The sequence below is a fragment of the Malania oleifera genome, chromosome 7, assembly GCF_029873635.1.
Source record: "Malania oleifera isolate guangnan ecotype guangnan chromosome 7, ASM2987363v1, whole genome shotgun sequence".
NCBI classification, from domain to species: domain Eukaryota; kingdom Viridiplantae; phylum Streptophyta; class Magnoliopsida; order Santalales; family Ximeniaceae; genus Malania; species Malania oleifera.
Genome location: NC_080423.1, coordinates 103,357,212 through 103,644,172, shown reverse-complemented (window position 1 = coordinate 103,644,172; position 286,961 = coordinate 103,357,212). Strand labels below are relative to the sequence as shown.

Below are 286,961 nucleotides of genomic sequence, written 5' to 3'. Positions count from 1 at the left end.
TGGGGGGCACTGGCCCTCGGTTGTCTGCGGGGTCTTCGGGCGGCTGGCTCTCTTGGTGGTGTTGGTACGGGGGGGGGGGGCCCTAATTAAGGGAAGTGGAGTGTGGCCTCTACCCATCTACCTTCGTGGACTGGCAGGGTGGGGCGCGTCCTCCGGTGGCCTCGGTCGCTGCAGGTGGATCTCTGAGTATTCGATGTGTCCTCGGGGGGGGGGGGGGGGGGGGGGGGTAGGGGGGGGGGGGGAGGGGGCTACCTGTCCATGGTGGCTTTGGGGGTGGGCCACTGAACGGAGCGGAAACAGACTTAATATATGCAATGTCCGGGACAGAAGGGGGTGTGTTGTTTGAACGTTCAGAAAGATTGTCGAACTTCCTCCGTTGGTCTGTAACTATTAGCCACATGTGATAGGACCGGGGTACGCAAACCAATGATGTCCGGACACGGTAAGCTGCGTAATGTTCCGATCGTTGTTATGGTTGGCTAGAGTTTCAGTCTCTACCCACGTTAGTGAAGATATCTATTGACTGGTACCGGGGGGGGGGGGGGATCAAAAATTTTTCTGGTTACCAGTCGGGCTTGCGGTAGAGGTCTGGAGGATTTCTATTCCCGGCAACTGTGCGAAGGGCAGGGGGGGTGGGGGGGGGACTGGTTAGCGGGGTGGGAGGGGTGTAGATTAGAGGGTACATTTGTACAGCCGCACCATCGTGGTGACAATCTATCGGGCAGTCTCCGGTTTGGAATAGAGCTCAAGGCCCGGCTTCTGTTCTGGTTCTTCTTCATTGTAGCCAGGGTAAGAAACGCCCATGCCCGGGGGCGCATGGGCTTTGTGTGGGCTAGGGGGGCCCTACGTGGCCCGTTGGGGTGTTTCCACATCGTGCCTGTGCGTGGGTGGATGGTTTCCCTTGAGTACAAGGTGGAGCGGTCCGCTTCTTCAGCGTTTATACAACGACGGGGTAGGGCCAGACGTTAGAGGGAAATCGTCTGTGAGGGGGCATCTTCCCGGGCTTATCCGGGGGGGGGCGTGGATACATTGGCTGCTGGTTGGCCTTCTCAGCTCCGCGCGAGCTTTCCTTGTTGTCTTCTGGGTAAGGAGTCTGTCCTGAGAAATAGGAACAAGTGGGGCCCTCGGGGGCCATCATTTTTGTTGATGGGGGGGTTGCGGGACTCTACTGAGTACTGGTTGCTTCCTGCGGGGGGTATATAGGTGTTTTGGGGGGGGAGGGGGGGTCCTATCACTCTAGATAAATAGCATAGTTGCGGGGCATTCGGGCGCACACCGGTCGCTGGGGGGACCGCGGTTGGGGGGTCCAATTTTCGCTGGTGGTGTGCGTCGACCTTTTTGGGGGGTGGGTTTCTGCCCTTGGTACGTGTTCTACATCGAATCGAACAAATGCTTTCTCGTATTCTTGGGCCTTAAGAAGATATTTCTTCATTCTTGGTTCCTTAGCTTCAAATTCTCCTTTCAGCTGCTCTACCACCAGTTGAAAATCACTCAATACCTTGATTTGTGCCACCCCTAATGCTTCTGCCAAGCGTAGGCCTGCTAACAGAGCTTCATACTTTGCATCATTGTTGGTTTCTGTGAACTCCAACTTCAGTGCGAAAAGAGTTTCACTGCCGTTTGGGGCCGAAAGGATGAATCCAGCTCCCCCTGCAGTAGTGTTAGATGACCCATCAACATGTAGTGTCCATACGTCTGGCTTAGTGGATGGGTCGGAGAACCTTTCTGCTGTAAAATCAGCGAGCACCTGGGCCTTGACAGTGGCCCTTGGTTGATATTGTATGTCGAACTCACTTAACTCGATTGACCATTTCTTCATCCTTCCCGAACTCTCCAGCCGTTGTAGAATTTGTCTCATCGGTAGGTTTGTTAACACAATTACCTTGTGGGCCTGAAAGTAGGGCCTCAATTTTCGCGTTGCACAGACGATGGAGAAAGCAGCTTTTTTCGCCTTACAGTAGTTCTTTTTGGCTCCACTAAGCACCTTGCTAGTGTAATAAATGGGTTGATGCTTCCTGCCTTCTTCCCGAACTAGGACAGAGCTGACGACATTTTCCATGGATGCTATATACAGGTAGAGGTATTCCCCATTCTTTTCCTTCATTAAAAGAGGAGGGGATCTGAGGTATTGCTTGAGCAGTTCAAAGGCTTTAGCCTGCTCCTCGCCCCATTCGAATCCTCCCTTCTTCCATAGTGCTTTGAAGAAAGGTAAGCCTTTGTCACCTGAGCAGGAGACAAACCTGCTGAGGGAGGCTATCCTCCCTGTCAAAACTTGGATCTCCTTTTTTGTCCGTGGGGCCTCCATCTCCAGCAGCGGTCTTATTTTATCTGGGTTTGCTTCTATACCTCTATGAGTCACCATAAAGCCCAGGAACTTTCCTGCAGAAACTCCGAACACACACTTCGATGGGTTCAGTTTCATGTGGTACCGTCGAAGGAGTTCGAATGTTTCTCTCAAGTCTTTGCAATGTTGCCCTGCTACCAAGCTTTTCACCAGCATGTCGTCCACGTACGCCTCCATTGTCTTTCCGAGCTGATCTTTGAAAATCCTGTTCACCAATCTCTGATATGTGGCTCCTGTATTTTTTAGCCCGAAGGGCATCACCCGGTAACAATACAAACCCCTTTCGGTGATGAAAGACGTTTTTTCTTCGTTTGCTCGACTCATGGGGATTTGGTTGTACCCTGAGTAGGCATCCATGAAGCTGAGGAGCTCGTGCCCTGAGGTTGAATCCACTAGCTGGTCGATTCGGGGAAGAGGGAAGCTGTCTTTTGGGCATGCATTATTCAAGTCAGTGAAGTTTATACAAGTGCGCCATTTTCCTTTCGGCTTTCTTACTAGAACCATGTTGCTCAACCACTCCGGGTAGTCTACCTAACTGACGAAGTTGGCTTGTACCAGCTTCGTCACTTCTTCATCGATTATTCTGATCCGCTCCATTGCGAAGCTCCTTTTTTTCTGCTTCACAGGTCGATGGTTGGGGTCGACGTGCAGCCTGTGCTCTATGACCGCAGGGTCGATGCCAGGCATGTTTGCAGCCGACCATGCGAACAAATCAGTGAATTCGTTCAATAGTTCGCTCAGCTCCTCTTTCAAAGTGTCGGGCAAGTGATTCCCGATCTGTATACTTCTCTCCTGGTGGCCCTTCAGTGGTATATGCTTGATATCTTCATCTACTGTACTGATTTGGGGATACTCTCCCCTTACTTTTAGATCTTCCACCGTTAAAGCTTCTTTAGCCTCCATCTTCCCTTTCAAGGCCATTACATAGCAACTCCGAGCAACGGCCTGATCTCCCTTAGCAAATCCTATCCCTTGTGGTGTGGGGAATTTGATTTTGAGGTGGTACGTTGACATTACAGCCCGAGTTGTGTTAAGGAAAGGGCGATCCAAGATGACATTGTATACCGAAGGTCGATCGACCAGCGGGAATTCTGTCAGCGTCGTTACCTACTGCGAGGTCATCCCTATTGTTGCTGGTAACATGATTGTACACAAGGGGTGAACAGTGTCTCCCCCAAATCCTACCAAGGGGGTCGAGACCGGCTTGAGTCGTTCCTTGCCGATCTTCATTCCAACCAGGACCGACCAGAACATGATGTTGGCCGAGCTCCCATTGTCTATCAGTATGCGTCTGACCATGTAATTGGTCACGAGTAGGGAGAGTACTAGTGCGTCATCATGTGGTTGTTGCACCCCTTCTTCGTCTCCGCTATCAAAGGTTATGATGTCATCTCTTTTGTTTTTTTTGCTACTGGTTTCTCCCTTCTCCATCGTCAGCACCTATTTAGCATATCTTTTGTGTGCACTCCCGCTATCTCCTCCACTAGCGGATCCTCCGAAGATCACCGCAATTTCCCCTATAACCTGCTCTTCCTTTTCTTTTGCGCCATGCCTCCTCTGCCCGAGTGGTTCCCTTTGTGGATTTTATTTCTTTATAAACTTTGACAGATGTCCCCTTCTTATTAGGATTTCGATTTCTTTCTTCAACTGAATGCATTCTTCTGTGTCGTGGCCGTGATCCCTATGGAATGCGCAGAACTTGGACATGTTCCGCTTATGTAGAGGCGTTCGCATAGGTTCAGGCCACGAGATGTAGTCCTTCTTTTTTATCTGCATCAGTAACTCTGAGCGCGGTACATTTAGGGGTGTATAGGAGGAGAATTTGTTGTGCTATCCTCTCATCTTTGGGCCCGTTTGCAGCGCACTAGTCTCATGCCTTTTATGGGTCTATAGGAGTCTCCAGATTCTCTGCTATTGTTTCTCCTTTTTCTCTCTATGCGACTTCCTCTCGTATCCATCATTTTCTCCAAGTTTATGTATTTCTCTACTCTGATCATTAACTCCCCCATATCCACCGGTGGTTTTTTCCCTAGGGAGTATAAGAAGCTTCTAGGTTGGAGAGCCGTTGTCAAGGCGGCCAAAGCTACCCCCATGTCTAAGTTGCGGATTTCTAGGGTTGCTGTGTTGAATCGATGCATGAAGTTCTTTAGAGCCTCCCGATTCCCTTCCACCATACTCATGAGATGGCCTGTTGTTTTGGTAACTCTCTAGCAACTAAGGAAGTGGCCGATGAACATTTGCTCCATCTCTTGGAAGGAACCAATGGATCCTGGTCGAAGAGTTCGATACCAGTCTCTAGCCGTACCCTTAAGGGTGGTTGCAAAAGCTCGACACATGATGGCGTCTGGAGCCCCTTGCAACTGCATTAACATTTTAAAATTATCCAAGTGATCAATTGGGTCAGACAAACCTTCATATCTTTCAAAGGTGGGCATCTTGAATCTACTGGGCAATGGCGCTTCCATGATTCCTTTGTTGAATGGCGGCTCTGAGGACCTTAGGGATGCTTCCCCATAGTAGGGTTTGCTTCTGCCCTCTTTCATCATCTTCTCTATATGATCTATCTTCTTGATTCTTTCTTCAAGCTCCGTGGATCTTTGTTGGTTGACGTCCACGCTATTTGCATCTTCCACCTTCTTATTAGGGTGAGTTTTCTCCTCTTTCTCCACTGGTTTGTTAACTTGCTTATCTGCGCTGGGATTTTCTTGCGGTTGGGGGAGGACATGCCCTCTTTGACTCTTTTGTTGTAAGAGTTGGTTGAGCATGTCCTTCATTTCTTTCTGGAAAGCAAGGAACTCCTCCCTACTAACACCGGATGACTCTACGGGCATGGACTGGATGGATTGGGATGGTTCTTTTGTAACAAGGAAGGAGGTAGAATTGCGTGAGGTCGGCATTGCTGGAATGTCGAAAGTCAAGAGCAAGATAATATCGCCTCCTAAAAGTCGGTTCCCACAGACGGCGCCAACTGTTGCGGGGTAAAAATAGCAGGGATGCTCCTTCAACTCTTGTTGACCTGAAAGAGGAAGAAAAGAAAGGCTTGGAGGACCCGAGGTGTACTCCGGGGGATCTCTCCGATGCCTAAGTAAGAGGGATACTTTTAGAGAGGCTGAATGCAACAGTAGAATAGTGTTTTTTTGACTTACCTTGGCCTTCTCTCCAGATCCTTTCTTATAGAGGCTCAAGTTGACCGTAGGTTGGCTCGAATTTATTGCGCGGGGGCGTGAATCGCTCCCCAGCCATAAGTGTGTGCACCTATTACTCGGCTATTAAAGCCATTGGCGTGGATCTATCCTCCTCTTTATTGGGTTGGAGCTAATCAGTCGTTAGAATGTCAGATCCGGAGAAAGTGCGAGATATGTGTTAACCTGCCCTCATTAGCTAGATTATTATGGGCATATCAAAAATAGTAGAATACTAAAGCATAGCTTGGGTGCAAACCATATATATATATCATCTATGCTATGCACCACATAAGAAATATCCTTGTTACAATTTGAACCCCCTTCTATTTGATTCAAGCCTCCTAAAGTTGAATGTATATATCACACACACATACACACATAACAACAACAACTACTACTACTATTTTGAATTTCATAGAGTTTTTATATATAGTCAATTTCACATAATCCAACTTAAGTCTTGGTAGTTGTTCTTGTTCTTGTTCTTCTTGCAATATTAGTTAGTGTTGCATGGTTGTGACAATGGTTTCTCATCTACAAAGTAAGAAAACTCATCCAATGTTTTATACGGGAAAATCATAATATATATAGTCACACCATCATCATCACCAGTTATTCCCCACGCCTACGCATAGCCACCCTCTCCACCACAAAATTGGTAGTATTTGCCATCCGCTGAGCAACTCATAGTAGCTTCTTTGCCTTCATCACCATTATCTTGTTCAGGTCACTCTATACTAGTTGGATATAGTAACCCGATCAATATTTTGGAGGAGATAATTTGGAAGCAGATATTTTGAGATATTTATATAAATATCTTGGAGGAGATATTTATTTTGATTACTTAAAGGTTAAGTTAGGTTTTTCTTTATAAACTCTCTCTCTCTCTCTCTCTCTCTCTCTCTCTCTCTCTCTAAAATTTTCGGGTCGTGTGTTACCGGAATCGAAGATCCGACGTCGCTACATGGATCAGGGAAGGAATCTTTATAGGTTCTACGAATTAGAATTTCATTTCAAAGATTTCTGAGTTTTTCCTAAAAATCGAGGAAAGGGTCAATTTTTGCTTTTGGTCCAGTAGACCTATAGTATACAAGATTATACTGAAGGGTTGCGGGATTTTCATGTCGTTGTTTTGAACCGTTTAGGTTCGGGGTTCGGAAAGCTAGGGCTTGAGTTCTGGGTTGTTTCGGACTCCGATTCACACGCAAGTAAGGGGTTATGTTAATACAGTGATGTATACAATATGAATCGATTGAAATGTTGAAATAACTTTTAGACATCGAATTATAGTGATTTTAGGGTTTCCAAGCCTCGGTTCGGTAAACCGGTTTTATTTTCAAAACCAATCGGACAAATTCAAATGTTTTATTTTTAGAATATTGTACTTGTCATTCCAGATCTTTTCACCAGTTGGAAATGTTATTTTCGTTGTTTAAAACTCATGCTGTGATATTAACTGTTTATATTTACTTTCAGATTGTTTTCGAATGTGGAAAACTGTGTGGCAGGTGTTGATGTTGTGAAATACTGGAACTTTTGTGAAAATGCAGGAAGTTTATTTGACAGCTACAGGTCGGATTTCACGTAATGATGTGTTTTTTGGAATGATTTCAAAAGAGTGTTTAAATTGCTTAAATTTCACGATATGCTTTAGGAACCCTAGGGACTGATAGTGTAGGCACGGATCCGTTGCCAATGAGGGCACCATACTTTTGATTTATATAAACTCAGGCTATATTGAGACAGTAGGGGCGGTCTTAGTGTGAGTTTGCCTCTTGATCGTGTACCCAGGCTATATTAAGACAGTAAGGGTGGTTAGCCCTGATTGTGGGGATTTATACATGGTAAAGAGTTTGAGGGCGTGTCTTATCTTGCATATCTGTACATTTATGTAATTGTTATACTATGGGGTTATTCATATGATGAAAATGGGCTACGTATTTTACAATTATGGAAACAATGATTATATATGTTTATGTTTTTGTTAGACACTTAAAGCATGCTGGCCACACACTATTATTAGCTTAATCGTCCCTTACTAAGAGGTGTCTCACCCTATTATACAAACTGTCTTTTGAGGTCCTTATCGAGGTTGAGATTAGCAAGGACTGGGGCAGGGTAGCGATCTGTTTTTGAGTGAGTGTCTCCATAAGCTCGATTTTGTAAGTTATGTTATAGGTTTTCAGAACTTGTAAAATGTTGTAAGACTTGAGGATGCGTCGAGTATCATACAATATTGTATACGGATGTTGGAATAGTTGTATGTATCTATTAGGCTGTTAGAACTCTGGTAATAGTTTGATGGATGTTTATGTTTTCCACTACGTATATATCTATTGAATAGTATATCAAGTACACAGGCATCACTACAGTAACACCCATGCCGTAAGTTGGGACTGGGGTGTTACAGGTGGTATCAGAGCTTAGGTTTGCTAGGTTTTGTAGACTTTGACGGTTAATGAGTAAATTACCAGAGTATTGGCTGTAATGAGATAGAGTTTGAGACTTAGTCAGGTTTTAGTTTGGAAGCTCGGAGGTGGGAATTCCTTCGACAGTCTTCTGTGCTTTTTCCAGGAATGACGATTTCATGAAAATCATGGTAAATCCATCAATGGTTTTGTTTCTAGGTTGAGAGACTTGACTTGGATGACGAGATGAGAGGTTAGATGGTCTAGTGTGTATGACTTTTCAATGCCTCAAATACGTGTTGTTTAATCTTTTTGTTCCATATTTGCATTTATTGTGTTAAATTTGGAATGATTAAGTCAACTTTTACCTGTGTGCAAGATGGAACCTAGAGGGAAGGGGATTATGGCATGAGGCGATAATCACTTGGATGCCTCCAATGAGGATGAGACTGAGGCTCCTATGTTCCTTTGTGATATAGCGAGGCAAGCCATGAAGGAACCTAGGAGGGGTTCCAAGGAGTAGGATCAGATGGTTGTAGATAAAGGCTGCACATACCAGAAGTTCTCCAGAACGAATTCGCCGGCATTTTCGAGAGGGCTGAACCCGATTGCGGTGGAGGACTGGTTACAAGAGATGGAGGATCTACTGAAGGTGTGTGAGTGCACAGAGGAACAGAAGGTTAAATACGCCACCCTCAAGATGGTGGGGGAGGCTAAGAGATGGTGGCGATCAGTTAGGCTGATCGAGGAGCGGCGCCCAGGGTACATGTCGACTACCTGGAGTCGCTTCAGGGAGGTGTTCTTTGCACAATACTTCCCTATCGCCACTTATAAGGCGAAGTTTGAGGAGTTCCTCCACTTGACTCAGGTATCGATGTCGGCGCAGCAATATGCGGTTAGGTTCGTGGAGTTATCTCAGTTTGCGCCTCACATGGTTTCAGATGAGCCGAAGAAGGCTTATATGTTTGAGGGGAGCCTGAAGTAGGCTATACGCGTGCAGGTGGTAGTGTTGATGGTCCAAGGCTTTTACAACCTTGTGGATAAAGCTGTGGCGGCTGAAGCCAGCATCTAGGAGGGGCAGAGAGAGGTGAACCAGAAGAAGAGGCCTTTTCCCCAAAATTCGCATTCAAGCTCCGAAAAGAGTTATTAGAAGAAGTCTGGTGGTCCTTCAGGCCAACAGCAGTAGCAGTCGGGATCTCAAGCGTCCCAGGGGAGTTCGGAGAAGCCAATGTGTCCCAAGTGCCAAAAGCAGCATTGGGGTAGGTGCAAGCCTTGATTCACGAGCTGCTATGGGTGTGGGGAGTTAGGGCATCTAATATAAGACTAGCGGGGTGATAGTGACTCTCCCTTCAGCACTGGCTAAGAACCAAGGTACTAACCAGGCATCTTGAGGTGGTCACCAGGGAGGCACCGCTCAGGCTAGGGTGTACTCAATGACACCGAGCAATGCAGAGAAAGCCGATAATGTGGTGATAGGTACCATTTACAACTTATCATATAATGCTATAGTTTTTTTTATTCAAGTGCAACCCACTCCTTTATATCTCGAGAATTTGTTAAACGGTGTGGAGTGGAGGCTCAACCGTTAGAGGTCGAGTTAGGTGCGGATACACCATCAGGGTTAGTGGTGGTATGCAATAAAGTGGTTAGGGATTACCTGATAGAGATTTAAGGGAGGAGGTTGTCTGCTAGTCTAATCATGTTTGATATGTATGGGTTTGATGTAATCCTAGGGATGGATTGGCTGGCATCCAGTTTTGCAAGCATTGACTGTCGTAGGAAGGAAGTAGTGTTCAGGCCTCCCAGAGAGCAGGAATTTCTATTTGTTGGGTTGTGTGTGCGTTCTGCACCACGGATCCTCTTGGTGATGCAGGCGATACAGCTGCTTCTGGAGGGTTGTCAGGGATACCTAGCGAGTGTGAAAGAGTCACCTAAGGAGGGATTGAAGTTGGAGGATATCCCAGTGATAAAAGAGTTCTCTGATGTCTTTCCTGAAGACTTGCCAGGGTTACATCTAGATAGGGAGGTGGATTTTGCTATTGAGTTAGCACTGAGGACGACACCAATCTCCAAGGCGCCTTACAGGATGACTTTAGCTGAGTTGAAAGAGTCAAAGGAGCTGTTGCAGGAACTTTTGGACAAGGGGTTCATTAGGCCAAGCGTGTCACCTTGGGGTGCGCCTATGTTGTTTTTGAAAAAGAAGGACGGGTCGAAGAGGATGTGCATTGATTACGTGGAGATCAATAAGGTGATTGTGAAGAACAGATATCCGTTGCCTCATATTGACGACTTGTTTGACCAGTTGCAGGGCACTCAGATTTTTTTGTAGATCGTTCTACGGTCCGGGTATCACCAGCTAAAGGTGAAAGTAGAGGATGTATCGAAGACTGCTTTTCAAACCCGATATGACCATTACAAGTTTTTGGTTATGTCATTTGGTCTGACGAATGTACTTGTAGCATTCATGGACTTGATGAACAGGGTGTTCCACGAGTACCTGGATAAATTCGTGGTGGTGTTCATCAACGACATCTTGGTGTATTCGAAGAGTCCAGCAGAGCATGATGCTCATCTTAGAGTAGTCCTTCAGGTACTTAGAGAGAAGGAACTATTTGCTAAATTTAAGAAATGCCAATTTTGTCTTGAGCAGGCTGCATTTCTAGGGCACGTGGTATCCAAGGAGGGCATTTTAGTTGACCTAGGTAAAGTTGAGGCAGTAGTTGACTAGGCAAGACCAAGTAACGTGCATGAGGTTTGAAGTTTCTTGGGTCTGGCTAGGTAGTATCACCGATTCATCGAGTGCTTTTCTAAGCTGTCGAGCCCTTTGACGCAGCTTAACAAGAAGGGTAGCAGGTTTGCATGGAATGGAGACTACGAGCAGAGTTTCCAAAAGTTAAAGTGGCGCTTGGTCACGGCTCCAGTGTTGACCATTCCATCAGGGGATGGTGGCTTCGTGATTTACAGTGACGCGTCGCTGAAGGGACTAGGTTGTGTTTTGATGCAACAGGGTAAAGTAGTTGCCTATGCTTCTAGCCAGCTTAAGGAGTAAGAGAATAATTACCCTATGCATGATTTGGAGTTGGAAGAACTTGTGTTTGCTCTAAAGATTTGGAGGTACTATCTCTATGGTGAGAAGTGCGAGATCTTTACTGATTATAAGAGTCTCAAATACTTCTTCACCCAGGAGGAGTTGAATATGAGGCAGCGTGGGTGGCTCAAATTGATCAAATACTACGACTATACCATTAGCTATCACCCTAGAAAAGCTAATGTGGTAGTAGATGTGCTGATTCGGAAGTCAGTGGAGGCATCGATTTTAGCAGTTGTGGGGCAGCATCAGATCAGGATGGATCTAGAGAGATTAAGGGTAGAGGTAGTAGACAAGGATCCCTAAACCTTCGTTACCGAGTTGGTGGTTCGGCCGACCTTACAAGAATGAATCAAAGATGCTCAGTTAAATGATGCGGAGTTGGTAAAGATTGTGGAGAAATTGCAGAGCGAACCACATTCAGAATTTAATGTCTTTAACGATGGATTTCTTAGATTCCACACTAGGCTGTGCGTATCAGATGACGCAGAGATAAAAAGGATGATTCTGGAGAAGGCTCGTCGCTCTCTCTATACTGTTCATCCAAGGAGCACGAAAATGTATAGAGATCTACGAGAACCGTTCTGGTGGAGTAATAAGAAGAGGGAAGTGGTCGGGGTTTGTTGGGCAATGCCTGACATGTCAAAAGGTGAAGGCTAAGCATCAGAGACCAGTAGGACCACTACAGCTGCTTGACATTCCCAAGTGGAAGTGGGAACACATCTCGATGGATTTTTTTTCAGGGTTGCCTTTAGCGGTGCATGGATAGAATGCTATATGGGTGGTGGTGGATTGGCTGACAAAGATGACACACTTCATTCTAGTCAGAGTCAACTATTCTATGAATAGGCTGGCAGAGTTGTACGTACAGGAGGTAGTACGGCTCCATGGAGTCCTGGTGTCTATTGTTTCATATCGAGACCCACATTTCACTTCTTGATTTTTGAAGGGGTTACAGGATGCCTTGGGGTCACAACTCACGTTCAGCACAGGGTTTCACCCACAGATGGATGGGCATTCTGAAAGGACGATTCAGATTTTGGAGGATGTGCTGCGGGCATGCATGTTTAATTTCGGTAATAGTTGGATCCAGTGTCTACCGCTCGTAGAATTTTCTTATAACAATAGCTACCGTATTGAAATGGAACCATATGAGGCCTTGTATAGTCGTCGGTGCCGAACTCTGTTGTACTGGGATGAGGTAGGTGAGCGATAGATTTTGGGATTGGAGTTGGTTCAGCAGACCTCTGCGAAGGTCGAGCTTATTAGAGAAAGGATTAGATCAGTTCAGAGTTAGCAAAAGAGTTATGCCGATACTCGCCGATGGGAACTGAAATTTGATATCGGAGATATGGTATTTCTGAGGGTTGCTCCTATGAAAGGAATGATGAGGTTCGGGAGGAAGGGCAAGTTGAGTCCTCGGTACATTGGGTCATTCAAGATCCTGGAGAGGATAGGTCCAATTGCTTATCGGGTAACCTTACCCTCGACCTTATCTAGGGTGCATGATGTGTTTCAAGTGTCGGTGCTAAGGAAGTACGTGCCAGATCCATTGCACGTGATCAATTATGAGTCCTTAGAGATCAGTGAAGCGCTAGCTTATGGTGAGGTATCGGTTTAGATTTTGGATCAGAAGGTGCATAAGTTGCGTACCAAGGATATACCATTGGTAAATGTGCTATGACATAACTACACAGTTGAGGAGGCTTCTTGGGAATTAGAGGCCGAGATACGTCAAAAGTATCCTCAACTATTCAAAGATGTTCAGAGTTAGACAGGTAATGTAGATATGTGAGTGTATCCCTTTTTTCTTATGGTAAGTGTATGTGAATTGTCTCTGGGAGAGTTTGTATATGTAATGTGAGCTTCTGAGACTATTGTATGTAACGACGGTATTCCTCTACCATAAGTGAGGGTAGGTAATAAATTTGGGACAAGGCTGCTATGTGGATGGCCGCCGGCTCTTCTTAGAGACAAAGTAGTTAGAGTTCAGACAATGTGATAGCAACAGTTCGCAAATTTCGAGGACGAAATTTTATAAGGAGGGGAGATTGTAGTAACCCGATTTTATATATATATATATATATATATAAATAAATAAAGAGATATTTTGGAGGAGATATTTTGAGATACTTATATAAATATCTTGGAGGAGATATTTATTTTGATTACTTAGAGGCTAAGTTAGGTTTTTCTTTATAAACTCTCATTCTCTCTCTCTCTCTCACTCTCTCTCTCTCTCTCTCTAGACATGAACTCCACACACACACTTTCTCTATAGACATGAACTCCACACACTCTCTCTCTAAGATTTTCAGGCCATGTGTTGCCGGAATCAACGATCCGACGTCGCTACGTGGATCAGGGAAGGAATCTCTACAAGTTCTATGAATTAGAATTTCATTTCAAAGATTTCCGAGTTTTTCTCAAAAATCGAGGTAAGGGTTGGCTTTGGCTTTTGGTCTGGTAGATCTATAGTATACAAGATTATACTAAAGTTTTGTTCTTTAAGTATTAGGTTTCGAGATTTTTGTGCTATTGTTTTGAACTGTTTAGGTTCGAGGTTCGAAAAGTTAGGGCTTGAGTTCCGGGTCATTTCGGACTCCGATTCACATGCAAGTAAGGGGGTTAAGTTAATACAGTGATTTATACAATATGAATTTTTTGAAATGTTGAAACAACTTTAGATATCGAGTTACGGAGATTTTAGGGTTTTCAGGTTTCGGTTCGATAAACCGGCTTTATTTTCAAAACCAACCGGTCAAATTAAAATGTTATATTTTTAGAATATTGTACTTGTCATTCTGAACCTTTTCATCAATTGGAAATGTTGTTTTCGTTGTTTAAAACTCGTGTTGTGATATTAACTGTTTATATTTACTTTCAAGTTGTTTTCAAATGTGGAAAATTGTGTGGCAGGTGTTGATGTTGTGAAATACTCAAACTGTTGTGAAAATGCAGGAAGTTTATTTGATGGCTATGGTCCGGATTTCACATAATGATGTGTTCTGTGAAATTATTTCAAAAGAGTGTTTAAATTGCTGAAATTGCACGATATGCTTTAGGAACCCGGGGACTGATAGTGTAGGCATGGATCCGTTGCCGGTGAGGGCACCATACTTTTGATCTATATGAACCCAAGTTGTATTGAGGCAGTAAGGGTGATCAATCTCGATTGTCGAGATTTATACATGGTATAGAGTTTGAGGGCGTGTCCTATCCTGCATATTTGTATTTTGATGTAATTGTTGTTATATACTATGGGGTTGTTCATATGATGAAAATGGGCTACGCATTTTACAATTACGGAAACGATGATTATATATGTTTATGTTTTTGTTAAACACTTAAAGCATATTTTTCACACACTGTGATTAGCTTAATCGTCCCTTATCGAGAGGTGTCTCACCCTATCATACAAACTGTCTTTTGAGGTCCTTATTGAGGTTGAGATTAGCAAGGACTGAGGCAGGGTAGCGATCTATTTTTGAGTGAGCATCTCCATAAGCTTGATTTTGTAGGTTATGTTATGGGTTTTCAGAACTTGTAAAATGTTGTAAGACTCGAGGATGCGTTGACTATCATACAGTATTGTATATGGATGTTGGAATAGTTGTATGTATCTATCAGGCAATTAGAACCTAGGTAATAGTTTGAAGGATGTTTATCTTTTCCACTGTGTATATATCGGTTGAATATTAGGTACATGGACATCACTACAGTAACACCCGAGCCTTAAGTTGAGACCGGGGTATTACATTGGATGATTAAGTCACCACAAAAAATAAGGTTATTAGTGACGGTTTAAAACCATCACTAATAATTAAAAAATTGTCACCAATAGTATTAGTCACGGTTCGATCAATATTAGTGACAGTTTTAAATTAGTCACCATATTTGCGGCGACTAATACTTATTAATGATGAATTATACAAACCGTCACTAATAGTAGAACATTAGCGACAGAAAAAAAAAAACCGTCACTAATAGCCTACGATCGTCACTATAAATTATACATATGCTCGGCTCAAATTTGTCACTAAAGCCCAACTATTAGTGACAATTTTAATAGTCATCTCTAATATGACTCTATTAGTGACAGTCAAAAAATCGTCACTAATGTTACGCTTTTAGTGACGGTTATTAAAACTGTTACTAATATTTGGCTTTTAGTGACGAATTTGAGCCCAGAAAATGTTGATTCTATAGTGACAATTTTAGTCTTTTAGTGACGGTTTAGAAACTCTCACTAATACTTCATCTTGCCATTATTAGTAAAGGTTTTGCAAACTGTCACTAATACTTTGAAATAATTTTTTTTTTTTTTGAAAATTCCTGTAAAAACATGTAATTACATTTTAGGATACATAAAATTAAACCAAAATTACTAAAACATTCATAAATTATTAAAATTTAAAATACAAATTGTTCAAAATTAAAATACATACAAATACAAATCCAAATTAAAATATATAAATTAATTATGTTCAGTTAACAAAAAATATAGGAAAAGTCAAAAGGTGCGCGCATCCGACCCGACTATAGTGCCTTGTATCGTCGTAGTGTTCTTATTGCTGCAAACTTTGCAAAATAATGATTACAAAAGAAATTACCTAGTATACAATATTTGAACATATATGTATATATTATAATTAAAAATGAATTAATAGTAAAATGATCGGACATTAAGACATAGTGTAAAAAAATAATACAATTGTAACTAACTAACTTTGATCAGTTGGAATTCACCCCACTCGGTGCGAACCTCGAATGCCCAAATTGTAAGCAAAGTACTTAAAAATAACTAAGTTTATTAAGTTTGTTTGTATCCTAACTTTACTTTTAAGTGGGGAAAAAGCTCCTAGGTATGAGTTTTTAGGCATCATCAACTTTGGCACGTCCAGGTCAATGTGAAGGACGTGTTGGAATTGACCCCACTCAATTTGGACCTCGTATGCTCAAATTGGACACTTGGGTACTTAAAATGAACTAAGTTTACTAAGTTTGTATTCTAACTTTGCTTCTAAATGGGGAAAAAGCTCCTATGGAGGATTTTTTGAGCACCGTCAACTTCGGCACATCCAAGTCAATGTGATGGATGTGTCAAGACTGACCCCACTTAGTTTGGGCCTCGTATGCCCAAATTGGACACTTGGGTGCTTAAAATAAACTAAGTTTACTAAGTTTGCCTCTAAGCTTATAATTTTCAATCGAGGAGGAGTTTTTAGGCACAATTAACTTTGACACATCCAACTCAATGTGACGGACATGTCAGGATTGACCCCACTCAATTGGGACCATGTATTCCTGAATTGGGCACCCAAGTGATGAACTAAATTTACTAAGTTTGTTTGTATTCTAACTTTACTTTTAAGTGGCGAAAAAGCTGTTAGGAAAGAGTTTTTGGGCACCATCAGCTCCGACATGTCCATCTCAATGTGACGGATGTTTCGAGACTGGCCCCATTCAATTTGGACCTCGTATGCCCAAATTGGAAACTAGGGTGCTTAAAATGAACTAAGTTTACTATGTTTGTATTCTAACTTTACTTCTAAGTGGGGAAAAAGCCCGCGATGAGGAGTTTTTGGACATCGTCAACTCTGTCATGTCAAGATCAATGTGACGGACGTATCGGGACTGACCCTACTCAGTTTGGATCTCGTATGCCCGAATTGGACACTTGAATGCTTAAAATGAACTAAGTTTACTAAGTTTGTATTCTAACTTTTCTTCTAAGTGGAGAAAAAGTTCCCGGGGAGGAGTTTTTGGGTACCATTAGCTCCGACACGTCCAGGTCAATATGACAGACGTGTCAAGACTGACCCCGCTCAGTTTGGGCCTCATATACCCGAATTGGACACTTGGGTGCTTAAAATGAACTAAGTTTACCTCTAAGCGTATAATTTTCAATCAGGGAGGAATTTTTAGGCACCATTAGCTTTGACACATCCAACACAATGTGACGGATGTGTCAGGATTGACTCCACTTGATTTTGGCCCTTATATGCCTGAATTGGACACCTACGTACTTAAAATGAATTAAGTTTACTAAATTTGTTTGTATTCTAATTTTACTTCTAAGTGGGAAAAAAGCTCCCAGGGAGGAGTTTTTTTGGCACCGTCAGCATCGGCACATCCATCTCAATGTGATAGACATGTTGAGAGTGATCTCACTCATTTTGGACCTAATATGCCCGAATTAGACACTTGAGTGCTTAAAATGAACTAAGGTTACTATGTTTTCATTCTAACTTTACTTCTAAGTGGGAAAAAAAAAAAAAACTCCCGGGGAGGAGTTTTTGGGCACCATCATATCCGGCACACCCAGGTCAATGTGACAGACGAGTCGGGACTGACCACACTCGGTTTGCAAAAATGAGACACAAAACTTGATAACATGTATAGGAATATTCAACTTCTTGAATATATAGATAATTATATAACATCTAGTTACATAGACCCAACTTTGGAGAATCAACTAGTCGAGAAGGCGTTCAAGCTTCGACTATATTTCATAGCAAGATTTGTTAGGAAGATCATTGTGTGGGTTATGAACCAAAAATTCATGTACAACAAGTACAAAAGTATAGACAAAAAATGGGACATTGATCATTACCATAATATAGGTATATATAACACATCCACAAGAACTTCGGACAGTTAATCACATGAAACTAGGTGAGACGGGTGCAAGATTGTTCTCTCTTGCAATGTAAGCTTCATGTGCAGACACTTCTGATGATTTTCAAACTCCACGAATAAATCCCTTAACCGCTTAACTGTTCAGTCTTCTTTAGTTCCTAACAGACAAAGCTTTAATTTTTTGCCAATTCTAGCATTTGTGCTTAGTAATTCCTACTGCAATATGAGAATCATAAAATCAATTATGCAATTCTACAACAGAGCTCCAAAAGTAAGCAGTGTCATGGCACACCAAAACATATAACCTTTTTAATATTACAATTAGATACAAACCCTTTTATCTCTTTTGCCCTTAAATATGCATAATATAGTAAGCTAAGAACTTGGCATTGGATTGGGGAAGTTATAGGACCATTAAAGAATTCACTTACTCAATGAATCCCAAGTCATGAACATATCTAGAGTTTTCAAACAAAAGTGTAATATTCAGTCAAAAGGTTAATTTACATTTGGTTCAATATGACAAGGGAAATATAAGTTATAATGAAAGCAATTACTCCAAATCCAATATAATCCGATATAAAAATAGAGGAAAATGGAGGACACTGTACAATCAACAATGAATCAAGTATATTGTAGAATAGATCATCTTATGCAAGGAAATGGCAACACTAATCTTTTCGTGTGTTTTAGTGGGGTAGCAGTGATGCTGAGAGCAAGTGTGTGCGGCTTGCCCACTCATATGCTTGTATGTTTACTACATGGAAGAAACTGTTCAAGAATATATATATATATATATATATATATATATATATATATATATATATAATAATAAAGAAATGGATGTAACGACCTAAAAATTTATATCATTTTTTTTCATATATATATAATCATACCTATGCAGCGGATAAATAAGTCATACAATCATATTTTTTGTACAATACCAAAATTCAATTCATACAGACTATAGCCATAAAACATTTCCTTTCAGAATTATCTACTCCAAAAATACAAAACTATGTCACAAACTCACCCTACAACCAGGGTAATCAAGAAATCCCTATCCGCGAGCCTGATCTGCTTGCCTAAGTGGCTCGCCTGAAAAATGTTAGAATAATAGGGTGAGCTGGCGCTCAGTAAGTGAAAATATGTTATTACTAGTGTGTGGCGACTAAGTTATATATATAAACTTTAAATAACATCTGAACTATAATAAAATGATAAATCTATAAAGTATATCTTACATTTTTTGTAGTTTAAAACATAATTGTATCATCTGAGTTTTCTACTTTTCATACTACTAATATCATACTACATTTATCAAATACTGTAAAACTGTAAACATATACATAACTGTGCTTTATCCCTGGAACTCTGTATGTCATGATTTGACCTCTCATGACAGGGTTGTGCGGCCCGTAGGTGGGACTTAATCTGGTCAGCCCTCCAAATAATTTTACTATACTCTACTCTACCTTAACCCGACCAAACTGCATACTCTCCGAGGCGTGGGACTGGCTGCTACCTTGTCAAACTGGCCCTCTCAACCCAACGAACTAGGGAGCTGCATCCTCTCCGGGTACAGTTGACGGTACCCACACACTATTTGAGATATGTGGTTGCACTCTATCTATATTAGCAACGGTACTGTGCTCTGTATTCTGTATTTGTATCTATCTGTAATCTTTTCGCAGTGATCTAATATCATATATATACTCTTTTTACTATTTTCATCATATTTCCAAAATAACCATAACACTATAACTCTGTACTGTAAATACTGTATATCTAAATATCTGTAGCATCTTGATGCTATACTGTATAATCTATCTATATACTCTGTCTATATAATCTATCTGTATAATCTGAGTGTTATGACATTTAGGAAAACATGGCATTCTGTAAATACTATATGTACTGATCTGAGTAAACATTTGTATACATATATATCTATATCTGTCTACAAAACTATCTGAATAAAAGTTGTATATATACATATATCTGTCTGTATAATATTTGTAAATATCTAACTATATCCTTACAACTTGATATACTAAAAAACTGTATAAAACTTCATAACAAATAATATCTACTCAGGCCACACATACTTTAAAAATTCATATTTTGTATAATAACTGGTATACATGCATATATATATATATATATATATATATATATATTTAAAATTTCTGATAACGTAAATAAATCTCCTAGCATAGCATATTTCCTTTACTTTGAATATGAAAAACCCCTACTAAATTCTGACCCTATACCCATAGGGTTCCTAACTCAATATCCTGAAAACAGTATCCCCTATAACAAAATATTAGTATTTTTCTACATACAACATTTCTTATAACTATGAGGAAAGCAAATACTAAATAAATTGTCTTACCCTGAAATTTGGATGAATTCCAAATCAACTTTCCCTATGATCAGCTCTGGCAGACTTGCAGAGAATTTCTCCAGGAGCATTGTGGTGACCTCAGATCTTCAATCCGGCGAGAAATGGAGCCAGGATCGAAGAGGGAAGGGGAGGGAAACTTATAGAGAGAGAGAAGAGGTTTCTGAGCTGAGATTTCTATCAAAATTCCGAGTTTCATCTATTTATAGATCCGGATTAGTCAACGAGACACGTCACCTCATCGACGAGTCTTATAGAAAGTTCGTCAACGAACCTACACCATCGTCGACGAGTTTCAGTCTTCCTTAAACCCTTTCTCGGTATCTTCTCGTCAACGAGGTCCTCATGTATCCTCGTCAATGAATCCCTTGTGTTCTTCAACGAGACCCTAATTAATTCCTCGGGTTATTACATTCTCCCCTCCTTATAAAATTTCGTTCTTGAAATTTACTATCTAAATCATACATCATTCTCTGAGGAAAATGGTCTACTTATTTTATTACTTACCCTCACTTATGGCGAAGGAATATCGTGGTTACATTCTAAACTCTGGGAGATTACATATATAAAACTAAAAACTATCTACTAATTAAAATCAATACATATACCTGCAAAAGAAACATTATCTAACTATTATACTTTACCTGTTTACTACTAACCTTCTTGGAACAATTGTGGGTATCTCTGTCTGATCTGTTCCTCAAGCTCCCAAGAAGCTTCCTCTATAGCATGATTTTTCCACAAAACTTTTACTAACTGAATTTCTTTGGTGCGCAATTCTTGAGTCTTTCTATCTAGGATTTGTATTTGTACTTCTTGATAAGCTAATGAATCTTTAAGCTCTATTTTTGCATAGCTAATGATGTGGGACGGGTCTGGGATGTATTTCCTCAACATAACAACATGGAAAAAGCCATGTATTCTAGATAACACTGGCGGCAAAGCTAACTTATAGGCAACTGAACCTATTCTCTCTAGTATCTCAAAATGGCCAATAAACCTAGGGCTCAACTTGCTCTTCTTCCCAAATCTCATAATCCCTCTCATAGGAGCTACTTTCAAGAATATCCGATCTCCCACTTCAAACTCTAACTCCCGGCGGCGAGTGTCTACATAACTTTTCTGCCGACTCTGAGCAGTACTGATTCTTTCTTTAATTAGTCGGACCTTATCATACGACTGCTATACAATCTCTGGACCCAAAACTCACATCTCGCCTACCTTATCCTAGAAAAGAGGAGAACGACATCTCCTTCCATACAGTGCCTCGTATGGAGTCATGTCGATACTAGCCTGGTAGCTATTATTATAGAAAAATTCAACTAGTGGTAGAAACTGAGTCCAATTACCCCCAAAATCCAGCACGCATGCACGAAGCATATCTTCTAATGTCTGGATCATCCTCTCAACCTGACCATCTGTCTGGGAATGGAAAGCAGTGCTAAATGCTAACTATGTACCCATAGCCTCCTAAAAACTTTTCCAAAATCGTGAAGTAAACCAAGGATCTCGGTCGGAGACTATGGATATTGGTACTCCATGAACACAAACTATCTCCTGAACATATATCTCTGCTAGTTTGTCCACGGAATAGCTAATTTTAATAGGGATAAAATGGGCGATCTTTGTCAGACGATCTACAACCACCCAAATTGCATTCAATCCCTGTCGCATTGGTGGTAATCCCATAAAAAATCCATGGAAACATGATCCCACTTCCATTCTAGAATGAACAGCAACTGCAACTGTCCTGCTAGTCTCTGGTGCTCAACCTTAACCTGGTGGCACGTCAAGCACTGCTGTACAAACTCGGCTATCTCCCTCTTCATTCCATTCCACTAGAAGTACTCCCACAGATCGCGATACATTTTAGTGCTACCTGGATGCACGGTGTATAGGGATCTGTGAGCCTCTTCCAATATAGTTCTCCTGATCTTGGTGTCTGCAGGAACACATAGCCTAGTACGGAAACGCTGGACTCTGTCATCTGATATGCTGAACTCCTATCCCTAATCATCCCGCACTCTAGCCATAACCTCTACTAAGCATCATCACCCCGAGCTGCTTTAATCTTCTCATATAATGTGGGTTGTACGACCAGGCTGGAAACAAATGCTTGAGGACTATTCTCTACCAACTTTATGCCAAGTCTCTCCAAATCCATCAGGATCGAATGCTAAATCTCTATGGCTTCCAGTGCTAATCCCACTGATTTCCTGCTTAGAGCATCTGCTACCACATTCGCTTTCCCTGTATGGTAACTGATAGTACAATCATAATCTTTAATAAGTTCTAGCCACCTTCTTTGCCTCATATTTAATTCTTTATTGGTGAAGAAGTATTTCAAACTCTTATGATCTGTGAAGATCTCGCATTTTCCACCATACAGATAATGTCTCCAAATCTTAAGAGCATATACCACTGTAGTTAACTCCAAATCATGCACAGGATAATTCTTCTCATATTCTTTAAGCTGTCTAGAAGCATATGCAATGACCCTGCCGTGCTGCATCAATACGCACCCAAGACCCTTTAGGGATGCATCATTGTATATCACAAACCTATCCTTCCCCAAGGGGATAGCCAACACTACGGCAGTAACCAACCTCTATTTCAACTCCTGAAAGCGCTGCTCACAGTCATCAGTCCATTCAAACCTCACATTTTTCCTCGCCTATCGCATCAACGGACCTGACAAACTGGAGAAACCATCCACAAAACATCGATAATAACCTGCTAAACCCAAAAAACTCCTAACCTCTTAAACATTTCCTGGCCTTACCCAATTTACCACTGCTTCTATCTTACTCGGCAACAGATACACCTGTCTCAGAAATTACATGGCCAAGAAAAGAAACCTGCCTCAGCCAGAATTCACATTTCTTAAATTTCGCATACATCTTCCTCTCTCTCAATGTCTACAATACCAGCCTCAAATGATGCTCATGCTCCTCAAAACTTCTTGAGTAGATCAGTATATCATCAATGAATACAACCACAAATTGGTCCAGGTACTGATGGAACACTTGATTCATTAAATCCATGAATACCGCCGGTGTGTTAGTCAACCCAAATGGCATCACCAAGAACTCGTAATGCCCATATCTCATCTGAAACGCTATCTTCGAGCATCCTCTGCCCTCAGTCTCACCTGATGATAACCTGACCGCAGGTCAATTTTAGAATAAACCTGGGTCCCCTGGAGCTGATCAAACAAGTCATCGATCCTAGGAAGAGGATATTTCTTCTTAACTGTCAATTTATTTATCTCCCTGTAGTCTATACACATCCTCATAAACCCATTTTCTTCTTCACAAATAGAACTGGCGCTCCCCAAGGCGACATGCTAAGCCTGATGAATCCTTTATCCAACAATTCTTGCAATTGATCCTTCTGTTCTTTTAACTCAGCTGGGGTCATCCGATAAGGAGCTTTAGATACTGGTGCTGACCCCGGTAGAAGATCCACTTTAAAATCTACTTCACAGTCTAAGGGTAAACCAGGTAATTCTTTTGGAAATTCGTCTGAAAATTCTTTGACTACAAGAATGTCAGCTTGTTTCAATTATTCTTTTGACAATTCCTTTATATAAGTTACAAATCCCTAGCAGCCTTCTTAAATCAGTTTCCTCACCTGAATAGCTAACGCAAGCTGAGGTGAAGAACGAACACGTGACCCAAGAAATTTGAATTCTTGCTTACCTGAGGGTCTGAAAATTACTTCTTTCAAATGGCAGTCAATACTAGCATGGTTAACTGCCAACCAATCCATGCCCAGAATGATGTCAAACCCCTGCATATCTAATATCACCAAATTAGCTGGCAATATCTTTCCCTTAATAGTTACTGGAAATCTCCTAAGTACCCTTCTACATCTCATCACTAACCTAGTCGGTGTAGCTACAACTAACCCAATATCTAACAACCGTGCCTCATACCCCGTTAATTTTGTATAAACCGACGAAATGAAAGAGTGGGTGACACCTGTATCAAAAAAAACAATAGCTATAAATGAGAAAGTAGTAAGGGTACTTGTAACTACATCTCCAACTGCATCGGCGTCAACACGTACACTGTCCTCCATGGGGCGTCTAATAACCACCCCGATATGGTCTGGGAGCTGGTGTCTGAGCTGGCAATCCATGACATGACCAAGATCTATTCCTGGATCTCCCACTACGGTAGCAGGCATCCTCTCCCATCCTGCATTCACCTGGATGTCTACGGTCACATCTAGGATAGGTAGGAATAGCCCGTCCATCCTGAAAACCACCAAGGCCCGACATCCGTCTCTGACCACCTCCATAGCGATCTACTCTCCATGGCTCTCGATTAGAGCTCGCCTGTAAATCCTGAGGCGCAGACCTCTTCCTCTGACCCTGAGCTACAGCATTCCTTTACATACCACTCTCAATAATAGCAGCTTTATCCACCACCTCTGCAAATGTCTAAGCTCAAAAGGCGATAACTTGCTCAAATAAACTCTACTTCAATCCCTCTTCAAACTTCCTAACCTTTTTCTCTTCATCTGGTGCTAAATGTGGAGCGAAACAGTATAACTCAAGAAATCGTGTAGCATACTGTGTCATCGTCATCAGCCCCTAAGTCAAATGTAAGAATTCTACTGCCTTTACGCTTCGAATGATAGCAAGGAAATATCACTCGAAGAATAGTTCCTTGAACCGACTCCATGATACTGGCACTAGATTTAGCCTCTGCTCCTTAATCAAACGGGCTGATCTCCACCAGATCTTTGCCTCTCCTGTTAATTTAAATGACGCAAATGCCACTTTCTGCTCATCTGTACAGGCCAGCACTGCTAAAATCTCCTCCACGTCCTGAACCCAGCTCTCAGCTATGATTGGGTCAGGTCCTCCAGCAAAAGAAGGAGGCTTCACCCTCATAAACTGCTCGATCTTGCAGCCACGCTCTCCTGCGCCCCTGGCCATCTCAGGCATCACCTCCCGAGTGACGCTGCGCAAAACGGCCTATGTATCTCCACCTCCCATACTGGAGGGTCTTGGTCTATCACCTCCAGCATCTATACCACTGCTACCCGGATCCATCCTGAAAATACACAAAACGCTATTTTAAAATCCTATACAGATCTACTTTACTCCATCTAACAAAAACCTCAAATTCACTGTCAACTATTTCCCTTGTTCCTGCCTCAAAATCCAATCCTGCGACCCAAACACACGACTCGTCGATAGTTTACTATGGTTTTCCTAAAATCGTCATCCCAGGAAAAACACAGAAACCACCACAAAAATCTTGTATCTACACCACAGAACAAACCTCAAATTCTTTTCCTATTTTCTGGTATTGTTCCCGCTACATCCTAAAGTCTACAGAACCTAGGAACCTAGGCTCTGATATCAAGTTGTAATGACCTCAAAATTTATATCATTTTTTTTCATATATATATAATCATACCTATGCAGTGAAAACATAAGTCATACAATCATATTTACTGTATAATACCATAATTTAGTTCATACAGACTATAGCCATAAAACATTTCCTTCCAGTATTATCTACCCCAAAAATATAAAACTTTATCACAAACACACCCTACAACCAAGGTAATCAAGAAATCCCTATCTGCGAGCCTGATTTACTCGCCTGAAAAATGTTAGAATAATAGGGTGAGTCGACGCTCAGTAAGTGGAAATATGCTATTACTAGTGTGTGGCGACTAAGTTATATATATAAACTTTAAATAACATCTGAGCTATAATAAAATGATAAATCTATAAAGTATATCTTACATTTTTTGTAGTTTAAAACATAATTGTATCATCTGAGTTATCTACTTTTCATACTGCTAATACCATGTTATATTTATCATATACTATAAAACTATATACATATACACTACTGTGCTTTATCCCTGAAACTCTGTATGTTATGATTTGACCCCTCATAATAGGGTTATGCGGCCCGTAGGCAGGACTTAATCTGGTCGGCCCTCTAGATAAGTCACTATACTCTACTCTACCTCAGCCCGGCCAAACTGCATACTCTCCTAGGCGTGAGACTAGCTGCTACCTCGTCAAACTAGCCCCCTCAACCCAGCAAACGGCCAAACTGCATCCTCTCCGGGCATAGTTGACGGTACCCACACACTATCTAAGATATGTGGTTGCACTCTATCTGTATTACCAACGGTACCATGCTTTATATCCTGTATCTGTATCTATCTGTAATCCTTTCACAGGGATCTGATATCATATATATATATATATATATATATATATATATATATACTTTTTTTACTATTTTCATTCCAAAATAACCATAACACTATAACTCTGTACTGTAAATACTATATATCTGAATATCTGTAGCATCTTGATGCTATACTGTATAACTTGTCTGTATACTTTGTCTATATAATCTATCTGTATACTTTGAGTGTTATGACATTTAGGAAAACATGGCATTCTGTAAATACTATACGTACTGATCTGAGTAAACATTTGTATAATACATACATATATATATATATATATATTTGCAAAACTATCTGAATAAAAGTTGTATATGTACATATATCTGTCTGTATAATATCTGTAAATATCTAACTATATCTGTACAACTTGATATACTGAAAAACTGTATAAAGCTCCATAACAGATAATATCTACTCATGCCACACATACTTTACAAATTCATATTCTGTATAATAACTGGTATACATGCATATATATATATATATATATATATATAATTTCTGATAACGTAAATAAATCTCCTAACATATCATATTTCCCTTACTTTAAATTTGAAAAGCCCCTACTAAATTCTCGCCCTATACCCACAGGGTTCCTAACTCAATAACCTGAAAGCAGTATCCCCCAGAACAAAATATCAGTATTTTTTAGCATACAACATTTCTTATAACTGTGGGGAAAGCAAATACTGAATAAATTGTCTTACCCTGAAATTGGGATGAATTCCAAACCAACTTTCCCCATAATCAGCTCCAGCAGACTTGCAGAGAATTTCGCCAAGAGTGTCATGGTGACCTTAGATCTTCAATCCGACGAGAAATGGAGCTAGGATCGAAGAGGGAAAGGGAGGGAAACGTAGAAAAAGAGAGAGAGAGAGAGGAGAGAGAGAGAGAGAGAGAGAGAGAGAGAGAGAGAGAGAGAAAGAGAGAGAGAGAGAAGAGGTTTCTACGCTGAGATTTCTATCAAAATTTCGAGTTTCATCTATTTATAAAGTCGGATTCATCGACGGGACACGTCACCTCGTTGACGAGTCCTGTAGAAAGTTCGTCAACGAACCTGCACCCTCGTCGATGAGATTCAGTCTACCTTAAACCCTCTCTCGGTATCTTCTCATCGATGAGACGTGTATTTGTCAACGAGATCCTCATGTATCCTTGTCGATGAATCTGGTGTGTTTGTCGATGAGGCCCTGATTAATTCCTCAGGTTATTACAAATTAACTCCAAAGAAAAATATGCAAGTAACAACATTGAAAAGGTTCAACCCTAGAAATTAGATACTTGCATTACCTTGCATTTGGGAAGTAGGAAAATGTAGCAAAAATGTGCTCGAAAACACACACACACACACACTCTCTCTCCCTCTCTCTCTGAAATGCATTCCATATGCAATAATGATGCTTGGTAAACTAATTCCACCAAAGAATCAATGATGCTAAATTATGAACAATGAACTCATATCGCACTAATGACATAACATATTAAAATTAACAAAATAGGTCATTAACGGAATACGAGGTAATGCAAAATAGCAATTAAAAAAATATCCAAGTTATGGTCATGTAACGCCCCGAACCCTTAAACCCGGGTTCGGTGCGTTATACCTGATCATTTCCTTATAAATCATATTCCATAACATATGTAGCGGAAAACATGATCATAATCTCCATATAACATAATACCAGAATTTACTAATTCTAACTATAATCTATATTAAATCATCCAACACCTGCATTTCCATAAATCTACATAACTCCCAAAATAATTCAGTATTTTCACAATTATTCCTTACTCAATAGCCTTAAAACATAAAGACATAAAACTTAAATATTTACTTTCTACAAAAACATCATTAAAATGTTTATACCCTTTTTCTTATATCTCCCAATAATGCTATAAAAAACCTTTAGCTCTCTAAGCTCGATCTCGAAGAAATTCTGAAAAAAAAGATAAATTCATATTCGGGTGAAACACATCTCAGTAAGGGAAGAAACCATATATTAAAGCAGTGTGTGGCCAACATGAGTTTATATATAACATAATATTTAACATTTGAAAATCTTTAACATAATTTTCGAAATCATTCCCTGATCCTAATCAAACATATGCAAATGTTTAACCCACGAGATTTCCCAAGGATAGGGGTGATTACCCGCCCATACAAGTAGCACCCCTCTACTCTGATACTTAGGCAACCCAAAGGTTGCGGCTAAAGCATACCAGGCCACTCATCTTACTCAGTAAGCCCTCAAGTGATAAATTGATCTCGTACTCACACCGTTCAACAATAGCTTACCGGCAAAGGCCCTAAGGATAGGAAAATCTACCCGCCCATACAAATAGGTTCCCTCTGCCCTAGTATGTTATGCGGCTACTGCCACATCTGTAGCTACTAGTGCACTCGCCTTATTCAGCAAGCCCTCAGGAGAAAGGTACGCCTTGCCCAATCGTAACATGTTCTATGTACATACATACTTCTAATATCATAATACATCATTCTTTCTATTATTATTTAATTATACACATCCGTTCATATTCATGACTTAACATTGCATTGTATTTCACTTTAAGTGACTCTTTCCAATTTTACATTGTTCACATTTCACATTTCATTTTCATTTCATTCATTTCCCTTTTCATTTCATACCCAGCATCTTTCAGTTGTTTTACCCAGCATCTTTCAGCTGTTATACATTTACCCAGCTACTTTCAGCTGTTTCACATTTACCCAGCCACTTTCAGTTGTGACACATTTACCTAGCCACTTTCAACTGCGACACATTTACCTAACCACTTTCAGCTGCGACATATTTACCTAGTCACTTTCAGCTGCGACACATTTACCCAGCCACTTTTAGCTGCAACACATTTACCCAACCACTTTCAACTGTGACACATTTACCCAGCCACTTTTAGCTATTTTACCCAACATATTTCAGCTGTTTACCCAGCATTTTTCAGCTGTTTACATGATTGCATTAACACACACAGGCAACATTGTCCATATCATATTTTATTTTCATGGTTTTACTTACTTAGCCTTCATCTCATACATTTAACATATATTTGCACAGATTCTCATGCTACACAATTTAACAGTAAAATTCATACACTGCCTATAAAATAAGTCAACCAATATTTAATGTTTATACATTAAAAATACCTTTCATGTCTTACATAAATATTCTGAAAATATTTTTCCATTTTCATCAGTTCATTTTCATACATACATATCTAATAAACAGCCCTAAACTCGAAAAAAATATAATTTAAACAGTTGGCATTTTACTCATACTGAAACATATACACGTACATATAACACAGTTTATTTTTTCATTAAATTCATAAAAATTTTGATTTAATATATATTTTCCCCCTTACCTGGTTTCTTGAACTACGCCAACAGGGACTTCGAAAAATACCTGCGGCGCTCACCTAGATCCTGAAATTAAATTCCTAGTTTCAATAAATTATTCCTAAATAAAATATTAATGTAATACTTCCTAAGCCTTTAAATACCCAATAAATAATTATCTCCTTAAATTTAGCCAAATTCTCAAATCCCACTCTCGCTTTGGAGTAGGACCTAGAAAATCCCAATTGGAAAATTACCTACGCCAAAATGACGATGACGACGACTAGGAGCTCATTGTGGTGTCCGTTCGTCGATTTAACTACACATTAACGGCGAAATTGAGAAAATAGGGAAAAATTACCTTTCCCCAAGAGCAGTACCTAAGCCGTTCCCATGAAAAATATGCTCCAGTAGAAATGTCGGCAGCGGAACCAGGAATCCAATGGCACATTCCGTTTCCCGATCCGTCGCAAACTCGCCAAATAATTGAGAGAAGGAGAGAGACGAAGACGGAGTGGCTGGCACGCAGGAAAAATATTCAAGGGGGGGGTGTCTGCTTCTTCTCCAGCTTCTTCTTTCTTCTTTCTTCTTCTCTTCTTATCTCATTCTTTTACTTTACTTTACTTTATATATATATATATATTATAATAACTTACTTATATATATCATTTTAATTAATTTTAATAATTTTTTTTAAATCTAATGTAAAAATATTTAATTTAATAACTAATTATTTAATTTATCTTAATTTTATTTAATTTCTTTATTTTAAATTTTTTTTCTTTTCCCACGTCATTCCTTTTATTTATTTATCTATTATTTTTTTATTTATTATTATTATTTTTTTCAAATTATTTTAATCTTTTTTAAATTTTTGGGTCTTTACAGGTCATATCACATATGGATACAAGGAAGCTATGGATATAAGGAAGCTATTGTATACTCCACTTCAATTCACCAAATATATACAAAAATATTGATAATCATCAAATTTGTAAAAAATCCATCTAATAGAAAACAAGATACTGTAAAACCAGGCAAAAAATTTTAATTTCTTGAATCTAACATTTCAAAGCTACACTTCATTCACATTATGCTGATGAAACAAGGAAACCATAAAAATAAAAAATTAGAAAGCAAGCAACACTAACTGGGATCAAGTTACCAAACCATCAAGGCGCAACAAGAATAGATACCTTCCTATTGCAAATGTTGTAATGTGATTTGGATTCTCCAAAAATTTTCATAATCTCTTCAGATTCTCTTTACAATCCAACATAATGATTCCCCTCATGTATGTCTCTGAAGACAAGCTTGGGAAAATACACACTTGTGTTGATATGGTAGTCTGCTTATGTATGAATTCCACAACTATTCTTGGGGACAAGTCTTTCTCCAAATTGTCAATTAACACAAAATGGTGATAGCAAGTGATTCTATTCATAAGTGAAGTTTCCCCTCCTATATCTACATCTTGCTCTATAGACTGAGACAAGTTTGACTTATTCTTGACATTTGAACTATAAATATCCTCATGACAGGCAGCACTTCCAACACTAGAATCATCACCTTCTTCCATTGTTAATTTGTGTCTAAGCAAAATATGTCTAGTTGTGAACAAAGTAAAGTACATTAGTTCATAAACCAAAAAAAAGAAGCTGTAATACCATGCACAACAATAAGGAGTTAATTTGTAGTTTCATTTTGACCACTAAATCCACTTTAACGTCATAATATATAATCATAAAATTCATCATTAGATAAATAATGTACTAACAACTTGAACAAGGTAAAAAATAGGAAAGAAAGAAGGTTGAAGTGGAACCCCTTTTTGGACTTGTTTTCTAGGTCATACTGTTTATACGTGGGAACCGTCAGCTCATTTGACGTTGGTTTAATTCCCGCATGTAATTTTACTTCAAACTATGGTGGCAGTAGTTGGTTTGTGACAAAAACAAGTGTATTTTATGTTTTGAGCACCTTGAACCCCATTTTTGACTTGTTTTGTACTTCATCTGGTTCAAATTTGGGAATCGTTACATCGTTTGATGCAGGTTTAGTTTCCATGGGTCTTTATTCTTATGAGTATGGTGGCAGCCATCATTTTGTGTTAAAAATATGCATGTTTCATGTATTGGGTACCTCGAACCCCATTTTTGACTTGTTTTTAGGTCCTGCAATTTAAGCTTGGGAACCGATGACTTATTTGATGCAGGACTAGTTCCCACAAGTCATTTTACTTACGATCACGGTGAGACTGCACAGAGACAAGTCCTATGTACTTGGTAACGTATTGAACTTTTTTTCATGTCAACAAATGCATTATTAGTGACGGTTGTAAAAATCGTCACTAATATAAGAATACTAGTGACAGTCTTTCTCTTCAAGCATTCTACTTAAAAGGATACGGGTTGCTCGTTGTATTTTATCTTCAACTCATCTAGATTCTCATTTGTGGTATCAAGCACACTGGCCAAGTTAGCCACCACATCATCTGATATATATCTAGTTTTGCTTCCTAGATAATATCAACAATTATTTTTATCTGTCCACTACTACGAAGATAGTCTCAGATTGACCCTTTTGAAATGTAATCATCTTCACGAGTAACCCACCCATGTGCATAGGCAAAGAAAGGAAGAAGGAAGACAGGAGGGAGGAGGGAAAGGAGGAGGAGTCCAAACTGAGTGGGGTTACTCCCAACACGTCCATCACATTGACCTGGACGTGCCGGAGCTGACAGTGGCCCAAAACTCCTCCTCGGGGAGCTTTTCCCCCATGGACAATTCAAGATTGGTTGAATTATCACTCATTTAAGTTCAAAATGAAGCTTTAAACAAGGTGAGATGAAAAAGTATCCATAAACCATTAGGATTACCTAGCTAGTTTTACATTAGATCTGTTAAGATATTTGGGATCCAAAATAAGGATTATGTATTAGTGAGTTTTAGTATGTGTGCATGGTTTTAGTTTATATAAGGGATGAGTTCCATTTTTGTATTCAATGTTCTGAATTCAACATAACAATGCTTAATCATCATGCAATAACCTAATGTCAACTAATTAACATGCAGTTCTCAATTTGTTCAATTAACTGGCATGCAACATCCTAGTCAACTATGTAGCATGCATTTCACAATTTCTACATCAAGCATGCATATGCTTTCAACTCGACCAACAAGCAATATCCTAGTCATCTATCCAGCATACAATTCTCAATTTCATGTTTTGTAACTACCTTTATATTATCCATTTCAACTAAATTATTCAACAATAAAAAGGAAATTTTATCAATTGTTTTGTATATTCAATAATTTCAAGATAACTTTTTTAATAAAGAATTTGTTTTTATGAATTGATTGCAAATTAGCAAAAGAAGTTTTGCAAAAGGATGTTCAAATTTTGGTTTCAAAACAAATTTTCGCCACATGGCAATTAATTCTTTCTATTTTCGATTTTCAAATTGAATTTATCAAGGGAGAATCCAATTATGTTCTAGATTTCCTTACAAAAGAATTTTTGCAAGAGAAAAATGATTGCTTTCAACAAAGGAAATGAAAAAAATATCAAAGTTTCAGAATAAAGAGTCATATGCAATGACCATTAAAACTCTATATTTCATGCAATCTATTCTGCAATTCTAAATCCCATAGATCATGTGTTGGGATTACATATATGTTCAAGCCTTTACAAAAAATTATTAAAAAAAAAAAAAGGATTTCCTAAAGTTGGGAGACTTGCCTAACAATTCAGAATAAAATGGTGAGACAATCTTCAAAACTTCAATTTTCACTGGTCCTTCATTTTCAAAACATACATGAACTCATCAAATTCAATCACAAAAATTCATGCAGACACAAAAATACAATGAGTTCATATAATATTCAAACTCAAAATCAATAACTTTCAAAATTGATCCCAAAACAAATCCAAATTCCCCAATTAAGGATTAATTGAGCTCTAATTGTCAAATTAAAACCCAACTGAACCTTCAAAATTGAATCACAATTGACCTCTTATTTTTAAACTAAGGTCAAATTGAATTTCAATTTCACAAATTGAACCTCAAGTACTTAGATTGAACTTAATTGAATCTTAAACCCATCAAATCAAATATTAATTAGATCCATAATCTACATTTTGAAGTCAGTTCAACCTCGAACCTCTAATTGAGCACAAGTCCCTGATGTATTCAATACACACACACACACACACACACATACAGGCACGCACACACACGCTCACACACACACACACACACACTCACACCCACACACACTCACACACACAAGCACACATACAGGCGCACGCACGTGCACACACACACACACACACTCACACCTACACACACTCACACACCCACACAAACACACACACACACACACACACACACACACTCACACATGGAGCTTCGGCAACGGCAGTGGGAGGAGAAGTTCAGGCGAGTGGCGGTGGCAACAGTCGTGGAACGACCTTAGACGAGCAACGGCAGCAACGACGGCGGGAGGAGCTCATGCGAGCAATGACGGCGGCGAGGATGGCCAGATAAGATGCGCGCGGGGAAAGAATGTCGAGGGAGGGGGAAAGGAGGGACATCGAAAAGGAGGGAGGAGGGAAATAACGGAGGGAGATTAGGGAAATTTGGGAAATCCGCACAGGTTTTAGGGTTTTACCGAGTTAGAGTATTAGTGACGATTTTAAAACCGTCACTAATACATCAAAATTGTCACTAATAGGTAAATAATTGCTTTTATATTTTGTAATTAAAAATACTATTAGTGACGGTTTAGAAAAATTGTCACTAAAAACAAACTATTAGTGGCAGTTTTTCTAAACCGTCACTAATGATAGACTATTAATATATATGTATTTTATGGTTTTGGCTTTTGTTAATCATTGAATATAAAGAAAAAAAAAGATAATTTTATTTTTATAATCTTTATTATATTGATCAAGTTCGAATACATAAAGATTGTGAATTGTAATATTAAAAGATAATGAGAAAATTTTGAAATCTAAATTTTTATATCGATCATTATTAATATCGGATAACTCATAAATAATGTGGTGTAAAATATTAAATTTTCTTTTGATCTTTCCTCAGTTCACCAAAAAAAAAAGGGGGAAATTGTTCTCATTGTATTGTTCTAAAGGCTACTCAAGTTAAAGAAATTAAGTAAAATGGTGTAAAATGAGACACTTAAAGGGAAAATATAAGAAATTAATGTCAGGTACGTGTATAGGTGCCAGCACAGCAGACTTCTACATATGGATAAATGTTACGTACTTTCTTTTGTATTTTGTAAGCAAGAGCTACGATTAATTTGTTGTTCCAATTTGCAGTGTCCCCATGTGCAACTTAATTGCTCTTATCCCCCTCGATCCTCCTCGGCCCCATTATATATATATATATATATATATATATATATTATAATATTATATATTCATAATATAATATATACATGTACAATATATAGACCACACCTTCTGTGGTTTGTACATGGTCATTCAAAAAGGTATGAACTTGAAAAGGTTTAAATTTAGAGAATATTTTCAACAAATATTCACTATCAATGACAACTCTTCCATTTTTTTCGTCCACTATGTTAAGAACAATCCTAGTCCCTAGTTAGACATATAAATCTTTCCTTTAGATTTGAAAGAGTATGCTTCTACTAGGAAAAGTGAGAAAATATCTTCAAGACCTGATTCATTGAAGAAGCTAAAAATGAGTAATGCTCCCATGAAGACTTTGCATAGTACTACATAATCTATCTCAAAAAAATTGAAAAAAAATCATCTGCAGATGATGAAAGTGAGGCTTCCTTAGGGAAAAAGCTATATAATATGATGTGTAAGGACTCTAGTCCCATTAAACCTAGGAGATGCTCTTCTCGTTGTATTTTATATTCAACTCATCCAGATTCTTATTTGTGGTATCAAGTTGCTTACTAGACAATATGAGCGACCATTTTTATCTGTTCACCTCTCCCATAAAGTAAAAGTGGAATCCATTGATAAGAATGGTGAATACACCATCCTTCCTAGGTATTTAAGGGGAAGTTTGGGCATTATACAAGCACTAGAAGGCTGAAATGACACATTTTGACTTGAAAAAATACGAATATGACATAGTGGAAGTCATCGAAGAAAAAGATCTTTGGAGGAAAGTTTTTGTACTAAAGCATGTCTCTAGTTTTAACTCGGTTTTCAAGTCTCAAGTAAGAGATATATGAATCACTAGTGGTAATGGAGATCCTCGGGGCTGAGCTACATGCTTAGATTTTCACATCAAATTCTTGCATTTTCAGATGACCAAAGGGAAAGGTGGCAGCTTGAGAGTATTCTGAGAGCTTCATCCAGCATCATTGCCAGCTGTTTTCTTTGGTTTAAATTGAAAATGGTAGAATGTCAGAGTTTTACTTCCCCTGGTACTGACCAAGTGTGTATTTGCTTGCCTCGCTAGCCAGCAGCTTTGGTCTCAAGGCGCTGCTTTTGAAAGTAGAATGATTTTAAGGGACAACCCAGAATTTGGAATCTATTTGGATACCTGACCAAATACTGGTTTGAATCATGTATCGTCTGTCTCTTAAATTGCTCATTCAAAATGTACATGATTTTGGGTAGCATTGCTCTTGTTGTGCATCTTAGCCAGCCACTTAGGTGATGACTTGGAAAACTAATGGGTCTGGCATGTTTGTCTTGCATGGCGGGGTGATTCTTTGGCCATCTCTGTCTCTGTGGGAAGGTCTAACCTTTAGTTTTGGATTATCTATAAGTTAATATACTTGTTTATCTATAAGCTAATATACTTGTTTTAATTATTAGTGACGGTTCCATAAACCGTTACTAATAATAGACTATTAGTGACAATTTTCATAAATTGTCACTAATAATAAACTATTAGTAACGGTTTTCTAAACCATCACTAATATAGTTAAATAAATTATTTTTATATTATTTTTTAAATCCACAAGAATATTAGCAACTGTTTACCAAATTCGTCGCTAATAATAGACTATTAGTAATGGTTCTGATCAACCGTTACTAAAATAGTTGACTTTTCCCGATCAAAGAGTGTATTATTAGTGCTAGTTGCATAAATTGTTACTAATACGCGACTATTAGTGACAAAAAACCGTCACTAATTACAGACTATTAGTGACGATTTTTTTAAATCATCACTAATATAGTTAAATAAATTATTTTTATATTTCTTAAATTAAAAAAACTATTAGTGACGGTTAAGCAAATTCGTCGCTAATAATAGGCTATTAGTAACGGTTTTCATAAACCTTCAATAGTATTGTTGACTTTTTCCTAGTCAACAAAGGTATCATTAGTGATGGTTCTATAAATCGTTACGAATAGAAGACTATTAGTGACATTTGAGAAGAATTATTACTAATAATGTATTATTAGTGACGATTTTTAGGAACTTTCACTAATATTGTTGACTTTTTAGTAACACCTGATGGAATTGTAACTAATGTAGAAACCCGAACCCAAAAAATAAAGAAATAAATAAGAAAATGAGAAAAGAAAATTTAAAAATGGAATTTCAGTAGGCTTCGTCGACGAAAATAGGAGATTCGTCGACGAAGGCCCTTTTGTGGTTCGTCAACGAATTTCAGGGCATCGTCGATGAAGAAATCCAAAATGACTGAAGTTTAAGGTTTAGAGTTCGTCAACGAAGGACTTCTTTCATCGACGAACGTTATTCTGCAGTTCGTCGATGAAGGCGCCATTTCATTGACGATGGTGACCGGGTCAACATCATATAAATAGGATTTTTAATTACTTAGTGATTACTAATATTAAATTCTCTCTCTCTCTCTCTCTCTCTCTCTCTCTCTCTCTCTCTCTCTCTCTCTCTCTCTCTCTCTCTCTTTCTATAACCCGCGCCCTCACCCTCTCTTTCTCTCTCTCTCTCTCTATACTATTTCTCACTGTTTGTTGCCAGATTCGACGATTGGAAGTTACCACGAGGATCTAGGGGAGATTCTCTACAAGTTTAGCGGAGCGGATTGTTGATCTGAGTTTTTCAGGCATTACTTCAAAATCAGGGTAAGTAGGATATTTTAAGACTTTATAGTTGTTTTGGAGTATAGGGGGCCTTAGAAATGCTAAATGAGGAATCTTCTGGGGTTTGTGTTGATTTATTTGGGAGAAATGTGATTTTAGGATTTTGAACTGCAAATGCTGTAGGGTGTGGATTTTGGGATTTATAGCGGGCTTTCTTGTAAGTCAGGTAAGGGGATTATATTATGTCAGCTAACCTTATGAGTTCTACCGATTGAAAATATAGGATATGTTTATATGTATATAGTTACGGCTTTTCTAGAGTTTCTGAGCCTAGGGTTTGGTTTGTTGATGTTATTTTTCAAAACCAATTGATTAAATTTGAATATGATATTTTTATATTAAAGTATTGGGCTTTCTAAATTTCATCAGTTGGAATTTGTGATTTCAAACTTTAGGTATGTTTTAATACGAACCAAAGGCAATAGGGTTGATTATCTCCATTTTTCTTGTACTTACCTACGTATCTATATTTTTAGTAAAATAACAACTTGGAGATACTCATACTCCTATTTTAAGCACAGTGTCTATTTTCTTAAACAGTTATTTTATTTATAATTTACCAGGTGAAAATTGTATGGCATGAGTACAGTTTTATTTGGCATGAATGAACAGGTTTTGTGTAATACTGAATTATAACGGCTAGATATTGATATGTGATATGATGGCTAAATGTCAAGTTTGATATGTCGGTTTTATACTGAGACAGTATATGACAAATATTCCATAGAATTACGAACAGTTTATGTTTTATACAATTTTATGAAAATGAATTATGATTTCAATTTTATGATGTAAATTGCCATATATGACTATAGAGCCCTGTAGATAGATGTTTTGTTATAAGTACGACACCGTAGCTATATGTTGGGAGATAGTGCAACCACACGTCTTAGAGAGAGTGTTGGTATTGGATAGTCAATTGGAGACCTGGGTAGTACTCCCCGATGCAGAATTCAGGGGCCCCATCCAATGCAGAATTCCGGGTGACCCTCCCGATGCGGAATTATGGGTAGAGGGTAGGCACAATTGTACTTACTACTTAGTTTGACTTAGCTATAGTCGTCCGACTATATGTTAGGTCCAGCCTATGGACTGCATAACTTGTCATGGGGAGGAGTATGTCGTAGTAGTATGTGAACACATGACGACGTTAATTCAGCAGTCCAAGTTGTATCTTCTAAGCATATATGGGCATATTTACTATAGAATGGGCTATATTGAGCCAACCGTATTTTATTATGAAATTATGGGTTTACCGACATATATATTGCAGTACTGTTTTTAGAATTCTAGTTAAATGTCTTTAAATGTTCACATTAATATGTGTATATGACAACTCATGCTAGCCACACACTGATAATAATATAATTCATCGTACTGAGAGGTGTCTCACCCTATCATACAAATCATGTTTCAGGTCCTTCGAGGGATCGAGTCTAACATACCGTCAGGCTAGTGATAGACAGTTATTAGATATTGTCAGAGCTTGTGAGACATACATAACAATTTTTATCTTTTTGGGGTTTGTAATATTATGATATGGATTTGGTATGTAGTTGGGAACAATTAGAAACCCTGGTAAGTGTTTGATGTATTAGAAATTTTTTCACTGTGTATGTATATGATGATCAAGATGGAACACCCGTTTTCCCTTGTTAGGGCGGGTTGTTTTTATTTATGGTATCAGAGAAATGTGTATGTTATGTTTTAGTAGCACTCCTAACCCACGTAGAGGGTCAGGGCGTTACAACTAATATAATATTATTAATGACGACTAATTAACCATCACTAATAAGTGCCTTTTAGTGACGCCATGAAATCATCACTAATACCCCAAGAAACGTAGCTAATATTTTTTAGAAATAGTTTCTCTGCGAAAAGTGGTTTCCCGCAGTGGTTTGTGCGGGAAAACTAGGTTTTAGTGACGAAAGTATTAGTGGTGGTTTCAATTTTGCACTAAAAGTGTCGTATTAGTGACGGTTGTCAGAACCGTCACTAATACTCAGTCTTTCTATAGTGAGTTTTGCTTGTAAATGACAAGAAAGGAGTAGGATTTTCATCCCCCACTTCATTTTTGGCAATTGATTTCTATTGATATCACAATAAGACTCACTTCCATGCTCATCTCTAATTGTGGTAAGGGTTTCTTCTTTTCCTCTTCATTGATGTGTAATGGGTTGAAAAGTTTAAGATGAAATGATTTGTAACTGTTCTTAACAAGATAATGGGGTGCAATGGCTCTTCTTGCTATTAGCAAGAAGAACTTTTTTGCTTAGATTTCTCAAAAATTATGTTAGAATTTTTGGGGTTGGAATATGTTTTTTTTAATATTCTAAGAATGGTTGAGGCTCTAAAATTGTTGCATGCCTATTTCCCTTCCTATTGTAAACTCAATGATGTACTTTTAGAGAGGACTAGCGATCAATCCTCAAGTAGATAGTTGAGAACTCCTCACTAAAAAATTTGTTTCTAGTGACAAATATATTTGTGACAGATGCAAAAACGTGACTAGTAACACATTATTAATGATCCTTTCTGAAAGCATCACTAATAACATTTTAATTTTGTGTGGAAATTTGTCGCTTAATATTGTAAATTTACATAATTGAACTTGAGTGAACAATAAAGTGATTGTTTACTTATTTTATGCATGTATGTATGTGTTTATGTAGTTAGGGAACATTCTTAAAGCTAGAAAGAACCTCTATTAAGAACAAAGAATAAGAAAGAGAATCTCCACCAAAAAAAAAAAAAAATTTGTTAGAACGAGGTCAAAGATGGGAGATGATAGAACATGTGTAGTTCAATGAGAGGGAGTAAACTACATAGATAAAGCATAACTCTACAAAAGATGAAATACTAACAATAAAACTAGTCCCACAACAAGAATGTTTGAAGAATGATGGTTAAGACACTTAATTTTTGGGTTTCACTAAAACACCTATTTCAAAATTTTAAGATGTGATCTTGTCCTGAACATTCTTCCAAATGACATTTGATTTTTCTTCTCCCCCATATTTTTTCTCTGCTGATCTCTTGTTGAACCAAACATAGTGGAGAGAAACTAGTGTCTTCTCTTCTCTTCACTCCTCTCATATACGTTTTTTTTTCCTGTTGTTCTTTGCATCCACCCCCAAACAACTCACTTAGGTTTTCCTACTATCAATCATAATCGTTATGCATGCTTGCAAGTGGAGGGGATGTTCCACCACCACATGAAGGGAACTCCTTCACACAAATGGATTTTTGACCATCTCATAAGCTTCACCTGGTCACTTATTTTTAACTTGTGTCTAGTTTTATTCACAGTAAATATGAAATCTCTCACAATACTACTAAGATTGTGCCTATTAAATATTGGCTCTCTTCTAACTCATGATTCCACCTATCTTTTTGTACACTAGTCAACAATTTATCTTTTTCAATGCAGTCCCAACTTGATTCCCACATGATGTCATGCTTATAATTTCAAAAAATTGTTGACAACTCACAAAGCCACTAAGAGATCACGCAATTCAACTCATGAATTTAAATTTGTATAAACTTGAACAAAATATATTATAAACGCATATTTCTGCATACTACCTAAGTTTAACTTTATCAACCCCTAAAACATAACACATGAATTTTACATTCGTCAAAATCATCACTAAAGCCAACAAGTACGAATCTCATAATGGTCATTCCATTTGTAAGAACCTGAACCGTGATATAGGGAACTAATTAATTAAGAGAAGGGTTATAAATAGATATTTTCATTACTTCTCAATTAAGAAAGCTAAAATTCTCTCTCTATCTCTCTAAATTTCTTCGTTGTATGTAGCGGGAATCGTAGATCTGACGTTACCACGAGGATCAAGGAAGGATTCTCTACAAGTTCTACGGATTGGATTTTCGTTTCGAGCATTCTTGGGTTTTGGCCCAAAATAGAGGTAAGACTCAGTTTTCAGTTCTGATTTGGTAGTCTTGTAGGTAACAGAGTTGTGAGCGAGTTTTGTACTGTGGGTTGTAGGTTTTGGAACTCGGTTTGCGATTTAGGGGCCTTGGAGTTCGGAATTTGTCATTCGGGAAAAGGTAAGGGGATTCAGTTTATGTTGGTTATTTTTTAAATCGTACTCAGTGTAACTGTGGCTCACGGTCCTGTATGTGTTTTGGTTACTCATTTGGGAAAATCTAACGAGTAAAACTGTGGGTTTTTCATGTAATAATTTTTAGGAAAAAGGGGGTACTGGGCTGCAATCCCTAGTTTTGTTAAAAAACTTTTGGTATACTTTGTTATGTATTGTGTTGGGGATGGCCATGCCTTGACTCTATTAAACTGTGTATGTTTGGAAAATCATGATTGATAGATTACCAAATGGGTGTGGGTTGTTTGGTTATATAAGCATGCATGGTTGTGTTTTTTATGAAATGCAATAGGAACTGGGTTCCAAGTTGTTCCAGGTACTGAAAGAGTGTCTGGCTCTATATCCGAGGGTGAGTGTTTATCGCCTGCCATGTTTGGCAAGAGTGTTCGGTTCTATATCCGAGGGCTTGAGCCTTACTGGCTGATCACTGAAAGGTGTGGATCCACTAGTTTGTACCAGTACGATGCCATAGGAGCCTGGGGTTCGCCATGTGTTGGGGATGTCGTGTATCGCGAGCTGGCTACAGGCCGACGCAGAGTATCCCGAGCCGGCTTTGGACCGAAGGGTGTGACGACAGTGGGTTACTTGATCATGTGTGTGTGTGTGTGTGTGCACTGTTTTGAAACTGTTTTGTGAAAGTACTGGAACTGCATTTAACTATGTATGTTTGATGTCATGATAACACTCAAATGCCACATACCGATATAACCTGTATTTGCCTTACTGAGAGGTGTCTCACCCCTGTTGTGCGTACATATTTTTCAAATCCTTCGGGTAATCGGAGCTAGCTTCCTAGTGTAGGAGTGTAGTGGTCGGTGTATTGCGAGAAGTACCTGGGTAAGTCCTAAGCTTGTGTTGGGTGGTCTTTTGGGAGTTTTGGCTACCACCTGGGTTTGTGCTGTATTTTGTGGAGTTTTGACTCCTTTGTATAGACTGTGGTATGGTACAGAATGTGTATAAAAGATTTGTCTTCCTCTGAATATTGGTGATATGTATGGATGTGTTTAGGGCGCTTGGAAATCCCACAGGGTCGGACCCTTATTTATTGTACTGTATCTTGGTATTGTGTGATACAGGGATAGGTTAGGTTACTTTTTCACCCTTGGGTCCCATTGTCGGGTTTGGAGCGTGACAGCTTGGTATTAGAGTTAAATAGGTTGTTAGGTCTTGTAGACTTGGTTAGGCATAGTTGTGTGTACATACGAGAGTGTAGGATGTTGGAAATGGGTAGAGTAGGTCGAGGGTTGTTTTGTTGCTAGACGGGAACTCATTGACGGCATTCTGTGTTTTTCCTGAAATAACGATTTCAGTAAAATCAGGACAAACCATTGATGATATTCATGTCGGTGTGATAGGACAGAATTGGACCTGACAGGTGGTAGTTAACATGATTAGGGTTAGATAATTGTGTTAACTGTACATGTAGGAGTCTTGATAGAACTCTATTGTGTTTTTCAGAATGGAGCCCAAGGATAATGACCTATGAAGTGGCTCCAAGGAGACGGCGAGTGATGAGTCTCCTACTGTGCCTCGAGAACTAACGAGACAAGTCCTACGGGAGATTAGGCGGAGTGTCAAGAGACGCAAACGTTCTCCTACGTCTATGGGATGCACCATTAAGAGGTTCACATGCATGCATCCTCCGACGTTCTCAGGGGGACATGACCCGAAGATAGTAGAGGACTGGGTTGAGAAGATTAAGAGGATCTTGGAGGTCCAACAATGCACAGACAGACAGAGAGTTCTTTATGCTACCTTCCAGTTATCTAGGGAGGCAGGGCGATGATAGACTGCCGTGAGTCTCCTGGAGAAGTAGAGGGCTGGTCCTGTGGAGATGTCTTAGAGCCATTTCAAGAAAGTGTTCTTTGAAAGATACTTCCCAGCTTCTATACGTGACGCTAAGGCGAATGAGTTTTCTGCGCTGATTTAGGGGAGTATGACGGTGTAGGGGTATGTTGCTCGGTATATAGAGCTATCCCGATTTGCACTGTGTTTGATCTCAAACGAGTACGAGAAGACTCGGAGGTTCGAGAAGGGCTTAAGGAAGTACATCCGTAGATTAGTGGGTATGCTTCAGATACGCGAATTCTCGATTTTGGTGGATAAAGCCACTATGATTGAGACTGGTATCCGAGAGGACAAGGTGGATTAGGAGCCGAAGAAAAGGCCAGTACCTTCTGGTTTTCATTCTGGATCTCGTCAAGGATCGTGGAAGAAGAGGAACAAGGGCTCGGGTTACCGATAGAATACCGAGGATCAGGGTTCTCAGATGAGCCAGGTGGGTGATTGTTGTACCAGGTGCTACAAATGGCATAGCGGTGAGTGTCAGCCGTTTGGGGGTAACTGCTACAATTGTGGCCAGTCAGGTCACATGGCTCGGGATTATCACGCACTGAAGCGGGGTACACCTTCTTCAAGTCAGAATCGGAAGAGTAATCAGGTATCCCGAGGAACCCACCAGGCGAATACAACTCTGGCAAGGGTGTACTCGCTTACTCCGACAGAGGCTGAGCAGGTAGGGAATGCGGTGATAGGCACTATAATGTTGCTTTTAAATAGAGTTGTCGTTTTATTTGATTTGGGAGCGACCCACCCCTTTATATCTGTTAATTTTGTGAAACTGTGTGGGATGGAGACCCAAGTCATAGAAGAGGAATTGTCTGTAGCCACACCATCTAGGAGTATATCATTCTAGAGGAGGATGTTGGAGGACTACCCAATGGTAATCCAAGGAAAGCTGCTACCAGCAAAACTTGTAGTATACGACATGTCAGGGTTTGATGTCATATTGGGAATGGATTGGTTATTCTCCATTTATGTTGTGATTGACTATCAGAGGAAGGTGGTAGTGTTTAGACCTCCTAGTGAGCAGGAGTACGAGTTTCTGGGATCGTGTGTGCATTCGACGCCACAGATTCTATCAGCATTGCATGCAAGAAGGTTACTCTTGGACGGATGTTGGGGGTACTTGGCTTGTGTGAGGGAACCACCGCGAGATGAGTTGAGGATCGAGGATATTAGGGTAGTCAACGAGTTCCCGGATATGTTTCCAGATGATTTACCCAGTTTACCTCCGGATCGTGAGGTGGAGTTCGCGATAGAGTTGCTGCCTAGTAAGGCACCGATCTCTAAAGCTCCATACCGGATGGCTCCAACAGAACTTTGGATGTTGAAGGAACAGTTACAAGAATTACTGAACATGAGTTTTATTCGACCTAGTGTTTCGCCCTGGGGAGTTCCAGTACTGTTTGTGAAGAAGAAGGACGAGTTGATGCGTATGTGCATTGATTATCGTGGGATTAACAAGATAATTGTGAAGAATCGCTACCTGTTGCCTCGTATTGATGATCTCTTTGACTAGCTGCAAGGTACGCAGGTCTTTTCGAAGATTGACCTACAGTCAGGATATCATCAAGTGAGGGACAGATCTAAGGATGTAGCAAAGACTACTTTTCATACTAGATACGGCCATTACGAATTTCTAGTCATGCCTTTTGGGTTGACGAATGCCCTAGCAGTGTTCATGGATCTAATGAACAGAGTTTTCTATGAGTACCTTGACCAATTTTTGGTGGTGTTTATCGATGACATTCTGGTATCCTCGAGGAGTTCGTAAGAGCACGAGAATCATCTGAGGTTAGTATTACAGATTCTGCGAGAGAAGAAGTTGTATGCTAAACTAAAGAAGTGTGAATTCTGGTTGAATCAAGTTGCATTCTTAGGCCATGTGGTGTCTAAGAACGGTATCTCAGTGGATCCTAACAAGATCGAAGTTGTGGTCGACTGGGTGAGGTCGAAGAGTGTGGAGGAGGTTCAGAGTTTTCTAGGACTAGCGGGTTATTATCATCGGTTCATGGAAGGGTTTTCTAAGTTGTCTAGGCCTCTAACTCGATTGACCAGGAAGGGGGTAAAGTTTGAATGAACCAGTGATTGCGAGTAGTGTTTTCAGGAGTTGAAGTATCGGCTGGTTACTGCTCCAGTGTTAACTTTTCCTTCTGGGGATAATGGTTTTGTGATTTATAGCGACGCGTTTCTGAAAGGTTTGGGTTGCGTGCTTATGTATAGAGTAAGGTAATAGTTTATGCTTCTCGGCAACTGAAGGATTATGAGAAGAATTACCCTACGCATGATCTGGAGTTGGCTGTTGTTGTATATGCACTGAAGATCTGGCGACACTATTTGTATGGTGTGCAATGCGAGATTTTCACTGATCACAAAAGTCTCAAGTACTTTTTCACACAGAAGGAATTGAATATGAGGCAGAGATGGTGGCTTGAGTTGATTAGGACTACGATTGCACCATCAGTTATCACTTGGGAAAAGCTAATGCGGTAGCCGATGCGTTGAGTCGAAAGTCGGATCACGTGGCAGTATCTACAGTTGTAGCTCAGCATCACATCAAACAGGATCTGGAGAGCTCAGGGATAGAGTTAGTGCGTGGTGATCATCAGGATTTTCTTGCTAGTTTGGTGGTCCAGTCGACTTTGTTTGAACGTATAAAAGTCGCGCAGGATAGTGATGCAGAGTTGACAGAGGTTGTGGAAAAGGTACAGTAGGGATTGGCTTCAGAGTTCAACATCTCTGAGGGAGGTGTGTTGAGGTTTGGGATCGACTATGTGTTCCGAATGACGATGAGATCAGAAGGACAATTCTAGAGGAAACGAATCGCTCTTTGTATACGGAACATCCAGGTAGTACAAATATGTATCGTGACTTGCGCGAGACTTTCTGGTGGAGTGGTATAAAGAGGCAAATTGCTCAGTTCATGGAGCAGTGTCTGACGTGTCAGCAGGTGAAAGCTGAACATCAGAAGTAGGCAGGGATGTTACAGCCCTTAGCTATTTCAATGTGAAAATGGGAGCATATTTCCATGGACTTTGTGACCGGATTGCCGCCAGTACTTAACGGGAAAAATACTATTTGGGTGATCGTGGATAGGTTGATGAAATCTGGTCACTTCTTACTGATGAAGGTTAGCTACCCTTTGAGTAGGCTAGCAGACATGTATATGCATGAGATAGTTAGAATGCACGGGGTACCGGTGTCTATTGTATCATATCGAAACCCAAGGTTTACTTCTCAATTCTGGACGAGCTTGCAGGAAGCATTGGAGACGAAGCTTACTTTTAATACAACATTCCACCCCCAGAGTAATGGATAGTCGGAGAGGACGATACAGATCTTGGAGGATATGTTGCGGGCTTGTGTGTTAGATTTTGGTGGTAGCTGGATACAGTTTATGCCACTAGTAGAGTTCGCTTATAACAATAGCTTCCAGGCTAGTATCGGGATGGCACCGTTCGAGGTTCTATATGGTCGGAGGTGTCGATCTCCTCTGTATTAGAATGAGGTTGGTGAACGTCAGGTGTTAGGACCTGAACTTGTGCAACAGGCATTTGAGAAGGCAGGTTTGATCTAAGAAAGGATTAAATTAGCTCAAAGTCGGCAGAAGAGCTACACAGATGTTCGCCACCTTGAGTTGGAGTTCGAGGTGAGGGTAAGGTATTTTTTAGGATCGCTCTGATGAAAGGGGTGATGAGATTTGGGACAAAGGGAAAGCTAAGCCAGAGGTACATCAGACCATTCGAGGTTCTTGAGCGAGTGGGTCCGGTAGCCTATCCCCAGCACTCTCGAGGGAACACGATGTGCTTCACGTATCCATGTTGAGGAAGTATGTGTTGGATCCTTCTCATGTTATTAGCTACGAGAATGTGGAGATTGGGGATATTTTAGCGTATGAGGAGATACCTATTCAAATTCTAGACCATAAAGTTTAGAAGTTACGTACTAAGGACATACCTCTGGTGAAGGTATTGTGGCGAAACCACGAGGTTGAGGAAGCTTCCTGGGAATTGGAAGCAGAGATACGCCGGAAGTATCCACAGTTATTTTGAGTTATGTACATTACCCTACTTTGTATCGGAATAGATGGTTAGTCTTGGGGAGGGTGTGTATTTGTGAACTCCTAAGACGATTTATATTTGTAATCATGGTATGCCTCCACCATAAGTGAGGGTATGTATATATTGTAATGGGGCTATGTTATAGTAGTCACCAGTTTTTCTTCCTAAAGTTGGGTATGTGTTTGACTATATGAATGAGTTTATGAGTGAGAGATAGAAAATTTCGAGGACAAAATTTTTGTAAGGAGGGGAGGTTGCAAGAACCCAAACCGTGATATAAGGAATTAATTAATTAAGAGAAGGGTTATAAATAGATATTTTCATTACTTCTCAGCTAAGAAAACTCAAATTCTCTCTCTATCTCTCTAGAAATTCAACCTACTCTCTATCTCTCTAGATTTCTTCGCCGTATGTAGCGAGAATCGTAGATCCGACGTTACCACGAGGATTAGGGAAGGATTCTCTACAAGTTCTACAGATTGGATTTTTGTTTCGGGCATTCTTGGGTTTTGGCCCAAAATAGAGGTAAGACTCGATTTTCAGTTATGATACGGTAGTCTTGTAGGTAACAGAGTTGTGAGCGAGTTTTGTACTGTGGGTTATAGGTTTTGGAACTCAATTCGCGGTTTAGGGGCCTTGGAGTGGGATTTGTCATTCGAGAAAAGGTAAGAGGATTCAGTTTATGTCGGTTATTTTTTAAATCGGACTTGGTACAACTCTGATTCACGGTCCTGTGTGTATTTTGGTTACTCATTTGGGGAAATCTAATGGGTAAAACTGTGGGTTTTCATGTAACAGTTTTTGGGAAAAAGGGAGTACTAGACTACAATCTCTGGTTTTGTTGGAAAACCTTTGGTATACCATGTTATGTATTGTGTTGGGGATGGTCGTGCCTTGACTCTATTAAACTATTTACGTTTGGAAAATCATGATTTATAGATTACCAAATGGGTGTGGGTTGTTTGGTCATATAAGCATGCATGGTTGTGTTTTTGATGAAATGCAATAGGAATTGGGTTCCAAGTTGTTCCAAGTACTGAAAGAGTGTCCGGCTCTATATCCGAGGGCGTGTGTTTATCGCCTACTGTAACGACCCAAAGAATAATAGTATTTAAATAATAAAAAGAAAGGGAAACGGAAACCGAAAACAGAAGAAGATAGTTGACTTCATCGATGACATTACATTTTGGAAGGAATAACCGAAGGAAATTGTCAGGGCCTCGTCGATGAACACAGGGGATTCGTCGACGAGTGTATAAGAGGACCTCGTCAATGAAGGCAAGATTCGTCGACGAAGAAATACCGATAGAAGTTTTGGGCAGTCTGAATTTCGTCGATGAGGAATGGGTTTCATCGACGAAATTATTAAAGGACTCGTCGACGAAGTGATGTGGCTCGTCGACGAATCTAACCCTATAAATAGTGAAAAACTCGGATTTTTTATGGAAATCTTGTGCAGAAACCCTCTCTCTCTCATCCTTCAGTTCTTCCCCCTTCTCTCTTCGATTTCAGAGCGAATTTCCATCGGTTTGAGGATCTGAAGCCACCACAACGCTCTTGGGAAAGTTCTCTGCAAGTGTGCCGGAGCGGATCGTCGGTGGGGCTGAGGTGGAAACCATCACAAATCCAGGGTAAGACTTTCTATTCAGTATTTGGTTATTTAACAGTTGTAGAAAGTGTTATATGCGTAAAAATACTGAACTTTAGTTTTGGGGAATGCTGTTTCCAGGGTGCTGAGTTGGGAACCCTGCGGGTGCGGGACAAATTTTCTTATGAGCTTTTCAAGAATCAGGTAAGGGGATAAACTAAGTTAGTATTTTATGAAAAATATGTATATTGTTATAGCAATTGATTGCAGGAAAATAAATATATTTATATATGATTTATATTTAGGAAAATGCTGTTGTAAGTGATGATATGTTAAATATACAAATAACTTGTTTAGTGTGACATGAGTAGAAATTAATATGAAACATTGTTTCTGGGAATGTGTTAATGATACGAATTTTTATAATGGAAAATCGGCGTACAGGCCGAGATTTTGATATATTTGTCGGCGTACAGGCCGAGCTATGTGTATGATTTGCCTGCTTACGAGCCGAGCTATGGTAAAATGTGCAAATACCGGCGTACGGGCCGATGATTTTCATGATATACGTATATATGCAAAATGATGTGATTGATTTGATAATTAATGATATGAAATATCCATGTATCATAGTTTCAATATATGTTATATGATATCAGAGCTTGGTTGGTTTGGTGTAGGCTAGCACTTGCACGGTACCGTTGCTATGTGTCCATGGTCATCATGATCATGATATTTGTGTTAACGTCGCTGTACGAAGTGGTGTGAGATTGGATGGTCGATCTGGTTTTTAAGAAATGTGTGAGTGCCCATGGTGTACGGACCAGGTCTGGCAAACCTATCAAACTTACAGGTAGTACTTTTGACTTGGTAGTGGTCAGCCAACCATTGTCAGGTCCCGCCTTCGGGCCACACAACCCAGTCATGTGGGGGTAATACATGACAACAACCAACTAACCTACTAGGAATGTTTTTGTATTATTATTATATGAGATGAAATATGTTTATGAAAATGCAGTATGTTCTGTATGGTATATGTAAAACACGGAATACTCATGTTGTCACACTGGTATTAGTTTATTTCCTTTACTGAGAGGTGTCTCACCCCAAAATTTTATAAACTCTTCAGGAGCCCTAGATAGGAGAGCGGGAAAAGTCCCGCTGATCTAGTACTGTTTGTCTGCTCTCTTTGAAGGGTAAGTGTTAGTAGAGACAGTTGGAATTTGTGGAAAATGTCCTTAGATCTTGTTTTTGGGATGTATATACTGAAATACAGTGGTTATAGTGACTCTAATATTTATGGTAATGTGATGGATGTTTTCGTATTTATAATATTGTGATTGTATGTTTCCTGCTGCTTAGGCTTCTGTTATGTATTCTGATGTATCCCTGGTACCCATGGGTCTTGGTGGATTATGATCTGCTGAGCTGAGATTTGTGATGTTGATTTCATTATAATATATATATATATATATATATATATATATATATATATATGAAAATTAAGCAGGTCGTCACACCTACCATGTTTGGCAAGAGTATTCAGCTTTATATCCAAAGGCGTGAGCCTTACCGGCTGGTCACCAAAGGGTGTGGATCCACCAGTTTGTACCGGTAGGATGCCATGGGAGCCTGGGGTTCGCCATGTGTCGAGGACGTCGTGTATCGCGAGCCAGCTACAAGCCGACGCTGGCTATCGCAGGCCGGCTTCGGGCCGAAGAGTGTGACGACATTGGATTGCTTGATCATGTGTGTGTGTGTGTATGCACTGTTTTGAAACTGTTTTGTAGAAGTACTGGAACTGCATTTAACTGTGTATGTTTGATGTCATGATAACACTCAAATGCCACACACCAATATAATCTGTATTTGTCTTACTGAGAGGTGTCTCACTCCTGCTGTACGTAAATATTTTTCAGATCTTTCAGGTAACCGAAGCTAGCTTCCTAATGTAGGAGTGTAATGATCAGTGTACTGCAGGAAGTACCTGGGTAAGTCGTAAGCTTTTGCTGGGTGGTCTTTTGGGAGTTTTGACTGCCACCTGGGTTTGTGCTGTATTTTGTGGAGTTTACTCCTTTGTATAGACTCTGGTATGGTACAGAATGTGTATAAAAGATTTGTCTTCCGCTGAATATTGGTTATATGTATGGATTTGTTTAGGGTGCTTGGAAACCCCACGGGGTCGGACCCTTATTCATTTTACTGTATCTTGGTATTGTATGATATAGGGACAGGTTAGATTACTTTTTCACCCTTGGATCCCATTGTCGGGTTTGGGGCGTGATACCATTAGCTTGAATTGTCAAAGGTAGACTTGGCAAAATGGATAAAAATCCATTAATCAGTCCCACTTGAATTGACCAATAATCGATTCACACATTAAATGAGTTGAATATGGTTTGAACTTTTATTATCCGTCTCTAAATGAGTTGGTTGGAAGATTTAGGATTTTATCTGATGGATAACCGCCTATTCACTAATAACTAATGTTTAATTTCATTAATAATCTCATATGTTCATATACTTATTAGGCATCGAATCAATGCTGCATAAGCTCTATTGGTCAAGGACTAGTCTCACATTCTCAACTCTTGCACTACTGAATGCATCTCTAGGCCTATGCCCACATTCAAACTCAAACTCAAATACTCAATTTTCTTGTGATCAAAACAAGTCTCCAAATTCATGCTCTAAAAAAAAGTTTAAAAAAAAATTCATAATTTTGTGAATTAGTTATTAAATGTTTTATAACAAACAAACAAACAAACCAAATCCCAAATATAACTCCGCCTGTGATGCACTTAATGTACAATTTTTTTCACACATAGTCAGTCTCAAATTCGAGTAAAGGAGGGTTGCGTTAGGTAGCTGACAGGCAGCGTAAAATTTGTCAGATCACTATAATATAAATCCTTATTAAATTTTTTATATGTTATCAAATTATAATTTTTAAAATAACTTCAATTATTATGTTACAAAATAAATTATCCATTGGATGATAAAAAAATATTATATTAGGAATGGAAATGAATTATCGACCATCTACCACAAATTATCCGATCCAAACCACCCAAAATATGCAACTTAAATGACTCGAATATAGATTGTAATATACTCACCCAATAATCCACCTAATCCGCCACAAATCATTCGACCCAATTCGCTTTGCCAGGTCTAACCAATGGCAAACTTTGGCCAGCTTCAACCAATGATACCCTTCCAGGAAATTATTTTACTTGATATTAGCCTGAACTTTTTAAATTTACATAATTATAATTATCATTTCATGACTAGAAAATTATTCTTCCTTTTTCTTAGAAAAAAGAAACTTTTTAAGAGTAAATTTATTGCAACCAACTCAATGATTGGTGCGCTAGAATGAAATAGCCTGATAATAAACTAAAATAAAATTTTGGTTAAAATATAAAATTATAAAACCAATTTTATCCTATTTCCTTTCTGCATATCAAACAAATCATAATAAAAATATAACAAAACTTAAATGTTAGATTAATACTTTATGTATACCTTGCTAAGCTCCATTAATGCCGTTCAACCTAGTTGGAATGTCAGCCGTGATACATGTAGAATTAATAAGCAGCAAGTATACGTAAATGGTACCAATTAAAAATACAAGGACTAATAATTTGGGATTAACTTATAATCTCACTCTTCAGACTATAGAAAATTGCCCAGCTGATGAACATTGTTAGACCTGCTGAACATATCATATTGAGTTGAATTGGTTGCCTGATGAAAATTCATGCTGATATTTTTAGTCTTCCCTGATGTCAAGACAAGTTCACAAAAGAACAAAGTTAAAATGGCAGGGGTAAGAAAGCCATATTCCCCTTTCAAGGATGGAGTGATTATACTTAAAATTTTGACAGAATAAATAGACAAATGTTTAAAGTCGCAGAATACAAATGCAAATGACTTTGTGCCCAGAAAGCAAAAGGTTGAAATGCCTCGGGGAACCAAGCACGTGCCATTGAAGGGGAAAAGTACAATGAATTAGTGAAGCAGTCTTTCCTCAACATCGCCGCTGATGGATACCGCATACCAATCAAACACGTTGTATTGCATCCTTTCTTCTAACTTTTCATAAGATCTAATTCATGGTTTTGGCATTGCTCAAGAATTATGTTACAATTGTTCATGGCGCGCGCATCAAGGAGACCGTGATTCCACAGTTTAATCATGAATAATCTCCAACACCTGCCAATTGAAGACAAATTGACATTTGAAGGTTAGATATTACCATTGAAAGAAAAGAACAGCTTTCACAAAGCCGTCCGCCTAAGAATACATATGTATTGGAAGACACGTCTGAGAAAATATTTTTGCATTAAAGAAACTTCATTGTGCACTAAAACAAACAAAACATTGTGCAAGTGCATGACCGCAAGAAAATGCATTACAGCTCAAGAGTAAGCAGTACTAGATCTATACATCTGCACAAGCCACCCATCTAAAATTCAGAAGAGCTCAAGCCTTGAAACTAAATGATATGCATGCCATCCAACAGTTCAGTTAAGCTAAAATTTGAAGTGACTTTTCCTTGTTGGATTAAGTGAAAAACCACATGGTTGTAAATTTTTTTCTCCAATTTCACTTAATAATAGAAACTATGTTTTGAAGATACCTATGCCCTTTCAAAGTCAAAAAACAGAATTAAAGCTTGAATTTAGGGTTGGTATCCAATCCCTACCAATTCCTTACTTATCCTTGACCAAGTGTTTTTCCTGTTTATATGATTTCACAATGAACACTAAATGCTATAGTTACAAATGTCCCACTAAATTTATAATTTTTTGAGCAAAACACACCGACCTCCCCTGAGGCTTGGCAAAAAGACAGAGACCTCCCTGAGGTTTCAAAAACTTCATTTACCTCCCCTGAGGTTTCAAAAATGCCACATATTTCCCCTAAGATTTGTCAAAAGGACCAAAAAACTCCCTCAAAATACTTGTTGGGAAGGTTTCTGTCTTTTAAGCAAACCTTAAGGGAGGTTTTTGGAATTCTTGAAACCTCAGGAAATGACTCTGGAATTTTTTAAACCTTAGGGGAGGTTAGTGTCTTTTTTGTTAAACTCTAGGAGTGGTTAATGTCTTTTGCTTTTTTCTTTTTTTTTCTTTTGACAAAAAAAGAAAATCTACTAAGAGAATGAACAGAGGAACCACTATATTTACAATTCTTTTGTTTGAATTACACTCATACTCAATAATGTACAGAAGATAACAAGAAGGCTTTGCTTGTCAACAACACTTAAAAACCAAGAGATTATGGAGTAAATGATATATGTAGAGTGATTAAAATTGACAAAAAAATTACTCAAAACACAGCATGTAAGACTATAAGGACAAAACAAGTCAAACTGAATCTTTTAAAAGTTCAGAAATGTGAAAAACAAATTTACTTACCCATTGGGCAATGTCTATGAAAACATCTCTAGAAACTGCAACAATCATCGTTATAAAGGCCTTTAACAGTTCTTCAAAACATTATAGTTGCATTCCATTTTTATTTTTGGGAAATTTGTTTTTTTTTAGAAGTCAATTACAAATATAGGTCTTGTTTATTTACTATTTCAGACCACATGCTGATTCAATAGTTATAGTCCTAAGGGTTAATACTAACCCTTTTTAAATATTGTTGTATTTTAAATTTTCTGAGTTTCTCAGGGTTTAAAGCATAAAATTTAACTCTCATTAAGCCATGGGGTTCAGGTAAGATACTTTTGACATGGTCTATGCTTTTAGGATTTCTTAATTCCTACTAGAAGTCATCACATGTTGCGTCTGCACAGGAAGAAACTCTTAAGAGAACTAGTTGAAATTGTGGCTGGTAGGGCGGTCGTTGAGATTACAGGATGGAAAAGAAGCATACGTGCAGCACGACAGTACGTGGAGAGATACACGATAGATAACACCCATTACAGGGAATATAATATTTTTTTCTTAAACACCACATAATAAACGCAGGCAACGAGACTAGAACCCAGGACCTCCTGCTAATGAACTCTGATACCAAGTTAAATAACCACTTTACCTAAAAGCTTAAGATATTAAGTTGTGGGCCAACAATGTATATCAAGCTTTAACATTGTGAATGGCCACATCCCTACTAATTGGCAAGGGGGGATTACGTCTGAAGCGCAAAAACTGGTTCTTGCGACCTTGTGAAAGCCTAAAGGAAGCTTTCAGTTATCCAGTGAATTAGCCATAAACCCAAATATGCTTACAAGTTAAAATCTGGACCTCAATTGGAGAGGGATGAGAGTCTCATGGGAACATTGGCTGGACTACAGACCAGAGAAGAAAATTTCACTGAATATTGCAGTTGGGAAGAAAGAGATTGCAAGAATCTCGGTCAAAGTATAGTTTGAAAGAGGTGGGCTGAAGAAAGAGAGGTTAATGGGGAGGCAGATAATGGGCAGGCACACCAAGTTAGTCAAGTTTCAATTGGGCCTCTTAGTCAGGACAGAGGACACAAGAAAGAAGTGAGCCTGCTAAATGGAGCAAGTAGGAACTGTATAGAAAGGTCCAGGGGTGGAGAGGCAAAAGTTGGCCTGGGCTGGCTCAATTTTGGGCCTAATACAAATGAAAAAAAGGAAGGCACTATTAATGCAACCTTCTAAAGGCGTCACCGCAGCTGCAAGATAGTACCTCAGCAGATGATTGGAAGGATGGAAAATAAGGGATAGGGCTTAAGAAAGTTTGGGCACTGAAATCTAAGCCCAACACAGGCGATAAATTCGTTGGGACAGAAGAGGATATATCTTGACTTCATCCAAATGAATGAAAAGGAAGGCACTACCAATGTGGCTTTTTCAAAGCCAGCACAGCTGCTGCAAGCTAGGTCCTCAGTAGATGATTGGAAGGATGGAATAATGGGATTGGGCTGAAGAAAGCTGGGGCAATGAAATCTAAAGCCGAACACAGGCAATAATTTCATTGGGGCTAAGGAGGATAAATGAAAGGAGGAAGGACGCATGGAGATGGACACAGGTAGTGCTGGAAAGTTGAAGGGAGGAGGCCGAAGTACCAATAGAATATTGTAGAAATCTTTGAGGCTTAAGCAAATTAAGTCCACCTGGCTATGGTTGTTAGCAAGTGAGAGTGCAAATTCCATGGTCCATTCAATGTTATAAGTCGTCCATAAGCCAACTAGAAACCCAGCCTGCTGGCTATAAGCCAACTAGCAACCCGGCCTGCCTATTTAACCCCCTTACATGCCAAAAGAAGGCCATCTGCTGTATGTATTCCAGGGTACTACTATATAATGCAAGTAGTTGTATCCCATGCAATGAAACTCCAGACCCTGTTTTAAGTCCTCTGCCCTGCCTCCATGTCTAATTATTTAGCCTTCTAATTTTGCAAATTCCCATAGCACCCAACAAATTTAGTGGTACAAGAGCCAGCCCCTTCAATCTCATTTTTCTTACCATATCCCTACACAAATTAGCCACTAAGATGGCCTCAAGCAACGACAACAAGCTTGCATTCAATTTTTCCCAACAAGGAGTTCCAAGCTTTAATGAAGAAAATTACATTTATGGAGCACTCTCATGAAGACATCGTTTGTCTACCAAGATCTTTGGGGCATTATTGAAGAGGGGTATGAAGAAGCAGTAAGTCTTGACATCAAAGAAACTTGGTCTTTGGCAAAAGCAAAAGGAGCATAAAGATGACAAGATGAAAGATGCATAAGCCTTGTCCTTTGCGCGCCAAGGGATAAGTAAAACCATCCTTCCCAAAATCAAGGGGGCAAAAACATTAAAGAGGCATGGGAAATTTTCAGAAAAAACAATTTAGAGACTATGATAAGGTAATCTCCACTAAGCTCCAAAATTCGATGCAAGAATTGATAAGTTAGCTATGATGAAAAAAGAAGATGTGCAAAAATTCTTTACCATGGTTTGCAACTATTAAACAAATTAGGGCCTATGTAGATACTACAGAAGATTATTGAAAAAATTTTGGGAATTTTGTTAGAAAAATTTGAGCATGTAGTCACAAGAATAGAAGAATCCAAAGAACTGCCAAAGCTCACCTTAGATGAGCTCATGGGAAGTTTTGAAGCCCAAGGAAAAAGAATCAAGTAGAATTTCAAACCAAAATTAGGAGCAAGCTTGTCAATCAAAAATAAATATATGGCAGGCAAAACTATTATGAAGGAAAGCAAGATACAAGAGAAGGTAGTTCATCTTCAAGAAATCCACGTGAAAAAGGATGTGGTCAAATGCAAAATTTTCAAGCACAAGGCAGAGGAAGAAGGAGCAGTTCAGACTTGGTGTCGCATCTATAAAAAAATACGAGCACGAAATAAAAGATAATGGATTTTGGTGTAAGTAATGCAGAAACCCAAATCACTCTTAAAGTGATTGTTGGTATAACGTATAAAGACCAACAAAAAAAAAATGAAGCCAATTATTTCGAAGAAAGTGAAGAAAAGGAAGTAAGGGAAGTACTTTAATGCTAAACAAGAATTCCAGAATATTTGCTATGGGGATAGTGCCTACAGCAATCACATGACAGGTAACAAAGATTTGTTTGTGAAGCTACATAATTAATTTTATTATGAAGTAGAACTCAAAGATGGCAAGCTGCATAAAATTGTCAAGAAAGGAGCAATAGCAGAGATAACACTAAACTCATCTATAATGTGCTTTATGTCCCCACGTCGACTCAAAATTTATAAAATGTTCGGAAACCGCTACAAAAAGGACATATGTTGAACTTTGATAATGGACAATGCATCATCATTGATTAGAAGACAAATCTCACTCTGGCTATGCCACAAAATGAATAGGAACAAAGTTTTTCTTCTATCTATGCCAAAAAATGAAAATTGCTTTTCAAAGCCTTAGCAATGATGATTCTTATTCATGGTATCTGAGACAAGGGCATCTAAATTTTTAGGATTTAAAACTATTGAAGGATTAACACCTGATTGTAGGATAGCTTAACATATATAAGCAAAATAAAATTTGTGAAGACTGTATATATGGAAAAATGCACTGGTTAACATTCCCAAAGACATCCTAGAGCTAGAGCTTAACTAGAATTAGTACATGCAAATATTTGTGGACCTAAAAGGATGCCATGTCTCAACAACAACAGATATTTTATCCTATTTGATTATACCAGAATGACATGGGTTTATTTTCCGAAACAAAAATGAAAAGCCTTCTCAACTTTTCTTCAATTCAAAGAATTTGCAGAGAACATCCATCTACTGCATTTAATGATCATTGCAAAAAAAAAGAATGCATAAGGCAGCTAATAGTGTGACACACTCCTTAACAGAATGGAGCAGCAGAACAGAAGAACCACAAATTTGTTGAAATGGCCCAAAACATTATAAAAGGTAAAGGCCTCCCATATAGTTTTTTGGGCAGAAGCAGTTAATACAGGTGTTTATATCTTGAATCAATCTCCAACAAAAGCAGTCCAGAATAAGACTCCATATGAAGCATGGGACAGGAAAAACAAGAATCATTATGAGAATTTTTGGCTGCATAGCTTATTCACATATTCCATCATAATATTGGGAGAAGTTTAACGAAAAAGGAGACAAGTACATCTCCATTAGATCATTCACATATTCCCTCATTATTAATTCTCGAGATGTTATTTTTTTAAGAAATTGTATCATTGAGTTCAGAAGAAAATTCCATATAGAGACCAACAATATTGAATATGCTAGCCACGGTTTTAAATAATGGCCGTTACGTAGCATAACAGCCATTACATAATGGAATTTCAAGGCCCCAAAACCGATTCAAACCACTATAGCTGTGGGGAAAAACCATGGCTGTAACAGACCGTAAAGGTGTTACACTTCTGTTATGAGCCGAAACAGGATGTTACACCCTATTACACCATTTTTCCCTACCGACAGCCCTATATATTGAAATATACCTAATTTATTTCTGATTTTTCTAAGTTCTGTTGCATTTCTTCTCCCTAAGGTCATCCATCTTAGATCTAGTCATCTATGGCTGCCAAAACAGAGTTTTGTGCTTGAAATCGCCATTTGAGGGTGATCTATGGCTTCCCCTTGATGAGTCCCTAAAATGCATGATTTTAGGCTCTCATTTACCTTTGTTTGTCCATATTTATCTTTTATGTAGCCCTTTGTTATCATATTTCAAAATTAAGCAAGGTTTGTTCATGTTGTAGGAAAAACAGGTTAAAACCAAATACTTGGGCAATACGAAAAGCCAATGGAGCATTTGGGGCACTTAAAGCTCAAATCAGATGTTCAGCCAAGCTCCTGAAGCCTCAACACACATCAAAGGAGAAGAGACCTTGTTCGACCATGTGGTGCGACCGGCAAACACAGGGGCAACTAAGGCAACAGATGCAAACTCCAAGGTTCAAAACTAAGAAGAAGATGTTGCAAAGGTCGACCAAGTAATCGACCAAGTAACTCTCAAAGGGCGACTGAGTCTAAAGTCTGAAGTTGTCTAAGCTAGGACTACCGAGAGTCTTGACCAAGCGTTCGACTAAGGAGACCATGAAGAGCGACAATGTCGAGTTCCTGAAATTTCCTAAAGATCGAGATTCTGCAAGTCTCAAACATCAACTTGTCCAGCAAAACCCATTGGAGCGATTGTGACGAAGCTGCTAAAGTTCAAATTCCTAATTTCCCGCAAGCATCGAACAAGGCGCAACCAGGGGAAAGCATGAGGGTGACTTGGTCAACAGCGGCGATCTGCTTTGCAAGATACTTGCAGAACTTTCCTATTTTGAAATTCAAGCCTTGTAAACCCTAATGGCTATAAATGTTAGCTTCGAAGATGAGCTTGGGGTTCCTTTTTGGCCTCTCTTAGGTTAGTGACAAACTTAAGACATCATTGAGAGCCACTTAGAGTAGATTTCAATACATGTTCTGGTCTATGCAAGACGTGTTCGACGGCCTGTGACAATCGAAGAACTCTTGTGCTTTCCGTGTAGATTAGAGGATTGTTCGATTGTATTCACTGGTGTTAGTATCAGGCACTTTGTTGCAAAAGGATTGATTTTTTACATGCTTTTTCTTTACCACTTTCATTTATCTGCTTTCCATTTACTTGCTTTCAATTTACATGCTTTGATTTACTACTTTCCTTTACGGTTTTCATTGTGATGAAGTCTTGGAGATAGGATAGCACTACTACCGATTTAGTCAGATACACATAGTAGGCTATAGTTTCCCATAGAGGTTCTCGTGATCGTTGGATAGGGTATATTTTGATTCCCGATTGTGGACGATTGGTGCACCCTTACTACCCTATGCCCTCGAATAGCTCCTTTAATCATTTAGCCTAATACCAATAGCTGACCAAACGTAGTTTACGCACACGACATCCAAAGTCTGATTTATGATTGAGCACAACTTCGTAGGAGTAGAGTTAACATAGATTTTATATGTTTTCAAGTAGTTGTTAGAAAAACCCTTTAAAAATCTCTCCTTTTTACTTTCTTTTACACAAAGTGATAATAAGACAAACTGGAAGTGGCTCATAACTGCACTTTTAGTCCCTGACGATCGACACCCGAATTCCCCACTTTCTACAGAACTTTAGATTAGTTAGGTTCTATAAATATTATTTTTGGTAGTTAAGGATCCATGCCTTGGAGAGCCTACCAAATTTTGGTGCCATTGTCGGGGACTTGATTACTGCTATTAGCCAGCTTCTAGTTTAGAGTATTATTGCTTTATTTTTCTCTATTTTTCTTCTATATTTTTTTTGTTTTATATACCTTGAAGTCTTGATTCTTTGTGCTTCAAGTGTGTATGCTGGGTTTGTTTCTCTAGATCCTGAACTAGTTCTTGTAGACCCCGAGATTGAGGGATCACGTAGGTTCCTTAGGAAACCCACTTCGAATCCCGAGTTTGCAAAGTCATCTAAACTTAAAGCAATGGCCGAACATCTACTGGTTCCCGCTGATCAAATCCCAAAACCCCATGCTCCCTACCAACCTGTGGTGGCGGAGCAACAACTTAGGCCTCTTAGGGACTACTTTGTACCTAATGCATACATCTCGCCGTCATGCATCTGGTACCCGGATGTCCAAGCGACATAATTAGAGATTAATACTTCTATCATCTCGACGTTGCCCACTTTCTATGGGAATTCTAAATAAAATCCTTATCAGCATTTAGATGAGTTTCTCAAGATCTGTTCCACCATCCATATCCACAATTTTGATGATGATGCCCTTTGCCTAAGGCTTTTCCCATTCTCTCTTAAGGATAAGGTCAAATATTGGTTGACGTCTTTAGAGCCAAACTCGGTGGCCACCTGGGCCACCATGTAGCACAAATTCTTAAAAAAGTACTTTCCCATCGGGATGACTAACCAGCTGCGAAGGGCCACCACTAGTTCTTCCCAGTTGGATGGGGAACTATTCTTCGAGACTTGGGAGTGTTTTAGAGACCTATTATGTAAATTTCCCAAACCATCAGGTTCCCAAGTGGCAATTGGTCCAAACCTTCTACGAAGGATTGGCTGAGAGAGACTGGGCAATGGTAGATGCGTCTTGTGGAGGTACTTTTCTCACCAATTAAGAGAATGAAGCATGGGTTCTCTTTGACAACCTATCCGAAAATTCTCAGCAACATGTAGTTGCTGCTCGTAGACCCTCAAAGCCAACCACTTCTAAACCTAAGGGAGTCTACGAGTTGACCTCAGGCCCTGACCTTACACCCACTTTGCACACCATCGTTCAAAAACTAGATCAATTCTTGTCCCTAGGACAGCAACAACAACCCATAGCGTGTGCAGAGGTGTGTGCCATCTACGCTGATCCTTCCCACACATGTTACAATTGCCTACATGCGTCTTCTTAGCCCGAGCTTGTGTAGGAAGAAGTAAAGGCTACCCACACTTGGTACAAAAGGCCAAACAATGATCCATATTCAAATACGTACAATCCTAAGTGGAAACAACATCCTAACTTCTCTTAGAGACCGCAAGCTCCAGGTTTCCAATTCCAAAGACCTCAATCATCACTTAATGCTCCACCCCCTCGCCCATATTGGAACTCTCAAAATTCTCCTGTACCTACCCTTAGACCATCTTCTTATCAGCAAGCAGCTCCTCCTCAGCCTAAGTATAATTCTTTCCAGGAGACGGTGCTAAAAGCTCTCAAGGGCTTTGAGACTGATCGCCAAGTAGATCGCAACTCCTTCACTCTCACTCCTAATCGATTTCTAAGCTATAAGCCACCATAGGGAATCTAGCAACTTCCTTGAGTAGGAGGAATGACGGTAAGTTGCCCAATCAGCCTTTAGTGAACCCAAAGGGCCAATATGGAGTAGAGTGTAAGCCGACTGTTGGAGCTTCAACATATAATGAGCAAGCCCGGGCCGTGACCATTCTTCAGAGTGGTCGGGAGATAAACAATAGGGTTGGGGAGAAAGAACAAGAAAAAGGTATGGAGAAGACAAGGAAAGAAACTGAAGATGAACCATGTGATCCTCCTTCTCCTAGTCCAGTAGCTGATACCCAAACACCTACCCTTTCTAAGAGTGAGGCACTCCCCCATTATGTTCCTAAAGCACCTTACCCTACAGCTCATCTTGCACCATCCAAATCTAAGAAGGAGACCACCACCGAGTCCATCATAGACACATTCCGTCAAGTTAAGGTCAACATCCCTCTCTTGGATGCCATAAAACAGATGCTTGCATACGCCAAATTCCTTAAGGACTTATGCACGCAAAAGCGGAAATCGAGGGTGCATATGAATAAGCAAGTTAGGTTGACGGAACATGCAAGCTCAATTCTCTTCGGTAACCTCCCTCCTAAACTGAAAGACCCTGGCGCTCCAACTATTTCATGTGATATTGGCGATTACACGATTGATAGGGCTCCTTTAGATTTTGGGACGAGTGTGAACCTCCTGCCATACTCGGTCTTCGAGCAATTTAACTTAGGAGAGCTGAAACCCACCCCGATCACCTTGAGCTTCCCTGACTGATCAGTTAGAAGACCCCGGGGTGTAATTGAGGAAATCTTGGTCAAGGTCGAGGAGTTCTATTATCCAGTAGACTTCATCGTCTTGGATATGGAACCCTCGAACCCAACCAAGGACTAGATCCCTGTCCTATTAGGAAGACCTTTCTTAGCCACGGCCAAGGCCTGCATTCAATGTAGGTCATGGATCATGGACGTGTCCTTTGGCAATATGCAGCTTCAGCTGAACGTATTCCACGCATCTCAACACCCACCTGAAGATGTCCAAGCTGTGGACGTTGATATGATCGATGAATGTGTTAAGGACATGGTTCCCTCAATTCTGTGGAGGAATCCTTTAGGGGAAATACTTTAGCCAGAGGACCCCTCCATATCTGACCCGGATGATCCATACGAGTAAATACTTGCAATTCATGACTCAGTCTCCAACCTAGAGGGAAGGATTTGGGTAAATAAGACCTGATTCAAAGAAGAAATGGGGGAAGACACGCTTGTTATCGAACCTGGGTGAGTTTGACTTGTGCTTTCATTGCGTCTAGCTAAAGACGATAAATTTAGCGCTTCCGGGAGGCAACCCGAGCATTTTTATTTTCATCTTCTTTTCATTTTGAGTCTTTAGTGTGTACATAGTAGTGTAAGCAGGGTTAGAGTCCTTAGGATAGGTCAAAGGTCAATTGGGGTTGTGACTAGCGCGACCAGCACGCACATGAGCGACCTGGTCCATACCCTGAAAGTTCTTTCAACTTTTGAAATACCGAGAGGATCGACCATGTGCGTGACCATCACTATAGCTTGTGCGACCTGGTTGGGAATATAAAACGACGGTTAAAACCCTTTTCCCCTCGCGATTTTCACTTCCAATACTTCCTCCCTTTCGGTCGTTCCTCGTCGCACCCTCTCTGTACCTTGTCACCCAGACTTTGCCTCCGAGCCTCAGCGGACTTCTGGTGACAACTCCGGCAGTCCCTAGCTCCGAGAGCTCGTTCCTCGGTGTGACACCTCCTTCCAGCGACGATTTTAGGGTTTCTGGTAAGTGGTTTGTTGCATCCCTTCATCTCATATCTCCTTCATCTTCCACCACATCTCTTGCATTTTGTTCCCTTTAATTCACCCACTCTCCAGAGCTTCGAAAAATGCCTCGCCAACCAAAGTCCAGGGCTGCTCCTAAGCAACCACAGTCTTCCCAAAACACCGTCAAGCGAAAAGAGGCCTCTATTCAATTAAGAGATGAGTCATCTTCATGGTCTGAGCATATGTTGCTCCCACCAGCACCATCGAGGGGTCGGGGTGCCCAACCAAAGAATATAAGGCGAGGGGAAGCCGTTCAGAAGATGACCCTCAATGACTATGACCTGAAGCCAATGCATGCTTTCAAATTGGAGGAAACTTGTGCTCACCCACAGAAAAAGTGTTGCATCTATATCCTTAGAACAAGGAAGTTCGACCATTATATGACTCAGCCAACCATGACATGTCATCCACAGCTAGTGCAGGAGTTCTATGCCAATATGAAACATAACCCCAATACGAGGATTTGGCTCACTACAGTGAAGGGCATCTCATTCGAACTGTCACCCACCCTAATCGATCAAGTTTGGTCTAATGAGGAAGTGGATGATATTCCATGGGCACCCCTTAACTCCTCCGATGTTCACCACATTATCAGCCATATGTTTTACGGTGTTTATTATGACAGTTCCTTTACACAGCAAGGGACATGCACAACAAGGAACCGTCTACCAAATTACCTGTTGCTCCTCGACCTCATCCTGCAGCGCAACATAAGCGCATTTGGCCATCATTCAGAGCAGCGCGGCATTCACCTCCAAAAGTTGTATGAGTGCACATCAGGGCATGGCGGTTGATATCCCAATGGTGATCTTTAAGGAGATGATTACCTTTAATGAGCAGCATGTGAAGAACCCCCGCATGAAGAAGCCGCTACCGAAACCAACACAAGGCCAACCAATTCGGGAACCCCAGAAGCCCCTTATTCCATATGCACAGTTGATAATGACCATACCGATGAAGAAAAAGATCAATCGAGGTGACCCAAAGGTGTACATTCAAAATGGTGAAGTCACCACAGAAAAAACATGGGGTCAGAGCTTGAGTTTAGTGGTCGCTGCTCCACTGAAGGTGAATAAGTGGGCACCCTTTGAAGGTGCACTAGGGTCCAAATTGTTGACACCATAGTTCGTTTATGACATCGAGGATGAGCCTGCATAACTACCTATGCCCCCCCCCCTACACCAAACCCCGAAGAAGAAGAAGAGGTGGACAGCAGATGCACCTTCCACATCCGCAGCAGCACCAACTCCACCAGCATCCCCCCTCAGTACCTCAGGCAAGTGATGACCTGGGCCGTCTATGCCATGATTTCAAGCTCCTGCGTTCTGAAGTGGTGAAGACACGACATGAGATGAGCCAGGTTTCTCGAGCTATTTTTGAGATCCTTCGTATTAGCTTCTCGTAGGCCGTCGAATCAATTATCCTTCCAAGATTCGCTGCTGCATCAGAGTCAACTACAGCCCCAGCTCCCTCCCCTGTAACCTCTACCTCTCTGCTCCGTCCTCCATCTCCTATAGCTTCACTAGCCGCGCGTTTGCAAGCTCATTGGTCTCCTCCTCAGGCCATTTCACCGGCCAGCCCGATGATTATGATTGAGGTCGAGTCTTCAGGCGATAAGGTAGAGGAGACCTTTACTGCTAAGACCTCACCACCAGCTGCCACCGCAGGCGTGGCTCAGTCCCCCGCGCTGCCTTGAGGACACCGCTAGTACAGAGCCAGTCACCGAGCATTCACTTCTTCCAGCACCTGCCCCGTTGGTTCCAGCTACGACCACTGCTCTTATTCTACCAATGGATGTACCAAGGCTCTTAATGCCTCTTCAGGTCCAACCACCTCCCATCCTTAGAAGGTGTGGTAGAACTCGTCCTAGGAACATTTCTCCGCCATCTACTTCATCTGCCCCTCCAACAGCACCTGCATCGGCCCACAAGCTCCTGCTCGTAGCCCCTCTCCTACTCTAGCTTCATCTGTGTCGCCAGCTGCTTCTGGCCATATTTCCAAGAAGGAGGAGGCTGCCTCGAGTACACAAGGCCAACCAGTCTGAGGCGAGTACTCCTTCTGACGCATCTGAGAATTTAGGCGGCGGAAATTCAGATGACGATGCCAGAGGGTTGACCGACGAGGATTAGGAAGCAAATAGGCTAGTTTTTGAGTTTTTTTTGTTGCACTTCTTGTATATGTCATTGTTTTAGTTTTTTTTTTATTTTCTTTTCTGATATCACACCATGCTTTTTGTTGGTCGTACCAATGCTTGTACTGCTTCTATACATTGTATTGCCTTTTCCAGATTAATGAAAATCACATGGTGCTTTTGTCATGTCTTTTGTGCTACAGTGTATTATTGCATGCATGCAATTTCTGGTTCTGTGTGTTTATGACTGACGCAGGTACACTAATTGAATTTCATGGCACCAAGCAGTGTTTCCTTCCATGCATCCTGGGTTCTTTCTTTCCACACTTCAGTGAGGACACTGAAGTTTTGAGTTGGGGGTAGGGGCAGGAAAACACTACATGGTACATTTAAGCACAAAAAGGACAAAACTTTAAAATTTTCAATGAACATGGTCTATTTTATTGCATGCTAACACTGTTTATACCCTTCAAATATGCTTATATAACCTATATATTACATGTATAAGCTTATCATTTATATGACTTTGTTATGCTCACTAACGAAGTAGTAAGTTACTTGTATTTAGTTTTACATTATATGGTCAATATATGTTTTGCAACTCTAGGACAGTTGACTACTAGTTCATTCTCTTAATATGGTTGTGTAAACTCTTGTATTTACATGGTATCTCACAAGGCTAAAAGACGCACTTTCACATGATTTGTAACACTTAGGGTTCTGTGAGAGCATTAAGAGAACAACCTTGGTGACTATGATACCTTGTGAGGTACTGTTGAGCCTTTCATTTATTTCTTGAGTTGTTGACGTCAAACTTTGAGTTTATCAAACTCAATTTCCCTTTTCTAGATATTCCTTGTATACTAGTCTTTTTTTTTGAATTGTTAGCCTGAAGGTGACATCCAATGGAGAGATATAGACCTAGGTCTTGTAGCTTACTCAAGACATGAAAATTGAGCCACCTCTAGAATAGATTTATTTCATAAACTCTTATTCGAGCTTAATTTCCATTGGTGGAATGAAGGCATAAAAGAGTTGTAATGATTGTCCTAGCAGACCATAGGAAAAAAAATATATATGATAAAAGAATGAGCAGAAGAAAGAAAAAGAGAAAGAGAAATGGGGAAGATATATTCAATACCTACTCCAAATAAATACAAAAAGGGTCAAGCTAGGGACACAACACATGATCTTACAAGTACGAAGATTCTTCAACTGACCAATGCATAAGATGTATTCAAGCCTTCTATGAATAATTTGATCTAGGGTGGTCTTGGTTGGATGTGGCGAGTAGGTGAGAAGATGTTAGGGTAAAGGACCCGACACCTCATAAATAGGCTGAATTCTTTTCCTATGAGACTAGTTTACACCATATTTTTAGCGTTGTTCTTCAAATTATGTTGGATGTTTGATCATGACATTCTTCCTCGCATATGAGAGTGAACCTATTTTCTTGAGTGATTTTGAGGGAATACCAGTAAGGCTGAGTCAAGACTACCAATCTGTAGGTATGATTGTGTTACACAATATTTTATGTTCATTGATTCTGGTGTTTGTGGGTATCGCCCTAGAAACCCTCACAAGACTAAACCTCATCCACTAGGATCAACCTGGGGGTTTAAAGCCTTGTTGCATATGATAAATGCAACCATATTTCCGCGAAAGAGGAGGTAGATAGGATTTCTTTAGTTTTCTTAGTGTTTTTAGTGTTTGCTTTGCTCAAGGACTAGCAAATTGTAAGTTGGGGGCTATGTAAGTCCCTAAAATACATGATTTTAAGCCCTCATTTACCTTTGTTTATCCTTATTTATCTTTTATGTAGCCGTTTGTTATCATATTTTGGAGCTGTGCAAGGTTTGTTCCATGTTGTAGGGAAAATAGGTTAAAACCAAGGAGTTTGGCAATACGAGAAGCCAAGGGAGCATTTGAGACACTTAAAGCTCAAATCAGATGTTCAGTCAAGCTCCTGAAGCCTCAAAACACATCAAAGGATAAAAGACCCTGTTTGACCATGTGATGCGACCGGCAAACACAGGGGCGACCAAGGTAACAGATGCAGACTCCAAGGTTCAAAACTAAGAAGAAGATGCTGCAAAGGTCGACCAAGTAATCGACCAAGTAACTCTCAAAGGGCGACGAGTCAAAATTCTAAAGCTATAGCTAGGACTACCGAGAGTCTTGACCAAGTGTTCGACTAAGGAGACCATGAAGAACGACAGTGTCGAGTTCCTGAGCCCTGAAAATCAAGATCCTGCAAGTCTCGACCATCAACTCGTCCAGCAAAACCCACTGGAGCAACTCTAACGAAGCTGCTGAAGTTCAAATTCCTTATTTCCCGTGAGCATCGACTAAGGCGCAACCAGAGGAAAGCATGAGGGCGACTTGGTCGACAGCGACGATCTGCTTTGCGAGATACTTGCAAAACTTTCCTATTTTGAAATTCAAGCCTTGTAAACCCTAATGGCTATAAATATTAGCTTCAAAGATGAGCTTGAGGTTCCTCTTTGGCCTCTCTTAGGTTAGTGACAGACTTAAGACGTCATTGAGAGCCACTTAGAGTAGATTTTAGAGTAGATTTCAATACCTACTCTGGTGTGTGCAAGACATGTTTGACGGCTTGTAACAACCGAGGAAGCTCTTGTGCTTTCCATGTAGATTAGAGGATCGTTTGATTGTATTCTCTGGTGTTAGTGAAAGACACTTGATTGCAAAAGGAATGATCTTTTTACATGCTTTCTCTTTACCGCTTTCATTTATCTGCTTTCCATTTACTTGCTTTCCATTTACATGCTTTGATTTATTGTTTTCCTTTACTGCTTTGATTGTGATGAAGTCTTGGAGATAGGATAGCACTACTATCGATTTAGTCAGATATACGTAGTAGGTTATGGTTTCACATAGAAGTTCTCGTAATCATTGGATAAGGTATACTCCGGTTCCCGATCGTGCTCCGGGCGATTGGTTCACCCTTGCTACCTTATGCCCTCGAATGGCTCCTTTAATTGTTTAGCCTAGTACGGATAGCTAACCAAACATAGTTTATGCACATGACATCCTAAGTCTGATTTACGATTGAGCACTACTTTGTAAGAGTAGAGTTAATATAGATTTTACATGCTTTCAAGTAGTTGTTAGAAAAACCCTTTAAAAATCTCTCCTTTTTACTTTCTTTTACACAAAGTGATAATAAGCTAAATTGGAAGTGGTTCATAACTGCACTTTTAGTCCCTGAGGATCGACATCCGACTTCCCCACTTTCTACAAAACTTGGGATTAGTTAGGTTCTATAAATATTATTTTTGGTAGTTAAGGACCCAAGCCTTGGTGAGCCTACCACCCCTTCTCTTTGTCTGAAAATATATCCATTTAGGAAGACCTCAATTGTCATTTGGAAATGATATGAGTAAAGAGTAAGAAATCAACCTAGAAACTTGGAATTTGGGTCGATATGAAGAGGGTTTGAGGGTTTGAGCTTTAAAGAGGGTTTGGGAGTGGGAGGCGCTTCATGTTCATAAGTTCGAGAGTCCCGACTTCCTATTCATGGGTTTGTCAACAGAATAGCAAACAATAAAGCAAAAGATTTCTTTCCTTACTTCAGCCCACATTTATTTCCTTCTATTTCAATTCATTATTTTGTACAGTTAGCATATATTTAGTTTACATGTATAGTGCTTGAATCATGCAAGACCTTATTTACTTTCCATGTATAGCATTCTTGTAAAGCCTACATAAAATATACCGAACTAAGGCCAATTTATTCGGCCATTCACAAAATATTTGACATGGTATCAGAGCCAACCGACTACTAAGTTTTCTTTCCCCTTTGATTTTTTGTTTTCTCAGTTTTGTGACTGTTCTGGTTTATTTTTCCTCTTCTAGAATTTTTCTCTGTTCTTTCAGTACTTCTGTGGCTGTGTGGCTGTCGGCACAGCAGGTCTCTGAGTTGCCAGTTATTCCTCCAGTTTATGTCCTTATGAATCTCGATAAGCAGGCAACAGTCTTGTGTTGCTGTTTGTGACTTTCAGCAAGCAGGCACAGCAGGTTTCTAGTTTGCCACTTATTTTTCTAGTTTCTATTGCTGTTTGTGACTCTCAGCAAGCAGGCTTGTGATTTTTGGCAAGCAGGCACAGAAGGTTTCTGGTTTGCCACTTATTTCTCCAGTTTCTGTTGCCGTTTGCGACTCTCAACAAAGAGGCAACTGCCTTCTGTTGCTGTTTCTGGCACTTATCTTCTCGGAACAGCAGGTTTTTGGTTCAAGATTTAATTTTTAGTGCAGTTTTTTGGTTCAAGATTTAAATTTTTATTGCAGGGAGGTTGTTTTTGGTTTTTTCTTTGTACCTGCATTGTTTATTTTGGGATTCCAGATTTTCAGGTGGTCTGTTTCTTTTGGCACAGTCTGCCTTTTTTTTTATTGGCTTCTTGATTTTCTCCATTATTTAGCATGGACTCCGCACTTGTGTGTGCCAAGTTTACGGGCAACAATTATTCTACGTGTGCTTTTCAGTTTGAAATTTTCCTGAAGGGAAAAGATCTTAGGGGTCATATTGATGGCATGGATTGTGCACCCAATCTTGATAAATCCAAGGAGATTGCAACTTGTCCTTCATGGGCTATGCTTGATGCTCGGATTCAATCTTGGTTTCTTGGCTCGATTGAGCCACATATTGTCCCCGACTTGCGACCTTATCGCACCACTCAATCCATGTGGACTAATTTAAAAACAGTATATCATCAAGATAACGGTGTCCGTCGTTTTCAGTTAAAGCATGCGATTGCCATGTTTCAACATGACAATTGTTCCATCCAAGACAATTATTCAGGGTTTCTGACTCTTTGGAATGAATATTCGGATATGGTTACTGCGGATGTTCCCGTTGCTTCTCTCCCCATTATTCAACGTCTTCACGAGACTAGTCATTGTGATCAGTTTCTTATGAAACTCCGCCCTGAGTATGAATCTGTTCGCTCGCCTCTGCTAAATCGCTCTCCTGTTCCTTCTCTGGATGTCTGTTTTGGTGAGTTACTTCGTGAAGAACAATGGCTTAGTATTCAAGTTACTCTGGCACAATCTCATGGTAGTTTCGGGTCTGTCCCGGTGGCTTATGTTGCTCAACGACGAGGACCGCCAACGAATTCTAGCACTTTGCAGGGTTTTTGCTACAAAGAATTTAGACATATCGCTACTCATTGTTCCAAGAAATTCTGCTCTTATTGCAAGAAGAAGGGTCATATTATCAAAGAATGTTGTATCCGCCTACAGAATCGTCAAGCCTAGACATTCCACGCTTCTGTTAGTGTACCCCCCCCCCCCCCCGGGTGACTTTTGCGGCCCCTAGCTCTTCTTCAAATGACTTCTTTGTTCCTACACCTCCTCCAGCGAATTACTGCACATCCGAAATGGTGCAACAGATGCTAATTTCGGCATTATCAGCAATAGGGCTCCAAGGTAACAATTCTACTATTCTCTCATAGTCATATGTGGACTCGGGTGCCGCTAATCACATGACGAATAATCTCACTACCTTGTGTCATGTTCGGCCCTTTGCTGGTCAATCTGCTATTCAGACTACCAATGGCAGTTCTTTGCCAATAGCAGCTATCAGAAATGCCTCTTCTAAGTTCACTAATGTGTTTCTTGCTCCACAGCTTTCCACGTATCTTATTTCTGTTGGTCAATTAGTTGATAACAATTTTGCTGTTAATTTTTCTAGTAATGGTTGTGTTGTGCAAGACCAAGTAACGGGGGAGCCGATCACAAAGGGACCTAAAGTGGGGCGCTTGTTTCCACTACTTTTGCCTGTTCCAGCACGTTCTCCAGTTTCTTCTATTTAGCCTTTTGCTTATAATAATGTTTCATATCCTAGTATGGTGTGGCATCGTCGTTTAGGCCATCCCAATACTCAAATCTTATATCATGTATTGACCTTTGGTTTACTTGGCAATAAAGAACATTCTTCTTTATCTCTTAAGCGTGCCTCTTGCAGACTTGGTAAAAGCAAAACTCTTCCCTTCCCTTTGCATGCTAGTAGAACTTCTCAGTGTTTTGAGCTTATCCATAGTGATGTTGGGGGATCTTCCCCGGTTAGTTCACATGAAAAATTTAAATATTATGTGACTTTCATTGATCATCATAGCATATTTACTTGGGTTTACTTTCTTTGCTCTAAATCTGAGGTTTTTCGTACTTTCGCCGAGTTTTTAGCCCACGTTGACAATCAATTTTCTGCTTCTATTAAGACATTACGCACAAATCTTGGTAGTGAATGTGTCTACTGATTTTCAAGCATTTTTGGCTTCAAAAGGCATTACTCATCAACGTTCATTGCCTGCTACTCCCCAACAGAATGGAGTATCCGAACGGAAAAATCGTCATCTCCTACATGTGGTTCGCTCTCTTGCTAGAATCCTCTATTCCATCCTTGTTCTAGGTTGAGGCTCTGAAAACTGCTACTTACTTGATTAATCGTTTACCTTCGCAAGTCCTACCCATGGAGTCTCCCAATTTTCGTTTATTTTCTAAGAAACCTAGTTATGATAACCTTCGTACCTTTGGTTGTGTATGTTTTGTTCATTTACCTCCTCATGAGCAACATAAATTATCTGCTCAATCTATTCGATGTGCATTCTTGGAATACAATGCATGTCAAAAGGGATTTGTTTGCTATGATCCTATATTACATCGTACACGCATTTCTAGAAACGTTATTTTCTTTGAAAATCAACATTTCTTTCATGTGTCCTCTGTACCCTCCTCTCCTACTATGATTCTCCCCTCCTTTAAGGAGCAATTCTCGGATCCTCATCCAGTTAGTTCTCGTTTTAAACCAGGTATTGTGTATACGCGATGCCCCCGCCCACAATCTATTCTGATAGCTCATCCAATATGTGATCCTACCACACTCAACATTCAATCAGTTGTAGCACCTCCAAAGCCTTTGGTACGTCGCTCTTCTCGAGTGTCTGTACCCCCCGGACAAGTATGGGTTTCCCTCTTCAAGTTCTTTTAACTCTATTTCAGCTCTTACTGCTGCATAGTCCAATTTAGATATTCCCACTTCCTACTCAAACGCCGCCAAGCATGATTGTTGCTAACAAGCTATGCGGGAAGAAATTGCCACTCTAGAGGCCAATCACACCTGGGACATTGAACCTTGTCCTCCCACCATTGTTCCTTTGGGTTGTAAATGGGTTTACTCAGTCAAGGTCCGATCTGATGGAAGTGTGGATCGATACAAAGCTTGCTTTGTTGCACTTGGGAATAGTCAAGAATATGGTGTCAATTATGAAGAGACCTTTGCTCCTGTGGCTAAGATGACTATTGTTTGTATGATTCTGGTCATTACTACTTCCAGTGAGTGGCCACTACATTAGATGGATGTCAAGAATGCTTTTCTTCACAAGGATCTTAAAGAGTGTATTTATATGAAGCCACCCCCGGGCTTGTTTCCCTCTCCAACTTCACGTGTGTAAGCTTCGTCGTTCTCTTCATGGTCTCCAACAAGCTCCGAGGGCCTGGTTTGATAAATTCCGCACCACTTTATTACAATTTTCATTCAAACAAAGCAAGTATGACACTTCATTGTTCATTTGGAAATCAGACATGGGTATTGTTGTTCTTTTGGTTTATGTTGAAGATATTGTGATCACTGGTTTCAACTCTGCTTTATTTGCTCAGCTCAAGACTCATCACTCGGAGCCCTTTTATATGAAAGATCTTGGGTCTCTCACGTATTTTCTTGGTCTTGAGGTGAATCGTAGTCCCTTAGGTATTTCACCCAATCAACATAAGTATGCAAATGACTTGGTGGCCACAACTGGCCTTCACAAGGGTACTTCTGTTGATACTCCCATGGAATTAAATGTCAAGCTTCGCAAAGAGGAGGGTGACTTACTTGCTGATCCCAGTTTATACTGAAACTTGGTGGGTAGTCTTATCTATCTCACCATTACTAGACCAGAAATTTCTTTTGTTGTACAACAAGTCAACCAATTTCTTCAGACTCCTCGTCATCTTCATTTGGCTGCTGTCCGTAGGATCATACGCTATGTTCAAGGCATTTCGGCATGTGATTTATTCTTCCCTACAGGCAATTCCACTCGCCTTGTTGCTTATAGCGATGCTGATTTGGCTGGTTGTGCGGATACACGTCGCTCCATCACTAGTTGGTGTGTGTTCTTAGGTGATGCATTGATCTCTTGGAAGAGTAAGAAGCAAGACAGAGTTTCTAAGTCATTAACGGAATCTGAATACAAGGCGATGTCTATTGCTTGTTTTGAAATTATTTGGCCTCGAGGCTTGCTTGCTAAACTAGATTTTTCTGAGACCAATCCTGCACCTCTACATGCCGATAATACGAGTGCTATCTAGATCATGGCCAATCCTGTCTATCATGAACGCATGAAGCATATTGAAGTCGATTGTCACTCTATCCGTGAAGCATTTGAAGCTCATGTTATAACTGTTCCACACATTTCTACTGAATTATAAATTGCGGATATCTTCACCAAGGCTCTCACTCGTCATCAACATTGCTTCCTATGTACCAAATTGATGCTTGTTGATCAACCCACATCAATTTGAGGAGGGTTGTCAACGGAACAGCAAACAGCAAAGCAAAAGATTTCTTTCCTTACTTCATCCCACATTTATTTCCTTATATTTCAATTCATTATTTTGGACTGTTAGCATATATTTAGTTAACATGTATAGGGCTTGATAGATTATAGTTTACTTGTATACGGCTAGAATCATGCTAGACCTTGTTTACTTTCCATGTATAGCATTCTTGTAAAGTCTATATATAATATACAGAACTCAAGGCCAATTTATTCGACCATTCACAAAAATATTTGGCAGGGTTTGCCCACTGCCAGCAAATATAAGTCAATCCCACGTCCCTCCTTTTTGTTCTTTGCTAAAGCAAGTTAAGCAGCTTATTAGCTATTAGCTACTTACAGCTTAAGCTCAAGCAATGCTTATAGCTTAAGTGCTTAATTAATTAGTTTTCTACTTATAGCTTAAGCTTACACAATGCTTATAGGTTAACTATTTCCACTCACTCAGTATTTAGTTGCTTACACTTTTAATTGCTAATTTGCTACTGTTATACGTTAACTAGTTTGATTAATGAGCCTTGTTTAGATTACCACATTACCTAAAAGCTTAAGATGTTAGACTGTGGGCCAACAATGTATATCAAACTTTAACACTCCCCTGCGCATGCAGCCCAACAGCCCTTGGAGAGGTAAACAAACAATAAATTACACCCATTACAATGAATACAATAATTTTTTAAACACCATACAATAGACACGGGCAATAAGACTAGAACCTAGGACCTCCTAGTAACAAACTCTAATACCATGTTAGATTACCACTTTACCTAAAAGCTTAAGTTGTTAGGTTGTGGGCCAACAATGTATATCAAGCTTTAACAAGCCTAAATTGCCTAGTCTTCAATAGCCTAAATTGCTATGCTTAGTTATTAATATTTGCGTGTTAGAATTTAAAAATTAAATTGTTAAAAAAATACAAAAATAATATGTACCTATCAAGTATTAAATACAATGAAACTACAATCTATTTAGTATTAATTTTCTCCAAGGGCTTAAATTGCCTAACCCTTAATAACCTAAATTTCATGCTTGCTTAGTTATTGACTTTCTATTATTTTGAATAGTAAAATTTAAGAATTAAATTTTCTAGAAAATATAAAATTATATGTGACTATTAAATACAATGATTAGGAAGACAATAATCTATTTAGAAGTAATGGCGAGATGATATGAACATGGGTGTATTTAGCTATGTATTTCCACAAGGGTGGGGAGATGATTCCAATCCCAATCTAAACCCAAGGTGACACTAGAGATGGAGACTTTTTTTGTCAACACGGGGGACTCATTTTATGTTCCTAATTAATTGAATTTCAATTTCAAGTAAGTTTCAAAATTTTTTTAGTAATTAAACCAGTGAAAAGAGTGGGAAAAAAATGACTTTTTTTTTAAACAATGTACTAAAATTAATATAAAAATCGTGTTGCCTATTAAAAAGTGTTTGTTAGTTGAATAAAAACAGTCAAAATTCGTTAAAAATCATGTTTTGAAATATTCCATGCTTATTCTTCAACTTTGGCATGGTTGTGCATGCATGACAAATAATAATAATAATTCATAGTTCTTGCAATTGCTTCCCGTTATGAAACGTCCACTTCTCCCATGTCCCATGACACTCGCGATTGTTACCCCAGTGCTACCTGCAACCACGACTTAAAACCATGATGCTAGGCCCAACCACAATCTTCAATAATCAAATTTTCCAACCAAGAAAAAGCCTGGAAGTAACCCAAGTCCAAGTACATATGAATCTACCAGTTCACCATAAACTTCAAGCTCACAACCTAGCACTTCACGGGAAATTTATTTAGTGCCAAAAAGTCCACCTTGGAGGGAACGTTCTCTTACACAAATCTATGAGACATGAAATGTTGCATTTTTTGCTTGAGAGCCACAATTCTTTGATAAGACGAGAAGAAATTTGGGTACAAGTCATAGATTTACCGAAGGGTAAATTAGCGATTGGGTTGAAGTGGGGTCATGAGAGAAGATATAAAGTGGATGGCTCAACACATAAGCATAAAGCTCATTTAGTTGGAAAGCAACCTAGAATAGAATTCAATGGCACTTTTGCACTAATAGCTCACATGGAGATAATAAGAACAATTCTTGCTTTAGTAGTCAACTGGAGCTACCATATTTCAGCTTGATGTCAAATCTACATTTCTCAATGAAGCATTGGAAGAAGAAGTTTATGTTGAAGAACTAGAAAGATACACATAAAAAGGCAAAGAAGATAAAGTTTATAGACTACCAAAAATCCTTGTATGCATTAAAGCAAGCTCCACGAGCCTTAAATAGAAAAATTGATTCTTATTTTCGCTAAAATGGAGTCCAAAAAAGGAGCTACAAAAGATTTTGTCCTTGTTTGCCTATATGTTGATGATTTAATCTACTTGGGCATAAATCCAACAATGATGGAAGGATTCAGGAAAAGCAATGATAAAACAATACAAGATGATGAACTTGAGCTTTATGAAGTATTTTCTTGGAATTCAATTTCAATAATCAAAAGGAGAAATATTCATTTCTCAAGGAAAATATCTAAAATACTTATTTGAAGAAATTTCATATGAATAAGAAGTTGCAGTTAAATGACAGAGCACCAAAAGTCGATGAAAAAAACATATCAAAGCCTGGTTGGTTCCTTAATAATATTTAACCAATACAAGGATAGATGTTGATGGAGAGCTTAGGTGCAACGGTAAGGTTGTCTCCGTGTGACCTTCACCATCAGATACAACAACGAGAAGAAGCATTAAGTTCAACTAGGCTACATGAATCCTTTTCTGCCAATTCACCCAATCAAAAATGCTTTCCTCTATTAGATTAAAGGCTATTAAAATCCTTCCTCACTACCTCACCTCATTCCAAGTTATTTTAGGTTTACCGCTACCGCTTTTCATGCCAGAAAGTACAACTAACTCACTCCTCACAAGTGCTCTACTAAGCCTCCATTCCAAATGCCCAAACCATCTAAACTATCCCTCCCTTATCTTGCTTTCAATCGATGCTCTGCCTAAATTTTTGTGTATATGCTCATTTCTTCATCTTTTAATGTTAAACCACTCATCTGCCTTAACATACCCATTTCAACAATTTTCATTTTTTGTACATGTTGTACATGCCTAAAGTTCACCATCGAATATGTCAAAGAAAAAGAAACAAGCTTGTGGGATGCATCAATTGTAATTTGGAGAGGCTTGATTGATGACGCAAAAGTACCTCGGGATTTGCATCTTGCGTGGATCAAAAAATAATATCATGGGCATTCAAGAAGCAAAAAGCAGTGGTGCTTTCATCAGCAGAAGCATAATATGTTTCAGCAATAGACATACGCATGTGAAGCAGTTCTGCAGTATGGCTAAGACGATTACTATTGAACCTGCAATAAATTGAAGATGCTCCGACAACTATTTACTATGACAATATGTATGCAATCACAATGACAAAATCTAGTGTTCCAAAGCAAAGCCCAACATACTGAGTTACAACTTCACTTTTATCATGGAACTCGTACAAAAAGCGAAAAGTCAGCTTAAATTTGTCAACGACAAAGGGCAGCTGGCAGACTCATTTACCAAGGCAGTTACAATTGAATATTTTGAGCAATTTAGAAGTGTCAAAATTAAAAATTAAGACGGGGTGCTAAAAATTAATTTGTAATTTCTTTATTAAAAATGTAAAAAAAAAATAAAAAGAGAAGGATGTAGAAGATTGGAGAAAGCCTTAGGCCTAAAGCAAATTAAGTACTGGCTATGGGTCATTGGCAAGTGAACATGCAATTTGCATGGTCCAGTTAACGTTTAATCCGGCTATAAGCCAACTTGAAAATCAGTAGCCCATGTAACTGCCTTACATGCCTATAAAAGGACAGCTGCTGTATGCATTCCAGGGTACAAGTACTACCATACAATGCAATGCCTTGTATCCCATGCAATGAAATTCCAGCCCCTGATTTATGTCCTCTTCCCTGCCTCCATGTCTAACTATTTACCCTTTAATTTTGCAAATTCCCGTAGGATTCTAGAGAGAGCACAGACTCTCTCTCTCCAGGGAGCATCCCCGAAAATTTCCTCTCTCTGAAACTTCCATGAAATTCCTTCTCTCCCCAAAAGTTCTCTCTCCGGAATGTTCTACTTCTCTCCAGAAATTCCCTTTCCCCTTGAAGAATTCTTTCACCATTTTTCTAACTGTGTGGCTGGAAAGTTCTAAAAAATATGAGTTGAGGCAACCAGTTGCTATATAAGGAGCTCAAGACTCCATAATGGCTGCACAAGGAAATTGTGTGTCCTGTGTGCATGAAGAGAGCAGTGTGTGTGAGCAAAAGATCAAGTGTGCACGTGTGCTAGACACCGTGTAAGAGTCTTCGTTGTTTTGCATTTGTGAGGATATTTTAGGTGCATATGAGTGCAGTTTGGGTGTGTCACTCATTGTATGTCCAAGTGTAAGGTGCTAGATACCATGTAAGAGTCTTCAGAGTGCTGCATTTGTGAGGATATTTTAGGTGCATATGAGTGAGTATAGTTTGGGTATGTGTGTCATTGTCTGTCCAAGTGTAAGGTTTTGGGGGCATATTTTATTTCTTCAAAACAATACGAGCTAGTCTTTCATTGTGGTCCACCACCCCCAGTTCTCAACAAGTGGTATCAAATTAAGCTGGCAGTCCCGGATGGTTGCAAAGATCATGGCACAAGGAGATTCCGCTAGCATGCAGTCTAGGATTGTAGTCAGTTGGTCTAGGACCAGGCTAAGTTGGTTAAGTACAGGGCATGACTGAGTAACGATAGTGTTAAAATCCCAAGTATTATTGTAAATAATTAACAAATTAGGAAAGTGGGTAAATGAGGGGATTTGATATTATTCGGGAAGAAGATTATTTCCTTGTTTAGAATAAGGAATTGTATTATATAAAGATCGGGATGTACATACGAAGAATGAATTCAATAGAATTCAAAAACTTCCGCTTACATGGTATCAGAGCTAGGGTTTCTCAACCTTAGCTAACTATAGCCAACGACACCGTCAACAGCAGAGGGTCGACCTCGTCTGCAAATATCGACGGCGACTCAGAGGCCACTTCTGTTGGGGGTTCGAATGGACTTGACAACATCTCCTTTCCACTCTCAGGGGAGAAATTAAACGGGAAAAATTTTCATGAGTGGGCTCAATCCATAAAGTTGGTGATTGAAGGAAAAGGGAGGCTAGGCTATCTTACCGGCAAACGGAGGAAACCCGACTCTACCGACATGGTTGCCTTGCAAAAATAGAGGTCTGAAAACTCCATGGTCATTGCCTGGCTCGTCAACTCGATGCAGCCGTCACTCGGGAAAAATTACCTGTTGTTGCTGATGGCGAAGGATGTTTGGGACGCTGTTCGTGAGACGTATTTTAACGTCGAGAGTTACTCGCAAATCTTCGAAATCAAGACCCGACTATGGAAAATGAGGCAAGGGGAGAGAGGCGTTACTGAGTACTTCATGGAGATGACCCATCTCTGGCAGGAACTCAACTTAAGCACCGACGAGGAGTGGGAGTGCTCCGGCGATAGCACACAATACCGAAGGAGGCTCAAGAATGAAAGGGTCTTCGAGTTTCTTGCTGGCCTAAACCGGGATCTAGACGACGTGAGGGGACGCATCCTTGGCCAACGACCTCTTCCCTCAACCCAAGAGGTATTCGCAGAAGTGAGGAGGGAGGAAAGCAGAAGGCGCGTAATGCTGAGGCCCCAAAATGACCCTGTTGGGTTGGACCTACCCGTATCCGCCCCAAATCTAAATGGGCACACTAATGGGCTTGATATCTCGGCCCTTGTATCGAAAGGCCCAGGGGGATCCAGCCAACGACCACAAAAAGGTAAATTATGGTGCGAACATTGCCGAAAAACAAGTCATTCAAAAGATACTTGCTAGGAAATTCATGGAAAACTAGCAGATTGGAAGCCGAGACAATACCAAAAAAATCATGGGTACCAAACTAGCACTGACAGGTCAATTGCAAAATTACAAGGAGAAAAAATCAATACCTCTTCAAGCAGTGCATTCAGTCCTGAACAGTTAGACCAGCTGTACAAAATGATTTCGTCAATTCAAACATCGGGTCAATCTTCTGGTTCCCTAGCTCACCAAGGTAATTATCTGACAGCTTTCAATACTACATCCTGTTACAAATCTCCATGGATAATTGACTTGGGCGCATCTGATCATATGATTGATTCTTATCAATGTTTTTCATCCTACTCACCATATGTTGGGAATTTGAGAGTAAAAATTGCAGATGGCTCTCTCTCACCAGTTGAGAGGTAAAGGAAGTATTCGCATATCTGACTCGATTATTTTACAATCAGTCCTACATGTTCCCAAATTGTCTTGCAATCTGTTATCCATCAGTCAATTAACAAAAGACTCGAATTGTTCTGCTAAATTTGTTTCATCTCATTGTGTTTTTCAGGACCTATCATCGGGGAAGACGATTGGCACTGCTAAGGCGCACGAGGGACTCTACTACTTTGAGGAGGCAAGCTTGAGCGAACTATGTAATACTGCAATTTGTGATTCTGTATCTATTTCTAGAGATAGTGAACTTTTGTTATGGCATGCAAGAATGGGTCATCCCAATTTTCAATATTTAAAACGTTTGTTTCCGTCTATTTGTTCAAATAAAAAGTCTCCTGAGTTTCAATGTGAAGTGTGTGAGCTTGCCAAACACTGTTGTATTTCCTTCCCATCATCCATATACAAACCATCTCACCCATTTACTATGATTCATAGTGATTTGTGGGGTCCCTCACGTTCACTCAATCGCACCAATACAAAATGGTTCGTTACGTTTATTGATGACCATACTCGTCTTTGTTGGGTTTACTTGCTGAAAGACAAAACTGAAGTCCGCTCCATTTTCATCAGTTTTCATTCCATGATTCATACACAGTTCCAGACTACCATCCAAATTTTACGTACTGACAATGGTACGGAATACTTTAATACTATTCTGGGAACCTATCTTCAAGAAAATGGGATTGTTCATCAAAGTTCTTGTGTGGATACCCCTCAACAAAATGGGGTGGCTGAACGGAAAAATAGACATATACTTGAAGTAGCCCGGGCATTAATGTTCACTACCAACATGAAAAACTATTTTTGGGGCGATGCCATCTTAACAACCATACATCCCATTAATCGAATGCCAAGTCGAGTACTTTCCTTTGTCACTCCTCTTCAGAAATTCCAGGAACACTTTCCAGCCTCTCGTCTTCCATCCAGTCTTCCGCTGAAAATCTTTGGTTGTACTACGTTTGTTCATGTTCATGCACACAACCGGGACAAATTGGATCCACGTGCCGTTAAATGTGTCTTCCTTGGTTATTCCCCTACTCAGAAAAGCTACAAATGCTATGATCCGGTCTCCAAAAGGCCGTTTGTTAGTCTTGACATTACTTTCTTTGAAACCACTCCTTATTTTCCAAAGCCCTCTCTTCAGGGGGAGACATGGAGTGAAGATCGGTTCTTAGACTTCTATACTATTGATTCTGCGTCATCTGAACCCGTACCACCTATTGAGCCTTCTGTTGCTTCATTCCTTGACCCATCTATCGAGCCTTCCATTGCATCAATTCTAGACCTGCCAAACACAACAGAACACTTAACCTCAGGGGGAGATACAGGAAAGCAAAACAACATAGACATACTTGTTTACTCAAAAGCTGAACACAAAGAACAGGGAGAATCTCATACCTGAGGCACCAAGAACGTCGAAACCGATGATGGCTCCAAATAACCATGAGTCAATGCCCAATCGTGATCTGGTAATTGAGCTTTCTTCTGATAATCCAGTACCTGATGATATTAACTTACCTATTGCAATGAGAAAACAAACCAGGTAGTGTACTCAATACCCCTGGTCTAAATACATGTCTTATAAAATTTTGTCTACAGGATATCGTGCTTTTGTCTCTAACCTTGACAGGGTGAAAGTACCAAAGAACATTTAGGAAGCTCTAGAAATACCTAAATGGTGAGAGACAGTCATGGAAGAAATGCAAGCTCTAGAAAAAAATGGAACTTGGGAGTTGATAAATTTGCCGAGAGGGAAGAAGCCAGTGGGTTGTAAATGGGTCTTCACAGTGAAATATAAATCTGATGGAACAATTGAAAGATATAAAGCCAGGCTTGTTGCAAAAGGATTCACACAGACTTACGGCATTGACTGTACAGAGACATTTGCACCAGTGGCAAACTTAAATACAGTACGGGTTCTCTTATCCTTGGCAGCCAATTTAGATTGGCCACTACAACAACTTGATATTAAAAATGTTTTTCTAAATGGTGAGTTAGAAGAAGAAGTATACATGACCTACCACCTGGATTCAATGGGAAAGGTGAAGAAAACAGAGTGTGTAAACTCAAGAAGTCCTTGTATGGGCTCAAACAATCTCCCAGAGCATGGTTTGACAAATTTGCAAAAGTAATAAAGAATCAAGGTTATCAATAGGGGCAATCAGATCATACCCTATTCTTCCAGCAATCTGAAAGAGGTAAGAAAACAATTATAATAGTGTATGTTGATGACATAATCCTTACTGGTGATGATATAGTAGAGATGGAGAGATTGAAGAAAGTTCTGGTTGCTGAATTTGAAGTTAAAGACTTGGGACAAATGCGATATTTTTTGGGCATGGAAGTGGCAAGAACGAGAAAGGGAATTAGTGTCTCTCAGCAAAAGTATGTTACTGATCTCCTAATTGAAACAGGCATGCTTGGATGCAAACCTAGCGAAACGCCGATTGAAGTGGTAAAGAGGGTTGAAGACTGTGGAATACCAGTTAAAAAGGAAAGGTATCAGAGTTTGGTTGGCAAGCTAATCTACCTATCACATACTAGACCAGATATTGCATTTGCAGTTAGTGTTGTAAGCCAACACATGCATTCACCAAAAGAGGCCCACTTAGATGTCGTGTACAAGATCCTTCAATATCTCAAGGGATCCCCGGGAAGAGGACTCTTCTTTAAGAAATGTGAAAGTAAGGAAGTAGAGATCTTTACAGATGCAGATTGGGCAAGATCAGTGGAAGATAGAAGATCCACCACAGGTTATTGCACATCCGTCTGGGGAAATTTGGTAACTTGGAAAAGCAAAAAACAAAACGTGGTGGCACGTAGTAGTGCTGAAGCTGAATTTAGGGCAATTGCTCAAGGGATATGTGAAGGACTGTGGTTACGGAAACTCTTGGAAGAATTACAGGTCCCAGTGAAATTTCCTATCAAACTCTATTGTGACAATAAGGCAGCTATTAGCATCTCTCTCAATCCAGTTCAACATGACAGGACTAAACATGTGGAAGTGGACAGACACTTTATCAAAGAGAAAATCAAAAAAGGAAATATCTGTACGATTAATGTACCTACCAAGGAACAAACTGCATATATTTTCACTAAACGGTTGGGACGACAGAGCTTTGATGATCTCATTAGCAAGTTGGAGATGATTAATATTTATGATCCAACTTGAGGGAGAGTGTTAAAATCCCAAGTATTATTGTAAATAATTAATAAATTAGGAAGTGGGTAAATGTGGGGGATTTGATATTATTCGGGAAGAAGATTATTTCCTTGTTTAGAATAGGGAATTGTATTATATAAAGATTGGAATGTACATATGAAGAATGAATTCAATAGAATTCAAAAACTTCCGCTTACAGATAGCCAATATCACAACCTCAGCAAGCAACATAGAGAAGCTCAACCAGAGCAACTATAAAGATTGGAGTGTTCATATGTAGTTTTACCTACTTCGATAAGAGGCATGGGAGATCTTTGGTGGTAGTCAAACTACACCACCAACTGATGCTGAAGAATTGAAGAAATGGAAAGTGAGAGCCAGCAAAGCATTGTATGTATTGGTAGTAACAGTAGAAGACAAGCTATTACAACACATCAAGGATGCAAAAACGTGCAAGGATAAATTCAAGCCAAAAACATAGCTGCATAAAGTCTCACAAGTCAGGACATGGGATCAGCATTGCCAGCCTTAGATTGGCACTTGAGAACATGCGATAGTAGCTCTAGCAACAGATTTCAGGGGTTGGCAGATTCACAGTGTCTCTATGTTGCTATGGTGTTGGTTTTGCGCAATCTAAAGTGGTTTCGGTGTTCCTCAATTGGTAATACCATTTAGGGAATTTCTGGTGACCACAATGTTTTCCGGAAGCTGCTCAAATGTTTTCAAGCCTACTGTGGTGCTAGTAGTTCTCCTATGATGGTAGACATGCAGAAGATTTAGGATTTAGGATTCACTTTGATGGTGGCTGCAGGACTTTAGTAGATCTTGAGCCCATGCTTTGGTATCATGTTAAGAGAATTATGTAAATTGGAAGGCCTAATCACAACAATAAGCTCTCTCGCTATTTATAATATATACCAAGTACATAACAATGACCATAATACTCTTACTAGCTCATGCACAAACTCATGCTTGCTAACACAAAATAACACACAACAATAACACTAATAACTAAGTGACCAATAACACTTTGCTTTTTCTCTCTATGAACGCGGACTCCTTGTTCTCCTTTTATGCATCTTTTTCTCCTTCCTATGTTCAATGAAATTCCTTTCCCTATCCCAAAAAATATGTGGCTAGGGGACTTAGGAATTTAAAACAACTATTTCATTCTTATTTTACCATTTTCCCTGCAAAATGATATTTTCAACGAAAACAATAAACTGTTCAAGAAAATCATGTGAAGTTTCCTACTAACTTTATATGTACATGAGCACTCAGCATGCGGAAATGTGCTGATGCTGCACAGACACACTTTAAACACACACTCTAGGTACAAACCCTGAAACACAAACTCAAGTTTATTTCAATAATCAACATCTCTCCAAAGTCTTACAACCCACTAAAAATATAGGAAGTTAGTTTACTAAATTGTAAAATACAAACTTTTTAACTTGCTACAAATGCCAAAATCAAATCATGTAATGAATTAAAAATAGTACAAAAGACACTGACCCCCTAAGATTTGGTAAAAAGACAGAGACCGCCTCTGAGATTTCAAAAAACTCAGGGACCTCCCTTGACATTTCAAGAATTCCACAAACCTCCCTTGAGGTTTGCCAAAAAGACACTAACCTCCCCCTATATTTTGTATAAAAGACAAGATTTTTTAGGGGAGTTAGTGTCCCAAAAATCAAATGTCAAGGGAGGTCTATGGGAGTTTTGAAGCCTCAGGCAAGGTCTCTGGGATTTTTGAAACCTTTAGGGGAGGTCAGTGTTTTTTTGTCAAACCACAAGGGAGATTAGTCTCTTCTGCCCTTAAAGATATGGATCTTCAAATCAAAATATTATTGAATGGTATATAGGGCCTTCTAGTCAATCCAAGCCTCCATGCCGAACACTCGATCATGCCGTCACATGTACATAGTAAAACTTTGACGCAAACAAAAGTTTTGAATTGAGTAAACTAATTTTGGCTTGCTCCTCACTCTATTGAAATCAACCACTTGGAAGTATGCCCTCACTTTTGCCTTCCTACTTGCCCGACTTACCTTTCACTCTCCTTTTCAACTAGTTTATTCATACAAAAGTATTCAACTTCTTAACTATATGTGCATTTTACAAGTACAACTATGTAAAAATACAACCAAAAAATTGCCAAAATGTGTATATAGTTTTACATTAAATTTAATTCCCCCCCCCCCCCCTCCTCTTTTTTCCCCCTTTTCAATGAGCCATCAGGACATGGATATTTTAAAAAGTCACAGACGAATCATCTGAATCACAAACAGTATCCCCCACGCTATTAGTCAAAATAAAACAAGGGAGGCTGCAAATCACAGAACAGATCACTTGTCACTGTTTGTAAGCAATATATAAATGGTTAGAGTTGATTTTATTGATGCCCAAACTCACATACATTGTATTTTATGCTCGATTTATGCTGCTTGACTCCAATTAATTCCTGCATGTGGCCCTACTGGTAGTCAAATTTGTTCCTATCATTTAATATTTTATATTACCCATACTATACATTTTATTACCACAATTTTTACTAACTTCCAAAAAAAATGATATATTTTGATGAAATCAACTAAGATGTAAAGGCTTATCAAAAGTTTTGATGCAAAGAGCTGAAACAAATACCTAAATAGTAATTGCAGATCAGAGGCCAAGTTTGGAGCTCAATATGAACATAGCGGTATCTCATGTGATTGTAGCTCAGGATACGAAAAGAATACCATTTGTAGGTACATGACATGGAGATTAGAACAAGCAGAGAAAGGAAATGCCCCCTATAAAGCATGAAACAGGAGTATGCCTCAGTAGTTAACAGTGAGCATTGGTCATGTAAATCAACCTAATCAAGCACTTTGGTACCAGTTTGGTTCAGTTTTAAAAATTGGTTCGTAGCTCTTTAGATCAGATTTTTCATATGTCTATGACACTAACTTTTGGAGTTCATGATATATATATATATATATATATATATATATATATTCCTTTTAGTTTTTACTTTTTGAGGTTATTCCCCGTGTTATAATGCTCTTATTTGCATATTAAGTTAAGAGTATTCTCACAACTCATATGACTCATTAACTATTGAATTTTTTTTTTGCAATAGATTACGAATATGAAGTGTTTAATTATATATTTGTTCGCTTTGTGAAATTTCTTATATAAATGTTTGAATTAATTAATAGTCAAATTTACTTTCTAAACTGTTGACCCCGACCAACCAAACCTTCTACTATTAGTTCAATGCAGTTTAGTTGGTTTGTTATTTGGTTATAGTTTGTAACTTATCCAAAGGGTGGAAAGTTGGTTTCCCTTCAGTTGTACAGCGAAACTGACCCATGCTTGTCAGTGCCACTAACTCACTACGGTGAAAGGACATCCAGAATGAAGGAGTAAGCATGAGTCTCCAACCACCACCCCCCCCCCCCCCAAAAAAAATATATATAAAAATTAAAAAACTAAAAAATTACTAAAACAATAATAATAACTAAACAAGGAAGAGAAAAATTACCAAATCAGGGCTGGGGTTCGGACAAGGTCATGGCCATGGAATCTGGAAAATGCTTCACATGCCCAAGGAATATGGCCATCAGCCAGCACCCTGCAGTCATGGAAAGCAAATATAGTTTAAACATAAATCTGATGCCCTGGGCATAGGTACGGGGCAAGTATAACTTTGTTATATATCGACACACGGTGCCTCATCAAAGAAATTATGCTACAAAGCTAAATCCAAACCTTATTTCAACTATTTGGCATTGTCTAACACAATGCCTCATGAAAGAAAATATGCTACAACCATAACCACGACTTATTTCAATTCTACATTAGTTTCTTTTTTTGGCACTTGGCGAGATTATCATTAATCTGTGATGTGAGAGCCATCTCCCTTCGGAAGTTTGAAAAAGCAAGGGATTTTTTGTTTAGGACAGTAGATGCCAACAAATGCTTGTGCATGCATGCCCCACACATGCACACACAAGAGGCAGATGACTAGAGAGAGTATACAAGGGTGTGTGGCACGCAAACATACGTGCACCTCAAAGCCAACATATGGGGAAAAAAAAAAGAACCATAAATGAGCAATCAAAAACAATTTGGAATGTCAGATTACCGCTGCTTCCTCACAAATGAGTTCCAGAGATGCATCATTTGCTTCTCATCTTTTGTCACATCTACAAAATCATCAAGCATCTGCAACATATTAAAGTTTACAAGTGTCATTACTTCACCATTTTCAGATGCAGATACTAGGATAAGGATAGAACAAAAAAATGCAGACACAAGTAAGGCCTTGATGGGCCCAAGGAGCTCACCCACGATGAGATGCCTATTAATCGAACTGCTCAACCAGAGGCTCATCCAACCATGGAAAACTAACAAGCCCATGCAAAAAGTAGGATCAACCTTCTTTATATCTAGAGAACAATGGGAAGGAAGCTCAAGTCACTAATTGGAGAACTTCTTCAACCCAAAAAGAAGAGCCCCTTTCCCCCCACCCGTCACTCCCAACCATATTTAATTTAATTAAGGTAGTACTTATGCTGCTGAAAATGTAACACCCAATGCACAAGGAATAAACCAACATTGGGGATGGAGGGAAAGAATGATGCCATGATGTAAATCTGTGACTTGAACCTATGACCTTCAAGTTTGGGTGTAACACCCTCACAATTAGGTCAAGGTTCACGTTCACTTCAGAGTCTGCAGGAAAGCAATAAAGTATTGATGTAGACAATAGCTCAACTAATGAACCAAGACTTAGGGCAGAAATGAACTGTAAAGAGTTTATGAGAAGATTTCAAACAATAACAAACGGCTATAATATCAGAAAAGTCCTTATTGGAATTCCAAAATAAATTATAGGTCTAGGGCTTTAGGGATGGTTTTAAAGAAGAAAGATCGTTCATATTAATTAAAATAGCATTTTAAGATTAAAAAAAAAAAATGCAGCAAATAAGTGACAGTCGTCAACTAATTTGAGAATACAGATACAAGCAAACGTAATGAGAAGATGAAGGAGAAAAAGTAGACTTGGGCAACTTTGTGTTCAACAATCAAATTAAAACATACAAAATTATGGGCTGTTTGGTATCATTTTTGTTTTTTGTTTTTTGTTTTTTGTTTTTGTTTCTGGACAATGAAAAAATAGATTTTGTCAGCGCATTTGTTTATGTTAGTTTCTGTTTTTTGTTTTCCAGCTATTTAAAAAAAAATTTTTTAAAAATGAAAACTATGTTTTGTGATTTTATGGAGTTTTGGCTTAAACTCCGTCTGTGATGCACTTAATGAAATAATTTTTTCACACATAGCCAGTCCCAAGTCCAAGTAAAGGAGGAAGGCAGCATTAGGTAGCTGACAGCTAGTGTAAAATTTGTCAGATCACTGTAAAATGAATCCTCACTAAATATTTGTTGAGGCGTCCCCTACGAGCGATATGTTGTACTTGTACCATCTAGGTGTAGCGAAAAGTGGGCGAGGGTGGGCTAGGTCGTCACTCCGACGCGACGTGTCGTGTCAGCGGTGTCAAATATGCGAAAGTTCCTGCATCATTCTGGACGTGGGCAGGTACAGAAGTTAGTTTAGGAGACTAGGATTAGATTACCAACTTGGAATATAGGGACATGGGTAAAAACATGGAAATTGTGGATGAAATGATTAGAAGAAAAATTAATATAACCTGTCTTCAAGAAAATGAGCGTGTGGGGGAAAAAAATAGAGAAATTGAAAAATCAAGATTTAAACTTTGGTACACTGGAAAAAGAAAAACATAAGAATGGGATAGGAATTATGGTAGACAAAAACTTAAAAAGATAGCCTTGTAGATGTAAATAGAGTAGGGGATAGAATTATAAAAATCAATATGGTCTCAGGCCAAGAGATGATAAATATCATTAGTGTTTATGCTCCTCAAGTAGGCTTAGCAGAAAATCTTAAGCGACAATTTTGGGAAGATATGGATAGTATTATACAAAGCATATCAAGGACTAAGAAACTTTTCACAGAAGACCTGAAGAGACATGTTGGAAGAGATAATAAAGGTTATGATAGGATACATGAAGGATATAGATATGAAGACAAAAATGAGCTTGGGGAGATTATCTTAGACTTCGCTATGTCATATTATTTTATTACAGTGAATACTTGCTTTATGAAAAGAGAAAACTTAATAACCTTTAAAAATGGACAAAATAAAAGTCAAATAGATTTCTTCTTAACTAGGAGGGTAAATTGTTTATAATGCAAGGATTGTAAAGTTATTCTACGTGAAAACTTAAACACACAACATAGAGTCCTAGTGTTAGATATATGTATTAAAAAATGGAAGAGAAAGGATAAAATAAACCAGTGTAAGTGAACTATGCGGTGGAACTTAAAGGGAGAAAATAAAAAAAAAATTAAGATAAAATTATCAAAGATGGTGATTGGAGTATAGATGATGGATAGATACAAATACTCTTTGGAGTAGGATAGCAAACTCTATTAAAAATAGCAAAAGAGATTTTAGGTGAATCAAGGGGAAGATTCTCTAGTAACAAAGAAAGTTGGTGGTGGGATAAAGATGTCCAAAAAGCCGTAAAGACAAAAAGAATGTGATACAAAATATGGCAAAAATGTAGAAACATGGATAACTTTGAAAAGTATAAAGAGATGAGAAAAGATGCAAAAAAAGTTGTTAGTAAAGCTAAACATAGATCATTTAATAATTTGTATGATAGATTATATACAAAAGACGGGGAAAGAGACGCATTTAAACTTGCTAGAGGTAGAGAGAGAAAGGGTAACGACTTAGGTAATGTAAAATGTATAAAAAGTGAGGATGATATTGTCTTAGTTAAGGAAGAAGACATAAAAGAAAGATGGCGCATTTACTTAAGTAAGTTGTCTAATGAAAACCAAATAAAAGGCTTAAACTTAAAATTGACAAATGAGGAAAAGACTAAAAAGATGAGATTTATTTGCAAAATTAGTGTTAATGAAGTTAAGTTTGCATTAAAAAAAAAATGAAAAATGGAAAAGCTATAGGACCAACTAATATCTCAATTGAAGTTTGGAAATGCTTAGGTGATAATGGAATTATATGGTTAACTAATTTATTTAACACAAATATAAAAACAAAGAAAATGTCAGATGAATGGAGAAAAAACACTTTAATACCTCTATACAAAAAATAAAGGAGATATTCAAAATTATAAAAACTATCATGAAATTAAACTTATGAATCATACGAGGAAACTGTGGAAAAAGGTAGTTGAACAAAGATTAAGGCTAGAAATGAAGGTCTCGGAAAATCAATTTGGTTTTGTGCCTAGGAGATCTACTGCAAAAGCTATATATCTGTTAAGAAGATTAATGGAAAAGTTTAGGAGAAAGAAGAGGGACTTGCTTATGGTATTTATTGACTTAGAGAAAGCATACGATAGGGTACCTAGAGAAGTTCTATGGTGGGTTTTAGGGACAAAAAAAAAAAGTATATTTGGTAGGTTTACTGATGTCATTAAGGATATGTACAATGAAGTAATGACTAATGTAAACAGTATAGATGGAGAGACTAGCAAATTTCCAATCACCATAGGTGTACATCAAGGATCTGCTTTAAGTCTTTATCCTTTTGCTTTAGTGATGGATCAACTAACTAAGAGTATCTAAAATGAGGTTCCATGGTGTATGTTGTTTGTAGATGATGTTCTATTGACTTATGACACTAGGGGCAGAATAGATGCTAAGTTAGAATTATGGAGAGAAGCTTTGGAATCTAGAGGCTTTAGGATAAGTAGAAATTAAACAAAATATATCAAAAAAATTCAATAATAGTAGGAGAAATATTGGAGACAAAGTTAAATTTGATGATGAAGAAATAAATAGCACTTATAGATTTCGATACCTTGGATCTATTATGCAAGCTGAAGTAGAAATTGGCGAGGATGTAATGCATAAAGAAAAAACAAGCTAGGTAAAATGGATAAGTACTTCAACTGTGCTTTATGATCGTAGAATACCCTTAAAATTAAAAGGGAAGTTTTATAGGATGGCTATAAGACCAGCTACACTATATAAATCCAAATGTTGGGCGATGAAGAAACAGAATATCCAAAAAGTAAAAGTTGCCGAGAATGTTTAGATGGATGAGTGGCATAACACTGAAAGATAAATTTAAAAATGAACATATTCGTGGTAAGTTAAGTGTAGCTTCAATAGAAGATAAGAGAAGGGCGGGGCGACTCAAACGGTTTAGGCACTTGCAACGTAGGCCACATAGTGCGGCAATGAGGAAGAGTGAGTGAGTTACAATGAGGGGAAATAAAAAGGATAAGGGTAGACCAAAAATAACTTGTTATGAGGTAGCGAGAAAGGATTTAATAGCCCTGAACTTTTCAAAAGAAATGGACCATGATCACATAAATTGGCAGAAAAGGATTTATATAGCCAACTCCACCTAGTGGGACTTAACACTTGGTTTTGTTGTTGTTGTTATGAAATTATGGCCTAATATCTAAAATTAATTTTTGTGGATCAAATAGTTCATGTTATACAGAATTTTAAATTAAAATTAAAATAAAATGGTGATGTGAATTAAAAATATAATTAAAATAAAAAATATCTATAAAATTTCAAAAGAAAAAAATAAATAAAAAATGAATTTAAAAATATTTTTACTATCCTTCAATTTTCATGTAATAAGATTGTTCTTCAAGCACCAAAAAGTGAATTTTTTATTTTAAAAATTTTAATCTATAATCTTTTATATTCTTAGTATTTTAATTTTATTTTATAATCATTATTCGGTTCAAATACAAATGAGCATTTGTTCAAGCAAGTATTTAATTTGTTTTAGCCTTAGAAATATTGGTTTCCAGGTTTTAATTTTTTTTTTCTGGCTTTTAGTTTTGTTTCTGGTTTTTTGTTTTCATAATGATACCAAACGGCCCCTAAACTCATCAAATGTCAACCCTGTCCACAGACGAGAGAAATTATTTACTGTTGAAAAGCATCAATGTAAGTCAAAGCCTCTTACAATAAGTCGAATCAATAAATAGAAAACTTTTACAGTGAATAAAAATATGCCTAACAAAATTCAGAATACAAAATAAAAATTTAAAGATCTTTTAAAAAAAAGTGAAACAAATACAGTAAATTCATAAATTTTAAGTAGCAGTCAACTAAAATCAACAACATCCTCAACCAAACAACTACTAACCTGGTGACAAAACTATCTTAATCCTGAAATTTCCAAAAACACTAACTTAAATCAAAGTCACAAACTCAAAATAAATGGCTCAAACAAGTACAGTGAACTCCCAGACCAAAATGACTTCTAGTTTAGCTAGGGCACAAAGCCTTAATTTTGTGCAACCAATGAAGGATGTACAATTTTTAACAAATTACAAGCTAAATCAACACCACCAGATTAAAACAATTCTTTCAGCTTTAACATCCTGCAGAGTGGCTCTTAAGAATAAGCCCTTGCAAGTCATATTTCCTGGAGAGAACCATTTCATCACCATGTACATTGCTCAACTATTTTACTGTTCTTAGAGAAGTCCAATGAAAGGAATAAGCATACCCTTCGATCTTCAAAATCAGCAACATCATCATCAACTTCATCCTCACTATCCCGGTCTGATAATACTTGCTCCAGAGCCATTGGCTTCAAGCACAAAGATCATTTTAAGAAATTTATCACATCAATTTCAATAATCAAGATTTTCCTACATAAAATTTCAAGAATGAGGGCATCTGTCTTATATATTAAAAAGGAAAAGAAAAAGAATATTATATTATGGAGAGCACAAAGTTTTCAAAAACTATAAGCCACCTAGCGCTTCGCAGCTCTTTGAAAAGGACCATACTAAATGATACACTAAGCATTCAAATTTCCATGCACAATTTTCTATACATACAAATGAAACAAAACAATCGACTCGAAATGTCGGCTGGAAATGTCATATTCAAGTAACAATGAACAACTGTCAGAAATCCAAACAGTACATTAATAGCCAATACATAAGACATTTCAGATATTCCAATAAATAAATTATGGACTTTTATCTTCCCTAAATCAATTTGATCGCCTAATCTTACCTAGATCTAGAATATACTACCCACAATAAAGAGCAAGCGATGTTGCTTGGAATTGGATACAGGTACCACGTGAGCTCCATGTCAATTTCCAAAGTTTGGACCAGAAACAAAACAGCAAACCATCTGGACTCGGATAAAAGCATCAAGTTAGGGTCCATGTCAGTTCTCAACAACTTTCTCTTATATCTAACCCCCATTTGATTCGCAAAGTGGAACTTAAGTAGGAATGAAATAAACAAAGACTGGAACCGCAATTAGAATGCAATTCTGCATTTAGTAGCACAAAATGGCTGTAAGATTCGTATTTTTTATTCCTTTCCAATGTTTGGTATTCTTCAATTATGGCTATTACGGAACGATAAATGAGTGATTTCTCAAATATGCCCCCAATACAATTAAATTTTGTAATCTTTCAAATATATCAATTCGATTCACTATTATTTTTTATTGAAAATTTATGCATTTTTTTAATCATAATGTTTTTTATGTTTTTCTATAATAATTATAATAAATGATGGTCATTATTATTACTCATGTGAATGTTGTTTTTAGCATTATTTTTTATAGCTTTCATAATGATAATAATTATTATTTTATTTTTATTATTGTGTTACTTTTTTAAAAAAAGTTAATAGTAAAATAAGATTTCATTAATAGGAAAAGACTTTCCAAACAGGAGAATAATCTCCTGAGAGAATTCTGGAACAAGCCAGAAGGAAAAAACTACAAATAATAAAGAAAAAGTAAATATCAAGACAGCATATTCCTCCAATCTCTTTTTAAATCCAGAAAGCTAAGTCCCCAAAAAATAAAAATAAAAAATAAAAAATAAAACCAAACCTGGCACACCAGAAAGGGGCCATATTATGAATCTTTTTCCCAAACCAGTAGACAATTTAACTTTCTCTTGGAAAAGATCCATGCATTTTGCACCAGCCATAACCCCGACAAAACTGCAAAGAAACAATATTTCCACAATGTTGCCCTATACTTCTTCCAAAACCTGTGAAAGAAGTAGCTAACAAGCCCCCCACTGAAATAGGACAAAACCAACTCTCAACCAAAACAAGAAGCAAATTCACAATGCAATTGTTGTTGTTGTTGTAATTATTGTTGTTGCTGTTGGCGGAGGTGGTGAGCTTAATGCATGTATTTAATTTATATGGAGCTAATAAGGCAAGATCCACTTTTTAGGGGAAAAGGATTGAGATTAATACAAAACAAAGATTTATTGTTTCTGTTGCTGTTATTGTTATTTTTCATAACTTATATAATAACTATTATTATTCTTACAAGTATTATAATGTTATCGCAGTTGTTGTAGTTGTTGTCGGAGATGATACAGCTGAGAGACAGTATTTAGTGAGGGTTGTAATCGTCATCAAGGGGGAAAAACCTTAACGATGAAATTGTAATTACAACTTGTAAAAGGGGAAACATTGCTGATGGGGGAAATTCGAATTTTGAACGAAATGCAATTCCACCCTTTTTAACACAAAACAAACATGAGAATACGAATTGGAGTTAGAATTTTGATTCCATTCCAGCCCTGAATCTGCAAGCCAAGCAGAGGGCTTGGCTCGGTCCAAAATCGGCTTCTTTTATCTTTACAGGTTTGTTGCTACAAATAACGTAGGAGAGCTCCTATTTTTACGTTGAAGCAACAAAACCTATAAAGAGGGGTAGCCCTCCTCAATGTAATGAAACAAATTATATATATTAGAAGGCTCACGTGAATATATATATATATATATTAAATTTATTAATGTTAGTATCGTGCTCAATATTATATTCTCATCAAGTGACAAACAGATGCTCCACCAAGTTGCACCAAACACTCCAACCATCAAAGACAGTAACATCAGCGAGAATAGATCCTATTTTTCCATAAAATACAAGTTTCTTTGCTCTTTTTTTTTCCCAGAGAAGACAAGTCACTTTGCATTTTTACCTGATAACCATAAATCATTGTGCCTTCCTAGAGGCTAGGACTCTAAATAAGCCAAGCCGTTTGTTTACAATTTGATGGCTTGGCCTAGTAAAGATCACTTGAATTCATTCATGAAGACTGCAAAAAAGAACACACACATACATACACCCAATTCGGAAGCTTAACTTTGAGACTCGTTTATTAAACAAGAAAAGCTTGAAGAAGGTCAAGCTCACCTTGCTCAACTCAAGCACACCTGATTCACAAGCTTGGTTCTAGAGGAGTTAACTTAAGGATCTCAGTAGGTTTTAAATTTTAAAATTCAACTCATATCACCGGCATAGCACAATATGCTATTCGCTGTATCACTTTAGTTGCACTGGTATCATGTTAAAACTAAAAATGAACAGAACCAATGAGAATTCAAAGAACAGAAAGAATTTTGAAACAAAGCGGGGATGGTGGGGAAAAATTAAAAACACTCCCCAACCCAAAAAGATTAGTGAGATATTTGATAAGTTTAACCTCTTGAATTTCACATTATAATGTAGTTTAGGGTATTACATCAAATAGAGTGTTGTAAAACATATTTAGTGCATCAAAATACATTTACCCTATGTTTGGAGAGGTCTTGGATTTGGCTAAGACATAGTATAAAATTGTATTGAAATTTATCCAAATCTACCCAAATCCAAATCCAACATCCAAAATCCATGCTCCTAAACACAGCATTAGTAGATTGTAATACATAACATTAACATTTTGTTGGTCCACCAAAAGGAATGAGGTGAGAATGGAATGAAATTATTATTATTTTTTTAATCATTGAATTTACTAAAGGTCTAACATGACTGCTGTTAGGATAAAGATTTTAGAGAAACTGTTTAGTGCATACTTTTTGTAGAATTTATAAGGATTGAAGACAATAAATAATAAATTATTAACCATCATGGATTTTCAGCAAAAGGAAACTGTTTTTTGACCTTTAAATAGATAAATGAGTGTAATATATGTGAAATGATAAAAATTGGTTAGTCAGTAGAGTTCTTTTCAGAGCAAGTTTCCTATAATATTGACAACAAACTGAACGAAAAGAGGAAATGGAATGTATTGGGAAGTCAAACTGAACAAAGACATGGGCTCGGATAGGAATGACTCTAAGAACTCCCTGAAGCCAAAAGTGGTACATGGGGGCAGTTTGAACTTCCCCACTCCTCAACCTTCGTAACCACCTTGGGAAATGGACATAAATAGCCAAAAAGAGCTTCAAGAAAGTAAGCACCTCTACTGGAATCCCCTGCTTTCACCACAAATCCTCTACAAACTTAAACTTCCTGCAGGAGTGAGAGCATTTTGATCATCCGGTGGACTGATGCCCCCTCCATGTGGAAACAATATTAACATAATGAATTAAAATATATATATATATATATGACCATTGACCAAGTCACAGCATGACTACGCAGCAGATAACTGACCCAGTCCGCCCAATATATAGTTAGTTTAAAGCCCAGATGCAAACTTGCTTCCTGCAGCAAGTTACCGTACAAAATTTAGATTTTAGACACTACATGTTACTGTACAAAAAATTTCATGTAGAGCCATCTTTAAATTGACCATTGAGAATCTGAAAAAATATGGTATTGTTAGATTACCACTTTACCTAAAAGCTTAAGCTGTTAGGTTGTGGGCCAACAATGTATCAGGCCTTAACACTCCCCCGCACATTGAGTATGTTAGTATTCCACAAAACACAGTTCTAAGATTAATGAAGGCGGCTTCCTTTCTTTTCTTCTTTTTCTTTTTTTTTCTTTCGGGTTTTGGGTTAAAAGAAATAAAGCTTGCATTTTGATTTGACCATTGGGGATGTGGAAGAATATGTTATAATTACCAGGGAAGGAAAATTTAGTGACTGTCCCCATCATTTACTCTTTAAAAAAATTCCTTTTTTTTGCTCCAGTAATATTTAAAAATTATACGGGCATGTTTAAGCTTCCCATGAATATTGAATCCACATATTTTGGTCTTCAAGGCACTAGAACTCAAACTCACCATCACAAATGAGGAGATTCCAAATAGTAGAACCCTCCACATAAAACCACTGGAAAGATTGAAATAAGTTCTTTTACAAAATCCTTCCCATTGCTATAGTTTTACCCAATGTTTTAAAGGAACAATAGAAGCTCGCCTTGAGGTTAACATAAAGACAAGGTGTGCCTAAAACACCCTAAGGCATAGTTTTAAATACTTAAGTCTTGAATAGCGACCACATAAAACAATAATGCTTATGTGGTCGTGCAAAACGAACGCTTTTGGTACTTTTTAGTTTCAGGCTTACAGATTTCAGGTTTTTGCATTATGTTTGATTTGGAAAATATTGAGTGCTCTACTATGTGCCTATCTCTAAACTATAGAACCTAAACCTTTTTTAAACAACAGTGTACAACCACCATCACCACAACACAGCATACAACCATCATCTCCATAAGGCAAACATGTATTTGCTCCTTTTGAACACCAAAGAAGAAATGACCAGCATATCCTGCACCAACTCCAGGAAAAAAAAATTAACACTTCCCAATAAAATGTTTGTTCCAAACCCTCCACCAAAGAGAACAATGTAAAAAAAATAAATAAATAAATTGAGGGGCAGATACAGTACTGTCAAAACAACGAACAAAAACATTAGCAGATAATGCCATTGAAGGCCTACCACTCTAAACCCATTGTTGGTGATAACTCTAATAAGAACAACCAATCGAATAAAAGCCTTAATTTTAGAGGGAACTTTGGCCTTCCAAACAATACAATAGAATGAACAGAACATATTCATCCAGATCAAAAAACTCAAAGAAAGAATTGCAACAAAATTCTCTTGAAGATCCAGCACCAACTTCCTCACATCCTCCCTATTGGAAGGACATCAACCCTCCAACAAACTCAACAAAGATACAAGCTCCTCAACCCCTCTATCATTCAGAGATCTATAGAAATAAAAATCCAACAAAAAATTCTCTAGAAAGAAAAAAGGAAGGAACATCCCCATTCTATACAAGGAAAGACAATACGAGGATATGAAAAGAAGAGCTGAATCCCCTAGTGTCAAAATCTCAAATCAAATGGGCACCAGGGAGATATTGGGTTCATAAGGATGCTTCGGTCTCCAACTATTGAAAGGCACCTGTTATAGGAAAAAATCGTGAAGCCAGAGTGTCTAAGCAGACAATACCTCATGAGAGTTGGGCCCAAACCATTATATTTGATATTAGAGCCACCTTGGAGGTACAATTATGTGCGTGGATCCAACACAGAGGTGTGGGCCACTCTAACAAGGGCGTTAGGGAATGGGCGAGAGAGCATGTCATAGTCCCACATAGGGAGATCTTGAGTTTATAAGGATGGTTTAGGATCTAACTATGTGAAGCCTCTTTTACAAGACAAAACCTTGATGCCAATGGGGCAAAATGGACAATACCTCATTGGAGTAGAGCTAAGACCATTGCACCAAGCCAAGGGTCCTCCCAAAAACAAATGTGCAACCCACTGCCCACCCAAAATTTGATATTAGATAGAACATGGATAAAGCTAAGATCTACATCTCCAAGGACTCTCAAAAGAAGATCTACAACCGATATTAGTATCCCACCCATTTCTTGTAAGCCAAATTTACTTTTAATTAATTTATGCCAAAGTTTGTTCTCCTCTAAAGGAAATATCCACAACCATTTACTATCAACGCAATGCTTTTAGAAACCAAATCCACGACCCAACCCCCTTTTCTTCTTCAACCTACAAACCAGCTCCCAACTAACCAAATGATCTTTCTTTTCCCCAGCCCCAAACTAAAGAAAGTATCTCACAATTCACTCTATAGTCCTATTTACCTCAACAAGAACTTAAAAATGGATAAAAATTAGCGAGGTATACTAGACAGACAAGATTGAATAATAAGGTTCCGTCACATAAAGGGAAAAATGCACCTGTCCAACCATCAAACTTAGCCACCTCCTCCACTAAGAATCCAAAAACCCACAGATCTAGGACTACCACCCCAAAGGAACCTCTAAGTACGCCAAAGGCCAATTAGAAATAACAAAACCCACTAAAGAAGCCAATTTCATGGATCTATCATTTCCCAAATTAATACTTGCTATCCCACTTTTCCCTCAGTTAAATTTTACCTGAAAAACATGGATTTAAATTTCAATAAAATTATCAAAATTTCTTTCCACCAACTTCAAAATTGGAATGGCTGTCAATTTCCGTTTCACACAGTCTGTATTGAAGTTCCCATCAATCACACAAAATTTATTGAAATCTTGAAACTTTAGCCAAAATTGTTGAAATTTTAGCTATAGAGTGAAATTTCCTTGAAATTCAAATTTGAGATACCCACATTGAAACTTTCCTCTTAATTTATCTTTTTTTATGATTGAATTCTAAATATTATTACAAGAAAGATATGAAAGCAGCTTCCAAACTTTTAAAATTATATGTACATTTTTTTACTTGAACATTTATGTCTAAATTGTGATACCCCATCAGAGCCAACACCCAGCCGGAAGTGTGATGAGATTCACATCGCCTGGGTTTGGAAATGTGGGTTCGCAACGAGGACGTTGCGTTCTATAAGTGAGGGAGAATGTGATAACCCATGGATGAAAAGCTTAAAAGATTAGATGTTACTACCCATATTAACAAGGTGCACCTTTCTTTTCGAGAGCCTTCCCATAAGAACTCCATAGTTAAGCGTGCTTGACTTTGAGCAATCTTGGGATGGGTGACCACCTGGGAAGTTTTCTCAGGAAGTATGTGAGTGAGGACAAAAACACACTAAAAAGGACACGTGTTGGTTTGTGGGTTCAGTCATTAGTCCGATAAGGTCCGCCCCACTGTTGTCTGGTCCAGGTAGACGAGAAGAGACGCAGTGCTCCCTGGCAGACCCAGGTTGGGGCGTTACATAAATTGTTTGTATTTGTATAATAAATAATATTAAATGCTTTATGAATTTCATTTATATTAATTATGTTTAATATCATCATTATATTACAATTATTGCACCTTATGCACCACATACCCATTCTTCATGTATTTTATTCAAAATATTTTAGTTATAAATCTTACATTATTATGTCTATTAATAATTTCTAAAGTCTCATAAAAGAATTCCATGTTTTACTGCATATTCTATCATTTTTTAAATAGAGTCAAAATTAACACCGAAATCAAAATTTAAGCGACTGTATGTTCTATCATTTCGCTATTTTTGAAGCCTTAAAACTTTAGCCGAAATCAAAATCCGAAATCAAAATTTAAGACCTTGCCTGGAACACATTCAAAAAATTGTAAAATGGTAAGCACATTAAAGAAAGACTCCGTATGGTATTCAAAGAAGAGGAAAGTATCATTGGCAAATTGACAATGAGAAACTACGACCTTCTCACTACCCACCCCTCTCACAAAACCTTTCTCAACTGCTCTATCTATCATTCTAATCAAACAATCAACAACGAAAAAGAGGTGGGACAACAGATCACCTTGCCTAACACCCCTCAACGCCATAAACCACGTTTTTTGGATCTCCATTGATTATTATAAAGAAAGAAACATTACACAGACAACCCCTCATTTAAATCCTCCAACCAACCCAAAACCTTTCCTCTCCAAAACCCCACCGAGGAACTTCCAATTGACTTGATCATAAGCCTTGCCAAACTCCAATTTAAACACAACCACCCTCCAATTATTTCTCCAATATCCTCCACAGCCTCATTAGCCACTCAAATAACATCCACAATCTGCCTACCCCCGACAAAAGCACTTTGAGCCAGAGAAGTAGTAATTACTCATCACTATAGGCCTACTCCGAGCACATTAGAAAAAGTCTTTACACACACCAGTAATCAGACTAATAGGCTGAAAAAATCATCCTTAAAGAATACATCACTCACTTGATTACCGTTACCAACACCAAAATCAAAGGCCACCTCTTCATTGCCTGATGCTTTCACATCAGACGATAAAGAATGCATCACTTGCTACAGTCCTTTGTATGCATTGAAGACCTGAATGACCTCTGGTATCATCAGCAGCTCTCAACTCTCTTGGCTATTAACATTACAGAACTCGCCAGTTCTCCCAATTCCAGACTCTCCACTTTGTGAGAATCCTGAACCTCTATCATATTACAATCCAAATCTTTACCCGACTAATTGGCAGCTTGCATATCATGTGTCATCTTCTTGTTCTCATCGAGAATCTATTCATTCTGTAACTGCACCATCTATGAATTCTGAAACAGCTGATGGTTCAGTTCTGCATCTCCTGACTCTACTTCTTCAAAAACTACTGACTCCTCGTTACTTAAAATGCCCGAACCAACAACCTTCAAAATTCCCAACCCACTTGCTTCATTAATGCCAACCTCACTAACTTTCTCAGGTTCCTTAAGGGCCAAAGCTTCATCAGTTACCGTAACCCCAACATGCCCTTTTACAGCCCAAATTTTAATTACATCCAGCATGGACTCTCCCCTCCCCTTTAACTTCTTATTAGTGAACTTATTCTCATTCCACATAGGCCTACTATTTGAAGACCCAAATATCTTTAAATTTAAACCCCCCATATCTTCCCCTGTAACCGATTTCCCCCCTTCAAACCTGACCTTCTCCCTGATTTCTCCCTGAAATCTTGCCACGCTATCCCAGCCATCTTAACTGATTTTACCTTCCCCAGAAACCCTGAAATTTTTCATCAGAAATTGAGGAAGAGTGTCAGCATAAGATAGTTGCTGAAAAACACAATGCCTTTCCTGATCCCCACAGCTGCCAATGTTCCTTGAACCACAATCACGACAGAATGGTCCTTCCTCCACATTTCTCTTCACCTCCACTTCCTTAGCAGTGGAAACCTTTGTCAAAGCATTCCAAAGCTTCCACCATCTTACTGCTTCCTTTCCTTTGGGAATTCTGATCTCAAAAAAAAAATCTCCATTTACTTTTCCAGGCACAATAAATGACTCCCTTGATTAAACAGCAATTTGACACCAAAAAAAACCTCCTTCATTCTTAAAAACAGTTCCCCCTGAACCCTCATCTAATTCACAAGGCCAAAAGCACATAGAATATAAATTCATGACTTGGCTAATCAACGGCCAATAAACAAGACAGCTCCACTTTAATCTACCAGCGAAGAGTCAATAGCAGAAGTGAGCATACCCCAAGGCTCTCCCCTCTCCCCCTTTTTTTAGCCAACTCTGTTGGGGTTGTTGCTCCGAATGTTGTTCCCCTGACGTCAAAGCCTAGACCAGAGCTGATTCATTAGGTTCAACCATCAAATTTCCCTTGTGTCTAACAGCAAGAAAGAAGTAAACCTGCTTGCAAACTCTGATACACAAACAAAACCCTCCTTCAAATTATCCAAGTTAAAAATCTTCCTTTTGGCTCCAAAGTAGTTACAAAAACACATCGTCAATTACTGATTGATTAGGCAGTTTCTCATTTCAAATGGACTAGTTAGAGAAGCCAGTTCAGTTAACAATTTAATGTGTCCCTCAATCAGAAAAATGACTTGCCGGAGTCTACGATGTTATGATCCTCTCACTACCTCACTTCGATTAGCTCAGACCCTGCAGGAATTAATGGTCTCTCATCTCGCCTCTCACTTCTAAGCATTGTCACAACGTATAACAAATAATGCAAACTTATCCAATTATATTCCATTAGAAATTAACATTTTGCATCTTTTACTAAGAAACAACTAGATACAAATCACGCTGCCTCACTTCAATTAGCTCAGACCTTGCAGGAAATAGTCTCACATCTTGCCACTTGTTTCTCAGCATTTTCACAACGTATAACAAATAATGCAAAAATATCCAATTATATTCCCTTAAAAATTAACATTTTGCATTCTCTAATTAATAAACAACTAGATAAAAAAAAAAAAAAATTATCAGCAAAAACAACTAGATGAAAATACAAGCACCTAATTATCAAGGGGAAAAAATGCAGTGCAAATGCATGCTGAATCAAAAAACACATATAAAGATTAAACAAAAAAACTGAGGTAATGGAATCAATTCAGAGAGTCATTTATCACCTGAGCTCTGTGTGAGTGGAAGAACTGTCGCTTCTGCAAGAGTACGCGACTGAAAAAGAAAATTCGATAACATCAAAAACATAGTTGAATAAAAAGATACAAGAACTTATCAGAGATTTATAACCATGAAAGGAAAAAAATAAGAAAAGAAGGAAAATGCTGTTGGTAAAGTGGCCATGCTGCAATCCATATTCTCAATAGGAGAATCAAACCATAATCTAAATATAAATTGAAGTCAGCAATAACTAGTAGCATACTCATATTCTTCTTAATTAAATTATTAAATTTTTTTTTTGGGTAATGCTAAATTTGTGCATGATTACGTACTCAAATGAGGCTAGAAAACCATACTTACAACAAAGCTTATTCCTCACACTTCTATCCAAAATTATACTGTTAATGTGTATGACACACTGGGAAACACTTCGGGGAAGAATTTTCTTCATCTTTTGAATAATACACAAAACGTTAGCAATATACATAACCCTAGCAGCAGAAAAGGAAAATTAACTAAGTTATATCAGCTCCCATGATTTATGGGATATTCTAACAGAATAGGAAACTAACCAAATCAGCCTAATTCTAGGAATACAAGCTCTTACAAAATTTCCTAAAATAGCTAACTATACACGTATAGAATACAAGTCATTAAACATGTTTTCCCACACTGCCCCTCAAGCTGGCGAAGAGGTATTTTCCATTCCTAGCTAGGATACAAATATACAACACTCTGAAACACTGAACTACTTAACCCCTTGGTAAGTACATCAGCAAGTTGGCCATGTGCAGACACATAAGGTGTACAAATCAATCCGCTCTCCAACTTTTCTTTGATGAAGTGTCTATCAATTTCAGTGTGCTTTGTTTGATCATGCTGTACCGGATTATGAGCTATGCTGATTGCGGACTTATTATCACAATAGAGTCTCATCAAACCATCCCACTTAATCTTCATGTCTTCTAAGATAATCTTCAACCAAAGTAGTTCACATACACCCTAAGCCATTGCTCGGAATTCTGCCTCCACACTAGACCGAGCCACCACATTTTGTTTCTTACTCCTCCATGCCACAATATTTCCGCCAAGAAAGGTGCAATATCCAGAGGTCGACCTCCTATCAACAATCAACCCAGCATAATCAGCATCCGTGTATGCCTCAAAAACTAAGCTTTCGTTCCTTTTAAACAGAATACCATTTCCAGGTGTCCCTTTGAGGTATTGTAACACTCGGTGGGCTGCCTTCAGATGGACTTCCTTCGGGCTATGCATAAATTGACTAATCACACTCACTGCATAAGCTCTATCCGGTCGTGTGTTAGACAGATAAATGAGTCTTCCTACCAAGCGTTGGTACATTTCTCTATCTACTGCAGCATCCTCCTCTGCCTTTCCAAGTCTAAGGATCTATTGGAGTACGTGCGGGTTTGCACACCGTCTTGCCGTTTCTTTGAGGAGATCTGTAACATACTTCTGCTAAGATATAAAAATGCTCTGTCTAAAGTAAGCCACCTCGATCCCAAGAAAATATTTCAGCCTCCTTAACGCCTTGATCTCAAACTCCTTAGCCAAACACTGACTCAAAATCTGTCGCTCCTTATCATCATCCCCTGTCACTATTATATCATCAACATATACCAAGAGGGTTGCGACTTCCCATGAAGGTGAGTGTTTAATGAACAATGTGTAATCCCCTTGGCTCTCTTTATATCCCATGGCCATTATAACTCTTGCAAACCTTCCAAACCTGGCGGGACTTCCATATAAATTTCTTCCTCTAGCTCTCCATGCAAAAATGCATTCTTGACATCAAACTGCTGCAAGTCCCAACCATAATTAGCTGCTAGAGGCAACAAGATTCTAACAGTGTTCATCTTCACAACTGGAGCAAAAGTCTCTAGGTAGTCAATTCCATAGGTTTGAGTATAACCCTTGGCCACTAACCTTGCCTTGTATCTCTCTATTGGTCCATCTGCTCTATACTTCACAGTGTAAACCCATTTACACCCCACAGGTTTCTTTCCTGCCGCCAATTTCACCAACTCTTAGGTTTTGTTTTTTTTCCAACGCCTCCATCTCCACATTCATAGCTTGCTTCCATTTCTCATTGGATAAAGCCTCAGATAAGGTGGTAGGGATGACAATGGTGTTTAAGCTAACAAGGAAGGATCTATGGGATGGTGAAAAATTTTTGAAGGACAAGAAATGTGAGAGAGGATATAAAGGTTGTTTTGTGCACTCTCTAGTTCCTTTTCTAACAGCAATCTTCCTCTTTGAAAACACTTTGCCAAATCTCACATTCTCAAGAGCAGAATCAGTTTTTTTTTTTTTTTCTGGGGAATTTCGGGCATGGGTTTGGACATATGATTTGGCACAAGATTTGGCACAAGCTTATACACGGACTCAGACACAGCATTTGGCATAGGGGAACAAGACCCTAGTTTAGATACGGGAAGTGACAGCAGATCATGTAAAACATCCCTATCCTACCTATCCTTATCTTCCATTGTTGAACTCTTCCCCTAATGATAAGGAGTGGTGAAATAGGACCCTTGTTTATTGAAAGTAACATCTACTGAGACATAGAACTTCTTAGATGGAGGATGATAAGAGTTATACCCCTTCTGGGTTGAAGAATAACCCAAAAAGACACATTTTAACGCCCTCGAATCTAGCTATCAACTACTTTGACTATGAATATTAACAAATGACGCGCACCCGAATATCCTAGGGACAAGATTATTTGTAGTGTGTAGGTAAGGATAGAATGTTGAGAGCATTTCCTTTGGACGTTTGAATCCCAAGACTCTGGAAGGCAAACGATTTATAAGATGAGCGATTGTAAGAATTGCTTTCCCCCTAAAAGGATTTCGGCACATTTTACAGGAACATGAACGCTCGGGTTGACTCAAGAAGGTGATCATTTTTCCTTTCTGCTTTTTGCTGTGGGGTATTGACACAAGATGACTCGTGTACTATCCCTTCCTCCTGAAAGTATGGAGTTAGGACTTGATTGAAATAATCCCTAGCATTATATGATCTAAACCTTTTTATATCGACCCCAAATTGATTTTTTACCATAGAAAAAAATTTTGGGAGAATAGTACTGACATCGGATTTATGTTTGAGCAAGAAAAGCCAACTAACACGAGTACAATCATCAATGAATGACACAATCCATCATTCCCCAAAAACATTAGGAATATTAGAAGGAACCCAAATATCACTGTGAATGAGATAAAAAGGAATAGAACTTCTTTTATTACTAGCTAGAAAAGATACACGTTTGTGTTTAGCAAGTTCACGCACTTCACAATGAAAATTCTCAACAATTAAACCTTTAAATAAAGAAGGAAACAGAATTTTAATGACTCCAAATGCCGGATGTTCAAGTCGGCAATGGTGAAGCCAAACTTTCTCTTTATTGGACGAAAAATGCTCAGAAACAAAAGAGTGAGATAATTTGCCCTTGGTAATGCTTGACTGACTCGGTGCTTCAAGGTAGTAGAGTCCATCCCGTTCTCTAGCATGTCCAATCATCCTCCCCGAATCCTCCTTCTGAAATACACATTAACTATGATGAAAAACGACATTGCAATGTAAATCATGAGTAAGTTTTTGAATAGAGACAATGTTTGTGGATAGTCTAGGAACATGGAGAACATTTTTTTAAATCAATGATGGGCCTATTTTGACATCTCCTACGTCTTCTACAGTGGTCAAGGAACCATCAGCTGTGGCTATTTTCCTACTGCTTGGGCATGGCAAATATGTGAAAAAACCATTCGGTGAATGGGTCATATGGTCAATAGCTCCCGAGTCCATGACCTAGGAGTTGGCAAAGGTTTCACTCTGAGACATTTAATCCAATAAAGGTAGGAAACTCACCTGAATATGCCAATGAGCAAGTACCTGAAGGTTTTTCAAGATTGCCAATAAGAGATCTCACCCTCTCGACCTCTTCTTGGTTTAGACGGCCTAACTCCTGTGGTGCTGCTTCATTTTGCTGTACCGCAGCAACATGAACCTGACCATTGTTCCTTGGCTGCTCTTCTTTCTGTCCCCACTCGGCTTGGAGGTTTTCCATGAAGTTTCCAACACTGTTCACGAGTATGGCATGCCTTCTTACAATAAGTTGTCCTTGTAATCACGGTTCTAGGCCTTTAGCTGACTAGGTCTCCCATTTTCAAAAATGGGTGCTCGTTCCACATTTGTGACTGAATTATTGCCACCACTAGCCACCATAGTTGAGCTGTCCATGTTCCGTCGTTCAAGCATCAGACCTCTTCTTCTTTCCTCGCCTTGGATCATTGCCACCACCTCATTAAGACATAGAACTTCCTGCTTGCCGAGAATTTGAATCCTCACTTGATCAAATTCTGGATTAAGTCCAACAAGGAAATCATAGACTCTATCTTGCTCGATGAAATCCTTTAGAACAACGGCATCTTCAAGCCACTTGGTTTTTATCACTCTATAATGATCAAGTTCTTGCCACAAAGATTTCAATTGGTTGGCATATTTAGTAATAGATTTACTCCCTTGTTTTGCTGCAATCGTCTTCGCCTTCACCTCATATCCTTGAGCCGCATCTCTAGCTTTTGAGTATGTCTGTTGCATCGCATCCCAAATATCCTTAGCAATAGCCAAGAACATACATCTGTCACTAATCTCAGGAATCATAGAATTCCACAGCCATGCCATAATCATGGAATCTTCTTCATCCCATGCTTCAAAATGAGGATCTCTGGGTTTCGGACCCATACCCATGAGATGGCTGATCTTTCCCTTTCCCTTCAGCACGGCGTGGACAAGTTGAGACCATTTGAGGTAGTTTTTCCATTCAACCTATATGCTGCCTGGATATTTTGCAATTCCCCGGGTTGTTGGGATCAACAATCTCCTCCAATTGTGCTGTAGCGGTCGTCTCTGCAACCTCCGACATTCTTCACGAACAACGATCTCTTGGCGATTAAGGCTGCTCTAAGAAATTTCAGCAGTGAAGGCTGAACAGAAAAAGTGCAAAAATACTCTGTTTTTGAACTAAAAAACAAGGTAAAACAGGGTACAAAGAAGCAGCAGTATGGTCTCAGCAATGAAGGCCAGTGTGAAGAGGTTTTTAATCCAAGAAAAGAGCTTTAGGCTCTGGTACCATGACACAAACTGAGAAACACTTCGTAGAAGAATTTTCTTCATCTTTTGAATAATACACAAAATTTTAGCTATATACATAAACCCTAGCAGCAAAAAAATAAAAAAAAAGGGTAGCCCGGTGCACAAAGCTCCCACATATGTGGGGTCCGGGGAAGGGGCGGACCACAATGGGTCTATACTACGCAGCCTTACCTTGCATTTTTGCAAGAGGCTGTTTCCACGCCTCAAACCTGTGACCTCAAGTCACAGGGCGACAACCTTACCATTGCGCCTAAGCTCCCCTTCACCCTAGCAGCAGAGAAGGAAAATTAACTAGGTTATATCAGATCCCTTGATTTATGGGATATTCTAACAGAATAGGAAACTAACCAAATCAGCCTAATTCTAGGAATATAGGCTGTTAAAAAATTTCCTAAAATAGCTAACTATACACGTATAGAATACAAATCATTAAACACATTTTCCGGTGTATATTATTAACTACTTGCAACAGAACAACCATCTTACAACAAAACAAAAATATTATGCTTACGCTTCAAAAGAATATGTATGAAACTCATCTGACACAGAAATTCATATTAAAGATTTGCCCAATCACAGCATCCAAATCCACTAGTTCTTGAGATGTTTAGGAACTTAGGATGCCATTTGTCCAATCACAGCATCCACTGACATCAAGACTCTTAATAGCAAATATACACAGGCTCACTCAAGAACCATTTGCTTTGCCATTTTGACACCCTATAAATCCTGGACAAGCAGCCACTAACAATCTAAAAAGTCTAATGCTAAAGGTAGATGGTCTGAGTAGGTGATGTTTTAAGTACATGAAAATAGCGTCATCACGCATAACTGTACCGACATAAAATAAAGCTATGCATCTATCAGATGCAATATTCTCCAAAATACCACGTAATATACTTTCTTTTTAAGGAAAAATAAGACAGTGATGACATACTTCCGAGGATCAGATCGTTCAACAGACAACTTTCTTGTCTTTGCAAATTGCAGCATGGCATGTGGTGTAAAATTGCCTCCAGATAGTGACTGAACACATTCAGGATCTACAAATGATTGAGCAGTAGCAATTGAAACCCCAGTGCCATTAGCACTGGATGCAACATATTCAGCACAATCAATAGCACCTAGGCTAGCATTCTGTCCATTCCCACTTGATAAACGAGCCTTGTCACCTTTACTCGAATGAGCATCTGAAACAAACATGAGGAAAAAATAACTGTAATATATGTAAAAAGATGATTATCCAATCTAAACTTCTACTGCATTATGTTCACAAGATAACCATCTCAAAATGAGTACAGAGGTCCATAACAGCAACCCATCAACAAATAGCAGAAAGCAATAGTTTTAATATGTATTTTCAGTAGATAGAACATGAGCATATGAATTATTATACATAAAAAATTCATAAACCGCTCCCTATTTTCTCAAAGGGATGATTGAATAGTTTGGCAGCCACCAAAAAGAAAATATAACAGGAATCAGCCTCATGTACAAGCTCACCAGCTGCTGCAGGCAAGTTAGCTTCCAATTCCAGATGATGCACATGCTTTGCATGCTGAATAAGGTTCCTTGGTTTTCTACGTCTCAGCGGCTTTGAGCTGCACATAAAAATGAGTTCGTTCCTTCCAAGTCATTGCATTCTTATTAAACAACTAGAGCAAATTTTATAGCAAAAAAATTTAATACCTAACTGGACCAAAACTTTATAACTTACCACAAGAAAAATGTTTGTTGCTTGGGATCAACTCCATCTGCAACAATCTGTAAAGAACACAACAAATGCAATCAATAACTATTGCAGTTCTAGTTTATACCTAGTGAAATTTCAATACTTAAGGATGCATGTGACATATATGAGCTGAGGTCAAGTTCCATTCAAACCATGGTTAAATTTTTCATCATCACAATTGTTTTCCAAGATGATCAAGCAGAGTGTTTGATCCCACCCTTTACAGCATTTAGAATTCCTTGCAGCTGTCAGAAATTTTTTCTCAAAAATCTTAGGTAGAAATATAGGAGTAATGGCCCACTCTACATACAAATGCAAAACAACAACAATACAAAGGACAAGAATGATGAAAGGGACAAGGTATCTTCTTACATAAAACAAAGAGGTTGGGTAAAGCTGTGGCATGTGAGTGAGCTTCACTTGGATGATCAAGGGGTCACCAATGTTCTTAAAGGCATACTACCGTACCCACTCCCTTATTGTTTAACAATACTGTTAATCATTTGTTCCAAAACAAAATTTCCACAGAGGGAGGAGTTGTTGCTATTGATTCATTGTGGGGTGTGAAAGACAACCAAGACACACAAAATCTCCTTTGAAGGGATGGGAATAAAGTTAGTGAGTCTTTTAGGGAAAGAGTTGAAGGTAGCTGTCACTTGTAAGACTTGTGAGAGAAAGAAAAGAAGGTGCAGAAGGAATTAAATTAGCTACCACTGTTACTTATGGTGGGGAGGGGGGGAGGAGAGGGAAGTGATTAAATTATGAGGATCATAAGTTGAAATGAACAGGATATAGGGGATGTGAGGAAGAGGGGCTCATTAGATAAATTTTGAATAGGAGTGGCCGCCTGATATTGTGTTATTCAAGAAACCAAACTTGAAAGGGTAGATGTCAGGGTGGTCCGTAGTTTCTTCCCTCCCAAGGGAGCAGTGGTTGGATTCTTATTACATGGGATACTTGTTATTGTTTCTGAATTTGATAGTCCTGTTTCTTTTTCAGTTTTGGAGGATATTAAAGGCAGGGATAGTGGTGATTTTCGTTGGTCTATGGTCAAATTAGACCTGCACTCAGGTCCTTTTTGGGATGAGGTCCTTTTTGGGATGAGTTATATGCTGTCTTTGAGTTTTGCTATCCCAGGTAGCTTTTGGGTGGATTTTAACATGGTATGATTTCTTGGACAGAAAAGGGAAGTAGATTTACTGTGAGAATGAATATTTTTTAATATTGTTGAAAGGTTTACTAGGGATTGTGGGCTGAGGCTTATCTTCCTTTAGGTAATGCCTTATTTTCTTGGTTAGTTGTGGAGGGCAGGGGATTAACAGTTATAGGTTCTTCTTTTGTAGTGAGTCACAAAAAGAATGTTCTTATCTCTCTTCAGGAGATTTTGTCTAGACCAATGTCAGATCATTTCTCTATTTTGCTAGCGTCCAGAGAAATTAAGTTGGGTCTTTGGTTAGGAGTATTCGGAGTGAGGAAGTTTGTAAGGGTTGGGACGGAATCATGTTTATGAGAAAGCACAACTACCTTAAAGAAGGGTATAAAAAGTGGAATACGGATATTAGGGTTGGGAAGAAGCGCATTCTTGATGAATTTGAGCTGTTGGATAGGAACAAAGGGAATTTTTTGGAGTATGGTAAGTCAATGAGTGTGTAGCAGAAAAATATATTGGACGTGATTTTTAGGAAAATGAGTAGTTGGAGATGGACACTAAAGATAAATGGGCTAGATAGGATGACAGCAATTCAAATTTTTTTCATAAGTTGCCTAATGGCGCGAGGAGTAAGAATACGATTGGGTAATTGGATTTTTTTACTGACTTCTTTGTTAATTTGTTTGCTGTGTGTAGGCCAATGTTCGAGGGGTTAGACTGGAGGCCAATCTCCAGAGATCAGGTAGTCTGCTTGAAAAGGCTTTATAAGGAAAGTGAGGTAAAAGCAGTAGTGAATCTTTTGATTAGGATGAATAGAGATAAAGTGCCAAGTCTGGATTGATTTAGAATGGCTTCCTTCCAGGATTGTTGGAATGTGATTAATAGGGGTTGATGAAGACTTTTAATGAGTTTCAATTTAATGGGATGTTGGGCAAGAGTATTAACTCTACTTTCATCACTTTGGTGCCTAAGAAGAATAGGTCCATTAATGCTGCAGATTTGTTGGCCTATTAAACTAGTTGCGAGGGTGTACAAGACCATTGCTGAGGTTTCAGCTAATAGGTTGATTTCTGAGATAGGTAATACCATTTCTAAGGCTCAATGAGCATTTGTGGGGTAGGAAAATGGCGAATGCTATCTCAGTGGCTAATGAATGAGGTAGTGGAGGATGTTCAGAAGAGGAAAGCGACAGGACTTGTGTTTAAAGTGGATTTTGAAAAGATTTCTGACTGAGTTAGTTGGAAATTCAAATTTTCTACATAAAGTCTTCATGAGAAAGGGGTTAGGTGAAAGGTGGCAAGGCTGAATGAGGGGTTAGACAAGGGAATCCTCTGTATCCTTTCTGTTTGTTCTTGTTGTGGATATCTTGAGTAGATTGATCATAGGGCTGTAGGCAAAGGGCTTGTAAGAGGGACTAGAGTGGCGAGGGAGGGTCATTGTCTCTCATTTTCAGTTTGCAGATGACACAATTTCTTTTCTTAGAAGATCATAAGGATTCTTTTTAAATATGCTTACTATTTTAAAATTTTTTGAGAGATTTTCAGGTTTTAAAATCAATTGGGGGAAGAGCGGTTTAGCTTGTATTAACTTGAGTGACTCTACATCCTTGGAGTTTTCTACCATATCGCTGGATGTGCTATCCTTGGGTGGCCTATGACTTATTTAGGAGTGCCGTTGCAAGGCAACCCAAGGTCATTTGAGTTTTTAAATTCTAGTGGACATGGTGTCTAAGAGGCTAGACGGTTGGAAGGATACTTTGCTCTCTCTAGGTGGGAGGGTTACTCCCATGGTCTTAAATTTCCACGAAATTGTAGAAATTTCCATCGAAATTTCTGATTTCCGTCACCATAGAAATCAAAATGGCAGTCGATTTCCGTCACTGTCAAAATCAGCCAGTCAATTTCTGTCTTTCATAATTTCCATAGAAATCTCAACAAATCATCTGAAATTACCGAAATCTTGAAATTTTAGCGAAACTTGACGAAATTTTAACCATATGATGAAATTTTGTTAGAATCCAAATGAAAAATTTAGGAGTGAAGTGAAATTTCTATCTTAATTTATTTTATTTATTTTATCGAAACAAGAGAATATTACAAGTGCTTTTCAAATTATATGAAAAAATAAACTTACAGAAACATTTTATTTAACCATTCATCTATAATTATCATTCTTTGTATAATAAATAATATTTGAATGATTTTTGAATTTCATTCGTATTAACTAAATATGTTTAATGTACATTATCATACAAATATGTTTGATACACATTATTTTACAAGTTTTCCACTTCATACAAAACATAGATGTATTTAATTTGTAATATATTAGTCTTAAAACTTATATTATTATGTTTGTTAACCATTTCTAAAGTTTCAAAAATAATTCCATGTTTTACTACTAATTGCCGTTATTTTTTCAAATCAAAATTGAAATTGACATCGAAATCAAAATTTCCATCGAAATTTCCGTACTTTTGGAGCTTTGAAATTTGAGTCGAAATCAAAATTTACGACCTTGGTTACTCCTATTCATGCTTGGCTTTCTACTATTCTCTCTACTTTTTGTCTATCTTTAAAATCTAGTGGGGGTAGAGTGAAACAAGATTTTCTTTGGTCAGGGATGGGGGAGAAGGGGGATCATTTGGTTAGTAAGGAGTGAGATTTGGGCGAGATTTGGGCCTTGGGAATTTGGTGTCTTAAAGCATTGCTTTAATAGGTAAATGGCTTTGGCATTTTCCCTTTGGCACAAAGTTATTAGAAGTAAATTTGGCATGCAGGATAACGAGTGGGATGCCAATTTTGGGCTTAGATGTTCTTTGAGAGCAACCCCCCCTTTCTTCATACAACAAATTTGTTGAAGGAAATGGTTCTTGCATTCAGTTTGAGAAGACACTTGGTTGGGTGATTTGCACTTTGCACTTATTTTCCTCGTCTGTATAGGCTTTCATCTTTGCATAATGGCTTTATCTCTTCCTTTTAAATTAAAATGGGGATAAGTCCTTTCATTTTCGTAGGACTCTTGGTAATTGGGAGTGTCCAATCTAGCTTTTTTATAATGCTAATTCATCATCGCATTAGGAGGGACCATTGGTCTTGAGTTCTTGACTCTTCTGGGGAGTATTCCTATAAATCCTTTCTTGAGTATATTATACTTAAAAAAATGTCTTCCCCGCTTCTTGTATCATTTGGAAGGCCAACGTACCCTGTAACATTAAGGCTTTTACTCGGTTAGTTGTTCTTCATAGAGTTGACACTAACAATTTGTTGCAAAGAAGGAGACCTTTTAAGGCTCTATCTCCAGAAGTTTATTCATTATGAAAGATCAGAATCTGCCTGAATTGTTTCTTCGTTTCTCATTTTCTTGGAGAATTTAGACCAATCTTTTTGGATTACTTGGAGAGTTGGGTATCTCCCCAGTCGATCAATGATTTGTTAACTATCTCTTTTAGTGGTTTTAAAAGGAATAGAGATGGATCAGCTCTGTGGAGGTGTGAGCCTGCTGTCTTGTGGGTAATGGTTAGAAGATCTGCCTGCATTTTCATGGGGAGCAAGTTGTTTTCTCTATGCTTTGAGATAGAATACAATAATAGGCATCATTGTGGGAATTTGCATCCGGTTGTTTTAGACAGCTATCTTTCTCAGATCTTCAGCATGACTGGAAAGCAGCTCCCATTGTGATATTTTTTTCCAGTTTTTTCTTTTTGGATTTTCATCTCTCATATGGAGGATTTCTTATGCTCCTTTCAGTATTTTCTCTCTTCTGCAATAAGTTTTCTTTTTTTCCTTTTTCTCAAAAAAAATATAATACAACAAAGCCCTCCAATATCTTTGTACATCAACCATCCACAATCATTTAAGTAAACCAAAAGCATAGCAACAAATAAAAATTCAAATCAAAAGGCATCACCTTGTCATTGAAGATTCCACAGTTCGCTACACTTTTTATTTAGCTACCCTACTCCAAAGTCTAAATTTTTAATGGGAACTGCATTATTGATCCACTTAATAAATTTTGATTCCTATATGAATATATAGGGTCCTAAAATACAGAAGGTTATGTCAAAGACAAATGGCACCCTCCCCCAAAACAAAAATGACAAAAACAAAACAAAAGGGAACCACCACAAATTAGATGTATGGGATCACTTTCCCTTTGACACTGAAGTTTTGATTTTAGTGCATTGCACCTTTCAGATTCAGACTAGTGGGCCACTCCAAGTTTTAGCATTAAAATTGACGAATTTTCAAACACTTGACTGCTTTGGATGTAAATGACCAGAAGTTTCTACACATGGTCTTAACTTCCACAACAGTATCAAAATTTTCATTAAAATTTCTGCTTTCCACCAGATTCAAAATCGAAATGTCAGTCAATTTCAACCTCACAAAATTTCCATCAAAATTTCCACATCATCCGAAATTTATTGGAATATCTAAATTTCAGAATATTTTTTTCAAAATTGTGACTATGAAACAATTCTTGAACTTAGAGAAAAAACTTTGAGACTCAAACCCAAATTGATATTTCCATCTTAATAAAATTCTTCTTTTATTAAGAATAAAGATTATCACTAGGAAATGAATGATAGGCTTCGTATTTTTAAAATGTTATGCAAAATTGAACTTAGCTGCAATATTTTATTCAACTTTTTATGTCTGAAGTGGTTGATTCTACACAAAAAGATTTTACTGGTTTATGAATTTAATTTATTTTAATTGAACATTTTAATATGATTATAGTAGTACAATATTGCACCTTGTAACATCATACCTATCATTGAGTATTTAACATTTTTACTCATCATATTATAGTTCCATATCATGCACTAGTATGTCTAAATATTAGTTCCTAAAGTTTTATAAAGAAAATTCCATGCTTCACTACTAATTTCCATCATGTTTAAAAAATTGAAATCAAAATCAACACCATCATCATAATTTGCATTGAAGTTTCCATATTATTGAAGACTTCTCCAACAAGAAACTAAATTTGAAAGAATGGATGGAGGGTGGTTAGGAGTGTTTGGGAGAGTAGATGTAAGGTTTGGAGGTCCTTCCTTCTCATAGAGCAGCAGGGGGTATTCTCAATTTGTGAGATTCTTGTTATTCCTCTAGAATTGATCGTCTTGTAGACTTCTCTTCTTTCTCAGTGTTGTTGGAATATTCTCATTTTGTGAGATTCTTGTAATTCCTCTAGAATTGATAGTCTTGTAGACTTCTCTTCTTTCTCAGTGTTGTTGGAAATGAAAGGTGTGTGTGGGGCTCCTGGTGATTCTCTTCTGCCTATGGTCCTGCCAGATATGCTCTTTGATTTACTTTTTTTTGGGAAGAGTTACATGCAGTGTCTGAGTTTTGTTACCCGAGGTGAATTGTGGAGGAGATATTAATGTAGTGAGATTTTCAGGTGAGGAGTAAGGAGAGGAAGATTTACCTTGAGTATGCAGATAAATTCATTAGGGAGTATGGGCTGAGAGATCTTAATTTGGATAATTATGTTTTTCCCTTGGTCTGTGGGTACAGAGAGATATATTGCTAGTCGTCTATATAGATTCTTCATTAGTAGTAATTGGGAGGATGCTTTTCCTGATCTCTCTCAAGTTACTTTTCCTAGAACAATATCAGATCGCTTCCCTATTTTGTTATAGTTTAGCAAGGTTACGTGGGGCCCCCTTCTCCTTTTAGATTTAAAAACATGTTCTTGGTTAATAAGTTTTGTCATTCTCTAGGTAAGATGCTTGGAGTGAGGTGTATGTTACAGGTTGGAAAGTTTAGTTCATGAGAAAACTTAAGCCTTTGAAAGGTGTATTGAAGAAGCGGAATATTTAAGTCACTGGATGTAATTGGATTAAGAAATATAAGATTCTAGGTGAGAATTGACTTGTTGGACAGCAAAAGAGATTGACTTGTTGGACAGAAAAGAGAACACACAGGATTATTGGAGTTCAATGGGGCAAAGCAGATGTATTTGAAAATAAGTTAGAGGAGGTATCATTCAGGGAAGTGAGGAGTTGGAGAAAAAAACTAAGTTTAAATGGGTTAGAGACAGTGATTGTAATAAAAGAAAAAATTTCATAGTCTAGCTGATGGTAAAATGAGAAGAAATCTGGTTAGAGATTAGGGAAGGAGTAGCTAGTAGCTACATCTGACCCTTATTGATTGCAAATGAGATAACAGAATTCTTTTCCAATTTATTTACCAAGGAGGATGAGAATAGACCAATGATTAAAGGATTGGAGTCCCATTTCTAGTGACAAGGTGAGTTAGTTGGAATCTAGAAAGGCCTTTTGAGGAGACTGAAGCAAAAGCAGTAAGGGATAAGGCTCCAGGCCCAAATGGTTTTACTATGGCATTCTTTCAGGATTGACAAAAGGGGTTAGGGTTCATTTGATGAAGATTTTTAACAGGTTTTACTTTAATGGGGTCTTAGGCAAAAGTATTAATTCTACTTTCATCACTTCGGGGCAAAGAAGGATTGTTCTCTGAAGGTTGCTGATTTTTAGTTACTAATGTGTACAAAATGGTCACAGAAAATACGGTTATGTCTCAGGCCCAAACTGCTTTCATTAAGGGCACACAGATAGTAATACTATTTGAATAGCAAATGAAGTAGTTGAGGATGTCAGCAGGAGGAAACAGAAGAGGATATTTTTAAATTGGATTTTGAAAAAACTTCTGATCAGCTTAATTGAAATTTCTTGGACAAAATCTTTGCTAGAAAGGATTTTAGGGAGAGGTGGCCTGGGTGGATGAGGGGATGTCTATCTAAGCTTTCAATTCAGTCATTATAAATGGTGAACCTAAGGAATAGTTTAGGGCCTCAAGCAGTGTTAGGCAAGGGGATCCACCATCTCCCTTTTTTCTTTGTTCTTGTTTTTTATATTTTGAGTAGATTGATAGATAGGGCAGTGCATAAAGATTTTTTGAGAGAGATTGAGGTGCTGAGTGAGGGGATGGTTGTCTGTCATCTTCAGTTTGGAGACAATACTATTTTATTTTTAGGTGACCACATAGATTAAGAATCTCTTTCAAATGTTCTTACAATTCTCCAACTGTTTGACAAGGTCTCTGGTTTAAAAATTAATTTGGGTAAGAGTGGGATAGCTTAATTGGGCGTGGTTTTTTAAAATGGCCTTTTAACTTATTTAGGAGTTCCTTTGGGAAGAAATCCTAGGTCTGTTGGGTTTTGGACTATTAGTGAAAAAGATATCTAAATGTTTAGAAGGGTGGAAAGGTCCTTGGTTTTCTATATGTGGTTGTCATTCTCAGTCATGCTTGCCTTTCCAGTATCCCTCTGTACTATTGATCTGTTATTAGAATTCCGGTGGGGATTGCAAGTAAAGTTAAGTAATGATATTTTTCCTTTGGTCGGCTGTAGGGGAGAAGAGGGATCATTTGGTTAGTTGGGAGATTGTGTGTAGGACCAAGGAGAAGGGGTGTTTGAGTCTTCGAAATTTGGGGAGAACTCCCTTTCGAAAAAGTTATATAAAGTAAATTTGGCTTGCATGCTAATGTGTAGGATGCAATTTCAGAATGAGATGCTCTGCTGAGAGTCCTTGGAAGTATATTGCCCAGATCTATTCTTTGTTTTATCCATATATCAAATCTGTTGTCAACAATGGCTCTCAGATTTGTTTTTGGGAATATTCTTGGCTGCATTCTTGTGTTTTTTTTATTTTTGGGTGGGGGAACGGTGGGGAGCCGTGGAGATGTCACACTTTTTTTCCCTCGATTATAGAATCTCTCCTTAGCACTTGATCTGGTCATTGCTTCCTTTCATACTTTAAGTGGGTCTACCACTTCTTGGGATTTTTATTCTCCATTTAGAGGCTCTTCTTTATCGTTATCATCAGAGGAAAGTCATCCCTCAATTGAGAAAGATGGGCAAGTATAGCATTTGGATTATTCATGGGTCTATTCTTCTAAATCTTTCTTTCAGCATTTGATTAAAACTTATAAGTTTGTTCCTCTTCATTGTACTATCTGGAAAGAAAGTCCACTCTAACATAAAGCTTTCATTTGTTTGGTTGTTCTTAAATTTTAATAGAGTTAGCAATAACAATTTGTTGTAGAGTAGGAGACCTTTGAAGGCAGTAATCTCCCGATGTTTCTGTGTCGTTGGATAGCTCAGAATCTGCATCTCATCTTCTTTTGCATTGCCCTTTCTCATGGAGGATTTGGGATAATTTGTTTGCTTTATTTGGAGAGAATTGGGTCTATCCAGGCTTGGTGGCAGACTTATTGAATATTTCATATATAGGCTTTGGGAAGAGTGGAAGTTGTTCAGCCTTATGATTTGTAGGATATTTGGAAGTTTATGGGGAATTTTTAATTAGAAAGGAATGCTGGCAATTTTTATTCCGGAGGAAGACCACTAGTCATTTGCTGTGCAAAATAATTTCCTATTTGGATTCTCTCTAATTGTACACAGCAGGCTCTTTTAAAGGGTATCTTTTTTTGGATATTCAGCGAGACTGGAATACTGTCTTATTTTTATTTTTCAACATTCTTTCTTCTTTAATGAAATCTCCTCTTTTTCTGTTAAAAAATATTGTTTGAAATCGAAATTCAAAACCTTTTTTTTACATTCACGATGAAGCACAATGTCTAAAAATAGTCTTTTACTGGTGTGCTTGTATAGATATACTGCTGAAAAATGTATAATGGCAATTGTATATTTAAGAAAGGATATTGAGGCCTTTCCAGATTTTAAAGAGAATTCCTTTGGTAAAGCAGATTAATAATAACAAAAGAAAATTATAATGAGCATTATCCCCCTTCTACACAAATAACTTTTTTATATGAAAGGAAAATAATTTCATTACAAGAGAAGGAATAAACAGTGATAAACAGTGAGGTCAATAAGACGTCCTCCTACTCAAAAAAGAGGGGACAACAATCTAAATAACATTGCTAACCAATACCACTGAATATATGAAATCACTCCCTTAAAACAACCAGCAACAAAACACCAAAGTGAGGATAAATAATGAATCCTATCCCATAACAAAGAGGAAGTCATATTTTTTGCCATAAATAAGCCCACATTACATTGCAACCATATCCCCAGAAAACTACAAAGACAACACATCTCCACAATTCAGAGGCATCTTTCCTCCTACCAAACTCAAAAAATGGTGAGGCAAAATAACCTCCACAAACCCAATGCTCTTCCATTAAACCAAAAAGATTATTCCAAAATTTTCAAGCAAAGCCAAAATTCAAAAATGAATGAGAGGCTCCTTCTCAACTATCAAAACATAAAGAACACATATCAAGATATAAAGTGCCTTCAAAGCCCTGATTTATGAGGAACTTTGGCCTTTCAAAAAATTTGATGGAGTAGAAAGGACCCAATAGAACTAATCAAATGATCAAAAAATATTTGCAAGAATAAAACCTCAAAGAATCTAAAGACAAAGAAAGACTATCCCTCCTAATGGAAGGAAGCCAATTCTCCAACAACAATAACAAAGGACAGAGCTCCTCCACCTCCCTATCATTTTTTATTTCTGATTCAAAAATAAGAAATATATTAATATAGAAAGAATGAAAAAAACTGGAGAAAAAAAATCGTCTTAAAAATATCCAAAGAACAAAAAAAAAAATTAGGCAAAAAATAATAATGCAAAACAGCACACCAATCGCACTGAACATCCTTGAAAAGACAATGACTTAAAATAACTGGCAGCAACAGCCCATAATGAAACCACATAATGAATCCCATCCCAAACCAAAGACCAAGAACTCTTCTTTCAATTGAAAATACAAAAGTTCTGTCCCATCTAAACACCCAACAACACAGCATGTAACCCACATCTCCAAAGGGCAGATCTGTCTGTACTCCTTCCAAACCTTGAAAAGGAAATAGCTAAGATACCCTCCATGGACCCCCAATGAACCAACTTTCGCCAAAAACACCAAAGAGCTATTCCAAATTCTCCAGGAGAGAATAATACAAAAATAAAAATTAAAAAAAAAATTTGAGAGGGAAATTCAGAACTATCAAAACAGAACATAAACACAGAGAGATTGTTGAATAATTGGGTAAAATGGAAGACCTAAAAACAATGATAGGTCTCTCCATCTATTTACAATATATATCAAGTACAATGGAAATGACCATAATACCCTTACTAACTCACACTTATTACTAACTAAACTCTAACACAAAGCAATAACGCCAAATGACTAAATACTTAAATAACCATTAACACTCCCCCTCAAGCTGGAGCATATATACCATATGCTCCAAGCTTGTTACAAATGAATTTCACACAAGCACCTTCCAAGGCTTCAGTAAACAAATCAGCAATATGAAGCTCAAACTTCACATGAGTGATTGCAATGAGCTTCTGTATAAGTTTATCTCAAATAAAATGGCAATCAACTTCAATGTGCTTTGTCCACTCATGGAAGACAAGGATGGAGGCAGTACGAATAGCAGCTCCATTATCATACATCAACTCCATAGACTGAGAATGTGGAAAACCTAGTTCTTTCAACATGTTCTTCAGCCAAACAAGTTCACATGTAGTGTGTGCCATAGCCTTGTACAGTTGTACTCTAACTTAGCACTCAACCTCGCCACCACAGTTCATTTCTTACCTTTCCAAGACACCAAATTACCACCAACAAAGATGCAATACCCGGTTGTGGATCTTCAGTTGGGAGGTGACCCGGCCCAATCTGCATCTGTATATCCCTGAATAAGAGTGTGACCCCAATCTTTATATAAGAGAACTCTCCTCAGTGCACCTTTGAGATATCTCAAAATGTGAGTTACTGCATCCCAGTGACTTGTTCTCTAGGAATAAAGAAACTGACTTACAACACTTGTTGCGAAGGATATATTCGGCCGAGTGACTGTGAAATAATTCAACTTTCCAACAAGTCCTCAATACCGATCTAGGTTAGGCAACAAATCACCCATATCTGGCATTAACTTGCTATTGGGATCAATGGGTGTATCAATAGCTTTGGATCCCAACAGACCTGTCTCATCTAAATGACCAAGAACATACTTCCTCTAGAAGAAGACAGTTCCCATATGAGATCTCGATGCTTCTATACCCAAGAAGTACTTCAATGATCCCAAGTCCTTGGTATGAAACTTACTCTGTAGAAAAAGCTTTAGGTCTTGGAAGCCTCGATCATCATCACCAATGATCACAATATCATCCATATACACAATAATCAAAATATTGTTAGACGAAGCATGATGACAAAATACAGAGTGATCTATTGCACAATGATGGAGGACAAACTCAAGTACTACAGCATTAAAATGATCAAACCAAGCTCTTGGAGATTGTTTTAATCCATACAATGATTTCTTAAGTCGACATACCGAGCCTGACTCCCCCCTAAGCAGCAAACCCAAGTGGTTGCTCCATATATACCTCCTCACGAAGATATCCATGTAGAAAAGCATTCTTCACATCTAACTGAAGTAAAGGCCTATGAAAAGTGGTGGCTAAAGAAGTAAACAAACGTATTGAGGCAAGTTTAGAAACCGAAGAGAATGTGTCTGGATAATTCAAGCCATACACCTAAGTATGCCCCTTAGCAACAAGGCGGGCCTTCAAACGAGCCACAAAACCATCAAAATTGACTTTCACATTGTACACCCAGCAACAACCAACCACAGACTTATCAAAAGGAAGAGGTACCAAATCCCAAGAATCATTATCATGCAGTGCACACATCTCTACAACCATTGTCGTCCTCCACCCATAATGGGATAGGGCTTCAGAAATAGATCTTGGAAGAGCAACAGAAAACAAAGTACTAACAAAACAGTAATAAGAGGGTGACAAGAAATCATAATAAACAAAATTAGAGAACGGATGTTGGGTGCAAGTGCATTTATCTATAGGAGGATCAACATCATAGGGAAATAAGATCATTCAATGAGGGAACTAGAGGCACAATAGTAGAAGATGGAGGAGGCACTTCCCCCTTGGGTTTCTGTGTGTATACCTGCAAATTCAGATGATCCAAGCGATAAGAAGGATTCAAAATGGATGAAGAAGGAGGAGGATTGGGCATAGTTTGGATTTGGAAGGCAAGGCAAAGAGAGGTATTCATCAAGGTCAACAAAACTAAAGGAATCAGAGTAGTATGGTGTAGACTCAAAGAAGGTGACATCAACAGAGACAAAGAATCAATGTAAAGTAGGACTATAACATCAATATCCTTTTTGAGTATATTGATAGCCCATAAAACTACATTTGATAGCATGAGGATCCAACTTATCCATTCCTAGAGTTAACAAATGAACAAAGGACACACAACCGAATATACGAGGAAAGGAGAACAAAGGAGCCTTAGGGAAGATAACTAAATATAAGATTTTACCACAAAGCACAAAGGATGGCATTTTATTGATGAGAGAGCAAGTCGTGAGTACAGCATCACTCCAAAAAACTTTGGGAGATTCATTTGATAAATAGGGTATGAGTGACTTCAATAATATGTCTATTTTTCTGCTTTGCATCTCCATTATGTTGTGGAGTGTTGAGCACAAGAAGATTGACGGATCATACTAGAGGTAGTCATATAAGTATTGAATTGGGTACCGAATTACTCCTTAGCATTATCACTACAAAGTATCATGAATGACATATCAAATTGAGTCTTTATTTGGGAACAGAAGGCACAAAAAAAATCAAACAACTCCAACCGATTTTTCATTAAATATAACCAACTCATCCTAGAGTACTCATCAACAAATGTAACAAAATACCGAAGCACCAACTTTGATGTGACATGACTAGGACCCCAAATATGAGAATGGACTAGCATGAAAGGACTAACCACCCGTTTGTCGACCCAAGAAGCAAAGGGAACACAATGATGCTTGCCCAATTGACAAGACTCACACTCAAGATTAGACACAAAACTCAATGTAGGAACTAGTTGTTTCAACTTGTCCAAGGATGGATGACTAAGGTGACAATGGATTTGAAGGGGTGTAGCTGCGACTATGCAGGCAATGGGTGCAAAATTGGGTGGGGAAGGCGACCCAAAGTAGTAAAGTCCATGAGCCTCATGTCCTGTGCCAATTGTCTTTCTAGTCTTTAGATCCTTAATAACCACAGAATTAGGAAAGAATGTGACAGAAAAATTTAGTGACTTTGTAAGCTTACTAACTGACATGAGATTGAAAGGAGATTTAGGAATGTATAAAACAGAAGAAAGAGAGATAGAAGGAGTCGGATTTACTGTTCCTATCCCCTTAACAGCAATAGTGGACCCATCAGCAAGGATAACTTAAGGTATAATTTTAGGATACTGGAGATCAGAAAAAAAGTAGGTTGCACCTGTTATATGGTCAATGGTAACAAAATTGATAACCTAAGGACTAGTAGGAAGGATACTAGATGCCATACAGACTGTAGGATTACCTTTATGGGCAAAAGACACAATGTGATAAGATGCTTGTTGAGACGATTGATACTATAGAAACCTTGAATACTCCTCCTCCGATGTAGTCACAGTACATGGTTCACTCAAACAAGTGGCTAACGAAGAAACCATACTTTTGGAATTTGAGAACTCCATCCCAACATTCACAAACTCAGACCAATGATCATAAGATTAATTTCTAGAACAATCGGAACAACCACGAACAAGGTGACCCACCATGAACAAGTCACAAATAAATTAGTACAAGGCTACCACAGCACCAAGAAACTCAGACGCAGCCCCAAGAAAGCAACACACAGCAATGGAACAATTGGAGAGGTGAACCACCGAAACTAACACGGACAAATCGCCAACAAACTTATATAACACTGCCACAGCCTCACAAAAACAGCTTATGAGCACTGCCACTGCTCCAAGAAAGTCACCAATGACTGTTACCAACACCAAACAACAACTAACGAATTACCAAGAGTGCACGATCACAACAAACATTGGATCTTTGAGCAAAACATATGCCCAACAGCACGATATTTTAATATATGGAAGAAATTAGAACATTAGATCAAAAGACACAGCAAGTCCCACTGTTTCACACCCAATAAACTCAATAACCATTGATAAACAGTTTCACAAGGCATCAAACGACCATTCCTTGGGTTCTGCACATGAGCAATTAAAAAAGGTGAGATCTTTGGGCAAAAAACATCATGAAAAACTCCAATAACATGTTAATAGAGGGATTGGATCACTGCTGGATGATTTCAGGTCAAAACCATGCCTGAAAGTAGCTTCGTACGCCGGCGCTTGGGGTCGGCCCTGGCAGCCTTCTACTGGTGCGTGAGGATGCATGGGACATTGCCTGGAGATGGGGTTTCAGTGGGGGGAAGATAGGCAGTGTCTGTGGTTTCTGTAGTGTTGTTTCTGCTGCTGCAGGTTGTTTTCTAGGACTATAGCATTGCTGGAAATTCTTCTATGATAGTAGACATGTAGCGTATTTGGAGATTTAGGCTTCGAATTTGATGGTGGTGGTAACAATTAGGGTTTAGGTTTCAGAATCGTGCTCTGATATCATGTTGAATAATTGGGTAAAAATGGAAGACCTAAAAACAATGATAGGTTTCTCCCTCTGTTTATAATATATGTCAAGTACAACAGAAATTATCATAATACCCTTACTAACTCACACTTATTACTAACTAAACTCTAACACATAATAATAATGCTAAATGACTAAATAACCATTAACAGGGATGAAGCCTTAAAAGGCTTCCTAATCTGCAAAAGATTGTTAGCATTAACTCTAACAACCACCAAACAAATAAAGCCTTAATTTTAGAGAGAACTTTTCCAATAGCAACCCTCCAATAACCTCACCAAAGACACAAGCTCAACCACCTGTCTATCATTTAGATCTCCAAGGAAATGTAAATCCAAAGAAAATTCTCCCCACAAGAATCAAAGAAGAAGAGATAAATCACATGTAACAAAGGAAGACGATACAAAAGAGGAAACAACACAGAAAGAATGGTGTCTCCCACCCATGGGTCTTTTGAGGAACGAATGTGAAGCTCATTAATGACCCAAAAATTGGTATTTGAAATAAATTGCGGGTAAAGCTGACTCCACCTCCTGATCATTACGGCCCTGTTTCGAACTAGGAAAAAATAAGGGAAAGCAAGGAAAATATGAAGGAATCCACTTTTCCATGTTTGGTTATCAAGGAAGTGATCAAATCAATAAACAAAAGTTTGATTTTACACATCATTAACATTTAACTATTCTTAACTTTTTTCATTTTTAATAGTATATGATATAGAGAGAAGATACAATAGAAAATGAATTTCCTTCTTATTTTCCTTACCTTTCCTTTCCTCAAAAAAAAAAAATTGATCCAAACAGACCCTAAGAGCTGTAAATATGGAAAATATCGGATTTGTTACGGAATGAAAATGTTCCATGTTTGCGAATGTCCATACCAATGTTACATAGAACATGGAATGTTTTGTCTCGTGGAATGGGAACGGAATCACGGTACAGCACATGCTTTAAAATGTGGAATAGATTAAGAATGAGAGAAATAGAATTAAAATGTGATGGTCCATACTTTCACAGTTTCACCTACTAAAAAGTTAGGTGAAAAATATTGAACGAAAGCTTTTGATCGTTGGATTTAGCATTCCACAATGAGAATCTACCACATTATGGAAAATTCCTACCAAGTACATGGTTCACTAGGATGTTAGCATTTTCTGGAAACTATGGGATGTTAGCATTTTCTAGAAACTATGGCCCATACCAATTTTGCTCACTAGGGTGCAACCATTTTCTGGTCACTTACGAGTTAAACCTACCTCGTGTGGAATAAGTTCTGAAAATGATTGTTATATAAACCAATTTTAAGTTATGAAGGGCAAGTTGGTAAATACAGTAAAACAGCATGAAGCCAAAAGGCTAGTGGGCCATTTTCTTCCAAAGTAGTCAGGTATAAAACATATTATTAAAATCTTTCAATTTTAAAGCCAAATTATAATATAAAGGGGGGCAAACTGAAAATGACCCCAATAATTAGGAGTGAAATACAGTTATCTCTTAATATTCATTTCCAATTCAATTTTGAATGATGCTGTAAATTAAAATGAAGCTTTAGAGATGAAGTTATAATTTTAGAATTAAAAAATAAAATTATAATGCAAACATTATTTTATGTGTGTTTATGCTACCAAAAGTACATGACAATAAGCAACTAAAGAACATTGATTTATAGAAGAGCATCCAGCAATAACCTAATATCGTTCCATACATAAATACAACCTATTCAATGATGAGTAGTATAATATGAACATAAAATAATCATTAGATTACTAACACATGAGGTTCCAATATATACATACATACATATATATATACATGAGGTTCCAATATATACATACATACATATATATATATATATGACTGTTATTAGAAGTGAGAAGAGTTTGGTGTATGACTGCTGTTAAAAGTGAGAAGAGTTTGGTGCTCAATCAAACATTTTTTCCAAGATGCCTGTGCATGTATATCTGCATGTATAACAGGTAAATAGCAGAGACTATAATCTATTAAATGATTGCAAAATATTTTTGAAAATTACGAATTCTTATATTTCAGTCAAGATTGCAAAATTTTCTTTCATTTAAAAAAAAAAAAAAAGTTCAGCAGCCAGCCAAATATCTAAGTCAGACTTCGAAAAAATTTCTTCCTAATATTAAGCTTTTGGAAAAATATCTTCCCTCTCTTAAATTTGTTTATTTGCATATTTTGGAATTTTTTTCAGAGACTGTATTTTATTAGTAGTGTTAGCAATACTCTGCAATCTTTTCCAGAGACCATAATTTACTAACATTGGTGCCATTTTCTTTCATATTACATCTGCTGAAAATTACATTAAAAAGTCACTGGTTTCTACAACCAACCCTCTATCAAGTGCCAAATTCTGTGATCCCAACACAAGTCATAGATGAAGAGAAATGCAGCATCAATTATCAAGGCACCAATGAATAGTTTTTCTTAAGTACTTGTAAGGGTGGATATAGCGTCCTGACCTCTGATCTCCAGATATCTGTTTTCACTGATACATTTACAGCTTGATATTCTTCAGTTACCTACAAAGCATAAACAGGTTATACATATGGTTCACAAGAGCATATGATCACACGATCCCAGCAGATTCTTGAAGTTTACCAACCCAAAACTCAAAGTTGAACAGATCGTGAGACGAGGATAAGTGATATCTAAGACCCTGTAAAAATATATATATCCATATTTGTAAGCTCCGACTGCTAAAGAAGTTATCATCAGACCCATTCTAATCAATGAATCAACATAAAAGGAATTTGTTCCAGAAATACATTCAACCTTAAAACTCGCACATTTTGCCAAGCAGAATGGGCAGGAGAAGTCTTCTGTTACTGCATGTTCAGAGGCATATATATATCAGATCCATAGAGCATAAAGCAATGAGGACAGGCACAGCAGAGGGAGAGAGAGAGAACAATACAATACTTTTACTGAAGCAAAAATAGAATAAAATAATGAAAGCACAGGTAAATGCAACCTTCCAAGAATCAGCACCAGGAGCAGCAAATATATACTCCGATGCAGGGTATTTTGAATAGAAAAAAAAAAAATACATCTAATTTAGGTTCAAGCAGTGGAACACAAGACCCAAATTATCTGCAAATTTTATCCCATTCAATTGGAATTATTATAATGCAGAAAGCATTGAAAGTCATGAGATACATGACTTACAAGTCAATTATATTTCAAAGTGCAAATCATTGGACAATTAATACAATTGAAAAAAATGAGAGTAGACAAGGACGTTGAGGTGGGCGAGTGACAAAACAAGTAAGATCTGAAAACGACAAGAAAGCAGACCATGAAAATTATAGGTGAGTCCCCTAAGGTAGCTCAGCCATGAAGAACAAAAATTAATGACTATCAACAAAAATACAAGGTAAGGTTTGACACAGCGACATCGAAAGTACATAGGTAATATGCAGTGCAGCCAAGGAAGAAAGACAACCTTAAGATGGTAACACCACAATACCTGAAGTGGGACATGACAAACACTTGCCAGAGCAAAGCAAAACCCTGCTTTCTAAAGGGCTAAACTTACATAAAGTTCCACGCGTTCAGTTTGATTTAGTTTCACTAATATCTTCAAGCCACACAGACATAAAAACAAGTCTGTTAAAATCCATCCCCCAAGCCCTTTAGAAAAGGTAAAATAATGCAATATGAGCATTCGCAGTCAAAATAATTCAATAGCCATCGTTGGTACCCCACCCACCCAAGAAAAAAACACATAAACATATACAAAGGTTTAGTCTCCTCTCTCTAGTCTCTACTAGTCAGTGGGTTTGGTTTTGGTGTTTGGAGATTTGCTCGATGTTGTGGAACAGAAGCAGTGGCTGCTGAAGGTAGATGACATGCTGTTGTTTGCCATTGATGGTACCTTTCAGCCTATGATCAATGATTCAAGGTTGGAGAGTATGAAGGCAGAAATAGGCTTCAGGTCTGAGCATGCAGTTTGTTCAGTGCTGTAGAAGAGTATCAACGGCTTAAGATCCAGGTAGTTAGAGCTAAAGATCCAGTTTGCTCCATTCAAGTGATTAGAACAAGAGTAACAGGGATTCAGAAATGACGATAGTAGCTCCAAAAGAAATGTCAGAGACGCAGCTCCCTCACCACACCCCAACACCACACCCCCCCCCCCCGGGCGGCCCCCAAAAAAAAAAATTAAATAAATAAACAAATACATAAGAAGAAAGAGAAGTTGGTGAAGCCCTACTCACTCCTTTTTCTTGTTCTCATTATACTACATACTGGATATTCCCTGAAAATGGCATAAATATTTTTAAAAAGAGGATGGATAAAAACAGAGGGATAAATGTTGCCTCTTGAGATGATTACAGGTTGATTATTTGCATATTGTTCCTACGTAGGAGAAGAAGAAAAAGAAGAAATAGAGAAGACAATTATAATATACATCACTCCCTTCAACTGAAATTTTGTCCAGATCTGTCCGTCCTTATCACTATTTATAGCTAATGTTACCAACTCAAAAGGTCATGCAAATATGTAATCTTTTGAAGCACAATGAAGGTTCACCCAATATCGACAAACTTCAAAGGTAGCTCAATATAAATGAGTCTATGAATACATCCTCTTAGCGTCATCATCATTAAAACACTCAGTTCTTGCATCCTTTAAAAGCTTGACATACTTGACAAATTAAATCAATTGGCCATTTTTGCTCTAGTGTGTTCCACATTCTGGCATCCTTCATGTCACGGAATTCTTTTCCCCTCTCATCTCTTTGTATTGCAGCAATCCCTCTCCAGTGGGAAGGGATATTGCTGTACAGAATTATATTCCAGTCAAAGAATTTCCAATGGGGCTTCAATTTTTTTGTGAAATGTCAGTTACCTAAAAACTCCTTTAAAATCCAGTTCAGTGTTCCGGTGACATTTACTTCGTATGATATGAATCCTCAACATACTTCCTAGACAGCCAAAAAGTCAGTTTTCTAGAAATCCTCCTCCAAAAGCCATTTCAGTCTTATTGGGTCATACACTTCATACAGTATGCAATCTTTGACGTACTTTCTTCGGGAATCCCTCTTTTTGCTTAAATAACAACAATCCTAAATTTGCTTCAGTTTTGTACCAAACATTTCCTCAAACATCTTCTTATCCCTAAGGCTTTAGCATTCTTTTGCACTATTACGGCTAGTTTCTACAACATCCAAGTTGCAACTCAAGTCCTGCATCTAATGGGTTACAAATTATTTTTTGGATAGAAAAAGAAACATTATTAAATATCAAAAGGAGACAAACATAGAAAAGGAGAGAAAAAAAAAACAAAAAACAGTCTATCAAAATAAGGCATTCCAATCTCATGCGACATCTTGAAAACGGCACCCCTTAAAACAGCCGGCCCAAAGAGAAGGCAAGTAAGGAATCCTGTCCCAAATAAATCCCACCAAAAAACACAAGGCAGCAGGAAGAGCACATCTCCACAACCTTCTAGCATTCTCACCTTCCCCAAAACCAGCAAAAAGAAATAACCATCACATTTTCCACCGACTTTGAGCATACACGCATTTCTTGAAGCAATCCAAAAAAGGAATTTGGCGAATTCCAAGAAAAAGAAGAATGAATAAAGGGAGACACATCCTATGAACAGTTTCCAAACATGAGACACACATCCAGCGGCAGAGTTTTGGAGGGCCTCCTACCCTGCATCAAATTTTTGTTGCTAACTCTATTATGAGCCACTAACCAGCAAAAGAACTTCCAAAGCACCAAAATAGAGAGGAGTGGTCGCATCAATCTAACTAAGATGAGAAAAGAAATAACTACAAGAATAATCCCCCAAAGAGTCTAAAGACCACACTTTACATCACTCCTGCAGGAGATATGCCAACCATCCAGTAGCATACATAAAGAAGACAGCCCCTCCATCTCTCTATCTTCAGATCCCTTCTAAAATGGAAGTCCCAAAAAAATGAATACCCTCTCGCCAATAAAATAAAATAAAAAATGAGAAGATCACATCACTATGATGGAAAGAAAGGTGATAAAACCAATCAAAGGAAGGGACAATTCTGTCACCCCATCCTCAACAAAAAACCCAAGCATCTTCCCAAAACACAACAAAACAACCTTTCCCAGTTGAAATTTCTTCAAAAGAAGAAAAAAAGGATAAACCTGAGAAATGACCTCCAAGGACTCTCAGAAGAACTTCTAAGTTCTACCACCCCAATTAGCATTCCATCCACTATTTTGTCAGCAAATTTATTTTCAAATTCCCCTCTAAGGGGAACCTCCATAACCATTTAGCCACCAGGGAAGTCTACCTCCCACCTAACCAAATGACCTCTCTGCTCCCCAACACCTGATCAAAGAAAATTCCTCATAATCCTCCCTATCTTTTCTGTTAATCTTCCTAGGATCCTAAAAAGACAGAATAATACAGTGGAATAGTAGAAAAGGTGATTTGAGTAAGAGTAATTATACCACCAAAACAAAATAAAGCTCCTTTCCAGCCATCCAACAACTTCGCAACCTTAGACAGAGTTGATCCCAGAAGGCCAATGAAAGAGGCTTACCACCAAAAAAACTTCTAAATAGGTCAAAGGCCACTCTAAAACACCACCCAGCAAGGAAGGTAAACCCCAAAACCCTCTCAGGAGCCGGGACTAAGATTAACCAACCCAACATCACTCTTACCCAAAATTAATTCTAAAATAAGAGAATCAGACCCTCTCAAAAATCTGCAAAACAGTGAGAACTATAACATAAGAGTCACATTGGTCATCTAAGAATTAATCCCGTCATTTGTGAACTGCAAACAAGACACTACAGCTTCTTACCCACCTCAAAACCCCTAAACTACAGCCCTATATATCATCATACTCAAAACATTCACCACAAGGACAGAGAACGAGAGGTAACAGGTCACCTTCCCAAACTCCCCTAAAAGAAGCAAGTTGATCTTTAGGCCGCCAACTAATAACCACTGACAAATAAGCATTCGATAAAGAACCTCTAACCCAATTCCTCGGTTGCATCCAAGCTCTTTCCTCCAAAGCACCCTATACAAGACTTCCCCAACTTAATTCCAACTTCAAACTCTAGATGCTCTCTCAAAGATCTCCAGAATAATGAGAATGTTAACAAAAGAGTCAATATGGTCAACTAAGAAAAAATGGTGTCATTTTCCAATGGCAAACAAGAGACCACAACCTCCTTACCCACCTTAATACCTCTCACAAACCCCCTACAGACAGCCCTATCTATGATACCACAACCTCCTTACCCACCTTAATACCTCTCACAAACCCCCTACAGACAACCCTATCTATGATACTACTCAATGTGTCCATCACAAGAACAAAAAGAGCAGGAGATATTGGCTCCAGTTGCCAAACTCCCAAAGAAGAAGAGAAGCAATCTTCAGACTTCGATAATAACAGAGAAGTAAGGATTAGACAGGCACTCCCCAATCCAACACCTCCTCTTAACTCCAAAACCTTCTCCTAAGCACACCATCCAAGAAATCCCAACTCCATCACAACACTTCTCAAAGTCTAATTTAAACAAAAAATGTCACTCTTCTTCCTAAATGAACATCATCCACAACCTCATTAGCATTCAATATAGCATTGACAATCTGGCTCCCTCCCACAAATGCACTTTGAGCAAGAGAAACAAAATCACTTAGGACAGTACTCAACTTATTAGCAAGCACCTTAGTTATGATCTCATAAAAATGAGAACCCGACCTAATATGCCTAAAATCCAAAACCTCAATTGGCCTATTCTTCTTCAGAACTAAACAGATGAAGGTAGAATTCTTAGTCTTCCCCAATTTATCTTTACCATGAAACCAATAAAAAAAAATTCATTAAATCCCCCTTCACCACATCCCAACCACTCCTGAAAATAGATAATAATAAAAAAACACGCAAAAACTACTAAACCCAGCAGGCCCAAGATCACTATCCCTCTCAAGACTAAAAACTACCGCCCTAACCTACTCCTTAAAAGGCCTGTCCAACCAAGACATCCGAATATCTGAAGTAGGACTCCCCTCCAACCACTCAATCGAATGTCTTTCTAAATCTTCCTCAGTAAACAAATTTCTAAACAAAAATCAGTGACCTTTTTCTGCCATGATCCTCTGATCAGTCACACTAAGCCCATTTCTCAACCCCATTTCTCTTATATAACTACACCTCATTTGCAAATTTCCACCTTATGAAAAAAAACATTTAAATTCGAATTTCAGTCCCCCTTAACCCATTTAAATTTAATTTTGTACCACCAGCTCCTTACCTCCTTTGAAAGAGCACACACTAACTCATTCTTCAAACTAACTACCCTCGCTCTTTCCTCTTCAGAAAGCCCCTCAATCTCTCCCCTCTAACCCACTCAGCTAACTGAAAATGCTCCCTTTATAAGCTAACATCTCCAAACACCTCTAAATTCCACATTTTTAGGTCCTCTTTCAACCCCTTTTGCTTCTTCGAAAAATATGAATCCTTCTGAGCCAACATCATCACAGACAACTCTAAGACTCCATAACCAAATTATAAAAATCGTGATGATCCATCCATATATACTCAAATCAAGATGGATTTGAACACCCATTTAACGTTTCTAGACTCCAGCCACACAGAAAAATTATCAGAAACAGGCTTAGCTAGAATCTCGACATCCCCTCTCCCCTCAAACAAAAAACAAACAAAACAAAACAAAAACAAAAACAAAAAAAAATAGTAGAACATGACAAGCTTAATGTGAATTAAAAGCTGAAAGGCGAATTAGAACCTGAATGTGGATTAAAAGGAACAATGGAAAATCCATCTTCAACTACAGCATTTAGATGGTTACAAACTTCCTTCAATTGGCAAACACAAACCTGTGCATTCTCAGATGTAACCCCCGCCCCCCCAAGAGTCCACTGCCAACCACTCTTGCAGATTAAGAACATCACATTTTCCCAATTCCACAACATCATAGATTAACGCCTCGTTAATATTAAAAACTTCCTTATTGACAAACTAATCCCCAAAACCATGGTTTTCAATTAAATTATCATGACAACATAACCACAAATTCACACAAGATGATCCTAATCGGTGAAAATGCTTCTACATACGAAAGAAAACCCCAAAAAAATCATTGAATGCGTGAATGGATGCCATCAAGAGAAGATAACGAGCATAAGAACTAATGCATGAGAACTAATGTTCAAGACACAATCCATAATCCAGCCAAATCACTGATTGCAAACCACCAGCCTTAGATTCAACATCGAAATAGAAAAATTTGCAAAGTCAATACATAGCCTAAGAGTCCCCTGGATATCCTGCTTTATTTGATTCCTAAAACTGTCTCATTAGACATACTAACACAATGAAAGCACTGTAAACTATCAACTAGATTGTTCTAATAAGATTCAGATCCGTAATGACAGCAAGATTTTGAATCATTTGTATTCTTAACCAGTGTTTTAAAAGCCAAAGGCATAAGGCGAAGCATTTTAACCCTTAAAGAGGCAAGGTGTAAGCCTTAGGGCGTTGAGGCACAAGCCTTTTGAGAATTTCGTTTTTAGATTAAAATATGTAAATAAATTACATATATTTTTAAAAGTAAATAAAAAATTAAGAAACTCGCAGAAAATTGAAAAAAAAACAAACAAACAAACAAGTATAATTTGTAAACTACTTGTGACCATTCAAAAATTGCCAACTTGAATTGAGTATTCATATCATGGCAAGAGATAGCTATAATGTTACAAAAAGCTGCAAAGCAGACTTCCCACAGTAGGGGCTGGATGGCTGCTATCTTTGTAAACCAGAGGGGGTTTATGAACGTTACAGAGACACTGCACTGGATCAGCGGCTAATGCTAATAGAACTGATGCGCCTCAGAAAGTGTCCTTTCCTTCTCAATCAATGCCTGAGCATTCCATACATCACCATTGAACTGAAATTCTCTGCACTGAGTTCTCTCATGAACCTATTCTAGCTATCAACGAATTTCTAAAATTTTGGGTAGGATGGAAGCTGTAATTCATTCTACTTCTTGAGGTATAATGACAGACTGCGAGGCTCAACTAGAAAAAATCAGCGGAGAACTTTTGTGTTATATATGGTAATCTTTCTAATGTCCAAACTGGATCCGGAACTCTTTATCTCTGACAAAAAAAAAAAAAGGACGGATTACTTAATCACTCCTACTCCATTAGTTGATACTTCAAGGAGTTTTACTTGAAATGAAAGAACAAAAATGGATTCACAAGCGTTGTAAACAACTTTCTCTTCCCTAGTGAAGGAACTCTGGTTTGCTGCTCATCTTGCTTAAGATTGGTTCTTACTCGCTGCGAGTCAGACTTCGTACAAATTTTGAACATTATTGCTCTTATCTTACTTTTTTTAACCTCTGTATGAAAAAAAGAAAAATCTCTCAAGATCTACAATACAATTCTCAATTGTTTTGAATAAGGTTCAAAAGTTTTAGAAATCAAGGAATCAACACATACTATGACATTCCTTTTATATAAATATGTAGTGAAAATTTCCTAGCCAAACATAACTTGAGAATCACACACCCAAAATTCATAAGCCTCAACCAAAAGGCACAAAAGGCATGCCTTTTGTGCAAATGCACAAGCCTCAGCATGTAATGCATTAGCCTTTTTGGAATTTAGTATTTTGGATTGAGCCTCAACATGTTTTGGGCATACCTCGCCTAACGCGAGCATGGTTTTAAATAAAGGCCGCGAACGCTACGTAACGGCGTTACGTAACGGTTTTTTGGGATACCGATACCGCTACACACCGCGAAATCGGTGGGAAGAAAAATCACAGCCATAGCGGCCGTTACGGACCGCGATTGTTACGTAAAGGCCACTATGGCTGTTACATAACCGCTACAAGACTGTTACACAAAAAAATTATTTTATTTTTTACTTTTTCTTCTCACTTTTTCCCTCTCTTTCATATATCATTCTCAATATACCTAGTGGCAAGAGAGGGAAAAGATTATAATGAGGATGACAATGATACAAAATTTAATATTTCTTTAAATACTAACAATAGATGCATTAATTAACAATTTGAAAATGCTAACTTGTTAAGAAAATATTTTATTTTGATAATATTAGTAATGTGATATTTATGTTCTATATTTTTCAACTTCAACCTTCTTTCTTTTCTAGCTATTTTATATTTGTATTATTCGTATGTCTTTTGTGTCGAATAGATTAATGGAGTGTATAATGTATTTTATTTTATTAATTAATTTAGCACACATAAAAATTTATCACAGATAAGAACAATGAGAAGTATAAATACGCACACACGTAATTTTTCTATCAATGGCGGTTTAAAACAAATGTAAACTTGTTGCCCTTACCAAATAACTTAGTTACACGAACTAAAGGATCCAAAATACACCAGAACTCTTTCTAAGAAGGGCTAAAAGCTTAAAACATGCAAGTACGCTAATATGCACAAGGTTGTGCGTGCTTCAAAAAAATTCACGGCCGTTGCACCCGCTTCCCGTTATGTAACATCCACTACTCCTGCTTCCCGTTACACTCATTACCGTTACGTTACGCTACCCACTACCGCGATTTAAAACCATGAACGCGAGCCTTGATTGAGCCTTTTTAAACATTTCTCTTAACTAAACATTTCTTTTTCTAGAAAACTAAATATTGATTTTAAACGAGTTGAAATATATTAATAATTTGATAATCCAATTTATCTTCAGAATAAAATTTAGTAATTTCTAAGGCCTATTTAGCCCCAACCCTCTTCCTATTCATACTTAAAATTCATCCTACAGCTATATAAGATAATCAATGATTATCCGTACACAATTGCCTCCACAATCTTAACAGAACTGAATTCAATCTCCTGCAAAAGGGAATGAGGTAGACATTCCTCTGCAAGTATCCCATATGGCTGTTACTCTACTTTTTGCAAAATTATATTACAAAACCAAAAAGAAAATTAAAACAAAATGAAATATATTTGGTGGACAGGGACAAGCGGATGCACTACAACAACTTGTGTGAAACAAAGTCATAAACTATTAGCAGTGAGCTAGTTACAGTGAAGGGAGTAGGAGATACAAAAACTTTCCTTAAAAGCTTAAGCTATTAGATTGTGGGCCAACAATGCATATCAGCTTTAACACTCCCCCCCCCCCCCAATGCAGCCCAACAGCAGGTGGAGAGATAAAAAAATCAATAAATAACACCCATTATAGGGAATGTAATCATTTTTAAACTCCAAAACAATAAACGTGGCAACAAGACTAAAACCGAAGACCTCCTAGTAACCAGCTGTGATACCATGTTAGAGAACCACTTTACCTAAAAGCTTAATCTATTAGATTGTAGGCCAACAATGCCTATTGACCTCTAATAGTAAGGATTTAATAGCCCTGAATTTGTCAAAGGAAATTGTACATGATCATGTAAATTGGCGGAAAAGGATTCATGTAGCCAACCCACCCTAATGGGACTTAAGGCTTGGTTTGTTTTTGTTGTTGCTGTAGTATTGGTTTTAAAGCTTTCACATCAGTAAAAGACTTCACTGCTCAAATGCAAGCTAAAAAACAACATAAAGAATTGAGAAAACATTATTAATTTTGAAAAATGTTGTAATGTTCAATAGAAGTAAAAGTAAGATATATTACAGACCACAAGTCTGAATTCTTTTGATGAGAAACAATCAACCCAGTGTTTAATAAAGGCGTAGAATGTGCCACACCTCAAAGATATACTATTCATGGCCTAACTTCAAAAAATTTAGGGACATAAAAATCTCAACCACCCAAAAAAAAGGGCAAATATAATACCTTCAGTCCTCTGCAGTTTATTGTTATAGTACCTATAATTGAAAATGACATTTCCAGCTCTCAACCTAAACAACACAAGCAGTGAAAATTATTTCAGTACATCCTAACACTCACCAGCAATCTAATTGGAGAAAAATAACCCAAAAAAAGTAAGGGAAAAATGTATGACACGCACACACACTCTTTTTTCCAAGATATGCACAAGATGAATAAAATGAACAATGTACAAAAGACAAGAGCAGCGGAAAGAGAGGCCAAAAATAAACACAATCCCATTGAATGATACAGAATTCAGGAACCATCATCTACTGGACCACATGAAGTAGATTAAGTGCAGCAATAGGCCATATCATTACATAATAGACATTACACTTTGCACCCCACGCAAATACAAGTATTGTTGGAGCGACAGGCCTACTAAATGTACAAGCATAACAGCTGCTGTGGACCATTCCCACAACACAATGACCACTATGGGGCATTGATTTTACTATGAGTGCCACTACAGTCCATTATTGTATACTTTTGCAAGTTAAGTCAATAGTTTAGGATAAATCTCTATGTTTTATTTTCAGTCATTTCTTCCATCCAAGAATTTAGGAAACATATGTTTAGTGCCTTCTATAGAGGGAAAAAAAAGGTATTGAAGAGATAAAAATACAAGCTAGATGAGGACATAACATCGTCTAAAAACAAAAATTAAATAAAACCTAAGAACAATTCGTTGCTCATTAAGAAATCCTCTCTCCAAAAGCAGTTCATAATTATTGAGCTCCTTCAATTGTATAACTCCCTCCACCCATTCTTTTCCCTCACATGAGTTTTCTAAAGTATCTAAACTCAAATCCCAAGTTAAAGTCTTTACAGGTTCAAAAATTCCGATTTTATTATGAATTAAAAAAAAAAAAACAGGTCAAATTCAAATTTTCAACTCATTAAGAATATGATTAACAGACTCTCTTCTTACACAAGAACCAACAATTAACCATTACTGGGCCCCCACTTTGCAGACTTTCAATAATTAAATTCACACTTCCATGTCACTTCCAAAGTGAATAACTACCTTGTCTGGAGCTTCGGACATCAAAATTGATTTTCAAGCAACTTGATCATTGCTTGCTTTTGCTCTTGGTCTGCAATAAAGGAGGTTCTTGGCAATTTCATTTGAAAGAAAAGAAAAAGAGAAAGTTGCAAGCTGCATCCCTCATATAAATTACAATTCAGCTCTCTATGTTTGGGAAAGAAGTTCTTTTTGTTTGAATGCTACTTTGATATCGTAAATTTCTCTCATTTCCATGACTCATTACTTAATAGGTGCTGTCCCCTAGGAAATTTATGTAATGAGTCTTTCTGTACTTTGGATATGCCTCAGCATCATTCTTGTAATGGAACATTAAGGGCCTGTTTAGTTGTGGAAAGCATTTTCTATTTTCCATTTCTTAGTTTTCCAAAGATCTAAAAAAATTTGAGCTTCTTTTTTAACTTTCCAAGATTCGTATAAAAAAGTTATAAACTAAAGACTTTGTTTGGTGTTGCAAAACAGTTTTGAGCTGTTTATCTCTAGATTTCGACATAATTACAAAAAAAACTTGTTTTCCAATTTTCCAAAAAGTACAAAAGGTAAAAATTAGGATCATAGATTTTGGGGCTTGAATTTTGAATTGTGTGGATCTCAAAAAAACTCCATACATAGACTCCACAAATCAAAGTCCAAATTCTGAATTCCATGCTCCCATACATAAAGTATGAAGTCAAAAATCTAGAAAATAAATTTTTTTTTAAAAAATTGTTTTCCAAATTTCTATATGAATTTAGAAAATTAGGGCGAAAATGTGGCATCTTTGTTATTATTTGAAAAATTAAAATGAAAAAATAAAACTATATCCATAAGCAAATAGTGTCAAAACTTTTTATTATTGTTCAATTATTTTATACAAATATTGTAGAACTAAAAAAAAATAGCTAACTTTTTTTGTAATTCTTTGGATAAGTAAAAATGAACAATAAAAATTGATTTCCACGACAAAACAGGCTCTAAACTTTTTCTGATTTAAAAAATACAACCAACAGCAACAACGACAACAACAAATTGCTTAATTACAGTAAATATTTCTATCCTGGATCCACCGTATCCAACTTTCTAGAACTTGAAAAAAGGATTTGTTGGCAAAATCAAAAGCTGCATATGCCGTACCAATGTTTAGCTGATTTAATTAAGGTGCAATACCCAATTATGTTTGTTTTGAAGGGCTTGATTTTCTTTTATAGTTTTTTGTCCATTTTTTTGAACAGAAATTCAGCCTTTCCAAAAAGAAACTTAATTACAATCTTCATAAAATCCTAAAAACAAATAAATATTCTGAAAATTCAAAAAGAATATGGTAGCCATTAGGTAATAAATTAATAAAGAAACACGAACATACACATATACATTCATGTGATATATGTATGATTACAATAATTTTTTTCACCAAGAAAATATAAATCAACTTGGAGCTTGTGTACAAACATATTGGTTTCCACAATTTTATAGAAAACGAAATTTTAGTAGAACAACAAGGATAACATACAACAAAGAGAACAGGGAGTCCTCAAACAGGAAAGGAAAACACAATCAGCTCTTTGAAGCCTCCCAATCACACTTGACATCCTCAAAGCAACAACCCTCGAGACATCCCACACAAAAAGTCCAAAGAGATGCCAAATACCAAACAATTTCCCAAAGTAAAGGTAGAAAGATCTTGCTATAAAGGATATGAGCATTCCATTCCAACCAAATCGCACACAGAACAGCAAACAGAGCACATTTCCACAACCTACCAGCATCATTATCCTTCCCAAAACCTACAAAGAGATGCTTAAAATCTCCTGACTACGGGCACACCCAGACCTCGCCAAATGCTCTTTTCTCTATTCCACACATCACAAAAAATGAATGGTGCACAAACAAATGGAAAACATTCCCCAAACTACAACCACACAAAAGGCAAACATCAGGAGAAAAAACCATAGAAGGCATCCTTCTCTGCAGCAGACTGCTGGTGTTAAGTTGTTAATTCTATCAAGAACCACCAACCAAACAAATATTTTTATCTAGAAGGGATTTTAGCTTCTCATATGCACCAATGAAGAGGAAAAGACACAAAAATACCAGGCAAGTTGACCGAAAGCATTGATGAATCCAAACCCACAACCTAACATTGCTCCTCCCAGACATCAGACGATCCTCCAACACAAGCAAAGAAGAAAGATCCTCCAATTCCCTATCAATCAAAATCTTTCCAGAATAAAAATCCCAAGAAAAACAGTCACCGTGTCGAATTAGAAAGGAAAAAACATCATTATGGAGAGAAGGAAGATGATACAGACAAGCAAAGAAACAATACAAAGCTGAGCTCCCCACCAAACGACCTCCTCAAGTTCATAAGTTTGTCAAAAACAATATCCTTTTAAGAATGGAGTTCAAGAGAGGTAAGGGAGAGAAAGAAACAATACCATCACAAGAAAAAGAATTATAATGAGAAAATACAATTTACTAAAAAAGAACTTTCTCTGGATGTATGCTTATAATCAGGAAGGAGAGACTAATGCTCAATTGTTCTAGCACTCTCTTCTCTTGGGCATGTGGAACAACCTCTTTTTGGAATGTTTGGGGAGTAGTGTGCATTGAGACTATCATCTTTCTTCACAGGATTATCAAGACTTTTGGGGATTTTCAATGCTGAAAAAGCATAGATTCAATAGAAATGGGCAATCTGTGCTACATTCTAGTGCAATTGGTTGGAATGTAAAGCTAGAAATTTTAAGAATGCTACAACTTCGCCTGGTATTACACAGTGTAGTGTTATTTCTTAGCTATGAAGTGGTGCTCTGCTAACAATTTTTTTTTTATAGCAAAAGAAGAGATTACATTGATTACAAAAAAGGAGAAAAAGACTTCTCCAGTAAAAATTCTGAGTAAATCCAGAAAAAATAAACTAAAAAGACAAAAACAGGAAAAAAACAAAACAAAACAAAAAACAAAAAAAAAACATAATAATCAGAGCAAAAGATTCCTCCATTCTCGCTGAACCTCCGAAAAGCTAACTCCCTTAAAGCAATAGAAATCAACACACCATAAGAAAGGCATAGATTCGATGGAAATGGGCAACCTCTGCTACAGTCTAGCGCAATTGGTTGGAATGTAAAGCTAGAAATTTTAAGAATGCTACAACTTTGCCTGGTATTACACAGTGTAGAGTTACTTCTCAGCTTTGAAGTGGTACTCTGCTAACAAGTTCTTTTTTTTATAGCAAAAGAAGAGATTTCATTGATAAGAGGGGAATTTTAAAAAATGTGAAAAAGACTTCTCCCGTAAAAATTCTGGGAAAATCCAGAAAAAATAAACTAAAAAGATAATCTGGAATTAAAAAATAAATAATAATAATAATAATAATAATAATAATAATAAATGGAGCAAAAGATTCCTCCATTCTCGCTGAACCTCACTGAACCTCCGAAAAGCTAACTCCCTTAAAGCAACAGAAATCAACACACCATAAAAAAGGCATAGATTCAATGGAAATGGGCAATCTCTGCTACAGTCTAGTGCAATTGGTTGGAATACACAGTGTAGCGTCACTACTTAGCTTTGAAGTGGTGCTTTGCTAACAAGTTTTTTTTTTATAGCAAAAGAAGAGATTTCATTGATAAGAGGAGAATTTAAAAAAAGGAGAAAAAGACTTCTCCCATCAAAATTCTAGGAAAATCCAGGAAAAATATAAAAAAACAAAAACTGGGAAAAAAAAAACATAATAATCAGAGCAAAAGATTCTTCCATTCTCACTGAACCTCTGAAAAGCTAACTCTCTTAAAGCAACATAAATCAACACACCATAAAGAAGCCAGGTAATGAATCTTCCCCCAAACCAGCTGCCAATTCAATTTTTTTCCTGAAAACATCCATGCATTGTACTCCAGCCATAATACCCACGACACTGCAAAAGAAGCATCTTCAGTTGATATGAGGAGAGATTAAAAACCTCTACTTCATTTGTTTTCAAGCTTGTTGATTCTTTCTTTTTTTTGCTTTTACTCAAGGAGGACACTTTCCTCCCTGTATTCTTCTTGCTTAAAGAAATAGTTTTCTTATCAAAGAGAAAAGAGTAAACACAGTTTATTCTCTTTTTTTTTTAACGAAAAAGAATATTCTGTTAAGAAGAAGAAGAAGAAGAAGGAGCCTAAGTAACCCTTCTTAAAAAATATATAACAAAATCAAAATAAATCAAAACAGCACAGCCAACCAATCAGACTGTAAACCAGAAGAAAAAAAAAACACTTCGAAACACCCAGCTGCAAAAGCCCACAAAGAGACCAAACATTGAATCCTGTCCCAAAGCATAACTGAAGTTCCACACAAAAATATGAGCATTCTGTTCCAATCAAATCCCCCACAAAACTCTAAAAACTGCACACTTCCACAAAGCTCAAGCATCCTTACGCCTTCCAAAACCTGAAAAATGATAGCCAACAAATCTTCCACTGACTTTGGACACACCCAATTTTCTCCAAATAAACCAAAAAGGTTGTTCAATGCCTTCCAAGAACAGGAGTAATGCAGGAAAACGTGAGATGAAGATTTGGAATTTTAAAAACCATATGAAAGGATAAACAGAAACAATATCATCGCAAGAAAAGTTGCCACAAATGGAATTAAAAATGAGATAAATTACGAGAAAGCATGTGAATGCTAGTAATAGGTACATCAAAGCTTTTAGTAAAAGCATTCACAGATAAAATTGAAGAAATAAAAGCAACAGCATCAGCAGCGATTTTCAACCAGTAAATAATAAAAAATATGAAATGAGCATCATTAATTAAAAATATATATAAATCATATTGAAATTTGGAAACAGAAATAGAAATTACCTGATAATATGAGGCAGTGATGCCGTAGGAATGCCATTATATGTGTATGAATTATAAGGAGATTTCTCTTTCGCCCCTAACTCTTCTGCAGAAACTACGACCTGCAGTTGCTTACTCTATGGCCCATGAAAAAGGAAAACCAGAATGCAATGATGAGAATGACATCAATGCAACAAAAAAGAAGGTTATTTGCAAGAAACGGCAAAAAAAAAATGTATTGGAACAAACCACAGTTTCCGGGTTACATGGAATCTGAAATGATATGCATTTGTCCTCCAAACAAGTTGGCTGCAGAAGGGCAGTAAGAAAATCAAACATAGCAATAAGAACAAATGAGAACCCTGACAAATCATGTACAACCATAAAATAAATAATAAAAAAAAGGGCAGCCTGGTGCAACAAAACAGAAAGGAGCAAATATACTTACTTCCAATTTTAAAGGGTGTTTTAAAGTAGTTGGGAAACAATTTTCCATGCTCAGAAAAGGGGATCAACAAAATCCATCCAAACAAGTGTTCAGCTGAGTGAACACAGAAATAATTTTCCAAGATAAAACAAGGAAAAAATTGAAAATGATGAAAAAAATAATTTAATTTTAGGGGATTATATGCCAAATGTGGCGGTAGGCAGTGCCGCAGCAATCAGCATACATAGTAGAGGCTTTGGACAGGGAATTGTATTACCTGGATTCAATGATTATATAAATGACCCTCCCACACAAATCTCTCTCTGCCTCTGAAGTTTGGTCATAAATTTCCACGAAATTGTCAAAATTTCCATCAAAATTTCCAATTTCCGTCACCCTCAAAATCGAAATGGCAGTCAATTTCCGTTTTACATAATTTCTGACGATATTTCAACAAACCATCCAAAATTTATCGAAATCTCGAATTTATAGTGAAACTTGTCGAAACTTTAACTATAAAATGAAATTTCCTCAGAATTCAAATGAGAGATTTAAGAGCGAAGTGAAATTCGTCTCTTGTTTTGTTTTATTTTTTTTATTGAAACAAAAAGATTATTACGAGGGCTTTTGAAATTATACGAAAAAATAAACTTACAACAACATTTTATCCAACCATTCATGTCTAAATCATCATTATTTGTATAATAAAAAATATTTAGATGATTTATGAATCTCATTTGTATTAACTGAGAATATGTTTAACGCATATTATCTTATAAATATGTTCGATACACATATTATATTACAACTTTTCCACCTCATATACAATATAGATGTATTTAACTTGTAATATATTAGTCCTATAACTTATATTATTATGTCTATTAACCATTTCTAAAGTTTCAGAAAATAACTCCATGTTTTACTAATAATTTCAATTATTTTTTCAAATTGAAATCGAAATTCACATCGAAATCGAAATTTCTATTAAAATTTATAATTTTTGCAGCTTCGAAATTTGAGTCGAAATTGAAATTTAAGACCTTGAGTCTGAACACTCCACTATCTCTCAAACATTCTTCCATGCTTTCATGATTCATCTATTCTATTTTAATGTTCCAGAAACATTGGTTTTGAACTCTGTTAAACTTAAATGATGAGAAATGCGATGACAAGTTAGGGTCTTATATGAACTTGGATTTGTCTTAATGGGTAAAATTTGATGTTAGTATGGTTCATGTTCAGTATTCTACTGAATGCTTCATGTCAGTTGCCTGGCTTCAATCTTCTCAGAATTGTGGTGGTGTGGTGGCTTTGATTCTGTAGAATGCTTTGTGTTCATGCTGTGGTTCAATAGAAAATAAGTGACTCCAGAAAGTTTATTATATTTTCTCAATATTTTGTTTGTCAACCTTCTCTTCCCTTCCCCTTCTTTTGAATTCATTATTTTAGTTTTCTTTTGGTGTTCACTGCAATGGACTACTGATTGGTACTGGAAGGCAATCAGGAGTACAACTCATTGCTTTTGGGAAGAAATTGTAGCCAGAAACTATTATGGAATTTTAAACAGAATTTAATTGTAATTCTTTTGGTGCAGATGGCATTGTGGAATACAACCACTGGGGCAGTCGCCAAATAAGCCCCTTAATCCCCAACCCCCCACCCCCCAAAAAAGAGGAAAACAAAATGTAGAACCCACAGAGATGCACCACAGGACCTCCCACAAGGGAGGCCAGGCGATGAACCAGGTAGCCTAAGGCTCAAGATATGGAATAAAAAGACGAACTGATCCTTTGATTAGAACTAATAATAGTTTTGGTTGAGTTCTTTGTCAAAATTTAAAGATCTAAATGGTTTGCAGAAATCTACATTACTGACAGTTAAAGCTTGATATACATTGTTGGCCCACAATGTAACAGCTTAAGCTTCTAGGTAAAGTAATTGTTTAACATGGTATTAGAGCTATGGTTGGCAGGAGGTTCTGGGTTCTAATCTTGTTGCCCATGTTTTATTATGCCTTTAATCGGTGTTATTCATCATTTGTTTACCTCTCTCTCTGCAATCCGCCTGCAAATGCTGGGGATTGTTAAAGCTTTATATATATTATTGGACCACAACATAACAATTCAAGCTTTTAGGTTAAAATGGTTGCCCAACACTGACTAAACAAAAAAACAACCCAATGATATGATAATATTTGACGGCACAAACTAGTTGTGGTATGTTAAATCTATTGGGTTTTTTTCATCATTTAAAAAATATTTTTTTAAAATTCCAATAGAAATGCACAGGCTCCTTAACTCCATCCTCTGTTTTTTATTAAAGAAGAAATTCATTTAGAGAATTTCTCTTTGATGGTAAAAGAAATATATTGAAAGAAAATGTACAATCATAGCGAGGATAATAAATCCTCAAAAAAAAAAAAAACAGAACAACAACAAAAATAATACTCAAAAATGAGAAATAAAAGCAAAACAAAATAAAAGCTGTTACAAAGAGAAATGCACCATTTTCTACTTCTTTCCCTTGTCTCTTTCATCTAGGTTCTGAGCAAAATGACGCCATTTCATTTTTTGTTGGTGAATTGAGCAGTACTTTGGTTCCTTGGAATCTTCATTTTAGGAAACCTCTCAATGATAGGGAGATGGTGGAATTGCCATCTCTGTTATCTTTATTGAGTGGAATTATACTTTATTCGGTGAGGGACATTCATTCTTGGTCTTTGGTCCAGTCAGGAGTGTTTTCTCGCAAACCTTTTTTGAATTTTTTATTCTTTCCAACTCTTCTTTCCCTGTATACTCTTATTATTTGGAAGGCTACAGATCCCCCTAAAATAAAGGATTTCACTTGATTGGTTGTGCTTAATAAGATAAATACAAATAACTTGTTGCAAATTAAGATATCTATGAAGGCTCTCTCTCCTTATGTATGTGTGCTCTACGACAAGAATTCTGAGACAGCTTCACACCTTCTTTTGCAATGTGAATTTGCTTAGAGTATATGGATATGCTTTTTCGCATTATGGGAGAAAGCTGAGTTTGCCCTCCCTCAATGGAAAACTTTTTACAAATATCCTTTGCCAGGCTTTGGCAGAAGAAAGGATAGGGCAACTTTATGGATGGAACGTGATGCTCAAATATTTTCTGGGAAAAAATTAAACCAGATGCTGGTTTGGGGAAAAAATAAGTACTTGGCCTTTCTGTTGTATGCCGATTAAGCATTTTTTAAAGAGGCAAGCTTTCAAGAGTTTCAAACAAATTGGAGGAACACATTGACTTGATAATTTCTTTTTTTCTTCAATATTTTTTTTGTTTTTTTTTTTTTGTATAGCCTTGGAGCGTTTCAGTTTGTCTCGGGAGATATCTCGTTCTCACTCTTGTAAATTATTTTTCTATTAATGATATCTTCTTTTTTTATCAAATAATAATAATAATAATAATAATAATAATAGCAATTTTGTTGAGCACAACCAATCAAACGAAAACCTTAATTTTTGGAGGAGCTTTAGCCTTCCACATGAAATGATAAAGGGGAAAAGAAGAATTAGAGCGAGTCAAGAATTCAAAGAAAGATTTAAAAGAAAAAACTCCCCAAGAATTCAAACCTTTTGTTCTTCCTCAGGGACCACATATTCAAAAATGGAATTCTAAGCCCACTAAAAGAGAAGGCGGCACGTAAGATACAACCCCAAGGCAATCAATAGAAGAATCAAAGGAAAATACAAGTTGATCCTGAATATCATCAAAGAGCAGAAGCATCATACTCTACAATATTACAATAGTTTTTAGAATCCCGCCTTCCCTTCATTGTTATCAAAGCATCCCTCCTCGTGATCATTGTGGAAGTTATTTGAAAAGGAACACACATTAAAGCCAACTGAAACACCATGTACCCTATTCAAAGATGAGTGCAATTCATCTTGCTTTGGCTTTGAAAGGAGCTGATCTCCCGTAGCCTCACAGCTTTTAATTGGAAGGGCTTCCATATGGTTAGCAAACCATAAAGGCTTTTGGGCGGCCGCCCAATCAAACGTACATTTGCGTATTGCCATGTCTTTTCCCTTTCTAACTACCCAAGCCAAACGTTGAGTCATAAGACTGCTCTTGGGCCTCCTTAACGAACAAGCCCAACAAAGATTTTAAAGCCTTTTATTATTTTCAAACAATCGGAAAGTCTATATCGATCAACAATAACCAAGGCCCAGCCCACTCAATCTTCATCACCCTATCATCCATGCAAGGAACCCTAGTTGCCTTTGGCCTCAACTGCTTAGTCGAAATCGTTGCCTTTATAACTATTGATTGCTCATGCATAGCCAACCAAACGAACCCCTACCGCATTTTTTGCCAAAATAACCACATCCTGTGCACTCTAAAAAAATCGATCGACCTCCACCATCACCTACTCTTCCAAAAACGATTTGACTCCAAGAATATTTTTCATAAATCTTCTTACTGTCTGCTCCAATAGAGCTTGACCGTCAAAAGCTCCCCCAGATCAATGAGAGCAACCCCAAATCTTAACCACCCATCACCTTTTGGTACTTCAGGAACAAAAATGGAATAGCTTTCGCTCCTCCTTCCATACCTTAATTAAGCCTAACCAACAAGACCTCTCAAGTACAACGAGAGCAACCCAAATCGAAACCTCACCACCTTTTGGTCCTTCAAGAATAAAAATGGAATAGCTTTTGCCCTTCCATCCATGCCCTAATTCCATGAACTTCCCCAACCTAGTTGTATAAATCTCCATCCAGTAATCAACATAACCAACCCAAAATTCGAAAGCCCTTGCTCATCCCAACAAGAGACAAAAACCCCTAGGAAAGCCATGATGCTCCTTCGGAAGAAATTCATAACCACTGATTGCCCTTATGATTTTTCTCAACAAGCTCCAACATTCCCTGCCTTGCCCAATCTCATATTAAAGGTGTTCCCTTTAATATGGACTGAACGTACCCCTACCATCAATTCTTAACGGCATCGCCGCATTCAACGAAGAGAAATGAGCAATGAGAAGACTTTGCATGAGAGAGAAAACCATTGCAAGACTCACTCAGTGCTCACTTAGATAATAGAGAAAAACAAATGTAAAATAAGTAGGGGAGACATCCAACCACTCACTAAAATAAAATTAAGGGAAAAATGAAATAGAGCAAATCTTTCCAATCACACTGGAAGGCAGTACAGCATGTCAACAGAACAGCAAACATCAAAGCAAAAGATTTCTTCCCTTACTTCGACCCTCATTTATCTCCTTATATTTCAATTCATTATTTTGTACAGTTAGCATATATTTAGTTTACATGTATAAGGCTTGACATATTATAGTTTACTTGTATAGGGCTAGAATCATGCTAGACCTTATTTACTTTCCATGTATAGCATTCTTGTAAAGTCTATATATAATATACAGAACTCAAGGCCAATTCATTCGGCCATTCACAAAATATTTGACATGGTATCAGAGCCAGCCGACTACTAGGTTTTTTTCCTTTCCCTTTGATTTTGTCTTCTCAGTTTCGTGGCTGTTGTGGTTTTGTTTTCTCTTCTGGAATTTTTCTCTGCTCTTTCGGTACTTCTGTAGCTGCATGGCTGTCGGCACAGCAGGTTTATGGGTTTCCATTTATTCCTCAAATTTGTCCTTGTGATTCTCAGCAAGCAGGCAACAGTTTTCTGTTGCTGTTTGTGACTTTCGGCAAGAAGGCACAGCAGGTTTCTGGTTTGCCACTTATTTTTCCAGTTTCTGTTGCTGTTTGCGACTCTCGGCAAGCAGGCTTGTGACTTTCGTCAAGCAGGCACAGCAGGTTTCTGGTTTGCCACTTATTCCTCCAGTTTCTGTTGCTGTTTGTGACTCTCAGAAAGCAGGCAACAGCTTTCTGTTTCTTCTTCTGGCACTTATCTTCTCGGCACAGCAGGTTTTTGGTTCAAGATTTAATTTTTGGTGAAGTTTTTTTGTTCAAGATTTAATTTTTTAGTGCAGGGAGGTTGTTCTTGGTTTTTCTTTGTACCTGCGTTGTTTATTTTGGGCTTCTAGATTTTCTGGTGGAATGTTTCTTTTGGCACAGTCTGTTTTTTTTTTTTGGGCATCTCAATTTTCACCATTATTTAGCAGACTCCGCACCTGTGTGTGCAAAGTTTATAGGCAAAAATTATTCTACAGGAGCTTTTCAGTTTGAACTTTTCCTGAAGGGAAAAGATCTTTGGGGTCATATTGATGCCACCGATTGTGCACCCAATCCTGATAAATCCAAGGAGTCCGCAGCTTTTCCTTCATAGGCTGTGCTTGATGCTCGGATATTGTCTTCGCTTCTTAGCTCGGTTGAGCCACATATTGTCCCCAACTTGCAACCTTATCGCACCGCTCAATCCATGTAGACTTTTTTAAAAATAATATATCATCAAGATAACGGTGCCCGTTGTTTTCAGTTAGAGCATGCGATTGCCATGTGTCAACATGACAATCACCCCATCCAAGACTATTATTCAGGGTTTTTGACTCTTTCGAATGAATATTCTAATCTGGTTACTACGGAAGTTCCTATGGCTTCTCTTCCCATTATTCAACGTCTTCATGAGACTAGTCGTCGTGATCAGTTTCTTATGAAACTCCACCCTGAGTATGAATTTGTTCGCCCTGAGTATGAATTTGTTCGCTCGCCTCTGCTAAATCGCTCATATGTTCCTTCTCTAGATGTTTGTTTTGGTGAGTTACTTCGTGAAGAACAATGGCTTAGTACTCAAGTTACTCTGGCACAATCTCATGGTAGTTTTGGGTCTGTCCCTGTGGCTTATGCTGCTCAACAACGAGGACCGCCTGCACATTCTAGCACTTTGCAATGTTTTTGCTACAAAGAATTTGGACATTTCGTTGCTAATTGTTCCAAGAAATTATGCTCTTATTGCAAGAAGAAGGGTCACATTATCAAAGAATGTCGTATCTACCCGCAGAATTGTCAGGCCAACGCATTCCAAACTTCTGTTAGTGTACCCCCCACAGTGACTTTTACAGCCCCTAGCTCTTCTTCAGGTGACTTCTCTATTCCTACACCTCCTCCAGCGAATTACTGCACACCCAAAATGGTGCAACAGATGCTAATTTCAGTATTATCTGCAATGGGGCTCCAAGGTAACAATTCTACTAATCTCTGGTATGTGGACTCGGGTGCCTCTAATCACATGGCGAATAATCCCACTACCTTGTGTCATGTTCGGCCCTATGCTGGTCAATCTACTATTTAGACTACCAATGGCAATTCTTTGCCAATAGCTACTGTTGGAGATGCCTCTTCTAAGTTCACTAATGTGTTTCTTGCTCCTCAGCTTTCCACGAATCTTATTTCTGTTGGTCAATTATTTGATAATAATTGTGCTGTTAATTTTTCCAGTAATGGTTGTGTTGTGCAAGACTAGGTAAGGGGTGAGCTGATCATGAGGGGACCTAAAGTGGGGCGCTTGTTTCCACTACTTTTGCCTGTTCTAGCACGTTCTCCAGTTTCTTCTATTAAGTATTTTGCTTGTAATAATGTTTTAGATCTTAGTATGGTGTGGCATTGTCGTTTAGGCCATCCCAATACTCAAATCTTATCTCATGTATTGAACTCTAGTTTACTTGGTAATAAAGAACTTTCTTCTTTATCTCTTGAGTGTGCCTCTTGCAAACTTGGTAAAAGCAAAACTCTTCCCTTCCCTTTGCATGCTAGTAGAGCTTCTTAGTGTTTTGAGCTTATCCATAGTGATGTTTGGGGACCTTCCTCGGTTAGTTCACATGAAAAATTTAAATACTATGTGACTTTCATTGATGATCATAGCAGATTTACTTCGGTCTACTATCTTCGCTCTAAATCTGAGGTTTTTTGTACTTTCACAGAGTTTTTAGCATATGTTGACAGTCAATTTTCTGCTTCTATTAAGACATTACGCACAAATTCTAGTGGTGAATGTGTCTACTGAGTTTCAGGCATTTTTGGCTTCTAAAAGCATTATTCATCAACGTTAATGTCATGCTACTCTCCAACAAAATGGAGTAGCCAAACGGAAAAATCGTTACCTCCTAGATGTGGTCCATACTCTTTTGTTGGAATCCTCACTTCCATCCTTGTTCTAGTTTGAGGCTCTGAAAACTACTATAATTAATCGTTTACCTTCCCAAGTCCTACGCATGGAGTCTCCCTATTTCCATTTATTTTCTAAGTAACCTAATTACGATAACCTTTGTACCTTTGGTTGTGTATGTTTTCTTCATTTACTTCCTCATGACCGACATAAATTATCAGCTCAATCTGGTTGAGATGTGCATTCTTGGGATACAATGTGTGTCAAAAGGAATTTGTTTGCTATAATCCTACATTACATCGTACATGCATTTCTAGGAATGTAATTTTCTTTGAAAATCAACATTTCTTTGCCGCGTCCTTTGTACCCTACTCTCCTACTGTGATTCTCTCCTCCTTTGAGGTGCAGTTCTCATATCCTCATCCGGTCAGTTCTCGTTTTAAACTAGGTATTGTTTATACACGGCACCCCCGCCCATAGTCTCTTACGGTAGCTCATCCGATATCTGATCCTACCATGCTCCATATTCATCAATTGCAGCACCTCCAGAGCCTTTGGTACATCGCTCTTCTCGAGTGTCTGATTGTTGGCAACAAGCTATGCAGGAAGAAATTGCCGCTTTAGAGGCCAATCACACCTGGGACATTGAGCTTTGTCCTCCCACCATTGTTCCTCTCAGTTCTAAATGGGTTTACTCAGTCAAGGTCCAATCTGATGGAAGTCTAGATCGCTACAAAGCTCGCCTTGTTGCACTTGGGAATAATTAGGAATATGGTGTCAATTATGAAGAGACCTTTGCTCTTGTGGCTACGATGACTATTGTTCGTACAATTTTGGCTATTTCTGCTTCCAGTGAGTGGCCACTACATCAAATGGATGTCGAGAATGCTTTTCTTTATGCGGATATTAAAGGGTGTATTTATATAAAGCTACCCCCGGGCTTGTTTCCCTCTCCGACTTCAAATGTGTGTAAGCTTCGTCGTTCTCTTCATGGTCTCAAACAAGCTCCGAGAGCCTGGTTTGATAAATTCCACACCACTTTATTACAATTTTCATTCAAACAGAGCAAGTATGACACTTCATTGTTCATTCGGAAATCAGACATGGGTATTGTTGTTCTTTTGGTTTATGTTGAAGATATTGTGATTACTGGTTTCGATTCTGCTTTACTTGCTCAGCTCAAGACTCATCACTCAGAGTCCTTTCATATGAAAGATCTTGGGTCTCTCACATATTTTCTTGGTCTTAAGGTGAATCGTAGTCCCTCATGTATTTCATTCAATCAACATAAGTATGCTAGTGGCTTGATGGCCACAGCTGGCCTTCAGAAGGGTACTTCTGTTGATATTCCCATGGAATTAAATGTCAAGCTTCGCAAAGAGGAGGGTGACTTACTTGCTGATCCCAATTTATACTGGAAGTTGGTGGGTAGTCTTGTCTATCACACCATTACTAGACTAGATATTTCTTTTGCTGTATAGCAAGTCGGCTAGTTTCTTCAAGCTCCTCGTCATCTTCATTTGGCTGCTGTCCGTAGGATCATACGCTATGTTCAGGGCTCTTCTGCCCGTTGTTTATTCTTCCTTGCAGGCAATTCTCATATTCATTTGACTGCTGTCTGTAGGATCATATGCTTTGTTCAGGGCACTTCTGCCCATGGTTTATTCTTCCCTGCAAGCAATTCTACTCGCCTTGCTGCTTATAGCGATGCTGATTTGGCTGGTTGTGCGGATACACGTCGCTCCATCACTGGTTGGTGTGTGTTCTTAGGTGATGCATTGATCTCTTGGAAAAGTAAGAAGCAAGACAAAGTTTCTAAGTCATCGACAGAATCTGAATACCGGGTGATGTCTCTTGCTTGTTCTAAAATTATTTGGCTTCAAGGCTTGCTTGCTGAGCTAGATTTTTCTAAGACCAATCCTACACCTCTACATGCCGATAATACAAGTGCTATCCAAATCACAGCCAATCCTGTCTATTATGAGCGCACGAAGCATATTGAAGTCGATTATTACTCTATCCGTGAAGCATTTGAAGCTCATGTTATCACTCTTCCACAGATTTCCACTGAATTACAAATTGCGGATATCTTCACCAAGGCTCTCACTCGTCATCAACATTGCTTCCTAAGTAGCAAATTGATGCTTGTTGATCCACCCGCATCAATTCGAGGGGGGGCTGTCAAAAAAACAACAAACAGCAAAGCAAAAGATTTCTTTCCTTACTTCAGCCCACATTTATTTTCTTATATTTCAATTCATTATTTTGTACAGTTAGCATATATGTAGTTTACGTGTATAGGGCTTGGCAGATTATAGTTTACTTGTATAGGGCTAGAATCATGCTAGACCTTATTTACTTTCCATGTATAGCATTCTTGTAAAGTCTATATATAATATACAAAAATCAAGGCCAATTCATTCGGCCATTCACAAAATAATTGACACAACACGCTCTCTCAGATACTTGAGAAGCATAAATCTATTAAGGAGCAAGAAAATCAATCTTTGCCCAAACCAGATACAAAGGCAAATATTGACTCCTGAAGATCAGGACATTCCTCTCCAACCAAATGCATCAAATCACAGCAGAAACTGATCTAAAGCAAGCAAGAAAACCAACCATTCTACAAACAAACCAAAAAACCTATCTACATTTTCCGACCAACAAAACAAAGCAACTAAAGATAAGAACAAGATTCACCACTACCAAGCCATATCAAACAAATATCAGGAGACAATAGCTTAACATAGTTCTCTTTAAATTAGCTTCTGGCCACTAATATCTGAAATACAAAGCCAACCCGATTTCAGTGGAGCACAAGTAATTTTGTTTTACACAATCACCTCACGACAATCCATTCTCAACATCCATACAGAAATAAATCAGAAAGATGATGAAAGCAAAATTGCCATCATAACTCAGTAGCAGTGTAGCGAGGGTGTAAGGCAAGGCATAAGCCTTACGACATTGAAGCATAGCCCTTTTGGGAATTTAATTTTAATATAAATATATATATACACACACACAAAAAAAAAAACTAAAAAATATAAATTTTACTAGATAAATTATTTCCAACACTTCAATTTCATATAACTCCATAATTTTTTCCAACACTTCAAATTCATAGAACTCCAGTTGAAATTGTAAAGTTACAGCCATTGGAATATCCAAATAATGAGTTACCTGTTCAGCCAGTAAAAAGGGAAATGAAAAACACATGTTCCTTGAGAATTCTAGGTCCCACGCATTTACCCAAACTTCAGTCTTCAACCCTCATCTCTCTCACCCCTCTCTCCCTCTCGCGCGCTCTAATCAAGTGTGAAATACCGAAGGGCTCATCAAGGTTTCACAAATCAGGTACCATCATAGGTCATCTTGCTTGTTTTTCCAAACCAGATTCAATCATATTTCAGCAATCGTAGAAACTGACCAAAGAAAGAGAAGGGCCAAGAGAGATCAACAGAGAAGCTGCTTGTGTGCGACCATCTGACGATGCAAAGTGTGGTCAAGGGCAGTTCATCAGTTGATTTTCTTCCCTTTCTGGGTTTCTGGCCTGGAATTTACGAGCAATGTCAATGGGGCTTCAAGCCCTGACCAGTCTTCTTTTTTCTTATTTTATGTTTCTGAACAAAGAAAGAGAAGGGCCAAGAGAGGTCAGCAGAGAAGCTGCTCATGTGCGACCATCTGAGAGTGCTAGAGGGATTGAAGAGGGCAGTTCATCGCTTGAGTTTCTTTCCTTTCTGAGTTTCTGGTCTGAAATTATAAGCAATGAGGCTTCAAGCCCTAACCAGTTTTCTTTTCTTTATTTTATGTTTCTGAAGAAGTCGTGTTCACTCTTCCCAATATGTGCATGCTTTTTCTGGCGAGGCATGAAAGGCACACCTTTTTCTCTTGGGTGTACACCTCACAGAAAAATGCATGCACCTTTTAGGATTTGCACCTTTTAAAATGCGCCTTCATGCATTTTGGCCAAAAAAACACCCTGGGGTGTGCATCCAAAACACCATTGAAAACACTGCTCAGCAGTATTAAGAAATGATAGAATGATGTAGGGCCGTAGGGGTGAACTTAAAAGTTAAAATCATTTCTGCACATTTTATCAAAATCCAAGGAGAAAACTAGATATCATTTAAACCAGTATGCCCATATCTATAATGAACATATTGCAATTGTTCAGAAGAAATAAGTTTTAGGATGCAGAGCTACTGGTGGAGGCCACCAATCTGTCCTTGTGCACATGGACATTGGTGGTTAACTAGTTAACAGTTATTTTAGCGCCCTTTTTGCAAAAATACACAGGTATATGGTTCATAGAATAGGACATGCTTCTGCTGCTAACATACCTTCACAAAGCAGGACTGCATCTCAACAGTGGACATCATCTCAGCTCTCTGCCCCAAACTGAAGCTTGGAGAGCTCTCCCATGACAAATATAGTGATTCAATGGGTAACCTGCCCCATAAACAGTAACCTCCAAAACTTTCTGTCACTTCAAAACAAAATTAAAGTAAGAAATCATCGTGCATGAGGAAAGAATAAGAAAATTAAAATAACAAAGCAGATTTTTCAGTTGGAAGAAATTTAGGGAGAACAATCTGACAAAATCATAGAAAAGGGAACAAGATGTCCCCCAACAAACGAAAATTTAAACAAGATACATCAAATCTTCTGCAAACTGTTCAAAGAAATACCTCAAAAACCACCAAAGCCTAAGACAGCCTAAGAAAAACACTGTGCCCCAAAGCAAATAGCAATGCATAATCTTTTTATAGAAAAACAAATTTTATTAATGAAAAGGAGACATAGAGGTGGAGGATACAAAGTGTCCTCATAAAGGAATAATATTACAAAACCTGGTCATTGAAGATTATCTAATTCCCCTCTTCGCATAAACCCAAGTAACAACAAACTAAACACACTGCTGCAACACTACCCTTGTGTACTCTCCATAACACCAAAAAATTTCAACTTTAAAAGTAACCACCATTTGCTCGGCTCACTACATGTCCCTCCAAAATAGTGAACAGCTTACACTAATGATTTGTAGCGATTTGGCAATGACAAAACAAATGATCACTCATCTCATTGGAAGCTGAACACATCATGCAAATGTCAAGACAGTGTGCCTTGCAAGGCCTTCTCACCATCAACAAGCTACAAATATTACCTTTTTGAGAAACAAAATTGGGATAAACACAAAAATTAATTAACAGCCTTGGAAACACAGAACACAAACATCTGTAGAAAAAGCTTTAAAAGGGTCTCCTCGTTAGTATTTATCCTAACCAAGCACCAAAAAAGCCCTAATTTTTGCAGGAGTCTTAATTTTCCAGATCATAGTGTGTAAAGAAATCTCATACCAAATAGAATCATGAAAAAGATGCTCCAAAAATAAACACAAAAAAAAGCCGCTGAATCATCCAAAACCCTAACCCTGCGACCATTTATAGAAGCATGGGAAGCATCAACCACCCCATAGAGCCAGGCAAGATCAGTTGTTTGTTTCTCTCACATTCGAATTCTTTCAAAATAAAAATTCAATTTTCAGGGGAGAAACTGAACTTTTTGCTGGTCTGGGAGAAGATTCATTACCTTGCATTGCTTTGATGTGTTGGCTATGGATACCTTAAAGGAGTGAATTTCTTGGATATTCAATGGGATTGGCTCTACTTGCTGGCTTGATTTTGTGTGCTGTTTCTTTTTTTATTTCTTGTTATGCTATCTTTGTATTTTCTATCTGGTTTGGTCCAGATTATTTCTAGGAGGATGTCTAATTCTCCGTTTTGTATATTACTAATCTTCTAATGAAATGTTTTCTTTGCCAAACAAAAAAATACAAAGAAACAAGATTCTCTTAGAAACCAAGAAAGTAGAAATATGAGCATTATAGCAACTCAAAATCCAATATGCCAACGAGCATAAGCAATACAAAAAGTAGTATCAGTTCAAAGCTTGTCCCAAATACAAACTCTCACCCCATTACCAGCACAAAGTCTAACATAAGGAAAAAAAAAGAGGGGGTAAATCTCAGAAATAAATTTTCAAGCACTCACCTGAGTTCCATTAATTAAAAACTTTGACATCCCAGTCATTCTGATGGATCTTGAGCCTCATATTTGCTGCAAATGGCCTTATGCCAATGAGATTCAAGCTCCAAATGAAAACACCGGGCAATATTTCTTGAAACAAGATTTCCCACCCTTATACTTCTGTATACAAACCCTATCCCAAGTTTCCAACCATCCAAATGATCCCTCATTCTCGCCCACTCCTGACCAAAAAAAAAATTCCTCATCAATTAATCTAGGTATCTAACCTCTGAGCAATACTCACATCTCTAAAGAGCAACAAAAAAAAGTGGGAAAATAAGACTGTGAAGGCTAAATCGAAGTGATACACCTGTCTATGACCAATATCCCAGCAACTTTCTCAACAACAGGACTCTAAAAGGACACAACTATAGGGTTACCCCCAGAAGAGACATCCAAATGTGAAATAGGATAGTTATTTGCAACAGATACTGCCATGACTGCAAACCGGGTTAAAACCGCCTATCCTAAATTAATACCAACCAGCCCCGTAATCCTTAAGCTTAACTTGCAATAGAAAGTTAGAACATTAGCAAAACAGCCTATCTCATCAGAAACGAAAATAACTGTGTCATCAGTGAACTTTAAATAATTAAATAATAGAAAATCACATCCACATAACCACTCAAAGACCCTCCACTGCACTTCTCTCTGCTCAACACTGATCATCCCACTAAGAATATCAACCACTATAGTCAAAAGAAAAGGAGATTTAAGGATAACACTTGGGAATCCCCCTTAAAGCAATAAACAGGACTTAGGCTCACCATTAACTACAACTGCAAATGCTGAGAAGAAAACGCCTAATACACCCACTCCATCTTGGATCAAAACCGTTCACCATTAACTACAACTGCAAATGCAGAGAAGAAGACCCCTAATACACCCACTCCATCTTGGATCAAAACCGTTCCTCTCTAACACCCTATCAAAGAACCTCCAACAAACTTGGTATTAGGACTTATCAGAAGTAAGCTAAAAAAACAAACCCTTTCCTCCTGTTGCGTTTAACATCCTCCACGACTTAACTAGCCATTAAAGCAACATCCAAAATTTGACAGTGCTCTAAGAGCTCATTTAATTTATTCACCAGCACTTCTGCTAAGATCTTATACACACTTCTCAGCAAAAATATGGACCAAAAACCCCTTACCTCGATGAATTTATCTTTTTTGGACAATAACGTAATAAAGGTCGAATTAACACTCCCTCCCACTATCCCATTGACAAAGAACTCAAAAAAAAAAAAATCTCAATAAATCCTCCTTGGATATTCCCAACATATCTTGGAAGAAAGAAAGCAGATCTATCCAGACTCAAATCACTTGCTCTCCCTTTCTCAAACGCATAATTATGCTGCTTTCCCTGCTACAATAGGAACCTATCCACACTTTCTAAGGAAAACCTACCAGCATACTCTTCTGAGTACAACTCTATAAATCAAACAGGTTACCCCATCAAAAATTAAATTCAAGTGTCTAATCACCTCACCCACATCATTCTCTAACTCCTAATTGGAACTCCTATATTCTTTACCACTAGCAACTCTATGGAACTTTCTAGTGTTGCAATCAGCTTCTTTAACCCACTTCAACTTAGATTCCTCCAACTAATCTCTTCCTTCAAAAGAATTTCATCAAACTCAATCAACAACTCCAATCTCAAAACCGCCTGAACTTCAACATACTCCCCTCCTCCAACATGACAAGATAAGATAACTCCTAACGCCAAATCCCCAGAAACTCGTTATTCTGAACCTCTAACTTGTCCTCAACATACCTTAACTACTTAATTGTTAGAAGAGAATATGTTATTTTAGGTGGTGTTAGCGGGGGTATTTCTGCCATTCATGCTTTTCTCATTATTAATATAGTTCTGGCCCCTGTTTGTATGCTCTAGGAGAACTACCAACTTGGCTTCTCCTTCATCTCTCCTCTTTTCCATCTCTAACCCTACGTGCTGTATTTTTGAAAAAAAATCTTCAAATTCTTTTTCCAATTTAAAACATTCATTAAACACACTCTCTCAACTATGGTTTTAAAAAACCATAATGGTCTGTGTAATGGTAACAGTCGTAGCATAACGGTCGCAGCCATCACACACATTACATGACGGGTAAAAGACATTGTGTCCATGAATTCATTTTTTTTGCATTGGCAAACTGGTTAAAAACATATAGACTCACATGATTTAATCCCAACCACTCACAAATAGGGCTACAAACGAACCAAGCTCAGATTAGTAAGGACTTGTTCGGGCTCGTTTATTATCTAAATGAGCGAGTCCCAAGCCCAATTTTTTGGCTCGGTTTGTAAACAAGCCGAGCGTGAGCACAGCCAGGCTCAGCACATTTTGGCTCATGAGTGGCTTGATAACGGGCTCATTAATAGGCTAGTTAAACTGGCCAAATCCCAAGAGTTAAATATTGGCCCAACCACCCAAGGATAAAACGAGCAAATCTCAGCCCAAATTAATGAAACCGGTCCATATTAATTCAGCCCAAATTATGAAACCTAGACGATGAAATAGGGTTCAAATGTAAAGCATATTTTCTTGGTTGCCCCTCTAGCCCTCCTCTATAGTCACGAATCACACAGTGTCGATGCCTAGGGCTTCTACGCACTGCGCTCACTGAACGCAGTACACGGCCTACGGCTTCACCTTTTGGCCTTCTCCAGTTCGGTAATTCTCCGTTTGTTCTGCAAGGGCATTCTCTTGAATCATCATTCATTGACCATGAAGTCGTGAAGGAGATCATCCTTTGGCCTACTCCTTCACCCTTCGACGTATGCCTTCACCCTTCGGCCTTCTCCATTCCTTCCACTCTTCTATGAACAACGACAAAGAACAATCATCGACCAAAAAGGAGATCGGCCACCACGAAGGAAGAAAGAGATCATCCACGAAGGAGATTAACAATCAATCATAGATCACTCGAGGATTAGAGCCCTGGAATCGCAGATTTGTAGTCAGAACCACATTTTCCTCATGGTTGCGACTCTCAGGCATCAATTTGTGGTTTGAACTGAGATTTTTCTTGAGCTAGTTTGATTGCTTTTCAGTGCGGTCATCGTTCTTGAGCTGTTTTGATTGCTTATCCGATTGTTTTCCCATGAAAATTTGTATTTTAAGTAAATCATATCCTTAAATTATTTCCCAGGCAATTGTTCCAATTCCAAGGATTTGTAATATTACCAAATCCATTGCATCCAACAATTTTCTTGGATGAACACCAATAAATCCATTTCTTGATGACTTCATTGATATGAGTTTAGTCTAATTGTAGTTTTCTTGGAAGAACATTAATAGATTCAAAGAAAAAGATGAAAATTGTTATTATTACATCATTATATATAATCTCAACCCAAGCTCGAGCTCGAGCCCGAGCCAATATTTTTATTCTCGAGTTGAGCACGATCATGACTTTCTAAGCTCGAACCGAGTTGAACCCAAACCTGAACCTAAGCCCGAGCCGAGCTCCCATCTCTCCGAGCCAAGCCTGACCATGCCGAAGCTCGATTAGGCTCGGCTCGTTGGAGCCCTCCTCACAAAGGAGCAACCTTAACGTTGACCCAAGGCCTGCCCACCATGTGTTATTTTTTTTAATAATAAAAGAAAATTTCATTAATAGAATAAGAATATATAGTTAGGAGAATAAGAGATCTCCTTAACAAAGTCTAGAAAATCCAGATAAAAAACACAAAAGAACAATCTATAGACTAAGAACAAAAGAGAAAAATCCATCACAAACTAATATTCCAACACATAACGTCAATCGCACTGAATATTAGAAAAGCTCACCCCCTTAAAATTCCCTTCTCCCACACACCAAAGAGAAACCAAATAATGTATCTTCTCCCAAACCAAAAACTGAGCCGACTTCTTCCCTAGGAAAATGCGTGCATTATGCTCCATCCACGCCCCACCCACCCCCCCCCCTCCCCAAAAAAACAGAAAACAAAAAAAAAAAAACATATCTCCAAAGCGCTGCCATTTCCTTTTCCCTGCTGAATCCAACAAAAGTCACTGCCGAAAAATCCTCCATTGTCTTTGAGCTCATTCAACATTCTCCTAAATCCCAAATAACTTATTCCAAACACTCCAAACATAGTCACAATGAATGAACAAATGTGATGATGATTCTGAACAATTAAAGCAAGGGAACACATATGTTTGGAGATATAGCCCTCAAAGGTCTCCTAACCTGCAGCAAGTTATTGGTATTAATTCTGTCAAGCACAACCAACAAAATAAAAGCCTTAATTTTAAAGAGGACTTTGGCCTTCCAAATGGAACTATAGAGAGGAAAAGAAAAAATCGACCTATTCAAAAAGTCGTAGAAGGATTTGCACAAATAAACCCTTGAGGGATCCAAAGACCGAGACCGCCTATCCTCCTCTAAAGAAAATGACAATTATTCAACAAGACTAGCAAAGAGGATAGCTAACCCATCTCCCTATCATTTAACAATCTACGGAAGTGGAGATCCCAAGAAGGCAAAGGACCACTTGGATCAACAACAAAAGAATAAATGGGCTCATCCTGCCCTGAGCTTAGGCGAAAAAGGTGAGGAAAGGAGGTGGACAAAACTACATTCCCCAACCAAGGATCTTTCCCAAATTGGATTTTACTACCTCTACCCACCAGGAATTTAATATGGAGAATGAATAGCAATAGAACGCATTTTTGTCTCCAAACTAATGAGAGAAAAATTTATTTGTTTAAATGCTAGTTATTAACAAATACATACTAAACACCAAACAAAATAAACAAAGAAATGAACTTTTTTACAAAATATTACTAAAGGATTCAAAAACCTATTTTAGTCACTCACAACCAATCTAATAGTGTAATGGCTCATAACAATCCGTAATTGTTGTTACCATACCATAACGGACCACAACGATTGTTACTATTGTGAATCAGAGGACCTTCGAGATATCACCATGTAACGATCTCAAAAGACACTGACACCATAAGGGTTGTCATGTGTTGATTTTTAAGAATATGCTCCCAACCCTCCAAAACACAATACACATACAAATACATAAGAAAATCAACAAACCGAAGATTAGCAGCGACATATCCTTAAACCTATATGGAGTACAACCCCACATCAACTAGACTCAAGAATACGAGGGCAATGATCCAACACCACCTTCCAAGGATCAAGGTTGTTCAAGGCATTGTGTTTGCTTGTGACCACTTGTCTTGTGCACATTGGGTTGGTAACCATTAAACACTAGTGTGGATTTTATTCCTTGGGTAGAGTAATGCCTCGATAAGGGTAATATGACTCCTCAATCACATTGATCTCTCCTAGCACCAGAGTGAGGCTAGCATAGAATTCTCTTTAGGAGAGGATGAACATTCATCAATCTTGTAAAACTCACTAGCTATTGTAAATGTGTTTAGCCTACTTACCTTTCTAACTGAACATATGGTTCCTAATACATGAATTACATTGTTTTACAATTTACTGCTGGACTCTCGTGTTTACTTTCAGGCTTGCTTACTGCTTCCTCTTAATTTGTACTCATTGGTCAGGAACATGTTCTTGTGCTGAGTTTGTGGTATACTTCTAGCTAAGAAATTAAGCTTGTGTTCTACAAGTAGTGTGCATGACCCTTCATATGTTGTAATGTGTTCGTCCAATGAAACCACCCTTGGTAAAACATCCAAAGATAAATTAGATAAAGCATCCTCTTGCTCATTCATAATTGCAACCAGGAATAAAGAGCCCAATTGGAACAAACAAGCTAAAAGTCAGCATTATACACCTCAAAATCTCTCCAATTCCAATCCCTAACAAACTCATCAAAGCCCCACTTACTCACGGTAATCCTAGTTCATCCTACCTTTTCATGAAAAAACTTACATTAAAATCAACACCTACAACCAGAGAGGAAAATACAGCCCAAAATTATTAGAAAATTATAGGCAAAGAAAGTTCCTAAGGCAAGGACAAGAGTAACCATGTATGGATGTAAACCACAACTAGCCCTAGGGCTGCAGATCATCCCAACCAAGATCCCTAATAGTATCACCAGTACCCAACAATGAGAAGTCATGCGCCGACTTCTCTGACCTCTTTGCCACCCTAATTAGCATCATTAAAGGGGGCGCAAAATAAAGAGCTGACTTCAAAGAGGATTGAGGAACACCAATAAGATTGATGTAGCCTCCCAAGGAAAAGAAAGCCCTGATCCAACCCTCCACCTATTCCAATTTGCTCCACAACAGAATCCTAAAACAACCCAAATCTAGGGTTGTCCCCACTCCACCCCCTCCCCCTCTCCCTCTTTAAAAAAAAAAAAAAACATAATAATAAAAATAAGTATTAAAAAAAGTAGAAGAAAAAGAAGAAGACAAAGACCCAGCTAACAAAAAACAACCAGCACTAAACTCTTCAACCACTCTCAAACCTAAGACAATTCCCATAATCCCACTTGGCCAAAAGTGTCTCAAAATTCTTAAGCACGCGCATGTTTCATCGTCATCATCACTTGCAAACAAGAAGAAGAAGAAAAGGCCCAGCTAACAAAAACGACCAGCACTAAGCCCTTCAACCACTCTCAAACCTAAGACAATTCCTATAATCCCACTTGGCCAAAACCGTCTCGAAAGTCTTGTGTGCGTGTGTGTGTGTTTCATCACCATCACTTGCAAACCGCAGTTATTCTCCCAACCTTCATTCCCTCAATAATCCACAAATTTGAGGTGGCAACATCATCCTACTCTTCACAAAAACCAACATAAATGCCTAAAGATTATTGAAAGGACATCTTAAGAAATAGAAGATAATGTGTCTAAATTTCAAAGGTTTAAGGTCAACAAATATAGCCAAATGTGAATCAATTTTTCAAGGCAGATTAAGAAAATATATCTAAAAGAAAGGTTAAGCAAGGACAAACAAGTTCACTAACTAAAGCACACCAAATATGAAGAAGAAAATGTCATATATTCATATATAAAGATCATAAAACTCAGTTCCACAAAAAAAAAATAATAAAATAATAAAATAAAAATTATATTTCATATTTGACATCGGCAGCGATGAAAATATTCAATCAGATATACGCAGTGGCATACCACAGCTGATAAACAAGATCGTGAGAGAGGCATATTTGACCTCCGCTGCAAGCTTACTAAACTCAGGGAGTATAAAATTAGCTTCAGCTCGATTTCTCTCTTCAAGATCAGAAATGGTCAAGACACATGCTCGAGTGAAGCGATAGACTGCAGAATACTGTCAACAAATTGTTTCAGAGAACGCATATTAAATATTCAACACAGCAAACACGCTAATACACGCACACAAGCACATCTGCACAGACAGTCATGCCAACACAAACTAAAATATGTTGGATTAAAGAAAAAACGAACACTTCCTACCTCTGAAATTTCAATGTCAGAAACCGGTTTTGCTAGCAAAATGTACAAAGGAAACAAGCCCTGTGCTTGCAATCCATCATTCATAGTCCCTGACAGAGAAACCGTCATTTGTATCCTACAAATCCAGCCAACAGCAACCCAATAAGTTCCTAAAAATAGACCTTACTTACATCCAAAGCAAAATTGATAGCAGTCAGCCCAGCATCCACAAAGCATTACAAAGTGTAATTCAATCAGTGCCATTTAAACTAGGGAAGGAATGGAATAACAATTGTATAGAAATACAATAGTTCATGAAAAATGCAGTGCTATTCTAAGGCAAATGACCAAAACAAGTTCTTATTCCAAATTGAAATAGATTAGAAATAGATATTCCCATTGTCAGATTGGGGAATAATTATTCCTCAACTACTCCATACAAGTTCGAATGTATCTGGCTTTACATCATCATTTGCCTTAGAATAGCAATGAATTTTTTATGCAAATTATTATATTCCCATAAAATTGTTATTATATTCCCATCCTACTCCATTTTGTGAAATGCGAACTAAACATACCCTTACAGAGTTGAAGTAATTAAACGATATTTTCAATAAAAAAAATTATATAAAAATTTGATCAGCAAAATAATATGTACAAAAAATGGAGTGAAAACAGATAAATCAATAATCAGATCAAATCATGCACAAGCAATGGTCTGATATGATGCATGCATTTCACCAAAGTTGATTCTTTATCTACACTGATTATTAAAAATGGTAAATGTCCACAAAAATATTAAATCACATTTTGATGTGTTATTTCTACTTGTTTTGATTCTCATTTATTGTTTTTTTTATTCACTTTGGACTCGACTCTTCTCCCCTGGAGGAGTTTCTGAGTCTCTTAGGTGGTGCTTGGACAAGTCTTGTTCATCAGTTTCTTGTTAGCTCTCCTGGTGAGTGGTATATACAACATTGAAGTCTGCAAATCATGAAAGGAAATCATGACAATTTGTTTGATTTCTTTGGTGTTTCTGTACAGGGCATCGAGCATGTGTCAAGGTTGTTTGTAGGGCAAGGAAAGAGCTTCAACTAGTTGTCCTTGATCATCTCGAGCTTTACTACCATGTTTCTTGGCAGCTGTTGTGTTATCTTCTTTTTGAAAACACTAAATTACTTGGTCTTTCATGTGCTAGTGTAATGGCCTCATAATATAATTACTATCAATACTTCCTGCCCTCCTGGACATGGATATGGAATTAATACAAATGAAGAGCAGTTTTTACATCTATTAAGGCTTGACATACATTGTTGGCTCATAACCTAACAGCTTAAGCTTTTAGGTAAAGTTGTAATTTGACATGATATCAGAGCCATGGTTGCCAGGAGATCCTGGGTTCTAACTAATCTTCTTGTCCGCATTTAATGTAAGTTAAAAATTATTGTATTCCCAAAAATGGGTGTCTTTGTTGTTTGTTTATGTCTCCACATGCAATGAGGCTGCATGAGCGGGGGATTTTGTTGGCCCACAACCTAACAGCTTAAGCTTTCAGGTAGAGTGGTAAGCTGATAACATTGTTATATTTCTCAAAATCCTTTTATATGATGCGTGTAGTTATTACCAAGCAGTATTATTATGATAGTGATACCCATAGAATCAAATATGTTCTGTCAGTTCTCAGTTGTCACAGTGTTTCAGCATGTCAATACAAAATGGGAACAGGTTGTTGCAATCAGACTTAGCCTTCATTTGGCTAAGTATGAAATGATTTGTGTGTCTGCTGAGAAAGAGAGGGGTTTATCTAATACTATTTATTGATTTGGTTTAGCTGGTGAAGTGCTGAAGTCCATTTTCTTATAGTGGCACATATTGAAACTATTTGAATGCCTCGTAGGTTTGGGGTCCAAGTCCAATATTAAGAAGGCAGAAGCAAGTAAGGGGTTGGACCATGTACAGCTAGGAGAGGGATAATTTAGTGGGCAAATGGAAAAATATGGATTACAGGATAAAAGGTTTCTGCAAATATGACAGTTGCAGAAGCGGATAAGAGGAAAAGCTGTGGTTTGTTTTTCCCTTATCATGCGACAGATAATTGCTCATGAGTTTTTCTCAAAAATCAAACAATTGACTTTGGATTGGATGCTAAGCAATTGATCAAGGTTGTTAGATCAGATAATTCTACTGGTCCAGCTAAGAGTCCGCAAGATGGCAAGAATATTGGTGAGGTGGAGTTGCCTAGGGATCAACTTTCAATGAATAATGGGAATAATGATGTGGGAGGTGGTGATTGTGCTAGCATGGTTAAGGATGAAGAATAGTCAGAACTATATTGAATATATGGTGAGCCTTCTTTCAGTGTGCTTGGAAAAAAAGAAATAAGAGGGCCTTCAAAGATTCAACTATTTCGCTTCAGACTTGCAAAGACCAATGGATTGCTACTGTCTCCAGCTGGTTTAGTGGGAAAGTTGTTAATGATCATTATGTAATCCTTGATGTTTGTGACACTCTACAGAGTGGTAGATGTTTTGTACCACGGGTTAGCAACACCTTGATGCCTTGTTAATATTATTTCCTATTTGCTGATCCAAAAAAATAAAATTCTTATCAGGATGCTTCTTCAATTCTTGACTAGCATAGTCCTAAAAGAAAATACAAAGAAATTAAGGATACTATTGCCGCTCTGTCACTAAAACCCCAATTCACAATTGTAATGCCGTGCCTGCCACCATGCAATCTTCTAGCAAGCTGTTTTAAGGAATAAAGATTTCTTTACCCAAATTCACTAGAGAAGGGGGTCCAAAATTATATTTTGATTTGTTCAAAAAAATGGAGAACATCTTTATCCATCAAGGCAACAAACAAGAAAGGGATGGCAGTAGCCCCGGGCAAAAGCTCAAGTGGTAAGGAGGTTCACCAGACAGCCTTGGACAAAGGTGAAGTCTGGGGGGGTTCAAACCCTGCCGCCTGCAGCGCACATCCGCGATTTACCTCTTACATGTTGGCTGAAGGGCATAGCTGGCGTAGGTGTGGGATTAGTCTAGCGCGTAAGCCCAGGACACCCGGCATATCCAAAGAAAAAAAAGAAAGGTATGGCAGCTTGTCCTTTATCCCTAATTCTTGAGTCTTTCTTCTAGATCTTTATTAATTTGTTCTAACAAATTCTCATGCATCACACCTACTAGTTTGCATGTGCTCTTGCACGTGTTTTGTATATATATATGTGCCTGCAGCTTACAATAACCAAAGGACATTTTGAGAAGTCTTTTACAATAATCACTTTAACAAAGAAAAAATAGTTCAAAACTGTTACCTCCTTTTATGCTTCGCTTGTATCTTGTAAAGCAAACATCTTTGGAGAAATGATGGCTGCAAAATAAAATTCGTTTAGTTAGAGTGTTAGACAGTAAAAAGTTAATAAAATCAATCATCTATAAGGTACCTCCATGCACCCGTCATTAAGGGTAACTTTTTTTTATCAGCAAAGATAGTTAAAGACATCAAAATGAAATACATCGCCAAGTACATCACCCAAACTGCAGGCTGTCAAACAACCAAAACAAAAAATAGGACTACATGGATATCAATCACACACAGCCCGTTATGCCAACTAGACACAGTAGCAATCCAACGATCTTTTTTAAAACTCTCCTGTTTCTTTCACTCCATATCGACCAAAAACTGGCAAGGGGAATGACGCAGAAAAGACTTCGTTCTTTCCTTTCTGGTGTGGATACCCCTCCAAGCCCATAACCCATCCTCCACTGTTCTGGCAGCAACTCACAGCTGCCCAATAAGGGAAGTGCAATGTTCCAAAAGCTTCTAGTCCAGGAGCAATGCAAGAGAATGTCCTCAACTGATTCAGCATGATCCATACATAAGTAGAACCTATTGACAAGAGGAGGACCCTTTTCTCGAGGTTGTCAATGATAAGAATTATTCTAAGAGTTGCCTCCTATGCGAAAAAAGCAACCTTTGGTGCAGGTTGCATTCTCCAAATGGGCTTCCAGAGGATTAACTGCTGGCTTCTGCCGGAAAGGTAAGATATTGATAGCAGTATCTGACCGTAAAATTCCCATCTTTGCCCAGGGTCCACTTGGGCGAAGTGGTAGTTCTCTGGCACCAGATTTTATTATGCTACTTTAAAATTATGAAAGATTGTCAATTTCCTAATCGAAGGCATTCCTAACCAGGGGAATGTTCCAAGCAGGCCCATGATCAGTGTGCTTGAGGTGCCTGCCAACAAGGGCATCTGTCACATGCCAAATGGAAGGGTATTTTTTGGCTAAGTGGAGAAATGCCACACCAAGTATTTTGCCAAAAGAAAACAATCTCCCAGATTCCCACTCAAAATAAATGAGAGAGAAGAAATAATCCATCCTCTGCTGATGAGTTTCATACAGCTAACAGCATAAGTTCCGCTCATCTCTTTACAGGCCCAACCATTAAGGTGTAGACCATATTTAGAGGTAATGACTTCACTACAGAAATGGTTCTTCTCCTTCATGAATCTCCAGAGCCATTTCACTAGGAGGGCCGTACTGAAAGTAGGAAGAGATTTAAATCCTAAACCTCCTTTTCGCATAAACTGTTTAACTACTCCCAACTTGAAAAAATGATGTTTAAATTCCTCACTCGAGCTTCCCTACAAGAATATCCTTTGAATACCTTCTAACCACTTAGCAACTCAATTAGGGATAGGGAAGAGAGACAAAAAATAAACCAGGAAGTTGGATAATGTGCCTTTGACAACAGTAAGCCTCCCACCTTTACAGGCGGTTCCTTTTCCAACAGCAAGTTTCCTCTCAAATCTTTCAACAATAGTGTCCTAAACTCCCTTCTCTTTATATATGACACCAAAAAAAGAATGAACACAGCTTACACCCTAACAAGCCCGCAAGGGAATACGTCAAACTACCAGTTTTGTAATGTTCCTTCCGATTCTAAGCCCTTTGAGGATGCCTCCTTCCATAGCTTTATCAATCAGAAGGCTCAACACTTCCATAACCATGATAAACAACATGGGGTAGAGGGGATCCCCTTGTCTCAAACCTCAAGATGAATGGAAAGACTCCAAATGGCAGCCATTGACAAGCATTGAGAAGGAAGGCGTAGAAATACATTGAAAGATCCAACTACACCAAAGCAACCCCAAAGCCCATTCTTCTTAGAATACAAAGGAGAAAATTCCAATTCACAAGGTAAAGCACCTTCTCCATCTCCAGCTTACAAGTTACAAACAACTCCTTTTTCCTCTCCTTACTGTAGGCATCCACAACTTTGTTCGTGATCAAGGTGGCATCCATAATCTACCTGCCTACTGCAAAGGCATGCTACTGCTACCTGATAACTTTCCAAATAGAAATTTTAAGCCTCTAAGCAAGGACTATAGAAAGGAGCTAATAAATGCTGCCAACCAGGCTAAGGGTGCGTTTGCTTCATGAGCTAGTCTTGGCTTGTGAAGCACTTGTAGCCTATGTTTAGCACAAGTGTAGGATAAGACAGATAGAGCTGGCTAATAGGGTTAGGCACAGACTAGCTCAAGCTAAGGGTGTTAAAAAGCCATATAAGATAACATTCAAAAAAATAAATGTGTCCCATCAAACGGACAGGATAATAATTGTATCAAATCCAGTCCAATACTATCAATCTAGTCCAATCCCACAAAACCTTGACCTAGAAACAAATGCATCATAAAAGAATTGACAAACATTCACTCCAGAAACAGAAATTTGCATGGACCACAACTTAATAAGTTTAAAATATCAACATCTTTCAACAAGTCATCTCTAGAGACAGATAAAATAGCTCAAAATCAATAATAATGATCAAACAATCTAAGATCTACTGATCAAGACATACCCAGAAAAGAGCCCCACTCAACACATAGTTAGATTCAAGGCAAAAGCATAATGTATAACCTTAAAGAGCAACCTTTGAGTTTGAGTGCAATGAATTATACAAATTGAAGAAGCAAATAAAAACAGATGCAACAGAAGCAGTTATATCCTTATATTTGCAAATTAGATACATTACATTTCCTATAGCACGACGTTGAAGAATGTTGTAAAGTTCAACAGGTTTGCAATAAATTGAGAGACTCTCTTCAGCTTCAATTTCCTCTTCCGCAGACAAATGTACACGAGAATCTTGGCGGCACATCTGATCTGCACTTCTAGAATAGCTGCAATTGAAAATATAATTATCAGTCACGAAATAGACTAATACAGTGTACTCTGCCATTGGGAAATTTGATTGTTAAATAGATCCAGTAGCAGCACAAAAATTTCGAGGTAGTGTAGAAGACGGTTAACAATGACACTGACTAATCCACCAATTAGAAGCCCACTTCACATGTAGAAAACAGTTTCCTAGGGTTTGTTAAAAAATATAAATCACATCAGAAAAATGTTGAGGCAGTGTAGAACAGGAAGCTGAACAAGGGGTGGATTAATTTGACCCATATGGAAGCCAATTTCAGAAAATAGGGGCAAGGGACTGGTGGATCCTAAGCCATTATGACCATACTTAATTAGTTATGTGAAGGTTTAGCTTTAGGTCATGTTTTAGTTTCTTAACTTTCTTCAATTTAAATTTCTCCTAAAAGTACTTTGTTGGTTTTAGTTTTTCGTAATTGAATTGAAGTTCCAACGATCCCCAACTCCAGCCCCCTAAATCTCTATATAACTCGTGTTCATCATTCTCACTCTAATTCTTCTTCATCACAGTTCTACTTTGAGTCCTTATCTTTTTACTTTAGTAATTGATGAAATTACTAGGAATATCCAAGATGAGATTCCTTGGTGTATGTTGTTTGCAGATGATATCGTGTTGATTGATAATAGTAGGAGCGGAGTGGAATCTAAGCTAGAACTTTGGAGAGCCCACATTAGAGTCTAAAAGGTTTACGATAAGTAGAAATAAGATTGAATATATGAAATGTAACTTCAGTAATGTAAGGAGTAGCAACAAAGAGAAGAATAAACCGGATAATCAAGAGATTAATAGCACTGATAGATTTAAATATCTTGGATCTATTATGCAAGGTGAAGGGGAAATTGAAGAAGATGTAGTACATAAAATTAAGACAGGTTGGGTAAAATGGAGGAGTGCGTTAGGTGTGTTGTGTGATCGTAGTATACCCTTAAAAGTAAAATTTTATAAGACGGCTATAAGGCCAGCTATGCTTTATGGTTCAGAATGCGGGGTAACTAAAAAACAACATATACAAAGAATGAAAGTTGTTGAGATGCGTATGCGAAGGTGGATGAGTGGTTTAACATTAAAAGATAAAGCAAGAAATGAACATATACGCAAAAAAAATTTAGGCATAGCACCAATTGAAAACAAGATAAGGGAGGGACGACTTAGATGGTTTGAGCATTTAAAACGCAGGCCAAGTAGAGCCCCTATGAGGAGGAATGAATTCGTTATGGTTTTTGACATGAAAGGGGGTAAGGGTAGGCCTAAAATTACTTGAAAGGAGGTAGTGAGGAATGATTTAATAGCCCTTAATCTAATAGAGGAAAATGCTTCGGATCAAGTGAATTGGCGAAAAAGTATTCAAGTAGCCTACCCCACCTAGTGGGACTTTAATAGCCCTTAATCTAATAGAGGAAAATGCTTTGGATCAGGTGAATTGGCGAAAAAGGATTCATGTAGCCGACCCCAACTAGTGAGACTTAAGGCTTGTTGTTGTTTGTTGTTTTTTTTTTGGGTTTAGTTTGTAATTGAATTGAAGAACTTATGTTCCCCACCTCCAGCCCCATAAATGCCTGCATCACTTGTGTTCATCACTCCTCTCTCATTCGTCTTCCTCTTTCTCCTATAAATAGTTTGTCGGGTTTAGTTTTTTGTAATTGAATTGAAGTCCCTATGTTCCCCATCTCCAGAATCCTAAATATCTGTATCACTCGTGCTCATCAAGCCCTCTTTCTTCTTCCTCCTTCATCTCTCTCTCCTTTTGGCCATACACAGATCTGACACCCCAACTAAGAAAGAGGTAACAGTAGCACTGAAGAAGGTGTCGGACTAGGTGTGTCATCTTGGAGTTTGTAGAGATGTCACCAAACACTAAGTAGAGCGCTGCAATGGGATCCTGAGGAAAGATATGGAATGGTATCCTAACCCAGTACATGGTTGAAACAAGGGGAAGGAGGTTGGAGGGCCTGCAATGCAAGATGGAAACAAGTGGAACTTAAGAAGCATCTCAACAAGTTGAATAGAGAAGCGTCTAAATAAATTAGCCCCACCACCCTAAAATGAAGAATAAATTGCATTTATAAGGTTGAACGGTTGAATCAGTAAATGACTTTGAGATTAAGCTTTCACCTCAGTCAATGACCATACAAGTAAGCAAGGATACAGCCAGGGCTTTAAACCTAGCTTGGTCATTAAATCAATAAATATACTAGGTCAGTTCAACTAGTCAAATTGATGGTTCAATAAGTTAGGCAGACAGATGATATAAACATAATAAGCATGTGCTCACGCATGTGACATTCAAGACAGCCAAATTTCTTTCTCCAAACAAACCTACACAAATGAGAACAAACGAAGGACAAACTCTGCAAAATCCATTTTATTGCCAAAACAAGAGCAACTTGTCTCATTCTTCTTGATAAAAACCACAAAAGCTCCGACCCTCATCCTCCATAATCTCCCTTATTTGTACTAATTACTGAAGATTCTTCTCCAGCATGGCCGTCAATCAATATCATGGTATATGAAACAGAGAGGATAGCATCACAAAAGAGAGAGTTTAAAAGTCTTAGGTGGCCTGGTTTTCCCTCTCGTCCCCCAAAAGGTCTATAGTTTGGAAATTCCCCTTATCCCCAGACTCCCCATGGCACACTAGTAACTTGAAGTTTGTAGGCTGTAGCAACAGGGTAGAATGTAAACTTTGATGAAGAAGCATTACTGCTCAGCCCAAGTCTTTAAGCCAAAGAGTTTGAAGGAAACTTAAGAGTATTTGTATTATCTCATTATCATTAACAAAAGAATTTGGAACAGCAGAAAAAGCCCCCCAACTGATATTGAAAAAGGTCCTTGTCCTTTTGCCTCTCTTATCAAGAATAATACGATGCTTGTCCAGTAATGAAACCTTTAAGTTATGCCCTCCTTCCTCCTCATCAGAGCCCCAATTGCCTCCCCTAAATCAGACTCGTCATCTCAGGGTGACCATCTACAGTGATTGGCAAACCCCACTAGCCCGGTCATCCCCAGCTAATCAATCAGTAAATCTACTTCCCCTAATTCATAAGAGGATAATGAGTCATCCTTCTCCTAATCTGAGTCAATGGGTAGCTTTATGCAACCAATTTGACAATAATATTTCCTTACCTTTAATCATAAAGTCGATGCATGAGCTCTCATCTGCAACTTTACTCACTCATACACTTCCGACAATCTGCACAGATACTTTTTCGCAAGATCACAACGCACCTTCTTCCTTTCATCTGTTCTCCAATGACCTGCAACCTTCAGCCTCTGAATTCTCTGCTTCATATCCAATTGTATTTCTAACTTTGAACTGATGCAGGAGAAGGTTCAAGCTCCTACAAATGGGCTTAAACTCTTAGGGAAGGCCCCTAGCCAATGTGGACCCAAGTAAAATAAGACCACACTTAAAAAGGTTTATTCTGATGAATTTTCGTGGTACAAACCCTAGGCCCATCAAACCTTGCTTCCAAATTGGTATTTGCTGCAGTGCCTTGGGCCCAACCCAATGTTTTGAAGCAGGCCTTAACATTCTACCCTCGATATTGAAGAGGTTTCCATCCCCCGGACGAAACTTAGGGGGCCTAAGGACATGGTTCTGGCCTTCTCCGCCCATGATATTTGAAAATTTTTCAGGTTCTTCTAGCTGCATCCCTGATTTCTAGCCTAGACTTTCAAGGCGTGCGAACTAGAATCCAATGCCTCAACGGGGATGGCTATCAAAAATGTATTTATTGACCTTTACCTTGCACTTTCATTGGTTCTACAAAGTTGCCAATAACATTTTTTTTACCTAGGTATGGTTAAGTTCACTTAATTATTATCAATTAATTGGTTTCTAGCTAATCCTAGGGTCCAAGAAGCCAATAGTCGATGGTCTACGTACCAAAGCCAAGTTCGGGAGTATGGTTGTGCGAGTGGAAGGTACTAGCACTCTCTACACACCTGTCCTTTTGAATAGAACCAACCAAACCATGTATAATCACCAACACAGTAATTGTATTTCATTTCATTTTTATTGTCTTCCCTTTAAATTTTGTTCTGACTTGCATTCCCACTATATTCTGATTTGGAACGCAAGGCTTCCACCACCTCAAGAAAACCGAAAGAGGGTGCTATTGTGTACCCCTATGGCATCCATCGTCGAATTGATTTATTAAAGTGTTTTTATTGAACTCAATTTACCCACAATCATCAAAAGAACCTGAGAGTCATATTAAAGAATCATTAAAGCATTTTACTCATTAAAAAAAGCCTCGAAATTTAAGCATCTCATACGGCACATGAAGCAAGAAATCAAGTGACCATGAAATAAGCCAAATAGGGCACGCATGCACAAACAGGCCAAATCATGCATCAAAAATCATTCAATAGGAACCAAATGGCACTAATGAGGGACCCTAATGCATTCAACACACTCAGAAGAGCCAAATACAGCTTTATGTACAAAAGGGGAAACCCCCATATGATTTTTAACCCTTTGCTTGTTTTTTTTTTTTATAGCTTTTTTGGACATTTTTGAAAGTCAAATCTAAAGTGGAGAACCCCTAAGATTCAAGCAAAAGATCGAAAAACAACCATAAAACTTTAAGGAATTTATTTACCTCTTTTGCAATTTATTTTTTTTTTTTTGGATTTTTCATTAGTTAATAACAAATAAAAACAAATAATATATCATATTAAGAAAAAAAAACTGAAAATAAAACTGCAAATTTAATTGTAAAAAAAAAGCCATTTCTTTATTTAAAAGAAAATAATTTTTTTGTATAATGAAATGTATTTTTTTAAGAAGCAAATAAAAGATAAAATTAAAATATGGAAAATTAAAATAAGAAAAACCTATGAAAATTATCCAAAATTTCAAAAAGAGATGTTCCCTTATTTTTACACATTTTTTGGGGATTTATTGCAAAAGAAAAATATTTTAAATGAATTTTTAAATTTAAAATAGAAAAAATAAAATGAAATAAAATAAGGAAAAACAGATCCACTAGTCCAAGTGAACCAGTCGACCATTTCAATTTAGAATTTAAAGAACTCACATGGGGCACATGCCTACACCCCCTCTCCCCAAAGTCTTCCATGTTCACACTAGGGTTCACCTGACCCCTAGCTACAGCAGGTCTGTCGCACGCTGCCAATAGCTCATCCACCACCATCGTCAAACGTCATCCAATATGCACAACGTCTGGCAATAGACATTGGAAGATATGCTCGCTCTACTTGAGCAGCATCGCTGCCCTTGCCCACCAGTGTCGCCATCATCAGAGATATTTCCCCACTGTCATGCCTGCCACAAAGTTGGTCACGGAACCGTGCTGTTTGTCGCCAGAAGAGTGCCATTAACGGGGATTTCTCCCTTTCCTTCCGCTGCTGCACATGTGCCACTGAGGACACCAAAGGGAACCACCATCATGGCTGCCACAAAGTTAGTCACAGAACCGTGTTCCATCATGGCTGCAGCTCATGGTTTTAAATAACGGCCGTTACGTAACGTAACGGCCGATACGTAACGTAAATCAAGGACTCCGAAACCGATCCGGGCCGATAATGCGGTTCGGAAAAAATTCACAGCCGTAACGGCCGTTACGGCTCCGTAACGGTCCGTAACAGCCGTTACCCCTACGTTACACTCCGTAACAGTCCGTTACGGACCGTTACATACCGACAACTTGCAGAATCTGCTTTCTGCTGCGCAGCGTTCCTTTCCCCCTTTCCCGAGTCCCAAGCACCCATCTACCATTCAATCTACCTAAATCTAACATTCAAAAACAAAAATACTTACTTGCAGTTTTGTTGGCCGAGCCGCTGAAGCTATAAGATGGCTTCACGCCTTCACTCCTTTGAAGCCTGAGTTACTCATCTTCGCAGCCTTCGTTTCCTGAATCCTGAACCTAACAAAGTTCTTCGAAGCTTGAGAGTGGCCGAACGAAGGCAGCTTCATCCGCCACCGCCAGTCGTCGCACTCGCCGCCACCAGCCAGCCCTCTACCAGTCGTCGGCGTCGTCGCACTCGCAGCCACCAGCCAGCCCTCCGCCAGTCGTCGCACGAAGCTTCGAGGCTTCGAGGCTCCTCCATCCTCCGAGTCGCCTCCCCTCTCTCGGTCTCACTCAGAGTCTCAGACTCTCTGCCCTCTGCTCATCTCGCGTATGAGATAAGCTTTATTTCAATAACACTCAACACCCACAACCACATTTTAAATATTTTATTATGTTTTTTTTTTAATTATAATTTATTGTAAGTAATGTTTGTTAAATTAAATTAAAAAAAAAAAAAGTAATTTAATAGAGTAAAAAGCTTTAAAATTTCAGATTCATTTAATATGCAAGCATGTCATATTCTGTTTTGATTAACATACTTTTATTCATTCTTTACGTATTCTTTCTTTCCTTTTGGTTTCATTGCATATAAAATATATATTATTTTAAAATAAATGACTATGACATGGCATTCCAAAAATATGGAGTGGACAATTTCTCATGTTCTATTTCTATGCAATTTTATATTTGTGAGTAAAACAACATTTTGCATAATTATTTCCCCTAACAGCATTTTTTTTGTTGTAAATTATTATATTCATATACAATATCAATTTCATTTATATGGTATCGCATTAACATTTTTTGAAAGCTGACACCATTAGAAATAGACTAATAGTATTATGGTTACAGACTTCCAAGATACAACATTAGTACAAAAAATACTCTTTTCTAGTCTTATGCCTTGCCTATAGATGCAGCTCTTGTTTTTTTTTTCTTTTCAAAGATCAGAAATCTCCCACATCTTAAACTTTTTATTATGTTTTTTTTTTAATTATAATTTGTTGTAAATTATGTTTGTTAAATTGAATTAAAAAAAGAGTAATTTAATAGAGTAAAAAATCAAAAAATAGTAATAATTATGTAAAATAAAATTTTCTTAATTTATAAATATTTTAATTGTCTTATATTTTTTGAAAGGTAATTAGGAAAATTTAGTTTTATCACATATTTCCTATTTATAAATATTTTTTAAGTTTTAAAATATCATTTTGACGTTAAATTTAAAATTAGGTAAAATAAATCGTTACATGATCTATTTTTTGTTTTTCAGTTATCAAATAAAGTAAAAATTGATAACTTAATAAAAAACATTTTAACCTAATAGTTAATATATTAATAATTCAGATTTTTGCTAATTACTAGTTTACTACTGGAATTTGTAGAAAAATTTTATTTTAATCCATAAATTGAGAAAATGCTTAAAAAATTAAATAGAAAATTTATACTGTATGGATCTCTATTAGTGATGCTGTGATGTATATAAAAGTAGAGCAAGTTTTTTCCACCTTTAAAATTACAATGTTAATTTCTTATAGTTATAAATAAAAATAAAATCAAGTTAAAAAAATAATGAAAATACCTTTTTAAAGATAAAGGAATATATTTTTTTGTAATAAAATATCTAATATTTTAATCCATATACTGAGAAAATGTTTAAAAAATTAAATAGTCAATTTGTAATGTATGGATCTCTATTTGTGATGCTATGATGTATATGAAAGTAGAGCAAAAATCTTTTTCACCTGTTAATTTCTTATAGTTATAAATGAAAATAAAATCAAGCTATAAAAAATAATGAAAATATCTTTTTAAAGATAAAGGAATATATTTTTTTTGTAATAAAATATCTAATATTTTATAATTTTGTTTATTTATATATAAAAATAATAAACATTACTTATTATTTTTAATCAAATATTATACTTATTTTTACGTAATAAGTATTTAAAATTAGGACTATTTAGTACTTATTATTTAATATTTACTAAATTACTAATTATATTATTCCTGTCATTGTAGGAAGGTTGTAACTTTGTATTTTCTTTATATTTTGTGTAGAGATCATCAAATTAAGTCTATCAATATGTCACGTGATAGAGGAAATGAAAACTTACCTAGTGAAGATATTGGATGGCATTTTGGTACTGCGGTAGACGGTAATAGACATGTTATTATGTGTAAGTTATGTGGGAAGATAATCAAAGGGGGCATTACACGCTTGAAACAACACTTGGCACATAAAAAGGGTCAAGTAGCTGGATGCTCAAATGTGACCACACAAGTAAGAGAACAAATGATGAAACATCTACAACAGTATGCTGAGAAGAAAAGAGATAAACAAAAAAGGCAAGAAGAAGCAGAAGCCCAAATTAGAGGAGATTTTGAGAATTTCAGCGATGAAGAAGACTTGGAAGAAGAAAGTATGAGATTCGCTCGACAAGAAAGCATGCGATCACAACAACAATGGGAAGAGAGACAAAGATTTCGAGCAAGAACAACTGGAAGGGGTAATATTTATGAAGAGGGAGGTGGCTCTGGCAGTGGTGCTACCAGTGGTTTCAATAGAGCAGGAGCTCGATCTTATAGTGGTCGAGAAGCTGGAGGTAGTGGACGACAATGGATCAATCCTGATGCCCCTGAAGCTAGACTAAAGGCAATGGATCCTATTTTAGAAAGAAGCAAGAGTGCGAAACAACCAAAACTCAACACAAAGTTACTGAAAGGTTTAAGAAGTAAATTAGGAAAAGCGGTTGGAAAATTCCTAATTTATAATCGGATTCCAGCGAATGTAGCTGACTCTCCATTTATGCAGCCTATGCTTGATATTGCTGCAGAGGTTGGAAAGGGGGTGAAGGGTCCATCACCCTATGAGATATCTGAAATTTATTTGGAGCAAGAGTATCAAGAAATGAAAAATTATATAGCTTCTTTTGCTGGAATTTGGAAGGAAAGAGGTGTAACACTTATGTGTGATGGTTGGTCAGGACCAACTAGAAAACACATTATAAACTTTTTAGTTTATTGCGATAGAGGCACCGTGTTTCATAAATCAGTTGATGCCTCTGATGTGCCAAGCAGAACAGCTGAATATTATTTCAGGTAATTTTCTAATTTTAATTGTATATGCAAATAGTATTATGGACTTGCATGTTTTTAATTAAATAGTAGTAATTATTGAATTTATAATTTCATTTCAGATTAATGGATGAGGTGGTTGAAGAAATTGGAGAGGAGAATGTTGTCCAAGTAGTGACTGATAATGAAGCTGCAATGAAGGCAGGAGGAAAATTATTAATGCAGAAGAGGCCCAATCTCTATTGGACAGCATGTGCAGCTCATTGCATAGACCTTATTCTTGAAGATATTGGTAAGAAAAGTAACGTGAAGAAGGTCTTAGAAGATGCAAGAACAATAACCTCATTTATTTACAACCACACATGGACAGTGAATTTCATGAAGAAATTCACAAATAATAGAGAGTTACTTCGCCCTGCCATCACTCGATTTGCCACAAATTTCATTGCTTTGGAGACTATTGTCAGGCATAAACAAGCACTAAGGGAAATGTTTACATCTGATGCTTGGAAAAACTCAAGGTTTGGAATGGCAAAATCAGGCCCAGCATATGATTCGAAGAAAATTATCTTAGGCAAAGAGTTTTGGCAAAAGGCCTCTGATATAATTAAAGTGCAAGAACCCTTGGTGAAAGTTCTTAAATTGGTTGATGGTGATGAAAAACCAACCATGGGCTTCATATACGAGGCAATTGATAGGGCGAAGTTGGCCATTCAAAAAGATTGCCGGTTTTACAAAGACTATTGGAAAATTATTGACAACCGGTGGAGTTTTCAGTTGCACCAAGATTTGCACGCTGCTGGTAAGTGTAAATCAAATACAATTTCTTATTATTTTAACTTTTAAATTATGCATGGTTGCATTAGAAAACTATTGATTAATATGTTTCTAAATTTAATTGTAGGGTATTTTTTGAACCCACAATTTCTTTATGGTGCCCCACCCTCTCCTGAAGTTGCTAGAGAAGTCATGGATGGAGTTAAAAAAGTGATAACCAAGTTGGTACCCGATATAGATACTCAAATTCGGGCTATTAATCAAGTAAGTATTGGTTCCATTAAATTGAATAATGAATTGTTCTAGTATTTAATAATACTTTTAAGAATAATTATTAATATATCTAATTAATTAATTATATTTCACAATCATCCTTTTTTAGTTGTTGCTATATCGAGATAGGCAAGAGACTTTTGGAACCCCGTTGGCTCAAAGGGCAGTAAAACAAACAAATCCTGGTAAATATGGCTATATAGCTAAATAATAGAGAATTACTCTATTTTCTCTCTTTGTGTTCAAATTTGACTTTTGAAATACGCTATACTAACATAAAACTCTTTTTAATTATTCATGCAGCTGAATGGTGGATTCATTATGGCTTGTGTGCTCCTGAGCTCCAAAGAATAGCAATTAGAGTTCTTAGCCAGACCACATCAGCTTCGAACTGTGAGCGTAATTGGAGCACCTTTAGCCTCATCCATACGAAAACAAGAAATAGATTAAAGTACATGAGACTACAAAAACTTGTTTTCGTACATTACAACATGAGGTTAAAGTTAAGACGTACAATGAGAAGAAGCCAACGAGAAATTGAAGAGGGTTTCAATCCTATCAATTTGGATTACATTTTCGAAGAAGATGATCCTTTAAGTCAATGGTTAGAGGAGAGAGAGACACCACTACTCGACGGTCAGGACAATTCAAATTGGTTAAATGAAGAGGTTGGTGGTACTACAGAAGGAGGTGATCAACCACCAATAAACGCGCATGATGATTCAAGTTCAAGTCCTGAACGCACACAAAGTGATGACAATCTTGGTTTGAGCCCACCAAGTGATGATGATGGTAATAGTGGTGCTGGAGCTGGGGTTGGGGGGGGGTGGCAGTGGTGGTGGTGGAGGCGGCGGTGTAGAATATAATTATGGATATGATACAGGGACATCATTTGGAAGGGATATATATCCTTCTGATCCTTATGGACTACATGACATACCTGAAAATTATGACTTGGGTATTCCTCCAGGGAACCAATCTTCACAACCCAGGAGAAGGAGTGCTCGTGGTGACCCTAGCGATTCTACTGAAGATTCATATGGTGTGGTTCGTAGTTTTGGCGACTTTGGTTTAGATGGTTCATCATCACAATCATATGGATCTCATCCAGCATATCCACATTATGCATCTCGTGACTCACATTTTTATCCCAGTGGATCAGGAATCTCAGGATCTAGTGAGTCTTCTTCTACACACTACCCAGAGCCAGCCCCTGCCCCAACTTATAGACATTATTCAGGAGAATTTTCATCACCAGTACATTTTCAAGAGCAACAACAAAATGACGCAAACTTGGGTTCATTTAACTATGTATTTCCACAAGGATGGGGAGATAATTTCCCATCCCAATCTCAAGATACAGATGCAAATTATGAAGACCCTCCACGTCATTCTTTTTGGTGGTGACATGAGTTATGTTATAAATTTGTAATATTGTATTCATGTATTTTCAACTATTTATTGATATTTGATATTAATCACTTTTTAAATTCATGTATATGTAATCACTGTAATGTGTATATTGAGTATTAAGTCTATTGAGTATTGATTCATTTTTAGTAACTTTATGACTTTAATTAATTGATTCTTACATTTCTACATCTTTTTACTCATTAAACTAATGTAAACTAAAAAAAAATATGATTTTTTTTTTAAACAGCGCACTAAAATTAATATAAAAATCATAATGCCTATTAAAAAGCATTTGTAGAGTGAATGAAAGCCTGCAAAATTCATTAAAAATCATGTATTAATGGATTTCATGCTTATTTTTTAAATTTGGCATGGTTGTGCATGTGTGAAAAAAATTCACGACCGTTACGCCCGCTTCCCGTTACGTAACACCCGCGTCTCCCGCGACCCGCGACACCCGCGACCGTTTCGCGACGTTACCCGCGACCGCGATTTCGAACCATGCTGCAGCTTCTTTTTCTTTAATGGGATACAATCAGCCATAGCTTGGACACCATAGGGAACCACCATCATAGCTGCAGCTTCTATCAGCCATAGCTTGGACACCAGAGGGAACCACCATCATGGCTGCAGCTTCTTCCTCTTCTATACAGCAACAAGTTTTGGCTGTCAAAACGCTACCATTGCGGCCGCTGAGCCTCAGCCGGCATCACCACCGCTGTTGGCCACCCTTGGGAGGCCAAAAGTCTGCCTGAAAGTTCTATATGCTCTCTCTATCTCTCTTCTAATTTTCTTTTCAAAGATCCCTCAGAACAATGATATTAAGCATGCTTTTCCCATAAAGAATACAACTTTATTCATGAAGAAACAAACATATGGACAAAAGATTTCAGCTTTAACATAACAAGTATTCTATCAATATTCAAGGGTACTTCAATATTAAGAACATGAAAAAGGAGAGTAAGAGGCATACCTTGTTCCTTTCTCCTTCTAAGAAATGGAAAACCAAGAGAATCTCAATAAAGCTTAGAAAGCCCAAGATCAAAAATGCAACACTTCACTCTTGAATCCTTTTGTGCACACACCTCTTTCAAGCTTCAGCATGTGCTTCCTACCTCATGCAACCTAAAAATCCTCAGGGCTTCCCTTTTCTTTAAGGTGTAAAGCCTTCTACTCTACCCTCTCTCACTCCTATTGAACGTGTGCTCCCTTGGTCCCCTTGTGAACATTATCAGTCCCCCCTTTTCTCTAGCTGAACATGCCTCTTGACCTTGTCCCTTAATTAGCGTGTGCTTCTCTCAAGGCTTGCCCCTTTTATAGAGCAAGGAGACAAAAGTGTTGCCCTAATTCCCCTATCAACAAAATACCCCTTAGAACAAAAAGACTTCTCAACTTATCCCAACAAGGGCATTTGGGCAACCTCAACCCTTATCTTCAATTAAAACTTCAATAAAACAAGGATAACACCCAAGTCCAACTAATAAGGACCTCAAAACATAAAATTGGAGCTATGACGTGCTCTGAACCAACAATTTGCATACTGAAACACCGGAAAGGAGGGAAGTCAATTATTAAAGAATATTTGCAATGCTTGGCCAAATTGACCCAAACAAAATAGGGTGTCAACATAGACGAGAGTCACCCTTGTTGAGTCCTAGCCTTCCTTGTCTCCCGTTGCCGGAAAATCTACATCGCCACCACCAAGGGGCCCGAAATCTAATGAAAACCATCTACCTATGGCCCTTATTAGGTATGCTCACATTCGTATAACCACAATTCAAACACCCAGGTTCACCTCTGCTGCAACCTCCTGAATCAAATTCCCTGCTGCCATAGAATTGCTCCACTCTGCACAACCCTCCACCACCCCAAGAAAATTTTTCCACCCTAAGGCCTCCTTACCATCCGGAACACAAATCATTTGGATTGCCCCCACATTTGGAATCTTATCCAAAGAGAGGAATCAACCATAGACGTTCGCAATTAAATGGAATATGATGAAGTGGCTTAGTAACCTAAATTATCTCACCCACAGATTTGCAATTTTGATGAACAAAAATGAATTTTAACTCCTTTGTAAGCCACCACCACTCCTAAATCAATAGAGGAACAAAGAAGCAACAATTATTCTTGTTCATTGTGATGTCAAAAATCATTCCTTTTCTCTCCGAAAAAAAAAATTGTTGATTAAAATGCTACTACTCCCCCATAAAACCTCATAAAATAATGTTGGTAAAAAGTAATCAATCTTCACTGATCAAGATACGTCCGAGAGCCCTTTTCAGCAATTAGAAATCGCAAAGGAGATGAATGGAGAGCCATTACTCCACAATGTCATAGTTACAAGAACTCTTCAAGAAGATGATCTGCAATCAGCTATCAAAGAGTGGATAGAGAAAAAATGTCATCCAAATAAGGAGGAAGCATGAGGAAGTGCTGGTGCAGAGGCTATACTTCCAGATGACACCGCTGCTGGGGACAGCTGCACTATAGCATTATAGAGGTGGTGCAGGTATTGCAGGTGGGTCAGGCAAGCACAATGTGTGAGAAAGCGAACATGACAACAGCAAGAAGAAGGAGAAGATTCTTTTTCCTTTTTTATAGCAAAAGAAATTTCATTAATAGGGAAAGAATTTACAAGGAGGCGGAATAAGATAAAACCTGAAAAAAAATCTTGTTCAAACCAAAAAAAGAGAAACATCAAACCATCCAGTTCCTCCAATCCCTATGTAAATCCTGAAAACTAGCTTCCTTGAGAATTCCAAACCCGACACATCATAAAGAAGCCATATAATGAATCCTTTCCCACACCAGTGACCAATTTAGCTTCTTCCCAGAAAATACCTGTGCATTGCGCTCTAGCCAAATACCCCATAAGACTGCAAATATGCCACTCCTCGACAGGGCTGCCCCATCCTTCCTTCTTCCGAAGCCAACGAATGAGATGACTAACAAGTCTTCAACTGAATAGGGGCAAACCAAACTCTTTTCCATAATACCAAACAGTTTATTCCACATCCTCCATTCAAAATCAAAATGCAAAAATGGATGGATGCTGTCTCAGCATTCCCATTACAAAAACACAAACATCTGGAGAGAGAGCCTTCAGAGGTCTACTATTTGCAGCAAGTTACTAATATTAATTTTGTTAAGCACAAGCAACCAAGCAAAAGCTTTTATTCTTGGGGGAACTTTGACCTTTCAAATAATAGGATAGAAAGGAAAAAAAGAGTTGGAATAGGTCGAGAATTCATAGAATGTTTTACAAGTAAACAACCCTGATTGATCCAGAGACCGAGAATGAACATCCCTTCCCAAAAATAGGTTGCAATTATTCAATAAGGACAACAAGAAAGGCAACTCCACCATTTCCCTATTGTTTAGAGGTTTCCTAAGATGGAGATCCCAAGAAACCCAAGGGCTACTCAAATTGTCAAAAAAAAAAATTACTATATTTGGCTCAGAGAATGGCCAAAAAAGATGAGGAAACGAGGTGGAAAAATAAACATTCCCAAGCCATGGATCTTTCCAAAAACAAATTCAGGGACCCTCCTTACCTCAAATTTAGTGTGAGGAGTGCAAAGAGAATAAATCTGAGAAATAGACCTCCACAAACTCCCCAAAAACATCTCAAATTAGCATTGGTACCCCAACCATTCTCATCCAACCCAAACTTACTTCTTAATTCGTATAACTCTAAGCCACAGGGAATTTTCTTCTAAGGGAAAGCATCATAGCTATCTAGCTAAAAGAGCGGTGTTTTTAAACACCAAATTACCAAGACTCGACCCCCCTCCTTTTTAGACCTACAAACCTAATTTAAATTTATTTTAAATACATTGATATTATATTATCAATTACATTTATAAATTAAAATGTGAATATTCAAAGTTATGAATTTATTTTTTTTTTATACTAATATGTGCATGGACATAGACATAGACATAGACATGGGATTAAAAAAGAGCAATAAGATCCTTCACTCATTCCACTACTTTCGGGAGGCTAATTTGATCCCCCCACCATCTCTCCAAAGTCTATCTAATTAGAAGTATCAAATAATATGCATTTTGTTCACCCCACTTAATAGTCACTTGCTAAAGCAATAGCTTAAGTTCTCCTTCCCGACCAAAATTTGACTTTCCCCACTATCTTCTAGCCTTCAATACTCCGTTTATAAATAATTTGAGCCATAAAACTGTCCAATCATAATAAAGTGGAAGCAAATTTTTACAAATGATAATATCAACAAAACATGCAAAAATAACAGGATATGTGGTTAGAGATCATACATTGTTTCACGAACCACCAAAGGTATGCCTGGCATTCTTGTTAGACAATCTCCAAACATAACCTCATAGTTAGCAGAATCTTTCCGAATCAACAAATTTTTAGCTGTTCAAAAACCTGCAAGAAATTATCTTTGTGAGTATCCTTTATTTTAAGCAAGTCCATCATCAAATGCTTTTGTTTGCATTGCAAAAAAGGCAACCAATGGCATCAAGCACATAAAATTCAAAATAATAATAACAATAACACAAAACAAAAGACAAAATAAACCTATGCATCCCTTCATTGAGGATGCATTTGAGAAAGCTTTGGTTTCTATTGTTTTTGCTTCCATGTTTTGGTTTGGTCATTTGAAACGTAGGCCACGTAGTGCAAGAGTAAGGAAGAGCAAGCTAGTTATTGTTAGTAGTACTAAAAGAGGTAGGGTAGACCTAAATAACTTGGAATGAGGTTTTAAGGAGCAATTTAACAGCCGTTAAGCTAGTTGAGGAAAATGGCCTTGATTGCGTGAACTGACGAAAAAGGATTCAAAGGAATATTTTCAGAGTTTTTGGCCATTTGAATGCATTTGCATGTCCCCATTCCATGATTAATTGTTGCATGTTCATTTTGCGTGTGTGTGAGAGAGTCCCCAAGGGAATGAGGTATTTTATATCTCACATATCTCATTTCTGAGGGGGATTTGTCTAACAAGACCCCCTTGTTAGAGGTCTTATTAGACTTCTTTATTTGTGATGAATTTAACTCTAGCATGTAATTAATTAATCTGAAGACGAAGCTCAAGGATGGGGCAATTGCTTCCTCTTGGGTTTTCTCGAGGTCAAATGAACTCCGAATTCCTGAATGGACTTCCAGATGGGTACAGAAGAATCCAATATTTAAAAGGATGGTAATAATCACGCATCAAAATTAATTTAAAGTACTTTGATTCAATTTGAAATAATCCTATGTTAATTATGTATCATTCATGGAACGGGTGTATAGGGGGTGCTAGTAACTTCCCATAGTATAAGTGAATTCCCGAACTCAACTCTAGGAAAAATAGACTAAGACTACTGATTTCTTAGCCTTAGGTTAGCCTAGAGACAAATTAATGGGTAGTAAATAGGTGAACTAACCACGCCTAGGAAAATAACAGGTTTGTGGCAACTCTAATGAACCTATACAAGATAAATACCAGTTAATCTCTCTCCCTCACTAATTCCCAAGTTTGGGGTGTCGGATACCGCAATGTGCACGTTGCGACAAGAAGGATGACATATATAAATTTGCTAGAGCTAGATGAAGAGGGGAGAGAGAGAGAGAGAGAGAGAGAGAGAGAGAGAGAGAGAGAGAGACTTTGCTAGAGCTAGATGAAGAGGGGAGAGAGAGAGAGAGAGAGAGAGAGAGAGAGAGAGACTCTGGTGAAATCAAATGTATAAAAAATGAAGATGACAGTGTTCAAGTTAAAGAGAATATAAATATAGAAGATGGACTTATTTTAATAAACTACCTAGTGAAAACCATGCAAAGGGCTCAAACTTAGAATTCACAAATGAAAAGGAGAATAGAAATGGAGTTATCCACAAAATTAGAGTCATTGAAGATAATTGTGCATTAAAGATGACGAAAAATGGAAAAGAGGCCAGATGAAAGCTTGGCAACTCTTAGGATCATAGTTACCTAGTTTGCTGCCCCTTGGAACCATGGTCATATCACACCTACTGTTTTGTGGGTCAATAGCTTCCTAGATCAATGGGGGTCAGGATCCAAATCCCCAAAAGTGGAGACCCAAATTTGCTATCCATTTTCAAATCAAAACACGTGAAATATTCGCAAATATTCACTTCTGCTGCAAACTGCACCACTGAAAGAGAGAAGACAGCTTCCTATGGTTGCAGAGCCTACAACGAGAGAGAGGGCTTCCAGCTGCTGTGGTGGTGGATGAATTTGAACAAGCAGGAGAGAGAAAGAGAGAGAGATGTTTGACTGACCGGGGAGAGAAAGAGAGATATTTGAGTAAATGAGAATTTTACTTGAGTACAGACTGTAATTTTTCCATTCTAAGTAATATTTCAAAAAACATACTGCGATTTGACATATCATATCGACTAATCAACCCAAATACGTGGTTTATGCATGCCATGATCCGAAATAGCATACCGACTAAACCCAACCTACCCACAAAAGTAACCATTTTCATAACACAGCCCAAAAACACACCACATTCCAGGTAACTATGCTTAGGAGATAATGCAATAATAATTTAATAAACAGAGAATTTATTAGAAGAGAGAAAAATGTGCATCAGAAAAAAGAAAGAGAAAAGAAAAAAGGGGAAATAAAACAGGGAGAATAAAAATCCTCCCTTAACCTCAATAACAATAAATTACAAGTTTACAACAAAAATTCATCATTAACTGAAAGCCAACTCAATGAATCAAATCCAACCGGTCCCACCGCAAGACTTCCAAAGCCAACACCCACAGCGACACAAGATATACCACAATACTCCAAAGCAACTTATTAGCAGTAGCCACCCTTCTGAAAATTCTAGCATTCCTCTCCAACCAGACACCAAATAATAGCCAAACAATGCATTGCCACGAGGCTTTCTGATCCTTCCCTTTACCCAAACCCCAAAATGTGATCATATAAAAAGCCTTTAAAGTAGAGGGACAAACCCAATCTTCGTCAAAAATACCAAATAGTTCATCCCAGACAACCCAAGTAAAAGGGCAGCGAAGAAATAGATGTGAACAAGTCTCACCACTCCTCAAACAAAGGACACATCCGGAGATAGGGCCTTATTAGGCCTTCTCTTCTAAAGCAAATCATTAGAATTAACTCTCTATAGAACTGCATTCCAAACAAAAGCTTTTAATTTTGAGGGAGCCTTTGCTTTCCAGATCAAAGAATGCAAACCAAAAGGATCCTCACTAGGGTCACCAGTCAAGTAGGAGAAAAAAGATTAACAAGAGAATTCCCTAGAAGGAGCTAAACTCCAAACCCTTTTATCACTCCCCAAACGAGTGTGAAAAGAATCAAGCAAACAACTTAAAAGAGCCCGTTCCTTAATCTCTGTGTCATTCAAATTTCTCCTAAACTGGAAATTCCAACAGAGACTACACCTTGTAAAATAAAAACTAAAAACAAAAACAAAAAAAATCAGCAATAGGTGTATCATGAAGAATAAAGACTCGATAAAGACGAGGGAAAGCAATAGACAAAGGCATCTCCCCAGCCCAAAGATCCTTCCAAAAACAAATATGCTCTCCATCACCCACCATATACTGGACTTTTGGAAAGAAATAATCATAAATATGAGACATGAACTTCCAAGGACTCGCATAAGTAATGTTAACCCAATTTTGGGATACCACCCATTTTGTAGTAGACCGAATTTAGAGTGAATTACCCGATGCCAAAGAGAGTCAGGCTCAAAAGGAAAGCGCCATAACCATTTCCACACCAAAGAAATGTTCTTTGCCACCAAATTACCAAGGACCCAAAACTCCCTCCCTTTGGATCCACGCACAATCTCCCAACCTACAAGGTGATCTCTATTACTCTCTTCCCCACTCGACCCAAGAAGTCCCTCATAAATTTCTCAAGCCTCTGCGCCACTCTCACAGGAATTCAAAAAAAATAATAATAATAATAATACAAAGGATGGAGAATAGACATGCATGGATAAGAGTGATACAAATACAACAACACCCTAAAGTGAAGAAAGCTCCTTTCCACCCATCCAGTCTCTTTGCCACTCTCTCAAGAACAAGATCTCAGAAAGAGTCTACATTATGATTGCATGTAATAATAATTTTAATTGGTTTAACAAATTATAAGGACTAATAGAATGTCATAAGAATGGAGAAAAAGCATTTTAAATACCCCTGCAAAAGAAAAGGGCATGTTACGGATTGTAATAACTACAAGAATTAAGCTTATGAGTCATACAATGAAACTTATAAAATTAGAAACTGTGTCCTAGTGTTCAAGTTCATGGAATAAGAACAGGATCACGATTGACACATGCTTTACAACATTGAATGTTTGCAGTATACATAATATATTAGTGAAAAATCTGTAATGGCACTTGTATTTTGGAGAGGATGTTGAGGTGTTTCTGTATCAAGAAGAGGTTTAGAATTCTAGAACAAAAAAATGTACCATGTTTTGGAATGTTTTTACCAATTCATGGTTCGCTAGTGTATTAGTATTTTCATAGAAAACAAAAATACACTAATAACGGAGCAAAACTATAGAAGACAGAGGATAGGGCATGCTCCACAAAATAGCTAATTACAATAGCACTCCTCTCCAAACACTTTGAAGTTCAAAGAATGATATGCTGAGATCCCCCCAAGAGATTTGAAAGAATTGTAATTTTGGGAGGATGTGTGCGTGGGTGAGGTTTCTTTGGAGTTGAAGGTCCCTCATTTGTTCAAGATTTCTTCTCTTCATAACACACCCATCAGCTCATTCATCTCTCCTAAAGGGGACCATCTTTCATGGGACTTCCATTTTTTCAAGAACCTTAATGAAAGAGATCAATGAGTCACCACCTTGTTTTCTGTGCCAGATCATTTCATCCCAAACCCCCAAGGAGGATGAGAGAGTGTGGGAGAGCGAATCTTTGGGTTGTTCTCTTCTAAATTTTTCCTCATCCGGTCACACTTATTAAAACCACTTCTTCCAATGTTTTTCCCTTGGAGCCACTTTTTTTTTTTTTTTTTTTTTTTTTTTACAATGAAATACTAGGCACAAAGGCATAGTCTTGCTTTCAACCCTACCTCAACAACCATGGGGGTACAGCATAAAAATGGAACTAGGAAAAAAAGAACTAAAGCATTAAGGTCTCATGAAGAGTGATCACGCTAGGTGCAATATCAAAATAATTCTACATTCAACTGAAAACAAATTTTAAACATTATCGCGTAATTGCATTGAAATAGTAAAACACAAAGGATCCTTCCCAACAGAGACCTTACACCTTAATGGCATATTTCCTCATGGGAAAATACATTTCCCTCTTCTTCTCCCTTTCTGTCTTCAAAGATGCCTGATGCTTAGTAAGGCGTCGTCTAATGGCTCTGGTTTTCTTCGGACGCAGATCAAGTGGCAGGAACTTCTTCTTCTTGTAGGCTTCCCTCAATGCAGCCTTTTGCTTCTGTGAAATCACTGTCAACACCTGCGCAATCGACAGCCTCACCACTTTTATCTTAGAGAGCTTGTTAGGGGCTCCGCCGGTGACCTTGGCGACTCGGAGGAGAGCAAGCTCTGCTTTCAAATCCTTCAGCTGGCTTAGTAGTTCGGCCTTGGACTTGCCTCTGAGCTCGTGAACCTTGATCCTCGCCATGGATTCCTCCTCTCCCTCTTCCTGTCCCTCTCTGAAATGAAAAGCTCCGTTTTCCCTTGGAGCCACATCATTAGGAAGGCTAAGGTTCCTTGGAAAATCTGACCTTTATCTGGACTGTGAAACTGAACAGGATTAACATGCAGGATATGCTACAACTCAATCCTGATATGAACATGATGTGCCATGAAGCCAACCAAATGAACACGCATCTCTTTTGGCACCATAAAGTGGTATCATAACTTTGGAACACTCTCTTCTCATACATAGGTGAAGCTTAGTTGGCACCTCAAAAAGTGGGAGATTTCATGCTTGTGAAGCATATGGCTCAAGAAAAAGGGTTGTATTTTATGGAGTGGAACAATTTTTGCCATCTTATGGACCCTTTGCATCGAGAGAAGCACAACTTCAGAGACCGCACATTATGCCCTAGTCTCTAATGGGGTAGAGCGGTGTTTGGGGCTTCGTTTAGGCCCATTATTTTGGCTCTTTTGGGTTTTACCGTTGTCCAACCTTCAAAGGGATAGGAAGGCAGTTCTTATGTAATTTATCTGATTGTAGATTATAGTATCTAGAGGATTTCTTGTCCTCCTCTGTTGTACATTATTTTGACTCTTAATACATTTTTTTGTTATCAAAAATAAATAATTCCACAAGGAAGCAAAAGAAATTAACCCTAGTAGGAAGGAAAGGTCGATTGAGCTTTAATATCTTCGATCCTTCTCAAAACACAGCATCCAAAAGATTGCATTTACTCCACAAAACCATAGAGCCCTCCCTCTTGTACTCCTTCCAAAACCCAAATATCTCACAAGTAAGAACTCATACACATTTTGCAAAGCCACCCACTTTTCACAACTAGAGAAAAGAGCATCCCTACCTTAAGGGTCGTTTGGTACCACGGTCAAAAATTATAGAAACGAAAACCAGAAATGACAGCTAAAAACCAGAAACAAAAATTAAAAACCAAAAACCAACAACTTGTTTAATAACATTTATAAAACTAATACAAATTAAAAACTTAATTAAAAAATGCTCATATACATTTTAAGTCAAATAATATTATAAATATATATATATATAAAAAAAAAAAAAAGGAAGCACGGTGTACAAAGCTCCCGCGTATGCAAGGCTCGAGGAAGGGGCGGACTACAATGGATCTATAGTACGCAGCCTTACCTTGCATTTTTGCAAGAGATTGTTTTCACGCCTCGAATCCATGACCTCCAGGTCACATGGCAACAACCTTACCATTGTGTCTAAGCTCCCCTTCAAATAATAAAATTACAAATAATACACATTAAAAAATACTATAATTAAAAAAATTATTATAATTATTTTACTTATTTATTAAACTTTCAAATTTTACTTTACAATAAAAATTTCATTAGACTTGACAATTGAAAAATAGTAAAAATATTTTGTGATAGACTTTATTATTATTTTTTTCAAATTTATGTATATTTTTATTTCAATTATATTTAATTCATATGATCATTTTATTTTTATTTTTATTTAAAAGTATATAAAATCAATTATTTAATCCAAAAAACTATTTATTGATATTAAAATTTCTAGCAACAAGTTGCTAAAACAACTTTAAATCATAAAATTTGGTTTTTCAGTTTTTTTGCAAACAGCTAAAAATCGACAACAAAAACAAAAAATAACAATACAGACAAACATGTTTTATAATATGTTTAGAAACAAAAAACAGCAGCAATACCAAACAAACCCTTAAACTTCTAATAAAATCGACATGGTAAAAAAAAAAAACCCCACGAGACTATCAATTTTAACAACTGAACGGGAATCCCACATGATAAGAATTCCCCCAGCCACCCCCAACAATAGGACAGCATCGCACTCCTCACACCTACCCTCTTAAATACGTCAAACCAACCTCCCCACCCACCCCTAATCCACTCTCTTCCTCACATCCCCTAAATGCCTTGCATTATAGATAATGATCCTCATAATTTAACCACTCCCCACCCACCCCCCTTCATGACTCAAAGAAGTAGCTAGGGCCTGTTTAGTCATGGAAAAATATTTTTATTTTTCATTTTTAGTTTTCCAAAGCATTCTAAAAATTTCAACTCATTTTTCAACTTTTCAAGATTCATATTAAAAATGTATAAAATAAAAAGTTTGTTCATTGTGCAAAACAACAAAAATTCAAATTCAATATCCATTTCCCATGCTCCAAACACTAGATAAGAAATAAGAAATCTATAACAATATTAAAAAGATATTTTCCACTTTCCATAAAAATTTGGAAATTTAGAAAACAAGGGGCCATTTTTGTGACTATTTGAAAAATTATAAATGGAAAATAAAACTATTTTCAAAAGCAAATAGTGCCAAATCTTTTTATTGTTTTTCATTATTTTATACAAACGCTGTAAAAATGAAAAAATAGCTAACTTTTTTGTAACTCTTTGGAAAATTAAAACTGAAAAATGATAAATTGTTTTCAACAACTAAACAGGCCTCAATTTATTCAATTCTTTTTGCATCCCTCTTTCTTTTTTTTTCTCTCATAAGTCATGGGGAACACTAACATTCTCAACTCTTTCCCTAATGGGCTCACCATTTCATAATAACATTTTTTAAAGAGTTCAAAGCAAGTATCTTCCCATAATGATCAACCTATGCACAAACGCTACCTCCAAAAAAAAAACTTACCTTAACAAACGATCTAAATTTTTTAGAAATATATATATATATAATTTACCAGTGCCAGCTGCCAGAGATTTAAATATTTTGCTCCACGTAGCCTTAAAATGTTAACAATAATAATGATTTCAATCGAAATCTGTAAACTCTATTTTCTAGAGAGTAAATTACATTCAAATGAAGTTCAGCTATACTTCTAGAAGATCAAATGAAAGATAATAATAACTACTTTTGTTTTTTCTTTTCTTTTTCTCATTTGATTCTTGAGAAATAACTTATAAAAGGGTTATTGATGTCGCACCTGGGAGATTAACCGAAGAAGAATCAGACCTGTAACTGAAATAAAATCCTTCCTTTCGCGATGAGTGAAACCCTAGGAGTGAAACCCTAGGACTTGGGCGTCGAAGCCACTGGGGGCCGCGCGGGGCAGAGACACGGAGCTTGGGGAGGAAGAGACAAAGAGAGGATTTCAGTGATTGGATAGAAGTGCGATTCTGAAATGGGCAAGGAAGAATAGAGAGAGAGAGAGGGGCTGTAGCAGGAAGAAGACAGGTGCAGAGTTGAGTCCACCCCCTGGCGTAGCGTGCTGTTCAAAGTTCAACAGAAATTTCCATTTTTGGGGCCATCATCTATTTGTAATTCAAAGGAACATAAGACAAAAAGTGAATAATCATGGTAAAGGATAATTTTGTACACTCTTCCATAATTCTTTGACACTTATCAATAAACATTGAACTATCTTGATAATATCTATTCTGAAATCTCTAAAAAAAATTTATTAAAGAAATTTACTTTTGAACTAATCTACTCTCCAAATCATTGAATACCGTTAAATTAGGTCATAGATAATAAATTATTGTCATCTTATTTATTTCTTGAATTGTATTATTTTTTTAAAAAACATGTTGTGTGATACTTCAAATTTTCTTTTGATTTTTTTAAAAATCAATTCATTTCCTTTTTTTCCTTCCGTTGTACAATTAAATTTTGGAATCAATCTACATACAATAATTTTACATTTTAATTGCGTTAAGATGGGCGTAGCCTCAAATAACCATACTCCAAATAAATTAATCTCATGAAATTAGCTTTATATCAAAATTCTTAATTTAATGTTTTTGTAATACACATAATCATTCAATCATTGACGTTCATTTATAAAACATAAGTGGCCGGCAAAATAAATCTAGTTCTTGAATTGTATGATTTTGAGAAGAACGCTGTCTTGAACACTTATAAATTTAATAATTTATCATATTTTTTGGAATTAGTTTGTTCCCCGTTTTAGGGAAGTTAACCCTTTAATTTTGATTTTAAATTCAATCCAAACGTGCATTTTACTTTATGATTGCATCAAAATAACCATGGGTAGATTGTTATCTTGATTTTATTCTGTATGAATAAAATGCACGACAATACGAAGCGTTGAAGCCCCTCTTACTCTGCATTTTAATTCTTTTTTGTTCCTCCTTTTTTAATTCCTCCAATTCTTGAGAGCTAAGGATTTCTTGATGTGTCTTTTTTTCCACTATTTTAATCTATTTTTATTGATTAAAATATAGAAAAATAAATTAAAAAGTTAGTAATTTATGTTTGGAGTGCATTGGGAGAATCCAATGCATTTGGATTTCCACTAAATTTACAAAATTTTACTTCTATTTGTTTTTTTTTTTTTTTAATGGTTAGTGTGGAAGGAAAGGTTCTTTACTTCTTTATATCTCTTTTAAGGATTTTTGGGTTTTCGATTTTATATATCTTATTTATTCAAATTCTTCGCTACTAATCTATTTTTACATTCATTCAAAATAGATATTTGTTATGTTTTCTCTTAAAACTGTTCTCATTATGATTTGTGTTTGTGCTTTTTTTATCAACATCGTAGTTGACTATTTTTCCTTTCCAATTGAAATTGCTCATGTAATTATTTATATCGTTCCCTTTTTATATTGTTGCAACCTTGACAAATCTCACATGCCCAATAAATAAAGATAAATGGGCATTTGGAAAATTGGAAAAAACAAAAACAAAAAAAGAGAGAGAGATTGGGAGCAAATAAGTATTAGCATTGGAATCAAGGATCCACTTTCTATTGTTATTTTAAAACTTAGGTTGTCTGGGGAGTATCGGTTAAAGTCTCAAATTAAGTTTTTCTCAGCAGTTGAATAAAATTAAATACAATTATACATTATATTTAATTTTTAATCTTATAAATGCAAATTTAAGGTACGAATTCTAAGCTTTCCATGTTAATATTTTCCATTTTAGCTTTTGTACTATACACGCTTAAATCTATAAGATGATTTGTGTTACTTTGTTAGAAACATTTTGTCATTTAAAGATCTCGAAGTTTGAATAATTTTTTATGTAAATTTTTTTAGAATTGGTACTCTAAAGTAAATTGCTTTTGCATTAATAAATTCTTAATATACTTTCCAGTTTTATCTTATTATATTTGTTTAAAGTGTTTTGTTAATCTAATAAACACTACATTTGGTTTAAAAGAATATGGATTTGCATTATAATTAAAAAATTTTAGTTAAACGTTTAAAAAAGCTAGTCTTTAAAAAAATAAAATTTAACTTCTAAAATTAAATAATAAAAATAATTAAATGGACTTAATTTGTTTTATTACTAGCCATGGACATCCACCATGCGTGATAATTATAAGGATATATTAATTACAATAATTTTGATGTATGTTTAAAAAGTCTAAAATAAAAGAAGTGATATTTTAAGTTTGAAAAATATGTTTACTTCTTTTCAGATTTTTTGAAATTGAGTGTATAAAAGTAGACATAATCTGTGAGATTTCAAGATTTGAATAGGACGTAGCTGGATATTTTGAGAATGAGATTTTCATGATTAGGTTTTTTTTTTTAGTTTCGAACCAAAAAAAAATTGAAACATATACATGATATTAAAAAAAAAAAAAAAAAAAGGTGTGCTTTTATGATAACCACCCTACTTAAAAATTAGGTAAGATTTTGAATTTTTCAAAATTAATAGGTTGAATGCAATATTATATATTTTGTAGACACCCCATTTTGTTTAGGGACCAAATATAGCAAAAGGAAAGACATTTTTATTATTATTATTATTATTATTATTACACTGTATATACAAATACAACAGAGAAAAATACAAAAAAAAAAAAAAAAAAAGGAATGCATCAAAGAAAAACATAAAAGAAAAGCAATGCAACAGAAATAAATGCAAAAAATGGAGGAGGAGGCAAGAGTCTTAGAACGTTGTTGGCTCCTACACGCTTGCACGAGGGAAATTGGGCAATAGTTAATATAGGGCTAGTTGTTGAAAATTAAATTCATCCCTGGGACTATAAATCGAGGTTCATAGGGAGAAACAGGGACATAGAAAAACAGAGATGGAGATATAAAAAGGGAGTAACAGAGATAGCAGTATTAAGCAATTCAAAGAGACATAGATAGATATAGAGACATATAGATAGAGGGATAGAGATAACAGTATTAAGCAATTCATAGAGAGATACAGAGATAGCAGCATGGAGTGAGAACCATATGCAGTAATAAACCAACACAGAAATTCATATTCGGCAAGAACGCACAAGCATGTTAGAGCAATTCATCAAAGTAAAGTAATTCACAGTGCAAAGCAATTTAAGAGTAGAGAGGCTTTGATACTCAGAAAGCATACAATCAGATCGAAGGGTCATTAGTATTTTGTTTAAAGATTGAGGGAGTGGAATACAGCAGGTGGGTTTTTTTTTAATTATTCTTCTTTTTTATTTATTTATTCCATATTCATTAAAAAATAAGAACATAAACACTCTGAAATCAATTGGATCTGTAGAAATCCAAACCAGGAAAATAAAAGAAATTAAGTATCAAAGAGAGAAATAAGGAAAGATAAAGGAAGATTAAAAGAAAATGAAGGAATTTGCTTGGCAAGGTCAAAACCATCGACGATTTCGGAGAGCATGAGAAAAATCGTCGCCGGTTTTGGATCAACTGGGCGAGTTAACTACAAAACCGTCAACGGTTTTATGGATACAGAGAAAATCATCGACAGTTTTCTGTCCGTTTTGGTTTCTTTTTCATAAATAGGTAAGGGGAATAAATTATATTAGTTCTTTTCTAAATTCTACCGGTTAAAAAGAAGTTTATACTTATATGTATATGTTTATTGTAAGAACGTGAACCATGATAAATGGGTTAAATAAATAAAAGAGGGGTAAAATTGGTATCTGAACAGGCTTCGTCGATGAAGACAGAGTTCGTAGACGAAGGCCATGCATTTCTCGTCAACAAAATTTAGGGGCTCGTCGACGAGAAGAAGCCGAGGAGTCTTGAAAAAAAACAGGAGATCTCAGATTCGTCGACGAGGCCACCGATTCATCGACGAGGGCAGTGTAAGATTCATCAATGAGAACACCATTTCGTCGACGAATTGGGCCGGGTCAAAGGGATATAAATAGAAAATTTCATTATTTCTTCATTAAGAAACTTCAATCCTATCTCTCTCTCTCTCTAGAACTCTCCCTACACTCTCTCTCTCTAGATTTCTTCGCCGATCATTGCTGGAATAAAAAATCTGAAGTTACCACGAGGATCATGGAAGGATTCTCTACAACTTCTATGGATCGGAATCTCGTTTCGGAGATTTTTGGGTTTCAGTGAAAAATCGATGTAAGGCTCGGTTTTCAATTCTAATCCGGTAGTTTTGTAGGTAACTGTCTTGTGAGCATATTATGTACTATGACTTGTAGGTTTTGAAACTCGGTTCGCTGTTTAGGGACCTTGGAGTTCAGGATTTGTTATCCGGGGAAAATGTAAGGGGAACTATGTTTATATCGGTTATTTTTTAAATCGAACTCGGTGGAACTGTGGTCCACAGTCCTGCGTGTGTTCTAACTACTCATTTGGGGGAATCTAAAGGGGAAAACTATGGGTTTTTCATTATTACAGTTTTGGGAAAAAGGAGGCGATGGGCTGCATCCCTGGTTTTGTTGAAAACTGAGGGTATATGTTGATTTATACTATGATATTGGGATGGTCGTGCCTTGACTTGTTTAAATTGTATTTGTTTGGAAAACCATGATTTAGATTACCAAATGGGTGTGGTTTGTTTGGTTATATAAGCATGCATGTGTGTGTGATATGTTGAAATGCTAGTAGGAACGCGGTTCCAAAATTGTTCCAGGTACTGGGAGTGTCTAGCTCCATATCTGAGGGTGTGAGCCTATTCCGGAAGATCAGGCCGAAGGGTATGGATCCACCAGTTATGCGCTGGTACGATGCCATGGGAGTCGGGGACTAGCCATGTGCCGGTGGCGCCGTATTCACGGGTTGGCTACGGGCCAACGCTGTATGTCGCAGGCCGGCTTCGGGCCGAAGGGTGTGACGACACCGAGGATTACTGATCATGTGTATGTGTATGGGTGCGTGTATGCACCGTAGAAACTAGTATTGAATTGCATTTAACTGCATGTATGTTGCATCATGATAACACTCAAATGCCATACACCGATATAACCTATGTTCTTCCTTACTGAGAGGTGTCTCATCCCTGCTGTACATACATTTTTACAGGTCCTTTGAGTAACCGGAACTAGCGTCCTGGTGTAGGGAGCGTAGTGGTTGGTGTACTGCGTTTAGCGCTTAGGTAAGTGCTCGGACTATATTTTTGGTGGGTTGCCATTTTGAGATGTATTTGGGCACCCGTTTGTACGTTTTAATAGAGTCATGTTCTGCTCTCATATAGACTCTGGTATGGTACTGTATATGTTGCTATAGAATAACCTTTTTCCGCTGCATATATGATTGTGATTGGATGTGTTTAGGATGCCTGGGAACCCCACGAGGTCAGACCCTTATCCATTGTACTGTATCTTTGGATGTTTTATCGGATACAGGGACAGGTTTGATTACATATTCACCCTTGGGTCCCATTTCGGGGTTCAGGGCGTGACATTTACGGCTTGTGTTTCAAAATCTCAATCGTTTTAAAAGGAGTATTTGAGCTTAGGGTTAGGTTATGAGTTATTATCTTCAAAACTAGCCAGTTAAACTTGAATACGAGACCATAAAATTAAAGTAGTGAGTTTTCTGAATGTATTGATCGGGTTAGAATATTAGTTTAGATTATCTTATAGATTATGTAAAGGATCAAAGTAAGTAGGACTGACTAGCTCAGTTTAGTCAAGTATAGTTTAAATCTTTAAATTGTGTGTCATGAGATTAACTTTTATTAATGAAATGGATATTGTGACTGTGATGTATTTGCTTGCCTGGTTGATGTGATATATATATTACTGAGAAATGAATGGTTGTGATTTTGTAACTGTGGGACCCTGTTGTGATATATCTGCGGTACTCTATTGTAACATTGGGACTCTGTCATGATGTATGTACTAAGAATGATGGGGAGGGATGCTCAGTATGCTGGACACCATGTGTTGAAATGTAACTTGGGCACCATGTATTGAAAAGTAACCGGGCACCACACGTTGAGAAGTAATCTGGGCACCATGTGAAATGAAGTGTTTGTGCATTATCATCTGTATGTGTATGCTGATGTCGATGGTTGCTTTATGGTAATTATGTGTGTACCGTCTGCTTGTACCTGTTCAGTGGTCATTGTTTATCGTACGATTATATTTTGGATATATACATTAAAAACTCATATGACACACACTGTTATACTTTATTCGTCCTTACTGAGAAGTGTCTCACCCTAGTGATATATTAACTTTTCAGGTCCTTCTGGTAATTGAGCTTAACAAGCTCAGGGGTAGGGTTTAGTTATTGTGGTTGTAAGTTATGTAAGATACTAAAATATACAGGTTTATGTTTAAATGTTGGTATGTATAAGGACAGATGGAAGTATCTTTTTGGTTGTGTAATATGAATTATGGAATACCTCTTTTGGGGATGATATATAGTACTTTGGTATTATGGTTGATAATGTATTATTATTATTTCCACTGTGTATATGAATAATATGGTATCGGAGATTGATTTTTGGACAGAAAACACCCTGGGCCCCACTTGGTGGGTTCGGGGCATTACAAGATTTGACTCGTGGGTTCGGATCCGATCCGTTGAGCCAAGCTCCCCAAGACCTAGGCTCACTTAGACCTGGGTCCATTGGTCCATTGACCCATTGACTTAGTCCCCTAGCCTACTGTTCATTTTTAAAAAGGCTCAGGTCCAACTTTCAAACCTCATACCCATTTCTTAAAAAAACAACCCCAAAAGCCCATTTTTAAAACAAATGCCTTGGATGCAAATTTTTTTAAACCCCACGTTTTTAAAAATGTTGGGCCTTGGGCCCAATTTTTAAATCCCAGAGTCCTTTTTAAAACAAGGCATTGGGCCCAATTTTTTTTTAAAACCCACGTTTTTTTGAATGTTGGGCCTTGGCCCCGTTTTTAAAAATAAACCTTTTTTTTTTAAATACAAAAGGGCTAGGGCCCAAATTTTCAATACTGGGCCTTAGGCCCATTTTTTAAAAAACAAACTCAATTTTTTAAACCAAGGCCCAGACCTACTTTTGAATAAAAAAAAGCCCAAACAAAACCCAGCCCACTCAGTGGGCTGACTCACCCTGAGTCAACCATTCACTCCCACTCAACGGGTTGACTCACCCCCAAGTCAACCTAAACCTATCTAAACATCAAACCAAAATCAATTTAAACCACACTTTAATTCGAACAAAAACAAAGAAAATAAAGGGGGAAGGGAACTTATCTTCAGAAGCATCATTTGGTTTCCCTCAATTTCATTTTTTTTTTAAAACCTGCAAAAAAAAAACATAACACAGTCAAATAAAATCACAGAGAAAAAGAAAGATAAAAAAACAAAAAAGGAAAGATCATGAGGAATAAAAAGGAAAGATCGAAAGGAATAAATAAGGGAAGGTAAGAGAAAAAAGGGATCGGAGAAGAAAAAACATGGAAAGAGAAAGGAAGAAAGAACATAGAGAGAGAAAGGGAGAAAAAGAGAAGAACATATCGCAAAGGAGAGATGAGAGAGAAAATATTTGGGAGAAATGAGAGAGGAGAGAGAAATTTATTTTTTATATGGGGGGGGGGGTTAATGGGCCACGTGTCACCACTGCTTGGTGACACGTGGCACGATATTGTACAAGTATTTTATGGGTGACGTGGTACAATCTGGATCGTCCAATCTTTACTTCTTCGAATGCTTGAATTGCTGTCACGTCAAGAATCCCTGTCTCTTCCTCCAGGCCACTCAGAAGCTGCTACGTGGTAAGGTGACATCAGCAGCATGATGTCACCCTCTAGTAGAAAATAGAAAATAAAAAATAATAATAATATAAATAAGTGGGACATGTGTCACCGTCCGTATGGTGACACATGTCACAATCTCAACCAACAGATTTGTGTTTTCTTTGGACGGTTGGATTGCTGTTACGTTAGCAATTTCCGTCATTCGTCCAGAGCCACTTAGAAGGTGTCATATGGCAGGATGATGTCATGTTCATGTCATCTTGCTACAGTAAAAAAGAAAAGAAAAAAAAAGAGTTAGGTGTTGTCACATGGCGGGTGACGTCACTTATAATAAATTGGAAAAAAATAAATAAATAAATTGCCACATGTCACCACTATGGGTTGGCATGTGGCCCCCACTTTCGGAATTGGTTGACCCGATTCAAACTAGTCAAACTGGTCTGTTTCTGAACCTTTTATTTATTTATTGATTTTATTGATTTAATTGTTAATCAGTTTTCTAATTGGAAAAATAATAAAAAATTCTAAAAATAGGGAAAATTCAGGAAAATCAAGAAATTTTGGGGAAAGTCAGGGAAAATATTTTGAAGCTCGGAAAAATAAGGAAAAAAATATTTTTGGGTTTTTTTGAGCCAAAATAAATGAGGGAAAGTCTTTAAAAGTCTCAAAAAATTTTATAAAAATTTTGAAAAACTCTAGAAAATTTCTACAAAAATTTCCAAAAATCAAGGGATGGTTTTTAAAGACTCTTTTGTTTATAATTTGACATTTTTCCCCAATTTTTGTTTACGTGTGTCCCTATAATTTTAAAAAGTACAATGAGATATTTTAGACCTCCATTGTGTTAGTTCCGATTGAGGTTTATCTAATAAGATCCCCTCGTTTAGAGGTTTTATTAGACATTCATAACTCACACTAAGATTTTTAATCTAATGTTAATTTTATTATTTATTTATTTATTTGTTAGTCTGTTTATTTTTAAAAAGCAGTTAATTAAAGGTTATTAAATTCAATTTGAGGATAATTCGTAATTAATTAGTTACCGTTCGACAAACGGGTGTGCGTGGGGTGTAAATACCTTCCCCTTGTATAACTGAACTCCTAATCTCAACTCTGACAAAAACAAACTGAGACTACTAGTTCCTTGACCTAATTTTAGTATATTGAGTAATTAAATGAGTAGTAACTAGGTGTTCTAGCCGTACTTAGGTAAATAATAGGTTAGTGACAATTTTATCAAAATTTTAATATTATTATTTCCTCGACGTTCAAGACCCTTCTCCCAGGATGTCACGACATATTTAAACTTATCCACTAGAGAAAATGTGTAAAATATGAAGGGCATTAGAAGAGTTTTATTGAAAAAATAATTGAAAAATAAGGATGATTGATTATTTAATTAATAGTAAAGATGTTTATATTTACTTACACTATAATTATTTTTTACAAACCATTCATAAGTTCAATTTTTATTTTATTTTATTATGGTTATCTTATTTTATTCACTGTTAAATTATATTTTAAAATTTTAAAAATCATAAAATTATTTAAAACAACAAAAAATGTCTAGATTATAAAAAAGTGTAGTTATTAGTTAATTGAATACTATGATTTTAAAAATCATTGTATAATTTCATTAATAAAAATTTGCTTAATAAAACGTTTAGGGTCACGAACCCATGACATCGCAGGCATGGCCACGACAATATAGGCTCATTCAACAACATAAGCGAGAAAGAAAAAGGATCACGAGCCTAATGCATTCCCCTCTTTGACTATGCCACATCAACCTATAGTGGTCGCAGGGCCGTGACACATAACATTATTGATGGCACTTGCCCGCTAGTAATTACTTAATTAGCTAAGTTGCATAAATCATAAACATTGTTAATTTGTTAGAAAATAACAATCTAAGTACACATAAAATAAATAATATTTAGTGACAATTATAAAAAAAGGTGATGATTTCTTAAATAAATCTACACATCTTTCATCTTTGACTAAATTATAATAGTCTTATACACACGTACAAAAAATAATAAAATTATAATAGTTTCTGTTGTTATCCGAAAATCGAATGATTTTCGTGAATTGTTCCTTGATCACAATCACTTGGAAAGACTCAAATAAGAATGACTTGGAAGACCTGGGGTGTATTCCGGGAATCATTCTGACGCATAAGTAAGAGACTAATGAGAGATAATGAATTGCAACAATAGAAATAAATGACTATAAGTGAGATGCTTACCTCTTCTCCAAATCCCTTTTTATAGTAGTAGAGGTTGACGCTTCATCAATTCGACATTGATGATCATTATTGTACTTGTGGGGGTTGCAGAGTTTTTATGAGCATTTATGTGAAGGTTTTAAGTATAGCTTTGCTACCGTTCCTTCTCATGAATGTGTATGCATTAAGGTTTGCACGTCGGTTATGAAAGGAGGTTTAATGATCGTTACAAAACCGTTCCTTCTTTTGAGTGAGAATATTTTGAGGTATATCAATTTCATTAAAAAGTTTAGTTGGAGAGATCCAAGAGCAACCAATCTTTCTATGGAGTTATGTCATCAATGCCTTATGTTATTGAGAAAATTTTTTGGATAACCATCGCGGTACTCATGTTAGCTCTCTACAGTCAATAACTTGCCATAACTTGCCTAAAGTTGTAAAGCTTACTACATAAATATTATTTTTGAATAAAGAATATTCTTTGATATAACTTGCCTAACGTTTTAGAGCCTACCATATAAACATTATTTTTAACAACTTTGTACTATATTTTCAACACTTTTATAGCCTTTCTCCTGTCACACAAATTAATTTTTTATTTGAATGTCCTTTTGAATGGTGTTTCTTTATTAACTAAATGCATTTGTTGATGAAAAAATAGAGATAATAGTTTCTCACTATACTTCATGAATTTCTTATACATAAGTAGTTGCCACTAGTCATGCATAAAAAAAAGTACTTATATTACTTATATAAGCACTTTTACGGAAAAAAAAAGAAAGTGATGCATGACTTGTAGTACAACAAATACTGAATATAAAAGGTGTTTTTCTAGGATTACTTTTTAGAAAACTATTTAAATAAATTTTGAGAATAAATCTAAAATAATTTTTTAGCCACTTGTGAGTGGCATTGTTCATAGGCAACATCAATTTTATAAATATAAGAACATATTTTATAATTTAAAAAATACATTAGAAGATAATCATATATATATATATATATATATATATATATATATATTGAAACGATGATGTTCGAAACTTTTTGAACACTCGACTAATCTACCGGAATGAAATAAAATTCAATTTTTGAAATAAGAAGAAGAACCATCTATTAATTTGAATTAACATTAAAAAATAAAATAATAATTTAATTAATAATATCATTTTAATGTAAATTAATATGATAATCATATTTATAAATAAAAACGAAGGACAAGATTATTATTAATAAAAAATAATATTATATTATTTTTTACTTAATAAAATATTTAAATGTTAATTAAAAAAATTTTAACATAAATATTGATTACATTTTAAATTTAAAAGTATTCATATATTATTATATTATGCATTATAATCTATTAATTGTTAGTATAATATAATTAAATTATGGAATGAACTAAAAGAGTGATTTTTAAAATTTAATTAATATTAAATAAAATATAAATTTTAATTTAGTTAAAACATTCTTTTTAACCTAAATTAATGTGATAATTGTATGTTATGAATATAAATTAAAAACATGATTTTTTAATTACTAAATAATATTTTATTATTTTAGTTAATACAAAATATATAAATTCTGATTATAAAAATAATATAATTATCATTTAAATATTTTAATTATAAAATATTAATATTTTTGTTTTAAAAAATAAATTTAAAAATGCATATTAGTTATTTTAATTCAATTTTGGATTGAATAAGAATTCTTTATTAATTCAAATTAGCATTAAATATTTAAAAATTTAAAATTAATTAATAATATTGTTTTTATGATAATTTAATATGATAGTAATATGTTATAAATATACATTAATAGCAAGCTTATTATTAATTAAAAATAAAAATTTTAATTATTTTTTTAGTAGAAATTATTTAATTTTAAATTTTAAATAATTAAAATAATTACGAATGAAAATTTTAATTTAAAATATGTTTAAAAATAATCATATAGTTCCCAACGGTAAAAGTATGTGTTCAAAAATACTACTTAATTTAAACACAACCGAACACTACTTGTAACCTTCAACATTTTTCCAATTCAATATTTATTATCAATACTTATTAATTTAACACGTTTTTTTAAGAGCATTTTTAAATAAGTAAAGGATCCCTAAAATGATAAGTAGATGCAATTCTAGCTTTAAAATAGTTAGTGGAAGTTCAAGATACATCAAATGGCTTCAATCTAGTGTGATCATAATTCGGGTTTAACCGAATTAATCAAATTAACTAACCGTTTGGTTCGGTTACAAACTTGGATAATTTTGGGTATTCGATTTTCGGTTCGAGTATGAGGAATTTTAGTTCGGTTAAACGAATTACCCGAATTACTGATTAATTAAAAAATTAAATATAAATTAGTAATATTAAATATAATTGATATATTATATATTATATAATTGTTTGATTTTATTAATTTATTTATTAAATCAACGTCATTCTCCTAATTTAAGTCTTACAATTAAAAGAAAGGGTAAACATTAATTTTATAATTAATTTTAAAATTTACAATCATCTTTTGTTTTTATAATTATTTTTAAATTATTTCGGTTAAATTTGGTTAACTGAATTACTCGAAAAATTGGTTCGGCAAGATACGATTCAGTTAAAACACCTAATTCAATCAGTTCGGTTAGAGACTATTGTTAACCAAAAATTTCGGTTAATTTGGTTAATTAACTAAATTTGGCCGAACCGACCGTTTGTACTCCCCTATTTATTCCTTGGTAAATGGAAATTAATGTTGATAAGAAGTTCATAAGGAAATTTGAGTTGTTTCTCTAGATAAAGCCTTATTCACACTCACACAGTGATAAAAGGAGAGTGGAAGATAAAATTTTTATGTACCATTTGGTTGGCAATTGATAGAGTGGCAAAATTAAGTGCCATAAGATATCGATTTGAACTTGCATAGCATGTAAATGCGACAAATTATCTTTGAATTTAATTCTTTTAAAGTGTTACATCTTATTGACAATTGTTCAACCGCTCTCGTATGTTTTGGAGTTTTATTGAAAATAATAAATTTATAGAAAAATAAGAGTGGCTACTCATTTTTAGGTATACTCTTCATGAGGTTAATCAATGTGCATCCTCATGAAGTTTGATTTTGAAAATGGAGCTTCAAATCTTAGGCATGTTACTTCCTGTTAGATTTGGTGTATTCCTAAGAGGGGGGGTGAATTGAGTATTTAAAATTTTTTCCTAAATTTGACCTAAATAGCAGCAGTACATTCACAACCTAAGGTTTGTCTATGCAGTTCCAAATGCGCAGATAAATATAACGTCGGGAAATTAAAATCATACGCAACATCCACCAACTATAACATACATGTGCAGGAATGTAAATTGTAAAAAGATAAATAGTGTACACAAGATATGTTATCGGGGTTCGGCCAACTGTGCCTATGTCCCCACCTCTAACTCGCAAGCCCGATGATTCCAGTAAAGGCTCACTTAAAGGGTGGAGTGACACCTAATACAATCAGGTTAATTAGCACAGAGCTGACCTTAACCTTTACAAACTCTCCTTGCGGGGAGGAGAAGGCCCTAGGTCAAATTTACAGGGCTAACCCCAACCTGATCCTTCCAGGCTAGATCAAACCCCCTCAGGGCACGTGTGACAACTTGAATAAAATGGAATTTAAAATAATAAAGAGGAAAAATAAGTCACCGGAGAACTCGTCGACGAAGATAGGAATTTCGTTGACGAGGGCAGAAGAAAATTCGTCGACGAAGACTGAATTTCGTCGACGAAGAAATACCGAGAGATGTTTGAGCCGACTGAATTTCGTCGACGAATGACTGAATTTCATCGACAAAATTAGTGAAGGATTCGTTGACGAATGACGTGGCTCGTCGACGAAATCCGTTGTTCTATAAATATCAAAATCCGATTTTTAACTTCACAATTAAGCAAACATTCCTCTCTCTCTCTCTCTCTCTCTCTCTCTCTCTCTCTCTCTCTCTCTCTCCCCCCTTCAGCCCTCTCTCTCTCTCTCATCAATTTTGGGTCAGTTTTACGCCGAATCGACAATCCGAAGTCATCACGACGCTCCCGGGGAAGTTCTCTCCAAATCTGTTGGAGCGGATCGTTGGTGAAAGCGAGTTGGAAATCATCCCTGAGTTGAGGTAAGGCTTTTTAAGTCGAATTTAGTCATGCGATAGTTATAGGAAATGATGTACGCATGAAAATACTGAAGTTTAATACTGGGAATTTTTAGTTTAAGGGTATTGATCAGGAAATCCTACGGGGGTCATGCCAGGATATTTTAGGGGCTTTCTCAGTAGTCAGGTAAGGGAATAAACTAAAACAGTTATTTTCCATGCAAATTTTTATTAATTATGAGTAAATTTATTTTCAAAAAAACATATGTTATATTTGTATATTACGAATGAAATGTATGTTTGGGAAATACTGCTATCATGTTGAAATGTATATGTAAGTATGAGATTCCAGAAAATTGCGATTTTAAAATAAGAAGTATGACTTTTAACAGCACATGTGTGACATGAATATTATTTTACGTGAAATGTATTATGATATGAAAGATTTTACGAGCAAAGCATGTTTTCAGGTATTACGAAAAGATGAGTTATGTTGTGATGATTTTGATGAATATATGATAAATGATTTATTTTTAAAATGTATATACCTGAAAGGATTCTAGCGCGAGGCCATGTATTTATGTTATCGGCACGAGGCCGTATTTATGAAAATGAATGGCACGAGGCCGCTATTATATCATTTATTATATGTTATCAGAATTCGGATGTTAGTTTAGTTCAGTTCAGGAGCACGGTACTGTAGTTTATAGATCAGATGTTTATGATCAGATTAGTGCTAACCATCCCACGAGGGGATAAGAGATGGATAGTCAATGTGTCTTTCAATAAAGTATGGACGTCCATCTGGCAGTCTGGACCAGGGTGTGGCGGGCTCATTGTACTTACAGACATATTTAACTTGACAGTGGTCAGCCAGCCATTGTCAGGTCCCGCCTTCGGGCTGCACAACCTGTCATGGAGGGTAATACATGACATTAGCTAGCTATTCATCTTAGGTATATTTTCAGTATTACAGTTATAATATATGTTTTATGTATGTTATGATTTATTAACAAATATGAAAGTATATGTTTATCTAGTATGATATGATGAATATTTACAGAGTTATGAAATGTATTGTATATGTATAAGTGCCTTAAATATTCATGTTGCCACAGAACTGTATTTAGTTTATTTTCCTATACTGAGAAGTGTCTCATCCCTGAACATTAAATGATTTTCAGGAAACCCAAAGAGACTGGCGGGTCAGGGCCGCCGTTGAGTGATTGAAGCTTCCCTACTAGAAGGGTAAGCGTTGAACTAGGATTAGGAGATTTTTGTATATGATCCTAGTGTTATTTTGACTTTTTGGAGGTTGTATATAGGAACAGTAATTTGATGATATAGTAAACTCTGGTATTATGCTTTATGGATGGATGGTTGAGATTTTATACTTGCTGCTGCTTAATTTTCCGCTGTGATTGACAGATGTTCCCGTTACCCACTGGTCCGGGTTGATTTTCCCATTCATTATATTGCATAAAATGTTAAAGGAAATCAGGGTCGCTACACCACGCCTAGAAATACAACAGTATTTTTCACAAAGTAACCGGTACAGTGATTATGCTTCTCAAGTAAAACATATATGTACCCAATACGCACAGTATAATCAATCAACCACACATCAACAATATAGGTAAATATAAGCTCAGTGATGTGTATTTTTGTGCAAGCTACACTCAACAAGATATGATCGTTAATATGCTCAAGAGTTTTCTAATCAAGTTATTTCTTTAAAACAGAATATATCAAATCTCAATAATAATTAGGGTTTCAAAGATGCTGCAAATATTCAAAACAACTCAAAATATTTTCTTTAATGTAATATACTCAAGAGTAGTTTGAAAAATATAATAGCTTGTAGAAAACGTTTTTGCACAATAAAATCAAGCTATAGGAATCTTTGCAATGACAATGTAAAGATCCTTAAGCTACTAGGTTTTTCCCAACATAAGATTTATTAAATAAAATCCGTGGGAAAACCTTGCTTAACTTCCCAAAATCAATACCAATCAATCAAGCAAAACAATAGGAGTATGAACAATACTACTAAGCAATAATCCAAGCAAGAACTCTTACAAAGCTAAAAATAATCAATGGAATGAAGGTGTGAGAGTGTTTGGAAGTATTACAGGCAAAATGAGATTTTGGGTTTGAGAGAATTTTGGCTAATGATTTTTCTTAATCTCTTACTAATCCTCTCAAATGAACCCATATTTATAGACAAGGTAAAAAATATAACCGTTTGGGACCTATTGGGTATTATTTAAAAAGTTCCAAAATGCTTAACCACAATTAATCCAAATTAACTCAGTTTTACCTCATTTAAAATATATTTACCCCGACAAGGTTCAAGTGGCGACATATTTATAAAAGGTCTTTAAATAGGTTCAGCAGCCCGAGTTCCAATTTGGTGGCACGAATTAAAGTCATAAAGAGTGCTTCGTAACTTTGGGTGCTCGGTCATATGTTCAGTAGCCCGAACTCGTATGTTCGGTCGCCCGAGGACAGTATGCACAATTTGGTTCAGTCGCCCTAGAGCCTAAGTCGACTATTGACTTTTCAACAGTTCGGGCACCCAAGGAGTTTTGAACTCCAGGGGTTCGGTTGCCCGACCTCTCACCAAATTCCCTAATGACATTCATTTTAAGCGTAGATTTAATACTCTTGTATATTATATGATATGTGTGTAAGTATTGAGACCTATAGTCATACTAGGGTCTTACTGAGGCCATTTTGAGATAGTCCCAAAAATCTAGAGTCGGTCGACCGAAGGTTAACCGAAGGGTGCCCTAAGGTCATTCAGCCCTTATCATCATTCTACGGTCATTTTGAGAGCTTACAAATACCTACATGCATGACATGCAGAGATTATTACAGACTGATATACCTAGTTACTTTTACAGACCCAAATTACACAAAGTATAAATTACAATAAGTCTTCAGGGTCTTTAGTCTTCAAGTCTTCATGTGCCATCAATTGGTTTGCTAAAATAAACCTGCACACAAAACTCGAAAGTCATCAAATATCAAGAGTATTTGTCATTATCAAAACTGGGTGTGACCTATAAGGTCAACACTTCCTATTTCCTTTCAAGTTATTTTCCTTACACGAAAAAAAAAACTAATTACTGTTATACCAGAGAAGTCCATGGGTGAGTTTGATACACATGTGTAAACACCAACTTGATCCAAAAGCTTAAGCCTATTTGATCTTAGGCCCAACCATGTATATAAACACCAATCATCCACTCAAATTTTTCAATGTGGGACAAATTCATAAGTGAAATTCTCAACAATCTCTCCTTCATTTGTGAGTTCCAACTGTTGCCCCCTTGAACGAAAACTGTCTCCCTTCTGAGAGTAAGCTCAATTCCTCAACAGTTTCTCAAGTGGGCCTTACCACTAGTGTCTTACGTGCACCGGATTGCATTCCACATGCCTCTGAACCAATCCTACCTCTCACGTCTTGATCCTATTCGGATCCACCCTCAGCCTAGATGATCCTTATTGGTCTCGACCACACACTTGGTCCTCCAACTATTAACACGTCAGAAGAATTAGCTTCATGTCTCGAATTTTTACAATGTCGCTTACTCAGAGTTACGAACCGTCGGCTTTGATACCATTTGTTATGTCGAAGGAGTCCATGGGTGAGTTTGATATACATTGGTGAACATCAACTTGACCCAAAGCTTAACCTTATTGGGTTTTTGGTCCAACCATATATATAAGCACCCATCATCCACTCAAATTTTTCAATGTGGAACAAACTCACAAGTGAATTTCTTAATAGTTACTACTATCGATACTATACCTAGGTTGCTCGTTTATTGCCAATATATTTGGTGTGATTTTGAAAATAAGTGAAGTATAGAAAATCAAACCATCGGTTCTTATTAGTAAGCTTATGAGCTGAGTTCATAAATTGAGCATTTTGGCCTCGCGAGTAGAGCTCATTAGTTGGTCATTTTAGCAAGTAGAGCACACGACTTCTTGCCTTATGAACATAACTCATAAGTTGGGCTATGGGTCTTATGAGTAGAGCTTACAAGTTTAGCCATTTTATAAGAAAAGCTAATTTCTTCATGTCGTATAAGTAAAGCTCATCAACTCTCCTTCAAGCCCCATGAAAAAAATTCAGCAAATGGGCTTTTTTATGTGGGCATTGCCCATCTATTTTTGGCTATTCCAATAAATGGGGCTATGTGGTATGTTGAATCAATCTTGCATCCTTTCTAGACTAGTTTTTGAACTACATTTTCCTCTATTCAAATATTACTAAAAATAAAATATCCCATAATATTATAATCAAGGTGCACTTGTCATTGGTTTTTTGTATCCTCTAAGTTTGACCATGTTGTTATTGCTAATCAATTTGTGTTAGAAAATAACAAAAACACTTTATAACTTTATTCCACAATATAGTATTAAGACAGGCATAATCATCATTTGCTTATTCTTAGCGTTTTCTTTTCATCACCTATGGAGAATAAAATGACAACTATGATTACCCATAATTTCAAAGGAGCATTAAAGAGGACATTCAATTCCTTGCAACTGTTCTAATAAAGATTCATAAAATCAATAAGAAACCTTCAACACAATGACTCATAAATCCTTAATAGTTCCTCATAAATGAGGAATGAATGAAATGAACAATTGAATGGGAGACAGAATGAAATTAAGTAAAATTGTTGTGAAATGTGTGGCAATTATGATAAATAGTACGAAAAAAATAAATAGATAAAGTAACAAAAGCACACAAATTTAATGTAATTCGACAGTATGCCTACTACATCCATAGGAGCGAGCGACGACTAGATCTCACTATGTCAAAGTAGGGTTACATCATATGTATTTATACTAACCCTAACCGTACGGAGGTATTAGAAAAATTCCTCAAATACCTCTGTACCATACAGCGAGGGCATTGTCCCCGCACCCCCAACCTATTAATCGCCTTAACTAATAAAACAATAAATTTGCTTTGCTTTGCTCCACTTTCGGTATCAGCCTACTTTCTTTGTACATGTGTTCTACTCAATATGAGCCATATACTACAACAAAAATTCAATTCAAATTCCTCCTTTATTCCATTTCTATGTACTAAACGCATAGTAAACTTATTTTTAGTTATTGTTGACCATTCTTTACTCTTAAAAATGTAAATTTCACAATAATTTAGGGCATGCTTCTCCCTAATTTCTAAATCATGTTTTACATATATATTAATTATTAGATACCAAATAACTAAAAATATTCATCATTTAGATTCATAGACAAGTTCCAATTATATTCACAAGTTATATATTCAAAATTTAACACTTATGTTCAATTTTATTAAGATTTATAACAAATCAAGTCGACTACACCATTGTCACAATGTTCATATTAGTGAGACCTATTTATGAGGAATTATTGGATATGCTGCCTAATCATATCACATTTTATACATCCAAGGGCAAACCCAAATTTTTTTTTATAGTGGTGGACAAAGAAATATACATAAATAATGAAATTATATATATATTTTTATAACTTCCAATAAATTAATTAAAATGAAAATGTATTCACAAATACTAATGTCTTGTCAGGTTCTGTGGAATATGTAACGCCTCGAACTCACCAAGTGGGGCTCGGGGTATTAGGTGTGCAAAAATCCATCTCTGATACCATATTATTCATACACATAGTGAAAATAATAATAATAATAATAATAATAATAATAATAATAATAAGAATAAGAATAATACATCCTCAACAATAATACCAGAGTACTATATATCATCCCAAAAAGAAGTATTCTATAATTCTTATTACACAACCAAAAAGATACTTCCATCTGTCCATATTACATACCAGTATTTAAAACATAAACCTATATATTCTAGTATCTTACATTAACTTACAACCACAAAACTAAACCCTGCCCTGGAGCTTGCTAAGCTCGATCATCAGAAGAACCTGAAAAGTTAATATATCGTTGGGGTGAGACACTTCTCAGTAAGGGCGAATAAAGTATAACAGTGTGTAACGTATGAGTTTTAATGTATATATCCAAAATATAATCGTATGATAAATAATAACAACTGAACAGGTACAAGCAGATGGTATGCACATATTTACTATAAAGCAAACCGCAGTATCTGCATACACATACAGGTGATAATGCACAAACACTTCATTTCATATGGTGCCTAGATTCCTTTTCAATGCATGGTGCCCGGTTACTTTTCAACACATGGTACCTAAGTTACTTTTCAACACATGGTGCCCATCTTACTAAGCGTCCCTCCCCATCGTTCTCAGTACGTACATCATGATAGAGTCCCAATGTTACAATAGAGTCCCATAGATATATCATAATAGGGTCCCACAGTTACAAATCACAACCACTCATTTCTTAGTAATATACATATCACATCAACCAAGCAGGCAAATACACCACAGTCACAATATCCATTTTATTAATAAAATTCAAACTCATGCCATGCAATTTTAAGAATTTAAATTGTACTTTACAAAACTGAGCTGGTCAACCCTACTTACTTTGATCCTTTACATAATCTATAAGATAATCCAAGCTAATATTCTAACCCGATCAACATATTCAGAAAACTCACTACTTTAATCCTATAGTCTCGTATTCAAGTTTAACCGACTAGTTTTGAAGATAATAACCCATAACCTAACCCTAAGCCCAAATACTCCTTTTTAAACGGTTGGATTTTGAAACAAAAGTCATAAACATATACATATAATTATAAACTCCTTTTTCACATGTAGAATTTAGAAAAAAAAATGATATAATTTATTCCCCTTACCTGTTTACTGAGAGAGTTCCTACGACGCTTCTAAAGTCCACCCTACGACAATATGGAGCCCAAAATCCTGAAACCACATTTCCCCCAATTTAATCAATTCCAATCTTAGATTAGCAACCATTAAACATCCTTAAGCCCACACACCCCATTTAACTAATTTCATGCTAGACATATAGCCCATTTCTACCCTTACCTCAACTTTGAGGTGATGTCTGGAAAGATCCCATTCGAAAATCCACTTGGCTAGGATTGGAGAGAATTTCCCTTAAATCCTCGTGGTAACTTCCGATCGTCGATTCGGGCGATGAATGGCGAGATATCGTAAAGAGAGAGAGAGAGAGAGAGAGAGAGAGAGAGAGAGAGAGATTTTCGATTTCTTAATCAACAAGTAAAGTTAAAAATATTTATAGGCCGTTGATTTGGCCACATTCATCGATGAAATGGAGCCTTCGTTGACAAATTGCAAAAGGACGTTCGTCAACAAAAGAAGCGATTCGTCGACGAACCCTAAGCCTAAAATTTCTTATTGTTCGAGATTTCTTCGTCGATGACTCTTGAACTTTGTCGACGAGGCACAGAAAGGCATTCATCGACGAAAATAGGAGATTCGTCGACGAACTCTACTACTTTGCCCTTTTTAAATTCCCTTTCTTCTTTTCTTGTTTATTTCCTTTATTTTTTGGGTTTGGATTTCTACAATCTCCCTTCCTTATAAGAATTTTATCCTCAAAATTTGTTAATTAATTATTTTACATAACTCTAATATTACCCCTACCATCCTCATATGATAAATTTTTATATACTAACAGATATGCATAAACATGTTACTTAAAGTCAATTAAATCTATTGCTTACTGTTGGCCTTACAAGGCTTAACATCTTATTTTGATGCTAACAAACAAGTAAAACTTAATATGCTTTGTTTAAGTGATGTATTTTCAGGACTCAATGATGAATGCAAGGTTAAAGAATTCATGAAAGCTTATATTTCAAATAAAGATGATCAATATGAAGCCAAAGCATGGATTCAAAAATGGATTTAAAGATAAAGCTTAAAGATCATGAAAGCATGAGGATTAAAGAGAACTTGATGAAAGCTCAAAGAAAGATGAAGCAAGCATAGAGACTTCAAGGAATTCAATAATTGAAAATTTGAAAGAGTCTATAGGAAATTTCATGTAAGTACTTCAAATAATTTCAATATGGATACATGAAGCTTTTAGGTTAATTTATTGGACCTAAATACCTTTTAACATACTTGGAAAATATTTTTATAAGGTCAAAAATTGTTTCAAAAAGGTTAAAATCATTTTTGGAATGAAAAGCACCAAAAAGATGATTTTCCAAATGCTGTCAATTTTTCTATATCCGCATTGAGGTGCATTTTTCTCTATCCAAAACTCTTATTTTAAAAACTGTTCAACATGAAAGTTGTAATATTTTCTCTTAGCTTTCATTTGAAACCAAGATCATCAAATTGAAAGTTACATAGAAAAAGTTATGACCGAAAAACCAAAGAGTGTTCGAAGCTGACAATAACTAGTAGACTGCCTGAACTAGGACAGGCGCCTAGGTGGTCAAGCCAGGCGACTGGCTGTGTCCTGGCAGGCAAGTGCCACCCTACTGCCCCTGTTGCTCCTTTAAAAATAACATGGCAGACGACTGCAAGAGTGTGGCAGGCAACTGCGACAAACATAATTTTAAAAAAACCTTAACAAAAACATTTTTTAAATGGTTTGCTTGGGGCTCAAACTTTGTGAAAACTTAAGGGTTACTCCAAGTCACTTGGAGACCAAGTTACATACCTTTTAAAGTCTATAAATAAGCCTAAAATATCATTGAATCAATATACCAAGAATTCAAATTCAACAAAAATTCAAAATCTCTCTTAATTGCTCTCAACACTCAAAGGCTCTTTCACTCTCATCTTGTTTACAAAATTTGCTGAGGTCTTGCTGATTCAATCATCAATCTTGTGCTACAAATTCTAAATCTTTCAATCATTGAAAGAATTAATCAGTGATATACTTCGTTGAGCTTCAAGTTAAATTCCATATTGTTATTTACTTTGAAGTATATTAGTTTCTAAATTGTTGTACTAATCAGCTCTTTGTGTGAGCAAGTTCTTGTACACATGTACATTTATTTGATTTATTTCTTGTAGATTGTTGATTCCAAGGATTGTTTGGATCGTTGGCTAAGCAATGGGATATTTCTTAGTGAGTTTAGCTTAGTTAAGGAGTGACCAAACAAGGGGACATCGTTTGGAGAAGGCGGGCTCTAACCTTAACCAAAGAGTGTTGTAAAGGTTTGTTTCGCCCATTAAAGGAACAAGTTTAATGAATCCTTTGGTGGTTCGCCAAAGGCGAGGACGTAGGCTGGGTATAAGCCGAACCTCGTAAAAGTCCTCGTCTCACTCTCTTTTTCCCTTACTCTTCATTTTCAGCATATTTAAATTGCATGGATGGTTTAATTGATAATCATACATACTATGTAATATAGAAATCAAGTAAACTTGAAGTTTAATTTTGATTTGGGTTGCGGAAACTGAAAGGGAGTACGTTGGTTATACCATACCTTGCGGAAACCATATGGGAGTACGTTACTTGGTTAACAACCCAAGGATAAATTAATTGAGAGTTTAGTTGAGTTCTTGAGAAGAGTGTAGATGTTGTGTTGATTGGATGTTATATTGCACATCATATTGAAGAAGTAAAACCATATATACAGGGCTTATATAAACAAACAAACTATTTTAAGTGCTTACATTGCCAAAGTAGTGTATGTGTTAATTTTGGTTTGGTTGTTTACTTTTAATTTGCGATTGGTTGATTGGCTTGACTATTTGGTTGAATGATTGATTACTTGTTTGGCTAAGCAATAGTATTATTGATTGGGTAAAAGAATCTAAGTCCTTTTGTGATTAAAGAGTTAAACAAACAAGTTAAGAAATGTTTAAAAGAAATAAAAGAAGTTTAAGAATTCTCAAAATGAATTAAAAGAAAGTTTTAAAATCCAATTCACCCCCCTTCTTGGGACTACACCTTGCTTTTCAATTGGTATCAGAGCGGGGTTATAGTAAATCTTAATTAGTAGCTATAAAAAGATCTTAATGGCTCAATTAGGCGTAGCTCCCTTTGGAGAGAGACAATCTTCAACTAGGCTACCAATTTTTTGTGGTTTGAACTATACCTTTTGAAAAAAGAGAATGCAAATATAACTTCAAATTATGAATTGGAAAGCATGGGAGGTTGTCATGGAAGGTGACCAAATTCTACTAAGATAGTTGATGGAAAACAACTCCCTAATGAGAAAATTGATATGACAGACTTAGACTATAAGATGCTGCAAGTAAATTCTAGTGCAATGAATGCTCTATATTGTGCTTTAGATGTCAATGAATTTAATAGAATAATGACTTGCAAATCAGCTAAGGAGATATGAAACAAACTAGAAGTAACATATGAAGGAACTATAGATGTTAGGGATAATAGGATCGATATGCTTACAAGTGAATATGAAGCGTTTAAAATGAACCCGGATGAATCCATAACTAATATGTTTACTAGGTTCACTCACATAATCAATTCCCTAAATGCACTAGGAAAAACCTACACTACTTATGAGATGATAGGAAAATTCTTAGAAGGCTGCCACCTAAATGGGAACCAAAAGCTACTGCCATAATGGAAGGAAGAAATCTAAAAATGACTTCCTTAGATGAGCTTACAGGTTCTTTACTCATATATGAAATGACAATGAATGAAAAGAGTGGTAAAACCAAAGCCTAAGACACAATAATCTTCAAAGCCTTAAAAGAGAACTCAAGTAGTGAAGAAGAAATGGATGAAGATGAAGTAGCCTTTATATCTAAAAAGTTAGCAAAAATTCTAAGGAGGAAAAATAGATTCAAAAGAAAATCCAAATCTGGATCAGATAAAGAAGAAGAAGAAAAAGAAGTTAGTAAGAGATCAAAGAATAAAACTCCTACGTGTTGCAATTGCAACAAAGCTGGACATATTAAACCAGAATGTCCACTACTAAAGAAAGAATCTAAGAAGAAAAATAAAAATACCATGAAAGCCACTACTTGGGACATGATGAGTACAAGTAGTTCAGAGAATGAATCAAGTGATCAAGAGAGTGCTTATACGTGCTTTATGGCTTGGGACAATGAGGAAAGCTCCTCATCTAAATCTTTAAATAATTCTTGTAGTGATGAATCCGATGATGAGAGCAAGCCATCTTATGAAGAACTTCAAAATGATTTATTCAAAGTTCATAAGATACTAATTAAAGTAACTAAACAAAATACTTCATTGAAAAATATGAATGAAGGAATAATGAAAGAGTTAGAATTCCTTAAGGCTGCAGAAAGAGAAAAGGACTATAGAATCAAGAAAATAGAAAGTAAGAATGAAGTTATGACAAAGGAGTTAGAAGCTAAAAATATTGCTGAAAATGAAAAAAGATTTAAAAATTAAAGAATTAGAAAGCAATAATGAAAAGATGATAGAAGTCCTTCGATCCCTATCCTTTATAGAATATAAGAAAGATATATATATTTCTGAATTAGAGGATAAGATAAGAAAACTATCTCTAGAATTAGAAAAATCATTAAAGAAGGTTAATGACAAGAAAGATAAAGAGACAAATGATCTCAAAAATCATATTAAAGATAAAGAAACGGTCATTTATAACTTTACAAAACTGGGTCCAACTGCCCCCAAAATCTAGCACGCATGCACGAAACATATCCTTTAATATCTGGATCGTCCTCTTAGTCTGACCATCCGTTTGAGGGTGAAAAGCAGTGGTGAATGCTAACTGTGCTCCCATAGCCTCCTGAAAGCTTTTCTAAAATAGTGAAGTAAACCGGGGATCTCGGTCTAAGACTATGGATACCGGCACATCATGGGCGCAAACTATTTCTTGAACATATATTTTTTCCAGTCTGTCCATGGAATAGCTGACTTTAATAGGGATGAAGTAAGTGGTCTTCGTCAGATGATCAACGATCACTCAAATAGCAATCAATCCATGTCACATTGATGGTAGCCCAGTAACAAAATCCATAGAGACGTGATCTCATTTCCATTCTGGAATGAAGAGTGGCTGCAACTACCCTTGAGGTCTCTGGTGCTCAACCTTTATCTATTGGCACGTAAAGCATTGTTTTACAAATTCATCGATATCCTTCTTCATGCCGCTCCACCAAAAGGATTCCCATAGATCCCGATACATTTTAGTACTACCTGGATGTACGGTGTATAGGGATCTGTAAGCCTCCTCCAATATAGTTCTCCTGATTTTGGCATCTGTAGGAACACATAATCTGGTATGGAACCACAGGGTTCCGTCATCTATTATGCTGAAATACTAACCCATAACCTAACCCTAAACCCAAATACTCATAACCTAACCCTAAGCCCAAATACTCCTTTTTAAACGGTTGGATTTTCAAACAAAAGCCATAAACATATACATATAATTATAAACTCCTTTTTCACTGGTAGAATTTAGAAAAAAAACTGATATAATTAATCCCCTTACCTGTTTACTGAGGGAGTTTCTATGACGCTCCTAAAGTCCACCCTACGGCGATACAGAGCCAAAAAATCCTGAAACCACATTTCCCCTAGTTTAATCAATTCAAATCTTAGATTAGCAACCATTAAACATCCTTAGGCCCATACACCCCATTTAACTAATTACATGCTAGACAAATAGCCCATTTCTACCCTTGCCTCAACTTTGGGGTGATGCCTGTAAAGACCCCGTTCTAAAATCTACTCGGCTAGACTTGCAGAGAAACGCCCATAGATCCTCGTGGTAACTTCCGATCGTCGATTCAGGCGACGAACAACGAGATATCGTAAAGAGAAGGAGTGGGGGCGCAGTTTAGAGAGAGAGAGAGAGAGAGAGAGAGAGAGAGAGAGAGAGAGAAAGATTTACGATTTCTTAATCAAGAAGTAAAGTTAAAAATATTTATAGACCGTTGACTCTGCCACATTTGTCGACAAAATGGAGTCTTTGTTGACGAATTGCAGAAGGACGTTCGTTGACGAAAGAAGGGGTTTGTCGATGAACCCTAAGCCTAAAATTTCTTATCATTCGAGATTTCTTCATCGATGACGCCTGAACTTTATCGACGAGACACAGAAGGGCATTCGTCGACCTGTTTTCGTCGACAAACCCTATTGCTTTGCCCTTTTAAAATTCACTTTCTTCTTTTCTTATTTATTTCCTTTATTTTCTGGATTTGAGTTTTTACAGAATAACTATATATTCATTAGAATAAGAAAAAATTTAATTTAAATATTGGGAATCAAGGGAATAACTAGTTATTCCTTATATATTTTTAATTATTTCATTTAACATGTAGCAAGAAAGGAATAGACATTCCCATGATGAAATTTGGGAATAGTTATTCCTTATTTATTCTTTATTATGGACTCATAAAATGTTTCACATTGTTATTTGCTTTATAGTAACAACATAATTTTTTGTATAATTAATTGTAACCAACCTACTAGACTAATCTATTCTTAAGAATAGACATTATGCAAATCAGACTTAACCTAATAATAATTATTTCGAATAATACCATTTACCAAAAACAAAAAAAGTCAGAAGAAACACTTTCTATCATGTAATTACAATTAATTTGTCATATTTTATTTTATTTATTATGTTAGAGAGTTCTAAAACTTACACTCTCGTTGAAAAGTGAGAGCAAAATAATATTTTTAGAAGATAACCTGTAACGCCTCGAACCCTTAAACTCGGGTCCAGTATGTTATACCTGATCATATCTTCATAAATCATATTCCATAACATACGTAGCGGAAAATATGATCATAATCTCCATATAACATAATACCAGAGTTTACTAATTCTAACTATAATCTATAATAAATCATCCAACACCTACATTTCCATGATTACATATATCTCCAAAACATTTCAGTATGTTCACAACTTTCTTTTCTCCACAGACTTAAAATATAAGACGTAAAACATAAATATTTGCATCCCATAATTAAAATAAAAATATACCATTTTCTTTTACTATTTCCCAATAATGTTATAGAACCTCGAGTTCTCTAAGCTCGATCTTGATGAAATCCTAAAAAAAAAAAATTTCATATTCGGGTGAGACACATCTCAGTAAGGGAAGAAACCATAAATTAAAATAGTGTGTGGTCATCATGAGATTATACATATCATTTTATAATATTTGCAAATCACTAACATAATTTCCTGAAACCATTTCTAATCCTAAACAAACACATGCAAATGTTTAACCCACGAGATTACCTGAGGATAGGGGTGATTACCAGCCCATACAAGTAGCACCCCCCTACTCTGATACTTTTGCAACCCAAAGGTCGCAGCTAAAGCAAAGCAGGGCACTCATCTTACTCAGTAAGTCCTCAAGTGATAAATTAATCTCGTACTCACACTGTTCAACAATAGCTTACCGGCAAAGACCCTAAGGATAGGAAAATCTACCCACCCATACAAGTAGGTTCCCTCTGCCCTTGTACGTTATGCGGCTACTGCCACATCTGTAGCTACTAGTGCATTCACCTTACTCAGCAAGCTCTCAGGCGAAAGGTACGCCTCGCCCAATCGTACCATGTTTTACGTACATACATACTTCTAATATCATAATACATCATTCTGTTATGTCATTATATATTCATGCACATTCATTCCTGTTCATAACTTAACTTTACATTTCGTTTCACTTTAAGTGACTCTTTCCCATTTACATCATTTATCTTTGTCATTTCATTTCATTGCCATTTTATCGTCATTTCATTGCATAACATTTCATTTCATTACTTCGTACTACAGTTGATCTTTAGCCATCATCAGTTAGTCTACGTAGAAACGTGCTAGATCTGCTAACACAGCTCCTTTTAACTGTCATCAGTTAGTCTATATAGAAGTGTGCTAGATCTTCTAACATGACTGTCTTTCAACTGTCTTACATTTACATGGTTGCATTCAACATACACAGGCAACATTATCCATATCATATTTTTATTTTACTTATTTAGCCTGCATCTCATACATTTAACATATATTTGAACAGATTCTCATGCCACACAATTTAACAGTAAAATTCATACATTGCCTGTAAAATAAGCCAACTAACATTTAATGTTTATATACTAAAAATACATTTCATGTCTTACATAAAAATTCTGAAAATATTTTTCCACTTTCATCAGTTCATTTTTGCATATACATATCTAATAAACAACCCTAAACTCGAAAAAATATAATTTAAACAGTTGACATTTTACCCATACCAAAACATATACACGTACATATAACACAATTTATTTTTCCATTAAATTCATAAAAATTTTGATTTAATATACATTTTTCCTCTTACCTGGTTTCTTGAACTACGCCAATAGGGATTCCGAAAAATACTTGCAGCGTTCACCCGGACCCTAAATAAAAAATTCCTAACTCTAATAAATTATTCCTGAATAAAATATTATTTAAATATTTCATAGGGCCATAATTCCTAAATAAATAAATATACCCTTAAATTTAGCCAAATTGCAAAATTTTCCAAATCCCACTCTCGCTTTGGAGTAGGGTCTAGAAAACCCCAATTGAAAATTTATCTACGTCGAAATGACGGCAATGACGACTAGGACCCCGTGGTGGTATCTGATCGTCGATTTAATAGCAGATTTGACCAGAAATTTAGAAATTAGGAAAAAATTACCTTTCCTCATGAGCAGTACTTAAATCGTTCCCACAACAAATCCGCTCCTGTGGAAATGTCGGTGGCGGAGTTAGGAACCCAACGACACCTTCCATTTCCATCGGTTGAGTATTCGTCAAGAAATGAGGAAAGAGAGAGAGGCGGAGATGGAGAGGCGACGGAGTTTGAGAGAGTTGCAGAGAGAAATTCAGATAGAGAGAGGTGAGAAGGCTTTCATCTTCTTTTCTTTTGTTTTTGTTTTTTAACTTACTTTAACTTAATAATACTATATCATATATATATATATATATATATATATATATATATATATATATATATATCTTTATTCCAATTTTTTTTTCTTTACTATTTTATTTATTATTTATTTATTTAATTTAATTTAATAATATTTAATTAATTCATTAATTAATTAATGATTACTTTTTTTTTTCATACTATTTATTTTAATTTGTTTATTTAATGCATTAATTTAATAGTGTTTAACCAATTAATTAATTATTTTTATTTTTATTTTTTAATTTTTTTTCTCGAGTTATTACAGTTACCTTAATTTATCAAAAACTCCTTTTAAAATTTCAAACCTTTTCTTTATTTTCAAATTTCTAGTGGGGGCACCTGCCCTTTGCATCCAATCATATATATTGAATTTTAAATATTTATAATTTTAACTAATAATTTTAAGATAAATTATTAGGTTATACAATATAATTAGGTCACATTTTGTAGCACCAATCTTATCTTTAGATTTTGAATAATTATAAATTTATAGATATCGATTTAACTTAAACTTTTTTAAAACCACTTAAAATCATTTCAAATTTCAAATCTAACGATAAAGACATGTCAGAAATTTAAATTGTGGCATATTTACGCGGCCTAACATGATGATTTCTCTAAATTTCAATTCAAAATTACTTAAAATATAAATATATGATTAATTGTTTAAAATGCGATGTGGATAGCCGGTTATAAATTGCAACAACGTCATTCTATAACGGTGTTTCCATATAAATTTATTTATTTATAAATAATTAAAGTTATACGAGTAGAGCAAAGATAGAAGGTGATGTTTCCTATACAAAAATTGAAGGAATTATTTCTTTCTTTTGAATTTTGATTTAAAAAAAAAAAGGAATTTATCCAACAATTGAAGAGATAGTTCATAGAAGATTTAAACTTCAATAATTGCAATGCTCTTCAGTGGCAGTTTTCATATGAAAACCTTTTCTCAAACTAGAAAACCTTTCCCACCGAAACCCATTTAATAGATAAAAAGTACAAAAAAATGTAATCATTAATTTATCTACAGCCTCTTTAAATTCCAAAAATATCTCAAAAATCATTTTATTAGGAGACGAAAACTTATTTCTACAAAAACTTAAATCTATCATAGCCATAGGTAGGGGTAGACATAGTTCGGTTAATCAAACCATTACCCTTGGACAATTGATTGAGCCAAAGTTTCGGCTCGCTAAAAAATATAAACCGAAATCGAAGCATTTAAAATGGTTATAGTTTATTGGTTCAATTTGATTCGGTTCAATTAATTGTGATTATTAATGGTAAACTGAAGCAATAAAAAATTTTGAGTAGAAATCGAATAGAAAAAATTGTTAACCAAATTTTGAGTTCAATTTGATTCTGCTGCGGTTTTTAGTGTTTCTTGAAGTTCAAACTCTGTTCCCAACGTTGACCGTTTTCAAAATCAACTGGTAATCCCCTGCATGCGGTAGACAATTATTTTGCTACACTCGGTTCCTCCAACGGTTGACAAATGAGTTGGACCCAGCAAATCTGACTGAGGTGTCAAATTAATGGGCAAAATCTGTTTGGTTGTGTCTTGGGTCCCACAACTACAGGCAAGGTGGCCCACAGTCCAGATAGGATCATTAATATCAGATTTTGTTATCAGTTAAAGTACAATTTTGACGACATTTTGGATTGACTAATTTTTTATTTTCAAATTTGGGATTAAGTAATTTGAATTCTAAAGCAGCCCCAAATGCAAAAAAAGGAAAATACCAATAATAATTAATAAATATCCTCAGAAGCCGTAATCCCACAGAACCAGCTCCATGATGTTAAGTTGCTCCAAATCCTACACGTGGCTGAATCCTATTGGTCCATCTGTAACCCATTTTCAAATAATATCAGTTTTTTTAATTTAAAAAGACTTTGAGAAAGTTAAAAGAATTTATTGTTTTTGTCCTCTTCTATTAATTGTGGAAGAACTGAGAAAATGATAAATAAGATGGCATTTTTAAATGTTTAAAATTAAATTAAATATAAAAAAATTGTGCCGCCACCTAAATATGCTCTTATTTATTTATTTTTTATTTTTATTTTTTGTTTTTGGAAAGCAAGCTTAGGATCAAATTATGGGACTACTAATTTATTGTTGAAATAAATTTTTTTTTCTAAAATTTAAAATTTTATTTATTATTTTTAATTCAAATATAATCATAGGCATGACAACCATTAAATCATCTTTGGTAGAACACATACATAGGTATGAAGCGTAGGCCATTCTAGCTAACGGGAAGGACCACATTATAACTGTCGCATTGAATAATCGCTATTTATGACACCGAGTGGGGTTTAAAATATTATTAAAATATACTAAAACCAATGATGATATTTTGTTCAACAAGGGCCTCCCCAAAAAAAAAAAGAGCTAAGACCAGCTTGGAATTTGAAAAATACAAAAGAAAAGTAGAACGGTCCAATTTTTCATGTTTAATTATTACGAAAAGTAGGAAAGAAAGCAAAAAGTATATTAAATTAATGAACAAAATTTTGGTTTTATACACCACTAATGTTTAATTTTTCTTATTTTATAATTATATTAGAACAAATTTTCATTTTTAGTAGTATCCGATATAGAGAGATAATACAATGGAAATGAGTAAATTTCTTCCTCAGTATTATTCTTTCCTCTCATTTATTTATTTATTTTTGATAACCCGGAAACTTCTGCCACCATCACGCCACTTTGAACGTTATGGTGCGGCACCAAACTCAGGGATGAAAACCGCCTGCCCATTGACACACTTTTAGTAATTTATCGGCGTATTGCCTCAAAGGGGAATCGAACTCGTGACCTTGGAGCTACCAAAGTCACAAGTTGCCCTTACCACTAAAGTAAGCCCAACTGGACTTTCTTTTCTCTCATTTTTACAATGTCCAAAATCCTTGATTCAAATGGATCCTAAAAAAAATAAAAATAAAATTTTTTTCCTCCTTGTCTAACCAAACTTCAACTATGACTATTACCTCAAACTATTCAAAAGGCATTATCAGAAATTCTAACCAGCATGCCCTAGTTGTTTAGCCATAATTGGCTTCAATTCCCTAAACTAAACTTAGTAGAATCCTTTTGAGTTTTACTTTGACAACTCAAACGAAAGCCTAAAGAGTGAAACAAAAAGAAAAGGATAAAAATAGTAAATTAGGGATAAAAATAGTAAATTAAGGAAGAAGAAAAGAAGGAATTTAGTTTACGTCTAATATTAAACTGGCTCATGCATGCAGGCAGGGAGGGTGAGACATCTCAGTTGGATCCAACGGCTGAGAAAGAGAGGGGGCCCACATGGAGGACCTTAGAAATCAAGTAGGGAAACGGAGCACGTGTTTGATAAAATATATGGTAAAAAAATATAGTGGACGACAAAACTCACCTCTCTATATATAGATTCAAAAGCCCAACCTCGCAATCCACGGAGTTCGCTTATCTTTCCTTGTTTCTCTCTCTCTTCTTCCCCCCCCCCCCCCCAAACATCTTTTCCTTATTCTCCGAGAAGAGAGAGAGAGAGGGATAAGAGAGATTTTGATTTTGTTCCTGTGGGGGGATTCATTGATATGGTGAAGGAATCATCGAGGAAGTGTTCGCATTGCGGGGCGAACGGGCACAACTCGAGGACGTGCACGAGCATGAATCATCATAATCATAATAACAGCGTTAATGAGATTAGTGGTAGTAATAATAATAATAATAATAAAGGGTGTTTGAAGCTGTTCGGGGTGAGGATTGTGGCGGACCACGGCGGCCGGAATAGTAATTGCGCCGCTGATGGTAAGGTTATTAGTGGTGAGACGATGAGGAAGAGCTTCAGCATGAGTAATTTGTCAGAATCCTGCCCGGCAGCCGACGGTGCCGGTGCCGGTACCGGCTCCGGCGCCGAACACCTTTCCGGCTCCGATGCGGGGTATCTCTCCGACGGCCTCATTCAATCCAGGAAACGCAAGACTGCCCACGAGAGGAAGAGAGGCATGTCGCCCCCCTCCCTCTCTCTCTCTCTCTCTCTCTCACACACACACACACACATACATATTTTTTTTTTTAAAAAAGATAAAATTTTTGGATTCGATAATACTATTTTTGAGACACTTGAGTTAGCTAAAGCAGCAACTAATCATTAACTATGAGTGAGTGCGTGGTATAAGTTCAATTTTATGAAAAATTGAGCTTGGAACAATCGAGGTGTTGAGCTTGTATCACATTGAAAGAGTTTTTGTCAATTATAGGATTTTCTTAGGTGAGGTAATTAATTGATCTTTACATTAGATTTATATGTTTTGATTTTAATTTGGTTGGGTTTGATTTTGATTTTGCTTTTGTTTCGTGTATATATATTTAATTAACTAACATTTAGTAAAATGTTGTACCATTATGATGCTTCCTTTTCATTAAAAAAATGTCACTTAATTGATTATTTGTTTTTGTTACTTACATTTATGATTTTGGGGTTCATAATCTTTCAATGAAATTAGTTCATTATTTTTTGTTTAAAAATTCCATCCATAAAATTTTAGAACAAATTATTCGTCATACATATTCATGATTTGCTTCTTTGTTCGTTTATTTGTATTCATCTTATTTCCAAGGCTCTTTTTGGTTCTTGTAAAATTTGAGGGCTAGAGAGGAGAGAAAAATGGTGAATTGCTAAATATGGATGCTTTTAACTGAGTTTTCCTCGAAACAAAGGCCTGATGGAAGTTTATCATGTAAAGACCTACGAATTGTCTTATGAAAACATATATTAATAACTCTTCTGGCGTTGCAACTTTTTTCATTGGTCAATTGTGTGTTGCCTTTTTGCAGTTAAATCATGCTTATTGTAAGAACTGCATTGAAAGGATATAATTTATGAGACATGGTAATGAAGTACTTGGCATGCATTAAACATGAATTGAGATGCTAATTCACAATTTAGCCTTTTGGGGTTGAATTATTCAATGCATGTTGCATTTTGTTATTTTGCATTAAATTAAAATTTGTTTTCCCTTCTTGCTTTTTGAAATGATTCAATAATCATTTCGGCGAACTTGCGAAGATTTCCCATGTTTGGAGCCATTGACACCGTTTGAAGTTTCACACTAGAAGAAATTAATCCCCATTTCCTATTGAAGTAGTTCTTTCTTATATAGGGAGACCATGGAGTGAGGAAGAACACCGAACTTTTCTTTTTGGTCTTGAAAAGCTTGGAAAAGGCGATTGGAGAGGAATTTCTAAGAATTTTGTGATAAGCAGAACTCCTACTCAAGTGGCTAGCCATGCACAAAAGTATTTCAACAGACTTGCTTTATCAGAACAGAAGAAGAAAAGATCAAGTCTCTTTGACATGCCCTTTAATGAACATGTACTTACTCTTCTCCCTCTCTAAACTATGCATGCCCATTTTATTCCGTGTACATGACTAGAATTGATGGAGTTACAGGTACCATCTACTCGAGATTCCTCGGTTCCTCCCAATATTATAGAAACTCTATCACAGGTTAGTCCTTTTATCGACAGGTTATGTTCTGAATTGTCTATAAACATTAAAGGAAGCAATCATTAATCTTGTTGCGACGACTTCTCATACTTTTACAGGCCAATACGAAGAATGTTGTAGAAGCCCAAATGGGCCAAACCCAGGTAATAATTCCATCCATCAACAAGTATCTACCAATCCCAAGTCATTTGATGACTCTGAATTCATTAGTAATGGCTTGTTATAACCTTTTAGGCTAATGTTTCTGCTAAGGGCACCGATGTCGTACCATCTCCCCACCTAGAAGTACCTTTATATCTCCCAGTTGAGGCTAGCGGAGTTTCAAATTTTTCCAAGGTTCCCTACATGGTAAGAATTGCTTTGGACCTCATCGTTTTGACTTCAAATTTAGTATTCTTAGATAGAACTATAAAGGAAATCATGTAGTTGTACTAGATTTCTTGACAACCATCAACGGTTATTGCATAGCCTATCGACTGTGTCAGAATAATATTATTGAAACCATCGATGATTTTACTCGTTGCTGAAACAGTTGCGGATCTCCTATTTGAATATTTGTTGATATCTGATAGCCTAAGATCTTCGTATTATGTATTTGAATATTTTTGAATTTGTAACTGTCATACTTTGTACAATTCCTATATATAGGACATCTTCATGTCAATGAAAGCATTTTGCAAATTCTACATGGTATGAGAGCTTATTTCTCTAACTAGCTTTTTTTTTTTCTCCTCATGGCCATTTTCCTGACTCTATGATTGTCAAGAAATCTGGTACAATTACATGATTTCCTTTATAAGAACTTGAACAATTTCAATTGAATTTGTTTCAATAGTTAAGATTCAACAAGCTTAAGGCTACCTTATGGAGTTTTGGATGGGAAGAAAATGTTTTTAAACGAAACAAAGGGGAAGAAAAGTAAATGAGAAGGAATGGTCTCTACTTCTTTACCCTCTTTGAAGAAAAACAAAGCGAAGTGCTTGTTGAATCTAGTTGCCATTAAGATTTTTGCTTTCTTGAATTTGATTTTAAAAGTAGATTTGGTAACATAGTTGCAATTATAACATGCCAAATAAGAAGGAAAATTGTAAAAATTAGAATGTTGAAGCATGTTGTTTTCACATAATGCGTTTTTTTGTTTTACCTTCAAGCATGCTCCTTCTCAATTCATGAGTTGCACATTAGTCTTGATATGTCAAGACTAGTAATGTGTAAAACCTTGCATGCATGTATCTTGCTGGGCTGCTGTAGAATGCTTCCCAGCATATAGAATTTCATTCTCATATTTTCTTTCTGAGCGACTTAAACTGATTAGTCTTATGATGATTTTACGTTGTCCACACATTCCTGATTACTATTTTACCAGTAGATTAACTGTTCATACGCTGGCTTTCTCTTTTTTAAGCAGCTGGCAATTCCTGGCAGTGGGCAGAGCCATCCTAATTCTAATCCTAAAATGATCCCTACTTTCCCATTGGTGCCAAGGTCAAAATTCAAACAGGGATATGTCTACGTCCCCAAGCCCCCTAGAAACTTTGCTGCTTGTGCACCGATTGCTTCTCGCTCAGAAGCTAACATGTTGCCACAACCATTTCCCCGTGGCTCGTCTCAAACAGGCCCAGGCAGTTCGTCGATTGAAAAAGTTAGTCTCGAGCTTGGCATTGCACCGCCTGAAAACCGAAAAGGATCAAATTTGTCGTCGCAGACATCTGGGCCTATAAGGGTAACTTGAAGTTCTTGAGGACAAGTTTTAGCTTGTTCATTTCAAATTTTTGTTTCTCCTACAGAAGGTAGAGAAGTAGGAGCGCCAGCAGTTAGCAATTATATATTCAACATCATTTTTGTTAGTACAAATTAATGTAATATTATCTTTCTTCCAATTGTGCTAGAGGCAATGGTACTTATGCCAAAGCCACATGTGGTTGCTATGATATCTGAAGAATAGTCTACAAATTTCTAACAACCAATGCATCAATCCAATTGATTGGGTTCAACCAATAACTCATTACTATCTTTTATGTACATGGAATTGCATTAAATATTTATGGAAAATAAAACAGACAAGTTTTTCCTATTATTTTAACAATGAATACAATAATAAGTTTTTCTAAATCCTGAAAATACTTTATGAACAAAAAATATATGCAAATTTGTCAAATTAGTTTGATTTTCTATGCTTAGTTTTGAATGGTTTTAACTGATTTTTATTGAACATGATTTTAGGAGTTCTTGAATCGAATCAGATCAAGGCCAGTTTGCTTCCCATTTGTATCGTATTGAATGCCGATTTGGACTCATTTTTAAGATTGCTAACAACAACTGGCTAAAATTAAATGCTTTCAAAATTGTGCACCTAATTATATTAAGCACCTCCTTGCTAAGTAAGGGACCATTTGGTATCACTGTAAAAAATTATTCAAATGAAAACCAGAAAACAAAACCAAAAAATAGGAATACAAATTAAAAACGGAAAATAAAAAACATGTTTGGTTAATATGTAAAACTAAAATAAATTAAAAACTTAATTTAAAATGCACATTTCCATCTTTAAATCAAATAATATTATAAAATATGATTATGACAATAAAATTGCAAACTAATATGCAATAAAAAAATATTATCATAATAAAAATTATTATAATTATTTTACTTTTGGAGTTTACTTTACAATAAAAATTTTATTATGCAGTGCAATTGAAAAGTAGTAAAAATATTTTGTCATTGGCTTTAATTATATTTAAATTCAAACAATCATCTTATCTTAATTTCATTTTTAAAGTATATAAAATGAATAATTTAATCCAAAAGATTTATTTCTGGATATTAAAATTTTTTACAATAGGTTACTAAAACAATTGAAAAACATAAATCTTATTTTTAATTTTTTCGCAAACAATTAAAAAATAACAATAGAAACAAAAAACTAGCAACATATATAAACACGTTTTTTATAATTTCTTGTTACTATATAAAACTAGAAACAAAAAATATAATAGTAATGACACCAAACTTGTCCTAATTTATTGGTGAGGCTTAGTCAAGAATGAACTAATTACAATGGGTGGTTCTATTTTATATATGCACATGTAACATCTCAATTGTTTATGAGAGAAAGAAAGTAGAGACTATAAAAAAAATAAACGCACACATGGAAAAATTACAAAAAAACATTCTATGTGATATTTGGTTTGCATGTTGTGCTATTCTTCAATGTTGTGATTTGTAGATGTAACGACCTAAAAAATAGTTATATAAGATTAGTGGAATGATCCTAAAAAAAATTATTATTATATTAAATTAATTAATTAACAAATAAAAGAATAGTATTAAAAAAATTTGAATTAATTGAATTAATTAAATAAATGGTATGATATACATATTACTTAATCTTTATATATATATATATATATATATACATCCTGAAGGTTCAAAAACCTACCTTCAGGAATTCAATTCCAGTTACAGAAGACTCCCCCAATTTGTTCTCTCTCTCTCTCTCTCTCTCTCTCTCTCTCTCTTTCCTCAACTCACTCTCTCTCTCTCCTTGATTTTTCGGCGAAACGTGCATTAACACCTCGCTAGCAACGGTACCGTGCTCTCTATCCAACTCCAGTCCATCAGGGTTCTAATTTTCATATTTCAGTATTCGTATTTTAGTATTCACATTTCAATATTAACATTTCAGTATGTTGGTATATTTCATCACATCAGAAATATTATCACCATTTTATGTTTCATTCTCATCATATCAGTACACATTCCATCTCATAATAATATATATCTCATTTCACGAATTTCAACATTTCTTAATAAAACATAAGATATTTCTTATTTCCTCGTTTACCATAGAAAACATTTATATATGTACCTTATTCTATCATTTTCCAGTAAAATACATATTGGTATATCACAATTCATCATTCTCAATAAAACAATTCTGTGTTCCACTTTTCATCATTTTCCATATTTCAAATCTTATATCATCACCGTTCAGTATATAAAATAAAATTGGTTTCCATTATCTTCATTTCTGCATAAAACATTTCAACATATATATCATAGTCTCTTAATTCTCAGTGCAAATCACATAACCCAATTTCAAACACATTTCCAGTATAAATCATATGCCACACAATTCTATTTGATATTCGTATCATAATAATCTCAAACAAAATATCATATTCTCTTTTCCACATATTTATTCAACTTGTAATGTCCAAAAATAACTGTTATAATTTATTCCCTTTACCTGCTTATTGAGAGGTTTGCTAAAATCCCTAAATCCATACCGGCAGCTTTCGAAACTCAAAACCCTGAAATCACATTTTCCTAAATTCAATTAACTCAACCCTGTAATTACAATTATTTTAACATTTCCTAGGCCCCCACTCCCAATACTAATTAAACTTTAAAAATAATTAATAGATATAATTCCACTATCCTTACCCTAGTCTTGGAATGGTGTCTAGAAAACCAAAATTAAAAATGTAACGACCCGGAGAATTTTAGCTATTTAAAATAATAAGAAAGATAATAAAAAGGAAAAGGGAAAATATAAGTAAGGGAAAAGAAATTGTAAAGGGTAATAAGCAACTGCTCGTCGACAAGCTGGATTTTTCTCATCGACGAGAGATCCTGTGAGCCTCGTCGCTGAGCATTTATGTCTCATTGACGAGGATTAACCGAGAGGGTTTGAGATGTTTAGATTCTTGTTGACGAGCTCACGACCTTGTCAACGAGTGTTCTTCAATGGTTCATCGACGAGTCCACGTGGCAAGGACGAGTATATAAGGATCTAAGGTAGCTTCCACGTGAAGGAAATCATTTTTCCTTCGTGTTTCTCTCTCTAAACTCGTCTCTCTCCCTTCACTCTAAGAATTCGGCCCAGATTCAGCTCGAATTGATAATTGGAGTCGCTACGGTGTTCTAGGGAAGATTCTCTACACATCTAGCGGATCAGTTGTGGATCAGTTTTCTAAACTGGGCTTTTTGGGAAACGCTCCTAAGTTGAGGTAAGGGTTTGAATTCTTAATTTTGGGGTTTTAAAAGTCTATTTAAGGTTTATAAGTTGAGAAATTGCTGAAATAGTAGTTTATTTGGAGATTATTTAATTAAACTAGGGTTTTTGAACTAGGGTCCAGGTGAGCATCATAGTCATCAGTTCAAGATACCTGTTGGTATAGTTCAAGGATTCAGGTAAGGGGGAAATACATATATATATATATATATATATATATATATATGTATTAAATCAGGTTTTCATGAATTAAAATAAAAATTGACAATGTTATATATGTATATATGTTTCCATGTGGGTATAAAATGCCAACCATGTAAATTATGTTTTTTGAACTTAGGGTTGCTTATTTAGCTACGTATATGTGAAAATGAACTGATGAAAGTGGAAGGTATTTTCAGGATAATTATGTAATAAATGAAGGGTATATTTTCAGTATATAAACGTTAAATGTTTGTTGGCTAATTTTTCAGGCTAAATAGGGATTTATTGCAACATTGTGTGGCATGAGTAGATGGTATTGCAATTTAAACATATGTTATATGTAAGAGATGCAGGCTATGTAATAAATGCATTGATAATGAAATGTTATAGGGATTATGTTGCTTGTGTTTGATAATGCAACCATGTATACAATTATAGCTAAAAGGAGCTGTAGACTTATTGATGATTAGCATATTTAACACATATCTATGTGAACTAACTGATGTACGGCTAAAAGGAGTTGTAGTACGAATGAATGAAATGTAATGTAAATGAAATGGATATGAAATATGAAATGTGAACGATGTAAAATGTAAAAGGTTATGTAAAGTGAAATATTATGAAATGCTAAAGTTATGAACATGAACGGTTATGGATGGTTGAATAACGACAGACAGAATAATGTATTAAGGTATTATCAAGTATTTATGTTAGTAGAACATGTTACGTTAGGGTGGGACAAACTCTTTGCCTAAGGGCTTGCTGAGAAAGGTGAGTGCACTAGTAGTATCAGATGTAGCAGTTGACTGCATAACACACTAGGGTATAGGGAAACTATTTGTATGGAAGGGTAGATTTCCTTATTCTCAGGGGCCTTCGCTGGTAAAATTTTGTATGAATTGTGTGAGTAAGAGATTTATCTAACACTTGAGGGCTTACTGAGTAAGGTGAGTGCCTTGGTATGCTTTAGTTGTGACCTTTGGGTTCCTTAATGTATTAGAGCATTGGGGTGCTACTTGTATGGACGGGTAATCACCCTTATCCTTGGGTAGTCTCGTGGGTAAATACTTTGCATGTGTTTAAATAGGATCAAAAAATAGTTTTAAGAATTTATGTTATGGTTTGTAAATGATATTAAAATGTTGATTATAATCTCATGTTGACCACACGTTGTTTTAATATATATTGTCTCTTCCTTTACTGAGATGTGTCTCACCCGAATACAAATTTATCTTTTTCAGGACCTCCACGTGATCAAACTTAGAGAGCTCGAGGTTGATAGCATTTTTGGGTTATAGATAGAGAAAGGGTATAAATATTTTGATGATATTTTGAGATGTATATAAGTTATATTTTATGTGAAAACCAAGGTGTAGTCCCAAGAGGGGGCTGAATTGGATTTAAAAATTTCTTTTATTTCTTTTCAAGAATCCTTAACCTCTTTTAATTCTTTTTAATGAATTCTTTAACCTAATTTAATTATTTCAATGAAATCTTGATTTCTTGTTGATTTATCAAATACACAATAAATACTTAAAATAATATTCAATCCATAATCATATACCAACAAAGTACTTAACCAATTAATCAGCCAAACCAATAAATTTTCCAATCAATCACAATATTCAAACTAAGATATAAGATTCAACTTTTGTTGTTTATAGTCCTGTATATATGAAAGTTTGATTCAAGCCCTGTGGTTAATGCAAGCCCTGTGATAATAAATTTGCTTTCTCAAAATGAAGTGCAATATAAAATCCAATACTCTTTCTAAAAGCTTAGATGTTAAATAAACTTGCAGTTTAAAGAGTCTTTGGGTGTTTCACCAATCAACGTACTCCCTTACAGTTTCCGCAAAGTATGGATTAACCAACGTACTCCCTTTCGGTTTCCACAATCCCCAAAAAAAATTAAGTTTAAATTTATTTAATATCTAATCCACGCAGTATCTATGATCGATTAAGAAATTTAAAACATCCACGCAGTTCGTATATGCTGAAAGTAAAGAGAGTAAGGGAAAGAGACTGACACCGGATTTTTTACGAGGTTCGGCTTATCCTTAACCTATGTCCTCACCTTTGGCAAACGACCAAAGGATTGACTAAAACCAGTTCCTTTCCAGGTGGAACAAAACCTTACAAGCGATACCCCAGCTCAAACACTCCTTCACTAGGCTAGAGCAATGCCTCTCCAAGCGATACCCCACGCTTGGGCAACGATCCAAACAATCCTTGAATCGTCAAATCTACAAGAACAAGATCAATAATCTGTGTACAAAGAATTGCCCTCGGGTAGGGTGGATTAGTACAATTTTAAATACTATGTACTTCAATCAAAATATCAATGTGAAATACAATTGAAGTTCAAGAGAGATTTCACCAAGTTTTCCTTTTAGATAAGAATCAACAATTCAGAAACACAGAGAAGGATTGATCAGTTGCTTCCAAAAAATCTCAGCAATTCAAATGTGCAAAGATGAGAGCATGAGAGCTTTGAGAGTATGAGAGTTTTAGCTTTGAGAATTGATTTTCAATTGCTTGGTATAATTTGATTTGCAAAACCATGTATTTATAAAATGAGTTTCCTTATCTCCCAAGTTGCTTGGAGTGTCCCCCAAGTTTTTATAACGTTTAGATTTAAAAAACTAATTTTTAGAATTTTTCCGTTAAAGTTCAAAATTTAAATTCCTGTAGGGTTAGTTGGCTAGACAGGCGACTGGGTAGGTGTTTATACAAAGTCAGCTGGCTGGACAAGCGATTGAGACCGTTCTGTCTGTCAAAAATTGATTTTATTAGATGGTCAGTTAGCTGGCTTGTAACGACCTCAAAATTCTTATCATTTTATTTTATTTTATTTTATACGTATGCAGTAAACATTCCTACGCAGCGGAAACATATATCATGAAACCATTTATACATAAACTGTACAATACCAGATTCTAGAATATACAGACCATATAAAAAGGTGCCACTCCAATATTATCTATCCCAAAAACATACACATCTCTGCCAAAAACTCACCCTATAACCAGGGTGACCAAACACTCTCTCTATCCGCGAGCCTGATCTGCTCGCCTATCTGGCTCACCTAAAAAATGTGAGAATAAAGGGGTGAGTCGACACTCAGTAAGTGGAATTATGCTATCACTAGTGTGTGGCAACTAAGTTAAGGATACTTTTAAAATAATAACTGAATTGTAATGTAATAAATCATCTGTAAAACATATCTTTCCTTCACAATTTAAAACATATTATATCATCTGTTTTTCTACTTTTCATACTGGTAATATCATACTATACAGTAAAACTGTAATCATATATATATAACTGTGCTTTTATCCCTGGGACTCTGTACGTCATGATTTGACCCCTCATGACAGGGTTGTGCGGCCCGTTGGCGGGACTCTATCTAGTCAGCCCTCCAGATAGGTCATCATACTCTACACTACCTCAGCCCGGCCAAACTGCATCCTCTCCTAAGCTCGGGACTGGCTACTACCTCATCAAACCGGCCCCCTCAACCCAGTGTACTGGGAAGCTACATACTCTTCGAGCACGGCTGACGATACCCACATACTATTTGAGATATGTGGTTGCACTCTATCTATATCTAGCAACGGTACCGTGCTCTGTAATCTGTATCTGTCTGTATAACTTTCCTCAGGGATCTGATACTATATACATATGTACATATATATACTCTTTTACTGTTTTCATCGTGTTCCCAAAATTACCATAACTCTGTCTTTCTGTACTGTAAACATTGTATCTGTAGCATCTTGATGCTACCTCTGTATATCTATCTGTGTATTCTGTATATATACTCTGTCTGTGTTCTGTATGTTATGTTAATAGGAAAAACATGATATGTTATAACACTGTATATATGTATATACCGTTCTATAATAAACTGTAATATAAAATACTGATCTGAGCATCTGTATACATGTATTTGGATATATGTATATAACCGTTTCATGAACTATTCATATAAAACTGTATATGTGTGTACATTTCTCTGCGAATATAAATCTATCTCTGTATAATCTCATATACTGGAAAACCATATCAAATATATATACTATCTATATCTTTGTATTTAGTATAGTATGATGTTTCATAATAACTGTATAAATTCATTCTTTACACGAAAAGTCTACTTAGGCCACACAAACATTTATGCTCATTTTCTATAAAAACAGTATAATAGACTAACATAAAAATATGCTTATGAAATCTCTATTAACTCTATTAAAACTTCTAACATAACATATTTTCCTTACCTCAACTTTGAAAAGCCCTTATAAAAATTTGGCTCTATACCCACAGGATTCCTAACCCAACATCCTGAAAACACAATGTCCCAGAACAAAATATTATTATTTTTCCTCCTACGTCATTTCTTATAACTACCATAAGGCCAAAAACTCAATAAAAGACCTTACTCAGAATTTGGGATGAAATCCAACTTCGTTTTCTTAACGATCCGCTCTGGCAATCTTGTAGAGAACTCTGCCAGGAGAATCGTGATAGCTTCGGATCGTCGATCCAGGGACTGGTGGGACCAGAAACGAAGAGAGAAGGGAGAGAAAGTTGTAGGTAGAGAGAGAGAGAAGGAGAGATTTCGTAAAAATGAAAATTTTCCCCGAATTCCCTATATATAAACAGGGTATTTCATCGACGAGACCCTGTGTTCATCAATGAGACCCTGTGTTTGTCGATGAGTCCTTCACAAATTTCGTCGACGAGACCCTGTATTCGTCGACGAAATTCAGGTTGCCTCAGAACCCCTCTCGGTATTTTCTCGTCGATGAAGCCCTGTGTTCGTCGACGAAATTCTGAAGGCCTTCGTCGACGAGACCCTGTGTTCATCGACGAAGTCTATGGCCTGCTTCCGTTTCTGTATCTATTTTCCTCTCTCTTTAATATTTGAATATGGATATTTTCTGGGTCGTTACATTCTCCCCTCCTTATAAAATTTCGTCCTTGAAATTTACTATCTGTATCCCCGCCAACACGCACTATCATTCTGTAGAGGAAAAGGGTTTACTTATTTTTTTACCTGCCCTCACTTGTGGCAGAGGAATACCGTGGTTACATGCTATGTTCTGGGACATTACACATATAAAACTGAAAACTATCTACTAGCTAAGATCTTATACATGTACCTGCAAAAAGAAATCTATCTAACTATCATGCTTTACCTGAGTACCTCTATACCTCTAGGAACAACTGCGGGTATCTCTGTCTGATCTACTCCTCGAGCTACCAAGAAGCTTCCTCTATAGCATGATTCCTCCACAAAACTTTTACTAACTGTATTTCTTTAGTGCGTAAAGTCTGAAAATTTCTGTCCAAAATCTGTACCGGTACCTCTTCATATGCCAAGGAATCCTTTAGCTCTATCTCTGCATAGCTAATGATGTGGGATGGGTTTGGGACGTATTTCCGTAACATGGCAACATGAAACACATTATGAATACGAGCCAAAGCTGGTGGCAAAGCTAGCCTATAGGCAACTGACCCTATTCTCTCAAGTATCTCAAAAGGGCCAATAAACCTAGGGCTCAACTTGCCCTTCTTTTCAAACCTCATAACTCCCTTCAGAGGAGCTATCTTCAATAATACTCGATCTCTCACATCAAATTCCAATTCTCTACGACGAGTGTCTGCATAACTTCTCTGCCGACTCTGTGCTGTTTTAATTCTTTCTCTAATTAACCGAACTTTTTCGGACGCCTGTTGTACTATAACTGGACCCAAAACTCGCCTTTCACCTACTTCATCCCAGAAAAAAGCAGAACGACATCTCCTGCCGTACAATGCTTCGTATGGAGCCATGCCGATACTAGCCTGATAGCTATTATTGTAAGCGAACTCAACCAACGACATAAACTGATTCCAATTGCCCCCAAAATCAAGTACACAAGCACGAAGCATATCTTCTAGTATCTGAATGGTCCTTTCTGTCTAACCATCAATCTGGGGATGAAAAACAGTGCTAAAAGCTAACTGCGTACCCATAGCCTCCTGAAAACTCTTCCAGAATCGTGAAGTAAACCAAGGATCTCGGTTTGAGACTATGGATACCGGTACTCCATCAACACGAACTATCTCCTGAACATATATTTCTGCCAGTTTGTCCATGGAATAACCAATTTTAATAGGGATGAAATGAGTAGTGTTCGTAAAACAATCAACAACTACCCAAATTGTATTCAATCCCTGCCGCACCGGTGGTAACCCCGTAACAAAATTCATCGAAACGTGGTCCCACTTCCACTCCAGAATAAACAATGGCTGCAACTGTCCTGCTGGTCTCTAGTGCTCAGCTTTAACCTGCTGGCACGTCAAACACTGCTGAACAAATTCAGCTATCTCCCTCTTCATTCCACTCCACCAGAAATACTCTCGTAGATCCCTGTACATTTTAGTACTGCCAGGATGGATCGTGCATAGGGATCTGTGAGTCTCCTCCAGTATAGTCCTCCTGATCTCGATGTCTGCAGGAACATATAGCCTAGTACAAAATCGCAGAGTTCCATCATCTGATATGTTGAACTCCTCCGCTTGACCATCACGTACTCTAGCCATCACTGCTGCCAACTCTGCGTCATCACCCTGGGCTGCTTTAATCCTCTCGTATAGTGTAGGCTGAATCACTAGGCTGGCAATAATTGCTTGAGGACTCTCCTCCACCAATTTGATACTAAGCCTCTCCAAATCCATCAAAATCGAGTGCTGAATCACCATAGCTGCCAGCACGGATCCCCCTGACTTCCTGCTCAAAGCATCTGCCACTTCGTTCGCTTTTCCTAGATGGTAGCTAATCGTGCAGTCATAGTCTTTAATTCTTTCTGAGTGAAGAAATATTTTAGGCTCTTGTCGTCCATGAAAATCTCGCACTTCCCACCGTATAAATAATGCCTCCAAATTTTAAGAGCATAAACCACCGCAGCAAGCTCTAAGTCATGGACAGAATAATTCTTCTCATATTCTTTAAGCTGCCTAGACGCATATGCAATAATCCTACCATGCTGCATCAACACGCACCCAAGACCCTTCAAAGAGGCATTACTGTACATCACATAACCGTCCTCCCTTGATGGAACAGCCAGTACTGGGGCTGAAACTAACCACTGCTTTAACTCTTGAAAATTCTGCTCACAGTCATCAGTCCATTCAAATTTCATATTTTTCCTCGTAAGTCGTGTCAATGGACCTGATAGCCTGGAAAAACCCTCCACAAAGCGTCGGTAATAACCTGCCAACCCCAGAAAACTCCTGACTTCCTGAACATTTCCCGGCCTTGACTAATTCACCACTGCCTCTATCTTGCTCGGATCGACTGATACTCCTACTTCTGAGATCACATGGCCAAGAAAAGTAACCTACCTTAACCAGAACTCGCATTTCTTGAACTTTGCATATAATTTCTTTTCCCTCAATACCTGTAACACCAGCCTCAAATGATGCTCGTGCTCTTCAGAACTCCAAAGGATTCACTAATTGAGTTTCGTTGACGGGTGGAACAATACCGATTACAATCACTCCTTCCGTTAGGCTAGAGCCTGCTTCTCCAAACAATATTCCCTCATTTGGTCCAACAATTCTACAGCCCTGAATCGTCTATAAACAAGAACCAAGATAGAGAAGAGTTTGTGTACAAGAAAACACTCTCACAATGGAGTAAGTTAGTACAACATTCAGCACAATAATACTTCAAAGTAATTCAAATATAAAAGAATTTGAAGCTCAATACTCAATTTAGATCACCAAGTATCTTCCAAAATTTGAAAGATTCTTACTTTGAAGGCTTTACTTCGGAGTGTGAATTAGTAGCAATTCAGTAGTTGAAGATGAATAAACACAAGAGAGTTTGAGAGCCTTTTTGAGAACTTTGATAGCTGAAAATTTTTTGGTGTTTAAAATCTTTGAAGTTTGGGGCTATTTATAGATGTTTAAAAGTAATTCCTTACCTCCAAAGTTTCCTTGAAATAGTTTTCAAGTTTTTCAAAATAATAGTGTCCAAAAATTTCATTTAAAAAATCTTCCCGTTGAGAGTTTTTAAGCCAATGTTCGAGTGGCAGTCGCCTGCCACAATTTGGCAGTCGCCTGTCATAGAACAAACTCACAACACAGACACTGGAAGTCACCAATCAGAACCAAGGCAGTCGCCTGGCATGACCACCCAGACGCCTGGCTATGTTCAGGAAGTCGCCTGGCATGCTACTGTCTCTTTGAAAAATTCTTCATTTAACTCATTTAACTTGGCAGTCGCCTGCCACAAGAGGACAGTCACCTGGCCCTTCTGTTTTTCAAAAACTTTTCTTTTTCAAAAAACTTTCTTTTCTTCGATTTTAAAAACATTCTTTAGAGTTTCCTTAAAAATATATTTTTGAGTTTCTTTTGATTTTATGAGAGTTTCAAATCAGTTTATACTGTAAATTAACTTGAAGTACTTACATTCAAAACATCCTTAAAATTTTAATCCTTTGATCTTCAAGTAAGTTCTTGTTCTTCCATCATCTTTGAGTTTTCGATCTTTTCTTTAAGCTTTCATCAAGTTATCTTTAATCCTCATGCTCTTCAAGATCTCTTTTTAATCCATAAGCTTTATCATCATTTTGAGCTTTGTCACTACCTTTAAGCTTTGCCTTTTTCTTGAAAAACTTTCACTTGAACCACATTAAACATATCATGATTTGTTATCATCAAAATAAGAATTGTAAGCCTTATTAGACCAACAATATCCCCCTTTTTGATGATGACCAATCGAGAGCAAAAATAATAAGAAATAATACTCATGGCTCCCCCTTTCAACAAGCATGATACATTCATTGTTATAGTCTTATGAATTCATGTTACTTGCAAAATAATCCATACAAGATCCATACAAGATATGATCCATGCAAAAGATCCATACAAGATAATCCATAAATGATCCATACATATTTATAGTTTTACAAACCATAGCATATTAGCATCACACATTTTTGCACTCCCTTCTCTCAAACATCTCCCCCTTTGGACATCAATAAAAAAGCAGAAGAGATAATACAAAAAAGAAAAAATAGAGAAGTGTTGTAATACATAGTACTTATAGAGCTTACAAACATAAAGAACATACTATCCGGTAAAGCATTAAAACTTAAAAATGAAAAATAACAATGAAACACATCAATCGGAGGCTTCCATAAACCCGCTTTCATCGTCTTCTTCTTCTTGTTCACCAGATTCATCATCACTTGATGGAGTAGAGCTGATATCCATTGGAGATTTGCCTTTAGAAGAGCTAGCCAAATGTTGTTCAATTTTGTTAACTCGCTGAACAAGACTTGAACAATGAGTTTCTACAGTAGAAACCTTCTCCCTTAGAGTACCAAGTTCAGATTGCATTCCATCACTGAAGGTTATATAATGATTAAAGAATGGAACGAACCAAGAAGGAGTTTCCGGGTCAAGTTGAACTGAAGATGCTGGTATGGAAGATTGAGGTGGTGGTGCAGATGATACATGACGATGTCCCTTATGAAACCATCCTTGAGGAGAGTTCTTATATCCCATACGTTTAAGAATAGTATCAGAAAAGATATCGTAATGGGTTTTTCTAGTGAAGTTAAATGATGGTGTAAGAACATTGAAATGAGCAAATACCATATTTAACATCCTAGCATATGGTAGAACAACACGAGGGGCATCAACTTTCATAATAATACACTTAATAAGTAAGCTAGGAAGATCCAACTTTTTCCCTTTAAGAATACACTACATTACAAAACAATTTAAGAATGAAATATGATCATGAGAACCAGAATGTGGTAGGATATTGTATGTAATGAGTTTGTGCAGGATTAGAGCTTGTAGATTGAGCTGTTTGTAAAGAGGTGGATGCCCAAAGTTTACAGGTGTATCAGTTATGACTAGAGGCAAAAATTCCTCTGGAGTGAATCCCTGGGACATAATCCATTGTTTCTCAACAATGTGGACCTTAAAATCTCTTGTCTTGATTTGAAGAATTTTTCCCAAAGATATGAGAGTAAGATGAATATTTTGCCCTAAAAGATTTGTTTTGATCCCATTTTCACATCTTTCCATATTTGCATAGAAAATCTGAACCACGTTGGGATAGTATCCTTTAACTTGATTGTAATAAATCGATCCCATCCAATCTCCTTAAAAAGTTCCATAATTTCAGGAAAATCCGTATTGAAGAATGTAACATCAAGAACTTTACCTAATATGGGTTCAGCTGAAGCGATTTGATTCCTATAGAGTTTCTTAGCTTGTGGAGTTACTAACCATTTCTCCACTTCATCATTGTTGATCCTTGTTGAAGAGGAAGACCCCTTGTTACCAACTGATTTTGCTTGAGGCATGTTTGTATTGAAGAGAAAGGCAGAGAAACCCTAGGTTATATTCGCGATTTGATACGGAGGGAAGGTTTGATGCTCAGTTTCAAGCTGATTTGGACGAGGTGTTTGTGTGGAAAAGAGTAGGAAAAAAGAATTTTAGAGAGAAAGAGGAAGGAGCAGGCGCCTGTTGGAAGTTAAAATGACTTAAAACAGGGTTTTAAACCCTACTCGCCGCAAGGCAGTCGCCAGCTAGAATGAGGTAGGTTCTCCAAATACCAAACAATACGTGCGCAGGTCGACCTCGTGTGTTGACAAGAAGGGGTCTTTATTCAACATCGTGTCCAGGAAATGTGCTTCTTTACGAACTAACATTTGAGAGAAAATGATTGGAAAAAATACCTGTAGTTCTTCAGAAGCATTAACATTAAAAGTTTTACCTAATTTTTTGAACATGAGACTCTCACCAGTCTGGTCACCCTCTTTATTGGGTGTACATATCATCTCACCACTGCAAAGGTCTACTTCCAAATTAGCTGACATCTGATTTAGGCAGGAGTGACGGTTTCACGATTTCTGGGCTCTGAGAGGGAGGTACCACAGGTTGGTACTCCTCATTGGTACCATTCTCCACATTAACTGACTGCCCCACTTTTGGGCCCGTTTCTTCTAATTTTTCTTTGAATTCATCTATTTTAGTCGTAACTTCCGGTACTGGGACAACTAGTTGCCCGGCGATGAGCATCTCAGGTTGGGGAACTTCTTTCTCGCTTCTCAAAGTGATGGCGGCCTCTGCTGCCTCAAAGAAAACATCGTGCATTTGTTGTTGTGGTTGTTGGTACTCTTGAGGACTAGGCTGAGGTTCCGCAAGCAATTCTTCGTTTTCTAAGATGTCCAACTATGTGCTTATCGCATTAATGGTATCCCGCAATTCATTATTATGATTGACTTGAGTTTGCATGAACTGCTGGAGCATGTTCGCCATCTATGTTATGCTATCCTCGAAAAGGTCTGACGGCGTACAGCTCTGAGGGATCTGTTGTGGCTGGTATTGAGGCGGAGGATTATCTGGATAGTATGTTGGCTTATTCTCTACCACTAATTGTGCTGATAGGGTGTGTAGTCAGAGGTGCCTGATTGTATCGTGTATTCCACTGTGGTACACAATCAGTTAAGTAATCGAAGAACGATAGTACCTGATTTGGATCCTTGCTGAAGAGTTCTCCATTGCACATGGTCTGGACAAAATACTTGCAATCAAGTGTAAGAGGAATATAAAAATAATCAGCTAACCTCCATAAGTCAAACCCGTGATGTGGGCAAGTACTTAGTAGATCCTTAAATCACTTCCAGCAAGCCTGAAATGTCTCGTCATCCTGTTGCACAAAATTAAGAATCTGTTCTTACAAAAATTGAGCATTCTGTGAGGGACAAAACGCATGCAGAAATTCACGCTCCATATCAGATCAATTAGTGATAGAGTGAGGTCTCAAGGAATGAAACCAGATCTGTGCCTTATCTTGCAAAGTACCAAGAAATAAATTCAGTCGAATAGATTCATCAGTCCTAGCATAAGGGAAAAACATATAGCCAGTTAATTCAAATTCGGCCAAGTGCTGAGAGGGCACTCAGATTCCGTTCCGTAGAACTTGGGTAGCAATGACGTCCTCCCGCGCTGCATCATGAAATTAAACTCGTCATAAGGCAAAACAGTGGAAGAGGATGCAGTGGTATATTCAAGCTGCAAAAAGTCCATTATCGTGAGCGGTGCAGGTGCAACCATTTTTCAAAACTCAATTTTTTTTTTTCTGTTTTTGTTTTCTATTTTTTTTTCTTTTTCATAAAACTAATAAAAATGACAGGAAAAACACTAATTTGAGACTAAGACCGACATTTCTCGACAACGACGCCAAAAACTTGACTCACTTGAAAAATGAGCAGCTCGAAAGTTATCCCAAGTATAAGAGTTATGTTATGTAATATTCAGTCCAAGGGTTAGATCGTCTCCTTAGGGAATGCATTTTAATCTCAAAATTTACGTTCGTCCACTTAAAAATAAAAATGTACTAAACTCAGTTCAAATTTGGGATTTCAAGATTGTTCAATTTCACTTCTGACGAATTAAATGACACGCAATTTAAAGCCCTAAAACTAACATGCATTGAAGTAAAGAACACTAATGGAAACCCTAACCTACTCAAGGAAATATTAGGACATGCGTTAACATAAACATGGTAACCTCGAACAAGGAATTAAAACACACAATGAAAATTTAATTAGATTCAGGCATGCACAATAAAAATCGGATCTTTAACAAAATCAAGAGCTCGAATCACAACCACAATCTAATTTAAGGCTCAACCGAAAAAATAACACTTAAACGATAACAAGAAAAGAAAAAAAAAATAAAAAAAATAAAAACATGAGCTTTTATCAAGTTGATCCTAGCTAACCCAAATTTCGGTAAAAAAAATGCTTAATTGAAATCTTGAAAAGACAACTATTCTAAATTCAAACTACTCCCCTTTTTTTGTATTTCGTTTATTTATTCTTCTATTATTATTATTATTATTATTATTATTTAAATTAAGCAAAGATGAATAAAATTTAAATGCTCAAACCTAATGCCAATCCTTAACTACGAACAAAATAAGTAAATAATAAAAGAGGTTGAACTTAATAAAGAAACTAAAATGAGAGAGAGAGAGAGAGAGAGAGAGAGAGAGAGAGAGAGAGAGAGAGTAAGCCCGGGTCTGTGCTGGCCGAGGAGATGGCATGCTGGTGGCTGCTCGAATGCTTCTGCTGAAGGGTCTGCTGGCAGAGAGGAGGAGCTCTGGTGTTGTGCTGGTGCTCGGGCTCTGCTCTGCTGCAACCTGTTGTGGTGGCTCTGGACGGTGGAAACAGAGGGAGGCCACGGGTTCGTGGGAGGCTGCTCTGGAAGGCTGCTTCGCGGGCTGTTGCAGCGGCTGGAAAAGCTGTTGCTGCCGGAGGATGGGAAGAACAGAGGAGCAGTGGAGTTTGCAGGAGAGACCACAAATAAAACAAAGGGCAGGATAAAGAGGAAAAGAAGAGAAAGAACAGGAAATGGGAGCTGGAGAAAGGAGAAGAGAAAAAGAAAAGAAAAGAAAGGAAAAGAAAAGAAAAGAAAAGAAAAGGGAAGGGAGAAGGGAGCCCCCGTGGGCTTGTCCAGTACAGGGGAAAAGAGAGGTTATAAAGGGGTGGGGAGATGGCTGCCCTACTACCCGGATCCAACTCACTTGACCCGGTTATCCAACCCACCCGGCCTGCATGGCCGGGTCATATCAGCAACTTATATATTATTTTTTTTCTTTTTTTTTTCTTTATTTTTTGTTCTCTGTTCACAGCCAAATTTGACCTTCCTGAGGCCCGTTTCTCGCAAAACTTAAAACATGGAAATTGTAGATAATCTTTTTCTCTTTCTCCAAAAATTTGAATCGTCTTGATTGGAGCTCGGATGAAAAAGTTATGCAGGAAATACGAACAGGTATCGGTTTTGGTTCTCGAGAATTTTCCTGCGATAAAAAATTATCAAAAATTCATAAATTGTGCAATAAAGTTAAAAAATCATAAATACGGCACTTTATTAAAATATATGACAAATTTGGATATTTAATTAAAAATATAAGCCGTAAAGATCAGGTTAAGATGCCTAATTACGCAGTTTTGGCGCATAATCAGGTTTATCCTAATAGGCTAGCCAGTGATAAATCTCGCCTACGGGCTACACAATCCTGTCACGAGGGGTTAAATCATGACATACAGTTATCCATCGAGGGAAGTTTTTTTTCAGTTATTATTATGTATATACAGTTTTACAGAAACATAGAATATACCTATGCACATTCGAAGTATTATGAGTAGAAACCTAAAATACGGATATGTTAAGCAACATGGATATAGGTGGTGGTTTATGTTATTTGTACCATATTTACAAATTCAGTTATACATGATTATACAGAATCAGATTTTTATAGAATTGTAACTCATTTGCCAGACACTAGCAATAACATATTTCGTCTTACTGAGCGTCATCTCATCACATTACTTTAACAATTTTCAGGTGATCCAGCTAGGCGAGCAGATTAGGCTCGCAGGTAGAGAGGTTTCAGTCCTGCCCTGTCAGTAGAGTGAGTATTTTTGGGAGATTGATTTTCGTATAGCTTTAGTACAAGTGAGGGTGCTTATGAGGAAAAATTGTATATGTATATTTTGGGGAATATTTTAACACTCTGGCATTGTGTATTTATGTGCTCATGATTATATGGATACAACTTTCTACTACATAGATTGAGAATTATATATATCAAAAGGTATAAGAGATATGGAATTTCATAGTATTTATAATTGGAAAGTCATAAAATATTCGTAAAATATAGCAGGTTGTTAAAGTAGTGGACTGGGCAAGATCGAAAAATGTCCATGAGGTCAGGAGTTTCTTGGGATTGAAAAGATACTACCGCCGATTCGTGGAGGGTTTCTCCAAGTTATCACGTCCTCTGACAAAGTTGACTAGGAAGAATATGAGATATGAGTGGGTAGATGAGTGGGAGCAGAGTTTTCAGGAGTTAAAGCAGTGACTGATCACTGCCCTAGTGCTGCCAATCCATTCAGGAGAAGGGGTTTTTGTAATCTATAGTGATGCGTCTCAAAAAGGGCTTGGGTTCGTATTGATGCAAAGGGGAAAGGTTATTGCATATGCTTCTCGGCAGCTCAAGGAGTATGAGAAGAATTATCCAACACACGACTTGGAGTTGGCAGAGGTGATCTTTGCATTAAAAGTCTGGAGGAACTATTTGTACGGTGAAAGGTGTGAAATTTTCACAGATTATAAAAGACTTAAGTATATTTTCACACAAATGGAGTTGAATATTAGACAGAGAAGATGGCTTGAACTCATAAAAGACTATGACTGCACCATCAGTTATCACCTAGGGAAAGCTAATGTGGCAACTGATGCTTTGAGATGGAAGTCAGTGGATGCGTTAGTTGCGGCAGTAGTGGCCCAACACCAGATCAGGATGGACCTATAGAGGTTTGGCTTGGAAATGGTGGAAGGGAATCACTTGGCGTTTATCGCGAGTCTAGTAATCTAGTCGACTTAGCAGGAAATGATTAAAGCTACTCAGATGAAATATCCATAATTGATGAAAATTGTAGAGAAAGTATGGAGTGGGCAACAAACAAATTTCAATATCTCAGAAAATGTGGTTCTCATATTTCATACCAGACTCTGTGTACCTAACGATGTTGAGATAAAAAGGGCGATTCTGGAGGATGCTCATCGCTCTCTTTATATCGTACATCCAGGGAGTACAAAATGTATAGAAATTTGTGAGAATCCTTCTGGTGGAGCAATATGAAAAGGGAGATTGCCCGATTTGTGGAATAGTGTCTGATATGCCAGCGAGTGAAAGCAGAACATTAGAGACCAGTGGGACCATTGCAACCACTTCACATTCCTGAGTGGAAGTGGGAGAACATCTCCATGGACTTTGTCACGGGGTTACCATCAGCGTTGCATAGATATGATGCCATCTGGGTAATTGTGGATCGGCTAACAAAAATTGCACATTTTTTTTTTTCTAATTAGAGTCAGTTACTCAATGTATAGGCTAACAGAACTTTATGTGCAGGAGATATTTAGACTCCATGGCATGCTTGTGTCCATTGTTTCAAATCGAGATCCATGGTTCACCTCTCGATTCTGGAAGAGTTTGCAGGAAGCCTTAGGATCTCAACTTACTTTCAGCACTGCATTTCACCCACAGACTGACGGACAGTCAAAGTGAATGATTCAGATCTTAGAGGATATGCTGAGGGTCTGTGTGCTGGATTTTGGAGGTAACTGGATCTAGTTTTTGCCACTGGTGGAATTCGCCTATAATAACAATTATCAAGCTAGTATTGAAATGTTACCATATGAAGCATTGTATGGTCAAAGGTGGCAATCTCTGTTGTATTGGGAAGAGGTTGGAAAATGATAAATTTTGGGGCTAGAATTGATTCAACAAACATCTGAGAAAATCAAAATGATCTAGGACAAAATCATGACAACTCAGAGTCAATAGAAAAGTTACTCTGATACTCACCGACGGAAATTAGAGTTTTAATGTGAGGGCTATGATTTTCCTAATGATTGCTCTAATGAAAGGAATTATGAGATTTGGAAAAAAAGGGTAAGCTAACCTCTAGGTATATTGGGTCATTCGAGATACTAGAAAGAATCGGTCTAGTTGCCTACTAGGTAACTTTACCCCCAGCATTGTCTATGATCCACGACGTATTTTATGTGTCTATGCTAAGAAAATACGTCCCATATCCTTCGAATGTAATAACTTATGAATTCTTGGAAGTCGGAGATATCTTATCCTATGAGGAAGTGCCAGTTCAAACCCTAGATTGGAAGGAATAGGAACTGCATACTAAAAGAATACAGTTAGTGAAAGTACTGTGGCGAAATCATGCAGTTGAGGAAGTCTCATGGGAATTAGAAGAGGAGATACGCCAGAAGTATCCGCAATTAATTGATAAGGCCCCAACGCTAGGCAGTTTAGTGTAACTGTTTAGGTAAGTATTCGTTTGTACGTAGATAGGTTTTGTGCAGGGTAATTAGTTGAGTGTAATTGATTGTAAATCTAAATGTGATGATTTTTATATTGAGTGGTTATGGGAGAATTTTGGTTTGGGCTATTTGTAATCTCCCAGAGCTGTTTATGTAACCACGGTATTCCTCCGCCATAAGTGAGAATTATTAATAAATTTGGGATGAGGCTGCTATATGGGTGGCTGCCGGCTCTTTCTAGAGTCGAGTAAACAATTCGGTAATTTTCAGAGGAGATTACAATAAGTAATAATTAGCAAATTTCGAGAACGAAATTTTTATAAGGAGGGAAGAATGTAGTGGTACCCGAAAAATAAAAAAAAAAATTAAATAAATAAATAAATAATAAATATTAATTTAATAATATAATATAATATAATATAATATATTATAATAATATGTATATATAGATTACCTAAGGCTTAAGAAAGCCTTAGGAAATCCATTTCCTGAAGATCCAACAGAGACCCCCCCAATTTTAATTTCACGCTCATCTGTCTGTCTGTCTATCTCTCTCTCTCTCTCTCTCTCTCTCTCTCTCTCTCTCTCTCTCTCCATCTCTTTTTACTTTCTCTCTCCTCAACCTCTCTCTCTCTCTCTACTTTCTCTCTCCTCAGCCTCTCTCTCTCTCTCTCTCTCTCTCTCTCTCTCTCTCTCTCCTTGATTTCCTCGGCCAAACGTGCCCCAATCGAAGAACGGAAAATACCCTTGGGTTTAATTCTCGACCACCAACATTTTAATCGAAGTGGATTTTTCGTAGGAGTGTTGTAGGCACCACTCCTAGGGTGAGGTAAGGGGAATAGATTATGTTAGTTTATTTTGGAAATATTTTTAATTAAATTGTAGTAATTGGTTTCAAGAATAATATATAGGATTTTCTGAGTATTTAAGCTTATAGGAATGGAAATTTTGAATTATTATACGTATGTTTTGGGGAATAAATTTTAATTAAATTAAATTGCAGGGTTTTGATTAGATCGGGATTTTTGGGAATATATTAGGGATTTGATCAAATCATATTTTTTGGGAATATTTTGGAGTTAAATTAAAGTGTGGGGATTTGATCATATTCAGGTTTTAAAAATATATTGGGGATTAAATTTAAAAATGGGGAATTGATCAAACCTGTATTATAATTAAATTTACGAATTATATATTTTGAAAATTCTTCAGGTAATTGGTGAAATTATAATTATTGAATAAATCGTGTGGCATGAAATTTAATTATATTTTACTGCATAATTGAATTTGAGTATTTTTGTGGTATTATTGTAGAAAAAATGTGATTTATACTGATTGATAAAAATATTGGAAATGTGGGAAATGGTGAAACTTTGAAATGACGGCTAAGTGCCGGGTTTTGATGTGACGGCTGTATGCCGAGATTGATTTGACGGATAAGTGCCGAGTTTTGATATGACAGCTGTGTGGCGAGGGTTTGATATGATGACTGAATGTCGGGTTTTTATATGACAGATTTTATACTGAATGACGAAATGAGTTTAAATAACAATTTTTAATACTTAAATTACATTATATGGTTTAAGAACCTTGAGGACCAGATATGATGAGAGCACGGTACCATAGCTAGTATTTGAGATAGAGCAACCACATTGTTCTGGATAGAAGTGTTGGTAATGAAAAGTTGATTTGTCCATGGAAGGGTTGTGTACCCCCCTGGAGCCTAGACTAGGATGAGTAGGCAAATCGGACTTGTAGACATGACCTTTGACTTAGCCTGTTGGGAGGCATGTTAAGGCTAAGTCCAGTCTTCGAACCACACAATCCAGTCATAAGAGTTTATACATGTGATGTTGTATATCCAAAAGGGCGTTTCTTCTACTGTGACGCCCCAATTTTCGTACAATTTTTTTTATAAAATAATAAATATATATTCATCACCATCACAAACTCAAAAACAACTCAACTCTAAGGGAATTACACCTCCCCTAGTCCAAAAACTCACCCTGTGTGTCAAGGTCCCAGCTCTCTATGATCACAGAGCTTTATCACCTAGCCTATCCCTGTTCCTTGAAAAATTTAAATAATTTGGGTGAGACACATCTCAATAAGAAGGAATAAATTATTTACAGTGTGTGGCCATAAGAGTTTAGTTATTGCACACTTTACTTTTCAAATCATCATTTCATCTGAGAAAATACGCTGATATACATATTCTCACAATCATATAGATATACAACACAAGCTTTTATAAGCTTTAAAATCATTTCTCAAATTCAATGATTTCCAATACATATTTACCTGCAAAGTTTCTGAGAATAGGGAAGATTACCCGCCCATACAGGTAGCTTCCCTCTGCCCTAACACGTTATGCAGCCAGGTATGGTCACATCTGATATCTATCAGGGCACTCACCTTACTTAGTAAACTCTCAGGTGGAGAGTTTCACTTCACCTCAATTATTTATGTTATTAACTCACACGGTTCCATTTCTCAATTTTATCATTCTTTATTTCTCAATTACCATTATTTCTTTCATTTCTCATTTTAGCCAATTTTATCATTCTTTTACTTTTCGTTTCCATTTTATTATCCAGCTCATGAGTATTCTTGGTACCTAGTATCAACATTGCATTTGTAACTCATGGTTACCCCGAGGATCTTTCTTTCCATGCCATGCTTCCCCCCATGGTCAAGGTTGTGCGGCTCGAAGGCTGGATCTAACCGTGGTTGGTCTACCCGGTTAGATCAAAATATCATATCACATATCGCGTTTGTAGTATGATTGGTCGGCCTATGGCCCTGATCCAGACTCAGGGGGCCCAACAACCCTACAAAATGGCTCAGTCGACTGTCACACCACACGCTCCAAGAGTCCGTGTGGTTGCACTACACTACTAGCAACGGTACCGTGTTCAATATCATAACCATCCATCAGGGTTTACTACCACATACCCACAATCATTATGCGGTATTGGCATATCATCAATCACATTTCAATTCCATATTTCATTATTTTTCACTAATCACAACAATAATTCTCATTTCAATATTTTCTCAGAAAGTATTCATCGTTATATTTCACATTTTTCAATATACGTTATATGTCACACAGTTTTCATCTGATATTCATAATATATTAATTTCACACACCAAAATATCACAATTTAATATTACTCAAATGCCACATAACTTATCTGATATTTATATCATAATAATTTTCAGACAAAATACCATAAGCTCATTTTCACATATTAATTCAAACAGTAATTTTAAAAATACTGTTATAATTTATTCCCCTTACCTGATTTACTGAGAGTCTCGTTAGAACCCAAATCCTACGCCCTTGGCGTCCCAAACTCCAATCCTACAATTTGCATTTTCCCCAGATTAATTATTTCATTTCCCCAAAATAATATCCATCTAACCTTCCCTAGGCTTCATACATCTCAAATTTAAATTTTAAACTAATATTTAACATCCCTACTTAATTTCCTAAATTATGCTTGCGAGTCCCGAAATTACACCTGTAGCACTCACCCAGATCCTAAATTCTGAAAATCTTACTTCAACTTTAGATGTTCAATATTTTAGCATTTTTAAATTAATACTAATTAAATGATAATAAGCATCTTAATAACCCCCTTATCCCAAATTTGGGGTTATGCCGACGACGACCCCACGAGAATTTCGCTCTGCTGGACTTATAGAGAATTATCCCTAAATTCTCTTGGTGGTGTCCGATCGTCAATTGAGTTTATAATTTGCAAGAAATTGAGGAAAATGGGGAGATTTGGCTTACCCCAAGAGTTATGCCTACGCCGCTCCTACCATCAATCCGCTCTGATAGAAATGATGGCAGCAGAAAATAGAGTCCAATGGTATCTTCTGATTTTCGATCGGGCGAGAATCTGTCACGAAACTAAGGAGAGAGGGAGAGAAAACAAGGAGTGAGAGAGAGACTGTCGGGGGGCTCTCTCTCTCTTGTGCAGCTTCATCTTCAAGCCTTCCTGAAGGATCTAATGCTTGAGGAAGGTATATAATAATAATAATAATAATAATAATAATAATAATAATATTTAATTAATATTAATAATAATATATTTTATTAATAAAAAATAAAAATAAATTTTTATTATTATTTTTTTCTTTTTTTAATTAATTTAATTTAATTAATTATTTATTTATTTTTTTAGTCATTTTTGGAGTTATTACATCTACGCATATATGTAAATTTATGTAAATGTTACAATTTATTAAACAAATTATATTGCGAAGAAAATGTTATATTACACAAATGCCCTATTTGTCAGATAAAGTAAATTAAGTGAACTGTTTAATTTCACTAAAACTCATGTTAGCCACACTGACAATAATTTATTCCGTCTTACTGGAGAAGTGTCTCACCCCATTAAATATACAAATTTTCAAGACCTTCAGGAAACCGAGTCTAGGAGCTTTAGGGCAGGACCTAGACGAACTAGTTGAGAGTGAGTAGTGTTGGGACAATATTTTGTTTATATCTAGTTGTTTTGGTTATTTGGGGTTGTCATACATTTTTGGGGAGATGCCAATATTAAGGTTGAGAGGTAGTACTCTGGTATGCATGGTTGTAAAAGTATATCTTGCTTCCCTTGGTTTGTATATTTGAATTATCTACGAAATATTAGTACTCCCGGCCCCATTAAGTTCAGGACGTTACAGTTGTGATTTCTGAGCTAACTTATTTAATATGAAAAAATATATCTATAGCATAATTTTCGAGTCGTTACATACGACTTTCTATTTGAGATAATAGCTTGGTATTTAAGTGGAGAATGGTAGAAGGGTAGACCCATTACCTCGATAGATTACAAAGGACCTCGGACACTATTATTTAAAAAAAGTAGTGCAACCATTTAATAAATAATAATAATGATAGTAATAGTAGTAGTAGTAGTAGTAGCAGCAGCAGCAGTATACCATCATACATATGTGGATGAAGTTATATTGTTTGCAGGACTTTTTTGGGTGCTAAATATTATTTGAATCTACAAAATTTGCATTTAACTAGTATGAGTCAATATCAACTTTCATCCCATATTTTCCTCATTGTTTTGAAAATCTACCCATAGATGGGGAGGAGAAAGTAAGGGAAAGAGGCATTAACTTGGTATTGAAATAGGCTATAGCTAGTCAAGTGAGGGTAACTTTTTTATTTTAAAAATATAATTACAATTTTTTTGTCATTTCATAAATTTTTTTGTCATTTTCGTAAATTGGGAATCTGGTACTCACATTTTGAAAGGAATATAAATTTAATTATTAAAGAGATTTGCAAAAGATGTACCATTTTCGAGAATGAGATTTGAACCAAATCTTATATTCATACGATTATTGATTAGTCATTGTTAGCACTTAAAGGCTGAGGTACCCTACTAGTGGCCTCCAATAGTAAACTACGCCCTAGCCCCCCCTTCTACTTCTACCCCCAAAATTCGCCTCCCTCCCTTTCAAAAGTTAAGAGGACCCTAAAGACAGACCTTATATTTGGATTTGTATGAATTTGGACAAAGTATAATGTAAAAAGTATTTTAAATTTTATTCAAATTCAAATTTAAGATCTGAAATCCATGCTTTGAAATATAGCGTTAGGGAATTTGAACCCTGAAAATTTTTCTATAAGTGTTAAGATATGAACCATTGAGTCAAAGCTTAGGTTCATCACTCTGATTAAATTAAAGTCTTGTTCTAGTTAAAGTAAAGGACTGGAAAAAAGACTTTAATCGAGATAAAGTCTATCTTATTTAGATACATAATGCAAATGATTTTAATTGACGTGTGACTCATGAGTCTTACTCTAACTCCATCTCTTGTACACAATCCTATCAAAGTAGAAATGCTACCATTATTGATATAAATTAAAATCTAAATTTGAGTTCTATTCCCAAACACAGGATAAAATCATATGGTTTCCAGTATTCCTAGGAGTAAAATGTATTAAACATTATACACGTAATATTAATTTAAAAGAAAATAATTCAAAAGCTTCTGTTATTCCATCAAACAAAATGAAGTAGATCAAGTGAAACCAAACAGAATGAAGTCAAATTTATTACTCAATTTTTCATACTAGTTCCATTTAAATTTTCATTCCACATAATTTTTGTTGAATCGATTTGGTGAACAAAATATGACATAAGAACAAAAAAAGTGTAAACTACATCGACAATCAATAACTCGCGAGCTTTTCAAAGGCACTGAAATCTTTTAACAAAACAAAAAGTGGCATGAAAGACAAACAAACATAAATAAATTAAATGACACTCTTGAAAAACATTGCTATAAAAATTTTAAATGGCTCCCTCCCTCTCTCCCAATTTTAAATTTATTCTCTTGTTTTATTGAGATGCTAACTTTTATTTGTGTTCTTCATCTCCACAGCTGGTAAGAAACCAGTCTGAGTGCCATCAGTATCAGTGTCAATGCTCCCTTCAATTGTCAATCCCTCAATCCTTGCAGCAATTGAGTCGCTTTTAATTCCTATGTTTACATCTGTGCAAAGGAAAAAATGAAAAAAAATAAATAATTAAATTAAAAGATTCATGTAAATTTAAAATGAAATTAAATAAAGGATTATTTTGCAATAATTTTTTTTATTTTCTTTTTTCCCGAGGATGTGAGAACTGTATATCATATGATTTGTAAAAAAATAAAATTAATTTTAATTTTGAATTTTATAGAAAATGGAAGGAAATTCGGGGGCCAAATAAATAAATAAATAAATAATCAGAATGTTTTTATTATAAATGAATTGTACATACATTCACTCATTACATATTAGGGGTTGAAAAATAATTTTGCACTTAAAAACTTGGGCCATGTTAGTTGTGAAAATTTTGATTCTCAAACTTAAATTGAGCAATTTTTTTTTTTTTCAAAATAAAAAATAATCTTTACCATAACAAATCAACATTATTTCCAAACTAGTTATCCAATTAAACTATTATTATTATAGTAAAATAATTAACCCTAGATCGAATCCTTCAACTCAAATATATTATGTTCAATTTTATAAGATCGACTATATATTTTAATAGACACTCTGGAATGAGAACTTTGCTTTTAATATTAAACAAAATGTGTGATGATCGTGAATTAATAGGTGTTTTACCAAATTGATCACCAGTCCAAATTTAAATTTCGGTAGTTATCGCATATTTTTTGAGAAAGGACTATGATGCAATATAGAACTCTGAGACTACTTACATATAGGGGTGAGCATTTCCCCTAATTAACCGACCGAAATTGGTTGGTTTGGTTCGGTTAAGAACACAAGATCAGTCGGTACAGTTATGGTTTTACAAAGTTCGGTTAATTGGTTCGGTTAAGAGGAATGTTAATTCGGTTAACCGAAATAATTGATTTAATAATTAATTAAAATTTAATATAAATTAGTATATGTTAGTTTGTTAATATGTTCATTAGTATTTGGTAAAAAAATCTACAATTATATTATGTTTTTATTAATTAATTTCAAATTAATTTGGTTAAATTCGATTAACCAAATTACCCGAAAAGGTAATTTGGTCGAATTCGGTTAGGTGAGGCCCCTCTATTCGGTCGATTCAGTTAATAGTTCTCATTAACCGAAAATTTCAATTAATTCGGTTAATTAACCGAATTTAGCCGAATCGACCGTTTGCTTACCCCTACTTACATATGGAAAAAAAATTTCGGTATAGTCAAGTAGCAAGAAATTTAGGGTTTGAATTTGGAAAAAATTGTATATAATTTCATATCAAGTTTTGTCGAAATCTCCATTAATTTAAATTTGAAATTTGATAATAGAGTTATGTACCCCATTTACTATAATCATAAAACAAAATATACAAATCGATTATGCCATGTAATTTTGATAGTAGGAATATAGTATCTTGAGGCATGTAAGTCTTTCTTTAGTATATATATATATATATACCTGGATTGGAGAAGAGCCAAAGAACGAGAGCGCAAAAGATGAGAACGAGGGGGATCACATGGACGGCATTCTCTGCAAACTTGGCGCGCAATCTCTCTCTCTTAGCAGCCTCCGAGATGGCGCCGGGGAGCGGGTCATGGAGGGGCAGCAGCTCCTTCCGCCCTTCATACGACGGCGTCCTCATCCATGCAGATGAAGGTGGTGGCGCGTGCAAGTAGTAGTCGTATGCCGAGACGCGGCTTGTGCTCGACGATCGTTGCATCTTTGCATCAATCTAATAATAATAATAATTAAGAAAATAGGAAAATTTATGATTTTTAATGACTATATGAGTAGGAAAGGTTGATTTATGAGTGTAAAATGAAGGGGCAAGAGATAGATCATATGCAATACAAGAGATCTTGAAATGAAAGAAAAAGTGGGTATAAATCAATAAGAGAGAGAGAGAGAAATATGATGGCCGAATTCGATGAGAGTGGCTTTCGAATTGGGAAAATTCGCTTGCGATTTGTTCTTTGTTTTGACTTATTCTTCATCTCTTTAGTGTTTTCGGTGAGGTGATAGTTTGTGATGGTTGAACATCTTAACCAGAAATAATAATTTTTATTCATCAAGAAATTTGTGACGTATCATTCTTAATTGGCGTGAACATTCAATCAAATTAAAGTTCTGTCCAAATCATTACAAAATATGTGATAGTGTCATTTTGAATTGGTCAAACATATATTCAAGACCAAAATTTTGTTCATTGGGATGACGGAAATTCTTGAAAGTGGCTTTGGATTTGGTGCATTCTTTGTTTTGACTTGTTCTTCATCTATTGATTTTTTTTGCGTGATGTGATGCTTTGTAATTGGTTGAACATCTGATTAGAAATAAAGTTTGGTCATTCGGAGATTTGTTGGACATAATTTAAAGCAAGATTTTAATCATTAGGATGATGACTGATTCAATGAAAGCAACTTTGAATTTGAGAGAATATTTATTTATCATTTGATCTTTGTTCTGATTGTTCTTTGTTTATGGAACTTATTGGGAATGTGACATTATGTGATTAGTCCAACGGTCAAATTAAAAATGTAATTTTGCTTGTCACCAGATTTATGACATGTCATTTTAAATTTATTGCTTGTATAATTAAAAAACGAAGATGTTTGTTAAATTGTCATAGATGCCGCTACAAGGATCAACTTAGTGCAATATATGAATTTAAAAATCAAATTTACAAAACAATTTCAAAGTCTATTTATTTATGTTGAAAAGCATCCATTTGTTTTATTTGATTTCATGTGTGATTTTGGGTAGCTTTTGTCTTTTATGTTGAGAAGGAAAAGTTAATTAGTATATTGTTCATGTTGAAATTTGTGTATTCCCAAAAGAGAAGTGAATTGAAAATTTAAAACTTCTTCCTATGTTAAATTAGATATCAGTAATACACAATCTAGGGTCCTTCTAAGCATATACCAATTGCGCAGATAAAAATAATTTGCGGAAATTAAATCATGCGCAACATTCATAGTATATTAAATATAACATACATGTGGAGGAATATAAAGTGCGGAAATTGAAAAGTGTGCACAAGGTATATTATCGGGGTTCGACCAATACTGCCTACGTCCCCGCCTTAAGGCACAACTCAAGGATTCCATTAGTTGCTCACTTCACGGGTGGAGCGGCACCATTTACAACACCTTACCAGAATTGTGCACCTAATTCTCTTAATTGGGTTTGAACCAGTTTAGGACTATTTACAAGGCTAGTGTCCTTCTTCTGACAATCCATCGGGAATACAACATGTAATGCCCCAAAAATAATTATTACAGGAGGATATAGTAGTTTCCAAATAATAATTAATTAATTAATTAATTAAACATTATTAAGTTGAATTAATTAAATTAAATAATATGATGGTTATACAAATATGTATAAGTATATAAGGACAAAAGTATATGTATATAATGTTAATATAAGATAATAAAGAAAAGAAAAAAAAGGGTATTAGGAAGCTTAATGTCTAAGCTTCCTGGAGACAAAGTTAACAGAATAGAGAGAGAAAAAAAAAAACCCACGCCCACTCTCTCTCCTCACGCTCTCCTCATCTTTCCTCTCCCTTCTCGATTTCGTCAACCTAACGAGCACTGATCGGAAAATGAAAAATACCGCTAGGCTCCATTCTTCACCACTGACATTTCTATCAGAGTGGATTTGTCGTAGGAGCGATGTAGGCACGATTCTTGGGGTAAGGTAACCTCTCCCTCTTTCTTCAATTTTTCCTTAAATCTTCAATTAAATCGACGATTGGGCACTACCACGGGGTCCTAGTCTCAATCGTCGACATTTTGGCCAGAGCAAAAATTCAATTTGGAGGTCCTAAGCACCACTTCAAAGTAAGAGTGAGGTTCAAGGAATTAACTAAATTGATTATTTTTGGAAGTTTAATTGTTTATTTGGAGTTTATGGACTTAGAAAATTTTAAAATAGTATTTTATTTGTGATTAAATTGTTTGAACTAGGGTTATTGAATTCACGATTCGGGTGAGCACCGCGAGTATAATTTCGAGATCCCTGCAAGCGTAGTTCAGGAAACTAGGTAAGAAAATATATTAAATCAGTTTTTTTTAGAAATTTATTTATTGAATATACAGTATTTAATTTCGAGAATTTATTTATGAATTAATTAGTTTGGGAAAATACTGGTGTTGAACTGAGTAAAACATGATTTCATATTTAATATTATTTTGTCAGTAAAATATGTTATTTTTGGAATAGATAATACGATATAGTAATACTCACTTGTGTGGCATGAGTATAAATGATTTTACTACAGATTTGTAATATGTCAGAATGTTTTATATTTTTACGGAATAAGCATAATGTGACAATAGTTTTAAAGTTAATGATCGGTATAGAAATTAAGATATTTTCCAGTATATTATGATATGATAACCGACGCAGATGCCGAGATATGACAGCCGCATAGATTCCGAGATCAGTTTTATTATGATGATATGATTCAGAAATTATGAAATAATGAATTTATTCAGAGTTACGTAAAAGCCAAGTTTTATTACAGAAATATGAAAATGTTATTTATGAATATAAATATATTATGTGAAATGTATTATATAGTATCAGAACCCTGATGGTTACTTACGTTAAGAACACGGTACCGTAGCTAGCTAGTTAGATTGGTATAGTAGGTATACCCACTGAGTGCCGACCCTAGTGGTTTTGACAATGTAGTAGATTGGGCGGACCAGATTAGGTATACCTGACAGTGCAACCACACTAGTAAGGAAGTGTTTGTAGTAGGTTGGGCGGACCAGATTTTTCATGTATTGACAATTACAGCTTAAATAAAACTACAATGAAATTATTTGTAGTTTATGTTTATTATATGACAAAATCACGTTGCCACGCACTATTATTAGTCTATTTCCCTTGTTTGTAGTGGAGTGAGCTTCGTAACTAAGGAGTTCCTTGGTTTTACCCAGTAGCAGGGTGAGTAGATGAGTTAGGGACAAGACGGATTTTTGGGGTTTATATGTTTATATGTAGAGATAGTGAAAATTTGGTTATTTTATATATGTTAAGTATGTTATAGTTCCGCTGCTTAGGTGATATGTATGTATAAACAGGTAAATCCCCGGTACCTATGGGTTTGGGTTGACTTTTACTTAAACCTGGAAAAATGGATAAAAATCTGTTAATCCGAACCGCATCCGACCCATTTTAACCGACTTATAATTATCCATTTGCTAAACGAGTCAAATATGGTCTTTCAGTTTCATATCCGCCTTCTTAGCGAGTCGGGTCAGGTTTATCTGGCAGATATCCACCAACCCACTTACAAAATTAACCTAGGAAAGACCAATAGGCTACAACCCAAACCCTTTAACCCAGCCAGCCCAGTAAGCGGACTGCCCAAATGCTCACGGCCCACTACCCACACGCCCTGCTCAGCGCCTCACTACTTCAGCCCTTCCCACCCTTAAGTCACTCATCTGAATCTTTTGATTCTTCTTTCATTCTCTGCGTTCTCACTTCCCAGTTCCCGTTCACTTTCGTTTAGGGTTTCATACTTTAATTTTTCGACGCAGTCGTCGATTGCCGCCCATCGCTCGCTCGTTCACTCACGAAGCCTTGTGAGTTTGACAACCCTCACCTTGTAGTGTTGCCGTACTTTCGCCAGTTCGCTGCTTGCCCATCTCTCTCTCGCTTGTCTTCTGATTCTTCTCTCATTCACTGCGTTCTCACTTCTCATTCACTTTCGTTTAGGGTTTCGCTTTCGTCGTCGTTGACTGCCGCCCATCACTCGCTTGTTGCTTCAACTTCACGAGCCACGGAACCAAGTTCAATTCTCTCTCTTTTGGGGAAATTTATCTTCTGAGTTCTGACTTCTGAATCGTTTGTTGGTTTTTGATTTTTTGATTTTTCTTTTTTTGATTTTTAATTTTTTTTTATTTCGTTTCTGTAATTTTTGACAATAATACCAATTAGCCCATAAAATTTTATCTTAAGTTGTATTTGAGGTGTTGATTTCGAGCTTTGTACTTAGATGGTATTCAATATAATTTCACACTAAAAACATAATTCTACAACTTATTTGAAGAAAAGCAAATATGTGGGGAGAAAATTCAATCGTTGTTATGAGTATGAGTTTTGAACTTATGATTTTAATTGTTGTGAATTTGAAAAAAAAAAAAAAAAAAGTCAGTGCAATTTGAGATATGTAATTTGAGCATTGCTTGGCTACTTTGTTGGTAGAGCAAGAGATAATGAGATAGTTTTTAAGAATTGAGGTTGCCTTTCATTCAATCAATGTCTATTTTAAGGATATAAAATCATGATATAAGAAATTGATAGTTTAAAAAAATTAAAAGATGTTATCATAGTAATGTAAATAAGAATGCATCATAACATTGAATAGAGAATGATAATATCCTATTTTTAATTTGGAAAATTGGGAATGTCTATTTTGAGAGATTCCTTGGATTTGAAAATAGTTGTGTTTAAAGAAATTCGCATGCTTTAAGAACAGTTGTAATGTTTAGATTTTAGAGACTCGCACGGTTCGAGTTTCTATTTTGAGTTGGATTGAGACTAATTTATTATGTTTTAATGCTTACAGTTTTATATGAGTTGTTAATTAGTATAAACGATTGAATGATTGATATAATTATTGGAAAAGTTAATACACAAACTAATCGCAAGTTGTCATATACAACTTAAATTATTATGACACAATATAAATTATTAATAAAATTATATTTGAGAATGGCGATTATCCGCCCATCCGCCATGAATTATCCGACCTGAAACTGCCTAATCCGCCACTAAACGAGTCGAATATGGATTATAATTTCTTCACTCGATAATCCGCCTTATCCGCCACAGATTATCCGACCCAATCTGGTTTGCCAAGTCTACTTTGATTGTAGATTGTGGTATCCGAGTTTTATCATATTAATAATATTTTATGAAAAAGAAAAAAAATGGTTCAAAAATAAGGGCGTACGTTTTGGTATCAATTAGGTTCTGAAGACTTTAGTATGTAGCGGAAACAATACCAGAGTATAGGAATAGATCAGGAATTTAGTAAGTGAATGTTGGGGAAATTAAGATGAGTATTTAGGGTTTTGTTTAGTGATCGGGAAGCAGAATTTCCATGGTGGTTTATGTGTTTTTCCTAGGGTGATGATTCTAGGAAAGTCATAGTAAACTATTGTCGGGTTGTGTTTCTCAATTACTGGATTGAATCTTAAATTGAGAATAAGGACGTTAGGTTAACTGAGGATATAAGATTTTAGTTAGGTAAATATATTAGTTAGTTTATGCAGATAGGATCCTCAGACTATGTTTATTTTCTTTTCAGGATGGACCATGGGGGTAGCAGCGTCCACGCTAGTGGTGATGATGGTGCAGGCCCCTCTGGTGTGGGTGGCGATGATTCAGACGCGATTCTGTGTAGTGTAGTTCAGCAAGTTATAGCTGAGACTGCATGAAGCTCAAGGGAACAAGGAGGACCAGTAGCAGACCAGAGCTGCACTATAGAGAAGTTTTCCAAAATGAATCCTCCGGCGTTTTCAGGAGGAGTCAATCCTGCAATGGCTGAAAATTGGATGCTAGAGATTGAGAAAATACTGACGGTGCTTCATTGCACCGATGAACAGAGGGTCCTATATGCCACGTATAAGTTGGCAGGTGTGGCTGAGAGATGGTGGATAGCCGTGAAATTGTTCGAGGAACAGAGACCCGTACCAGTGGTCATGTTATGGAATCGATTCAAGGAGATGTTCTTTGATTGCTACTTTCCTCCCATGTTTAGAAAAGCTAAGATAGCAGAATTTCTGAACATGAGACAGGGACAACTGACAGTGCAGCAGTATGCAGCAAAGTTTATCAGACTGTCACGTTTTGCTCCCTGCATCATTCCAGATGAGGTGAAGAAAGCAAGGATGTTTGAAAGGGGTTTGGGGCATGACATTCATAGATAGGTGGCTATACTAAAGGTACAAGATTTCTACGAGTTGGTGGACAAGGTCACAATGGCAGAGGAGAGCAGTCGGAGGGACGTGGGGACGTCGAGTCAGAAGAAAAGGCCCACGCCTCCAGGATTCCAGGCAGGGTCTAGCCGAGACCCTTGAGAGGAGACAAATATGATAGAGTCCAAAGGTAGGGGAATCCAGTTTGTCTTACATATGAAATGAGACACCGGAGAAAATGCCAAGCAAGGAGGAATGTCTGCTACCAATGTGGTGCACTTGGTCATGTAGCACGATACTGTTGTGTGTAGTACAGTACTGCTCCTGCTCCTAGACCATTTGGTGGGAATATCCAGGCACCCAGGGGTCACGGCCAGCAGAGGAACACAGCTCCGACGAGGGTCTATGCGTTGACACCGAGAGATGTTGAGGTTGGAGGCGATGTCGTGATAGGTATGCTTATTGCTTTATCATATAAATCCATTGTTTTATTTGACTCAGGTTCCACCCATTCATTCATGTCGTTGGGATATGTTAAGACGACTAGAGTTGAGACACAGTTGTTAGATACTGATTTGTCAATAGCGATGCCAACTAGATCAGTAGTGAGATGTGGAAGGGTGCTTAAAAACTATCTAGTGAGCATTCAGGAAAGAATATTACCAGCCGATCTTGTAGTGTTAGACATGTAAGGATTCGATATAGTATTGGGTATGAACTGGCTAATAGCTAACTACGCCAGTATAGACTGTCATAAAAAAGAGATAGTGTTCAGACCTCCAAGGGGACAGGGGCATGGGGTCATGGGTGCGCATCCCACCACAGTTGTTATCCGCCATTCATGCAAGGAGATTGTTGTTAGAGGGTTGTCATGGATATTTGGCTTGTGTGAAGGAAGTATCGGAAGGGGAAATTGAGGATATTCCAGTAGTGAGGGATTTTCCTGGTGTATTCCCTGAGGATTTTTTGGGACTATTTCCTTATCATGAGGTAGAAATTATTATTCATTTAGTTCCGAGGACAACGCCGATTTCAAAGGTGTCGTACAGAATGACACTAGTAGAGTTAAAAGAGTTAAAGGAACAGTTGCAGGAACTTTTAGATAAGAGGTTTATTCGGCCCAATGTGTCGTCCCGAGGAGTGCCGGTATTGTTTAGGAAAAAGAAAGATGTTTCGATGAGAGAGTGCATTGGTTACATATTTTTCATATTTTCATAAGTCGGCCAAAATAGTGGGGACAATGTAATCCTAAAATTAAGATGCCCATAAGAATGTAAGATACTAAGTGGGCAATATTTGGACTCCTATGTTCTGTGAAAATTCTTTATTCACTTGGAAGTGGGATCATCACTATAACCAGAAGCCAACCATGGGAAGAAGATGTCATGGGCATCACATTGTCAAGTCTTTCGAAGGATCCTGTGAATCAAATAACACCTAACAGAATCATCATTAGCAACTTACCTAGAAAAAAATTAGAATGATACTCGAACCTTTAGCAATCTGTTATCCAAAAGGAAAACCATACATGCTAGGATTTGGAGCTTTATCTTTTCGCTCTATCCTATGCGGATCCTACTTGGCAATGGAACATCAATTTAACCGTTTAGGCATTGGCTCAGTTGGGATTTGATTCATATACAATCTAATGTGAAATCTTATGTACTTTTCTGTAATTGATTGTGGCTTTTGAAGCCATCTTAAGAATCTAATCCTTCTACTATTAGTAACTTTCTAGTACAAATGAATATCACCTTGTCCTTCCTAGTTCATTTCGCACAAAATTTATGTTGCCAGACAATGTCCGATCACTGATCATAGACTAAACAACTTCATTAGTATTGTATTCTGTACCAAAAACCAAGGTATATGTTTATTGCATATTTGTCCAATCGCTGAAGCAAGGTAATGATTGACTTGAAGTCAGTATACTAGGACTTAGACTTGCCATAATTGCAATCCTTGCTTTTCATTGAGGAAATTTTCCAACTATACTTTGATATTCAACGTTTGCCAACATAGGCTAGAAGTTGTATCTTAAATTGTTGGAAGCAAGAAAAATTTAGAAACCAATTTGGTAGGAAAATGATACTTTACCCTGATGAGTTTGGCATTAAAAAGGAATTAGGTAATTAGAATTTCAGAGAATGTTTAGAAGCTTATATAATTTTTACTCAAATGAATCACAAGTTATGATGAGAGTTTGAAGTGCTTTTATACATTTGATCTGACAGGCTAATGATTACACATCCTGGTCTGAGATGTCCCAGCAGGTATGATCCTTGATGAGTATGAGTCATTATTGTAAGTTCTTTGTTTAAAAATGAGGCTAACCATTGGTGGTTATCTATTGATCATTCACCTAATTGTTTGTTTTTTTAAAAAAAATAGCACTCAGAATTCCAAATGGAGTGAGGGTTTTCTTTCTAATTAATAAACTCTCATATTTGACATCTTGAGTGCTTGTGAAAGGACAGAATTTGGGCACATGTCTGGGGTTGTAACAGCAATTAAAGAAATATACAAGTTAACGAATTCCAAACTTCTTTACCCATAAATTTTTAGATATTCTTCCCAAATGATTTATCGGGGTTACCTCCAAGAGGAGATTGAATTTAATATTGATTTGGTGCTAGGAATGGAGCCTATATCAACTATTTCATATAGAATGACATTAACTAAACTAAAGTAACTTAGGGTGCAACTAGGAAATTTCCTCAACAAGGAATTTGTTCGATCGAGTACATAATAATAGATTCCACTTGTGCTATTCACTAAAAAAAATAATGGGGCCTAGATGTTATGTCGGTGTTAGATCTTTGGAAGATTGGAGATGAAAATTGAAGTTGTTGAGTGTTAGTGCTGAAGTAAGGTGCATTAGAACATGATGTATAATTCATCAATTGATGTTAGTTATCAGTTCTAATGGACTTGTTTAAAAGATTAACTCAAAACTTATCGGGTTAATGATAGATTTTACTAGGGGTTACATTCAACAAATTTCGAGGACGAAATTTTTATAAGGAGGAGAGAATGTAACGCCCCAAAAATAATTATTACAGGAGGATGTAGTGGTTTCTAAAAAAATAAAATAAAAAGAAAATAAGAAAATAATAATAATAAATAAAAATTTTAATTAATTAATTAAACATAATTAAGTTGAATTAATTAAATTATATAATGTGATGCTTATATAAATATGTATAAGTATATAAAGATAAAAGTATATGTATATAATATTAATATAAGATAATAAAGAAAAAAAAAGGGTCTTAGGAAGCTTAATGTCTAAGCTTCCTGGAGACAAAGTTAACAAAACAGAGAGAAAGAAAAAAAAAAAAAACCCATGCCCACTCTCTCTCCTCACGCTCTCCTCATCTTTCCTCTCTCTCTCCTTGATTTCGTCGACCTAATGAGCACCGATTGGAAGTCGAAAAATACTGTTGGGCTCCATTTTCTGCCACCGATATTTCTACCAGAGCGGATTTGTCGTTGGAGCGACTAGCCACCACTCCTGGGGTAAGGTAACCTCTCCCTCTTTCTTCATTTTTTCCTTAAATTTTCAGCTAAATTGACAATCGGGCATCACCATGGGGTCTTAGTCTCGATCGTCGACATTTTAATTGGAGCAAAATTTCAATTTAGGGGTCCTAAGCACCACTCCAAAGCGAGAGTGTGATTTAGGGAATTAAAAAAAATTGGTTATTTTTGGGAGTTTAATTGTTTTTTTGAAGTTTGTGAACCTAGGAAACTTTAAAATAGTATTTTATTTGAGATTAAATTATTTGAACTAGGGTTATTGAATTCAGAATTCAGGTGAGCGCCACAGGTATAATTTCGGGATCCCTGCAGGCATAGATCAGAAAACTAGGTAAGAGAATAGATTAAGTTAGTTATTTTTAGAAATTTATTTATTGAATATACAATATTTAATTTCGATAATTTATTTATAAATCAATTAGTTTTGGAAAATACTGGTGCTGAACTGAGTAAAACATGATATCATATTTATTATTTCATCAGTAAAATATGTTATTTTTAAGACAAATAATACGATGTAGTAATACTCACTTGTCTGGCATGAGTATAAATGATTTTATTGCAGATTTGTAATATGTCAGAATGTTATATATTTCTACGGAATAAACATATTGTGACAATAGTTTTAAAGTTAATTATCAATATAGAAATTAAGATATTTTCCATCATATTATGATATGATAACCAACACAGATGTCGAGATATGTTAGCCGGTATAGATGCCGAGATATGACATCCGGCGTAGATGCTGAGATCAGTTTTATTATGATGATATAATTCAGAAATTATGAAATAATGAATTTATTCAAAGTTACATAAAAGCCAGGTTTTATTACAGAAATATGAAAATGTTATTTACGAACAGAAATATATTATGTGAAATGTATTATATAGTATCAGAACTAGGATGGTTACTTATGTTAAGAGCACGGTACCGTAGCTAGCTAGTCAGATAGGTGTAGTAGGTATACCCACTGAGTTCCGACCTTAGTGGTTTTGGCGGTGTAGTAGGTTGGGTGGACCAAATTGGGTATAACCGACAGTGCAACCACACTAATAAGGAAGTGTGGGTCGATGGCAGATTAGCCCATAAGTGTGACGGTATAGTAGGATACCCACTGTGTTACTGACCCGCTAGAAGTGTGTTGACGGTGTAGAGATTTATATGATGATTTCAATGTTATGTAAATACATTATGAGTATGTTTATAAGTACAGATTTTCCATGTATTGACAATTACAGCTTAAATAATACTATAATGAAATTATTTGCAATATATGTTTATTACATGACAAAATCACGTTGCCACATACTGATATTAGTCTATTTCCCTTATTGAGAGGTGTCTCACCCTAGAATTACAAATATTTCAGGAAGCCTCGATAGACGAGTGGAGCGAGCTCCATGATTGAGGAGTTCGTTGGTTTTACCTAGTAGCAGGGTTAGTAGATGAGTCAAGGACATGACGGATTTTTAGGGTATATATGTTTATATGTAGAGATAGCGAAACTCTGGTTGTTGTATATATGTTAAGTATGTTATAGTTTCGCTGCTTAAGTGATATGTATGTATATATTGGTAAATCCCCAGTACCTATGGGTCCAGGTTGACTTTGACTATAGATTATGGTATCAGAGTTTTATCAGAGTAATAATATTTTATGAGAAAGAAAAAAAAAATGGTTCAAAAATCAGGGCATTACACAACATATATTCAAATATTTTTTGTGTACAAGAAAATTCTTTTACTACAAGCAGATGTGTACAACAATAAGCATAAATACACTCACGTATGATATACAAATAAGCTCAATGTGAGAATGTGATTTTCACAAAAATAGTCTTTGAATAAAATGTGTATGATGAGTGCTCAAAGATTTTATGCCCAAATAAGAAATTTCTCCAAAAATATTTTTCTAAATAAGGTGCAGGAGAATCTAGGGTTTATGACTCAAAAATATTTTCGCAAGCACAAGTAAATGAGCCTTTGAATCTTACAATGGATGTGCAAGACTCATAAGAAAATAATATTAACTCCCAAGAATATTTATCAAATGAAATATGTGGGAGAAACTTTGATAATACTCTCAAAATTAAATATAAATAATATATGCAAGATGAGAGTAAAAATGATTTAGATTTGTAAAGCAAATGGCCAAAGAATGTTTAAGACAATGCTCTTTTGAAAGATTTTACAAAAGAAATAATAAAGAGAATATATGTTGAGTATAAAATTCGAGAGAGTTTTTAGACTAATCAACTTGCTAATCAAGAGTTATGAGGGGGTATATATAGAGTTAGGCAAAATTATGACCATTAGGGACATGGAGGTCATTTTTAAAATGTTTAATTAAATTTTAATCTCAATTACCATGGTTAAAAATTTGCCAACCCTAGAGGTTCGATTAACCATATTATGGGTACGGTCAACCATATTCATAAGTTCGGTCGACCGTGGCGATTTTGAACTGTAGGTTTAGTTGACTATCTCTGGTTGATTTTGAACCCTTCGTAGGTTTGGTCAACAAAAGCAAGTTCGGTTGAACATTTTCTAAGGTTCAGTCGACCAAGGCAGTTTTGAACTAATGGTTAGGTCAACCAAGGTTTTGGGGGTCAGACACGTGTCAATTTGGTCAACCGTTGAAGGCACGTTCATTTTAGAACGGCTGACAAAGCAAAGTCAATATGTTGACTCCTGGTCCATTCTATCGACCGAGGCTTTAATATTGCTAAGGGTTCGGTCGACCGAAGTTTTGACTTTGGTCAACTTCTTAGTTTGGTCGACCAAGGTCAAATGACCTTGCGATGGTCAGTCGACCGAGGCAAGTGAAATTCCTATTTTGCCCCTGAGGTCAGCTATGGTCCTTGTCCGGTTCCCTACGGTCGAAGCTTTTGAATTAAGCCAAAAAATCTGGAGTCAGTCGACCGAAGTTTTTGTAAACTTCGTTTTGGCCCTAATCTTTGACCCTAACCAATTAGTTTATTTAAGAAAAGAGTTTCTGTGAAAAGTGTTGGTCCCTAGGGTCAGCCTACGGTTGTCTGAGCTTTTCATCCACATCATGCATGTCATGCATTATAGTATAGACCAAATCAAAATAAAAATGCATTTACAATTTAAACAGTCATATTCTTCTTCTTTGCTCATTCATGGAATGCACCAGATACATATGATCTTGATTTTTCTTCTGGCTTCCAAATCCCTTGATCTTATGTGTGTTGAAATTAAGATTTGTTCACATACTTAAACACACATAAGATACTTGTGCTTTGTGAGCATCAAAACATATATCAGACTCAAAAAGTCAACAATTCGTGCCATCTTTATGCACTCCCTATAATGCGGTAACAATCAGCTCACTATGATGAGCACTAGGCACATGACAGGTAAGGCAAATTTGAATGACATAGTTTTAGGGACTGAAAGGGAAGTTGAAACTCAAGTGAGGCACATGATGAACATCGCATAGGCAAATCATAGTAGCCCATCTAGGCGAATCACTTACCATGCAATTGTTTAAGAAGTTACAAGTGGACATCAAAGTAAAAGAGGTCATGCATTTTCATCAATTGACAAAAATTGCCTTGTCATCCAAATGAAGGGGATATTCAAACTTAACTCAAATATGATGTATTGCATTTGCTTGTGATATATTTGAGTTTAATCAAATGAATGAGATATTCAAACTCAACTCAAATGTAGTCTTCTGCATAATTTGAACTCCAGGTTAGTTTGACTATATGTTCTCAATACTCTACTTGATTAACCTTGATTTGGTTACTATTAGAAGGAAATATGTTATTTTAGTAATAATGCTAAAGATGAGATATCCAAATTATGAAGCCCATAGATGCATTTTGTGATAACAACATTGTAGAGACCCGGAAAAAATAATAATAATAAAAGTAATAAGAAAAAGGGGATTTTGGTTTGGTGTAGGACCAAACCGTCGACGGTTTGAGGAGTTTCAGGAAAACCGTCGAAATCTTTGAGTTACAGAGGCCCAGTAAGGGTAAAATAGTAAGAAAGTGTTTGGATAAAAACCAAACCGTCAACGGTTTCAAGAAAACCATCGACGGTTTCCTTTGGGCCAGTAGCCTATAAAAGGCTTTCAAGAGTTATTTTTTATTTTTTTATAAAATTTCATCTCTCCTCTCTCTCTCTCTCTCTCTCTCTCTCTTCGATTTCTTGCTTGTTTTTAGCTCGAATCGAAGGATAAACATCATTTCGGGATCCTAGCAACGATTCTGTAGTTTAACTGGAGCAGATTTGCTGTTAGACATCCTAGGCACCACTTCAAGAAAAAGGAAAGGGAAAATAGATTATATCAGATATTTTTAGAAATTTAATCTATTAAATTGTAGTATTTGATTACATAAATAATATATATGATTTACTAGAATGTTTAGGCATATGGAAATTGTAATTAGGAAGTATTATAAGTATATTTTTGGGAAACCAAATATTTTGAGTTGAGTAAACCCTAGAAGATGATTTAATGTTAATCCTCAGCAAAATATATTTTTCTCAGGCAGTTGTTATATTATAGTTTATCACTCAAATTGTGTGGCATGAGTATGAATATTTTCGTTATATAGATTAGCATGTTAGATTTATTTTATGAATAAATAGAATAGGAACGTTTTGACAATGATTTTCAGAAAATGTTATAAATATTATAGGAATTATGATATGATAGTTTAGCTGACTTATGTCGTGTTCAGTATATTATAACAGTATAGCTGGCTTTATTTCGTGACGGTTCAGCCGGTTTAATGTCGTGGCAGTTTAGCCGATCTCGTGCCATGACAGTTCAGCCGACTTTATGCCATAATTAGTAATGAAATGATAGAGTTTATACAGAAATATGAATATGATAGATTTTATATAGAAATATGAAAAATGAGATTATGTTACAGCTATATTATATGAAATGTATTATATGGTAGCAGAACCCTAATGGATTAGTTCATTTTCAGAGCACAGTACCGTAGCTATTATGTTAGATTAGTGCCGCCACACTTCTTAGATAGAGTGTTGGTGAATGGTAGTCAATTGAGCCATTAAAGAGTAGGGTATCTCTTTTGGAAATGAGACCAGGTTTGGGGTGGCCAATAATACTTACAGACACATTATGTTTGGCTTAGCATGGCAGGCCAGCCATAGCTAAGTCTCGTCTAAGGGCCGCATAACCCAATCATGTGGGGGTAATACATGATACCTGTAGTGACTTGGAAAATGATAATAATAATAATAATAATAATAATAATAATAATAATAATAATAATAATAATAATAATAAAATACAGAAAAAGGAGAAATTGGTTTGGTGCAGGACCAAACCGTCAACGGTTTTATGAGCTCAGATAAAATCGTCGATGGTTTCGTCTGGGTAGCTGCTTATATATAAAGGGACTTAAGCTCATTTGTGGGAAAAATTTAAAATTCTTCTCTCTCTCTCTCTCTCTCTCTCTCTCTCTCTCTCTCTCTCTCTCTCTTTTTTCATTTTATCTCCAATTTTCAGCCGAACTCGCAATAAAACATCATTTTTAAGCCTAGCAGTGATTCTCGCAGACATACCTTCAGTAAAAAGGTAAAGGGAATAGATTAAACTAAAGTATATGAATACAGGGTTTTGTGCTCCGAATGCTGTAGGCATCGTTTCAGGATCCTTGCAGACATACCTTCGGTAAAAAGGTAAGGGGAATAGATTATGTTAGTCATTTTCAGAAATTTAACCACTTAAATTGTGGTATTAGATTACAAGAATAGTACATATGATTTTCTAGGTATTCAGGCATATGGAAATGATAGATTTTGAAATTTATTATATGTATGTTTTGGGGAAAAACTTGGTATTTGAATTTGGTTAAACCTTAGGAAAATTTATACCCATATTTTCGGTAGAATAAAATAGTTTTTCAGGCAGATTATGATCATATGAAATATTTACTCAAATGTGTGGCATGAGAAATGACTAAATGATTATGAATAGAATATTTTATGATGTTATACAACAGGGTATGGCTTTATACCGATTTCAAAAAATGCTATGAATATGATGAAAATATGACATGACAAATTTACGCAAAGTTATGAAATGAGGGCTTTAAGCCGAGTTATAATATGTTATGCTTGTTTTATACCAAGACAATTAAGATATGACAGTTTTATACCGATTATGATTTGAAAGTTATGACGTGATAGTGAAAACATGATTTACACAGATTTATGAAATAATGAGTGTGAAAGGAGATCATGATAACCGTTATATTATAAATTGTACTATAGATATCAAAACCCTTATGGACTAATTATGATTAGAGCACGGTACCGTAGCTAGCTAGCAAGATCTGACAATGTAACTCCCTGTGTCCGACCCAAGAAGTGTTGTAGAGAGCAGGATGGGTTCGGACTAGGCTGGGTGTACAGATCAGTCAGTGCAACCACATTATTCAGAAAGTGTTAGTAATAGAGTCAATTAGCCCGAAATGTTGCAGAGAGCAGGATACCCCTTGGGTCCGGCCCGAGAAGTGTTGCAGAGAGTAGGATGGGTTCGAACTAGGCTGGGTGGGCAATCGTACTATAGACATGACATGCTTGACTTAGCTTGGTAGGCTAGCCATAGTTTAAGTCCAGCCTTCGGGCCAGACAACCCGGTCATGTGGGGTTATTACATGACGAGATATATGAATGTCCTAGGGAAAGTTTTATGTATGTATAGATATATCAGACGATTTACGTACACAGAGAAATCTATTATGATAAAGTATGTTTATGTAGAAAAGCATGTATGTTTCCAAATATATATGTGTATATGAGTACAAATTTACATGATTTACCAGTTAAAGTTAATTATTTAAAGGTTATAAGTTATGCTACACCAAAACTCATGTTGCCACATATTGACAATAATCTATTCCATCTTACGAAGAGGTGTCTCACTCCTATAATCTTTTAACATTTTAGGAAATCCGTCGGTGCAAAACTACAAGTGCACAGTATTGTAGTTTTATAATATAGTGATGTGAAAAGTATCGTCCTCAGGGATTGGTGTCTTAATTTTACCTAATACCGAAATTATACTAATCTTGATTTTATTTAGAAAGATTAGTAATTTTAGAATGCGAAATTGAAATAAGGCTACTTTAAATAAACTATTCAAGGGAAAATAAACTAGTTGCCACCTATCAAATTAATGAGGGTGAAAACTTCTAAGAAACTGATTTCACCTAGTTTCTCACTATGCTTTTCTCATCTAACTAATTCGACTTTGTTTTCTCTGTTTTTTAGCAAATCTCCAATTTTTCCAAAAGCCTCTTTCGATAGTCAATCAGAACATATTCTTGTTTATTATTTAACATAAGAATATGCAAATTAATAACGCAAGAACGCACTAAGACCCTTGATTTTTTTATACTACGTAAGTTCATACAAGTCTTTCGATTTCTATATACATAGCCTGGCTTACTAAGTAAGGTGAGTGCCCTGATATTAGTATTAGAGCAGAGGGAAACTACTAGTATGGGTTGGTAATCTTCCCTATTTCAGGTATTAATATTAAAAATATTTATGAATGCATGTTTTATATCAGATGAAAGTATTATTGTTAATGATGCGTTTTCTCAACTATTGTTGATAGTGGAACACAAATGAATATATATTCTATATTTATTTAAACTCTCTGCCACACACACTGCTATGATTTATTCTTCCTTACTAGGATGTGTCTCACTCTAGTGGGTGATTATATTTTCAAGTCCATTAGAAGATTGAGCTTAGAGCTCTAGGTAGGGTAGTATTTTATTTTGGTAAATTTTGGGGCGGCTATATAAATAGTTTATGTTTATAAATTGTAGTGACCCGAAAAATAATATTATTTTATTAATAAAGAGGGAGGAAAATGGAGACAGGAACAGGAGGAGGCAGTAGACTTCATTGATGACATCGCATTTTGGAGATAATAATAATAATAATAATTTCAAGGAATTTCCAGGGCTCGTCGACGAATACAGGGGTTCATTGATGAGCGTATAAGAAAATTCGTCGACGAAGACAAGATTTCATAGACGAGAAAATACCGAGCGAAGGTTTTGGGCTGCTCTGAATTTCGTCGACGAATACAGGGGTTCGTCGACGAATTTACTGAAAGACTCGTCGACGAGGTGACGTGTCTCATCGATGAATTTGGCCCTATAAATAGAGCAAATTCAGATTTTTATTTATATTTCAATGCTCCCTCTCTCGCCCCTACGGTCTCTTTCACTTTTCTCTTCGATTTCGGCCCCGCCAGTAGTCGGATCGATGACCCGAAGCCACCACGACGCTCCTGGCGAAATTCTCTGCAAGTCTGCCGAAGCGGATCATTGGTGAAACGAAGTTGGATTTCATCCCAAATTCAGGGTAAGACCTTTTAGTCCATTTTTGGCCTTTTGACAGTTATAGGAAATGATGTAGGCAAAGAAATACTGATATTATGTTCTGGAAAATATTGTTTTCATTGTGTTGTGTAGGAAGTCCTGCGGGTGTTTGGCCAGCATACCATAGGGACTTTTTAGTAGTCAGGTAAGGGAAATATGCTATGCTAGGTAATTTTAAAAATATTATACAGTTTATTAAATTATGAAAATTATGTATTAAAGTATGGTGTGGCTTGAGAATATGAATATAGTATGGAGATGTGTTTTATGAATTTCAGTATTATGATTTTATGAATTTCAATACCATGATTATACGAATCCTAATACCATGATTATATGAATCTCAATACCATGATTATACGAATTTCAATACTATGATTATGCAGTCATCAAAGTTATGATTATACAGTTCACAGTATTATGACGTATGAATTACAGTTACAGTTTATGCAGCATCATGGATATTACAGTTATTTCAGAATCATGGTAAATCAGATTGTGGTATATAGATATATATTATATAATATCAGACCCTATTGGACTATGCAGTTACAGAGCACGGTACCGTTGCTACAGATATTATGTTATGTTATGAGTGCAACCACCTATTTAGATAATACATAGTAGTAGGTCAATCACCTAGGCCCTTGACATGGACAGGCTCCCCATCAGATATGAGTTGAGGTGGGCAGATCAGACCGATGGAGTATAGTGATTTACCTTGGTCGGCCAGCCAATGTAGATCCCGCCTATAGGCCGCACAACCCTGTCATGAGGGGTTAAATCATGACACACAGTTATCCACAGGGAAAGTTTTCAATTACTATTACGTATGTATAGATTTACAGAAACAAGGAACATACTTATGTACACTAGAAGTATTTTGAATAGTAACCTACAATACTGTTATGTTAAGCAACATAGAAGGGTGGTGTATTTTATTACTTGTACTGTATTTACGTATCCAATTATACATGATTATATGAAAACAGATTTTCATAATACTGTAGCTCATTTGCCACACACTAGTAATAGCATATTTCGTCTTACTGAGTGTTGGTTCATCCCAGTGTTGAATCATTTTTCAAGTGATCTAAGTAGGCGAGCAGACCAGACTTGCAAATATAAGGGCTTTTATAGTGCCCTGTCAGTGAAGTGAGTATTGTGGAGGATTTTTGTATATCCCATCATAGTTGAGGGTATTTTGAGGAACAAATATATGTGTATATTTTGGGAAACATGTTAGTACTCTGGTATTGTATTATATATAATTATATATGGATATGTTTAATTGATTTCTGCTTCTCGTTACTTAGGTTTATGGTTGGGTTTATCCCAGTATGGTATCAGAGCATGTTAAATGTCATAGTAAAAAAAAATATGAAAATTAAGCAGGTCATTACATAAATGCTGGAATGTAATATAAACAGATGGTTGCGGTTGTTTTTGGGATATATATATATATATAGATAGACTCTGGTATTTAAATTAAGGTTATTTATTTTAATTCCGCTGCATGATTGTGGTGTATGGTATCAGAAATCGATATTTGGAACACATAACCTTTAGGCCCCACTTGGCGGGTTTGGGGCGTTACAGTTGGTATCAAAGCCTAACGGTCTTGTTAATTAATACCAGAGCATAGGTTCGAGTTAGGATAAGGATAAGAGTGGGTAGGTTAGGTGGAATAGTGGTCTGGAAACTTGGAGGTGGTAATCTCTTGATGGTTTTCTATATTTTTCCAGGGATGACGATTTCTAGAAAACTACAGTTAATCCATTAATGGTTTCATTTCTGAGTTAAGGGACTAGAACTTGGGAACGTAAGTTGGAATGATAGGTCAGTTGAGCACATTGTCGTGTTGGTGTTACGATTCTATAGTAAGACGGTATGAATTAATTGTGGATTAGAACTTATATGTTATAGTAACTTTTCGTGTTAAACTTGTTTCAGTTATAATAAATGAGGGATTATAAGTTTATTTTTATTCTATCTTCAGGATGGATCTTAGGGGGAAGGACATTGATAGTGGGGGAGATATATGCATGGATACCTCCAGTGAGGATGATGTTGATGTCTCGGCGGTGCTACGTAGCATAGCACGTCAGGCTAAGAAAGAAGCTCGGAGGGAGCAGGATCAGCCAATGGCTAAGAGGGGCTACACCTTTCAGCAGTTCACCTAAACGAGTCCACTAACTTTTGTAGGGAGTGTAGATTCGATCGTAGCGAGGACTGGATTCATGAGATGGAAGAACTCCTAACTATTTTGCACTGTACTAAGGAGCAGAAGGTACAATACGCTACCTTCAAGCTGGTGGGGGAAGCAAAGAGGTGGTGGAGGTTGGTGAAGTTGATAGAAAAGCAGCGATTAGGACCTACGGTTATCACCTGGAGTCACTTTAAGGAAGTGTTCTTTGATCAATATTTCCCCGCCGCCACCTGGGCAGCTAAAGTAGAGGAGTTTCTACAATTAACCCAAGGGTCCATGACCATACAACAGTATGCGACCAAATTTGTGGAGTTATCTCGTTTCACTTCACATATGGTCCTGGACGAGCCACTAAAAGCTCAGATATTTAAGAGAGGACTGAGGCAGGGGATACGTGCTCAGGTGGTGGCATTGTTGACTTAAAGTTTCACTGAGCTGGTAGACAAGGCCATGGCAGTTGAGGCAAGTATACAGGAAAGTGAGGCAGAAGCGAATGAAAAAAAAAAAGAAGAGATCCATACCTTCCAGCTCACACACTGATATCCGACAGGATTCCTGAAGGGAGATTGAGATGATCCTGGGGTCAGAAGTCAGATAGGGCTGATCGAGACTACCGGGAGAATTCGTTTCACCCCCTTTGTGCTAGATGTAACTGAAGGCATTGGGGGGAATGCCGGGGTGGGAATACCGTGTGTTGTAGGTGTGGCAAGCATGGCCACATAGCTCATGATTGTCGTGCTCCACTGAACAATGCACTCACTCCTGATTAGAATAGGAGAAACAACCCGATACCTCGTGGCGGCGGTGGCCCTACGCGTGTTTATATGCTTGGTACGACCGAGGGAGACAATGCTAGAGGCACAAGTAATATATACTTACGTTTGAATGAATGATAGTTTTGTTTGATTTTGGTTGATTCGATGTTGTATATATTAGAATTAAATTAACTGTATGAATGTGGTTAGCTAGCTTACAAAAATTATGAAAAATGTTGGATTAACAAATTTCGAGAATGAAGTTTTGTAAAGGGGGAGAATGTAGAGACTCGGAAAATATAATAACAAAAATAAAATTGGGAAAAATGAATTTTGACCAGTTTAGGAGAAAATCGATGACGATTTTCTGGTGAGGGTAGAAAATCGGCGGCAATTTTCGGGATTTACCGCGTGACGGTAACTAATAAGCGGTAAATCTGGACCGGTTAAAGAGAAAACCCGTGACGATTTTATGGAGGCTTGAGAAAACCGGTGATGGTTTTCTACGCAAATGTGATATTAAAAGGAGATCCTGCAAGCATTTTTTCAAAGAATCAAGTTCTTTCCTTTCTCTCTCCGAACCTACGGTTTCTCCTTGTTATTTCTTCCATTCTCACTCAATTAATGCTTGTTTTGACGATCTGGAACCACCACAAGGTTCGTGGGATCTTTCTCTGCAAAGCTACTAGAGCAAATAATTGATTTGGGGTTTTGGGGCATTATCCCAAAATCAGGGTAATTAGAGTATTTTAAATTCTATTGTTAATATGGAGTATATTGGGCTTAGGGAATGATAAAATAGCGTTTTATTGATATTTGGGTTGATAAACTCAGGTTTTTGAATTAGCGTCCGGGTGAGTGTGGTAGGCGTCATTTCGAGGTTCCCGTAGGCATAATTTAGGAAACCAAGTAAGGGAAATTAATTATAGTAGGTTTTTATTAAATTTTAAATCGGTTAATTCGAGTATACAATATATATATATATATATATATATTTAGGTATGATTTATTTGCATAGTTAAACATTTAGGAAAATATTGACTTTTGATATAATATATATATATATATATATATATATGGAAAAGAAATTGTGTCGCAGAATTTACAACTTTTACAATTTAATTGACTGATGTGAGTATAGAAAGATAAAACATACTATTGGATTATGAACATTGGTTAGCTGTGAGTATAGTTTCTTGGTGAATAATGACTGTTTGTGAATACTGCTTTAGATTACTGCATGATAAATAATGTGATGTATGTATATGGGTCATTTTGTTTGGTTATTCGTGTGTATCACAATATAATGTTGGTAGGCTTTAGGAGTTCGTTATATTGCCTAGATGTAATCACGATATACGTTGGCAGGCCTGAGGAGTTCGTATATTGTCATTATATATTGGGGTAGAGTATTGGCAGGTCTCAGGAGGTTGTTCTACTGATATACTACAGGTTGGTTATGAGGATTGGTACTGGTGGTTAGTGGTGTCTGTGTGGGCCATGATATATATATATATTTATATATATATTTATATATATATATGTGTGTGATAGTCCTATGTGGACCGTGTATTCTTTGAAGATATTAGTCCTGCGTAGAC

General features: G+C 36.8%; 6 protein-coding genes across 12 annotated transcripts; 3 read left to right on the top strand and 3 right to left on the bottom strand.

Annotated features, from left to right (window-relative positions):
* Positions 1–53,009: 53,009 nt before the first annotated feature.
* Positions 53,010–205,903, bottom strand: LOC131159724 (polycomb group protein EMBRYONIC FLOWER 2). Of its 5 annotated transcripts, none has more exons than XM_058114861.1 (23): positions 205,632–205,903; positions 198,210–198,537; positions 189,894–190,008; positions 174,059–174,206; positions 171,336–171,391; positions 168,044–168,158; positions 167,741–167,897; positions 158,903–159,048; positions 146,325–146,384; positions 146,097–146,212; positions 140,190–140,254; positions 130,159–130,211; positions 129,989–130,042; positions 129,846–129,905; positions 111,673–111,719; positions 111,459–111,556; positions 110,893–111,145; positions 104,783–104,831; positions 94,235–94,318; positions 88,784–88,863; positions 88,181–88,270; positions 87,298–87,446; positions 53,010–53,581 (listed from the first exon to the last, which is right to left on the bottom strand). In XM_058114861.1, the coding sequence occupies exons 3-23, from the start codon at positions 189,950–189,952 to the stop codon at positions 53,562–53,564; spliced, it is 1,959 nt and encodes a 652-aa protein (XP_057970844.1). In that variant the 5' UTR covers positions 189,953–190,008; positions 198,210–198,537; positions 205,632–205,903; the 3' UTR covers positions 53,010–53,561. The 5 variants fall into 5 exon arrangements, 4 of the variants coding, with proteins under 4 accessions (XP_057970844.1, XP_057970843.1, XP_057970845.1 ...); XM_058114860.1 differs by having other exon boundaries at positions 158,903–159,042; XM_058114862.1 differs by lacking the exon at positions 87,298–87,446.
* LOC131159723 (uncharacterized) lies at positions 179,761–185,751 on the top strand. The gene is made up of 5 exons (XM_058114859.1): positions 179,761–183,162; positions 183,261–183,940; positions 184,043–184,179; positions 184,298–184,373; positions 184,492–185,751. Exons 1-5 carry the CDS (start codon positions 182,147–182,149, stop codon positions 185,052–185,054), a joined length of 2,472 nt encoding a protein of 823 aa, XP_057970842.1. The 5' UTR covers positions 179,761–182,146; the 3' UTR covers positions 185,055–185,751.
* On the bottom strand, positions 194,703–195,291 carry LOC131159725 (large ribosomal subunit protein uL29-like). Its single transcript, XM_058114864.1, has one exon. The coding sequence runs from the start codon at positions 195,230–195,232 to the stop codon at positions 194,861–194,863; it is 372 nt and encodes a 123-aa protein (XP_057970847.1). The 5' UTR covers positions 195,233–195,291; the 3' UTR covers positions 194,703–194,860.
* Positions 205,904–231,783: 25,880 nt separating the features above from the next.
* Positions 231,784–235,719, top strand: LOC131160391 (probable transcription factor At5g61620). Of its 3 annotated transcripts, none has more exons than XM_058116041.1 (6): positions 231,784–232,332; positions 233,493–233,704; positions 233,783–233,839; positions 233,938–233,982; positions 234,074–234,187; positions 235,248–235,719. In XM_058116041.1, exons 1-6 carry the CDS (start codon positions 231,924–231,926, stop codon positions 235,569–235,571), a joined length of 1,161 nt encoding a protein of 386 aa, XP_057972024.1. In that variant the 5' UTR covers positions 231,784–231,923; the 3' UTR covers positions 235,572–235,719. The 3 variants fall into 3 exon arrangements, with proteins under 3 accessions (XP_057972024.1, XP_057972023.1, XP_057972022.1); XM_058116040.1 differs by having other exon boundaries at positions 235,245–235,719; XM_058116039.1 differs by having other exon boundaries at positions 231,791–232,336; positions 233,497–233,704; positions 235,245–235,719.
* Positions 235,720–262,385: 26,666 nt separating this feature from the next.
* On the bottom strand, positions 262,386–264,216 carry LOC131160984 (uncharacterized). The gene is made up of 2 exons (XM_058116850.1): positions 263,955–264,216; positions 262,386–262,528 (listed from the first exon to the last, which is right to left on the bottom strand). The coding sequence occupies exons 1-2, from the start codon at positions 264,214–264,216 to the stop codon at positions 262,386–262,388; spliced, it is 405 nt and encodes a 134-aa protein (XP_057972833.1).
* A 20,425-nt stretch (positions 264,217–284,641) lies between these two features.
* Positions 284,642–285,028, top strand: LOC131160983 (uncharacterized). The gene has a single exon (XM_058116849.1). It carries the CDS (start codon positions 284,642–284,644, stop codon positions 285,026–285,028), a length of 387 nt encoding a protein of 128 aa, XP_057972832.1.
* The last annotated feature ends 1,933 nt before the right edge of the window (positions 285,029–286,961 follow it).

Excerpts from the sequence above, each read along its gene's own strand:
- LOC131159724 (XM_058114861.1), bottom strand. The coding sequence starts at position 189,952 with ATGTTTGGAGATTGTCTAACAAGAATGCCAGGCATACCTTTGGTGGTT. Across the intron at positions 111,557-111,672 it reads CAACAAACATTTTTCTTGTG|CTCAAAGCCGCTGAGACGTA; the intron begins GTAAGTTATAAA and ends TTTTATGTGCAG. Across the intron at positions 88,271-88,783 it reads TCATTTGTGAGGAAGCAGCG|GGTGCTGGCTGATGGCCATA; the intron begins GTAATCTGACAT and ends CCATGACTGCAG.
- LOC131160984 (XM_058116850.1), bottom strand. The coding sequence starts at position 264,216 with ATGCAACGATCGTCGAGCACAAGCCGCGTCTCGGCATACGACTACTAC. Across the intron at positions 262,529-263,954 it reads TTGGCTCTTCTCCAATCCAG|ATGTAAACATAGGAATTAAA; the intron begins GTATATATATAT and ends TCCTTTGCACAG.
- LOC131159723 (XM_058114859.1), top strand. The coding sequence starts at position 182,147 with ATGTCACGTGATAGAGGAAATGAAAACTTACCTAGTGAAGATATTGGA. Across the intron at positions 183,163-183,260 it reads ACAGCTGAATATTATTTCAG|ATTAATGGATGAGGTGGTTG; the intron begins GTAATTTTCTAA and ends ATTTCATTTCAG. Across the intron at positions 184,180-184,297 it reads AAATTCGGGCTATTAATCAA|TTGTTGCTATATCGAGATAG; the intron begins GTAAGTATTGGT and ends ATCCTTTTTTAG.
- LOC131160983 (XM_058116849.1), top strand. The coding sequence starts at position 284,642 with ATGGAAGAACTCCTAACTATTTTGCACTGTACTAAGGAGCAGAAGGTA.
- LOC131159725 (XM_058114864.1), bottom strand. The coding sequence starts at position 195,232 with ATGGCGAGGATCAAGGTTCACGAGCTCAGAGGCAAGTCCAAGGCCGAA.
- LOC131160391 (XM_058116040.1), top strand. The coding sequence starts at position 231,924 with ATGGTGAAGGAATCATCGAGGAAGTGTTCGCATTGCGGGGCGAACGGG. Across the intron at positions 233,983-234,073 it reads CCCAAATGGGCCAAACCCAG|GCTAATGTTTCTGCTAAGGG; the intron begins GTAATAATTCCA and ends ATAACCTTTTAG. Across the intron at positions 234,188-235,244 it reads TTTCCAAGGTTCCCTACATG|CAGCTGGCAATTCCTGGCAG; the intron begins GTAAGAATTGCT and ends CTCTTTTTTAAG.